At 37.3% G+C, this 280481-nt stretch overlaps 10 protein-coding genes and 1 pseudogene across 11 annotated transcripts; 4 read left to right on the top strand and 7 right to left on the bottom strand.

Annotated features, from left to right (window-relative positions):
* Positions 1-316: 316 nt before the first annotated feature.
* LOC127660059 (copper-transporting ATPase 1-like) lies at positions 317-26496 on the bottom strand. Its single transcript, XM_052150122.1, has 23 exons — positions 26184-26496; positions 23683-23809; positions 20930-21419; positions 18688-19419; positions 17597-17806; positions 16991-17154; positions 16747-16908; positions 15976-16052; positions 15564-15786; positions 12525-12758; positions 12278-12369; positions 11890-12017; positions 11136-11290; positions 9402-9536; positions 8693-8887; positions 8383-8565; positions 7134-7344; positions 6634-6780; positions 4926-5068; positions 4634-4837; positions 4092-4209; positions 3895-3997; positions 317-2251 (listed from the first exon to the last, which is right to left on the bottom strand). The coding sequence occupies exons 2-23, from the start codon at positions 23800-23802 to the stop codon at positions 1978-1980; spliced, it is 4500 nt and encodes a 1499-aa protein (XP_052006082.1). The 5' UTR covers positions 23803-23809; positions 26184-26496; the 3' UTR covers positions 317-1977.
* A 10444-nt stretch (positions 26497-36940) lies between these two features.
* atp10b (ATPase phospholipid transporting 10B) lies at positions 36941-70132 on the bottom strand. The gene is made up of 21 exons (XM_052150124.1): positions 69602-70132; positions 59704-59908; positions 59042-59127; positions 57821-57927; positions 56693-56824; positions 56018-56145; positions 54522-54774; positions 54027-54244; positions 52422-52571; positions 48066-48621; positions 47839-47945; positions 47600-47726; positions 45868-46052; positions 43886-44192; positions 43033-43109; positions 42760-42885; positions 40539-40739; positions 40059-40139; positions 39878-39982; positions 39561-39748; positions 36941-38496 (listed from the first exon to the last, which is right to left on the bottom strand). Exons 1-21 carry the CDS (start codon positions 70009-70011, stop codon positions 38310-38312), a joined length of 3936 nt encoding a protein of 1311 aa, XP_052006084.1. The 5' UTR covers positions 70012-70132; the 3' UTR covers positions 36941-38309.
* Positions 70133-78364: 8232 nt separating this feature from the next.
* On the bottom strand, positions 78365-140393 carry LOC127660064 (gamma-aminobutyric acid receptor subunit beta-2-like). Its single transcript, XM_052150129.1, has 10 exons — positions 140257-140393; positions 140074-140165; positions 139438-139505; positions 111782-112002; positions 98091-98173; positions 90894-91031; positions 86267-86419; positions 82897-83141; positions 82293-82433; positions 78365-80161 (listed from the first exon to the last, which is right to left on the bottom strand). Exons 1-10 carry the CDS (start codon positions 140328-140330, stop codon positions 79817-79819), a joined length of 1560 nt encoding a protein of 519 aa, XP_052006089.1. The 5' UTR covers positions 140331-140393; the 3' UTR covers positions 78365-79816.
* A 3356-nt stretch (positions 140394-143749) lies between these two features.
* gabra6a (gamma-aminobutyric acid type A receptor subunit alpha6a) lies at positions 143750-167112 on the bottom strand. The gene is made up of 10 exons (XM_052150130.1): positions 166980-167112; positions 166731-166837; positions 166013-166080; positions 165427-165647; positions 164729-164811; positions 164110-164253; positions 154180-154332; positions 152584-152831; positions 148161-148396; positions 143750-145588 (listed from the first exon to the last, which is right to left on the bottom strand). Exons 1-10 carry the CDS (start codon positions 167012-167014, stop codon positions 145576-145578), a joined length of 1308 nt encoding a protein of 435 aa, XP_052006090.1. The 5' UTR covers positions 167015-167112; the 3' UTR covers positions 143750-145575.
* A 323-nt stretch (positions 167113-167435) lies between these two features.
* nudcd2 (NudC domain containing 2) lies at positions 167436-171133 on the top strand. The gene is made up of 4 exons (XM_052150142.1): positions 167436-167752; positions 168003-168051; positions 168157-168308; positions 170598-171133. Exons 1-4 carry the CDS (start codon positions 167564-167566, stop codon positions 170679-170681), a joined length of 474 nt encoding a protein of 157 aa, XP_052006102.1. The 5' UTR covers positions 167436-167563; the 3' UTR covers positions 170682-171133.
* Positions 171134-171281: 148 nt separating this feature from the next.
* On the bottom strand, positions 171282-175227 carry ccng1 (cyclin G1). Its single transcript, XM_052150139.1, has 6 exons — positions 175045-175227; positions 172953-173216; positions 172592-172845; positions 172374-172452; positions 172173-172283; positions 171282-171937 (listed from the first exon to the last, which is right to left on the bottom strand). The coding sequence occupies exons 2-6, from the start codon at positions 173214-173216 to the stop codon at positions 171746-171748; spliced, it is 900 nt and encodes a 299-aa protein (XP_052006099.1). The 5' UTR covers positions 175045-175227; the 3' UTR covers positions 171282-171745.
* Positions 175228-181164: 5937 nt separating this feature from the next.
* On the top strand, positions 181165-187062 carry LOC127660077 (polyamine-modulated factor 1-like). Its single transcript, XM_052150141.1, has 5 exons — positions 181165-181388; positions 184637-184742; positions 186128-186228; positions 186639-186834; positions 186916-187062. Exons 1-5 carry the CDS (start codon positions 181192-181194, stop codon positions 186982-186984), a joined length of 669 nt encoding a protein of 222 aa, XP_052006101.1. The 5' UTR covers positions 181165-181191; the 3' UTR covers positions 186985-187062.
* Positions 187063-188253: 1191 nt separating this feature from the next.
* Positions 188254-192582, top strand: LOC127660075 (mediator of RNA polymerase II transcription subunit 19-A-like). Its single transcript, XM_052150140.1, has 6 exons — positions 188254-188462; positions 188592-188714; positions 188952-189085; positions 190806-190902; positions 190987-191081; positions 192350-192582. The coding sequence occupies exons 1-6, from the start codon at positions 188261-188263 to the stop codon at positions 192413-192415; spliced, it is 717 nt and encodes a 238-aa protein (XP_052006100.1). The 5' UTR covers positions 188254-188260; the 3' UTR covers positions 192416-192582.
* Positions 192583-196231: 3649 nt separating this feature from the next.
* On the bottom strand, positions 196232-213991 carry LOC127660063 (large neutral amino acids transporter small subunit 3-like; annotated as a pseudogene).
* A 22932-nt stretch (positions 213992-236923) lies between these two features.
* clcf1 (cardiotrophin-like cytokine factor 1) lies at positions 236924-251710 on the bottom strand. The gene is made up of 3 exons (XM_052150136.1): positions 251386-251710; positions 240504-240664; positions 236924-238280 (listed from the first exon to the last, which is right to left on the bottom strand). The coding sequence occupies exons 1-3, from the start codon at positions 251399-251401 to the stop codon at positions 237285-237287; spliced, it is 1173 nt and encodes a 390-aa protein (XP_052006096.1). The 5' UTR covers positions 251402-251710; the 3' UTR covers positions 236924-237284.
* Positions 251711-259827: 8117 nt separating this feature from the next.
* LOC127660061 (FACT complex subunit SSRP1-like) lies at positions 259828-277826 on the top strand. Of its 2 annotated transcripts, none has more exons than XM_052150125.1 (18): positions 259828-259874; positions 260418-260473; positions 265951-266136; positions 266874-266979; positions 268594-268787; positions 268867-268967; positions 270256-270385; positions 270719-270822; positions 270929-271057; positions 271252-271473; positions 271652-271724; positions 272427-272565; positions 272678-272723; positions 273461-273596; positions 274496-274663; positions 275094-275197; positions 275285-275453; positions 277340-277826. In XM_052150125.1, the coding sequence occupies exons 2-18, from the start codon at positions 260420-260422 to the stop codon at positions 277412-277414; spliced, it is 2136 nt and encodes a 711-aa protein (XP_052006085.1). In that variant the 5' UTR covers positions 259828-259874; positions 260418-260419; the 3' UTR covers positions 277415-277826. The 2 variants fall into 2 exon arrangements, with proteins under 2 accessions (XP_052006085.1, XP_052006086.1); XM_052150126.1 differs by having other exon boundaries at positions 259832-259971.
* Positions 277827-280481: the final 2655 nt, after the last annotated feature.

Consider the following 280481-nt stretch of genomic DNA (forward strand, 5'->3'; position numbering starts at 1 on the left):
AAGCCGGTACTCGCCTCCTCCTTTCCATTGACTTCTTTACACAATGTTATGCCACAAATGCTGTCGATTGACTTCAACCTGTATCAAACTCAGAACACATTTTGTGAGCAGGAGATTGCACCCAAACATAAGTGAATGCCTCATGTTGAACATGTTGAATGGATTAATCCAAAACATTTCATTAATACATATATTACCCAAAGATCAGTGCTTTCAGTAAGAAAGATGCACTCAGTCATTTTTATAAATTAAAAAAAGTTTTAACTTCTAAAGACATTAATTGACATTTTTTTATATATATTTTGGAAATCATGACCAATCACATTTAAATGAAGACTCATATAAGTCTTATCAGTAACCTTATAAAAGCTGTTTTATTCTACATGGAGAGGCCGAATACTGCTTGCATAGTATCAATAACTGCCCTGTTATTTAATACTTTCACTCATTGATTAAAGTAATCATGGCTTACTGTGAAAACTACACTTCTACAATGGCATCTGAAACTGAAAACTATTGATTTTAAATCAAGCCGCTAAGTGTCAGTGTAACGACACAAAGACAAAAGTTACTGAGTGCACCTTTAATTAAAACCGATGTATATAATAAATGATGTGCTAGCTAAAGCATAACTGAAATTGAAGTTAATTCTTGACCAGACTCAGGGAGAAGCCAAGCAGAATGTTGATTTCATGTTTGTGCTCACAAGAAGAATAAATAACCCATTTTATATCAGCTTATAGAAAACTGGCTGGTTATTTAAAGAATATGTTGAAAAACTACAAAAAGATTTGTCTCAGACCACAGTTAGTGAAACCATCAAGTGCATAAATCATAATTTCAGGATATTCAGATCATCAACATTTAACATATTTTGGCAAAACAAGCAATACATATGGGTAAAATTGCCATTCATTTGTGTGAACAATAAATTACTTCCTAATGCACTTATTTTGTTTGAAGACTGCATCGCTTAATTGACCTTCAGTAAGACAGTAACAAAACTTCCTTTTCTTACCACTGTTTTGATATTTTATCCTCAAAATGGAAATGGAAAATAAAAATCCACAACATAATTAAAAAGTTTGAACTGTCGCTAATCCAGCAATCTGTTTCAGTAACCTGATTCAGGCTGTGCAGTGATGTGTTGAATACTTATGTATCTATAGAGTGTTAATACACACAGCTGTATACAAATATATCCTGCTCATAAAATGTTAGTTACAATCTCAGTTCACACAAAGTGCTGGGTTTTGAAGTGAAAACATTAAAATATTGAATAACTAAGTTGACAAGCACACATTTAAATACAGAAGAGCAAAGGCAGCTTAAGAGCAGAAAACAGTTTCAATGAATGAATGTGCTGAAAATCTTATAATGACATGAATGGTTTAAAATGGTTTAGCATCTTCTTTTCTTGGTAACCAAGTTCGGGCCCCATCATTATAAGTGAATGGCGACCATAAGAGTGACAATTTTTTGCTCCCTCTAAAATAGCAGGCAAGTTGCTTTCTTTGGAATGTACTGCATTTCAGTACTAACAGCAATAAAATGTAGTTAATTTGTTCATTGCTAAAAAAACTTCACACTCCTTCATGTCCAACTAAACAGTATGCTAATACAATATAAATAAATGTAATAAATATTCACTTAACGGTAATCATTACCATAAAACACAATAAATCACAAAAATAAAATAGATTTCTCAACCTTTTCCTGGACAATCTGCGGCACAGTTAATTTCCTTATTTAGAATGTCATCTTAAAAATTGGCCAACAAGTATAATGGAATCTGAAAGTAAACTTTCAGTAAATTGAAAGCCTCTAGTGATGCAAATGGCCATTGAAAGGACAACTAAAGCTGCTCAATCTAAGCCAAGCAGCAAGAACATCAAATGATTGAATTTTGGATGTAGCTCTCCTTCTCTAACAGGCACTGAGGTAAAGTAAGTAGCCCCTGCAAGATGCACTCCACCTTCAAACTGTCTCCTCATCACAGTTAGCATCGCCTACCAGCAGAGAGTGCTTGTCTGGCTCACTAAGGACCATGCTGTTGAGAGAGTGTTTGTCTGAGCGTAGTGAGTTGATGGAGGCCCGGCTGTAGTTGACAATGCGGTCCAGCAGGCTGAGTTTGGGTGAGGTGCGGCGCAGCTCTCCCATCCCAATATGAACACTGACATCCGTCAAACTGCCTTGTGTTCTTACCTCGCCCAATAGCCTTTCCAGTTTCTCAGCGCTGGGTTTAGTGTAACTGCGGAAACAGGAAATGAGCCTTATTTTATCCAATCCTCTTAAAATTAGGGCTTTCAAAAGATTAAAATTTTAATCAAATTAATTACATGATGTGCTCATTTATAACCGTATTAATCACATATGTCATTATTTGCCAAGAAAGGTTCCCAAATAAAAATAATTCAATAAAAATGTATACAATAATTACATTTAAATCCATTTTAAATATATAATGAATATGATAATTTAGACAATTAAAATACATAACATTATTGTGGCAAACAACTAAAGCATTTAAGCAATACAAAAAGTGGTTTTAGAAGGCAATGTATTGTTTATTTTCATATCATTGAGCATCATTGAATCAATGACCGTTTAAGGGATTAAGAGAAAGTGGTTTCTCCTGGGGAACATGGCTTATGTGGTTAGGAAAACACATAAGCACCGTTTATACAGGTTTTTGAGGAGTGCACATGTGCATAAACCTATTGGATAACAAACGTCTTAGGATGGAGCCCAACAACAAGTCAACAAAGCGGTAAGAATTCAACATTTCTGTGAGTACAGTGGGGAAAGCACATACACTATAAACTATACCCAATATACACACCAATGTAAAATATCGACCATCCCTCACATTCACACACACACACATATATATATATATGCTGGTAAATTGGAGGGAATCCCGGAGATTTAGGTAAGAGGGAAACCCCACTATTGCAGCACAATTTTGCTGCAGGTCGTGGTAGAAAGTTAAGGAAACAAACACAGAAACAACTCTGGAATATCTGGAAGTAAATTTAAGCAACAGAAAATAAAGTAGTAAAGTCTTCCTCGGATACCATGTTTGTTATTTACACAAGCGTGGTGGGGAAATTCCATTGCTGTGGAGAAAGCTGCTAACTTACCGATCCACATATATACGGGACTAAAGAGCATGCCAATTATATAGTGCATGTAAATGAAATAGCTTTCTGGTGTCTGTATAAACTTAGTCACTGAATCATTGGCCAACAGTCCAAACACAGCAATCCATTTTGCAATTGAACTGAATTTGTCCGAGGCAGGATGTACAGTATGTACAAATGCGGCAGACGTACCCTTTTGGAGCATCTCATTTCGGCTGCGTAAAGTCACACACAGTATTTTAGGATGCTGTGCAGAGATGTGTTGAATACTTAAAATACAACCTACGCAGACTTTCATCTAATAAAATCCTCCCCTGTTCCTAATGATCACAAAAATGTTTAAGTCAAACTGTTTTACATTGAATTTTACATGTTTTACTGTTATGGTGTCATACATTTCATTGTTCATTGATAGAATGCAATGCCTTGTTTTGAGAACCATTAGTGACTATAGCAGATCATAGTCAAAATTCTGATGAGAAAAAACAGAAGTTGACAAAATCATTTAAATGTTAAAATTAACTTAAATGTGCTCATTTAAACAATTTAGAATTTTGCACCATTTTGATGACAGCATCTAACATTTTGTCTCTCGTAGACAAATGATTTAACTATCTGCAAGTCTGGTCCACATTGCAGCTTATTCTGGCTAAGAACCGCACTCTTAGACAGGAACATTGATGTCCGACCAATATGTAATTTGTTAATTTTCTCATGACGTTTAGGTTGCAGAAAGATCGGCAAGGCTTACCATTTTAGCAGGAGAGAGGACAGCACCACAGAGACTGAGGAGGCAGCCATAGCAGCGGAGCCCATCCAGGGCTGAAGCACCAGACCAACAGGCATAAACACACCTGAAAATTACAGCATCTATTAATGCAACTCAACCAATAATACAAAGAATTAACCATTTTATCTGCTAGCTTTGTTTGATATAGTTGTTTTTACCTGCAGCAATAGGAATTCCCACAAGATTGTAGATTAGTGCAAATACAAAGTTGATTCTGATTCTCTTTACTGTCTTCTTAGAAAGGTCGATACTCCCAACCACATCAAGAAGATCATTCTAAGAGAAAGTCATAGTAGAAAAACACATCAAGATCATCAATCAGCAAAAAAGTCACTGCCATCTTAAGCTGAATGCTAGTAGTATTGCTTATAATGCTGATCACACAAAAATCATGTTAACATGTATAATGATTACGTCTTGTGGCTAAACTGTTGAAACTGTGTGTTTCTTAACATTTTCATCACTTCCACTCTAAGCGCCTTAATGTAACCGCAGTTTATTTAATTTTTAATAAACAAGAAACATGGCGAAATAATTTTCTGTGTTAATCAACATTATGCTACAAATGCTACTGATTTAGCTTAACTTGTACTGAAGCCAGAACCCTCCTTTAAACCTTTAGAGCAGTCCTGTATATGCAAGCCTTGACTTTTACGGGTTTTATCCACAACATCTAACTAAGTTACTATAGTGTTCATACCCTGATAAGCACTACATCTGCAGCCTCAATAGCCACGTCTGTGCCTGTGCCTATGGCAATGCCCACATCTGCCATTGCTAGTGCGGGGGAGTCATTCACCCCGTCGCCCACCATGGCCACCCGTTTCCCTGCTTGCTGGAGCTGCTCCACTTTTGCTACCTTGTGAGATGGCAAGACTTCAGCAAACACCTTCCTGATGCCCACCTGGACACAAAAACACAACATAAGCTCAGTTGTTTAAATGTACTGCTGCAGTGGGGATAAATATTAATGAAAGGGATAATAAGGGTACTTGAGCAGCGATAGCTCGGGCTGTTCTGCTGTTGTCCCCAGTCATCAGTATGACTTCCAGCCCCATCGCTGTTAGAGTATGCACAGCCAACCAGGCTTCAGGCTTCACCGTGTCTGCGATGGCCACCATGACACAAAGCTCACCTGAGAAAAACATGGAACAGCAAAAAGAGTCATCTTCAGCATAAACAAATTAACATTTTACACTGCTTGATGCAATTATTACAGTTCTTTTACAAGGCAAACACTGTACTAAACACAGCACACTTTTCTGCAATTCAATAGCCCTTTAAGCTTGGATTGGCCGTAATTATATCATTATTAACTACAGTCATGTCCAACACAAAATAGGTATTTTTTTAAAAGCTTATAAGCCGCGTTTTTCGCTTCTAACTTTACAGAAAATACACAGAACATAAGATAGTACATACTATAACTTAAAGGGGATTCCTGTTAAAACGAGCTGACACACAATGTAATCGGATAAATAGATCATTAGATAATACACAGGAAGCATAATGTGCATACAGCACACAATAAAAAAAACACGTTAGCTTTCCTGGATCAGATGACTTTATCGGAAATGATGTAGTATGTTGTCCAGCATTGTAGAACACTAAACCAATTGTATTAGGATTCAGATTGCTGCAAACAGAGGTGGAAGTCATCCAAATATGGGCATAGAGGATTGTTCACTCTAATTACATATGGCAACCAGTAGATGGCGCCAAGTACATTACACAGACTCAGTGATGGCTCAAACAGCACAGAATGGAACTTGATGAGATCTCGTTACTCATGTCTGCATGCTTTGGAGAGAGAGCATACCTTTAGTCATTGTATGCATGTGTAATTAGTTCTTAAGTAAAATTATTATGTTTTATTTGTTTTGAGAGGCTTTTGGACACTTTGTGACATTTTTGGACACTAGGATAAATGTTTTTGTAATGCAATAACTTTTGATAGCTTTGTTGTTCCAACACAACATTTTACTCCGTTACAGGTGACATGATTTAGATCAAGTTTTTCGAAGATACCTTTTATAGGTATATAATGTCAATTCAGAATTCTTTTTAAATTGTGGCCCAAGTTTTTGTGGTTTTTCAGCAGTTTCTTAGGCTGGAAGTCTCATTAGTATCATAATCTATATTATTTAATAATTTGAAAAGTTTACAAAAAATTACACCAAACAATTGACCCTCTTTGTTTTTGTATTTATTGATTTATTTTTATTAAGTAAAGTTATAAGCATTTAATTTTGGGCATGCCACTGAAACAGGAAATATTTAAAAATACCTTCAGAGCTTAAAGGGTTAAACTCCAACCATTTACCTACATTCTGTAGATAATTTCAGCTTTAGGTCTGCTGCATTTTTGGTTTCTATAAACTTTATGCATTTTAAGAAATGTAAGATTACATTTTGAAAATTGCTAACTGCAAGCAAGGATGTCATGGATGTCATTTACATACCGAATTGTGACTGATCTTAACCAAAAATCTTGTAAATTCCTTTTTTTGCTGCCTTCCAAGCACTGGTAATGCCTTCCGTGAATGGCACATCTATTTGGCCTTGAATATCCTCCAGACACATGGAGTATGAAACTGGGAGTAAATTACTTTAGTCTTAAGGATTAATTATATCCAGTAAGCAAAGTCTGGAGGAAATGAGATGAGCAATGACAAAGAATAAAAAAATATCTGCACTCACCATCCACAGCCACCAGCACAGCAGTGTGTCCCCTCTTCTCGTGCTCCATCATGGCTTCATCCACATCTGCTCGCACCTGCAGCGCATTTCTCCTCATCCACTCTCTATTCCCAATTAGCACTATGTATGAGGCGGACTGTTCCACAGCTGAAACAGCACACTACAGTTTACCAGATGCTTTCAAAACAATGCACTTGGAATGTTTGATAGTGATTTCAGAATGGAATTTCACAGTTGCAAAGCATTTTCATTACAAATGATACATTTTACAAATTCTAATGGATGTTCCTAAGCTGTGACTAAAACAGCAAAAAAGTGGTGAACGTTTAAACTAAGTGATGCATCTTGTGAATGTAGGGAATGTTTTACAAAACATTTCTGAAGCTATTACAGGAGGTGAGGCATTTAATGGGAATAGATCAAAATAATGAGATTTGAATTCACTTCACAAAAGCTGACTTTGCTTTCAAACCCTGGGGATGTGGTCATGTGACACTCACTGAGTGGCTGTGGGTCCATGATGAGTGGGTGATCATTGATGTGGGCTCTGGTATCACTGATCTGGACCAGGACAGCATTGCGCTGGTTCTCCTCACTGTCACTGTCTTCTCTCCGCAGCAAGTTTTCTGTGTTGCTAACCTGACACCTGATGCCACATCCTGGCACAGCTTGAAAATCTGTACAGGTGCCAAGAAAGTCTGTGCCCAACTCCTGAACACAGAGGGAGCATTGTAAATCCAGATGCCAAATACAGACTCTCATGCAAATTAGAGGTGCACAGCGAATACTAATACTGATACTGACACAAGTAATGTCCTTTAAAATAGCTACATTGTCAACTACACAAAATGTACCCTTTATACATTTCCGGGTTTGGAATGTGGAAGTAAACTATTGCAGAGTAAACTTCTACAGTATTATTTTTGCTTACCCATTTGCTCCAACAGCAAAAGAAAAATGTATTTATATTTTTCCACGACTTTTCACAAGAAGAAAAAAATAGAGAGCAGTGTATTACAGCAGTCGCTGTGGTAACTAGTATTTATAAACTAATTCCTGTGTAATACAACAGAAAGCATAATGTTATAAATGTACACTAATTAAACAAGTTTGCTAGATTTATACTAGTAAATAACGCATCATAGTCTGTGAAAAGGTTCCATACCCAAAAAACAAATTGTACTGAAAAATACTACAGAAATGGCTGGTGTATGGACATTGGACACTATATTTTCAATTAATATAATTTATTACAGTTCTTTTTTTTCCCTTTTCTTTTTTGCAGTTAGCATTTTTATATAGACATTTGGGTTTATCTGGGTAACTGAAATATTCTTTCTTATTTAATCATATATTATTTGCTCTGCTTTTATTGCATCCAATGGTGCTAATCACGCATGCAGGCTTTTTGGATATTAAATTCAACATTTCATATTTGGATTTTAAAAGGAACATTCCAATTTAAAAAGAAGTTAAGCTTTATCATCAGCATTTGTGGCATGATGTCGATTACCATCAGAAATAATTTGAGTCTTACCTCAATTTATAAAAACAAACCTGTTGACAGAAATCTTCTCATGGGGCAACCACATTTTTAATTATTAATAAGGGGCAATCGTTTTGATTTATCTTTGCAAGAATAATGCAGTTGTGGGAATAATGAAATAAAATTAGCAAATAATATGATAAATATTTATTGTAAAACCAAAATCACTGTTTGTAAGGAAACAACACATCAGTCAAACTGACCTGTTTGCTGAATTTGGTGATGGCAGAACCCAGTGGATGTTCACTGTTATTCTCAGCTGTGCCAATAATCGCCAGTAGTTTAGAGCGCGGCATTCGATTCCCCTCGGCCAGCATCTTCACTTGGATCACTTTGGGAGCCCCGTATGTGATTGTGCCAGTTTTATCAAACACCACAGTCTGAATCTAAAAGTACACACACATTTAAAAACTGGTTGTCTAATTAATGAAATCTCATTACATGTCCTCAGAGAAAAACTTTAGTAGCTACACACAAAAACATTACAATGACTAAACAGGATTGGTCCCTGACCTTGTGTGCCATCTCTAATGGCTCTCCTCCCTTGATGAGTATTCCATTCTGAGCTCCCACCCCAGTTCCCACCATGACCGCAGTTGGTGTGGCCAGACCCAGTGAGCAGGGGCAGGCGATGCAGAGCACAGTGATGGAGGCCTGGAAGGCAAAGCGGATGACTGCCTCTGCTTCAGAGATGCTCTTATCATAGCCCTGCAAAGATACACATTTAAAGACATTCAAAGAGAGAATATAAGTGGTCAAATTTCTAATTAAAATGACCCAAGCCCTCAGGTATGGAGATATGTCTTTTGAAATCAAATGTACAATGTAATATACAATCTAGACATAATCAAATGTGCGCAAAGCTTATTGAAACTAAGGTGCCAAAAGGGAATTGATGCCGCAATCATGAGCTCGTTAACATATGACTGCCCACCAAATCAATATACAGTAGCCTGGCATTGGCGTTTCACATTCAAAGAGGTTAACCAATCACAACAGAGGTCGTTCACATATAGAAGTCTGCTGAGAAGTAGCAAAACAGCTTGTTTCAGGATCAGAGAAAGGCTAGAAAATGGTCATGAAAAACTACATTGTGACTAACAATAAAATGCTAACCCTAACACTTCAGGACAATTTACCAAAACAAAACAAACTAAACAATTTCAGAAGGGTAACAAATTCATGAAGCAAAATTCATGCAAGGTCAAGCAGATACACTTACAGGGAAGTATTTTTTCACCAGAGGAAAGTTCACAAAACCAATCAGAATCCAGACTATCAGAGTTATAGCGGAGACTCCCACAATGAACGGGACAAAGTAGCTGCTGATCTTATCTGCAAACTGCTGAATTGGTGCCTGAGGTTGGAAAGTAAAAAAAAGGTAAAGCAAAGATCAAACGTGAAGTCTGATGTGCTGGATGAAAATATATACTGGAAAACTGCCCATGCTACAAATATAAGTACTCATTATATATCCCTTGTAATACTTTTTTGATTATTAGACGTGATTTTATAGAGGTAACAATAAGTAAAGTATAGGTAAAGTACAATACACTGAAAAAACTGGAAAACCAGGTTGTCCAATTTACTAAATCATTTTATTTGTGATCTACACAACAAATTTGTGGTTCTCTTCTAAACTTGGTTTTCTTTACTTTCGATTAATGTAAATCTCTAAAATGTGCATTCTACTGGATTACATTACGTAAGGTCATTGTGAACCAATTAAGTATGTTAATTGGTTAAATTGGTAAGTATGTTAATTAAAGTCGCAGGAACTAAACATTGTGAAATTAAGTGTTATTTTATGCATTTTTTAGCCAAATGAGAAAAGGGGGTGACTTAATAGTGTTTAAATGTTGTTATGGTAACACTTATCAATAATGTTCCATTTGTTAACATTAGTTTACAAATAGTAAAAAAAAAAAAATCAAAAGTTGTACATGTTAACATTAGTTTATGCACTATGAACTAACAATGAACAATTGTTAACAAAGGTTAATACACGATTTAAAAAATATATTGTTAATTGTTAGATCATGATGCCTAAAGGCCCAAGTATACTTCGGGTGTGTGCGTTGCACATCTCTCCATGCACAGTATGATTACGCAAATTACGTCATCAGCACAGCTGCTCGGCTTGACCGCACACTGCCTAGATTTTAGACTTGTGCACGAGGTCCTCATCTGTGCGCGTCGTCTGCGTATGCGCTAGGCATTACCTGTACTAAAAGAGTGTCACAAAGCAGTGTGTCGAAAGTGTTCCTATTTGTTCGAGGTCAGAAAAGTGGGCGAGAAGATCCAGAATGCACATACCTGGGCATTAATGCATAAACCAATGTTAATGAGTGCAACCTTATTGTAAAGTGTTATTGTGGTTATTTTGGGAATTAGAACCGATTCTGTTCCGCTGGGTTACCATAGTGGTGAAAAGTGGAGCTTTTGCTTAGATTGAGGAACGGTACACAAACAACAAGCTGTGTTGCTTTACTCAAAGAGCAATATCTTCTTAGCATTTAGCATGCTAATGTATGGTATTCCAAGCAAAAAATGTGCTGATTAGCATAACCTTACAACATAAATCAGAAATGTGACAAAATATTATGTAAAACTAAAGAAATGAAAGCTTGTTAAGGACACAAATAAAATTACTTTGAGGCTACTTAATTAGGTCATTTAAAAATAACTTAATTCCATTATGTTGAAATTACATAAACAAATGATGTTTTCTGATGAAGAATTAGTGAGCGAAACCAAGAGGAAAAAATATGTTGATGTAACTTAATTAATTCATGTGGAACCATTGTACATGATTAAATCATGTAAACTGAAAGCATTTTTTTCAGTTTAGAGGAACTACAACAAAATAAGAAGGCTTTTATCTGTAAAAATCTTATGAATGTGAATCAGTTATTGTTCAATGACATGTCTGTTTAGAAATTTGTCTGTTTAAAACCTTTGAAGTCTGTGCCTCCTCCACCAGTTTGACGATCTGAGAGAGGGTGGTGTCCATGCCCACATGAGTGGCTTTGATGAGTAGAGAGCCATTCTGATTTATAGAGCCTGCGATAGCTATGCTCCCTGGTTTCTTAGTGACAGGCATGGCTTCACCTAAACCACAAGAAAAACAAAATTATACCACCACATTTCAGTGACTGCACATATTGGAAAATAGAAATAGTCCACAGAATTTTTTTTTAAGTAAAAAAAAAAAAAAAAAAGGATCTTCTCCTTCCAACATATGTACAATATTAGAAATCTCATATTTAAAATCTTGTCAGAGGTGCTTGCCAGTCAAAAACTCGTCACCACAATGCTAGGTTGATGTGGGTGGTTGCCAGAGCCTTGTTATGCAGTTACTAAGATGTTCTGGGTGGTTGCATGGCCATTACTAGGTGGTTGCTTACTGGCCCAAGTTAAAAGAGTCTCTATACAGACTTTCTATATTCTGGGCCCTAGATGTGGCTCGGATCCCTTCTTCAAAGTAAGTCTATGGGATTTTTAAATGTATTGTTTCGCCAGATGATAAAATCAAGTCTGATTGCATAGAAAGGTAAACGGACACCTCTCTTCAACAGATGCAAGGTGTGTTACACTCTGAAGATTAATACTTATGGCAATGGGTTTGTTGAAGACCCTAATCCTATATATGAACACTAATAATCCCTGGATTGCATTTTTTCAGAGAGTAGACAAATGTCCTCTCTAACCCGTAATGAGAGACTCGTCTGCCATGGAGTGTCCTTCAATCACTCGACCATCTACTGGAAACTTCCCTCCAGGCACAACCTTCACGATATCCCCCCTCTGTACCAGCTCTACATCCACCTGCTCTTCACTGAGAGAGAGAGCGGGAGAGAGAGAGAGAGAGAGAGAGAGAGAGAGAGAGAGAGAGAGAGAGAGAGAGAGAGAGAGAGACATTTTTATGGGTGGAGGAAGTGTGCTTTCTGTTTAAAGGAAATACAAACTAAACAACAGCTTTGCATTTCCTGAAGAAAATACCAGTGCTTCTAAGGAAGCAAAAGAATACGTTTTTAGATCATCTTTAATAGGTTTTCAAGCACTGTAATCACATGAAACAGTGAAAGAAAGACAAACCTTAACACAGACATATCACCATTCAGTGTAACAACTGTAGCTTCTGTTGCCTGTAAAGACATCAGCTTGGACAGAGCCTCAGAGGTCTTACTCTGGGATTCAAAACAAAACAAAAGTAAAACTGAATAAAATTAAGGGCAGAGGAATCAAGGAAATTCAGAGCAGGTAGATGAATAGCATGTTTAACAGGAAATGCTTGTTCACATTTTCTAGTCTACACAAATATTTTCATGAGCAGGATGAGTACCTTTGCTATTTGCTCTAGCCACCTGCCTAGCGAGATGAACACAAACAGCATGGGTGGAGTATCAAAGAAGGTGATGGGGTTCACCTTTGCCTTCTCTAAAATGGCAACCAGGAGAATCACCACAGAGTATGTGAATGCTATTGTGGTGGCTAGTACAATGAGCACATCCATATTGGCTGTCCGGTGCTTGACAGCTTTGAAGGCTTGACAATAGAAGTACCGCCCACCAATAAACTGCAGGAAAAAGATGTAACACAGGCATGGTCACTAACTACAAAGAGATAAGAGATCTTTCATGAAAAAATGCTGGGTAGCATTTTAATTTACAGTACATGTACTTTCTTGGTATATACTGTATTTGGTAAATATTTTGTACCTCCAGACAAGTGTGGGGTAGTAACAGGCACTTACTTATCATATACAGAACTGTGCAAAAGTTTTAGGCACATGTGAAAAATGTTGCATAGTGAGGATGTCTTAAAAAATAATGACATATATAGTTTTCATTTACCACTTATTGTCATACAAAGACCAATAAACATAAAAGAAAGCTATATCAATATTCAGTGCGACCACCTTTACTTTTAAAACAGCCCAAATTCTCCTAGGTACACCTGCAGTTTGTCTTGGTTGTTGGCAAATAGGATGTTCCAAGCTTCTTGGAGAATTCACCACAGTTCTTCTACCTATTTAGGATGTCTCAATTGCTTCTGTCTCTTTATGTAATCTCAGACTCACACAAAGTTCAGTGGGGGGCTCTGTGGGGAGTCTAACATGTATATCTCCTATTGACACACTAAAGCTGAAGATATAAATAACCATTTTAAGACAAATGTTTTTGTGAAACATCTTAAGTGCCTAAAACTTTTGCATAGTACTATACGTACATGGTGACTTATGATACATTACTGTACTTACCAGTGGTGCATACATGGCAAATACACTGCCTGGCCAAACAAGTGTTGCATACTCTAATATTTCGTTGGACCGCCTTTAGCAATGTCACAACATATGTTTCTATTAGAGTTGCATTTATTTTTGGCAGAGATCTTGTATTGATGATGGGAGAGTCGAACCACTCCTTCTTCTCAAGTACATCTAAAAGACTTTCAATGGGTTTAAGGTCAGGACTCTGTGGTGGACAATTCAGGTGTGAAAATGATTCTTCAAGCTCCCTGAACCACTCAAAATTTTAGCCTGATGAATCTTGGCACTATTGTCCCTTAATATGCCCGTGCCATCAGGGAAGAAAAAATACATCAATGGGATAACCTGGTCATTCAAATCATTCAGGTAGTCACCTTATCTAACTTAATCTTTAACTGAACACTGATTCTCTTAACTGATTGATATGTACCATGACATTGGCTCCTTACATCCTTGTAATTTCTGGCAATTCATGAAGGGATATTTGATGACATACCTAATAATTATGTGTGTGTTGAGAGTTCTCATTTTGGACATATGCAGTAGCTACCAGACCATACCATATTTGCACTTGACTTTACCAGTTGTCATGTGAAGAAGTCCTGGCTTAAAATGACAAATTACGAACCCTATGAAGTACTGTATATTTACTGCTGTGTTTCATTAGGTTCTATGTAAAATCCTCATCCAACTTCCAAAGCATGTACCATGAGGACTTACTAATTTCTATCATTTTTGAAGTTTTCGTAAGTACCGTAATATTTCACATAATTTAGCATGTACTGTACATACACTGTACGTTAATGCCTGCTATTACCCCACAAGTGTCTGTAAGTACTACATACTTACAATGTGTGCAGCATTGAAACGTACTGTAAAGTCTGATATTAATTACCATGTAGGTACACTTTAGATAGTAAGTATTGTTATGCCACATTTGTCTGTAGGTACAACATATTTACCATGTATGTACCACTGGTAAGTACAGTAATGTTTTGTATGTTACCATGTACGTATAGCAAACGTATGTGCCTATTATAACCCCACACCTACCTGTTTCATATTAGTTACCATTTACAAACACTTCAGGTAAGTATCTCTTGTTACTACACATTTGTCTGTAGGTACAACATATTTACCATATAGGTACCAACAAAGTATACTTAACTGTAAAATAAAGTGCCACCAAATGCTGCATTTGCATACTTTAGGTGAACATAAAATGAAAAGAAATAGTTCACCTGAAATGAAAATAATCCCTCATGTCGTTCCAAACCGGTAATGAGTTTTATAAATCCGATCAGTCTGCTTTATGAACAAATCATTCAGACTGATTTTCAATTAATGACTTAAATTTCAGTCAGTTCCTCATAGAAAGCTTGGAATACAAGTCATATTGACCAATTTTATGGTGCTTTTATGTCTTTAATTAAGCTTGAAAGCTCCAGTTCCCATTAATTATAATTGCATTAGGCCCTTAACTACTGCAGGAGCTAATACACGTTTTAGGTATTTACTCCGAATTACCACCTTTTGTCATTTTTGCATGAGGAACTACAGTTCCTCTTTACTGTTTAGAGGGATTTTTAAGCTCCTATTCTGGGGTAGGCATTTTTGGGAGAAGAGGGACTGTGCAAGGTGATGCAACCTGTGATTGGTAAAACATGTAAGATTCACAAAGCATTGAGAAATGCGAAGAGTTGGCAGCCGCCATTTGTAAAGAAAATTGTCGCTGCTAGCCTGCTATTCAGAGGATTGAGGATTTTCCAATTGCCTAGATGACATCACTACAGAGGTTCCTTTTGTGTGTGGGAATACAAGAGGGAAAAGATTCATCTGGTGTACCGTTCCTCTTAAAAGTTCTCATCTAGAAAGTTCCTATTGCGAAAGCACCGGGACTGTTTGCGAGAAAGGAGCTATTGATAGAGCTACAAGTAAATGCTTTTGTGTTCCACAGAACAAAGAAAGTCATACAGGTATTGAGTGACATGAAAGTCATTAAGTATTAAGAGAATTTTCATTTTTTAGGTGAAATATACATTTATATATAGATAGTGAAACATTTTCTTCCCACAGTGCATTAGTAAATCCTGCAAATAATATGTAACAAACCTGCACAGGTATACAGAAGAGGAACGAGATCAAATTCATGATGGAAAGACCAGGAAGAAGCTGTTTCTCCAGGAACATGGAGGAGTGGTACTTTTCTCTGTCCTCGGCTGTGGCATTATGGTGGTGGGACATGTCAATCATGTGATCCACTATTATCATGTAGGTCATCATGCCCATAACAGGCACACAGAAAAACAAACTGATGAGGAATGATCTTTTCCACCTGGGAGAAAAGAGTAAATAATATTTGTACACAGGCAGAAAGAGAGACTTTCATCCCTCGGAAACATCTTTTTTTATAGGAACAAACAAAGCAAACAGAGTGGAATTTTCAGAATTTTCTTTTAGGTAACCATTTTATGAACAGATCACTTTGAGATATTCAATGAACTGATTTTCTCGTGCTACTTACTGTTGGATCTCTTGGGTGTGATCCAGGTGACTTCCAGGATGATCTTTCTTCACCAGAGAGGCCTCAAATCCCATATTCTGTCCAGTAAAAGATGGAATTTTATAAACTCTTTCTAAAGGGATAGTTTACCCAAAATTTCTTTCATCATTTACTCACCCTCATGCCATCCCAGATATGTAGGACCTACAGAGCTGAGATATTCTACTAATAATCTTAATGTGTGTTCAGCTGAAGAAAGAAAGTCCTACACATCTGGGATGGCATGAGGGTGAATAAATGATTAGAGGGTTAATTTTGGGGTGAGCTATTCATTTAAGAACACATGGTGCAGTGATTTCGTTTTTAAAGTTCCTCATATAGAATACACCTATAGTTCGATTCCAAAACCTAGTGAATTGTCTGTCTTGATGTCTGCTGTCTTCTAGGCAGCATCCCAACTAAATAGAACCTTAAAGGACTGATTTGGAATGCTCTACTGGGGCAGCAACACTGTGCATCACGTTTCACAAAAATAACCCTCCTCACGAGAAGCAAACTACTGTAGAGTCGGTAGCATGTTGCCAAACGAAGAGTGTGACACTCTAATATGCATTAATAGCCTACATATTACATACATATTGTGTTAAATGGTTTTATTTTCATTTTAAACGTGATGCTTAAAGGCTTTGAAGCCTTAAAATGCCATCTAGGTGGGCTACTCACTAGGTTTTGGAACAGAGCTACTATGAACAAATGTATTATTAGGAACATGGCATATGCTTGCATATTCACCTCGATCCATCTGATTATATCTCGGGGCCCCGTCACATCCGGCTCATATTTGATGTGGGCTTTATTAGTTGCCAAGGCAACTGAAGCATACACAACACCTTTCTGTTTCATTAAATTTGACTCAATTTTGTGAACACAGGAGGCACATGTCATCCCTCTGATCTATTGACAAAAAGAAACACTATCCACAAACATTTGATGACAAAAATGGGTAACAAATCAATGTGAGCAGCTGCTAACATACCACAAGCTCCAGGATTCCATCCGAGCCATCATAATTCTCCATGACTGTGGCAGTAAAACCTAGTTCTTTTATACACTCCGCTATTCTCTGAGGATCAATGATTGAAGGGCTGTATCGAACCTCAGCTTTACTGGCCATCAGCGCAACCAAAACAGAGTAAATGCCTGAGGAAAAAATACATAAATTAAAATGAATGACACTGACATTTTTTTAACAGACTGCTCAAAAACATCTTATTCAAATTTGTGTGTGCAATGTACTTTGGTGCTTATTAGACTACATAGTTGTTTGCTTAGAAATATGATACTGTCAGACTCCACTGGAATCAACTGCCTTTTCAGCTCATTAGGATTTGAATCAGAGCTGTTGTTTCTACTTTTTCAGTGTCCTACCAATTTTTCACAATATCACCATGCTTTAACACAATGTACTTTTGTTGGGTTCCTGCAGTTCATGACACTAAGTTCATGGGTTTGATTCACACTGATAAAAAAAAAATGTCTACCCAAAATGCACTGGAAGTAGCTCTGGATAAAAGTGACTGCCAAATGCATAAATGTAAATGTACTTATGGTACAAGCTTGTTTTGAAAAGATCTTAGATCACCATGCTCGTTCTTGAGGTTCCTCTCTATGTTGGCCACGCAGGAAGCACAGGTCATGCCACCGATCTGGATAAAACACTTGGAGATTGCGTTTGTTGATGGCTCAGCATCACTCTCCACTTCATTCTCTTTCGCAGGAGACCAGACTGGAGATAATGATGAGCTTTGGACAGATGGGCTCTTTACCTCTGAAGGCACCAATAATTTTGTTTCTGTTTGAGTAATAGGACAAAGTTAACACCGATTGGTTTCAGTGGATGTCACTAATAATCAGATAAAAGTCTAGAGGAAAGTATAGGCCTGATACTTTTTATATTTATTGTCACCTTAAAGTCATGCTGTAATGATAGTGTTTATGAGATAAGCGCACATAAATTCCAACACAATGTCATATTTACCAGTGGGAAAACTCTTTTGAACCCTGACTGTCCAAGAGTGAGAAGTGTCAATTAAAAAATCAGGGCAGAAGCTAACTGGAATTGATCATAAGTCATTGTGAATATTGACTGTACAATTTAGTTAGTATGCATTTTGTATACTGGTAAAGGGCAATAGCATGGTAAATTCAACCTCACTCAAAAACACCATGCATTTAACCAGTTTATGAGGTGACATGCTTGCTTGACCAAACTACTTTTCTCTGTGACAGTGCGAGTATGAAAATAACAATAGATAAATCATCATTTACACATCTAATGCACATCTTTTGCACTTAATTTTGCTGCAGTAGCACTAAAAAGCTTCCTCTCTTTTTGAGGAAGTATAAAGAGAGAAAAAAATATGATAATGCCCAATGTGCAAATTTTTTCAGACCAGTAAAAATATAGACATTCATGACATGGCAGAGTTTAATTATACAGTTTTTCTCAGAAAAACATCCACAGAAAACTAAATGGAATTCATGATTGTTACTGTCATTTTTACAATACTGGGATCATATATGATGTGCTGCATCAGAGGTATTTATGATACATTTAAGAAGTACCATAAATTACATAAAGGAGTGTTTTTATACCAGCCAATAACTGTCAGTAGTGGAGATACAGTATGTAGCAGGGAAGATATTCCATTACGGGATGTGGAATACACTCACCAGGCAGAAAAGCATCAAATCCCATGTCCTCAATGGCTTCCCTCAGCTCCTCAGGTGTGGTCACTAAAGGGTCATACTCAAAGGTTCCCTGATGATTGGCCAGTGACACTTGGGCCAACCTTACTCCTTTCTTCTGGGAGATCATGCTTTCGATGGATTGAACACATGAGCCACAAGTCATGCCTTCGATATTAATCTCCGCCACTGATAACAGCGGCTGGAGAAAGTTTGGCTCTGTAGAAGGCAAGATGGACTGGGCTGGTGGTGGAGGAGAAGATACCTTTTGTGGAGTGACCAACTGGGTTTTAAAATTTCCTGGAGGCAGGACCTCAATTGCTTTCTGTAGCTCCACTGCTGTGACTTGTTTTGGGTTATGCTGAATTGTAGCTTGCCCATTCTTCAAGGACACATCAACTGAATTCACACCTGGCAGCTTAGATATATTGTCCTGAATGTTTACCACGCAAGAGTTGCAGTGCATTCCTGTAACCTGAAACAGTGTTGTGATTGTGGAGAGTGTGGATGCCTCTGAAACATTCTCTTGTGAATAGGATGCAGTCTGTTTTGGAGCGCTGACCAAGCAGTCCACTTTACTGGATAAAAGCTTTAATTGAGGAGGTTTTGACTTAACAATGGCACTGAAACCAACCATCTCAATCTGGTTCACAATCTCGTCCACTGAGATTATGTAAGGCAGATAAAGTACAGTGGCTTCCTGGGAGTCTAGAGAGACTGCAATAGCAGGGGAAAAAAAACAAATATAAATCAGTACTGAGGGCATGTTATTTCAAGTAGTTAGAATGCTTTGGTCATCCCTATTTGTAATGAAATGTGGCTGAGATAATGATGCCAGAATTTTTGTTTTTGGGTAAGCTATTCCTTTAAGCAAGATAGGAGAAAGGAAGGTCATCTTGATTACGTAAAGCGAAACATATAGATTGTGTAAGACCTCTTATCTACAATTACTGGCAACACAATGTCAATGAGTTAAACATATAAACTTCACATTGCAAGATGTAATTTTCCAGAATATGTTAAAGTTCAACTTGACAGCATTGCTTTTTAAAGCTGAAGTATGTAGCTTTTTCTGTGTTAAAATACATTCTCCAGTCCCAGCTTAATATGCAGAGCCAACCATTAGTAAGCCATTCAATATTCTCGAACACTGTAAGCACTGTGTTTCTGTGGTGCTATGAAATTTGCTCTGTTTGTTTTGAGCAACCCACTTAGACCCAACTGATGGCATGAGTTGGGGGCGGGACTGTTTCTTTCATTGACCAATGGCTGAAGGGGGGTGTTTTCAGAAAACTGTATTGAAAACAATGTTTATTTTTGCAATTCCATTTGGAAATTACATACTTCAGCTTTAACTCAAACAAGGGCTGTCAACAGTGCTGACCAACTATATTATAATTTTTCCACTTAAATATTAGTCTACCAAAATTCAAATTGTAAAGACATATTTTAGTTAAAAGAACAAAACCACAAGGCATCAGTGATTACCAGATTTTTAAATCAACGTTGTCTCATCAGTCCACAAGGGCGCAACAAATATACAGTATATAATCCAAAGAGCAAAGTGTTATACTGTTTTGTATATTTTTTATAATTTCAAATAACAAACTAGGTTTTTAACAAAAATGCATTCCATTTTCTAACTGAAGTGCATCAAATTTTAAGATCAAGATTTAGTCAGTTTATATTCTCAAATCTTAGGTAATTAAGTACAATGAGAAAAGAATGCCTCAAAAAACAGTTCTAATGTTAACTTAGTGTTGCACAGTATACTGACACTTAAGCTACTAAATACAGGTGGTACCACAGTGTTTTTACAGTTGTAGCTTAAGTAGTAATATTCCCAGATAGTAGTGGTTTTCGGTTAAACTTGGTTGTGAAAATGCGTTTGCGGCTTAGATTCTACCTCACAGTGGTAACTGCATACTGAGCCCAGTGCTGCAATATGTGCTGTTCAAACTGGATTCTAGACAGAGTGCAACAGAACATGTGGTCTCGAAACATTCATTTCAGAATTGACCTCCTTTCTTGACACAGTGTTTTAAATCGCACTGCTTATGCTGTGAGATGCTGATAACTGTGCAAAAACCTTCGTCAGTACTTGGCACACATCTAAAATTCAAATGCACTTTATCTTGAATTCACCAAATATTTGAATTTTGAATTGTAATTCGACACTTTTAGCTCAAATGAAGGCAAATGTCACAAGATTAAATAAGCATGTTACCTTTGATCTTCTCAACCCCTTTCAATTTCCCAATCTTGCCCTCGATGGTGGTGGTGCAGGACAAACAAACCATTCTTTCGATTCGCATTTTCACCAACTCCACCCCTCTGGAGCTGCGAGAGGTCGGCCCTTCCAGTGGACTGATTGCTGGGCTGCAGGTCACATCAGGAATCAGGCAGCTCATCAACTCCTCAACCTGTTCCACACTAATCAAAGATGGGACAAACGTGACAGACATGTCCTGGTTATCAGAGCTCTCCTGAGTCCCAACCACCCCTTTCTTCTGGGCAAGCCTGCTCAGGGCCAGCTGGATTGAGCCCGTACTAAAGCCTGCTTTATTGAAGACCTTGGTTTCTGTTGGAATTGGTGCTGATGTACCGTTTGTCAGGCTTGACTCAAATCCCATATCATCAATGGCCTCTGCTAAGGATTCTGGATTGTGGCGAGTTTGGTCATATATCACAGTTGCGTTATTCAGATCCAAAGACACCTGAGGTAGAAGAAGGTCATAATGAATGCCCTGATCTGTCTTCTACACAGTAAACTGGGTTAAACTTGGTGGTTGTGCTTGCTAAATCTCTCTGTATAAAGAAAATAGTCCTGGATGCTGATTGGTCAATTCAGGGTTCACACTTTTTGACCAATTAATTTTCATGAAGTTGCAGGCACAACCCATTAACAATGCCTGTTATCTACTATAGTCACAACATAGCATGCCAACAAGTTAGACGGCATAACTCTTGCATTTGAGCTTTTTAGATTGTGGGGAGTTTGGTCAAACACAGATGAATTTCTCCACTCCAGAGACACCTATGGTGTCGATCTGGGTCTTCTAAATTTGTTCACAAGTCGCAATAAAAGTAACTTGGAGAGCAGCGCCATTCCAGCAACTAAAATTGACACATGCTTTTGCTTGCACAATACAACTCTCATGAAATCATTACATAGTGCAACACTTGCATTTTAGCTTCAAAGCAAATAAATGTGTCTTACGCTGCGAACGTGATTCTTCAAGCAGCTTACACTGGTGATTCACTCATATCATCATGTGACCCTTAAACCCTGACTGCAACATGAAGTCTGTTTCTGCACAATAAGCACAATTCTAGACAAAGCTGCCTTTTTGTGTATAGGGAATTGACTGTGCTCTTAGACAGCACCATATTGTTTGTTTCTGTGTTTAACAAAGATATTTTTTGGCATTTGACACTTTTGGTCAATAGCAATACTGTCAGCTCCTGCTTTTCAAAGGTTAAAAATGCATCTTAGACAACAACTTATTAAATTACCAGCTTGTTTGACCCATGTCTGCAGCCCTAACTGTGCTTTAAGGAAAAGGGCAGGATGAATTAACAACAATTAAGTTGTGTCTCGAAGTTCAAATTACGAATGGATTTGTTCAATTACAGGACAGTTGCTGGAGGGGAGGCTCTGGTAAATGTTATTACTGGCTTATATTGCGGTCAGATTGCTTTGTCAGCCATCCAAAATCCCTTTTGTTTAGTATTATACAATGATTCATGGAAAAAGGAGACCTGGAAATGTAATCTGTGGGCCAGCTGGGTTTATATTTGTTTGTTTATGGATAAAAGCTGAAATTTATGCTCATGCTGGCCAAATGCTTGTGGAAAAACCCATAAGCTGGGACAGTAAGTTCTGAATGTGTTACAGTAATAGTAAACATGAACAAAAGGCTAGATCTGTATAAAAAATATGATCGTATCATGTATGATCAGTGAACTTGGATATAATAAATATATCCGGATAAATCTTGTAAATGAAAGATTAATGGCTAATCGATTAGTGTTTTTTTAAAGGCCGATGCCAATACTGGTATCAAGACCAGGGTGACAGATGGCCAATTTAAAGCTGTTATATATAATACTATTTAACAAATGAACACTTATTATTCCCAATATTTACTCTAAATTCACTAAAAGTAAATGTGTATTTGGGGAAGGTCAGTTCTGTTAAAAGAATATTCCGGGTTAGATCCAAGTTAAACTCAATCAACAGCATTTGTGGCATAATGTTGATTATATTTAGACTTGTCCCACCTTTTCTTTAAAAAAGCAAAAATCGAGGTTGCAGTGAGGCACTTACAGTGGAAGTGAATAGGCCAATTTCTGGAGGGTTAAAAGACAGTAATGTGAAGCTTATAATTTTATAAAAGCACTTACATTAATTCTTCTGCTAAAACTTGTGTATTATTTGAGCTGTAATGTTGATTAAATCGTCATTTTAGAGTTTCAGGATTTACAGCATTACATTGTCATGACAAAGAAGTTGTAAAATTGGCTATAACTTCACACAGAAAAGACCAGTAAGGGATTATATCAAACTAAAACATGTTAACATGCATATTGTTTATGCCTTGTGGCTATACTTTTAAAACATTTATGCATTGGCCTCATTCACTTCCATTGTAAGTGCCTCACTGAAACCTATATGTTTGCTTTTTTAAAGAAAAGGAGGGATGGGTTGAAATTTATTTTTGTGGTAATCAACATTATGCCACAAAAGCTGTTGATTGAACTTAACATGCAATGAACCTGAAATATTCCTTTTATGGGTCTACTGGGCACAGTTATCAGCATATAGCAGTAATCTCACAATGGCCAAATCAGCCAATATGTTGGTGTATCACTATTAAAGATAATAATACACATTGTAATCACAATAAATAAATGAATGCACAGCCTTCCAAGTTATTTATGTTCCTTAGTGTTAATAAGGTGTGATTTAACCCTCACCTGTATATGAATGACACCTGGCAGACCACCAATTCGCCCCTCGATGGACTGGACACAGGAGCCACAGGTCATGCCCTCCACCCCCAGAGTAACGCAACATAGGTTAGTGTTCATCGCCATACCAGCTCTGAAAGATCGCAGAAAACAGGAGGGCATGTAAAAACATGACTGAATAACTGAAATGACATAAAAGTGTCTAGCACCGGACACACAAGCTGCTTTCTAAGTGATTCAGAACAGTGAGGTGTTATGCATTGTGCGCATTTAGAATTCATCTTTAATCACTAAAGACAATTAACAGTGAAACTTATGTACAAATAACTGGACACTATTTTCTTGTTGTAGATGTGAAATTCAAAAGAAAACTCTGCAAAACCTTGATACAAGGTGAGAATAAAGCGGTCAGAAAATGCAGTACAACATAAAAGCTAAGGAAAACTGAACAGTTTTGTCTCTCATAAAAAGTAGAAGTGGAATCAAATGGTAATAACATTTTACTGAATTTTTACCATATTCATGTACCAAGGTGTTTTCATGGTATTTTAAGGTATTTCAAAAACTAGCAAGGTTCTAACACGGTGAATGTCCAAAAATGGTACTTCTCGTCATTCTTGCTATTGTTAAGCCTGCCAATTTCACAAACTGTTAACAAGACATGGCTTAAAATTTTCATAACATCCTCTGAATTTTACTGACACATTTTAATTATTCTAGCATATGTCTCTTCTAGAGACAGAATATGTGACCAAGGCAATGTACGCTTGCATTAATCAATACTTACACATTTTCAAATCACAAGCCTGTGATTCTATTTACATAAAAACTTCAATGTTTAATTTACACAAAACTTTGTTGGGGCCTGGGTAGCTCAGCGAGTATTGACGCTGAGTGACTGCAGCCATGTTTCCTAAGCAACCAATTTGGCCCAGTTGCTAGGGAGGGTAGAGTCACATGGGGTAACCTCCTCATGGTCGCGATTAAATGGTTCTCACTCTTAATGGGGCACGTGGTAAATTGTGTGTGGATTGCAGAGAGTAGCATGAGTCTCCACATGCAGAGTATCTGCTGTGTCATGCACAATGAGCCACGTGATAAGATTTGTGGATTGACAGTCTCAGAAGCAGAGGCAACTGAGCCTTGTCCTCCGCCACCCGGATTGAGGTGAGTAACCGCCTCACCACGAGGACCTCATAAGTAGTGGGAATTGGGCATACCAAAATTGTCGAGAAAAGGGGAGAAAGAAATTACATAAAAGTTTAATATATATATATATATATATATATATATATATATATATATATATATATATATACACACACACACACACACACACACACACACACACACACACACTGGCAGCCGAAAGTTTGGAATAATGTACACATTTTGCTCTTATGGAAAGAAATTGGTACTTTTATTCACCAAAGTGGCATTCAACTGACCACAATGTATAGTCAGGACATTAATAATGTGAAAAATTACTATTCAAATTTGAAAAAGAAATTCAGAACTTCAAAGAGTTCTCATCAAAAAATCCTCCACATGCAGCAATAGCTTTGTAGATCCTTGGCATTCTAGCTGTCAGTTTGTCCTGATCCTCAGGTGATATTTCACCCCATAGATGTGGCTGTCTTGTCGGGACAATTCTCACACACCTTACAGTAAGCTGATCCCACAAAAGCTCAATGAGGTTAAGATCCAAAACACTTGTTTCTAATGATCTGCTGTCCAATGTATGTGTTTATTTGCCCACTCTAACCTTTTCTTTTTGATCTTCTTTTTCAAAAGAGGTGTATTCTTTCCAATTCTTCCCATAAGACCTGCAACCCTGAGTCTTCTCTTTACTGTTGTACATGAAACTGGTGTTGAGCGGGTAGAATTCAATGAAGCTGTCAGCTGAGGACATGTGAGGTGTCTATTTCTCAAACTAGAGACTCTAATAGACTCGGATATACATATCCTCTTTTTTAATTGTACATCTGGCCTTCCACATCTCTTTCTGTCCTTGTTAGAGCCAGTTGTCCTTTGTCTTTAAAGACTGTAGTGTACGTATTTGTATGAAATCTTCAGGTTGTTTTGGCAATTTCAATTAATGATGGACCCACAATGGTCATTTAATCTCATTATCTATTCTTAGTCACACCACAAGAAAACAAAAGTGTGACATTATGAAAAATCACAATTATAATTGACTAATAATGCCATTATAACATGTAATACAAATTATTGATCCATAATAAAAAACAAAACAATTACAAAAGTGCTAGAACTTCAACTGAGTACATATTATTAATGACATAATGCTTTGGCGTGTAATACAATGATAATTACATACACTTGTAAATCTTCTCATTCGTACATTAGCCTATTGTTTGTTCAGGAAGAGATTTTCAGAATCATTTTCTGATGTTATAAAACATCCACACGCAACATGTCTCACAAGCCACCAAGCTAACGTGAAAAGCAAATGTAAAAAGCACATGACAGGACTTTGTATTTACCTTTACGCGATGTGATGATCCAGTATCACAGCAGCATATGTTTTAAGTCTCATATGATGTGATTCACACTTGTTAGTGTAGTTTTACTGCCAATTTTCTACACCAGCATCAGTTAGCTGGCAGACTTTCCTCAGTCTATGGCGAGATTTAGGTCCTCAATTTCTAAAAAATAATAATAGTTTTCCCACATTGAATTAAAAATAAAAGTGAGTTATGTCTACACACAGCAAGAGAGTGTATTCTTAGATTACAGATTGTTAAATCCATGCGGAATGTTGCGCTTTCACACGGACACAAGGCTCACATCGTACGCCTTTCGTGAAGTGTTTGAGAACATCAACCGCCGCTTCAAACTGCGCAGATCTGAATGTTGTCGTGGCAGATTCAAGGGTTTCAATAATGCGTAACCTCCACCTTGTGAGGAAAATGGAGCTGTCGCAGTCTGAAAGTATCTCAATGGATTGAATAAAATTAGAGAACTTCATTTCAAAATTACTCACAAATATTACCTTGTAATCAGCTTTTAAACCGTTTTTTGTTGTTGTTGAGAATGTATCCCCCTTGTGTTCCTTGTGTAAAATGGAAGAAGAATTAGTTTTACATTTGTTTTATCAGTGTACTTTCTCTAAATCTTTTTGACAGAAATAACCTTGTTATTATTTTTATGTTTTAACAAATTGGTGCAGATTACAGAGACTATGATTTTTCTTTCAGATATTAATTCTAATGATGCTAAATTTGACTGTTCTTTATTGTTACTTTGTCTTCTAGGTAAATTTCATCTTCACAAAGCCAGAGTAATACAATCGAAACCTAATTTTAGAATTTCTTCTGCTGATGTAAAATCTCTTTTTGCCTCTTTTAATAATATGTCTAAACCTCTGAATGCCAAGGCTTCAAAAACATATAACATCCTTATGGATGTCACATTGAAAATGTAATCCTTTTGATGTGATATTTTATGTATTGATTTTGTCCCTTTGTTAGCAATATGTCCCCACTGTTGTTATTCAATGTAATATATATGTTTAATGCAATAAAAATCCTACCAAACGAGTTTTGAATGCAGCACAATGAACGATTCTGCTTTTTCGCCGGCAAGCGCCCTCTTCAGGACGACTCCTTAAAAATTTAACGACTGTATTCAGAGGTGCAGAATTTTAAGATGCTGGTATAACTCACAATAAATTATTTATTTTTCACATTGAAGAAGAGCATCAGGATTAGAAAATAATGTTTTTAATTGTAGGCTAAGCCTAAAACCTACTTTGTTAAACATGATAATACATTTTACGTCACTTGGATATTATTTTCACGAGGAAAATCTTTTAGAAAAAGATCACATTTGATTTTGACTCATAAATCTTAGGTTTATCGCATCCCATATCGCTGCATATTATCCAAGTTATTTATCGCATATCACATTTGTCCTCCTTACCGTAACTAATCTTGCGAGTTCAATTTTTTTTATTATTATTATTATTCTTTAGGCTAATATTAGAGATTATTTAGCAGAGATGGGCCACTTCTATTAAAATAAATGGGAGAAATTGGAACGCTCAACCAAGGAGCTCTGAACGCCCAACGGTCAACTGATGTAGAAAGGAAGTCCCGCTTAACGGTAAAAAGATCACATGTCAATTAACTCTAGAAAGCGCATGCGCATTAGTTGTACAATCTGGGGAAATTGCGTTTTTTGTTGTTGTTGTTTTTGTTTTGTTTTTTGCGTAATATGAGGTAAATAATCACAATTTATTATTTTACTACTGATTTAAAATATATTATTTGATCGTAATCTTGACCAAGAAGGAGATTTTGGCGTTTCTCCATTCACATTCACATTTACATAACATTTACATTTATTCATTTGGCAGATGCTTTAATCCAAAACGATTTACAAAAGAGGAAAACATAAGCAAATCATCTTAAGGAGACAGTGGTACGAAACGTGCCATATTACAATGTTTCACTAGCATCAGAGTAGTATTCAGAATAGATTAAAGTGACTTTTCTTACTGAATGGTTAAGTGCTCATGGAAAATGTGTGTTTTAAGTCGTTTTTTTAAGAAAGAGAGTGAGTCAGCTTCATGGATGGAGTTGGGAAGGTCATTCCACCAACGTGGTATGATGAACCCTTCATCCAGGCCAAGATGTCTGCCAGGCAGGCAGTGATTTGAGCAGTCACTGTGGTGTCTTTGTGCTGGAAAGACAAGTAGAGTCATATTCAAGTAGATAGGAGCAGATCTGGCATGACTGGAAATAGCCTGACTTGCTAGAAAGACTTTGCTAATATTTAATATGGAGGGGCAGAGAAATACTGAAAGAAATTATTCTTGTTATATGAGGTAATAATGTTATTTTGCATTTTATTAATACCAACATTTTGAATATTATACTTGCTATATGTCACTACCAACTTTCAAACCAAACCTATGCTCTTGTTTGAAATAGATCTGGAGTCATGGTGCAGTCTTATTAGGTAAAGGGTGAGGACTGCTAGTTGTCACAATGGCTGTGTCTCAGTATAAGAAGATACTTGTTATCTCTAGCCGTTGTTTTGTATGTTGACTTCACACACCTTGTTCGAAACTGTCTTAAATTAGAATACATTTTTATGAATTCTGGTGGGATGCTGTGTCTTGGCAAAGCTTTTTTATATTCTAAACTTGCTGGGTATTAAACCCAAAGAGTAACAGCACCATCAACTGGGCAATTATACATTAAGAATATATCTGCTCATATAATTTATAGAAAACCATTGGCTTTTGATTCTCTCATCATTTGCTCACCCTTATGCCATCCCAGATGTGTATGACTTTCTTTCTTCTGCTGAACACAAGCGAAGATTTTTAGAAGAATATCTCAGTGCTGTAGTTCCACACAATGCAAGTGTATGGTGACCAGACCTCCAAAAGCTCCAAAAAGCAGATTAAGTCAGCATTAACAAAATACATAAAGCTCCAATGGTTTAATCAAGTTCTTCTGAAGTGATGATTTCATGATTTCAAGCTCGATACCACTTCCTATTGCGCCATCTAGCGCTATGCGCATGCATCAAGCACTAGGAAGTGTAATTGAGCTTGAAATCATGATCGTCAATAAGACTGCTGCTGTCAAGATGTACAGTGAAAAGGTATTATATTTTGGTCTGTTCTCACCAAAAACAACTGGATCGCTTCAGGAGACATTCATTTAACAACTGGAGTCTTTCAGTTTTGGGTGAAATATTCCTTTATTTTTTTGGAACTTTAATTTATACCTGATGCAATGCACATGTACGTGATATCACTGACGTACTTGGCCCTGTAACACCTCTCTTGACATAAAATTATTTTCTGGGATTGTGTATAATACCACTGTGCCACTGTATGCTCTTTTTCTTGTTTTTAACATCTCTAACTTTTTGTGAGTATTGTGTGGCATATTTATGTACAATGTTATGTGTGCAACGTTTTTTGTATATAATATAATGGCTAAAATGATTGTACTCTACATTTTTGTATGTAGATTGTGATCCACAGGAATTCAATTGTTTCATAAACATAGCAACAAAAAGGGTTGAGGATCCTCTGTTTCCTTGATGTTTAGTTTGTTCCAGTTAAAATACTATACAATGGTGAATGCCCCTTTAATTTAATAGTTCTGCTCTATAACGTGATACAACCTCTTTAGGGTCATAAGTCATTAACTGTAAAACCTGTGAGCCTACTGGTTTATATATTTTTATTTGACATTTTGTTCTAATATCTTGTTGATTAGCTTACAAAACCCCAACAGGCTTAGGGGTAGTTTCTCTTTCACACACTGACCTACTTTCGCACAGTGACAGTCACCTACATTCACCAGTGTGCACATTCACATTCTTTTCATATTTTTCTATTTTTATTTTATGTATATACATCATATGTTAAATATATATTATATAAATAATATATACATACAATGAAATCAAATAATTAAAAAAAACAACATTGCGTAAAAACATAGATTTTCGACTAGCAAAAATTGTCATTGTCTATGTAAAAATTTGTTTTTAGAATGAATACATACATACATGCATACATATACCTACATACATATACATACACACATGCATACATACAGGTTATGAATACACAGCCATACAGTACATGAAAGTCTAAGATCACTAGTCAAAATGCTTTATTTTGTTTTTATTTATATTATAATACAATTCTTTATTGCATATTGTATTATCAGCATAACAGCTTGTGTGAAAAGTTTAATAGAAAAATGTTATGTATTGGTTGGCCTATTTGTTAAGTCTGCCTTTTGCTTTAATGACAGCATGGACTTCAGATAGTTTTTGCTAAATCTGACGATCTGTTATACCAGAATAATTTGAGCCTACTGTATATTCCAGAGAGCATCTTGTGTGCTTCAGTGGAAGCAAAGAAATCTGAGCTTTTATACAAGGAATTTAACAATGTCATGTCACATTGTACATATACTATACATATACTGTATTTACATTTGATTGGTGACCTAGAATATTTGTAATATCTCCTAAATAATGGGTTTGGCAATTTCAGTGAAGGCAAAAATTAAAAAGGACAGTTCACCCTTAACCAAAAAATGCTATCTTCATTTACTCACCCTCATGCCATCTCTGATTTTAAGCTCCAAAAAGCATATAAAGGCAGCATAAAAGCAATCCATTCAGTGTTTACTCCAGTGTTTAAATCCATATCTTTAAAGCGATGTGATAGCGATAAAAATATTTGCCTGTGTTCAGGAGAAGAAAGTAATTCACATCTGGGATGGCATGAGGATGAGTAAATGTGCCATCTCCTTTCTGTTCATGAAATGATAAAGTGCACAATGTGAGGTCCATATAGACATGGTTTACTGAGTTTTGTGTTAAAGTACTTGACTGGCATCCTTAAAACTCAGACCTGAACCTCATTGAACACATTTGGGATAAATTCAAATGCAGACTGCAATGTCGGCGCTTGACCTCACTGATGCTTTTGTATCTGAATGGGAGCAAATACCTACAGCCATGTACAAACTAGTGGAAAGCCTTTTCAGAAAAGTGGAAGGAATTGAAACTCATGGTTTTGAATTCTAATGCTCAACAAGGATATTTGGGTGTAAAGTTTGAGTGTCTACATACATTTGGCCATGTAGTGTATGTATGCAATAACCAAAGGAAGAAATAATAATAATAAATAATAAAACAAATTATGTCATCCATCCATCCAGGTTGATGGCTGCAAAGAATCTACTGAAGCTGCCTGCAACATTCTGTCACAGCTGGTGAACTGCCAACCATTAAAACACTGGTAAATAAAATCTGTTATAGCTTCTCAGACATCTACAGAACTATCTTAACATCTAGATGTCAGGGGCCATAATACAGAAACATCCTTGGGGCCTGGGCCTTGGAGTCGCAAGTTTGAATCCAGGGGGTGCTGAGTGACTCCAGCCAGGTCTCCTAAGCAAACACATTGGCCCAGTTGCTAGGGAGGGTAGAGTCACATGGGGTAACCTCCTCGTGGTTGCTATAATGTGTGGTTCTCGCTCTCGGTGGGGTGCGCGGTGAGTTGTGCACGGATGCCGTGGAGAATAGCGTGGGCCTCCACACGTGCTACGTCTCTGCGGTAACATGCTCAACGAGCGATAAGATGTGCGGTAAGATGCGCAGATTTACGGTCTCAGACATGGAGTCAACTGAGATTCGTCCTCCACCACCCACATTGAGGCGAGTCACTATGCCACCACAAGGACTTAAAGCACATTGGTAATTGGGCATTCCAAATTGGGGAGGAAAAAAAAATACTGAAATATCCTATCTTATCCTTTTAGCAGTGATTTCAAGTTGTCAGATCTTAACTTAAGATTTAAGATAGGATTTTTATGTAATACAGCCCCTGGTTTGTAAATATTATTATGCTTATTGTTTATTGTTACGTGCTTATTGTTAATGTGGAAACAATTACTTTCTGGTTTCCACGGGACCAGAACCCATGTCCACTGCTTGCATTAGCACCACAGGAAAAGGTAAACACATTTAAATTAATGCAGAAATGTAGTGCATGTAATTATTGGTAATAATGTTTGAAAATGAACCAGATGCCAGCAATACATTTAGCATTCCTTGCAGTATGGGCTTGTCATCACAGTGGCGTGACCTTCATGAAATAATGTTTTATTTAAAGGATATGAGAAGCCCGCAGCACTTACTTTGCATGTCTGGTCTTGTCTGTTTTCAGTCACACTTCATGTCCGCTTTGACGGTGGTGTTTGTAAATTCCAAGTCGATGTCCTCTATTAAAATTGATGACACACCGGTTGATGACCCTTCTGTGAAGGTACTGGTGGCCAACAACAGTGACACGCTCAAGCTGTTGAAGATGAGTAATCAAGTCAAGTCAAGTCAATTTAATTTGTATAGCACCTTTCACAACACACATCGTTTCAAAGCAGCTTTACAGAAGATCAGGCATTTACAGAAGATAAAACTGTAATGTCGATGAATCATCATGTGTAATTAGATCAAATATGATTGTTAATCGTGTATAAAACTAAATAATTAAATAATAATTGTATTAATAACCCCAGTGAGCAAGCCGAAAAAGACTGTGGCAAGGAACACAAAACTCCATAAGATGTTGATTAATGGAGAAAAATAACCTTGGGAGAAACCAGACTCACTGTGGGGGCCAGTTGCCCTCTGGCTAAAATCATGAATATAATGTAAATATTACTTATGTATAGTTAAAGTCATGGTATAAAATTATGAAACTAATTAAGTGTTAAGGGTCAGTGTTTAAACATCGATTTTAAGATTAATGTCTAATGTCTTTAAAGTCCATCCTGGATTAACTGCAGAAGTTCACATAGAAAATTGTTCTTGTTAATTGGCTGATGAGGGCTTTTGTTGGTAATTGATAGTCTATTTAATCCATTTCAAGAGCGTAGTCATCAATAGACCGAGGTGATGCAGGCAGAGGTCAGTGAGGTGCATCACAGTTCAACCTGGCTGGTAATTTCGGTGAGGTTCGGTGAGGTCCATCCTAAATCCAAGGTTCAGACAATGGCATATGAAGTATCCCTCTTGGTTGGAGTTGGCATCAGTTCATGAGCTGTCCTCATGTGTCTCCTGCAGGTCAGTACATCCTCAGCTGAGTCATAGAAGATCTAACAGCTTCAGATGTATAGAGAATATGAACTTTAGACTGATCAAATAAATTCACACAAATCTCACATAAACATAAAATAAGTTATGCATATTTTTAAATAATGAAAACAAGCTTTCTTTAGGGCCATTAAGATTTACATTTCTCCATCAAAGTTTATACCAAAATGCATGCTAATGTTTTACTTTACTCTTAACAGTGCAAGTTACACACACCATTCAGCTATCAAACAGACAATTCATGCTTTAAATGTGTTTTACATAAATCATATTATGTGTAACACAAATAATGTACTTAAAAGTAAATAATTTAATTAAAAGATTTAAAGAATGTAAAATGTAATGGCTTGATTTAACATTATTAGATTGCATTTTATTAAGATTAACACTTAACACTGCTCTTAAAGTTGTTTATTCTGTAATTCACATTCTTTATATTGTTATACAATTTTTTTACTGTATAATTTTTTTTAAATCTAAATCAGCAAAAAGGCTGTACAACAAATACTAACTAATAAATTGTTGGTTGCTATTTAATGAATTTATCATAATTTAATAATAATTTAACTTCATACAATTTTATCATTACTATAATAACTAGATATTTAAAAAACAAAAAAATGCATTATGGTAATGAGAATTGGGAAAGAGATTGTGCTAAATTGTCATTAAAATAACATCATATTACAAAATAATCTTTAAGGAATACTCCGGGTTCAATACAAGTTAAAGGATTAGTTCATCCAAAAATGAGAATTCAGTCATTGTTTACTCGCCCCTGTGTTGTTTTAACCCCATATGACTTTCTTTATTTTTCTTAACACAAAGGGAGAAAGTTTGTGAAAATGTTGTGCTCATGTATGTCATACAATGTCAGTTTATAGTGACCACCTCTTCAAGCTTCAAAAGGACACAAAATTATATTCAGAAGTCTAGTAAATCATTCCATGAGACTTGTGATTGTTAAGAAAGCATACAAAAAGGTTTGGTGCTAAACAATCCAAAATCGAATGTATTATTTAGTGAAAATGTTCTCTGACCGTTGATTTCCGGTGTGCATTCATAATAGGGCATGAGAGCAACAGTTCATGTAGCCCCCTTGCTACATTGGGGTGTTCAAGTGAAAACTCATTTAGTTTATCTAAAAATAGGTACTCCACAGCAATAGCGACAACAGAGCTCTGTTCTCTGCACACAAAACAGAGAACAGAGAACAGAACTACTAAACATGTCGGAAGAGTTTGTAGTTGAAGAATTGATGCATTTCTATGCCCAGCCTTGTTTTTTTGAACGGAGTATTCGAAAATCAAATAGAAAGATAAGAGGCTACAGGCAGTCACAGTCACACCGTGTCCTAACCTGACGGCAAACAATTTATGAGTAATAAGAGATTTTGTCCTAACCAGCAGTGACAAGTGATGGTATATTCTATCGATCGCTTGTTTTCTATTTTTTATTTGTCCTTTGAAACTTGAAGAGGTGGTCACTATTAACTGCAATTGTATGGCATCACTGAGCACAACATTTTGCACAATGTCTACCTTTGTGTTAAAAAAAAGCGGTGAGTAAACAATGACTGAATTTTTGGGTGAACTATCCCTTTCAATCGACTGTTGTTGTGGCATAATGTTGATTACCACAAAAAATATTTCAACTTGTCTGTCCTTTTCTTTTTAGAAGAAGCTAAAATCAAGGTTACAGTGAGACACTTACAATGGAAGTGAATGGGGCCTATTTTAGGAGGTTTTGAAGGCAGAAATATGAAGATAATAATTTTATAAAAGCACTTTACATTAATTATTTTGTTAAAACTTGTGTAGGCCTATTATTTAAGCTGTAAAGTTGTTTAAATCATAATTTCTACAGTCATTTTAGGGTTTGTTGACATTACATCGTCATGGCAACGAAGTTGTAAAATTGAGTATAACGTTACACAGAAAAGCTTAATAAGTGATTGAATCACACTAAAATCATGTTAACATGCATGTAGTTTACCAATTGTGGCTTTACTTTTGAAATAGTGAGTGTATGGAGTATTTAGTGTGAGGTGACCTGCAGCGGTTTTATGGGGTTTGTGAAGATGTGTGGTGGACGGCTGTGTCAGCTGTCCATCATGGAGGAAATGCTCATCCCAGAAAAAACCTACAACATTGAGTAGATCCACATTGAGGTTTCAAAATATCATGGCCGGATTTGGTTCCCTTATATGATGCCCACATTGCAGAGATGAAAATCTGCCCGGCATATAGCTAATATTAAAATGCAGACAGCGTGCAGATGTTGTCTGTGCTTCATGATTGCATTTACAGCAGATGTAGATGCTCTTGTCATCAACATATTATGAGATCCATTCTTGTCTACATGAATCTGCATTTGGCAAGCATCGCAGCCATTACATGGCACAGAATTGGGTCATTAAAATATATCATTGGAAGCATAACATCTTGACTGCACATCTGGAAAATCATTTGGCATAGACAAGCTGTCATGTGGTGTAGTAAAACATGATTTGTGAATGGATCTCCGAATGGGATTTAAATGGAAGGTGTTTACAGTTCCACACAAGTGCGCATGCTCTAAAAACACACAAAACCAATTATTGTTGTGAAGTTCATTGGCACATGGTAAGTGCCCAATGGAACTTGTTAAGTTGCTTATATTTTATGGCTTGGGGGGAGGGGGGAGTGGACACCCGGGACTGAGAAGTTTGGCAACCTTGGTGTGTGCACATGTTAAGTTTGTACATTTGTACAGAGATGATTTCACCTCTAAAGAACTAAATTGTGCCAAAAAAAATGACTAAAAGAGCAATTGCAAGTGGGGTGGCCAGGCTTCGGTCCATGGTGGCCACGGCCACCCCTGGGCACCCCTTAGCTCTGCCACTGTTCATTCCTCCACCAACAACTTATTTTCTGATTATTATTTATCACACTTCACAGACAATGTTTCTAATGATACGGATACTGAACATTTGGTTGAAGCTTTTAATAAATCATGTTCTATTACTCGTGACAGTGTTGCTCCGCTTAAGCCAAGGAGAGTAAAGAGTACCTCCCAGCCTTGGCTAAATGATGTCACCCACGCTCTCAGACAAGAGAGTAGAAAAGCGGAGAGAAAGTGGAAAAGGGATAAGCGTCAGGTCTCTTATGGTATTCTAAAGGCATGCTTAATTAATTATCAAACGTCAGTAAAGAAGGCAAAATTAAAGTACTTTCTAAATGAATTGTTGATCATGCAAATGGACCCAAAGCTTTGTTTAAGACAATTGATTCTGTTTTAAACCCTATTACTTATGTCTCTCCCAATTCTTCCACTGAGACCTGTGAATTTTTTTTATATTATATTATTCACAAAATAAAAAATATCAATTCTACTATTGTACCTTCTAAGTTGGCATTTCCACAATTTCAGCCAGTTTCCCCATCCCAGCTAGCTGATGTAATTTCAACGAAGAAATGTTCTGGTTGCAAGTTTGATGTTCTTCCTGCACGTCTTTACAAAGATGTTTTTAAGACAATTAGACCAAGCGTGACAGCTATAATTAATAGCATAAAAAAAAAGGGCACATGCAAAGACATGTTCACTTTTATCCAGAAAATGTTTTATTAAATATTTATTTAATAAATAAACCAACCATAACAACCAGCTGACAACTAAGTTGTATATCACATTAAAACAATTAAAGTTTGAGGGGTCTACAGTATTTTAATATAGCTAATATGCAAATGTATGCATGTATTAAAGAGGGAACCAAATTTGCATATTTCTACATTTTAAATGGGTAAAGTCGCAATACAAAACGACTTGTTTATTTGTACACTTTAATGTTACAATTTCATTTCATACAAGAAAAGAAGCATTTTAGCCTTTTCACCTGTAGTACCGCCCCCTTATAAATGTAATCCAGTGATTCTAAATGGCTTATAAAATCATTTTACATGTGACTGCATTTGAAAACACTGTCATAAAGGTTGAATAAAGGATCTGTTGTTTTTACATTCAGACTGCAATCATCTTGTATCATTTGTTTGCCTAAATGTCTGTTTGTGTTTGAAGCTCAACGGACCACCACTAGATGGCAGTCTCAATCCGTCAGAAACAGTCTGACATCATTATGTAAAACGCACCGTGCTCTGCAAATAGAATCAGTGCACTTTTTTTTTTTACATACTGAGTCTTGGCTGTGATGTGTGTTACACACATGCGAGAAGGATGCGGGAGAGACAAGCTCGCGCCGCTATGATCTGTCTGTCTGAGTGAGGTCATCACTGACCCCGTCATGAGTGAAGAGCGTCAGACAGACGTCAGCAAAGCAATTAAATATTCAAATAAAGGCGCAGAGGAGATGATCTGCCTTTTAAATATTGTGCGCATAAATACAGAAGCAAGCGCGCATTAAACGTCATGATATGGCAATACATTTGTTAGAAATTAATATTATAATAACAAGAAGATCCAGCCTCCTTAGTGTCACAGAGCGCTTGTCTTTCTGTCACCATGCACAACAAGCTCTGAATAAATGAACCAAGAATTATGTAACATCTGCAAACCTCCATTATTATATGAGCTGCTCAAAGTGCAACTGCCTACAAATGTGGCCCACATGACAACAGGAAGTACCTTTCACATAAGGGAAAAAGGCTCAGCTGTAGCCAGAGTACAGATTACTTTCAGGTGTTTTAGAGTTTATATGCTGTGTTTGAGCCTCAGCAGGCAATGTGTGATGTTTATGCAGATGCACAGCACATTCAAAATTGAAATGCACAGCTTCAAGGCTTTCAGATTATTTCTTGGCTGGTTTCTGATGCTTACCCAACACCCCCTCTGCAATGCATCGATGTGTACAAAACATATATATCGGTTTCAGTTTTGCCCATTGGCAAGATTTCTGTATTGAAAAATTCAAGCTTTGTGGCGTTGTCGTTCTCAGTACATCAATGCCACAACACGGTGTAGTGGTGTGTAGTTTATGCACTTGGGCACGGAGACTGGAAGTGTTTCTGGGATCTGAGAGAAGGAGAGCAGCACGTGTCTCGGAGACCACGCCACTCTCTGATCTTTTGCTCCCGATAGGAAGGGGGGAGCCGCTCGAGCTGCAGTGCGCGGCGATGAGGGGAGGGGGCCAACGTTCCCTGCAGGACATGCACGGTGTACCTGGAAAAGACGGGAAATCAGAGGCCAGTGGACATAAAGAGAGCAAATCATTTTTGATTGGCAATGCAGAGGGGATTTTGCTGTGAGAAAAAAATGGAGAATATGGACAGAAGGTGTTTTTTTTATGCATGTTATTAAAGGGATAGTTCATCCTAAAATGAATTCTCTCAACATTTACGCTCCTACATGCCATCCCAGATGTGTATGACTTTCTTTCTTCTACAGACAAAAAAAAGCTTTTTAGAAGAATATCTCAGCTCTGTAGGTCCTTACAATGCAAGTTAATGGATATCACATTTAAAGGCACAGGCAGTATAAAAGTAACCCATGAGTCTCCAGTGGTTAAATCTATATCTTCATAAGCAATATGGTGTGGGTGAGAAACAGTTTCATTTTTCACAAGTCATTTTTTTTTACTATAAATTCTCCTCCCTGCCCAGTAGGACACACAATGCATGAAGAAGGCAAAGTGCCAAAAATAGAAGAAGAAAGTAAAAGTGGAGATTTCAAGCAAAAAAGGACTTAAAAAGGTCTGTTTCTCACTCACACTTACATCGCTTCTGAAGATATGGATTTATCCACTGGAGTCGTATGGATTACTTTTATGCTGCCTTTATGTGCTTTTGGTGCTTAAAATTTTTGGCCACCATTTACTTGCATTATAAAGACCTACTGAGCTGAAATATTCTTCTTAAAATCTTTGTTTGTGTTCAGCAGAAGAAAGAAAGTCATACACATCTTGGATGGTATGAGGGTGAATAAATGATAAGATCATTTTAATTTTTGGGTGAACTTGCTTTAACCATTTCAAATATTAAATAATATTCTATTTTTGCTGTGTTTAACATGGGATTGGTGCAGGGGTCGGCAACCTTTTTCACAAAATGAAAAAAGTTAAGCTCCAAAGTTGATAACACAAATTTTCTTACTTGATTAGTGACCTACACATTGTTTGAAATCGTTACTATATGTAATACATTTTTCAAAATCCAGAATTTTTTCTGTGTGAATGTATGGAACCTATACTACAAGACTAAATACAACACAAACATAACTTCAGTTACCTTGGCAGCAAAGCAACAACAGTTGTTAAAATACAGACGAGATAAAACATCGGATCGGCCATTTGTTTGTGCATGATCCAGTAGGGGTCAGACGGAGGGTTACAGCTGATACAGATGGCACTGTAGGCCAGAGTCACTATGAAGTACACCACCACACTGCCTATCATGATAACCCAATGCACCACCGTCTGTAAGTAAAAAAACGGCCATTGTTAACACTGAAAAAGGCTAATTTTCATTCGAAAACTATAGGTTTTTAAAGGAATTCTATCATGAAACTATGGTTTCTGCAGTGCTTAAGTGGATTAGAATCTCACCCAGCTCTTGATCTCAATGGCCAAATGCAGAATGATGGTGAATAGAGACACTGTGTTCATTGGAGTTCCAAATGAGTATATCCCAATGTCTGAACCATTGTATGTCTTGAAAAGTAAAAGCAGTAATCAGATATTGCACTATTCCAAACAGCATGAATGAAAAGCTAGCAGATGTTCTTACCAAATATGGGATAAAAAAGCAAACTAGGCTCTGATAAAAAGCGTCAAGAATGGCGATCCAAAACGTTGATCTTTTGTATCCCTGAAATCAAACATTTGAATGTATCACAATAAATGCAACTTAAATGGTTTTACATCACTTAGAAAATGTACGATAGTTTTTGCAGAGTAACCATAATTTAACTGCGCTATTTGTAGGAAGGCCATGTGTTTCTATAGTTTCCATGGGTGGCTCCTCATTACCATAGTTAGATTAATGTAACCATGGTTTCTATAAAACACACTATGGTATTTGTTATAAAAATAGCAGCTAAACACATTTTGAAACTATAATATAACTGTCATAGTTGTAATAACATTTAATGGATCCCTTCACTCCCCAAATAGATTATTTAATATTTATCTACATATTACAACATAATTACCACAAATAGAATTGAAACCATGGTAAATTCTCATAAGGGATTGTCAGATTTTTCACCTGAGTGAGCTGTCCTCTTTTATATAGTTCAGGCAGGCTCAGTAAAGTGGAGTCTGACACCTCTTTGTCCATTATGCCAAACATGATGGGAGGAACAGAGGTGAAGATGAGGTTGAATAATATCATGAGCCAGTAGTCGATCATGGCTGTGGCGGAGAAACCACAGAAGAACTGATACCAGAACAGGAGATTCACATAAGCCTGAGTGATTAAAAAAAAAAGGTCTATTACTGGATGATGCACCATGACATATTTCCTTATTTAAGGAGGTTTCAACTTAACAATGGAACAGAGAATAACTGAATGCAAAGTTCTTTGAGAAAATAACAGAATGACAAGAATGCAATGTGTTCTTGACATGGTGACAAGTTGATAACATTTGAGTTGATAACATATTGTAAGCAATACAGCAATACCAGATTTTTCTGATTAACATTTTTTATTGATTCAAACAGATAACAAAGAAAAGAAAAACATATATACATAGAATCAACATTTAACTCCCATTATTACCCCTTTATGTGTTTATCCCCTATGTTGATGACTGCCCCATTGCCTAAAAGTCTGGGGCAAAATGAAATTTGAGTGCCCACTACGTCAGACATAAAACTCTGAACCTTCAACCAAAATTCTTGGATCTTAACACACCACCAAAAAACACAGGTTTTGCAAATCTGCTGGGTCCCCCAACCAGGCCAAATTGGTTGCTTAGGAGACCTGGCTGGAGGCACTCAGCACACCCTGGGATTGAAACTCGCGAACTCCAAGGGTGGAAGCCAGCATCTTTACCACTGAGCTACACAGATATTGATGAAACGCCTAATGTTATTAGAAGAGCTACAGCTCCAAATAAACCCCACCTGATCTATATGTATAAGAGATGTCATAATTTTACTTAATCGTTTAGCCAACATTTTTGACAGTATTTTAACATCTAGCTGGTCAGGGAAATTGGACGGTAACTCTACACTCACTTGGATGTTTGTCCTTTTTAAGAATCAGACTGATCTGGGCTTGTGTCAAGGTTGGTGGAATTTTCCATTCTTTAATGATTCTGTATAAACTTATAGCAAAAGTGGAGCCAATTCTGTAACATAAGATATAAAAAACTCAGCGGCAAAGCCTTCTGGCCCCAAAGCCTTGCCTGTAGGCAAGGTCTTAATAACCTCGCCAAGCTCCTCCAAGGTTATCTCAGAATCAAGAGAATTGTTTGCCCAGCCGTCAGTTTAGGAAGTTCTAATGGTTCCACAAAGTTTCTAATATCCTCATCAGCAGATGAAGACATGGAAAAATAGATATCAAGATAGAATTCTTTAAAAGCATTTTTAATATCACTGGTTGAGGTAAATATTTCACCACCAGCAGATTTCACAGAGGGACTGATAGATAAAGAATCTCTTTGTTTTATATATATATATATATATATATATATATATATATATATATATATATATATATATATATATATATAAACAATATATACTTTGAGTTGGGGACAAGGCAGGAAAACTTCTGGCTCTATATATATATACTCAAAGTATGACTGTCTTGCCCTGAATAGCCAAAACTCCACCTTCCATGACAAAATAGTATTATATCTGTATTTCAATTGGGTCACTTCTCTGAGGCCATCTGACGACATTCAGCTTTTCAGCTCTTAAAGTTAAAAACGTTTTTTTACTTTGGATTTTTTGGTGAATGAGGCAAATTGTATGATCTGGCCTAAACTCAAACAGTCCATGCACACCTACAAGAGCCCCCACGACAACTTTGCTGTCGGATTGCTCAAGTCTGGTGTTCTATGTGCTGTGCTGGTCTGACAAATACTGCAATGATTTCCAGAGCGTTGCTATATGGTTGCTAAGGTGTTTTGAGTGGTTGCTAAGTGGTTACTTGCTGGACCAATTGAAAAGAGCACACCCCCAAGTCTTTGTGGTATTCTGGTCCCTAGAGATGGCTTGGGTCCCTGCTTTAATGGAAGTCTATGGGATGGTTTTTTTGTTGTTTTCTTTTTAATGTTTTTTGGCCGATTCTTATGTACAATTGCTGAGTTATAGCACAACTCTCCTTAACAAGCTGGATGATTTAAGGTTTTATTCATGCCTATAGCACAAACAGTGCAGTGTGTTAAGTTTTCTGTTGATATTCCTAACCCTATGTTTGAGAAAAATTAAAAATGGTCATTAAATATAACAAAATTGGTTGCCAAGTTGATAATTACCACATTCTTATAGAAGAAATAGATGACCATGTTGGCCAATCTTGAATAGCACCATTGTCCATGAACCAACAGCAGTCTTTGCAGGTGTTTAAAGCGTGTGATGGCAAAGTCACTGGCCATGACAGCCTAAACAAAATAAATACAGTGATTAACACACCTGATCCATTCAATAACATCATCCCCCTTTACAAATAAGGGCCTGATAAATGGGTAAAATGTCTCTTCGTGTAAATTTCAAAAGACTGGATAAAGAGAATATCCAAAAGTACAAACCTGCATCCCCTCTTGTCCAGATACTCCAATCCCAACATCTGCAGCTTGAATCATGTTCACATCGTTGGCACCATCACCTAAATGGACAGAAACCATAATAAAAAGAAACAAAAAAGAACCATCCCTTTTTCAGGACACTATATTTTAAAGATAAAATCCAAATAACTTTACAGATCTTTATTGTAAAGGGTTTAAACAATGTTTACATGCTTGTTCAATGAACCATAAACAATTAATGAACATGCACCTGTGGAACGGTCATTAAGACACTAACAGCTTACAGATGGTATGCAATTAAGGTCATAGTTATAAAAACGTAGGACACTAAAGAGACTTTTCTACTGACTCTGAAAAACACCAAAAGAAAGATGCCCAGGGTCCCTGTTAATCTGCATAAACGTGCCTTATGCATGCTGCATGGAGGCACGAGGACTGCAGATGTGGCTAGTGCAATAAACTGCAATATTAGTACTGTGATACGCCTAAGACAGCACTATAGAGAGACAGGAAGGACAACTGTTATCATCCTTGCAGTGGCAGACCATGTGTAACAACACCTGCACAGGATCGGTACATCCAAATATCACACCTGTGGGACAGGTACAGGATGGCAACAACACCACCAGGAGTTCCACCAGGAATGCACAATCCCTCACAGAAATAACACCTGAAATCAGTTTAAACCAGGCTGAGAGACCAGCTTACACCAGCTCTTAGCCTGATTTCCACTGTTTTTTCAGCAGGGATGCTCCTGGTAGCAGTTCAAAAACCAACACAACAGTTTGGAAAATAATTTTACTGAAACTTAAACATTGTCATAAACCCATCCACCTCAAATCAGAGCTTTCATTACCTATGGCGAGGGTCATGACCCTAAGTTTCTTCTGTATCAGTTTAACCACACTGCTCTTTTGCAGAGGGGTGACTCGACAGCAAAGCACTGCACGACAGTGTTTGCAGAGTTCCACAAACTGGTCCACCAGGTCGTCTGACATTGCCATGCTCAAGGTCAGCCCATCTATCACCAGCCCAATGCTGGGCTCCATCAACGGCCCGGTAAATGCTGAGTTATAACCCCTGAACTGGTGGTCCACTCCGGCTGACAGGGTGCTTCGTCGCACCTCTACAAGTGTGTCCTCCAATCTCATTTTAAAAACAGACTGCAATATAAAAGAGATCTTGTTAGTCTTTAAACCAACAAAAAGCAACAAATTAACCTGCCAATCAAATTTTTGTTTTCAATTAGTCATGTTTAAGAAAGTTACATGATGTCTGCTAGAAAGATAAACATCTAGTTTCTTTATATTCACTCAATCTCCAAAAATCATGTAAATCAGCATAAAAATGATCTCCATTGGTTACATATATTTATACATGTCTGCAGAAGCGATATGATATGTGTGGGTGAGAAACAGATTAATATTTAGGTCCCTTTTTGAAATCAAAAATCACAACTTTTTTTTTTTGGCAATTCACATTCTTCCTGCATATTGCCATCTACTGGTCAGGGCTGGTCAAAGATGGAGATTTATAAAAAATTACTTAAATATTAATCTGTTTTTTACACAAACCTATCATATTCAGAAGATATGGAGTCTTATGGATTTGAAGATTCAAAGTTTTGGTCACCATTGACTTGCATTATATGGACCTACAGAGCTGAGATACTCTTTAAAAAATATTTTTGTGTGTGTTCTGCTGAGAAAAGAAAGTCATACACATCTGGGATGGCATGAGGGTGAGTAAATGATGAGATAATTTTTGGATGCACTATCCCTTTAAGATGACAGTAAATGTCTTAACATGAATGGTTTGTGAATATATCTGTGTTGTCTAAATTCAGTTTCAGTTGTTCACTATGTTCTGTAAATGGTTATGATGCAGGTTTTCTTATCAAATGAATTTAGGTTACACACATAAAAGATAAGAAAGGTAAAGACAAACATGTATCTTATGAAAAAATACTGCAAGAACAAAAGTGTTAGATTTTAGATGCATAATTTAAGAAGTGCTATTTCATAAAATCTGCATAAAACATTATGCGGAAGACTTCTGGAAGGGATTTAATATTGGAACTAGAACTGTTTCCTGCCCTCCTCCAAACTGTGAAAATGGGATTACAGTGTGGCAAAATAAGCCATTTAGAATGGTGAATGTAGGCTACTTTTTTTAGCTATACTGGTGGAGACATGAAATAAAAAGCAGCATTTCTGACAAATTGTAGCAAGCGTATTTATATGTTTGAACACAGGACATAGAACTTTAGTCTTGAGGGGATGATAATGTCTAACACTGGAGTCTCTGTTATCCCAGATAAACCAATTAACCCTTTTCCTAGTGTAGGGGTTCCATATATCATAATAAACCCAAAACAACATACTTTAAGCCACATGGGAAAATAGTGGAGTATGCGCAGCATGTTCTTATTGAGACATCTGGCCAGGTTAGAGCTGCAAAGGGTAATTTTTGTGCAAAATGATCTACATTGTTACATTTTTATGAAGAAAATGTGAGTGGTGCTTGTCTATTCAAGATTCACATGTCATTGGTTGAGCTCAAACAGAGCTAAGTTTTGAAAGCGCCACAATGTCACAGTGATTATAACCTTTGGGAAATCAACCAATGAATGGCTTTTACTGTACAGCAGTTGCCTTGCATATTAAACTGGGATAGCAAACAGTATTTTAACATCAAAGAAATTCTGCACACATCAGCTTTATGATCAAATTATTGGAAGTATGGGAGAATTGGGAGTATGCAATGATAAAAGCATTGGTTGAGGAGAGCTGACACTGACAGGCATGTCATCAGATGGAGAGAAAGAGGTTTCGGCACCTTCTTCATTGTGGTGAAGGTGAACACCAGATCTTCATGGTCCAGCAGCTTGCAAGAGTAAGCGATGTTGATAGCTGTCTCAGGTTTGTCTCCGGTCAGCACCCACACCTGCATACCCGCCTGTCTCAGAGCCTGGATGGTTTCTGGAACACTCTCCTGAAGGCGGTCCTCAATGCCAGTTGCCCCTGTGGCCACACATAATTTAAGCTTAAAGTGATAGTTCACCCAAAAATAAAAATTCTCTCATCATTTACTCAACCTCATACCATCCCAGATATTTATGACTTACTTTCTTCTGCTGAACAAAAACGAAGATTTTTAGAAGAATATCTCAGCTCTGTAGGCCCATACAATGCAAGTGAATGGTGACCAGAACTTTGAAGATCCAAAAGCACATAAAGGCAGCATAAAAGTGATTAATATGACTCCAGTAGTTAAATCTATTTCTTCAGAAACTATATGGTAGGTGTGGGTGAGAAACAGATCAATATTTAAGTCATTTTTTACAATAAATTCACCTCCCCCAGTAGGTGGTGATATGCACAAATAAATAGAATCGCCAAAAACAAATGAAGAAGAATGTGAAAGCAAATGTAGAGATTAATAGTAAAAAAGGACTTAAATATTGATATGTTTCTCAACCACACCTATCATATTGCTTCTGAAGACATGGATCTAACCACTCGAGTCGCATGGATTACTTTTATGCTGCCTTAATATGCTTTTTTTTTTACCAAAATTCTGGTCACCATTCACTTACACTGTATCAACCTACAGAGCTGAGATATTTAAAAAAAATCTTTGTTTGTGTTCAGCAGAAGAAAGAAAGTTATACACCTCTGGATTGGCATGAGGGTGAGTAAATGATGAGAGAATTTTCATTATTAGGTGAACTATTCTTTAAGGTTAGGAATTTAGGCAGAAGCTGGGGTTAAAACTAGGTGGTTCCGGTTAGATTGATAGGAATGTTATGTTAGAAATAAATATGTAAATTACTTTGCAGAATTATAGGAGAATTTTAACAAGTTTCAGTAAGACTATGAATTTTAAAGGTGCTGTAAGCGATTTTTTTCATGGAAAGGTATGCAAAAAATAATTATACTCCCTGAAAGATATCGCTGAAAGAACTGCCCTGAGATATCACACTGATCACTGTGACAGTTATAATCACTGTAAAAACTCAAATAAAAAGTGTCCGCGGACATATTCATTCAGTAGCCAGTCAAACAGCGTCTGAGGCACTTTCTGCTTGTCAATCATTTTGGTATGGAGATAGAATTGTTGCATATTAACATACAAATGGAAAGAGATTCACAAATATAAAGTTTGAATGAGAATGAGAACCAAAAATATATTTAAGGAGTTTCACAAAAATGAAATGAATTCACAAATAAAAAGAACGAGATTTACAAATATATATATATATATATATATATATATATATATGTTTTTTTACAAATATTTTTGTTAACTCACAAATACAACTCTGTCAAGACAAGTATACTTTTCTCTCAGTTATAAATGTGTAGTGTCTTGTTAAATGTAAATAGCTGAAAATTGTCCATTTGAAGAGTCTCCTGATCATTAGCTTTATAGCTAACCTGGCTGACTCTATGAGTCTGCTATTTTAATTCTAACCAAGTTTCTTGACTGAAATGTGTCATAAAAACATTTACCCTTTACCCTTAATGTTACAAGACCAAGTGCACCTTAAAGGGAACACAGATTTTACCCAGCAGAGTAAAGTTGTTCTCTATGTAGTTTGCAGTGTCCATAAGAAGCTCTTCTGTCTCATCAATGGCTAACACCGCTTCCTGTCTAATAGCTGACCAGGCCTTGTACTCCTGTTCACTGATAACCTTTAGGGAGTAAGACAGATCTTGTCATAAGCAAGACTGTTAGACAGCTGTGAAATGGAATTTGTAAGACAAAGTAACCAAAAATTAACAAATTAAAATCAGAGGATTTTACCTTTTTGGCAAAACACAGCGTTCGTAATCCATCCCTGGCATACATGTCAAGATCTTTTTGGGTTTTTACAGCAATCTGCTTCTCCACACTATCCACTTGTGTCATATCTGTAGGAAACAAAAGGTTTTGCTCAATTAAATCCCCAGGGAACACACAAACTGGTAAGTTGCTTTGCATAAAAATGACTGCCAAATGCACAACTGCAATGTCAAATCTTTCGTACTCACCTGAAAAAACATTCCCCAGTCTTTCAAATATAGCTGAATCAGCCCCTTTAGTGTACATGATGATTTCATTGGTGTAAGGGTGGCGCACTATTATGGACATCCTCCTTCGTGTTGAATCAAAGGTCAGGACATCCAACACATCAAACTGCATCAACGTTTCATTTGGGAGCTTCACGGTCACATAATGCGGAGTGCGTTCCACCATGGTAAACCCATAAGCTTTAGCTGCATATATCAGAGCAGCCTCATCTGGGCTGTGGGCTTCATAACACATCTCTTCTGACCCAGAAACATTGCGTTTATATTTGCATTGACTTGAAATGTCCTTCTTCCCTGTGATTGAGTTGAACTCATAGTCATCTGTAGAATCAGAGACACTAGAGCTCCGCAGGATGTCAGGGTCATCTTCATCAAAAGTAAAGGGATCGTTGAGGGTCTCCCCCTCACTTTTGCAGAACTTCAGGGAGGTTAAAATCTTCCGCAGTGGACTGTTTTTAAACCAGTCGCCCATGTTACAAAACGATCCTTTGGATGAGGAGTTACGTCTTCCTTTGACCTGGAAATACGTGGACATTTATTTGCTTGATTATGTTTGGAATGGAATACTAAAATACTGTTTATTGCAAATGGCACAATGTATATTGCCTAATATTTTGTCAAAAGTACGTGAAACAGTGTATGTATTATGCTACATTGTTGTCACATGATATCTCCACATTACACATTAATTTTGGAAATACAGTTATTTGGTTTTTTATTCAAAATTTGTATAAAAATGGCTAAAACTACTTCTAGTTCATTCTTCACACTGTAAATGAAAGGCTAAGTTGGGCATATTTCACAGTACCCAGCGCAATGTATTCTGCTGTTCAAATACATGTATGTCAAATATAGTAGATCATATATACATGTGCATACTGTGCACTATACACATGCAATACCATATTGCTTTCCAAACGAGCAGTATGGAACTGTAGTATGCTTTCTGAACATATCCAGATTCTTAATAATGCATGTGCAAAAGGAAATACATGAGCCTTGTTTTATTGTTTTTTATTGGTTAATTGAGTAATAACACAAATGGTCCACCTATTGAAAATATCATGTTGTTCAGAAGGTTTTATTTATTTTTAATCAATGTGAATAAACCATTTCTGCCAGTTGCATTATTACACATGTGATAAAATATTCTCCAGGCTTGTTATGTGTTCTGTTAGTGACCTTTGTTAATTATGAACTAATACACAATTATTGAAAGTAGGTCAATGTTATGGCATATAGGTCTGAAATTCGAATAAACCTTTTCTTCCTTTACTGTGAATCTGAATACATTGTGACTGCTTCTCAAGTTCTGATGGACCCAGGGTGATACAATCATGCTCCATTGGTAATCAACTTAATTAAGGTTGACCCAATGTCTCAGTGCTACAGGTCTGAGGCCAAATATAATTTGTACCCTGGACAAAGTGCTTCACTCGGGTTATCAAGTGCAATATGGGAATTTTTTGCTGACTAGCAGAGGAAGAACTCAGCTACACTAAACTTCCCTCTCAGAATCAACTCATTACTGACATGTGAGGGAGACCGCTCGCCTGACTGATGAAAAATCTAATTGCCTAGACCAAGTGAGCCATTGCCATTTGCTCAAGAATTCAAATGTAGTAATTATAAAACATACTGGGCTGCTAACCACTAGCCAAAGAAGAATAATTCATTCTGGGGTAGTAATAAAATGTCTTGGGGCCATAGGTACTCCATGTGCAAGAAGAAATAATTTTAATGGTGGGCTGTTATTGTTATTATTTTGACATAAGGGCAGTTTTTGTGCTGCAAAAGCAGGTCCCCAACCCTCTTGGCTCTTGCAAGATCAATGCCGTTGTACTCAGTGTTTTAGCATTAACACAAACTAAAATAAAGAATAAGTGCTTTCCATTTGCCATTTTTTTAACATTTTACTTTTACTATTTAGATTATAGCAGTTAACATATGAAATTTGGCTGTATAAAAATATTGTAAAATATGAAAACAAAAAAATAAATTTCACTGAATCTAAAAACACTGAAAAAATAAATTAAAACTAACAGTTTTAATGGCATCCTAAGCACTCGTGGTCCTCTTCCAAGTCCGGACTTTGCAGACCAATGGGGCGCTAGTCAGCAAGTCCATGTGAGTGCATGAGTAGTAAAAGCGTGCATTTGGGACAGACTTCAAGACTTCAATCAGATTACGCACTTTTACACATTGTTTTTCCATTTACATTCTGTTTTACAAATTATTATTTGTAAAGTTATGACATTGACAGATAAGGAACAAACCCTATGCTATGTCCACATCGTTTTCTAAATGCTCTCCGGCATTTACAATGTTTTCCAAAAGTTAATCGTCCACACTGAAATGTCTGAAAATGCTTAAACCCCCTACTGTGCATGTGGAAAACAACAACAAGCGTGGTCCTACATCATTTCTATGAACGGTCTGAAATGCAATTCTTTTCGTGTTCTGATGCCGGACAGCAATTCTAAGGAAACTTCCCGTCACAATGTGACGGGACAAAAGTTTGTACAAAGTAACATTTATCTTTAACAATTTTTCTCAAAGTAAATAGCAGGAACAACAACGCCGCTACAACATGGGCCGCCATCTTGATTGTTTGGTGTTGAATGGCTCACAAGGCAACAAATACATCAAAGGGAGATAAATATCTCCCTTTTCTCATTCCACACAACAACATCAATACAACATTTTAAATGTATTCACTTGGGAGAGCATTTTCAGAAAGCTGCATTTTTGCTGGAAAAATCGGGACGGAAGGCCAACATGTAGTGAAAATAATGCTTTTTCAAACAAAAATTTATTAGTGGAATATTAAGCAACCTTAAAAGCTATATATATGTGCACAAAATATTATCTCTTGTCTTGATATTTTACTGTAGACATTCACAATAATTCAAAAATCCTCTTTAAAACAATGATAACAAATGTAATGAATGTAAAACTTCCTTAAGAAATACTATTCAATAGAAATGTATATAAATAAAACAAAGAATTATTTAAATTATTGAAAAAAATATGAATAAAACAAAGTTTTGAACCAATTAAATATATATTCACTTAGCACTTTATTAGGAACACTATGGTCCTAATAAAGTGCCCGACATGATCTTCTACTCTAGTAGTCCATCTGTCTCAATGTTCAACACGTTGTCCATTCTGAGATGCTATTCTGTTCACTTCAATTGTACAGAGTGGTTATCTGAGTTACTGTAGCCTTTCTGTCTGCTCGAACCAACCTAGCCAATCTCTGTTGACCTCTCTCATCAACAAGGTGTTTTCGTCTGCAGAACTGTCAATGGATGTTTTTTGGTTTTGGCACCATTCTGAGTAAACTCTAGAGACTGTTGTGTGTGAAAATCCCAGGAGATCAGCAGTTACAGAAATACTCAAACCAGCCTGTTTGGCACCAACAATCATGCAATAGTCAAAATCACTGTGATACAATTTTTTCCCCCATTCTGATGGTTGATGTGAACATTAACTGAAGCTCCTGACCCGTATCTGAATGATTTTATGCACTACAAAATGCTGCCAGGCGATTGGCTGATTAGACAAGCGCATGAATATGTAGGTGTACTGGTGTTCCTAATAAAGTGCTCAGTGAGTGTACAGTAACAGACTAAAAAGTAATCCTATATATACATAATTTACCGGAGGGGGGCGGGGCCGGGCTAGAATGTCGCACGCTCGGTCCCCAATCGGCCTGATGGGGCGCGCGAGGGATAAAGGCGGCCAGTGACGACGGTTCGAAAGAGAGAGAATTACGGGCATGTCCGTCGTGTGTGTGTGTTTATGTTTTGGTTTAAGTTTTCATTAAATTATTATTTATATTTACAAGCTGGTTCTCGACTCCTCCTTGCCCATCTTAACCCCCTTACAACACACAAATAAATATAATATGAAGTCAAATTTTTCTCCACCAAAAACATTTGAAAATGCTACCCATGACAGCAAAATGCATAAATACAAAATATTCTGAAAACTAAACTGAAAAAATAAACTCAAACTAAGTCATAGTGACATAGAGACAAGATCGGTTGAAAACGCATTGATTTTGCTATGTTATCGCCCCTCTCCTCTACACTGGAAAGGCATTTTCCTCCACCAAAAAATTTGACTTTGAAAACGCGCTCCATAACCACATACTTTGGAAAACAACGTTAGGAAAAGAGAAAATTTGTTTTCAACCCAAACTATGTGGACATGGCCTAAATTGAAAAGACAAATTGAAAAATTATAATAATAATAATATTTAAAAAAAAAATTACATTCAAAACTATAATAACCACATTGTGCACTCACCCTCTGTCTCTGGGCTGTTACTGTGGAAACCACCACTGTGTTGCAGATGGCCAGGGCCAGAAAAAAGTCCAGGTAGGCCCCTCTCTGGATGCTCTCCATCTGACGGTCCACTTCCATTATAAGCTTCCTGTCTGGAACCACTACTGTTTCCTGTTTGAGGAAATACAAACAATTAGGCACAGTGGTGTATACCACAGCGAACCGCCTATCTGATTAGATCACTCACAACAAGACCATGTGGTTTGTTTCCATAGGTGGAAAATTACGTGATCGTACAACAACAAAAGGTGCCACATCATACAAAAAAACCCACAGGAAGCAAGATAGTCTGTACAGTATCAGTTGTCCATGTTTAATGCATCCCAGCAGGCCCATATGTCAACTGATCGAAACTGTGCAGATCAGAGCCAACAGTGCTGTGTGCATAACTAACACCAAACTGCTTGTCCATCTGCAGGGCAGACCGTGAGTATGCAGGAGAATGCAAGTAAGATGGGTCATGTAATGCATGATGCGGGGACGAGACATCGGCAGTCCACCAATCAATCCCATCACTACAAAATGAAATAAAAATTGGCCCTATTTACTTACTTAATACACATTCCTGGTCTCACTGTGGACAGTTCATTTGTGCATGCTCCTCCATAGACAAATATATTTGTCTTTGTAATCTTTAATTACATTTTAATAACTAGCTCAACCTCTAAAATGACTCACTCTCTCATCTGACAGGTATCACTCATACCTTTTATTTGTCACCCCCTGACTTCATTCATGTATGCACTGCCCACTATGATTGGACTATTTACAATCTAAATAATTCCTGATGGAAAAAAACAAGTCCCACCTTGAATACACTGTTTCACTCACAAATAAATTGACATCACCTTATGGAAGTAGAAAGGGTTACGAATGGCAGTTTGCTGCTGACCTAAAAGTTAAACATCACCTTTAAAATCAGCATTCGTTTATTGCCTTTGTGCTTGTTTTATCTCATCAATTCTCTCATCATTTACTCACCCTCATGTCATCCCACATTTTTTTCTTCTACAGAAGAAATTGGTTTTGGGTGAGAACAGACCAAAATTAACTCCTTTTCACTGTACATCTTGCCATTGCAGTCTCTAGGCACGATCATGATTTCAAGCTTGATTACACATCCTAGTGCTAGATGGTGCTAAGAAGTGTAATCGAGCTTGAAATCATATGCACCAAGGAGACTGCAATGACAAAATTTACAGTGAAAAAGGAGCTACATTTTGGTCTGTTCTCACCCAAAAACGATTAGATAACTTTAGAAGATTAAAACACTGTAGTCATGTGGATTACTTTTATGCTGACTTTATTTGCTTTTTGGAGCTTCAAAGTTTTGGTCACCAATCACTTGCAATGTATGGACCTACAGAGCTGAAATATTCTTCTAAAAGTCTTTGTTTGTGTTCTGCAGAAGAAAGTCATACACATCTGGGATGGCATGAGTGTGAGTAAATGATGAGAGAATTTTCATTTTTGGGTGAACTATCCCTTTAAGCTTATTCCTTACCTTAACCCCTAATCTTCACCCTGAAACACAATGAATCAAAAATTCCTTGTCTGTGAACTCACCAAAGCACTGCTGAAGGCCATGTCACCTTGAGCACCTGCTGTGACATTTGATATGCGACCAGTGACAGCTGTAGCATGAGTGTTGGCGTGATTTTTGTCTCCTGTGTAGCTGTCCTGTAATTCATCCACAGGGAACAGTGGTGGAAGATTTGTCTGCTGGTAGATGGTGACCTCATCCTTCTCCTCGTTTGCCCCACTGAGAACCGCCAAGCGTGCAGCTGAAGAATGCCAAAAATAAAAGCTTTCTTTATTTTTCAGACTGTCATTCTGCCTAACATCTTGTTTGTGTTCCACAGAAGTTTAAAGTTTAATAATGATTGTTAGAAATTTGTTCAAATCCCTAACCCAAAGTATAAACAATATAGTGATTTTTGCCTTAGCAAGCACCACTATTAATGATATTAAAATATTAAACCAAAAAATATGACAATATTTATAATTTATATAAAAATATTCTAGAAAACCAGAACATAGAGATACACTCTTGAAACGCACCGTTCTCATCATGACAGTATTCAGTTCCCATGATGGTGCAGCGACGGAAGACCATCTTGTTTTCTGTGAGAGTCCCCGTCTTATCTGAGAAGACATATTGGATCTGTCCCAGGTCCTCTGTGATGTTCAGAGCACGACACTTGACTCGACTGTCCAGCTCTTCGTCGTAAAGTTCAATATCCTGTGTGATGAAGAAGACCTGCCCCATCTTGACCAGCTCAATGGACACATACAACGACACAGGAATCATTACCTGGAGAGAAAGTTGAGCGTTACAATAGGTTAAACTGAGCAATCTCAATCAATACTCTCATAAACATATAATGGAATTTTGGAATGGATACGTATAATGAAATGTTCAGTGGAATGTTTTCTCTCAAAATGATGTTTCAAACATAAGTTCGGAGGAGCTTTTACATCTAGGTCTGGCAATCATGTCCCAAGGACATTTGAACAGCTCCTTCCTTAACACCGGTGACGATTCTTCCAGCATTCTTTATAACACCTATACCAATTATTTTTCAAATTGTCTTTCTATTTCTTGCTTTAGTCAGATAGTCTGGGACAAGGGTTTTTTTTTTTCAATCCCAATCACGTGCTCGAGCCCCTCCAATATGGACTGCACACCAAATCTGTTTACCTTAATGTGCTCTGTGACTATATGAACCAGTTAAATTGTGAATTATTAAAAAAAATAGATATATATAGGAATTGTGTTTATTCATTTAAACAATTACAACTGAAGTCTATATGGCAAGGCATTGGACCATGGATAATTATCCAAATACTTATTCAATTTATTTTATTAAAAGTACTGTAAAGTCACAAGACTTTAACTTGTCTGTGCAAAGTTATCCCATGTTTCACTCTAACAGCCATGCAAAGCATACAAACTCTCTATCTTTCACACTATATGTGCAAGAATACCAAAAAAGTTAATCTACCTAGAACATAGATTTACAGCTAAAAGGACAATTTAGAGGTAACATATTACAATAAGGATCAATTTGTAAACATTTGTTAATAAGAACAACAAACAATACTTTTACAGCATTTATTAAATATATTTTAATACATTTTTTAAATCAGAATATGTATATATTAACATTAATTAATGCACTATAAACTAATGTGATCAAACAATAAAAAAGTATTTATATACAGTAACATTTACAATAAATGCTGTAAAAAAGAATTATTGTTCATTGTTATTTTATGACACCTATGCATTAACTAAGGTTGATGAATGTATCCTTATTGTAAAGTATTACAGCTTTACATAGTACATAACACACATTTTGAAATAAAAAAACGTTTTTTTTTTTTTAACTCTCTGGAATTCCTTGTTTCATAGACTTCAATTGTACGTGCATTAGTGTACAGTACATGGGACTATTTTTAAATTATTTAGACTATTTTTTAATAATCAGATGCTGTCAATAAAACGTATATTGTAACATGTTCACTATGTGACATATTTCTCACAGAATATGTACCTGCAGTAAGATGATCATGGTGAAAAACATGTAAAATCCTGCTAGTGCTGAAGGAGTGTAATTTCCATTACTGTAAGGGACGATGTAGGGGGGAATGGTGGTAAAAGTTTCCAACCAGATAGCATGACCTGAGAAACACACAGAGAGAGAGCGAGATGGTCATATTTCATTATTTCTGCAGTTTAATTCATAAATGACATTGCTTTTGGCTGAACTGAATTTTAATACAGATATCCAAATAAAGCTTCACTGAGCTTGAACCAGAGAGAGGGAGAGAAAGAGAGATTAAACATAGCCTTCATAAGAGACTAGAGTATGAGTGAGCTATTCTGGGTATCTCTAGTGTCCTTCTTTGGCTTACGCCTTACAGAACGAAAAGGAAACTAGAGAATTGTGTGAGGTCATAACAGCACTTTATTCTTTATCTCTGTAGACTGCTGTAAGATCAGCCTGCACACTAAAAGATCTCAGACGGAGAGAATATAGACAGAAGCTTTGAGTGTGGAATTAAAGTGTCATTTTGGAGCTTGTAGTTTGATGTTACAATGATTTTTCAGACACGGTACAAAAGTTTATTTAGCACTCAAGAATCAGTGGTAATATACTTTCTGCTCAGTGTGTTCTCAGTGTATAGTGTATTTTGAACCTGCGTGAGGAATGTTTCCCATACTGTACCCAGGGCACCGATGAGACACATGAAAAATAGAAGAACCACGCAGAAGAGTACATCTGTGTTCATTTTCCTCTCGATCTTGCTTCGTTTATACCTGGGGCCATTGTTGTTTAACATGGATTTGGTCCCGTGTCCTGCAAATGAATATATTACAATCTGAAAACAGCAACATCTGTAAAATAGCAATGGCCTTTTACAAGCAGTGTCATGTGTATAATTTATCATGATAAAAAACAGTGGGCTCAAGAGAGTCTGAACTGCCATCTTCATGACAAAAGTACACTGCCAGTGAGTGATGAAATGGAACAAACTAAAATGCCTCCATTATAATCAAATAATCTTGCTTGCATTGTAGACAGCTTCATTGATAATAATGGGGATGCGTTCTAGTTTGTTGCGTCTCTGGCAATGGAAATGGGGTGTTAAAGATTTATAACCAGATAAAAATACATTATATGTGTTATATTAAATGCTTTATAATTACAAATGAGAGTGAGGGTGATTTATGAAAATGTACACCAGCACTTGCCAAATGCTGTGATTTATAAAAACAAAAAAGGCTCACGTATGAAATATGTGAAAACTTCAAAAGGATTACAGTGAATAGAAAATATGCATAGTATGTAATAATAATTATAATATTAATAATAATAACCATAATCATATTATAATAATGACATATTTATACATAAAATATTATAATCATGTAATTGCCATGATATGGTAAAATCATAAACAAATCTAATGTGCTTATAAAAGTTAAAACACACCTCTCTTCAACAAGCGGCACAGAATTCATGCCCATAGCAGAAAGAGTGCTGATGCACTGAAGTTTTATACTCGAAGTATAGGAATAAAACTTAATCCCAACAGTAAAAGTGTTAAATAATGAAATAATTATATAAGAAGTGTAATTATTATTATTAAATAAAATTAATTAATTATTATTATTAAATAAATAATTAAATAATGAATAAAAGTATAATTTAATAATAACAAATTACATATGAGATTAAATAATTACATTTGAATTGCACATTTTATTTCTTAACCCTAATCCTCCTTTCCTGAGAAAACCCAGTAATATAAACTGTTATATAAATTTTGACCATAAAATGCACTGTATGTACCTGCATACACCACTATTCCAGCTGCATCGTCAGTATTTCTCACAGTGCACCCACGCAGCAGAAGACTATCAATGCCAAATCCCGTTCTCGTCATATTAGGCCTCTCCCTGTGACATCAAGCACAGCATCTTCCTTAGTCACCTAGACTAATTCCAGTACCTCTGCATGTGCCACGTAAGTAACAGTCTTATCTTGAAATGGAGGAGCTTTATAATACTTGTGGACATCAGAGACATCTCTCAATAGTGTGATAACCTAGTTAACAATGGGGCTAAATCATACATATTTTTTTACCCTTCTGCATGCTATGGATGTGTGGGAAGATTTTGTATATGTTTGGAATAGCCTACCATACCACTCTTATTACTGCTGCAGTCAGTGCTGGGTAGTAACAGATTACATATAATCTGTATTACGTAATCAGATTACAAAAACGAAATATTTGTAATTAGATTAAATTACATTTTGAAATATTTGTAATCAGATTAGAGTTCATTTTTATGGATTACATGATTACATATTCATTTATTAATCCCTATAATTCTTCATTCTAAATCAGCCTACAGCTGTTATACTTTTTGGTAACTCTTGGAGTGTTTTCAGATTGGGGTGGAATTGCATTTACAGACCTGATACTAGCCTCCAGCCATAATTACACTGAACATGGAGAACAGAACCGAATGCATTAGTGTGGTGAAGTTAGTTTTAGTTTTGCTAATTGTTTATGTACTCGGCTTAATAAATGTACATTAATGTGCTTTTGCAACAATTTTTGAGATTTGTTTAATAACATTTATTTACTAATACAATTAGTCAGAGGAGGGCCATTTTACTACAGAAACACAATGTAGCGAGTAAAACACACACAAACAAAATGAGATCAGTTCTCATATTTTGAATCATTAAGTACATTTTCTTTGAATGCATTTACCGGAAAGCAACATTATTTCAAAATGGTACATGTTTACTCAAATGCATGTGACGACAAATAAATAAGATTTAGGTCAAAAGTGCTCCAAAAGCAATCAGATTAGTCTACTTTAAAATGTAATCCAAGAGATTACATTACTGACTATAATTTTAGTCATGTAATTTGTAATATTTACAAGATTACAATTCAAAAGAAATCTACTCAGCACTGGCTGCAGTATAGTATAGTATGGTATAGTAGAGATGTACTGTGGTTGGTCGTGCATGAAATTGAGTGTTTAGGATACTCACACATAACCTTTAAACAGGTTAAGGTTGTTGTTGGGGTTTTCACATACTACAGTACTATCAAAGATCTGAGGCTGAAATGGTTCACCCTGAAACACAAAAACAACATGACAGTGCATAAATAATGTTTTATTAATTTTTTTGTCTGGTTTTACATCCTCACTGTTGAAATTATGGAGTGATTTGTAACAACTTACAAGGGTTGTTCAACAAGAACTGCTATTAAACAGTAAAACTACATGTGATCAGCCATGACATAATAGGAAAAACAAACATCATCAACAGTCTTACCTGTACCGGGGCATTTTAGGTGTCACTTAGGATTGTATGAAAGGTATGCAAAAGTTTAGGAGTTGTTAGATTTCTATTACAAAAACTACTCTGACTTTCCTGCTCTTAATGACACGTTACAGGATATCTGCTCTAGCACAATCATAAATCAACACGTAGAGACATTTTTTTATGAAGTGCAAAACCTGAGTGAGTAAAGACTCTAAAATGGAGAAGAAAAAAACGTATTGTAAATTTAAATACAAAATAATAATACATCAGTACCACTGTTTTTAAAAGTAAAATCTCAAATTAAATATTAAATTGTTATGATTGAAGTTTTTCATCACGGTTATAATGTTTTTGTCTTCAGCACAGAATGGTAGCGTCCTTACCAGAGTGGAAAAGCCTGGCACCACTTTCCTCTGCTTGAGGTTGGTCTCTCCATCCAGATTGGCTGTTTCAATGTGGCACACTCCATTAGGATCGGACGTGTGCAGGAGCAGAATGTCAGCGGGGATGATCTCGTTAGAGAGCACTTGCACAAAATCACCCACCCGGACATCTTTCCATCTCCTCTTCACGAAGCACATCTGTTTTCTGGAAGAAGGCGATAATTAATGCCCCATATAGACCTCATCCGATGCGTTGTGTCTGATCTGTCTAGTACACATAAATGCACAGACACATTTGGACACGTTCATTATTGGCAAAAATACATTTAGACATGTATATGGATGAGAAATGAATGATTAAGTGGTAAGATGAGACGAGATCCAGGACACATTTGTCTCTGACTAAAATTCTCAGAGCAAATGGGGTCCAGAAGTATGAGGTTACCAGTGAAAATGCTTCTGCTTTGCAATTTCTTTCATTTAATCAATTTGTTTTTCATTACAAATAATATTATCAGCATAAAGATTTTAGAGAAAAGTTGCATTACATTTCAGAATTACTTAGTATTTGTGATGTCCCCATTTATCTTTAACGACAGCGTGCACTTAATCTGACATGTACTCTACAAATTTGTGCAAAACACGATGACCCATGTTCTCCACAAATGTTCCAAAGAGCACCTTGTGTCTTATAATGGAAGCAATGAAATGTGAACTGACTTATCATGTTCAAAGTTACAAATTTGCCTTTGTTTATTTAGTTTCCTAAATCATGTAGAATCTTGAATAATGTTTGCATTGTTCAACTTTTGTAAGGGCAATTATTGTGTAAACACTATTAACTCTGTCACTGTCATAAATCAGTAGATAATTTTGCCTGGCATACAGATCTACAGGTTTTAACCATGTACAATCTCAAATGTGAACATTTTGTGTCGTAAGAGGTCTGGAAGGATGTTGCTACATAAAATGTGACTTTGCATATTTAGGTTTTGGTATGTGTTAATGTCAGTTGTTCACAAAGAACAAACAGGAAAAGATGCCTATAGCTGTAGTTAACATGCCAGGTATGCTGTTTCACATGCATGGCAGGGTTGGGTTGGTTCTATGCTGACAGCGTCATCACCACACCTAACACACAAACCTTACGTACAACAGAGGAGTCGATTTTAAACATAACTTTTAGGTGGAGCTCAGATATTCTCTTAAAAATATCTGTCAAGTTGGACAAAAGCATTTTGACAAAATGTTTAATGCTCTTGCAAGCCAGATTTAAAGAAGAAAAAAAAAGAGGCTATTTTTGAATCTCACAAATAAATGTCCAAGTCACACTTCACCCCAAAAACAAAATAAAAAAATTATAAATTATATTTACATCAATAAAGCCCATTTTTAGATCCATTAAATATTTTTGTATTGTGACATTATTTTCATGACAGTTACTCACTTTTCCCCCAAAATTCCCATTACTGTGCATCCGGACGTTTTTCTTATTTATTTATTTATTTTCATTTCCATTATTCTCAAAGGTGATTCTCATTAGAAAAGAATTACTGTAATGCAATGTTTTTCTTTAATCAGCATATGTTAAAGGCAAAACAACAAATACTACCATAATTAATGCTATAAATCCATTTGAATTTAAAATATAATATATATTTTCTCGCATTATAGTAACGAGAAGGAGATTTGCATGCAAAATTACTTAAATATTTACACTGGCAGCCAAAAGTTTGGACAAATTTAGAGATTTTGCTCTTATGGAAAGAAATTTGTATTTTTATTCACTAAAGTGGCATTCAATTTATCACAATGTATAATGAAAACTTCTTAAACTACTTCAAATAGTTCTCATAAAAAAATCCTCCACATGCAGCAATGAGAGCTTTGCCATTCTAGCTGTCAGTTTGTCCAGATACTCGGTATTTCACCCCACACTTCCTGTAGCACTTGTCATAGATGTGACTGTCTTGTCGGTCACTTCTCACACACCTTACAGTCTAGTTGATCCCACAAAAGCTCAATGGGGTTAAGATCCAAAACACTCTTTTCTAATTATCTGTTGTCCAATGTCTGTGTTTCTTTGCCCACTCTAACATTTTCTTTTTGATCTTCTGTTACAAAAGAGGCTTTTTCTTTGCAATACTTCCCATAAGGTCTTCTCTTTACTGTTGTACATGAAACTGGTGTTGAGCAGGTAAATTATACATTATTCAAAACTTTTGGCCTCCAGTGTAATTAGCATGAAAATAATCTCAAAATGAAAGAATTCTTATTGGCAAAAAATCGGCTAAAACTAGTGATGGGCATTTTGAGTAATTTTGTAGTCAAGTACTCTAACGCATAAAAAACTATTAATCGATTACTTGAAATTTAGAACGACTGAAGTTTAGTCTGTTTAGTCAAATTGCAATTTTCAAGTAGTGTTTTTGCTTATCGAATATTTAAAGCTAAACAAGTACTCGATTAATCGATTATTCGTACATTTCGTTACTAAACATATGGACACATGGGACACAACAAATTATTTAGGGGTTCTTTATTTTTATTGTAGTTGCTTTAAAATGTTTAGCAATGTTTATGTTGTTGACTCAACTTCCAACAGAGTTGGAATTTATTAGAAATAAATTATGTCCAACAACACTTCTGACATTGGCAATTAGATAATTCAATTTACATAAAACAATACGCAAAACAATGCACAAACCGTTTAGGTTCCATTCCGTGATGGAGGGAACGAGACGTTGTGTCGAATGAAGCAACACTAGGGGACTTTCTTGAAGGCCTCAATTACCTCTGAATTTGAGAAAAGGCCAATGAGAATTTGGCAGACAGAATTTGCATATCCCTCCCCCGGACATACGGGATGACACACGATCAACCATGCCAGAGCTGTGGGGGGATGACCAAACTAGATTGTGCAGCCTTAAAGCCCAGTCAAGGGCCCCCTGGTAGTCAAGGGCCCCTGAGCACTGGCCACATTGGCCCGGTTGGTAATCCGTCCCTGGTTACAGTATGTATACATATAGCAAATAAATATACCAAATCTATTTAATATAAAAACAACATTTATATTAATGCAATAGCATACATTTATCCAAAGTGACTTGCTGTGCATTATAGTGTGTGGGTTCCCTGGGGAATCAAACCCATTACCTTGGTGTTGTTAGCATTGCCACTCTCTACCACTTGAGCTACAAGAAATTCTCAATAGCAATAAATTGTCATGAGATTAAATGGGGACTTTTGCTAATTCTCCTGCTTCTCAAAGGAGATCTCAACAATGTCTTAAACTGTTGGGTTGGGGATTAATGGAATACATGTAACTGGATTACTTATATTATAAACTAGATATTCGTAAATATATTCAATACAGTTACAATTAAATACCAAATTGTTAGTAATCAGAATACAATTACATTCAAAAAGTGTTTTGATTACTAAATAGATTACTTTGCATTTTATTGTCATTTGTTTCATATAACATTTAGTCTATCAGCGTGATGTAATCTGAGAAGCATTTATGATGCGGTGAAACACTTTCCTATTATGTGTTTAAGTCCCCAGCATACAGTACTTCATTCAAAATCAACTAACGAATGGGCGAGATGTGATTTCCAACAAAATCCGGCCAAAACAAATGTGTTTTTAAGTTTGTTTAGGTGGTTCTTAACAGCTTGTCACTGCAAACATATAGGAAAACTTCGAAACGGCTGCTAAACACCTTTATTTCCATTTGTCCATGACATTGTGTGACCTGGAGCTCCCCCAACTATATCAGGTTACACTTTTCAGTCAGTTACGATCATTTAAAATGAACACACCATCGTGCAGAATTATTTGGGAGCTGATGCAAATGTACCTACATCTGTACAATCCTTCGAGTAGAGACATTTTCCAAGAACATATCATGCAATTGAATCAAATCTACTTAATTACTCTTACAGGTAAGTGCCCATTCACACTGTTGTTTGACATGCTGCTTCACTCATGTGCCGTCTGCAGCCGAAATCCATTCACACATCTGTCCAAAGTGAGATATGCCTCTCTTATATCATTCTTTTATTTTCTTATTTTCTCCCCTTTTCTCCCCAATTTGGAATGCCCAATTCCCAATGTGCTCGTGGTGGTGGCGTAGTGACTCACCTCAGTCCGGGTGGTGGAGGACAAATCTCAGTTGCCTCTGTGTCTGAGACAGTCAATTCGGGCATCTTATCACGTGGCTTGTTGAGCGCGTTACCGCGGAAACATAGCGTATGTTGAAGCTTCATGCTATTCTCTGCGGCATCCACACACAACACATTACACGCCCCACCGAGAACGAGAACCACATTATAGCGACCACGAGGAGATTACCCCATGTGACTCTATCCTCCCTAGCAACTGGGCCAATTTGGTTGCTTAGGAGACCTGGCTGGAGTCACTCAGCACGCCCTGGATTCGAACTCGTGACTCCAGGGGTGGTAGTCAGTATCAAAATTCGCTGAGCTTCCCAGGTCTCCTATTATTATCATTCTTTTCTCCATTAACCATTCAACTAAATTTGCAGTATTTTTTTCCATCATCATAAGTTACAATAACAAAGTCTAATATTATGGCTACGTATAGTGTGTTAGAACATCAGTGCCACGAATGCAGAATGTAAACATAACAAATTACTCATTATCTACTGCACATACAGTATATTACTGTAAATCATCATCAAGAGGTTAAAACATCTACTTTTACTGATCTTGTATGAATTTTACACATAGAATGAGGTATGACATAATTGTGAATGCATTTTAATTAGTTTAAGTTTTACATGTAATCTTGAGTGCCCTCATATTTAAAGGTGGAGCAAGTGATTCTTGAGAAAGACTGTTTCCCCTCCCTTCAGTGCTCCTTCAGAAGCTCCGCTCCCCCCAAATTCATACACACACAATAGTGTTGCGTGGATCGGTCCCATCCACTTTGTTTATTTTCCCATTTACAGAGCTAGGGCTGCGTACAAACACCTGATTTGTTTTTCAGCGCACACACAGAATGGACAGCTAGCGGACCTTGAAGAGTTATTTGCAGAATTTGTATTAGATTCAAAATACTTTCTTTTACACCTTTAAATGTACCTCTAAATGCCTCCCCCATGGCCGATGTCTGAATGTTCACAAACACTATGTCGGTGCTCAGCTCTTTCGAACTTCTTTTTGGTTCTGAGCAAAGAATGAAGAAAAAATGTAGGCTATGACATCACTGCGGAGCTTTGCCTTTGGGAGTTTAACAGACAAAATCAACATTCAATCAGGAAAAGAAGTTGTTGTGTACATTCTGTGGGGTTATTTTCAAGCTAGATTAAGCAGCAGAAATTGTTAACCTTTTGTAGCTTTAGGCTAAGCTAAAATGCTATATCTAGCCCTTTCACATGCACCTGATACCGGGCACGATTATAGTTTTTCTATCAAGAAAATCCATTTAATCCAAGACCCAAAAGAATTTACTTGATCTTGTTTTAGAAGCAACACTTATTCAAATATATAGGATTATTTCAGAGATTGTATTTTTAATATAAGTGAGTCTTACTGAACTGGCAGATTTTTACAGTGGTTATTAACTTGTTTATAGTTAAAACAAGTGAAAAAATATGTCATTGCTAATGTCATCTAAATAATTTAGATTACGTTACTGACTCAATACTTTTCAAATTCTGTAATCTGGAGTGGAATACATTTGAAAAGTAACCCTCCAAACCCTGATCATAAGTAAGAGATTTCAATATTTGAAGTTCATGGCACTTGTAAGGAGTGGCTGTGAAGAAGGTGGATTCAAAGGCTATCGTGAGGCTTTCAAAGTGTCTTCTTTATTTTAATCCACACTAACACAGCAACATTCCTCTCAGCTGAATGGCAGGGGATAGACCAACATTCCTAAGATGCATCATTTCAAGATGCAGGTGAAAGACAAGAAGAAGATTTAAGTGACATTGCATACAAGATGTTTGTCATGTTTGCTCTTTGAGAAGCATGACAAAAAAACATATGTGGGGAAAGGTACTGTGCTAAACATTATGCAAGGCCAGTGTGACTCACCACCGGAAGCTAGATACTGTGCATCCTACTCATGTTTTTGTTACTAATACCATGAATTAAAAGTAGTAGACTTGCGTGCCACTTCAGATTGCTGATTGTGCAACCTGGCAATGGTATCTCAAACGTAATCACATGCACATTTTGATTTTGAAGAAACCCATTTTGATAAAGAAAAAATGTGGCTTTAATATTCAGAGCATAACTTTAATTATCCTTGTATCATGCAGATATTTCAGGAGGGGTGTCCTATTATCATTCTATGTGATCAGACTTATGATTTTCACCTGGTGGACTGTAAACCAGGTGTAAAAATCCCATTAACTGACACTGGCGGAGGGACCCGAACCATGTGAAAATATCCTAAAAACCTGGGGAAGGCTCTTTTGGCTTGGACCAATAAGCAACTCCTTAGCAACCACCCAGAACGCCCTAGCAACAAGCATCATGGAAGCGGCTTTTGCATGGACAAGCACCACTCATATTTTCTTCAGAAAATGTAAAAATCTAGTTTCTTGTATAATCGTGTAAACAGGAGAACGAACTACCTATTATCTAAAATATTCTACAACAGAGAAAATTCTCACTTGGAGTGAATTAAACAGCCAACACGGAATGTTCTGCCCTGAGCTCTTTTAATGAAAGGGATTTCGACTATGTGTGTGTGAACATTATGAAACTCTTTCTTCCTTTGGGGCTGAATAGGAACTAATCAATCATAACAGTTGGAGGAAATCACCATACTTCATTCAAATCGAGTATGGAAGGGAAATATATACGTTGTACGCATTTGCAACAGTGTTCATTGTAAAAGCTTGTGAAGTATTACATTAGGGTAATAATTTTGTTGCTTTCAGACAGCAGAGTTCCTTGAGGAGCCAATGGAAAGAGGGATTGTCTAAATGCTGAGAATCATTTGAAATTCAATTGGCTTTTTCATGGGTATGAAAAGAAAGCATGAAAAACAGTGCTATAAAGAAAACAGCTCTTTTAAAGGACCTAAATAAAAGCAATGCTTGTGGTTGTCATATGTTATTTTCCATAACCACAGCGGACATGATGTCTGTATATTTACTCTCTGGAGATCATGCGCTAAAACAAAATAATTTTAAGTCAACATAAAAAGGCATTTGCTTCTTAATTTACTTCTGAACGAAGCACAACATTCAACGAGAAAAGGTTTTTACAAGCATTTTTATTCTTAGGAAATGCATCCAGTGAGGAATCATGCCCAATAAGAACAGGTACATGTATTAACAAAATAAACAGGGGCAATTTCGATTTCATGCATACTTAAACTAAGTTAAGGCTAAGGTTTGCTACATCTCATAAGTTACCATTCTGAAAATGAATGAATTATGTACCTCTGCTGTCCAAAACTGAGACAGCTGAAGTGTATCTCATAGCTTACTATATATATTGAATAAGCACTTCAATTTTGATCTGTTCCTCACCCAAAGCAAATGTATCACTTCAGAATACTATGGATTACTTTTATGCTGCCTTTACGTCCTTTTTGGAGCTTGAAAGTTTTTGGACCACATTAACTTACTTTGTATGGACAAAAGCACCTCATTCATTCATTCTTCAAAATATCTTTAAAATGTCATTATTTTTGCCATTTCTCTTGGTGATGCAAGTGGCACAGAAATTACTCACTAAGCTTTAAATAATAGTGTAATAGTACAAACACTTGTAGTGGTTGTTTTAGTAACATCCCCTGGGGGTTTGACAGGCATGTCAGGACAGCAGTAGTCGAGCCCTGGTAGTTCTGAACTGACCCGAGCGTGTTCCCGTGCAGGCAGTGCTGCAGAGCCACCTGGGCTCCCCCGTATGGAAGCACTCTGGGAATCACAAAATGGAGCAGTGGCTTAGCTCAAAATAAAATGAAAGAGACCAAGTAACCATGGCAATAAGTGATGGATTTGGAATCTCTTTTGGAAGTAAAAATAGATCTCAGAGTGTACCTGTGACGGTTGAGAAATCTCTCTCTCTCTCTCTCTAACCCCTACTCTCTCTCTCTCTCTCTCTCTCTCTCTCTCTCTCTCTGTCTCTCTTTATTTACCTCTCAAGTGTGGTGAATTACAATTTTTTTTCCATCAGCTATTCAATCATTCTAAAACAGATCTAAACGATGCATATCTGTCTACTCTTCTAATGCGACACAATGATGAGGATCTTGTCAAAATGCACACAATGCGTTGGATGCAAGACATTGTGCAGCTCTTCAAAAGATTGGAGAAAGAAAATCTCCCACACAAATTTTATTTCTAGGTCAAAAATTCCCATGGGGTTTCAGAACACAGATGAAGTGACAAATTCAAGAGAGCCTGCACCACGACATAGATGCTCATAGAGAGATTGAGGAGAGAGAGAGACAGAGAGAGAGAGAGACAGAGAGAGGTAGAGAGACAAGAAAGAATGCAAAGAGGGAGGGAGACATTTAACTTAGTCATTTTATTGACACCAATAACTTTACAAATCCAGGTTTTTAAAAACCTATACAAAATGTTCAGACTAATACACCTAGCAGGTGATGCACCTTTATTTGGACCTGTATTAAAAGTATTTGGACACTTAAAAATGTCATTGCATTAGATCAAACCAAATTGCAGTTATTTTAAAGAGAGCACAAGTACACTTTTCAGGCAAACCTTTCACATAAAGGTGCTTGTTTAATTTAATTTATATTAAACAATATTTGTTGTTCAAAATGAATACAAAAGTATTTGGACACATTCTGGCTGTCAAACTTTGTGAAACATGGTCATATGTGATGAATGTGGTTACACATGCTTGGGACACATGTGTGAACTTGAGGGGAACTGACTTCGTACATCCACAAAAAATTTACTTGAGACCAGTTGGTTTAAAGTAATGGCAAAATGGTAAGGAAAAGTCTTAGTTAGTTCTGAGAAAAGGTCTAGCATCAATTGTTTCCAGATGCTACTTGGTTTGATATTTTGTTATCTAATGCAATGAAATTCATTCATTTTAAACATTACTCAATTGTCCAAATGCTTTTGGGTAGCACTGTATCTCTCCCATAAAAACACTTGCATCCAAAAGACCAACGGTACATGTTTTATTGGATATATGAATTTTAACCTTGTGCAACCCTGTGTACACATACGTGGACATTGCATTTTGGCTTCGCTCTATGAAATGCGTCATTTAAATGAATTTAAACCGATGTACGGATTCATGTGACAAAACAACTTCCCTAGTTTGTCTTTGCGACAAACATCAACAAAACTGCATCTGGTAAGAAACTTAATTAAGTCTCTAGTTTCATCTGATATGCCATTTTTAAAATTTAAGTGATGAATCGTGAAACACCACCCTGCTAAACATAATGTACACTAATGTTGCATGCTACTAAAAAAAGGTTTTCCTTACAAATCCAGTGTTTATGGCGCATTATCACATTGGGAATCAATCAATTTATATGGAGATAGGAGAAAAATAAGTTGCATTTTGAACTGTTCTGAGACCAGTGCAGACACACAGCACACTGGAAGTTAAGTCTTTCACTAAATAGGAAGAAATGGAGCAACGGATCATTCACTCCTAAGTGTTTTGGTCCAAACCAAAACATGACTGAAAAAATGAAAAAATCAGACTTTTTATAGCTTGGTATTATTTACAATTTCACAACTTAGTCCCACTGTTCACATATGTTTGAAAATATTTTTTTGCATGTTTATTAGATGCTTTATACTATTACTAGTGTCAAATCAAAAAGCAAAATTCACACAGCAGTCATGCTCAGGTCTCAAGAGGTTAAACCTAAAGCCACTGATATGACCAATGGCCCTTGAAAGTGAGCTGTTTACCTGCTGAATATGAAGCAGGGCATATTGTTGAGCTGCTGGTCGGTCTGGTACCTCCGGAAGTCCTCCCACCCATCCTTGATTGCGGTTAGTGCCAGGATGACACAAATTGGAATTAGGGCCACTTCCGGCTGGAATGCGTTCACCACTGGGACAAAATTCAAGATGGCAAGGCCCACAAAATAAACGTTGGCCATGCGGTGGAACTGCTCAAATAAGTTAATGGGAATGAAAGTCCAAAGTCTGTATTTGTTGGTTTTGATGACATTGCCCTCATACCGGCGGTTGGGCTGGTCTCGTTTCTTCAGATCTTCAAATGGCAAGTTGGAGACCACAGTCCTAATGGGTCTGTCTCTGTCCTTGTGTCTCTCCCAGCCATGGCGAAGTAGTGTCAGAGGATTTGTCCAGGTCATGGTGTCTCAGCTCTTAATAATAAATCCCCCCTGCATGACAATTAAATTTGGTGCTTTAATATAAATAATGCAGCTTTGGTGTACAGAACACCAAAATGTATAAGAAGCCACCACGCACACCTCTCACATCACCTGTGCAAGTGAGACTAAAAGAGAAGGGTAAAGAGAAAGGAAGAGAGGGCGAGCAAGAGAAGGAGAGAGAATGAAAGTGGGTTGAGACTACACCTGTCAAACTCCCCAGACCACACCTGCTGTCTCAGGTATGCTGTTAGAGCACTGCATGCCACAGGAACCGCATCTAAATCAAAGCTCAGGTTTTCTGCAGACTCACAAATAAAGAATCAAAGCATATGACAACACCCTAGTAAGCCAATTACTTAAACAAAAGCTCTATTCAAGATATATTCAAGTTCAACTAAATGACAATGGCTTTGGGCCATCCATGTAAATTAAAGTGTGGCCTGTTGGGTTTGTTAAAGACACAATGCATATATTGAGGTTTCATTAGACAGTACCATGCTTAGAAGTATGTTTTGAGAAGGCGGTAGGAATGTGCATGTGTCCATGAAATGTAGACAAACTTGTTTTTAGGCTGATGTCAACAATTCCCACAACTCTGAATTACATGTGAAAATGGTCTGCACTTATATAGCGCCTTTTGCTGTGGAATCGTGTGGAACCACCAACCCTGCGATTAGTGAACAACCTGCTCTACCACCTGAGCCACAGCCTCCCCATAACAATGTGTCTTTGTACCTTTATTCAGACACAATTACAAAAGGAAATCATTTGAAGTCCACACATGTCTATTATCTCAGCCCCATACAGTAATACTGTGACAAATGATAAATGGTCTGCACTTATATAGCGCCTTTTTAATCTTAAAAGTATTCAAAGCGCTTTACACTGGGTATCATTCATACAAACATGATGACAGAGATGCCATGCAAGGCACTAGAATGCCATTGGGAGCAACTTGTGGTCCAATGACTTGCCCATGAACACTTCGGCATGTGGGCTGGGATTCAAACCACCAACCCTGCAGTTAGTGGACACCTCTCTCTACCACCTGAGCCACAGCCTCACCTGGGTTATTGCCAAGGCAATGCTGTACGGTTGCTGGGGTGTTCTGGGTGGATGCAATTGCATTGCTACGCGGTTACCTGGATCCGTATACCCGCCATATGAGCGGTCCGGGACGGGGGAAGAGGAAAATTGTCCTCGCAGCCTGTCGCAACCTTCCTGGCGTGGGTGCAATTGTGCCACAGCTGGGCGTGAGGGGTCGGGGTGGTGCCCATTGGCCTTTTCTCAAAGATCAGTGGTGTTTGGGGCTCCCAAGGGCGACCCCTAGTGTCACTACCTCGACACAACATGGAGTGAGTGACAGATAGGGAATATTGATTAAAACACTGGTGTTTGATGGATTACGTTTATGTTGATTTTATCTCCTTTTTAGAGATTATAGTGATCTGGTCACCATTAACTTGCATTGTATGGACCAACAGAGCTAAGATATACTTCTAAAATTCTTTGTTCAGCAGAAGAAAGTCATACACAGCTGGTATGGCATGAGGGTGAGTAAATGATGAGAGAATTTAAAATTCTGGGTGAATTATCCCTTTAACATACAAGGACCTTAAGCCATTTAAGCCAGAAAAGACTAATATATCTAATATACTGTACGGTGATTAAAAATAACAAGCTCATGTATCTGTCTCAGGGCTTTTGCCCCAGTATATAGCAACACAAACACACACACACACACACACACACACACACACACACACACACACACACACACGTTGGTGCGGCTATCCTTATGAGGACTGTCCATAGACATAATGATTTTTATACTGTATGAACTATTGATTTTATCCCCTATACCCCTAAACCTAACACTCACAAAAAAAAACGTTCTGCATTTCTACAATTAAAAAAAAAACATTGTTTTTAAGCCATTTTAATTACAGGGACTCAAGGGGTGTCCTCATAAACCAGATTAATAACATAATATTCTTGTAATGACAAGTTGTAACCTAAAAATGTCCTCATAAACCACAGGATTTACATTAGATTCAGTACTTAATTTGAAAAACAAGTCAGCTCAGTGGTAAAAGGCAGTTTCTTTCAATTGAGATCTATTGCAAAAGTAAAACAGTTCTTGTCCCCAAAAGATTTAGAGACTGTAATCCATGCCTTCATTACATCACGACTGGACTACTGTAATTCCCTGTACTGTGGTCTGCCTCAATCTACAATCACTCGTCTGCAAGTTGTTCAAAATGCTGCAGCGACACTTCTGACTGGTACAAAAAAGAGAGATCACATCTCTCCTGTCTTAGAAATTTTACACTGGCTCCCAGTTAAGTTCAGAATTGATTTTAAAATTGCAGTTTTGGTGTACAAAGCGCTATCCGGTGCTGCACCAACATACATATGTGATTTACTGACTATGTACACTCCCCAAAGAAATCTTAGATCGTGTAATCAGCTTCTTTTAACTGTTCCACGCTTTCGCTGCAAAACCAAGGGTGGTCGGGCCTTCTCTGCCGCTGCTCCTAAGCTCTGGAACAGTCTGTCCTTTGCTGTGAGGTCTGCTCCGACACTAACAAGTTTTAAATCGGCTCTTAAAACATATTTATTCTCTAGTGCTTTTAAATAAACTGCTTGATTGATTGTATATGAATCTTTTGAATGAATTATATCAGGTGCTATATGTATAAACCTGTCTTTTGCCTTGTCTATTTCAATGCTTTTAAATTGCATATTGTAATATTGTACAGCACTTTGGCGCAGCTCTGTTGTTTTTAAATGTGCTATAGAAATAAAATTTGACTTGACTTGACTTGAAAAAAACAACTCACAAACACACACGCACAGCCCATTCTGCAGCTGTCACTAGCTGACAGGGCCCTGCAGCACACCTTGTGTTGTGTAAGTTTGATGAAAGCAGAGGTTTTAGTAGTGGAGTGAAAGGCTGCCTCGTCCCAGGATGGCTGGCCCTCTTGTTTCGTTTGGTACAGTGGTGCAGCTGTTATAGTAGAGCATCACCCTCCTCCATCCATCCCTCTCTCTGTTTCATTCCCCTCCTCTCCATCCCTCCTCTTCCTGACAAATAGTACAAAGATCTGTGAAACCGTAATTCCTCCAGTGGCACAGAAGCATTGAACAGAGGAAAGCATCTGGTTATTCTGCTGCTCTCTTTTTTGTTAAAAACTCTCACATCTCACCACTGGGGTAACACTTTAGAATACTGTATCTTACTTAATGCATAACTAATAAGGAATTACTGCAGAACTAATAGGTCATTCTTCATTAACACTTAAGTCACTACTATTAACTACTAAGGAAGATGTGTTAACTAATCAGTATGTAATAGCATTTTATAGTTGTGTTAAGTAACAATTAGCTAATCAATAACTATTGAATTCAGTCATGCCTCCTGATGAACTACTTTTAATTATCTACTAATTCAGCTTCTGGAGAAATAACTATTGAGTAACTACTAATGAACAGTCGATTAATTACAATTACAATAATATCATAACAATTAGCCATTACAATATTCAGGTTGTGGCCCTTTCTTCTTCCTTACTTCTAATGTTATTATTACTATGGAAATGCAGTATTCTAAAGTGAAAATACAGGGAACCCCATTAATGAATGATTATCTGGTAATTCTGTATTAAATAATCATGGGTTCCCTGTATTTTCACTTTAGAATACTGTTCCAGGTTGTAAGTAATTCCCTCATAATTATGTACACACTATACTGTATATAAATCATAAACCTACCAGAGGTAAGTTGGCTAGTCACTTATAGTGGGGATGGGGTTCCATTCCGTTGTTGATTTCTGGTTACAGACCACACTCACAAAGCAATTGACCATACAGGTCAAAACTACTAAATTCACTGTAATGACTCATTTTGGGGGTGTAGTAATTCCACGAAATGCGTATTGCATTTCCATAGTAATAATAAGGGCCACAACCTGAATATTGTAATGGCTAATTGTTATGATATTATTGTAATTGTAATTAATCAACAGTTCATTAGTAGTTACTCAATAGTTATTTCTCCAGAAGCTGAATTAGTAGATAATTAAAAGTAGTTCATCAGGAGGCATGACTGAATTCAATAGTTATTGATTAGCTAATTGTTACTTAACACAACTGTAAAATGCTATTACATACTGATTAGTTAACACATCTTCCTTAGTAGTTAATAGTAGTGACTTAAGTGTTAATGAAGAATGACCTATTAGTTCTGAAGTAATTCCTTATTAGTTATGCATTAAGTAAGATACAGTATTCTAAAGTGTTACCCAATTGATGAGGGTAGAATAGGTCAGATGATTGTCTTCTCGATTTTTCAATTCTCAATTTAATTAAAAGTATAAATAAAAGTTTATTTTTATTTAATTTAGTTAAAAATGACCCATTTCAATTTGACAGAAATGTATGAAATTATGTGTAAATCTCAAAAATATTTGTGAGTGTATCTTGACAAATCTGAGCAGTTTTTGTTGAGATTTTTTTCTCAGGAGAAAAATGAAGTCAAGCAAAAGTCTCCATTTAATCTTTATTTAAAGGGATAGTTCATCCAAAAATGAAAATTATCTCATAATTTACTCACCCTCAAGCCATCCTAGATGTGTATGACTTTCTTTCTTCTGCAGAACACAAATTAAGTGTTTTAGAAGAATATCTCAGCTCTGATATTCATGTAAGTGAATGGTGACCAGACCATTCAAGCTCCAAAAAGCATATACTGTAAAGGCAACATAAAAGTAATCCATATCACTCCAGTGGTCAAGATAGGTGTGTGTGAGAAACTAACATTTAAGTATTTTTTACTCTAAATCTCCACTTTCACTTTCTGAAGAACATCTGAGATGGCATGAAGGTGAGTAAATGACAAGAGAATTTTCATTTTTGGGTGAACTGTTCCTTTAATCACATTGAAGAACAAATTGAGATATTAAGGGGTGTGGGGGGGTACAACAGGGCATCACACTGTTATTTTACACAAATACTTTAGCCTAATTTTCATGCATTTTAATTCCTTAACAAATGTACATTAAATTGTGTAATTCTTATAATATATATAATCAAAGTAATTAATATTCAGGGTTTGTTTTGTTTAAGATTACTCAATTCAATTTGATAGAATTTTGTAATGAAATTGAAATGCATGAATCTTAAAATAATATTTTTGAGTGTTGAAAAGTGGTCACAGGAGTCTGGGATCTTCACCTCAATATAGGGAGTACATGTATCACTATGCTGCAGTTACACCAGTGTGCTGAAGTCTCAGTTATTTTAATACAGTCTGTAATGGTGCCAGCCCTAGACTTGACAGTCTTGCCACTCGCTGGCCAGTATCCAGACTTTTACAATTTAATTAAAGCAGCTCCCGTCACACTAACTGCCAACTCCAGAGGTGAGCATGCAACTTTCACTTCCTGTCAGAGAAATCTCCATGGCAACTGACCTTGACAGTGAACATAGCTGTGTGGCTTTGTGCAGGTGGAGTTCTTTAACATAGTAAGCTTCAGGACCAGTAATAAATGGAGGAATTTAGTTCTTTGGAGTTAACAAATAAACTAGAAAAGACTTTGTCACCTCAGAACACTTCTCTTTAGAAGTCAGGCCCTCAAGGAAGAACTCTACATCTTAACATCTAAACTCCAAATTTGTGCATCATTGTATTTAGCTCTGCCTCAGAAAAGAAATTACAAATCTTCACCTCCGCTGCAACTCTCAAATGTCAGTTGCACTTGCATGTTACTCAATTCAACTTTGATATTCTTCAAAACATCTCATTTTGTGTTCCACAGAAGAAATAAAGTCATATGAGTGAGGAATGACATGACAGTGGGTAAATGATAACAGAATGTTCATTTTGGGGTGAACTGTTACTTTCTTAGCAAAGAATCTATGAAAATTCCACTCTGTGAAACATTGAAACCATAATCAATCCACGGTGATGACATTTCATAAACAGGGATTACCCGTGATGAAGTGCATGTGAATCGGACCATACATTCTTATGTGTGAGTCACTAAAAGTGCTGTGGAAGTGAAAAACGGATCTCTGTTTCTGCCCAGCTTTCATTTTGCAGCTCCTTTAGCCTACAGGGCCATTCTTTTACACTGAGTCCAAAGTACACTGAAACGTTCATGACTTTCTGCCTTAATGTCCCCTGTGGCAAGCTCCAGCATCCATTAGAACTGCCTTTTCCCTCCTTTCTGTCTATCAAAGCAGTGGAAGTGTTGCCTTGTCATCCATTATGCATTCCATGGCACCCAGTCAGATACAAGGCAACCACAAAATCCAAGTCTCTCACTCACCTGGCGAGAACAACACCATCTTAACCTCCTCCTCCTCTCCTCTGACTGTAGCTCACATTTATTTATGGTAATGTAATCATAACATGTCAATGCACATTGAAAAGCTATTGAAAATCTTCTAAAGGTATTAAAGTGCTCATCATTTTCCAGGGAACCATAAAGATATATTAGTCTTATGCAGTGTTGGCAGAATCCAAATTTAAAGCAAGAGATAATGAACTGTGTACAATGTAATCATGTACCCGTCCCAACTGGCCTACAATGGGATTAAATGCAGAACATGAGCAAGTACAAATTCAATATTGTTCTGAGCTAAATGTAATGAGTAGCTATGTTCGGGATAACATACTAAGACAATACTATTTTTGCAGAATATAGCGTTTATACTGTGCAGTGTCACTATGTGAATTTTCTGAATGCAAAGAATACCCAGATGACCTCAACAGAGCACACTGCATGGAATAATGTATCCAGCAATTCAATGTGCTTAAATTGGATTTGCACTTCCAACGATTTTTAACATGTATTTTTTTAAAGGAATATTCCTTTTCTTTAACGAAAGCAAAAATCGACGTTACAATGAGGCACTTACAATGGAAGTGAATGGGGCCTGTTTTTCGAGGGTTTTAAAGGCAAAAATGTGAAGCTTATTATTTGATCAAAGCACTTAAATTACATTCTTCTGTTAAAGGAATAATAACAATTTGTTGCATTATTTGAGCAGTAAAGTTGTTTAAATTGTCATTTGTATAGTAATTTTAGGGTTTTGATGACATTACATCATCAATTAAGCATGTAATGATACACACATTTCATGATATGATACAATACAAAGCCTCACGATACGATAATAAATAAATAAAAACAGCGTTCACAAATGTATCGCTCAAACTCATTCAAGGATTCATCTTCAATGTCTTTTAAATCTTAAATGACTGATATGTCTATAAATGTCTGGTTTTACGATATATGTACATAATCCAATATTATTTAGCGGACTGTGCAAATACCAATCGTCACATGGAATTTTTTTGGCCTCTTCCCCAGGTTTCACTTTGCATGTAAACATTACCAGCGTAATTACTGGCATATAACATGTGCGCAAGTGTTGTTCTAATATCTGCTTACATTTCAACGTCAAAACCTGAAAATAATGTGTCATGTAATCACGTGTTTCTTACGTAATCATATTTTTGAATAAGCTTGTTTTTGTTACTTATTAGCGTCCTGCTCAGTGTCATGCTCCATGTCATCAGGGAGAGGCTGGATGTTAAATACAACTTTGCTGCAGCAGTTTCTGCCTCGCAAATCCACTAATTTGCGCAGTGAATAAAACAACATGTTTGATGTACAGTTGTGCCAGGACATGAAGCCGTTGTTTGGCAAATTCGACAAGCTGTAACGTTACAATCTACTTGCTGTTCGCCATTGATCTTCTCGCCTATGTACTGTAGATATGTTGCTCTGTTTTTCCAGTGAGTGCTCAGCGCTTCCTCATCTTTCATTTTAATTACACTATAATGTGTTTATGTATCGTACAATACATTTGGTATTGAATCGTGAGCGTCATATCGTACGATACAATACACCCCTAATCTCCATGGCAACAAAGTTGTAAAATTGGGTATAAATTACACCGAAAAGGTTAGTAAGCAATTTTATCGCACTAAAATCCTGTATATATTATTTTTGTCTTGTGGCTATACTTTTGAAACAGTGAGTATTTTAACGTTGGATTGGCCCCATTCACTTCCATTGTAAGTGCCTCATTGTAACCTCCATTTTTTCTTTTTTAAAGAAAAGTAGGGACAAGTCATCATAAATGTTTGTAGTAATCAATATTATGTCACAAATGCTGTCGATTGAGCTTAACTTGTATAGAATTCAGAATATTTCTTTAAACTATAACAAGTCAAGCCTTTCTGACTTAGGCCGACAGTTTAAAAACAAAACTATAAGGAAAATTATGTAAGATCATCTTATAAGCAATACAAGCTTCGTTAAGCTTTAATAATTTAATTTAGATACATTTTCATTATTGTTGACAGTCATTACACAATATATATATTTACAAGTCATTATGAAATATCATTAGAATTTACAGGATTTTATACAAAATTGCCTGACGGATGCCTTGATTGTATGTTCCAGATCCCATCACATTTTGTTAGTGAACTTAAGTGATACAATAAATTTCAGAGTAGTAAATGAATCGTTTCTTGCTTAAATTCAACTAGTGCACTTTGAGGCCTTTTAAAAACATTCTGATCATCTGCCCAAATTTTCAGAAGAAATATTTTTTTTCAACCAAAGTCTTCAACATTAAGAAATCTAATACACCAAAAAATACGTTTAAATAATGAACCATATCATTAACATCTGATATTATAAGTATTGAATCAAAAATGTTTCTATTTTTCTTTTTTTACCGTAATGTAATATCAGCTACTAGTTTTCAACTTATATCTATCGATAGTGTTAATGTATTACAGATATATTGCATCTTCCATTGTTGCGGTCCAAAACACCTATATGTGGAAAACACTTGAGAGATGTTAAACCGCCATTTTTCCCAATAGCTGTGCTCACCACACAAAGTTTGTACAGTGTAGAGATTTACACGACCCAAGTACGTTTGACATAGCCAGAGAGGACAGTTTGTCCATCCACCAGGGTAATGGTCCATGTCCATCCGTCCTTGCCATTTGCCATGTCATAAGTCCTTTGTCAATTAATATTACCATTAAATTCCCTGCATCAGATAAAACCTCTGTGTTAACAGGGCTGAGTTTCTTTTGGCCCAACATTAAAAAAAAAAAAAACAATATTAAAAAGGACCTGCTGTGAAAATACCTGTGAAAATACCCTGTATGGCTTCCTGACAGTGCCTTTGCATTGCATTCTGCAAACACATTTCAAGAAACAGAAGAACTATTAAACTGTCAAATTAAAATACATTGTGCTCCAGCTCTCTGCAAGAGATAAATAAAACAAACCAAAGCATGCTTTTAAAAGATACCTGATATACAACTATAATAAAATAGACTGTCAAGACTCTTTTGACTCCTTTTAAAATCATTTGTAAAGCTTTCCCGGATGCAGGTGACTACGAAGCAAACATATAATAAGCAAAAATAAATAAATAGAACATTTCCTTAAAATATATGCAAATACAAGCATAAATATTTGATCCACAGATTAATCTACATATGTCAAATATAAGTGATATATTGAATTGCTGGAACAAGCCTTTTTTTCTCCAGTTCCTCTGATGTTGAAGTTTTCCTCAGAAAAAAGTCTATCCTGATATTTTTTCCCTTTGACACAGTCTTGCCTTAGTCTTTCCTCTAAATATTTTAAATAAATCAGCAGAAAAAGGGTGTGCTGTTTTATTTTATTTTTTAATTTTCTTTGTTGTTTATTTTCGAGTCCATCCCTCTCTTTTCATTGGTTTAATGGACATAGTAAAGCCAGTAAATTACGTTGAAAAAGGAAAACACGGTGGGGAAGATCATTCTCGACCACTTGTCGATGGAGTTGACATCAGACAGGTCAGGGATGTTCACCTTAAGCTGGGAAGCCCGTCTTCTGAGCCTGCTTTTCTTCTGGGTGGCGTGGCGCTCCAGGGCGCTGTGGCCGTAGTTTTGCCGAGCCATCGCCGCCCGGCGGTACTGAAGGGTGGAGCTGTCATAGGCTAGCATGGTGCTACGCGGGTCACCCAAACCCCTGGACAGCTCGGACGCTCCCATTTCATTCTTCATCTCCACTGTGGTCAGTCGGATATCATCGGGGGTCATCTGTAGAAAGAAAGCACATTGCTCGATCAGGTCTAATTATGTCTCATAATCGTGTGGCAACACAATATTAAAATTTAAGTCATGCTAATGAGCCTTGATAATTTCAAATTCCAATTTAACCAACATTATATTTGCAAAACCAGCATTTATCTGAGATCTGTGAAGGTAGGTATGAAGTTTGAAGACATTTTAAAGATCACATGGAACTGCTTAACATGCTCAGTTTTTTTTCTTGTTGACACGTTTTCAATTGAAACTGTACCCTTTTTTAATCAGCCAATAGGTATTTGTTTACATCACAGTCATGAAAGTGATTTGCTGCTTTAAAAGAATTAGGGGAGTGGATGTTTTTCTGCTAGAGAGCATCTGACTGGACAAATTGAGTGATTGCAAGATGAGTCGCCAATATTTTTAGTCTGTTTTCCTGGGAGAGAAAGACTGTACATTTTAAATGTGCATATTTGCAAAAAGTTGTACACTAGCATATACATGACTTCAAAGCTAACAGACATGGACTACAAACCTATGATTTCAATTAATCTTTTAAGCCTCTTAACGATACAATTGGAAATCACCTTTACTAAAGGAAATTATTTTTAAATCACAGAACACAGACAAATACTGTTTTTCCATATATGGCTACAATGATGGATACCATTAACTAGATGTTGAAAAATAGTGGACTATTCCTTTAAAACTATGCACAACTATAGTTGAACAAAATACAAAAGAGTATATGAATCATTAGTGAAAGTTACATTGCACTCATGGTAAGCTGTGGAGCAAAGCTTTTTCAGGCGAATCCATTGTTAATTCCGAATTTCAACCATATCATGCATATAAATAATCAGCCAAATAAATGCAAATTAAATATGCAAAAACATGAAGGCAAAAGTCTAGATCATCTGTAAGGAATCAGGTTGCATTCATGGAGGTAAGGAAAGGCGGGGGCGGGAAGGAAAGCTTTCGCTTTCCATGATATTAACCCTACTAAAAATACCCTACTAAATATTTAAAATGATTTTACTTGTGTTCATTTTAAAGTTAAATTGTAAGCAATTAGCCACTTACTAAACACCAGAAGTGGCCTTTTGATTAGCTTGTTTTTTCAAATTGTGAAAACATGCTATCGCTAATGCTATTTGCTAATATCTAATGCTAGCAATTCAACATATGTCGCCATTGGCTTGGGCTTGGCCCGATATAACAGTCAGCCTGATTATACAGGCTATATTTGTCCATTTTGCCATTATTGGCATCAACCCTGCAGCTCAGCAGATTAACAAAAGTTTTCTGTAGGTTATTCAGTAATATTCAGACGTAGAGTTTTCACTTCATTGCAGTTATCAATGAAGTGAATTTCATTATCTTTATATCATATCATATCATATATAGTGGCCACCAAAATAATTTGGACACTGAAGTAACACTAAAAATGTTTTAATGTAATTATATTATTTAACAAATTATCAAAGCAAGTGGCATCATTTAAAAATTGTATTCTGTAAAATATATCATTTTTAAGTCTTTTTTTGATTATTATTATTATAAATAAATTTCACAAATAATAAAAAGAGTTCTTTTGCTATCTGTCTTTGAAATAAATGTCACTTGCTTAGATTTTTTGTTATCTAACGCAATGACATTTATAAATTTTTAAGTGTAACACAGGTGTCCAAATATCTGCTTTTTAGACATAATTATTGACCTCCATCATTATAAATCCAAATAGGTTGAAAACTACACTTAGATATACAACATATTTCAGAAGCAGTCCTTTCAACCATAATGATTTTATAAAATAAATTTTATGTTACAATGACCCCCAAATTATAAATAAGTTAGTAAGTACTATAAATTCAAGTTAGCATTGGTTTAACACTCTATGCTCAGTGGTCAAACAAGAAATGGTCATCTGGGAAAAAGGCTCAGGTGCTAATGGTAACTCAAAAAAGGGTAGGGCAACTTAATGGTGGAAAATGATGATGCTACATCATTATTCTAAAAGGAAGAACAGAAACTCATCCAAACAAATAATAATACAAAATAAATAGCTTGGGTGTATTTATTTCTGATTGGTTATTGACACAGAGCCATTAAATTTTTTGACTTCTGGTCAAATATTCAGTACCTTAAGTCTTTGATCGCCTAGTCCTAATGCTGCATCCTCCGTAAAGATCGGATCCCACATCGAGTCATAACCATCAATTTCCCTCTGTTTCATTCTGGCATAGAGAGTATCGTCTCTCTGAACTACACTTCCCACCAACCACTGAAAGCATACAAAATCAGCACTGTTACAGATGGCTGCAGCACTATTATAGAGAGAGAGAAAATTCTTTCAATAAGATTAGAAGGAAAGCCCCAGAGGCCCTGCCAACCATGAGCTCAGACACAGCCCGCCCGGAAAGAGCGAGCAAGTCTGTTTACAGCAAACAAAAGTCTGCACCAATCTTCTGGTAATTTCATCACAAAAAATAAAACATGTTTCTGAGGGTAAAAGCCTATTAGATTGTGGATGGTGAAACAAGATTCTGCCCGTGGGAAAAACAAAACAAAACATAAGCTACATATCTAGTGGTTTAACAATCCACAAAGACCGCTGACCCTGAAAGGACACTGATAGAAGTCACAACATATTAACTCAAAGAACTGACCACCTACTGACCAGAGGCCTTTGCTCAACAAACCCTAATAATGCACGGCATGTGAGTGTGCTCTCAGCTCGGCAGTACCTTGTTGGGGTCTGGTCTGAGTTTCTCATTGTTCGCCGTGGCTGCTTTTTCCGCCGCCTTCTTCTGACGCTGAGGGCCTCTGCCGAAGAAGATATAATTGACGAAGGCGTACTCCAGCAGGGCAAGGAAAACAAAGACAAAGCAGCCCATCAGGTACATGTCTATGGCTTTCACATAGGGGATCTTGGGAAGGGTCTCTCTCAAGTGGGTGTTTATGGTGGTCATAGTCAGCACAGTGGTAATACCTGCAAAGCGTTCAAGGAGAATTAAGCACATTATTGTGAAGCTCAAGTCAATTGCTAAGTTTTATAATAAAAACCCTGAGAAACATAATTATGCAGTCCAAAGAACAGCCTGTTTGTCTGTTTCAACTAAGCAATTACAGAGGCTGTTCATGTGACAGCCATAAACAGCCTTTCAAAAATTGAAACTATTATGAAAACTAAAAACAATAAGCTTATAAAAACAATCATACATTTTAACACAATATGCTAAGGAGAATCTCATGAAAAACATGTCCAGGTCATACTGTATTATATCTGAATTATTTCTTATTTATTTATTTTCTTTCTGAAATCCAAATGGGTTGCCCTCTACCTTTAGCTTTATACATTTTACAGAAGTGGTCCTTGTAACCATAACAATTTAATAAAATGTAATTTTATTAATGCTGTCTGCCAATATTTTTTTTAACTGCGATTAACCGCATAATCTTTCATAGATAATTGCGATTAATCGCAAATTTCGATAGTGGTGAAATTTGACTATACATCTTCTTTTCCTGACAAAATGCATTTATTTCCATCTTTAGAAAGAAAAAAAAAACTATATGTAACAATATAATGCTAAATTGACATTTTCAAAACAAAGCCTTCGACAGTAAAAAGGTAGAAATGCACTACAATAGCACCAGTTCAAGTACCATAAAATGTTTCCCATGTCTAAAAGTGGGAGTTAGACTAATTTAAAGAACTAGTCCTCACATAAGTTTAAAATTCATTGCAATGGACATTAAATCTCTTGTTATAGATTAATACACTGAACGGCGTTAAAGTATTTATTTACCTAATTTGGCATAACCATTTCATTATGTTCTTTCCATGATGTCGATGCATTTTGAGGAGTATAAAATCTATGTTTTTATGAGAGTGAGATACACGGTTGCATAAATATAAGTCCTGTTTATATTTGCATATGTATTCATATACAAGTATCTTTCAAACGGACTCAGAACCCAACTTTCCTTCTTATAATGCCTGGATAATATAACACAAGGCACAGTGATATAAACACATGTGGGATAATGTACATTAAGAATAACAGTTTAGTATAAAATAGGATGCATACCGTATAAGAAAAATAATATAAAATAAAATACAGTCTCTCTGCCTTTTATTTATTACAATTATTGCAATACTTTGTTATATTATCATTGCAATTAAAATAGCAGTGTGGTTCTGCAATTTGTGTGTCTAAAACATTCTTAGTCCAAACAAATTGCAGAAACTCACTGCTATTTTTAATGCCATGAGAATATAACAGGTACAGTGAAATGCATATAAAATAATGCACATTAAGACAAAACACCATAAGCAGACTTTCAAAAACAGAACAGGTTTGTGTTTGCAGTACTAAGGGTTCATGAACGGGAACTGTTTATTTGTAAGGATATAATTTTTGGGTGTATATCAGCTGCACGTCCAATGCTGATGTTTGCCAGTTGATTATTGATTGAGCAGCTGCAGTGACTGACAAACATTTCTTATCTCATTGGTCAGTCAGTTTTCATAGCAGTCCGAAAGCAAAAAACAATCGGAACATTCTCATTCATGATTTGCGTCAGGGTGTCAGCATCAAGAACCACTTCGAACTCCACATGAAAAGCGCTTGTAGACAAATAATTATTCAGCATTTTTACATAATGTCTTTAAATGTGTGCCTTTTTGGTTTTTTGCTATATTCAGTATTTTCTGTTTTATGGTATCTTTCTGTACTCAGTTTATTAATTTTTTGTTATCTAATGCAAATCGTAAATCAAAAAAGTGTAGGACAACTTAATGGTGGAAAATGATGATGCTAACAATAGAAACTCATCCAAAAATAAAACATGTGTTTCAGTGACACATGCCTCTCACAGCAGACAGATGAATTCTGACAAGCTCACCCAAACACAAATGGCCTGGCCTCCCTATCATCAGTGATCTATTCTAACCCCCCCCCCCCCCTCAGTATGAGTGTCAGAAGAAGCCATTTTGTCATAATGTCAGGAACATGGCCCCACTATCCGTAAAGAGCGTCTGGAGGAAAGTTTGTCAGTTTAATCAGCAGTAATACATTAGCACCAATCAGCAGCGGCTACACAGTACTCCTAATAGAGTTCTGAGCTGAAAGGATGGGGATGCTGACAGAACTGAAAGGCGGATTTCATGTGTGCATTTGCAATAAAAGCTTCCTGTTTCTAAAACAGAATGAAATTTGAGCATCCTGTCATTCTTCTGGAACATATTCAGCAGGTACTGATTGGAGGTATATGATCACCATGATTTTCCCAAGTAAGACATGTTTCTGAATATTTTGTTGTTCCTAGAACAAAGCATATTCCTAACCCTTATCCCTGTAAACCTAGCCAATGACTACCATTAAGATTAGAGGCAAAAGATTGTTTAATAAGAATAGTGTACAACTTTAATGCAGCATTCCATTCGGAAAGACTTTATAGTCAGAATTTCCAGCTTCCTACATGGAAAAGTACAATGACACTTGAAGTCAGACTTGGAAACTGTGAAAATCAAGAACTCTGCATCAACGAGTCAAAGTGATCACATTACATGAAAACTTTACCTGTTTAGCGAGACAGGTGTGTTTAACATGGTTAATGCTCATCTTTGTTAACAATCGCACACATGCAAAACAGATGTTAGCTATTCATAATCCTCAATTTGGTTAGCAGGTAACTTCTTTGTTGACAATCGAACACCTGCAATGAAATTGAAATTGTTTCTTTATATGTCATCTTCTGAGTGCCAAGAAATGTAACACCATTATAGTCATAAATTGGAGATATCAGGTAGAAATATTCCACATACAATTTTGCTTTACTCTATGCCAACTCTTTTCCCTATCCCTACATCTGATGGGTTAATAGGAATTGTTCCAAAACCAACAAGTTATGGTCACTGTTGTATTACTCAACTGAAATGAGAGGCAAACACAGATCAGTACCAGAAATCAGAAGAACCATAACAGCTCATCTATAAGCAGATACTGGGTGGTCACCATAAGCCCAGCAAACATAGCCATCTCTATAAACTAAATTCAGATAGAGGGTATGCAAATTTTGACTGTTGACACAGTTGACCAGATTTCCCACCTAAAGCCACTCGGGCAGCAGAAGCATCATAGTTGATCCAGAAAGAAACCCAGGATAAGATAGTGATCAGGATGGATGGCATGTAAGTCTGCAGGATGAAGTAACCAATGTTCCTCTTCAGTTTGAAACTGAGGGACAGACGTGGGTAGGAACCTAATTAAAAAAAACAGAAGGACACAGTTTTGTTCATTTTGTTCTATAATAGAAACACATATATTTCCTGTCTGAACAGGTTGCAATAATAAGTGTGCAGTGTGGGTAAAGTCAGCCTACTAGACCGCATTACTTTTTCTGTTCTTGAAAGGCAGACCAGTGATGATAATAAGACTGGAGAAAAACACAAATTATGGGCACTTACTCACGTAGTTACTCGTCACACATCACTTCAAGGTTCGGCTCGGCAAAAGGACATTGTAACAATGTGTGTAATAACATTGGCACCACAGCATATCAGCTTGTGAATATTTCATGGATAAATTGCAGGGATCCAACCAAGGCTGGGTGGTATGACTGTATATAAACTGTAAAAAGTGGTAACGTGCAATTGTTACCTCAATGATCTGTTTTTACTTGCTATAAACCTTAAACATTTGTTTAATTGTTTTTTACTTGAATTAAACCAGTTACTTTAGATTCTACCACATGCACTTTTTAGGTTTAAGATTAAGATTAAGATTAAGATATACTTTATTGTCCCCGAAGGGAAATTTGTTTTGGACACTGTCCATTCCGTAGCTTTACAGAGACAACACAAAGACAGTTCACAACATTTCCTCAACACATACTTCTCCCGAACGTTCTCCCATATACATTTAGTAGGTACGTATGTATAGTAGTAAACACATTAACCCTTCCATTGGCACAAGGCCCATAAAATGCGCAATTGGCATACTACACACTCTATAGTCCCCATAAAATACACAACTGATATATTCCACATGGCCTATATGATACACAATTGTCATACTGCACACTATTAGCACCCCTAATATACACAACTTATGTGTTGCACACTCTATCTAGCCTACAAAATACACAATTTACATATTACTCACACTACATATTAGCGTTAATAAGCTTAATGGACAAAGGTACTGAAATAATTTTTATAACGGTTTAACCTACATTTAGGAACTCTAAATCTTCTGCCAGAGTGTAAAAGCTGAAATTCTAGATGGAGGATATGAGTCGAGTCAGAAACTATTTTTTGTGCCTGTCTGATAACCGACTGCTCATAGATTTTCTGGGAGGGCAGATAGTTTTTAACCCCCATAATCTTCATAGCTGTCTTTACTTGACGAGCGATCTGTGATTTTGATTGTACTGTCAGGTTACCATACCAGCTTATAATACCGTACTTTAAAATAGTCTCTAATATTGCGTGATAGAATAACAACATATATTTTTGTTCTACTCCATATAATCTGAGTCTTCGTAAAAAATGCATCCTCTGCTGGAGTCTGGAGCAGACAGTATTTACATGGTCCTTCCAGGTCAGTGCATTATCAATATGTACACCCAGGTACTTATAAGAGCTAACCTGAGTAATGGGTACACTATTAATTACTACAGGCCTGGTGTCACCTATAGTTTTTGGGTCAAACACCATCTCCTCAGTCTTAGTTACGTTTAGCATAAGATAATTATCACAGAACAAATTCCTCAATTTCTGTATGATACGCAGCTGGACTTTTATCTTTATGCATGAGGCCAAGGATTGCTGTATCATCGGAAAATGTTATAATATAATTATCAATATGGTGTCTGAGGCAATCGTTAGTATATAATGTAAAAAGGGCTGGTGAACTGACGCAGCCCTGCGGGACACCAGTGCTGATTGGCCTGGGTTCCGCAAGAGCATCATTCACTTTAACCTGTTGAGTACGGTTTGTTAAAAATGAAAAATACCAGTTAAGAATAAAATGGTTAACATTCATATGTTTCAGTTTCTGAATAAGCATGTGAGGCTGTATAGTGTTAAAAGCCGAACTAAAATCAACAAATAAAATACGTGCATAGGCTTTGGGGTCTTCAAGATGTTTACTGACCAGATGTGAATTGCTACTAATAGCATCATCTGTGCCACGCCCCTGCCTGTAAGCAAACTGAAACGGATCTAAAAACGCACCAACATCTTTTTTAAGAAATGACACCATTACCTTCTCAAAACATTTCATAACAATAGAAGTTAGCGCCACAGGCCTAAAATCATTATTCACCTTTGGGCATGGTTTTTTAGCTACCGGTGTAATTAATGATTTCTTCCACAGAGTGGGTATAACATGCGAGTCTACTGATTTTTGGAAGATTGGAAACCATGCAGGTGTCAGCTCATCTGCACATGTCTTTAACAAAAATGCTGATATTCCATCCGGTCCCATTGCCGCCTTAGTACATAAGTTTTTAAAATGCAATCTTACAACCTTGGGTTCTACCACCAACCTTACATCCTGCTCTGTGACTAAAATTGTCTCTAAAATATTCTTCCCTTCAAAAGAGAAGTCCCGAGTTTCAAATCTCAGATAAAAGTCATTCAGTCCTTTAGCTCTTTGCAGGTCATTTGAAGTGCTGATACGTTTTTGAGCCGGTGTCATATTCGTGATTGCCATCATCGTGTCCCATAGGTTTTTTGATTTCTTTTCTCTAAAATTTTGTTCGATTAGTTCTTTATGTCTCTTCCTGGCTTCCCTGAGCAATTGATTAAGCTCGGCTTGCACTATTTTCAGTTGTGCTCTATCGTGGTTCTTAAATGCCAATTTCTTGCGGTTGATACAGTCTTTAACCTCCTTAGTTATATATGGTTTGTTGTTAGGATACATAATTATTTCTTTTTGAGGTATAACATTGTCCACACAAAATTACCTAACATAAAATTTTTTACAGTAGGACTTTTAGCTATATAGGCCTTTTTCTATAAAGTTTGCACCTTGGTACATATATTTGCGTGGCTATTACAGTGCGTTCATGTCAAGTTGGATTTACTGAAATTAAAAGATTACAACTTGGAGATCCTACTCTGAACTTTTCATGGAAAACAAAAAAAAAACACAAAACCTATGTGAGGCTCGTTTATGTTTAAATCACAACATATTCGTGAATTCACCTCTATAGGCACTATTTTCATGACCACGCTAGGCGCAGTGCAATGCGCAACAACCGTGCACAACACCTTTTCCAATTTTCATGAGAGCTAATTTTAAATCCAATTTTTGTGCTAGCGCAAAGCGCAAGTGGGCATGGGTGAGAGTGTTTGTGCTATTTTCCTGAGAAAAAAGGTTATTGTGCTAAGACGTCTGAGAAAGTCTATTCTCAGTGCAAAGTCTGAACTAATTTTCTGCATATGGAGTTTAGCAATTCCACCAGCAGATGATATAAAGGAGCTTTGTCCCTTTTAATACTAGCCATGAGTTTTATGTCAGTAGATCCATATGATTGTTAATTAATAATAATACTAATAATAATAATAATACGTTTATTTTGTATAGCACAATTTAAAAACTCAAGGATGCTGTACAGAAATTAAACATAAAATATTAAATAGAGACACACATAACTAATCTACATGACAAAACAATGAAAATTGGAGGGAAACAAAGCATATTTCAAACAGGTGAGACACAGGTGAGCAGGACGAGAGCCAATAGTCCCAGAGAGGCCGATAGAGAACATACAGAATACAACACATACTGTACATCGTGGTTCAGAGCAACACAAGGCGACAATACACTCACAGAGCAGGGGATGCATTGCATACAGCCCATTTACAATACAAAATTCTCATGAATGGCCTGTTTTCATTTACGTTGATTGGCATGTATAGTAGGACGCAGATGGTGCAATTACCGGAGAAGAATTAAATTGCACTTGACTCTTTGCGATCAAAACTTCGTGGCCATGCACACTGACTTTGCACATATGATATAATGTATAGCGCTGGGCTTAAGGCATAGTGCTCTTAAAGTAGGACCCTTGATGTTCTAACAAAACATTTAAGAACAAAGAAAACACCCCAGGTAAGAATGGGTATAATAAAATGTTATTTCAAACAAAAATTATGTGTAAACTACCATTAACTGTTAAGGCCGCTGCCATTTTGGTTTGTTAAAGATAACGCCGTGACAAGTTGAAACTTTAATAGAATTCCAAGTTGACAACTTTAATTAATTTCAGCAATTATTTATGAGTTCTAAGAAGATGTGAACATTTCAGAACCTTAAAATTACTGTAATTCCGACATGAAGGCACCATTAGTAGACAGGACTTATTATGTAATTTACACATGAGAATGACGAACCATTGAGTAATGCGAAATTTTTTGTGAATAATCTTATCATTTGGTTTGGTTTGTATCCATCAAGTTCCAAATGAAAAGAGAACCATTCATTTGTTCAATATTTAATTCATTGGATTTTCCAAAATTATTCATTTCTACGTACATGGTTATTAAATTACCAGCAAAAATGACTATTTTGTAATATGTACCGATACCGCAATACAGAATTACTCATACTGTACCGTGTTACAAGATTTTTGTCATACCGTCCAACCCTAGATCAAACAGGACATTTGAATAGATCTTCCTAAAGGTCCCAATTGTAACACATATGCAAAGGAGGACAAACTCAACCTGTAGAAAAGACCACATTCTTGGAGATGAGTTTGTAGTCCACGATGGAGAATTGGGGCAGTTCTATCCTCTCCACTCCCGAAACTGCACCTTCTCCCCCTCGCCAGTAGAACTCGATATCATCTGTGGTGTAGCCATCTGTGGAGGATCCAGAACACGTGTTTTAGGGCAAACTGACAGAATAGCTTCATACATTTCAGTACATCTAAAAAAAAGAGGAACAACAGCAGCAGCAAATGCGCTCTGGATAATGCCTGACTGAATTCTACATTACTTTCTGCAACCATGCTTTATGAATATTGACAACGACATTCAGATTTCAAAACAAGTAATCATTATATAATGTAGGGGGGTGCTTGGTTATGAAACAGACACAAATACACATCCATGAAGGAATCTGTGAAGTGTGTTTGCTTATTTTCCATCCTCGCTAAGGTTCCTTCTCCATCTGTACCAGTTTGTCTGCATGCAACTTATAATGAGAACCAGTGACCTATTTAGTGTATTGAATAATTTAAGATGAGCTTCTGATTCCTTCTTATTCAAGGGAGTTAGCTCTGCATGACTTAGTAACCAGGTACAGACCTAAAAATGCCTGCAAAGCTGTAGCCCTTATTAAGCATTGATGCTGAAGTGTGTAATTTTTTCTGTTAAAGTACTTTTATCATACACCCTGCTTAATATGCAGAAACATCTAGTACGTAAATAAATAAGCCATTCAAATTTGTATTTCCCCATGTAAACAATGTGACTGTGGAGCTATCAAAACTTTGCTACTAGAGCATCCCAACCAGCACAACACAGTGACAACCGATCATCCAATGGTGTGAATTTGGGGCAAGACTATCTTGTCCGACCAATGGAAAATAGGCCATTTGAAAACAATCATTATTATTGTAATTCAATTTAGTTATGCTAGTGGCACAGAAACTAGACTATTTCTTTAAAGACCCCATGAAATCACATGATGAGTGCAGTTTTCTTTCCAGTGTTAGATTTCCTATTGATGTAGGGGCTCGTCCCTTTAAAAAAAAAAAAGGAAACAAAAAGAAACAAACAATGGCCTTTCGTTTTAGTTTTTACACCCATGAATGTCATTTGTTACTTGCTACTGCTAGTGTGAAGTAGCTGGTATATCAGGGGAGGGACATTCTCATTGTAGAGACCATTTGATTGGACAAATTTAGTAAGTGCAAGATGAGTCATCAATATTTTTGGTCAGTTTTCATGAAAGCAAAATACTGTCAATTTTAAATGTTTATCTCCTAAAAGTGAATTTTGTCAACTGTTCAGAACTTAAAAACTAACAGACAAGGACTAAAAGCCACAAAACTCAAAATTTGATTTCAAATACTCTGCTTAGTGACAAAGATAACAATATGCAGCTTATTAATTTGATTTAATGGCAGAGAGAAACGTGATGTAAATATGACACCTGCAGAAGAGGCTTAGCCATGTGATGAGCATTTGTAGACCATAAATGCATATGGTTGTGTCATGTTCACCCCACTGTCTGAAAAGGCTTTTAAGATTAGATGTAATGGAGAGATAGAGAGAGAGAGAGAGAGAGAGAGAGAGAGAGAGAGAGAGAGAGAGAGAGAGAGAGAGAAATACATCCACAAACTCTCAAACCTCATGCCACAGTTTTCCAGTTCAGCAGAAACATATCGGATGATGGTGTGGATGATGGGAAGAGGACAATCATGCATCAGTTGCAGCTAAATTCATTTTTGAGATGCACACCCTCAGAAACCAATCACTGCCTTAATGTACTTCAGTCACAGTACTTTTATTTTCTCATGTTCATAATTTCCTGTTAAATGCTTATTTCATATTATATTGTATAGTGTATATTGTTATTATAGTTTTTATTTGATTTGATTAATTACACAGCACCTTATTTTAATTATATTTTTATTGTTATTTGTTACTACTTTATTATTATTATTTGTCTTGTCATTATCTGTTTTTTGTATTAATGCTTTGGCAATATTGTATGTAAACACAATCATGTCAATAAAGTACTTTAAATTAAATGTAATTGAGAGAGAGAGAGAGAGAGAGAGAGAGAGAGAGAGAGAGAGAGAGAGAGAGAGAGCTCAGGACTCAAGAGAAAATTGCTGTTGGACTGGGTAGGACTGGTTTTTCACTTTCCATTAAATGTATTATCTCTGTGCCACTGCGTCTGATTTTGTCAATTGACTTTCTGATTACTGTCAACAGATCACATCACTTTACTCTTCTCAGAGGGGTTACCACTACAGTGCCCTACTTATCCCCTCAGGGCCGTGAAAGAAACAAGAGAAAAAAGTGAGCAGGATTCGACATCAGAGATGACTGACTGAAGATTCTGCTCTGCTATGCTTTAAAATCTGTTTCTAAATCATGTCCATTAAAAATGTATCAAGAATGAAGTTTATCAGGGAAAAGTAGGCTTAAGCTTGTGTCTCATTAGCCGGCATGAAATAGCACACACTGACACAAAGTATTTCTGTTCCAGGACGTTACATTCCCAGCCCTCTGCTTTCTGACGAGTGAAGATACACACATTAAATACGTGGAAAAAATGCACAATTGTGAATATAGTAGGTGCATATGGAAGGGTAGAGAGACAGATGCACTTTCCACAAATAGGGTACAAAACTGCAAGTTTTCTTTTATTATTAAAGAAATGTATTATTAAAGGTCATTTAAAAGAGGTGCTAAAAAATGTATCTGAATAAATATTAGGAACTGTTTGCAATTACCTTTGCAATTTTTCTAACCATGTCACCAATCTTTGACACATGTCTGAATACAATTTAAAACCATGATTTGTGTGATATGTGTTATTATCTAAATGAACAAATAAGATTATAATAATAAAAAATAAGTTTAACTTTTATTTAATTAAAATATATAAAAATAAATTGTGAATATAAACAATATATATATATATATATATATATATATATATATACAGTGAGGAAAATAAGTATTTGAACACCCTGCTATTTTGCAAGTTCTCCCACTTTGAAATCATGGAGGGGTCTGAAATTGTCATCGTAGGTGCATGTCCACTGTGAGAGACATAATCTAAAAAAAAAATCCAGAAATCACAATGTATGATTTTTTAACTATTTATTTGTATGATACAGCTGCAAATAAGTATTTGAACACCTGAGAAAATCAATGTTAATATTTGGTACAGTAGCCTTTGTTTGCATTTACAGAGGTCAAACGTTTCCTGTAGTTTTTCACCAGGTTTGCACACACTGCAGGAGGGATTTTGGCCCACTCCTCCACACAGATCTTCTCTAGATTAGTCAGGTTTCTGGGCTGTCACTGAGAAACACGGAGTTTGAGCTCCCTCCAAAGATTCTCTATTGGGATTAGGTCTGGAGACTGGCTAGGCCACGCCAGAACCTTGATATGCTTCTTACAGAGCCACTCCTTGGTTATCCTGGCTGTGTGCTTCGGTCATTGTCATGTTGGAAGACCCAGCCTCGACCCATCTTCAGTGCTCTAACTGAGGGAAGGAGGTTGTTCCCCAAAATCTCGTAATACATGGCCCCGGTCATCCTCTCCTTAATACAGTGCAGTCAGCCCTGTCCCATGTGCAGAAAAACACCCCCAAAGCATGATGCTACCACCCCCATGCTTCACAGTAGGGATGGTGTTCTTGGGATGGTACTCATCATTCTTCTTCCTCCAAACACGGTTAGTGGAATTATGACCAAAAAGTTCTATTTTGGTCTCATCTGACCACATGACTTTCTCCCATGACTCCTCTGGATCATCCAAATGGTCATTGGCAAACTTAAGACGGGCCTTGACATGTGCTGGTTTAAGCAGGGGAACCTTCCGTGCCATGCATGATTTCAAACCATGGCGTCTTAGTGTATTACCAACAGTAACCTTGGAAGCGGTGGTCCCAGATCTTTTCAGGTCATTGACCAGCTCCTCCCGTGTAGTTCTGGGCTGATTTCTCACCTTTCTTAGGATCATTGAGACCCCACGAGGTGAGATCTTGCATGGAGCCCCAGTCCGAGGGAGATTGACAGTCATGTTTAGCTTCTTCCATTTTCTAATGATTGCTCCAACAGTGGACCTTTTTTCACCAAGCTGCTTGGCAATTTCCCTGTAGCCCTTTCCAGCCTTGTGGAGGTGTACAATTTTGTCTCTAGTGTCTTTGGACAGCTCTTTGGTCTTGGCCATGTTAGTAGTTGGATTCTTACTGATTGTATGGGGTGGACAGGTGTCTTTATGCAGCTAACGACCTCAAACAGGTGCATCTAATTTAGGATAATAAATGGAGTGGAGGTGGACATTTTAAAGGCAGACTAACAGGTCTTTGAGGGTCAGAATTCTAGCTGATAGACAGGTGTTCAAATACTTATTTGCAGCTGTATCATACAAATAAATAGTTAAAAAATCATATGTTGTGATTTCTGGATTTTTTTTAGATTATGTCTCTCACAGTGGACATGCACCTACGATGACAATTTCAGACCCCTCCATGATTTCAAAGTGGGAGAACTTGCAAAATAGCAGGGTGTTCAAATACTTATTTTCCTCACTATATATATATATATATATATATATATATATATATATATATATATATATATATATATATCGCACACACCCAGTATATATTAGTGCTGTCAGTCAATAAAAAAATGTATTCGCAAATAATCGAATACTGTTTCATAATTAATCGCGATTAATCACATATTTTGAAAGTGCTGAGATTTTACTCTATATATACTTCTTTTCCTGTCAAAATGCACTTGTTTTTTTTCTTAGAAAAGATTGTAACAATATCATGTTTTATTAAAATCTTTCCAAGCAAAGCCTTCCACAGTATAAAGACAGAACTGCATTAAATTAGCACAAATTCAAGTAACGTTAAACGCTACCCGAAGTCTAAATAGGAGGTTGACCTATTGAAAGAACTAGTCCCCACATAGGTTGTATATTGCAATGGGCAAAAAATCTCTGAAACTCTCATCCTCCACATTATTAATCAGCTAGCAGACTGCGGCTATCCGCATTTTTACAGCAATCGTGAAGACGCATTTATGACTCATGTCATGGCGTCAATGCCAGCATCATGCGCCGCTTTGAACTCATGAAAAGCGCTTGAAGACAACGTCTCGTTCTACATTTTCGTGATAGTTAAGACTTGATGTGCTTTTGTGGTATTTACATTTTGCATTTTGACAATATATTTATTTATTTTTATTTTTAATGGTAAATAGAAAGTGCCAAATAATGTTAGTTCTTGGATTTCACAGTTTTATACAATGTTCTTTTTTTTATAATGAACATCAGTCGGCAACAGGGTTGGCACAAATTGTGGGACACAGCTTAATATTATTCAGGTTATTTTTTTACTTTAATTAATTGAATATCAATTCAATAGATAATGTTAAATTATGACTTTGTTGTATGATTTTAATTGTTTGATACAGTGGAGAAGGTCAAGCCGTCTGAGGTGGGACAGGCCAAAATCACCATTTTAAGACATTCAATGTATTTAAAAGTATCCACTTTTCATGCTAGCTTTACTGTTTGTTGTGTTAGTTCATCTAACATGCTCTATCTTATAGTTCCTACAACAGAAAACATGAGATTTGTGTCTCTAATGCTTAAAAAAATTGAACAAATCAAAGTGAACCTATTCATGGAATGAGCCAGCAAAAGAGAGATCAGTGAGAAATGAGAAAGAAGAAGAGAATGAATGAGTGAATGAAAGAAAGAAGGAAAACAGACAGAAATGAAGAGATTGAACAATAGGGTGAGAAAAAGGAGCACTGCATGTGTATGTATTAAGAGTGAAAGGAAGCCAGTCCTGACCCTCACTGTTTTTGTGCTGCTTAACGCTTCTGGCAACTTAATGATCAAACGGAGACAGTCTGTGCCTGAGCATCACATCACAGCGCTGTAATCCATGACTCCAGGGACGCAGATAAAACACTGAGAAGACCTCTCATTCTTCTCCTATGGCTTTCATTTTTTATTACAAGAGAAATTGCGTTACACACAATTACAGGCAATAATGGCAAAATAGAAAGCCCATTCATCTTGATAAAGAGGGAGATGATTAGCTTTTGTTATGGCTGTAAATAAATAATTTACCACTGCTGTCGGTAAAAGGCTGAAAAACCAGATCCTCAGTGGTTAACGCTCTGACATCAGACTAGTGTGAGAGATACATTGTTTGTTGTAAAGAGGCGTTCACACAAAAGCGACCAGAAGTGATTCATTTTCAATGAGAGTTGGCTATAGCCAGCGACTTGAGAGACAGTGACTTTTGGCAATGCAACAAAGTTGAGCAAAGCTAAATTTTAGGCAAATTAGCAGCAATGTGATGTGCCGACTACCAATGGAAGTGCAGACAGTAATCCGCTGCCTGATACTGTTGGAAGCCACAGTTGAGAGGCAATGCCCACTAGAAACAGCACAGAGGCTTTGTGACTTCCAGCTATTTAAACGCTCTATGTATGAACGCCCTTTGAGGATGTAGCATGATATGGTGATTAATTAATCAAATTAAATGTCTATTTGAATATTTACTGATAAAAGCCCCCAAAGAGTCTTCAGAAGTCTACATATTGTTTGATTTATTACCATATCATTAAACATAAGCCTAACATTGACCTATAGTCAGCAATCCATTTTGCACTCTTAAAAGCCATTCACACAGGAAGCATTCTTGTATTCCATCTGCAGTATTTCTATTTTTCGGTCTATATACATATCCAGCCGACTGTTATCTTTGGCCTTTGTGCCATGTTCTGCACCATGCGTGCCACATTTTTTACAATGATATATCAAGTTACAAGTTTTAAAGTTGTACCTTGAAAACCGTGTCTTGTGATATTTGTGTTTAGTCCATTCTATTGCGCTTCGTCCAGCTGTCTTTGAATGCAAGAACGTGTCTTGTGTGAATGGCTCCTTGCGTATTCTAAATGCCCTTATAAAGTGTGGTTTGTGTAGATACATTGCCTGCCGTATTGCCTAATGGTAGGAAAAATGTCTTACATGTCAAGTTAATTCTTTTTTTTTTGTAGTATGTTTTTCATAATTAATTGCACTAAATTTACAAAGTCAATTTGATAGCTTCAGAAAAAAAAGATGCATACTGTAGATCTGGTACTGTGAAAGGATGTGGGCTGGGTCAAGAGGGACATTAGGTGGTGTGAGACTTACAGCTCTCGATCTCCAACGTGCAGTTCTGCTCGTCCAGCGGGTATCGCCTCAGGTCCATCATACAGGCAGCCGTGGTGGTGATCCTGAATGCAAAGCAGAGACAAGGGACTGTGGGGATTACTGAGGCTTCTCAAGGACAACAGGGTCGAGGCAGAGCTAGAACACCCCTCCTCCTTCTCCGAATGCTGCCTCCATCTCCCCGATCTATATAATCATACCAGTCTCAGATCTTCAGCTCAATCTGCCCACACATGGAACAAGATGGGGAAAAGAACAATCTATGGGACTTCTCTATTATACATTGATGTAGAACTGAGATGTAGACAGATAGACAGATAGACAGACAGACAGACAGACAGACAGACAGACAGACAGACAGATATACAGATAGATATAAGTCAAATAGATGGCAGATAGATAGATACACTGTCAATTATTATCTAACTCTAAAGTACCTTTGTCTTATTTTCCTGTAGAAATATCCTTAAAACAAGCCAATTTTACTTCAGATAATTTTTTTTTACAATAAGGTTTATGCTTATCCTCCTGAGACCAAAACATGACTGCTGTGTACAATTTCCATTCCCCTTTTTTATTTGTAACTAGTAGCCTCTAAAAAACATGCAAAAAAAAAGTTTTTGTTTAGAGCAAATAGTTTTCCTAAAAAATTGTTGGGACTAAGTTGTGAAATTTTAAATAATAACAAGCTATAGAAATTCAGATACATTTTTTTAAATGAAATTATTAATTATGTTTCCAGGAGTGTTAGTAATTCATGCTTTTGAGACATTACAGACATTACATCAGAAATTAGCATAATTAATTCTGATTCAAAGAAATTGCCAGAATCATTCAATCATGCCAACCATGTAAAAATACAATTATACATTATAAATTCTGAATCTATGTAACTGATTATCGTTGTCCCATGTCTGACAAACATGCTGAGTGGTCCAAACATTAATTATGCTTTGTATATAGCGAAATCAATATTTGTATATTTGTATATAGACGCAGGGACCCACTAGGTTAAAACATTTGTCAATGGGGTAAGAGAAGTAAACTTGTTTTGTCTTTGAATTAGGTTTACTTTGCTTAATATCCTATTAGGTTGGTATTAAGGTATTAAGTAAATGTAACTTGATGTTTATATATTTTTGCTGGAAAAAAGACAAAAATACTTTAGGGTTAGAATATTATTTTGGCAGTGTAATCTTTTATTTTATAATAGAAATACAAAGTACTTTTTTTCCTTTTTTTTTTGTTGTTGATGCGGTGTAAAGATTATCATGTTCCTTCAAATTTATTGTTTGTTATCAAATGGTGTGATGTTTTCACTTTTCAAAATAATATTCTCAATAAATATTTTTTCCTTGTTTTCCATTAAAAATATCTAAACATTCTTAAAAGATAAATTTACTTGAGAAGCAAATGGAAATAATACAAAATAAGAAAATGTTTACTGCAGTGTTGGAGCAGTGTTCTGATGATAGAATAACATCACCTTGAGTAGATAACTGTAGAACTCACTAACAGAAGGAAAACAATCTCTCTTTTGAGACTGACCCAAGTTCATCACTAGTGCCATTTTCATAGAAAAATGTGTTTTGGAATCAAAAATATAATAATTGTCCCTGAAGTTAATGTGGGTAGTTAAAATTTAGGACTGCTTATCTGTAAGAATTTAGCTCACAACTCCTTTCACTCAAACTATTAAATACAAGATATTTACAGCGTTCTCTCAGCTGAGTTCTTCGCTAAATAGGCAGTTAGTGGGCCCACAAAATTAGAGTAAAGGTGAGTCAGACTAAACAGTGTGAGCACAATCTTTGTTTCTTTTCACCCCTTTAGAGTCATAAATCAGCATGCTAAAAAAATGTATACTCCAGAGATTCTAAGTGCACCATTCCATAATCACAATTCCACAGGAAGCGCTGGAAGTCCTGGGAGCTCTGGGAAATTAGGCCAAGATGGCAGAGGTAAAAATAACAGGCTATTTATAGGTCGCTACATCATCAGCAAAAGTCTCTGTACATTTCAGTGTCTAAGAGATGGATAGATTAGGGAGCGATTGGCCTCCCCAGTCAGTGATGTATGGTGTCTCTGAAAACGTGTTGTTGCTAGAAAGCTGTCATGGAAATAACTTCCTCTTATCCTGTCTCTCTCAATTTCTTTTAAAGAAGAAATTGAATTCTGGCATCATTTACTCACCCTCGTGTTGTTCCAAATATGTATGATTTTGAGGAGATGTTAGGCAGAATGTTCCCTCTGCTCTTTTCTGTACAATGAATGTAAATGTGGTGACCAGGGGCTGTCAATTTACAAAAGCACCATAAAAGTAGCCTATACAGTGCATGTGCTGTATTCCAAGGCTTCTGAAACCATTTGATAGCTTTTATGACCACAATTTAAGATAATCTTTTCCTCTTAAATCTCATTCATGTTTGTGCATATTCAAACATATTGCATCAAGGCATGTCACACATTTGATGTCAATAATGTCAAATGTCACTGTCATTCTTGCGTCATATAACTGATTGTGATATGCCAAATTTGAATACGCAAATATTAAAATTGCACAAATGAGATTTGAGAGCTACGGCAGATAATTATTTCAGTGAATAACAACTTCCTCACACAAGACTTGGAATACAGCTCAACACAAGTCGTATAGACGAGTGATGGGCATTTTTATATATATATTGTTATATTAACAAACCTAACCAAGTACGGTTTCAAAATATGGTAACTTCAACAAACTATGCTGAAATGAACAATATGAATGAATAAAAGTGAAAAACAAGAAACATTTGCTCTCACCCAGAGCTTAGAAACATAGAAACTAATGCTGATTGCATTAGGGTAATGCACACATAAAAACTTTGAGTCTACATCAAGGCCATCACATTTTTATAATTTCATATGTTAATATAAACAAAACAAATGGTGAAAGTTGGCTTTTTATAAAATGCTCTCTGCCTGTGTTTTAGATTTAACTCACATACACATACTGGTCTGATAAGCTTCAGTTTCTCGTACCACTTCACAGTTTCTTTCCACCAGAAGAATCACATCTTCTTTCATCCAACACCTTGATGACACACATCCACAGCACCCACCAGCACTTTTATGTTGCTTTTTTTACACAATCCCACAGTGACTGGGATAGCCCACTAGTGTTGGTTCTGAAGAGTGACGGCTCGGTCCGGTTCTGTGTGGATTACAGTAAAGTCAGTGCTGTGTCTAAATTTGATGCATACCCGATGCCTCGGATTGATGAAGTCCTCGATTGGTTGGGGGTGGCTCGCATTTATTCGACACTGGGAGATCCCCATAAATCCCATGTCCTGTGAAAATTTGCATTTTCCACACCGTTTTTTTACACCAATTTGTTACCCTTCCTTTGGATTTGTTCTGGGCCTAGGCTACGTTTCAGCATCTCATGGACCGAATCCTCAGACCACACACTGTATATGCCGCTGCCTATCCGGATGACATCATTATTTACAGTAATGATTTGCAGCAGCATCTGAGGGATGTCCTTAAGTCGTTGAAATGGGCAGGACTCATGGCAAACCCTAATAAGTGTGCAATTGGATGTTTGGAAGCACGGTGTCTGGGCTTCAACTTGGGTCATGGACAGGTGCGGCCCCAAATTGATAGAACCGCAGCGATTGCAGCATGCCCGAGACCTAAGACCAAAAAGGAGGTGAGACAGTTCCTTGGGCTGGCTATTATCATAGGTTTGTATCTAATTATTTGACCGTCACCAGCTTGATGACTGATCTTATAAAAAAGGGTGGCTCCAAGGCCTGAGTCGGGCAATGGGGGTATGTGGTGATGGGGGTGTGGCCGAGCGACTTCTGTGGAGAGCGAGGCAGAGAGCGTGAGAACGATCATCTCTAACAGCAGTTTTGTGTATGCAGCAAGAGCAGAGAGTGATTTCAAAGGGCAATCCGCCAGAGGGGAAGAGAGTGGTGTGCAGTGGTGTGTACGTGTGTGGTCATTGAGTAGCAGACGCAAAGCTTTTTGATGTTTGTGTGAGCAATACAAACCATAGCTTGAATTGTTACCTGTCTTCCGCTTCCTCCTTGAGAGAGTTAAATGAACTTATCACATCCTGCCTAATATCTTATTTTGTGTTCTACAGGAGAAACAAAATCATATGGGGTTGGAACAACATGGGGGTGATTAAATGTTGGCAGAATTTAAGTTTGCTCTGATCCACCTCAGCCCCTAGTATCAAAGTATATGTGTAAATGAAATACAGCATCAGAGCAGCCTAAAACTTTGTTGTTGTCATGATAGAGAATATATTTCAAAATTACTTTCATATTTAAGAGAATCTCTACATTAATACATTTATATTTTAAACATTTATCTCATAACATTATTTATGGAATTGGAATTACTGTGTAGATGCATTTTTGACACCTTTGAGCAACATTTAAAAGCATGTGTAAATACACCTACAGTAAATACCATTTCAGATGCAGCTTCTGTGCAACCATTGCAGTGTAAAGATGGCTTAACATGACTAAGGGGCCATTCAGACTGAACATATTAAAAATACCTAGATGCTGCGCAATAGGTGTCTTAAGGTGTTAAACGTTGACATTCTTTTTAATGGTCAAACATGTTCATCTAGGGCATGTTGACATTGAATAACAATGGAAAAACCAGGCAGATGGAAGCAAAAACACATTCAATGTGAACAGCCCATTTCTTAGTTTTTCTCATCCCTGCCCTATCTCCCATTCTCCTCTGTCACTTTCCAACTTCTATTTTGGCATTCCTTTATAGCATTCCTGTCTCTCACTGTGACCTGCTGCTAGCCGCCTGGTTTGTAACCGCTCGAAGAGGGCTTGGCTCAATATATTAAGAGCAGAATGAAGCTAGGCCTGATCCTCGCCGGTTTAGTGCTGCTGAACGCCTCTGGCAGCTTGAATCAGCTTGAAAAGGGGTTGAGGAGTAAAAGTCAAAGCAGTTTACTCTCCAGCACTGTTAGACTGCTACACCCCTGCACTGACCTCACCAACACAGTGGCCTTCTTCTCCACACACTGCTCTTTATTCCAATATAATACACTAAACACATCTGTGCCTGGCTGCAATGCTGTGGTTTCCCCATCCGTTGGACAAGTTCGTGTAAGGGCTGGGTTAGGTGCAGACCCCAAGGCACAATGTGTACCTTTATTTCAAATGACCTTGTTTACCGTGACTCGTGTTGTGCACACCACGCAGGGGTTCTGACTAAATTACAATATGAGGGGAGGAAAGAGGACGCATGGATGCACATTGTCACAGTAAAAAGTCTTTATCTCAGTGCTTGATCCCAGTTGAGGATTTCGTACATTTAATTTTAAGTTATTTTTAAATGGAGGTACTACATGTGAAAACAAATTACTTACTGTTCACCAAAATTAAACTTTATCATATTAGAATACACATAAAACAAGATATTTTTAAATTGGTTGTGACTAGAGCTGTCAATTTAATATGTTAATTCAGTGCGATTAACTATATAAAAAATAACACGTAAAAAATAACGCAATTAATCATGTTCCTGGACCGTAAATAAGGAATATTCATGAGCAATTAGAGCTTGAATTACCACCTGTTTTCTCCAGGGGGCATTAAGCGAAACTTCAGCTGTATAGGCAATGCACTGCTTATATAGAGAACAAACCACACTTACCCAGCAGACAGCACAACACGAGGACAAGTGCTTATGTTTAAAATATAGCTTGATGGAGCACAAATCAAAACGTAGGGCTATCAAGATGTGTTTTTCTAAACATTAAACTACGTTTAACATGTCACAGTGACCTAAAAATGGTATTTTTATGACGCAACACCACCAAAAAGGCTCCAAAAGCACATCTGCATTGGCGCATCCTTAGGAAAGCCCTTATAATAAATCTGGGACTGATTGACAAATTCAATTACAAAATGGATTGCTGTGAACTGTAGGCCACTGATTGGCTTATGTTCAGTAATATGCAAATAAACAACACAATGGGTTCTAAAGCCACTTTTTATATTGTCTAATCACTGTTTAAGTCCTCTGCCAAAATAATGTAATGCATTTTAATTATCTGAATGTAATATTTTTAAATGTATATATATATATATATATATATATATAGATAGATAGATAGATAGATAGATAGATAGATAGATAGATAGATAGATAGATAGATAGATAGATAGATAGATAGATAATTTGTAATTATTTAAATATAAGTATTAATAATTATTTCATCATTATATATAATGTATATAATATTCTTTTACATACAAAAACACTACCTTTTGACTACAGCTGTACATTTTCCTTTTTTAGGTGAACTACTCTTTTAACTGGTGGCTCATTTTTGAGCACAGACCTGACAAGGACATCCTCAAAATAAAACAGTCTCTTTTAAAAGTAGACTCTTAGGAGATGCTGTACAAAATTCAGAATTAAAGACAAAGAAATTATTTTGATTAATTGATTAATTGTTAATGATTACCTAATAATATTTGCACTAAAAATATATGACACTAATCTGTCCTAGTCACCACCTAAAAACTCAATGGAAGCCTCAAGTCACAGGTCTTGCCATGTTCTAGTTATAATCTGATGGTGATAATGCTCTACTTTGTGTTTTATTGATCATTTTCTTAGACAATGTCAAGAGAATTTTCTAAAAAAAGCTCTTTAAACCTTTATGTTATTCCAGCAACAACTTAATGACAACTAGATGGACAGCACCAGAATAGCAACAAGGATATCAGTTATTGAGAGGGACACTCTGGCCATATCTGATTATTGGAGGGGACTCCAATACAGCCCTGCATGGAGTGGACTTTTTATCTGACCGGATACTCGTCTGAAGAGGGGAGGATGCCACTCGACAGTTCATTCAATATCAAACTTCTCTCGGAGGGCCCTTCCACAAGACTGTTAGCGAAGGGGACATTCATACAGTAATGCCATGTTTCCTTCAGATTACCCCCTTCAAGGGCTCTGCAGTTCGGAGTAAGTATTAGGCATAGGGAGGTAGCGCAAGCTCTTAAAGGCACCTGCGCTTAATTTTCTTTAATTTACAAAGAAATCTCATAATAACACATTATTACTTTTATTATGAGATTATGACTAGATTTTAATTTAGTTTTATTTTACTATTTTAATTTTATTATTAAAATTTCACCCATTTTTTTGAACGACCAAAAGACCATCTTATGCCACTGCTGCCACAACTTCCTCCTAGGAAAAGTGCAATGGAATGCATCATGAAGTCACAATTATAACTTGTAAGCTCATGCAGAAATTCTCAACTTGAAAAACTGAATTCTTCGCAGAGATTCAGGGGCATGATTTCACACATGCATGTCGACACTCAAGGAGATATACAAAGTAAGTGATAAACTTTATTTATCACTTTATTAAATAATACAGATAAATGAGTTTGTTTCCACATTACATGATATTAAAGCTTGTTTAACAAACACCTGCAGAAACAGGTGTATAAAACATGGTAAATTATAATCTCTTTTGATAATTGTACAACTGAAGCACAAACGCTAGCGCTGCAGCATTGTTTATCAGTTGGGTTGCTAGGAGACATCTCTAATGAGAGTCAAGCCCCTGCTAAGCTAACAGGAACGTTGGAGTTCCGAATATTGGGGAATGGAATGCATTTATGGTTTGAGATATCAAGTAGGAATATCCCACATTCAACTTGAATGTGGGATATTAATGTACCCTGACGAAACAAAATGTATTGCAAGCAACATTTAAATCGGACCAGGTATTATAGACCTCCTTGGTAGATTCATATGAAAAATAAAGTTTTTGTCTGTTCGGGTGATTTTTATTTCCCAAAATAGTCACGCTGCAGTTAAAATTAGGCTTGCTTGAGCATTAATTGTCATTTCAAGTTTTGGCTTTCATGTGTGGACGTGTTTTAAAAATGTAAATTGGTATTACTAGTGAGCTGCGACATAATGCATGATGCCCAAGGCATAGGGTGTCTTATTCATTGTGAAACTGTATTTTATTAATGGCATGAATCAAACTAAAGGCCTAGACTTTAAATGCATGGCCCGCTACTGGAACCACATGATAAGATGCGTGGATTGACTGTCTCAGAAGTAGAGGCAACTGAGACTTGTCCTCTGCCACCTGGATTGAGGCGAGTAACCGCACCACCACGAGGACCTGCTAAATAGTGGGGATTGGGCATTCCAAATTGGGAGAAAGAAAATTTCTTCTTAACCTCGATGATGACCCTCCAATGCCTATATGGACATGCAGCATTTGAATATCCATACTTCCCTACCGTATAGTATGTTAAAAACAGTATGTCAGTGGAATAAAGTATGTCCGAATCCTCAGTGTTTATAAAACAGTACGCAAGAAATACCTGCATGACCTATTATTTCTGCCGAGATTCTGAAGTGAGCACTGGCTGGACACTTTTCATCCGTCACGTTCAAAATGCTGGATTTAAAAGAACGGAGGTGAGCCGTGAGTCAGATGGCTCTTTTCAACTGTAAGTGATGTATATATACCAAGAAAGATTTTCCTTGTACTTAAATTGGGCTTGTTTAACAGAACCAGAGTATATTATATAACAACAACAACAACTTACATTTATATAGCGCTTTTCTCAAACTCAAAGCGCTTTACATAGTATAGGGGGGAATCTCCTCAACCACCACCAGTGTGCAGCATCCACCTGGATGATGCGACGGCAGCCATAGTGCGCCAGAACACCCACCACACACCAGCTATTGGTGGAGAGGAGATGGTAGAGTGATGTAGCCAATTCAGGGATGGAGATTATTAGGAGGCCATGATAGATAGGGGCCAATGGGGGAATTTGATATATATATTGGGGGAACAATATATACGTCATATATTCGGGTTTCGGGTCAATAACCAACAGTAATTTTATGTTTGAGCATTGGCTGAAAGCGATTATTATTGTCATTACTAGTGGTAGTTACTCAGTTAATTGCATGACACAGGTTGTCAAGTGTTGTCAGCATAGCAGCGACCATGAGGGGGCGACCCGCTCAATGTAAATTTATATCTAAAAAGTTCTCTTCATGTCTTTATGTGTAAAACTTTTTAATTAGCAAAAACTGAGTGCACCTTTAAAAGAGTAAGAAAAATATGGTATTGAATTTTGCATCCAATTCAGCAATTTTCCTTCCACTTATGCCTGTCTTTTCCAGTTTTCCAGCTGCACTGGTATTCATCCATACTGTAATTACACAGAAAGATGGCACAAAAACATGTGATAACACTAAATAAATTAATAGTTACCTAAAAACAGAAGCTTGTTCACACCAGCTCTGTCCTGTCCTTAGACATCAACAAAGTCCCTGACAAAAACCCGCCAGCCAAGGCACTTGAATAGAATATAGTCAACCATTCTATACATTAAAATGTATTTTATTGTTTGACCTATCTATTGTAAATGAGATGTAAATGGAACACCTCTTCTTCTCTCAGTCACCATGTGTAGTCATTTAGATTCACTTAAGTCTATTATCTCCTAAATTAGGTTCAGGTTTAAATGAATCCTGCATTTAAACCTGAAAGGCCCAAACTGATTTTGTTTACACTTAAATTAATGAGAGTCTATTTGACATTAGTCTCAGCCTCAGATAGCACAAACATACACTGTCCAACATCCACATTCACTGATCGTCTGCTGTACTGTATATTGCACCCAAAATGTTATTTTGGGAGTGAGGGCACACAGGTTTTTAATCAGTCTGCCAAGAAACTAGGCTAAGTTGTGTTTACAAGGTACCGGATTGATGCAATGCACATTTTTGAAGAAAATCACTGAATTTGTCCTGTTAATGTCATCAAATGTTTGAAAGATTTTCAGATTTTAGTTTGAGGCACTTGGTATTTAGTTATTAGCATTAAGTCAAATGAAAATAGAAAAAAATAATATTCTGAATATCCTGTTTCCGGTTTCATGGTATACCATGGTTTGAAAATTGACGGTTATCATGTCATGTACATTTGCTTTTCTATTGTATTGAAAAAAAATGCAACCGAATAGAGAATCTGCATGTACACATCTCCTTTCCTCTTCGACTGCCCGTCAGACTCGTCAACTTGCGCCATACACACACACATGCAGCGGAGAAAATGTCAGAGAGAAGCGAGGCTGATATTACCAATCTCCATCCCCTGCCGGGATCAGCAAAGTGGGATTACTTTGGATATCCCAAAAATGAATGGGGGTTTGTCCTTGAGGACAGATATCCAGTTTGCAAAAATTGTGGAGGCAAAGTGGCTGCCAAAGGAGGAAACACATCAAACATGTTCACCCATCTTCAAGACCACCACTTAAATCCCTGACGATTCCCGGCTACATATGTGGTGTTTTGTATGTTTGGTAACTTCTTACAAACACACACACTGACCCTGATCTGACCCCATAAAAAACCCACACACACACACACACACACACACACATTTTCCTGGCTGACATAAGTGAGTGTGTGTGTGAGTTAAGTTACAGGAGCAGTCTGGCAGCACTGTCACGCATCTACTGTATATGTAAATTATTAATAATCATAGGACTTTATTTTAAAAGCTCACACAACTGATGTTATTTTCATTTAGAAGTACATTTTAGTAGAATTTTAGAATTATATTAGTAATTATAGCATTTTTAGATTTTAGTACAAAATCTGAACATGCTTCCTATTCTTCATCATAACATGGCCTGAAACTAAATCGAGAAATACCTGCTGCTATGATAATCTGATCTCAGGAAAATAGTAACAAAAAGGTCCTGCACTTTTTTCTCTCCCATTTATGTTGTTCAAAAGGAAGTACAAGTTGATTTATTTATTTCTAAAGAGAGATTACTTTTTAAAGGTCCTGCTCCTTTTTTTTTTCCTCCTAATTTCATTTGTTCAAATGGGAAATGTACAGCTTTTTTTTAATTTTATTTATTTTAAAAAGGGAGACTTTTTTACACATACTCAGGGCTGGACTGGGAAGAGAAATGTCCTTTTCTGCATATCGTTTATTTTTTATTTACGCCGTTTAGTGGTCTGTTCTGTTCTAATTTTAGCTTATTGCGGCCCATTCGGCCTGTTGCGGCCGACCCACTGGACCGCTCAGTTCTCCTGATGTGTCGGCCCACCGGGAAAATGCCTGGTATGACAGATTACCAGTACAGTCCTGCACATACATTAAAAAAAAATTAACGTTTCAATTATAATAAAGCATTTGTTCAACCAAAAAAAAAAAACGTCTGTTTTCATTCCTTTAAGGGTCTGATAATTATAATAATAATCATTTTGTAATACCTTAAAACCTTTATGTTTCTGTGACGTTATCACACCGTGAAAATCTCATACCATTTCACATCCTCTATTTTTTCTGTATTTTTGGTAAAAATATTCATGAAGTGCCGTTAATTTAAAAAAAAACTGTGATTGGTCACTTTACATTTCAGTCAGATATTCTCTTTTCTTGGCAAAAATAAGATGAACAGACTTTCTGGTGTAGTCAAAAATAAATAATTACAACATTAGACAATTAAAACCAGGACATCACAGATTGCAAAACTGTAACCTAACTCAACAGCTATATTATGACTACAGCTGTCAAAATGAATGCGTTAACGCATGTGATTAATTATAAAAGTTTAACGTGTTGGGGGGCCTGGGAAGCTCAGCAAGCAAAGAAGCTGACTACCACCACTGAAGTCATTCAGTCATGAAGTCACTGAGTGACTCCAGCCAGGTCTCCTAAGGAACCAAATTGAGCCGGTTGCTAGGGAGGGTAGAGTCACATGGGGTAACCTCCTCGTGGTCGCGATTAGGGGTTCTAGCTCTCAATGGGGCACGTGGTATCAAGGAGAGTAGCATGAGCCTCCACATGTGGAGTATCTGTTGTGTCATGCACAACGAGCCACGGGATAAGATGCGTGGATTGACGGTCTCAGAAGCAGAGGCAACTAAGGCTTGTCCTCCCTGATTGAAGTGAGTAACCGCGCCACCATGAGGATCTACTAAGTAGTGTGAATTGGACATTCCAAATTGGGAGAAGAGGGGATAAAAAATGAGCTAAATAAAATAAGTTTAACGTGTTATTTGTTTCTTAATTAACACATTTACCGTTACTAAAGAATAAACCAGCATATACACTGGTTAGAAGGGCGGAACATTTGCGATTTGTCTGCACAAAATCTTTACACTGATGCACACACCACTAACACACACACACAATGGAAAAAGAACCCTTAATGTTATTTGTTGTTCAAAACAAGATGGGACATAAGAAAGGAATCAAGTACTTTGCTACCTCTGTAAGGCGCAATTTAATTACCACAGAAGCACGTCAAGTCTTAACTACCACGAAAATGCAGATCAAGACGTTGCTTGCAAGCGCTTTTCATGTGGAGTTTAAAGCGCCGCTTGACCTTTGGTTACATAGTTCTTTCAATTTGTCAACCTCCCACTTAGACTTTGCAAAATTACTTTAATTGGTGCTATTTTAGTGCATTTCTATCTTTATACTGTGGAATGCTTTGTTTGGAAATTGTTATTAAAACATTATTGTTACATATTGATTTGTCTTCTTTCCTATGAAGGAATAATATAAGTGCATTTTGACAGGAAAATAAGATCAAAATGTGCGACTAATCAACATTAACTATGAAAAAGTATGTGATTAATCGCAAATAAAAAATATAATCGACTGACAGCACTAAGTAGGACATAAAAGTTGTAAAAACCTGTGAAGATCCTGGGTGGTGTTCGTGTTATTGGTTGAAGTCTTTTAGGAGTAAAATAATCAGATCAACCTGCCTGTGCTCAATAGTCAGTTGTAGAAGAATGCTGTTATTTTCTTTTTCTCTTGATAATTGAAAAACTTGCCATGGTGGGCTTATTGGAGCAAGGCACCAGAGAAACATGGACAACACACAAACACTCACAATCCCAGAAATCTCACTACCCCACTTTAAAACAGTCCCTATATCAGAGCTCTAAGATTCTCAATAGATACATGCTCACACACTTACACAAGCAAACACACTTGCCCACAACCTATGCAGTCTTGCATATGAAAGTTTCCACTGACGAACAAGGTTCACAGGTAGTCCCTACAATAGTGTTCTGCAAGTCAGGTCACTGCACTCCCTCACACTCCCTTCAACAATTCCTTGTATGTGTTTAGTGTGTGCATGCATTTTCCCTATCCTGTTATGTAAAAATGTATGATAGCTTATGTAATTTGTTACGTACATAATGAAGAGTAATAAATTATATTTATTGGTTTTCATGACTTAATAGCACTGAATTATCTGCTGCAATGCAGATTTGTAAATTTTTAAGCACTCTTCTGATTAGTACATTGCTGTCAGGCTAAGAAATAGAATGCATGATATGCAGCTTTGGAATTAGCAACAACAATTTCATCCTTTCTAAACATAGACACAGATGTTGAGTCATTTACACCGGAATAATGCATCAACAGCGAGGGAAAATAAAAACAGGGATCCGAACACATCATTAACGTGTTATGTGGGTGGTTTGCAAATAGCTTGCACAAGTGAATGGACAGAATTATGAGACTAGTTAAATAGCCACTGCTCCGACTGTGATTACAGGTCAGCATTTGGTCGATAATGACAATGACAACCTCAAAGGACGTACCTTAATCCATACAGCACAGTGCCATCAGGGTGCAGCCGTATCATGCGGTTCTTGACTGTGACTCCGTGAACGAAGGATTTCTTATCGTTGAGGAAGTAGGTGTCAGGCACCCACAGCTGGTCCGCAACGCGGTTATCCAAGGTCAAATTAAGGGGGATCTCAGTGTAAGACAAACGTTTGTCTCGCCAGGCTTGCTGGAAATACATGGTCAGGGTGTAATCCTAGAAATGAAAAGAATAGTAGGATCATTATAAAAAGATGAGATAATGAAGACTTCTGATAAAAACTACATTCTACAAACAGAATAAAATACATAAGTAGCAGGGGTCAACTGATATGGATAATTAAAGAGCAGGGTGATAAACAGTGGCATTCAAAAGTCTGAGACCACATTAAAAATTTGGAATTTAAAACCGAATTTAAACTTGGAAATAAACAGAAAGTTTCAGGATTTTGAAAGATTGTAAACAAAGAAAAGTTATGACATAAAATAAATAAGAGTCTGCAATATTTCTAGTATAAAACCTTTCACTAAATTGTTATGCTTATAATTTAATTTGTTATGGAACAAATTAGGACAGAAACAGAACACAAATTTTAAATGAGAAAAAAGCTAAATTGAAGCATTTTGAAGGGGTTCAAAAGTCCATGTGGCAGGGCGGAGGGTGGGGCCGGGTCGTGATCCTACACACCCGGTTTGGTATTAGGCTAATCAAGCCTCCCGAGAGGGACAAAGGTCGACTGCAGAGGATTGTGTGGTAGAGAGAGATAGTTTACGGACATGTCCGTCATGTGTGTGTTTGTCTTTTGTTTAAGTTTTACATTAAACTATTATTTATAATGACAAGCCGGTTCTTGCCTCCTCCTTTCCATTGAATACTTTACAGTCCACTTGTGAAAATGCTTCTATTTTGCATTTTTCTCGGATGGACAGACAGATATATTCTGCTGGCCCAATCAGGACACTAGTTCACATCTTAAAAGGAAAGTTTCCCCAAAATTGTAATTCTCTCATCATTTACTCGCCCTCATACCCTATTAGATGTGTTTGACTTTCTTTCTTCTGCTGAACACAAATGAAGATTTTTAGAAGAAAATTTCAGCTCTGTAGGTCCAAACAATGCAAGAGAATGGTTACTAGACCTTTGAAGGTCCAAAAAGCATATAAAGGCAGCATAAAAGTAATCCATATAAATCCAGTGGTTAAATCCATATCTTTGGAAGCCATATGTCATAGGTGTGGGTGAGAATGAAACAGATACAAATGTAAGTCATTTTTTACTATTAATCTTCCCTTTCACTTCCACATTCTTCTTTTTTTTGTTTTTGGCAATTCTCTGTGCATATTGCCACCTATTGGGCAGGGAGAAGAATTTACAGTAAAAAATAATTATCTGTTTTCACCCACACTTACATAGTGTCTGAAGACATGGATTTAAACACTGGATAACTTTTATGCTGCCTTTGTGTGTTATTTGGTTAAGTTCTGGCCACCATTCACTTGCATTGAATGGACCAACAGAGCTGAAATATTTTTCTAAAAAAGCTTTGATTTAGTTCTGCAGAAGAAAGAAAGTCACATCTGTGATGGCATGATGGTGAGTAAATGATGAGAGAATTTTCATTTTTGGATGAAGTATCCCTTTAACTTGCCCTGCCAATATTTTAACTTGCCCCACAAAACATTATTAAATAATAATAATAATTTCATTTTTAGCAACATGTTATTTTATGTGTTTTACAAAAACACGTTTATATCTTTATTTAATGTTACATTTTCTTCATATAAAAATTATTTACAAATCATACTATTATGCTACTATGATAACTCCTTGAAAACTATGAATTCATACATACAATTTAGCTGAAAAACCATGTGATTTAAGACATAACAACAAATTTGCATGATCTCTTAATGTAAGAACTTGTATCATTGGCCCAGCTGGGCAAGTGAGAGCTCCATGAACTGGCCCGAAACACTCTCACACTGGCCCCGGGCAAACGGGTCATCCCCATTGTGAGCCATTTAGAAGCTAATACAATATAATCATAGCAACTGAGATGTACACATATACGCTGGCTATTTTCAACCAGCCAATTTTTTACCCATATTTACTCAAAATATACTAAATACCCAATATTTACTCGAAATTCATTAAAAAAAACTAACATTGAAAACAGATTTTAAATAAATAAAATTCAAATACATTTGAAAACAAAAACTGTGCATTATCCATTAGCTAGGCTGTTGGTAGATTTTGGAATTGACACTAGGCAGAATGACCATTTCTGTTAAATGGCCAATCAGTATCACTGTCTAAAGCACATGATTATATCCTTGGTTTAGTTCAGTGGTGATCTGAACGTGGTTATCAGCATGTCCAGAGAATGAGGGGACAGTGGGTTGGCTAGCCTAAGTGGTGGCTCCACTTCAGCCCCATATTAATCTCTCTGTGCTTCTCCAGCGTTGACCTGCGAGGGAACTCTGAAAACCGGTAATTGTCTTCTGCCAAAAATATCCCAGCAAGCTTGACAAAGTTACTCTTATGCATAAGAGCACAGAACTCCCCTATGATTCAAAAGCCACATGAAGAACCAGCTGCGTCTCACACAGTCCTGCATGTGCATGCTCAAACAGCCGCTTCAGCATGACCAACCACACTCTCAACACTAAACAAACCTGCACACACACACATTCCCCATTTTTCAAGCACATATCCCAACACAACAATAAATGCACCATTGCACTACTAGTCATTTTACAACCACATTATTATTACTAGGTTTTTACAGTTTCTAAAGAAAATTTGAGTGGTGCTTGCCTGTGAAAACTGTGCTGTGTGTGGTTTTCAGTGTGTTGCTATGTGGTTATAAGTGCATTTCGATGCAGTTGCTAGGGTGTTCTTGGTGGTTGCTAGGGCATTGTTAGGTGGTTGCTAAGGTATTCTGGTTGGTTTAACTGTAATTTACACTGGTCAAACAACTGTATACGTGTATATGGATGGAAAGACAATAAACCACACTAAACTAATACTAGCCTAATTAATTTAAAATCCTCTGCAGAACTTTCCACATTGAAGAGAAGATAAATTATTCATAACAAAGATCTGACTACATAAACCCCTGATGAATATGTAGAAGTTCCATTGGCATTAGGCAAAATCTCAGATTTCCCTTCCATTGCTAGTCATTGTTGCAGTGCGTTGGGTAGGTTAAGGACACTGCTGAGCGTCTAAGGTTCCCCTTAGGATGAGTAGCTGATGCCTTGGGCAAAAGAGTCACTTTAGCCTCCTTAGACTATTCTCACAATGACTCACAATGTCTGCTTATTGAGACACTAAGGGTAAAAAATTCTGTACAGTATTTATGGACTTCAGTGATTGACATGAATGATCCCTTAAATCAGGCAGCTTGTTAAGGAGAGGTGTGCTATTACTTTTCTAAGCAATTTTGCTTGGTGGATGATAAAAAACCTTAAAGGGGGGACCTGAGCCCTATCAACCAGAATATCTTGGAGGTCACGGGCTCTTTTGACTTAGAGTTTATGATTTAAAGCTGAATTTGATGCAGTCTAGGAGCTTTCAGAGAATTTGCGTGTGCTTTAACATTCTGTACTGTGATGCAGGGTCAAATTTGAAGGATTTAATTAAGAAAGAATGAAGATGCATGCTATGCATTACAAATGTTTAGATGATACTATGCATAATGTTACTCCTCCATTCTCAGCTTTTACAGCCCAGTGTTCCTCATGGAGCAATGCATTAAAATTAAACAGAAGTGTATATATCACATGATAAAGACTTACAGTATTCTTTAGTGTTGCTATAAACAACTACACTGTAAATGTCAAATTGTGTTGTTGTTGTTGTTGTTGTTGTTAGCCTACTTTAACATTATGAGACCTGAGTGTGACTGCTTTGTGCATTTTCCATTTCCCTATTTGTTTTGTAACTAGAGCATCTAATAAACATGCAAAAACCTTCTAGAGCAAATAGTTTTCCTCTTAAAATTGATGGCAACATATGTGGACAGTTGAGAAATTTTTATTAATATCAAGCTATAAAAAATAGATTTTATAATCAAATTGTTTATTATGTTTTGAAAGGAAGTTCGGCTTGAATGCATTTAGCTGCATAGAGAGCTATAGGATGCTCCCTTGCTCCCTATTTAATGAATGACTTAACCTCCAGTGTGCCGTCTGTCCGCACTGGTCTCAGAACAGTTCGAAAGTCCCCTTATTTTCATCCTAACTCCATATAAAGCCACTGAAAGTAAAACATTTCAGCTTTTGGATCAACCCATTGATTCTCAATCTGATAAAACACTGTAACTATAGGATTTCTAAGGGAAAATGTGCTAAAGTGTACATTATGTTTAACATCGTGGCGTTTCGCTATAAATCACTAAAATTAAAAAAATGGAATATCGGATGAAATTAGATACTCAGGTTTTAATATAAAAACTTAATATGGTTTCTTACCAGATGTAGGTTTGTTCACGTTTCTCCCAAAGACAAATTATGTTGTGTTTGGTGCCATGTTGTTTGGTCACACGACTCGAAAGTTTAACCCTTTACTGAAAACACAAGGTCTCCTGAACTGAGATCAATTGGTTTCAATGAATAAAAATTATGCATTGCGTACAGCAAAGCCAAAATACAACGTCCACCCATGTGTACGCAGGGGTCGAACATGGTTAAGGAACCATGTCTACCAGATCTGACCTTAAAAATGACTTTTATTGGTGTAACCCAATGTAGTCAGGTTGATTTAATCATATTAACTAACATTAGGGTTCCCACACCTTTTGGTCAATGAATTCTCATCATCAAAACTAAATAAATAATAATAATAATAATAATTTTACAAAGCTTGCACTCACAAGCCATTTCTAGCATATATAGAAATCATTTTAGAGCTCACAAATTTCCATGACTTCTTTGACTTTTTAAGAATGTATTTATTTGCATGACTTTACAGGCCAAGAAATTAATATTTAAAAATTCCCTGACATTTGCAGGTTTTGCATTGGGAGTGGGACTGTGGGAACTATTTTTACCCACACTATGCCCCACTATGCTAATTAATCATTAAAGGTGCAATATGTAAAATTTCTCATGTAATATTCAAATTTTTTTGCCAATATGTGAACGGCTTGTAACACAACTTAAAAAATGTTCCCTTCCCAGACTTCCTAGGTTGCCAATTAAAGCCTGTAGACTGATTTTTATGTGAAGGCAGCGGGTCGCTTTTGCCGGGAAAATCCAAAGGATGTGACGTTTATGTGTGCTCCCAAGAGATTTGTCTCAGTGCCTCTCTTCTGCTATTCAACAGCAACAACAAACTGAAAAATTAGGTACTGTAATGTTATCTTAGAAATGGAATCCAGCAAATGGCCGGCTCCCAGCACAACACAAACTCAGAGTAAGCCAAAAAAACTAAAAACCTTTATCTTCTGAATCCTGTCTGGCTAAGTGGGAACGTGATCGCGGTTGAGCAAAAACTAGAGTGAACATCGGCAGGGCATTTGATTCCTGGAGGGACCTTTGTTTGGTTTTGGGGATCAAAACTGCCCCTGAATTGCCGTTCTTCTTATTGGACAGGTAAGCTTACATAACTGCAAATCATGTGAAATATAGTGCCATAAAGATTGATCTGTGTAATTTTATCTAACTTGATCTTGCCTGCTAACGCTGACGAATTATAAGCTACCTTGCTATGTAACTTTCAAATAATTTCAACGATCTTCTCTTTATACTAAAATTCTAATTAATGTCACTGTTAATTTGTAATTATTCAGCCAGGTAAACTACAATAATACATTAAATGAAAGATAGAAAATGTTCAAGATAGTGCAGAAAGCTCCATTAATTAGTGTAACGTAACTTGGTTATACAGAAAATATTTACATTCTATTATTATAAAACAATAGTGCATCGATATATCAAAATGACAGTTGTGATGGAATCACATCAATACTGAACTGTGTCAACATATTTATAATGTACAGTCTATTTTATAAACAGCTACTGTCATCATCCACCAAATTTAGCTAACAGCTATTGATAAAGCTGGCTAGCTAGATATGCTAGATGCATATACATAATATACATCGTATAAATGCAGTCAATGTATCATGCAAAGAAAAGTGATTACTTCAAACTACAGTCTCGCATAATCAGACCTACAGTATATCCACACTTTGTTTTAGCCCTGTTCCAGCACTGGAGAGTCAAATATAATATACAGTCTCAAAGATTGTAGTAAAACAATCATAACTGTGTAATTTTAATTACGCTACCTCATCTGTCATCATGATGTCGGTGAATCACATTTTGCCTCTTTGTACATTACGTCACTGTTTTGGTCGATGCCCGCGTCCCTATGGAGTGTGTGCAGGAGCAACATGTAGCTGGCTGCAGTTCTTTTAACGGCCACAGGTGTCCTTAATAACATGGGTTTCTGAATCTTACATGCTGCACCTTTAAGAAGAAGCCTTGAGTAAAAATGATTTACAAATGTAAAAATGACATTTTGTGAAAAGAGGTTAAATATACATTTTTCCAAGCAGAGCGCTAATGCCAGGGTACAGAATGTGGAACACCTGGGCTTGGAACTTTCCTCCTGTCTTCAGTGCCAAATGTGAGCATAATTACTATGGTCACAGATGGTAGCAGATGCCTCTCTGGGCTCTGTTTACTCTTCTTTGACATCAATAGATCTCAAACCGAGACGCAAACAAGCATCTTTCTGTGAGCTTAATCACCATTTTCCCTCTCAGTGCTTCACTACTGTTAGAATTATGCATTATGACTGAGGTGAAGGTCCATTTGTAAAGTGATACATAAGTGTAAAGTGATACAGGATTTTTGGGACATTGAGAGCTAGAATCTTGTTTAACGGAATAGAATGAAAATTCTATCATTATTTATAATAATTTATTATTTCTCCTTTTGTGTTCCATGGAAGAAAATAGTCTTGAAGGTGAGGAACAATATGAGGGTGAATAAATAAATACAAAATGTAAAATTTTAGGTGATCTATTCCTTTAATTAAAACATTAGATGCAGAGATGTTCTACTGGAGCGAAAGCCTCTGTTAGGTTGTGCTGTTTAATCATCGTTAACAGAGCTAAAATTGTCTGTGCAAATTAATTTAATCAAGAACATTTCTAACTGTTCAGCATAAATGCACTGATTAAGAGCGCATTGGTTATGAATTCTTTATGTGATGAGAAATACTTTTTCACACAAGAATGAGCACCCTTTGTATTCAATACACAAGTCATTAAAACAGGATCTGTCTTCACTCAACTGACCGACTAGCTGCCATTGACAACATAAATAATCATTTAAAAAAAACCATTATCTAGCAGACTTCATGTAAGATAAAGTGAAGTATGCCAGCTCTTAAGATGGACATTCAGATCGATAGATCATACTGAGATTACGACAGAATGACATGACATCATTTGTCGGGTTTCTGCAGAGGATGCCGGGAGTTCTCCATTAAGCCTGTCACAGTCTAAATCAACACAAAATCATCATATTCATAAGACATCCATCTCTTCTACACAAAACCAATTTAAAATCTGACCCTCAAAACCAAAATAAAAATATCATTATTTACCTATTCAAACACATGACTGCAGCCTATGAAATAAATGAGGGTGTAAGGAGATTATCAGTGTTGGGGAAACAACTTTGAACTGTAGTATGCCAAGTTACTCATAAAATAGTTAAACTACAGTCAAGTTAACCTTTTAAAAAGCAAAAAGTACCTCAATACATTGAGGCTGCTTAAGGGAACAAAATAGTTAAAAATAATAATTTAATTGTGCATTGAAGGTATTTATCTGGCACAAAAACAATGAGAATGGCAGTTAGGCTGACAGCACAGAACTTGAACAGATGAATTATTAAATACAACTAATAAAAATAAAAATAAAACTGTAATGAACACAAGCATTTAACTAAATATTTTTGCCACAGAAAGGCAGGGACTGATTCAGACTAATCTCATGAAAATTATGTGACAGGCAACATTTTTGGCAAATAAAATGACATGTTTCATTACACGTATCGCAGCAGTTTAAGGTGAAATGTCCACTGTGTGACGCTAAACAGATCTTCCAAACAGATGAGGCTTTTTAAGGTTAACACTCTATCAAGTTTTAAATAAACAAAACCTACATCTCAACCCAAAACCTTAAACCTAATCTTAAGAAATAGTGTTATAAAAAGCAAATGTGAGGTGAAAAACAATTGCTGAAGCAACCATGTAATTTTGTGGTGCTTCTATGACACTTTCACCTCATGAGTCTTCTGCATTTCCCCTAATATTATCACGCTCAAATTAGCTTATAAAAAGTAGTTGGTTGTTGTAAAGGGATCAATGGAAAGGAGGAGGCGAGAACCGGCTTGACGATACAAATAATAGTTTAATTTTAAACTCAAACAAAAGACAAACACGCATGACAGACATGTCCGTAAACAATCTCTCTCTCCCGCACGATCCTCTGCAGTGGACCTTTTTCCCTCTCGGAGGCTTGATTAGCCTAATACGGGACCGGGTGTGTAGGATCACGACCCGGCCCCGCCCTCCGCCATGCCACAGTTATGTAATGTGTGGCGGGGTGTGCAAGACACAGACACAGTGTGTGGGGTCAAGCCTCGGAGAGGATCAAAATAACATGTCCATAAAGGGGAATAAATTGTCCAAGGGGAATAGTGTTCTAAGCAAAGGGGGAATCTGGGATCATCATGGTGAGATGGGGCACCATGAAGGGCGGAGTACTGTCTTTGGAATGGCCCAGGCGTGAGCTGGGTACATCGGCTGCACACGCTCCCCTCCAGGGTCCACGGCGCGAGTGGGTAAGGCAGCCTGGCCTCTAGCCCGTCGGCCCCAATATGTGTAGTTCTCCCCCTGCGACACATCTAATTGGCCCAGGGATCCAAGGAACGGGTCCGGAGGCGCATCAACTCATCCGAACACTCCCAGCTCTGGTCCTGGGCATGCAAGGATGCCAGTGTGTGCACAAATGGAGATTTGAAGCCAGCTCCCTGAGAAGAGGTGCGCTCTGCATTTTAAAGACTGCGGTGATGAAGCATTATTCACAACAGGTGTGCTTCATTCACATTTTTATGAGTTAATTGCAATTAATCAAAATGATTAAGGTGCTAAATTTGGACTCTCTATATACTTCTATATATACATATATATATTAGGGCTGTCAATAGATTAAACATTTTAATCAAATGAATTACATGGTGTCCCGATTATAACAATAATGAAAAATATAATGATGAAATAATTATATGTGACGCTTCTGTTCTACCCGCTCCGTACGGGACTCAAACCAACATCTCCGGCTATAGGCTACAGCCTCTAACATCTGTCGCTAGTACACACTGCACAGCTATCTACCAGCTGGATCCCGTTACATATACATAGCTATCTTTAAATATTAAAAAAATTACATAAATATATAAAAGATATTTAGATAATTAAATGCATTACATTCTTGTGGCAGAAGAGTTAATCATTGATAAGACAATACGGCTTTACAATACAATGTATTGTTTACTACCATATTATTGAACATAAGCCAATCATTGGCATAAAGTTCACAGCAATCCATTTCTCAAGTGAATTTATTATGAGGGCTTGTTTATGGACCCATCAATGTACACCTGCATCAGACATGTGTAATGAATGTGGCAGCGAAGGCAGACGAGGAGGTGCGGATCCAAACGCAGTTATCTTTATTGAATAAGTAAACAAACAAAACACAAAGGAAAAACCCTCAATGGGGAAACAAACATAAAACTAGAAAACTCAGGTAGGGGAAACATACCAGGCTAACAACATGCAACGATAGACAAGGACTGAACCAAAAACCAGGGTATAAATACATGAACATAGGAAAAAGGGGCCAATGAACAAACAGAACTCAAACAAGATAACAAGGTGATAAACAGAAGCAAAGCGGCAAATTAACGAGGGCAGGTGCAAACAATGAACGTGAACACGAAAGCTAACAAAGAGACTATGGAGTTACACAAGGGACAAAAGTGAAAACTAAGGAATGCAAAAGTGACAAAAATGGCAAACAAAAGGGCAACAGTGAAACAAGACAAGGTAAACATAACAACATGCTTGTGTAGTGTCTCGGGTGCGTTGCGTCATAAACATAAAATTTTTAGGTCACTGTGTCAAGTTAAATATAGTTTAATACTTAGAACACATCTTTAGATCTCTTAGTTCAAATTTGCGCCCCATCAAGTGTTTTGAACGCAAGAACGTAACGTGTTTTCTTCACTGTATAAACTGCGCGTTGCCACACAGCTGAAATTTCAATTACTGCCCTCTGGAGTAAACAGGTGGTACTACAAGCTTGCATTTCTCAGGAATCTTCCTTATTACGGTCCGGGGGCATTGCGATTAATTGCGTATATCTTTTTAGTGCGTTATTTTTAATAAAATTAATCACACTGAATTAACACGTTAAATCGACAGCCCTAATATATATATATATGTATAGAACGATACAATTTTTAATCTTCTGATTCCAATACTATAATATATATAATAATAATCTAATAATAATTTTACGATTTATTGGTAATATATTTCAGTTGTAATGTCTTAAGGCTTTTATTTTGAAAGTCCAGCGCAGAGTGCTCCAAGAAGTCTGTGTTTGAGTGTTTGTTTGTAGGCTAATTTACAGTAGTGTAATACGTTTATCCAGTGCCGTTCTCAATGCATTTTATAGGCGGATCGAACTATTGATCATCTACATCTGAGCTGGAGTTTGTGTGAAGTGACCACATATTGTGCTGAGCAGCGCATCATGAGACTCTGCGTATTTATGTGTGTGTATCGGCAGAGTTGAGCTCGTTCAGTAAAGCGTCGTGCCAGAGACTACTTAGCTGTTAATGCTGACTGTATATTTATTATTAAAACGCAGCCTTTTGCAATTCACAAAGCCTTTGGATGACTGTAAGTGCCTAAATAAAATGCACGACTTCTATGGACTACTTTAATGGTGATTTGAAGGTTATTTGTCATTCTTTGAGCTTGACAGTAACGTCAATGACCAACATGCGTATAGGATCTGGATCGGGCTCTTGTTGGACCGATAACCGATTCGGGTAAAAACATCAGTATCAGACCCGATACCAATCCAGGTATCAGATCAGTGCCATCCCTACATTAAACGTTTCCCAAAGTCTAAGTAGGAGTTTGACTAATTGAAAAAACTAGTCCCCATAGATTGCGTATTCATTGCAATGGGCATTAAATCTCTTAAACACTCAACCTCCACAATTTTGCTACAGCAAACGTGAAGCGACATTTACATGATTTGCCGCTTTGAACTCCACATGAAACGTGTTGCAAAGAAAGTCTCGTTTTGCTTTCAGCACTGACACTGTCCATGTAGTGATGCTTCATCCAAATTGTCCGGTAAGACAGAAGCGCAACGCAACGCTGGGAAAATGCTGATAATTCACTCCAGAGAGTCTTATCACAAGTCCCATCTGGGATTGTTTTTTAGAAACAAATTACATAAGAGGTCTTTTCTTCATCACTTGATAATTTACACAGAATCACTGTTTTGTGTGTGTGTTTGTGGTGTGTGCATCATTGTAATAATGTCCCCTGACACATGCAAAGGTTCTGCTCTATTTCAACCACTGTTTAGAACTCACATGGAGCTGAATAAATGTCAGAATCTAATATCAAAATTGGTAAATCCATCAAAACAAACTGATTTGCTAAAATGAATTAGACTTCCAATCCTAATTGACAAAGTAGGATTTTTACGTTTACATATAATGAAAGTGAATGGTGACTGAAGCTGTCAGTCCCTATTATCCTGCCTAACATCTTTTGTGTTCCACAGAAGAAAGTTAAATATGTTTGGAATGACATGAAGGTAAATGATGACAGAATTTCCCCTTTTGGTGAACTATCCTTTGAAGTTAGAAGCATCACTTCTTTTAGTTAGTTACTCCAAAACACTAGAGTTTGTGACGGAAAATCTTGAAAACATGGCACTCAGCGTCACCAGTGCCATAGCTTTTCTGTCTCTCCCCATTAAAGAAATGGCAACACAACCACAGCAGACATGGAAGCCTTCATTCATTTTTCATGACAGGGAAATCATTTGAAAGACTGGTTAAGTACATGCCTCTAAATATTGGAGGCTGTGGGGGGAGATGGCCTTAAGATCCAGCGGTCATACCCGGGGGGTGCTGATGGCATGACTGCTCCGATTAGCCTTTATTCCCAACAGGCCATTTTTTTTTACAGCTACTTAAACACATTTGCTAGAACAGCCTTACAACCCTATCACAAAATGATATATTAACAGATTACACAAGTGAAATGTGTCACATTAACTTCGCTTAATCTAAGCCTATAACTGCAAGTGTCATGATGAGGGTGTTGATGACATGTTTGGAGATAAACGTCTGATGTGGAAGACATGATTAACTGGCAAAGTTTACTGTAATGTCAGACAGACTCCAAACGCCAGGTGTTTCAAATTAATCTACAACCAAGCGCCTTGAAAAATTAGTTTAATGTTGATATTTGATTGAACTTCGGTCTGAAAACATTGGATTTCTGGAGAGATATTTTCTGTAGACGTAATAAACCCCATCAGGGTTATACAAGAGCTGGGGCCATATGTATAAAGCTGCTTAAAGAGTAAACATTTTAGTGTGTAAAAATTCTAAGAATTATGTAATTTTGCCTTGAATGAACAAGTGTGATTCATGAAGATTCATAAGTGTTAAAACTTGGTCTCAGCTCCTGAATTATTTAAGAGTGCTGGAGAGGTTTCCTAACCTAGTTAAGTGTAGCAAGATTTATGTAGAGATGACGCATTTTCCAACAAAGAAAGAATGTGTTGGACTAATATGAATGTGGATTTACGGCAAATGAAATTCATAGTTCAGCGAACAAGTGAAATCCATCGACACATTTTTTTAATTGCATCAAATTTTTACATTGTATAAATACATTGAAACTCATTATTGTGGGGGTTCCTGTAGCTCGAGTGGTAGAGAATGGCACCAGCGACATCAAGATCATGGGTTTGATACACAGGGAACATACAAACTGACAAAATGTATATCTTGATTGCACTGTATTAAGTTGCTTTGGATAAAAGCTTCTGCCAAATGCATAACCGTAAATGGATGGAGCATTTGTAAAAATCAATGGGCTACAAGCCTAGGGCTGAAACAACTACTGATAAAATCTAAATATCACTAAAATTATAATAATTTAAATGATGAACATAATCAACAATTATTTTAATTATGATTAGTTGGATATCTTTGCTCTGCCTCAGAAATCCTCCGTCAGAGATGTTTAACTCCAGCACATAACTTACATTTTACCAATTCATTCTTATTTTATATTATAAATATTATAAACTCAAAGTCATGCAAGCTTCCATTTACATTTTGCAAAACAACTTGTCCTAACAGCAAGCAAATAATTATCAACAAATAGTCTTACTTCATGGAGTGAGTGTGCACACATGCGTGTCAACCAAATGGAGTGCAACAACAGAGAAAGGGGCCAAAATCATTCTGACTAAAATACTGATTATGTTAAAATATTGCTTATATGTTGAATGTCAAATTTACCTCTAAATTGAAGCTTAACGCAAGTAACAATTTAAGAACATTAACTGTGAAGGATTATAAAGAAGAGTTTGTTTTATTATTTAATGTAGTGATTTTAATTGTCTACTGCATAAAAACTGTGGACAAATGCTTGTTATTTTGTTTTGCTAATGTAAAAAGCAATATGCAATATAATGTTTTTTTTTTGCACACAATGCATAGTGTTCTGTTTTTTGTACCTTCAATTTGTACACTGTTTAGAGAAGAACACTGGGCAAAATGTGGAATCATGTTTTAAAATACACATAAATAAAAATTGGCTTTCTCATTTGTTTAAATAATAAATTAATCGACAGATTAACTTACTATCAAAATGTCGTTTTAGTATGTGTTGCTGTGTTGTAGTCGAGATCAGCTCGTCCAAGTCCATCTCCAGTCCGACACCAGAGTATGAGGAAATTTGAGTTAAGACAGAGACCAGAAGAGGGTCGAGTATGAGTCAAGACCAAGACCCGAGTCCAAGTCAAGACCGAGACCAGTAAAGGCAAAGACAACTGTTTGTTATTAATATATTAAATGTATAAATTAAAGAACTATTAACTCTAGCCACATATATCAAATACACTTCATTTATTATTTTCTTAAGTTTATGCTGGTTAAACAATATTACCAGTTGAGAATTAAAATTAAATAAATGACACATTGTAGGTTAAGTGAACAAATTGGCATTACTATTACCACATGACAGTTTTAACAAAATGTCAATGAAAAACTTCAATTAAAGATTCAAAGTGCTTATGTGGCTTATCATGGAGATACAAACTACCAGCTTCTGTAAACTACAGCATTATATTCCATTCAAGTCAAGTTAACGTTTCTGCTTTACAAAATACAGTATTACTGTACTATAACTAAAATGGGACTAAAAACCAAACAACTGTGTATTCAATATGACAATTTTTATATAAACATTTACATTTGATTTGTTAACAATTTCCTCATTTGCATTACTACATTACATTCATTGTAAGTCAAGTCAATTCTGAACTGAACACAGAAATGCTTCCATTCTGATGACATTGAAAGAAGAATTTTTACATTTTCTTCAGTATGCGTAGCATTCATGAAACTAATGGCTAAAGCAATTCTAAAAGACTAGAGGCCGTTCAGACCAACCAAGTGCAACAAACCCAGATAACACATATATGTCTCCAAGATGTCTGTTTTAGATCTTTTCATCTGGAAAACATCTGATAAACATCTTAAAAAAATAGATTTACAATAATTTTAAATCATAAACGTGTCAAAGACATTTGTGAAATGTCTGATTGACATCCGAGACATACTTATTGACATACGTGCTATAGACGTATTGTATACATAAGAAACAATGTAAAATAGACGTCTTCCAGATTTAAACACACATCAAATAGACATCTGGGTGTTGTACGTGTGCTATCAGGGAAAAGACTATAACACAGATCTAGAGACACGTTTTTAACTTGACAAAATAACGAAAAACAAAATTGGGGTGCTCCTGCACGAGATGCCAAAAACACAGCGATACGTAATGCAACGGTCAAAGACATCCGTTTAGTCTGTTTACATAGAAAAACAACTGGAAAAACAGCATGGGTTGGCGCCATAACACGTTTGGTGTGAACAGCCCCCTATTAACAAGACACAGCACCAAATGGAAGTTTCTCAAAGTTACCTCTCAAAAAAGCAGTCTTTTGTGGACTGTGGGTAAATATCCACTTTATCCAACGATTGATTGTTTTCCATTTTCTAAAATATCCCGATGCAGTTTTAATGAGTGAGAAGCTGCTGCAAATTATTCAGTGAGATAGCAGATCGAACTAATCGGACTGAATAGCCAACCGATTCAGACCTTGAAAAAAACTGACAAAATGTAATGATTTATTTGTGAATCGGGCATCACTAGTTCTGTTTCTATGCAGCGGAAGATCAAGATCTTTGATATTATAGAGACTCGACTGGACTCAGGGTTAAGTCCGAGTCCACACTTGTTTGAGTACGAGTCGAGAACGAGTCAAATTGCTTAAGAGTCCATGAAAATATGGTCCAGGACTCGGACTCGGACTCGAGACCGGACACTGATGTGTTGTATTAAATCATGAATGAATGGTGACAAGACGCACTGACATATTAACCTTGCAGGCTTACTATTGGCTAATTCAGTGGTTGAGGGCAGCCATTTTTGATAAACATCACTAGCCGCATTTCCACTATCGAGCTAAATGAGGGCGTGCTAGTGCGTGCCAGGGCCAGTTGCGTTCCCACTGTCACTTCAGGGGCTTCATCGTGCGTCCACAGGGCTTTATCATTGGCCTATGATCCGCCAATTACCCTTGAGACAAACAATGCATAAGAATTTTTTGACACTTATGTAAAAGCTTAGTAAAAGACTATTCTTAAAATAATTTCTGAGAAGTTTTATACATATGGCCCCAGATCACAATGTCAATGTTTATTTTGCAATAATGACTGTCTGACTGTACATTATTCTGCTTATTACACTGCTACCTACCAAATACATATAGAACTGGGCATGAAATATTGCACGAAACAATTTGAGTACATTTTTAATTATTTTATTATGTGTAAAGAAAGAGATTATAGAGTGATAAAAGACATGAAACCAGCACAGGTATGTAGTAAATGGTTGCATGCAACAATGGTCAATTAAATAGTGTAGCGGTTATTATGCAAAAAATGTCACACAAGGCACACACGTCTTGTTTTCTGATGAATATGCACGAAATTCAACACATAACATGACACTGTCTTTGCAGACTCAAATTGTGAATTTTGTGCCATTCAGGGAATTGAAAGTTCTGCTGCTGAAATCAGTCTGTTAACCGAAATTCGAACCACTGCCCCAGATGCTATAAGTGTTGTTGAGATGAAATGTCAACAGGGTGGCACCAAAATATTAACTCTAAGCCCTAATCCAACCCCTAAACCTAAATGTCAGTAGAGGAAAATGTCATTTAAAGCAAAAATGTGAACAAGATTACTTCCTGGTTTCCATGGGACCAGAAACTGTGTCTTAGAGATAGCTTGCGTTATGCACTCTATGTGAACACCTTTGTATTGATGCAAAAATATCTGATGGGGGATGGCACTAGTCAGTAATTTGGCAGAATAGGGTTGATTTCAGGGTACATGAACATTCAGAAAAAGCGTGTCAATTCCCACGTGAACATTTTGGTCTTTGCAATGTAAACAAGGCTATAAATCGTTAATTAAATGCATTAAAGATAAAATCAGTCACAATTCAGTATGCAAATAGTACAACAACATCATCATTGAATTAACATTTTGAGTGCTGACATTCTATCAGTATGAGTCAGTGGGAGATTTGCAAACTCTACTCTAAATTTTCCTAAAAAGAATAAAGAATACAAAAATAGCACATCTAAGGCTGAAATTATCCACACAAAAACGTTTGAATGGATTATGTACGTGAATTAATTGCAAAAAACTGTAAAGAGAAAAACAGACAGAAAAAGAAAGCCTGACAAGCACTCTAATAAGCTTCTCTGTAGAGTGACATGTGAAGCAGAGCTTGTCAGTGTATGAAATTATAATACAAGTTGCTGCTGTCTTGGAGAACATCATGTGACTGACTACATAGTTGCTACTCTATTTATGGCTGTAGCTAAATCATACATTTACCTATGTCGAGCAACGTTAACAATTCAAAAGAATTCAAAAAAAGAATCAGCAACCTTGCCTTAAAACATAATCTGTGGAAACAGAGAAGAGCCCACTAACTCTGCATTTTTGAGAAAGGTGTTGTCATAGCAACTAAAAGTAAAAATAACACAAAATAACACACTATTTTCAGCTTCGAAGGAAATAAAACAGCGCTAAACAGGCACAAACAGACTATTCAAAAATGATCAACAATTACGCACACTAGTACTAATTAAGTCATCCAATCTAATTTAGTCTAAATTTGTCTTTTCATCCATTCATTATTTTGGTAGGCTATCATTGCACGGCCATGACTTTTTTTCATGTGAGCAATTAATGCTTGTCAGGATAATGATACATATAAGAGCAATGTTTCTGCCCCGGTTAGTATTTAGCCCATGAACAAGCACAAGTCTGTTTAAGTCTTTGCCTTTAAAGTGACTATTATGTTTTCAAAGGATACTCTTCAATATATCATCTGTCCCAGCAACAAACAAAGGGTATACCTTCCAAACAGTGGGTATTTCCTCCATAATTTATCCATGTGAACTGGAGGCAGGGGACTGTCTAGTCTACGGCTACATAAACACAGCAGCATAGTTTTGCGTTCTCTCACAATTATTTTTGGGTACCCTCACAATAGCTTTATCCATACATTACAAAAATGAACCATGGTTTTACTATAGTAACTATGTTAATGATATTTTTAGTAAAACCATAATAATAATACAGGAAAACTATATTAATAAAAATAATCATTCTGCCAAAAAAAAACATTACAACAGTTTAACTACAGTAATTCCATTGTTATTTTGTGGTTGCTTTTAAAACCATGGTTTGGGGCAGAGGTTGGGAACCTTTTTTCTCTGAGGAACCAATTTAAAATTTTTGGTTGATGCTTTTTTCAAAAGAGCCATAACACAAACTAATAATTTACTATTTTCAAGTTTTGAAATAAAATAAAATGTTAATTATTCCCATAGACTACTCAAAAACATAAATAGAAAACAAATATGTAACAATTAATAGGTAAGATTTTGTCATACGGAATTGAGTACACAGGTTTGTGCGGATCTCCATAAAATTACTTGATCCTTTTACAATTGTTAAAGAAAAAGTTCACTTCCCTTTTGGGCTGGGTGATATGTAAAAAAAATATCTGAAAGATAATCGCCTTAAAAAATATTGTGATATCTGATTATATCGTCAACCCCCCTGCCAAGGGTTAGTGAATATTTTTGCTTTATTGATTTTGCTTTAAAAATGTAATTAATTTATTGAAACACGAAAAACTTAACAAAATACATTTCTAAATTCAAACTGCACTTTAAACGAATTGAAAAAGCAATTAAAATAATGATGTGATAAAAAAATCTTATATATAACCACCTCCCCAAATCCAAACATTTACCGTCTCCAACAGCCCCATTTGCCATCACGCAAGTATCAGTCAGTTACAACAGGCGTCAAATGACTTATAGCCTACAAGTTAAGATATAAAGATATTTATAAATGTAAAGATAGTAATAATCATAATAAATAAGCCTAATAAATTCCAATGTGTTCCTAAAAAATGCTGCCAAATGTATGTTCTTATCGAATGTGTTTGTATTGCGTTTTGGTAATGCAGTTAATGCTGCCTAAGAAAATAAAATAGAACTCAATTTTAGGTTCAAGGTGTCTTATATTCATTTATGATTTAATCACTACCATCTTCGTTTCTTTAATACAAATACAAATCAGACACGAGCAATGACGGCTTTTCTTTTGTCTATTTTTATATAATAAATATATAATAAAGATCTTCAACCATGTGTCATTTTGACTAACAGCATTTCTTGTCATGTGTCACTCCGAGATGTCTTACAGGTCATCCGCCTGTTGCGAGTAAATTAGAAAAATTACTCACGCATGAAATACCTGGATTTGAACGAGGAGCTTGCGAACTGGATTGAGCCTCGTCGCATTTGGAGGGTGGCGGGTTCTATTTCATACCCTGGGCGCACATAAAAACAAATTAACATTCTTAAAATCGCTCATAGAAGATGCTCTTAACAGCTAAGATTAATAGTTATTGGCAAAACGAGGCCCAGAACTCTATGAATGTGCGTGTCTTGGAGAAGCGCTTTAATTGCACTCCTGAACAGCACAGCTCACTTCGCACACAAATCAAATCAGACACGCATCTGCGGCTTTTCTTTTGTCTGTTCTTCAAAATATAATCACACATTTTTGTGTCTAATTTCTTGTTATATATAACACCGAGAAGTCTTACAGGTCGCCCTCCACAGTGGCTGGTACATCAGCAAAATTACCCCCCACTGTGCATGATAAATCCTCATTTGGCGGGTATAAATTACAAACCTTGTTTACCAGGAGTAGGGTGTATGACAAATCAAAACCAAATCAAAACAGTGTCATTGACTTCAAGCTTGGCAATCACACCCACGCTTTTCATAAATTTTCAGGAAAATGATATATAGAAAGTTTTAAATGATCATGTGTTGGTGAATGCCACTTGAGCCACTTGATTTTGAACAAAGAGCCACTTGTGACTTGTGAGCCATAGGTTCCCGACCCCTGGTTTTAGGGCTTTCATTAGGGCAGAGAAACTAAACTCAAATTTGTCACTGAAATATTACCAAAATTCGAATTATATTAGATTTTTTTATTATTTCAGGTAGGGGGAAAAACCTTCTAGACATCTGATTTTTAAACTGAAGTTGTCTTCTGTGTCCCCAAGAGAGTGCAACGAATCAATATAGACCTATCAGCAGCCCCATGTCATAGCTATTGTTTATTGCAAAGAACATATCTTGATGTCAAAGACTGCAAGATCATGTAGATTTACACTCTACAATATCAGGAAGATAAGACCTTTCCTCTCTGTACATGCCACACAACTGCTCGTTCAGTCACTTGTCATAACTAGACTGGACTACTGTAATGCTCTCATTGCAGGTCTCCCTGCATGTGCAATTAGACCTCTGCAAATGATCCAGAATGCAGCAGCATGTCTGGTCTATAATGAACCTAAGAGAGCACAAGTTACACCACTCTTTGTCTCTCTCCACTGGCTGCCGGTTCATGCACGTACTAAATTCAAGGCCCTGATGCTGGCATACAAAACAGTCACTGGGTCTGCTCCAGCATACCTAAAAACATTTATGCAGAGCTACACACCCACTAGAAGCCTGCGGAACGTCATTGTCGCACCAAAACACTTTCCCGGACTTTCAGTTTCATCATACCATGTTGGTGGAATGACCTTCCCAACTCAATCCATGAAGCTGACTCACTCTCTATCTTCAAAAAACAGCTAAAAACACAAAAATCTGTTGCACTTCAATCTGTTTTGTATACTATTCTGATGATAGTGAAACTTTGTAATATGGCACGTTTCGTCCCACTGTCTCCTTAAGATGATTCGCTTATGTTTTCCTCTTTTGTAAGTCGCTTTGGATAAAAGCATCTGCCAAATGAATAAATGTAAATGTAAATTTTGTAAACAAAAGTGTGTAAAATTATAGTCAAAAGATTTAGCCAGTTCATATTCTCAAATATTAAGCAAAAAAAAAAAAAAGCTTCAATAGATGGTTCTATGTTATTTCGTTTTCCACAGTAGCCTATTCAATTGCCGTAGTACTACCACGGAGTCAAGCTTTATAATACCGGCGGTATCACAGTTTTTCATTAAATACAGTTGTATGTATACATATGCAGCGAGACGCTCATAAGAACAAGGCAAGGCATAGTCAAGACACAACTGCCAAAGACCTCCACCTAAGGGCCCGTTCACTCCGAACACGTCCATCTTTCTGTGAAAGCATGTGCTAGGCTAGACGGACGTATTTGACTGTTGCACCATGTCTAGCTGTTTTTTCAGCATCTCATGTAGAAGCAATGCATTTCTTAGATGCTGTATATTTAAAGAAGACCCGCGTTCTGTTTTAATCTTTGCACTAGGTTGATGGTGTAATTGGATATTGTGATTTATTTATTTTTTATATAAAAATATTGTGAACATATTTCTTGCATATCGCCCAGTCCAAGGAGGGAACAAAACAAATTCATTCACACACATTCAAAGTCTTAACTCTTCCGAAGCAGCTAAACTGGGTCCTGGGATAAAAGGTAATAAAACACCAACATTAAACCTGCAACAATCCACAATAAGTGATGTATTTGCCCAGACAATGAAATACCCGACCAGTAGCCTATGATGGAGAGAAGGCACGGATGAAGTAGGTTCTTTGCCAAAGAGGTGTTGCCCTTCACAACTGTTGAAAAGCCATCTTTCAAAAATTGGACAACACACATATTAATTAATTAATTTTTTGTTAAAATAAATACGAAATAAAGTTTGAAGTTTGAAATCAAGCTGTCTTGCGTTATTGTATAGGCTATTGCTTAACCCATAGTACCTCTTAGCATCCAACCAGTCCATTATTCGGTTTGACTGTGAACACTGCACCAGCGTGAAAATTATGATATCGTGGCAAGTCTACTTTCCACTGCATCTGTTTAAGCCCAAGAATGTGATCGGTCATCACATCAGTCATCGTCAGTGCTTAGCTCACATCCAAAATATGAATGCTCATTTTAGCATTTATGGAAGTATATTAATGACAAATGTCTTTGAAAAAAAAAAAAAAACACTAAATTGCACTAACTGAAAAATAAAAGCATTGCTTTAGCTGTGCTTGCATTTTTTGGGGATGCAATTTCATATGGTTGAATATTTAAGCTGTGAATATTTTACCTTGAAAACATTTTGCACAAAATTTCATCATAAAAAAAATGCATTAAAAAATATTCACCTTCCAAAATTCAGTTCCAAAATTGTTTTTTTTATGGTATTCCTGAAATGCCAGGATGTACAAGGTTGAATTTATAACCAAATTTTAGCCACTGAACTTTTAGAGGTGAATTTGCATAGAGAAATATAATTTTACCTGTTAAATAATAAAGATTTATTTAAAATTTTTGGGAGGAAATTAATTTTGGAAGGTGAATATTTATTATAGATTTTTTTATGATGAAATATTGTGCAAAATATTTTCAGTCAAAATATTCACAGCATAAATATACCACCATGTGAAATTGCATCCCCAAATAATGCAAGCACTGTTAACGCAACGCATATATTTTTTATTTAGAGCAATTCAGCATGCTTTTTGTTTCAAAGACATTTGTCATTAATATTCTTCCATAGGCATTCAAATGTAAAAAAAAAAAAAAAATTAATACAATTCAATTAATTTAAATTTGAATTTGAAAAATGTGCCCTTATAAAAATTAACCATGGCTTCACAAAAACTGCAGGAACAGTGACTGTAGTAACCATGTTTTAAAAGCATGTTGTAATAAGACTTTTTTTGATACTTTCTTCACTGTCACTCTGGTTTTTGCAAAAAACATTGTGAAATAAAAAAGGGATTCAGTTCGGTTATTAATTCAAACAAACATTATTCAATCCACTCCTTTAAGATGTTGTATGAACAGCACAATTCGACCGTGACACCTGTTAGTAATAGTACTGTATTAGCACATGTCTATCGCAAAAGAGGAAGGCAAGACATGAAAAACAGATCAATTATAATACCAGATTATTCCATTTGAATTATGTGTCCTCAAACTCAAATGGGTCTTTAGAAATGGCCTCAGCCAAAAAGCATGGCCTGTGTATTTCTCTTCTTATGGCCAATCTCCAAAAATAACTTTTTTTTTTTTTTTGTCAAGCAATGAGGATGCAACTTTTGTAGACTGGCCTAAATATTTGCAATGCCAAACAACATAGATGACCTTTGGTCAGGGCTACCTTGGCCACATTTAAACCACAGTGACTCTTGTTTACATCAGTGTGAAATGGCTGGCAGGAGAGATAAAGAGAGAGAGAGAGAGAGAGAGAGAGAGAGAGAGAGAAGGGGGGGGGGGTCATTTTAAAATTAAATACTAGAGAAGGCAGTTCTTCCTAACAAAGACATCTGGAGAATCTATACAGCTTGTAATTGAGATCATCCATCTGTCTAAGAGTAAGGCATCACTAGGCCTGTCACGATAATTACGTTATCGACTTATCGTTATCGCTATATGTATGTGACCTCTATCATTTTTGCTGACCTCGATATTGCCCATTGTGTTTACATGCGTGTTTGTTTACTTAAGAATGATGTCACCAACATTTTAGCCATTTGCTTCTCTCCTCTCGTCTGCTCTCTGTGTCGGAGGCAGGGCTCAGGCAGCTCCTCCACACACACAGAGCGGGCAGCGACAGGTGGAGATTATGTGTACCTCAAGGCTAATAGGTGTTTTAATAGGTGTTTTCCTGAAGACTGCATAAATCCAGCCAGAATGTTTGGAAGAATAAGTCCAAATGGACTTGGTTTCAAAGCTGCATTCCACAGCTCCGGTGTGGGAACATTTTGGCTTTAAGCCGAATGAGAATGGAGAGCCCGCGTTAACGAGCCGGTATGTCGACTTTGTTTAAAAACAGTGACAACAAAAAGTGGCAATACAACTGTGGAGCGGAGGGGTGTGGGGCCGGGTCGGAATATCGCGCACCCGGTCCCCAATCGGCCTGATGAGGCACGCGAGGGATAAAGGCAGCCTTTGACGATGGTTCGAGAGAGAGAGAATTACAGACATGTCCGTCATGTGTGTTTATGTTTGTCCTTTTGGTTTAAGTTTACATTAAAATATTATTTATGTTGACAAGCCGGTTCTCGCCTCCTCCTTGCGGACGGCGGTCTCCCTCGACCCCTCCGCGTCTCTGGGGACGGCAGGGCACTCCTCTGCCCCTGGCAGCGGCTCCCTCGCTCCAGGCAGTCAGGGTATCCCGTCCCCACTTGCCCCGCGGACGACGGCCGTTCCCCGCATCCAGGCGGTCGGGCTACTCCGTCACCCGGCAGATGGCAGCGGCGCTCCCCAGGGTGGATGGCAGTGTCGAGGACTCTGCGACGGGCATTCCACCTCCTTCCCGGCTTTCGGCACCAATGTAAAACAGTTAAAGGATGGGCAAGGAGGAGGCGAGAACCGGCTTGTCAACATAAATAATAATTTAATAAGAAACTTAAAACACAACATAAACAAACACACATGCGGACATGCCCGTAATTCTCTCTCTCTCGAACAATCGTCACCGGCCGCCTTTATCCCTCGCGTGCCTCATCAGGCCGATTGGGGACCGGGCGCGCGATATTCAGACCCGGCCCCGCCCCCCTCCGCTCCACAACAACTAACTTAAAAGCTTATCTAAAACATAACCATCCCATCCAGTTTTCCGAGCTGGGAACAAAAACCGCAGTTGGTGATGGAGAGGGTCCTTCCCGACATTTTTTTGACATTCCAATTCTAATGTCTGCATATTCTTAAGAATTAAAAGTTCATTGCTCTTTGAAAGGATGTCCTTGCAGTATTATGTTATCATATTATCATTATATCAGTGGCATAAAATGGTGTTAAAATGACAATAATATCGTTTATCACAATTATTTCTGGGACAATATATCGTCCAACAAAAGTAGTTATCATGACAGGCCTAGGCATCACACTGGACTAATGAGAAAGTAAAAGGATACGAGGCACGAAAAAAGCAAGCATTAGAGTGAATGAGCTGTGGTGCATCGGGTGTTGGCTTTGAATGGAAATGTCAGATACTAATGATCACAAATCTAAAGGATCAACCTTGTCAACCCTTCGGATAGCCTATGATGCTGTCAGCTGCCAGCTCAGTGAAAATCCAATTTTGCTGGATCTGCAGAAAACAAAGATTTTCATCTTTTCGTTCTAACGATTAGGGATTCCAGGGCTCAGCTGTGAAAAGCAACACAATTGACGGAGCTATAAAGGTAATTTGTAAGCACATCACTACACTGTGTGAATCATATTTGTCCAGAGGCAAACCTTAAAAAACCTTGCAGGGTTCCCACACCTTTTGACCAGTAAATATGCACGACTTTTCCAGTCACTCATGATCACATTTACATTTAACATGTATGCATTTAGCAGATTTCTACATTATCAAAATTATTTCATCGTTTATTTGACAACTTGTGTAAGTTGTGTAAAAATACATCATTTACAGTGCTATAAATATGTGTTTGCAAATACAACTCTGAAAATTTTAAGAAACCACTGCAAAATTATCAGTTTCTCTTGATTTACTATCTATAGGTATGTGTTCAAGTAAAATGAACAATTTTATTTTATTCTATAAAGTGCTGACAACATTTCTACCAAATTCCCAAAAAATGTTTTGTCATTTAGAGCATTTATTTTCAGAAAATGACAACTGGTCAAAAAGATGCTGTGTTTTCAGATCTCAATTTATGCAAAGACAATAATTCATATACATTTTTACACACAATAATAATAATAATGTTTTAACTTAGGAAGAGTTCAGAAACCAATATTTGGTTTAATTACCACTTGCATGCTTCTTGAAATGTTCTCCACCAGTCTTTCACATTGCCGTTGGGTGACATTATGCCACTCACAAAAATTCAAGCAGCTTGGCTTTGTTTGATGCCTTGTGGCCATCCGTCTCCCTCTTCTAGAGATTTGCAATAGGGTTCAGGTCTGGAGATTGGGCTGGCCATGACAGGGTCTTGATCCGGTGCTCCTCCTTCCACACATTGTTTGGCCTGGCTGTTTTGTGTGGAGCATTGTCCTGCTGGAAAAAACAATCCTCAGAATAGGGGAACATTGTCAGAGCAGAAGAAAGCAAGTTTTCTTCCAGGATAGCCTTTCCTTCACTAAGATAAATCTGCCCGATTCCAACCTTGCTGAAGCACCCCCAGATCATCACCGATCCTCCACCTGGCTGTCTAATGGTTAGACGGAGACCTGGAGAGGTCTCAGCCACAGTGTTTCCACAGTGTTTCGCATCCATTGTGAAATTTGGTGGAAGATCGGTGAAGATCTGGGGGTGCTTCAGTAAGGCTGGAATTGGGCAGATAAGTCTTTGTGAAGGACGCATGAATCAAGCCACGTACAAGGTTATCCTGGAAGAAAATTTCTTTTGCTCTGACAATGTTCACCAACTGTGAAGATTGTTTTATCCAGCAGGACAATGCTCCACACAAAACAGCCAGGTCAATCATGGTGTGAATGGAGGACAACCGGATCATGACCCTGTCATGGGCAGCCCAATCTCCAGACCTGAACCCCATTGAAAACCTCTGGAATATTATCAAGAGGAAGATGGATGGCCACAAGCCATCAAACAAAGCTAAGCTGCTTCAATTTTTCAGCCAGAAGTGGCATAAAGTCACCCAAAGGCAATGTGAAAGACTGGTAGAGAGCATGCCAAGATGTATGAAAGCTGTAATTGAAAGTCATTTTCTGAAAATAAATGCTCTAAATGACCATATTTTTAATTGGAATTTGGTAGAAATGTTGTCAGTACTTTAGAAATAGTAAATCCATAGAAACTGAGAATTTTGCAGTGGTCTCTTAATTTTTCCCAGAGCTGTATGTTTTTGTTTTTCCAAATCGGTGCACAAATAAAATGTATGCCTCTTGGCACAGACCATTTCACCTTCATCAAGTTAAAAGGGGCGACTGGGAAATTAACTGAAAAACAAACTCTATCAGCCCCACTGAAATGATAAAGCTGCAATGAGTATGAGCCATAAATCTTTAATTTCACAGCCATGCATATTTCCCTGCCATTACAGATGCACTGCCCACTGCCAGCAAAAGAGGGTGCTATTGCCCGAGATAACTTTTCTCTTGCCATCATCAACCGTATATTGCGTTAAATCGCAAAATAATGCTTGAGAAAAAATAATAGAAAGATGCAATTACAAGAATGTTAAAAAGACCGTCTTTACCCTCACTATATCCTCCACATTTAAAAAGAAATGCACGATTGTAGGAGCGTACATGACATGTGTCATCTTTCTCCTTGAAAGGGCAACGATCACCTTGAACTAGATCTGAGAGAAAACACATAGAGGGTAAAGGTGTTTGCATGAATGTGTGTGTAGCTCTGTGCAGTATCAAAACCGCTGACCTCAAATACACACGTGAGACATGCGGAGCGCGTGCGGGTGCGCTAGTGCGCGTGTGTTTTGAATTCAAATGTAGCAGCTAAATGCAGAGCAGATACCGCAGAATGCCAATAAACTTCTGCAGTTTCACGTTTAAGGCATAACGTGTTACCAACATCAGCTGTTGCGTCTCAAGTTTGTGTGCATCTATATTGCACGAGATTGCTTTTTAAAAATAGTGTTTCGTATAGATCAGAACACATAACACCAATGGAAAACTGTTACATGCAACATACCATATTTACTTCGGAGACCATGTCTATGCTGGCTATGTCTATATTCATTCCCACCGCCACCGGAGCTCCTGGTGGAGAAAACGAAATATGATTTAAAAGGATTGCGTGCACATTCACTTTTACCTTCAGGCTTAGACTGTGCCCAATTACACTACACCTCATTACTATTATATATGCTCTATATAAATATATAAAAAACCAACACCACACATTCACGTGGCATTGCGCATGAAATTGTTGATTTGTTACAACCACTGGAGATGAACACACAAATGCAACTGCACGACTGACAAATGAACAGTAAGACGTGTCCTTGTATCAATAACAGCTTGATTCGCATGTCTGCGTATGCATCAAATGTGTGCATGGTTGTAAAGCATGACGTTTCAATTACTGTCAAGATGCAACAAAAGTTGCACTGCAGATTTAATTGATCCCCAAGTTAAGATTCCCTCTCTCGGAAATGCTCGATTGGATAAAATGTCAAATAAACATGCGTTGATTTCTCTCATGCATTGACAAGCACGCCTGATTAGAGACTCTGGTGAATGAACAAGGTTTGCATGAGTAATTGGTCATGTTAATGCGCGCGACAGTACAAATATAAGAATTATGTGAATTTTACCCATACATTACCTCCAAAATCTGGCCTTAGCCGAATGTCGTATCCTTTCATGAGTCTGTCCACGGTGTCTTTGACCACTGGCATATTGCTCGGGTCTCTGCTACTGCAAAGCATATCATGATATACTGTTAAAATCTTCTTGCATTCAAAAAACACATTTTCTTGGGGGAAACAATCATAAAACGCTACCATACCTTTGCGCGCACGCCACAGTCACGATTAACGGACATAATAAGAGGATGTTCGGGGGTTTTCCGATACTCTCCATTGCAACAGTTCTGATGAGGTTTTGGATCTGATGATGAAGCCAGTGCACGTCCAACTTACTGGAGCCAGTGCAGTGAAGGCAATGAGCTGCGCATGCGCAAACGTAAGCTCGAGCTCAAAGAGCAGCTCTTGATGATGCTGGATGAGCTGTTTCCACTGCGGGGGGGAAATTAAAGGGACGACTGAATAAACCAAGTCGAGAAAAGGAGGCATCAGGTGATCTTTATGCAACATTTATACTTCTGGATGAGTCTGCATCCAACTGGACAGGTTAGTGAAGGGTCATGAACGTGACATGAATGGGTTTAATAATGAAACTAAACTTAAAATTTCTTAAAATATCAAACATGCATAAACTACATTCAAATTTTAATTCCAAAGTTATTAACCCTTGTGCATCCTTGTGGACATTTTTGGCTTTTTCAGTTTTGTTTTTTTGATAACTTTGTCTGTGTTGATGCTAACTGCATAACATTTTCCACAGGTGTGAATTTTTATTGGAATTTTAATATTTCACCCTATTTTCTTTAAAAAAATATTTTTTGCACTAGTTACACAAAATAATCCCTCTTAGCGTCGTTTTGGACAAAAATGGCACATTGAAACCCATTAAAACTGCGATTTTTAATCCCAGTGCCATTTAACTATAAAATTATGCAATCTTGTTTAACATGCTTTCATTATGTTGGCAAGGCTTCAAAATTTACATTTTAAATATTTTTTACCAGATCGTGCCATTTTTTCAGGTTTGGCATATCATCGCTTTTGTTGTTGTTTTCTGCTGTTTTTGGCTTATGCATATTATAGAGCCAAGATACATTATGAATATATAATTGTGTGAGTGTGTTGGTATGGATTTCAGAGTGTGGTTTGTATGTGTCTGAGGCTCTAATAATAAAAATAAAAAAAATTCTGTTTAGCATTTATTAAATTGAAAATAATTATAATTATTATATTTTTTATAAAAAACAACAGTGGCATTATGTAAACAAACCGGCGTTTAAAGTGTTAAAATTCTGAAAATAAATGAATGTTTGGTAATTATGATTAGAACTGATTCTGGTTAAAATATAAGTCAGTGAAAGTAGAAAAAATATTATTCTATAATATTTTTATGACACTTTTGACATGGCCATTTTTGTCCATTATGGACCTGAGTGGTAGCATTTTTTAAATCTGATACTGCATAAAAAATATGAAAGCATCAAAATGAATGTTGTTGTTAATCATTGACATATCCGAGGCTCTAATAATCAAAGAAAAAAAATTCTGCTTAGCATCTATTAAATTGAAAATAATTACTATTTTTCATTTTTTCCTAAAAAACAACAGTGGCATTATGTAAACAAACCAGCGTTTAAAGGGTTAAAATTCTAAAAATGAATGAATGTTTGGTCATTATGATTAGAGCTGATGCTGGTTAAAAAAAATTATGTCAGTGAAAGTGGAAAAAAATATAAATCTATAATATTTTTATGACAGTTTTTGGACATGGCCATTTTTGTCCATAATGAACCTATGTGTAACTTTTTTTAATTGATGCACAAGGGTTAACATTTTGATTAAGGGTTTAAAATGTAAAGAGCTATATTTATTCCTTAATATATTATTGTTAGAGAAAGATGGAAACATAATCAACATATTTAATTTAAAGACCCTATGAAATCACTTGAAATGCCGCTATCTTCACATTTCCTGAAACAGGAAGTTGAAGGGCTCGTCCATTTTTTAAACAGCCTTGAACCATGATTTGCTATTTGCTAGTCAGAGAGATTTTCATTTTCATTCTAGAGAGCATTTTATTGGACAAAACTTTAGATATGCCCCTCAGTGCTAGATAAGTAATATTTTTTCTTCCCAGAAGAGAATGACTCTTTGTGTTTACCTGCTAAAATATAGTTTTGTAAACTTTTAGGAGTACATGCATATAGATGGTCTTAAAAGCTAAAAGGCATTGAATAAAAGCTACAAAACTCTTATTTAGTTTTTATATGATTTAAAAATGACTTTCGGATTGTGTTTGGTGGATTGCATGAGACTTTGACATTATAAATTATGAAAAAAAATCCTAATTGGGCAACTTTGATGCATACATGTATTAATCAAGTTTAGAATGCAAATACAATTACAAATTGAAAGAAATTATCAAAATTTAAAGCATCAGTGTTGGGTGTAATTGGATTACAATGCAATTAGTTACTGTAATCGAATTACTTTTAGGCAGGAAAAAGTACACATTCACATTTATTCATTTGGCAGATGCTTTTATCCAAAGCAACTTACAAAAGAGGAAAATAGAACATAAGTGATTCATCTTAAGGAGACAGTAGTATGAAAAGTGCTGCATCACAAAGTTTCAATTGCATAAGAAAAATACTATCAAGACAGATTAGAGTGCAACAAGAAATATATATATACATATATATGTGTGTGTGTGTGTGTGTGTGTGTGTGTGTGTGTGTGTGTGTGTGTGTGTGTGTGTGTGTGTGTGTGTGTGTGTGTGTGTGTGTGTGTGTGTGTGTGTGTGTGTAAAAAAATGTTATGACTATGGTCAAGTGCTTATGGAAAAGAATGGTCGTTAGTCGCTTCGAAGACTGAGAGGGAGTCTGCTTCACGGATGGAGTTTGGATGATCGTTCCAACAATGAGGGACAGTGAAGCAAAATGTCCAGGAAAGTGATTTGGTACCTCTTTGTGCTGGTACGACAAGGCACCACTCATTTGCAGACTGGAGGCTTCAGGTGGGAAAGTTGCTCTGCAGGAATAATTTTAGGTAAGCTGAAACAGACCTAGCGACTGTTCAGTATGCCAGCATCAGAGACTTGAACTTGATACATGCAGCAACTGACAGCCAGTGTAGAGAGACAAGGAGTGGTGTAAAATGTGCTCTCTTGGGTTTGTTGAAGACGAGACATGCTGCTGCATGCTGTATCATTTACAGAGGTCTAATTGATAATAGAGCATGACAGTAATCCAGTCTAGATATGACAAGCGACCAGTGTTGGGTGTAATGCATTACTACTAATTAATTACTGTTATTAAAATACTTTTTCAATGAAAAAAGTGAAGTAAGGGATTACTCTTAATTTTTTAGTAATTTAATTAGTTACTTCTAATGTAATTGTGTTAAATACTGTACAGACTATAGAAAATATTCTACATAAAACAGCAGTGAATTTCAAATGGAAATTTAACATCAAATGTTAAAATTCATGTTTTCTTATTTAATGCAGCGCCTTTCAGCCAGTTCATGAATAATGTATTTGATTTTATATGATTTATTATTAAGAATTAAAAGAACAATTTCATGTATATCCTTGATAAAGGTTTTATATAGTAATAGTAATGCAATTACTTTTCAGACAGAGTAATTACAAAAATTACACACTCCATAAATTACACAAGTCCATAAATTGTACATTAGCACTTCCAGCATTTTTATTGTTCAGTGCCACATTGTCTACGCCAAATGGGTTTTAAATGTCAATTGAATTTCTTGTATTCACATGGTAACATTAGCAGCAGCATTGAAAGTCATTATACATTCCTGTGCATGTTCTCCCAGTGGAGCTGAGAGCTGAGAAGTATGTACATAGATACATAGAGAAACATCAGAGAACATCAAATAAAACGCAAGCCGAGAATACATATTAAACATCCACCCCCACTCTCAGATTCACATTATCCCTTTATTTCAGTGCCACCACGTCAAGAAAAAAGCACTATATGTATCTAAAAATGTATGCGTGTGGATGGCCTAGAAATTTTATTAATAAAAGTTCAGTTCTATGGATCCACTTTTCTTCCTTATATTAAATGTGAAATCTTTGAAGCTGTCAGTATAAACTCACACCCTTTGATCTGGTGCAGTGTGTGTCATGTCTCTGTAGAGGGCATGCCACTGAAAGCATTGGTTCAATGTTGCATCACCATTTTGAGCTGCAGATTATGTCATCAACTTCTTAGTTTGGCACACACACACACACACTGAGGAGCAGAACTAGAGCAGAACCAGAGCAGGGTTTGCAATGTACCAAGGTTAGTAGTAGAGAATAACAGTGGCCCACAGCTGTGAATATAAAAGCAAATGGAGTGGAAAGTATATGTAGGTGATATAATTAAGAAGGAATAGGATCAAATGCTTGTCAAATAGTGTCAGACAAGCTTATGCTCTATCAGGGATGAAGTTGCTTGATGACGAAAGTGAAAGACAGAAAGAGAGAAGTGTTGCCATGTCCACTTATAAGCAACTTTGGTTTGTTTTTTCATGAAATGACTTATAAATATGGGCAGCCACAGCAGAGACATTATAAGGTGATAAGATCGACCACTCGTAATAAAATGAATGGGATGAATCGCAACACTCAATATGGCAACTGTAGGGCTGGAAGTCAGGCCTTAAAGTAAAAAATACAGCAAATTGCCTGGTTGCTGTAGGAAAGGAAGTCCTGCCCTGCAGATAAAAGAGCCTATCACTGTTTGTTTTTGTAATTGTTGCCAGATTTTATTTCCAATTTGAAATACGGTTTTGGAACGTTACCTTAGCAACCATTTTGGAGATCCTATACCTATTTAAGTAGATATGAGCTGTACTTTTATGATGGGAAATAGCTTCCCTGGGGCATTGCACTATATCTGAAGAGTGGACTGACTTGGCTTAAAAGGACTTTGGTTGCAAGTTGCATTTTTATTTCCAGATTAAAGTTTCAGTGCTTGTTCCCATAACACAATAAAGTGTGACCAACCAGTAATCGCAGCTGTCATATATACCCACCTACTGTTCGAGCTGAACTCTACATTATGTCATTATTAATTAATTTGTTGCTCCTTTCATCTCATGTTTCTGCCTTTCCTAGCCCCTCCACTACTGAAATTATGCATAAATCCTGGTTTTATCTTTCCCAGGTGTGTATGTGTGTGTACACAGAGAGAGATGTTTACATTGATTTAGAATGTCAGTCTTTTAATTATTTATGTAAAAGGATATAAGTATTTAAAATACATTATTTTGCAGCAAGTTACCATTCATCCTTGCGTAATTTATATGCTGATCACTGAATTTTAGCAATTCTCCTTACTCAATAATTCATAAATAACTTTGCTTTTTTTTCTAGACCAGGTTGTTTCTCTTGTGAAATCTGGTAACACTGAGAGAGTGAGAGGTGCAAAGGAGATGAGCACACAGAGTCTTCTGTAGCGAGTACACAAGCTTGCTGCTGAATATGTCTTGTGTTTCTCAAGGGAAACTCACTCGATTTCTCTGTAGAGATTAAACATACAAAAATACAAACAAAATATCAGCTGAGATGAAAATGCACAATACAAGTGTTCACAGTCTCGCATGTGCTTTTATCACCTTTATACTGGTGTTAATAATTAATGTTTGATGAAAATATTTTTTTTCAGTGATAAATCAGGGCAGTAATGCTCTTAGATGTTGGCTCTCTTGATGCCATCTTCTGCAGAACACAAAAAGTGCTTTTTTGATGGATATCCTGGCTGTTCTTTTTCATATAATGAAATTGAATAAGAACTGGGGCTGTCACATTCTAGAGTTACAAAAAAAGCATTATATATCATAAAAGTGGTCCATATGACTCATGTGCTAAGTCTCCAGAAGCCATATGATTGCTCTGTCTGAGGGTTAGGGTTAGGAACAACATAAGCGGGGTGGCAGAATTCGGGGAACCTTCCTCCCATCGTGATCTTGCGAGCTCTGTGCAGGGGCGATCGATCGGGTACCCTGTTCTGCCGCACCAGAGAACGTTGCCGCCCTAGGCCCCTGCCTATATCTCCTATGCCAGGATACGATACTGCTCAAAAGACTGCCTTTTGCGCCCCTCAGGTAAATGCATTATGGAACTTTAGGTTTTACGTTTTGTAAGTGACTCTATTTTGAGACAATGTGTTGATTTTCTTTATTCAGTAAATCTAATGCCTTCGGCATTGAGGGAAATTTAGGATTAAATGTGACATTTGCATTATGATTCCTCTGAACAAATTAGATGAATCAAGCATTCAGAGGAGAGAAAAAAATAGCACATGGTGTGTTTATTAAAGAGTTGGCCCTAAGTGATAAATCTTGGATGGGGCTATAACCTCACAACCGCAATAACAAAGTCACCCAGAAGGAACATCAACTCTCGTGTTTTTCGCCTGCTCAAGCCCCGCGGCTGTTTTCGCTTCAGAAATAATTAATGTTTAACAGCCTCAATAAAAGTTCCAGTAAATGCCTGTGTGCCATCATAGGTTCTTGAAAATTTAAGCATATATACAATATTCTGTGTACCTGTCATGAGACGGTAAGATAAACAGCATAAAATAATTTAGCCACAGTTTAAATCTCCAATTCAGGAAAAATAGATGCCAAACAAATGTAAATCGAGGTCTTATTATAGGGCCCTTGCCACTTGCAACTATAGACTTTGTAGTTAGGCCTGTCTGTGATTAAAGGGATAGTTCACCCAAAAATGAACATTGTCTCATCATTTATTCACCCTCATGCCATCCCAGATGTGTTTGACTTTCTTTCTTCAGTTGAACACAAACAAAGATTTTAAGAAGAATATCCATACAATGCAAGTGAATGGTGACCAAAACTTTGAAGCTTCAAAAAGCATATAAAGGCAGCATAAAATGTATCCATAATACTCCAGTAGATAAATCCATGTCTTCTGAAGCGATATGATAAGTGTGGGTGAGAAACAGATCAATATTTAAGTCCTTTTTTACTATAAATATCCATTTTCACTTTCACTTCCACTTCCACGTTTCTCTTCTTTTGTTTTTGTCGATTCCTATTCTTTGTGCATATCACCAACTACTGGGCAGGGAGGAGAAATTATATTTAACCACTGGATTCTTCCACATTACTTTTATGCTTCATTTATATGCTTTTTGGACATTCAAAGTTCTGGCCACCATTCACTCGCATTGTATGGACCAACAGAGTTGAGATATTATTCTAAAAAATCTTCGTTTGTGTTTAGCAGAAAATTGAGTGTCATACTCATTTGGAATGACCTGAGGGTGAGTAAATGATGAGAGAATTTTCATTTTTGGGTGAACTAATCCTTTAAGGAGAATCCCTTACTCTTTGTAGTGCTTTGATAAAATGGATAGTGGTGGCAGAATTTGATTAAATAATTTTTTTTAGAAATTAATGAATGAAATGGATAGCTCTGACTCTAATCACTGATTGGATGAGCTGCATTTGAAGCTGTTGTACAATGCCTATAAATGCACACGTGACATTCTATATTTATGCAAGTTGCTCAGCAACTGCAAACAGCCTACAGTTTCACTAATGAACTATATAACTTGGCAAAAGAATAGTTTATTCTGTTAATAATTTAAAATAAATGTATCTTTTTATTGAACATTGGTGTCTATTATCATAGTGCAGTTGCCACGTTTAATAAAATCAATAAGACAATTGAGTCTGTCCGTTACAGTGATTTTACCATGATAAAAAGAGGCTTCAAAGCACTTGGCTGCATGAAAAATTAACACCCTTTCGAGTTGTAAAATCACTATAATGCACAGCCTCTCATGGCTTATTGCTTTTAACAAATGTATTATTCATGAAAACATTTATTAATTATACCCAGCGGAAAATAGTTTTGTTCAGTTTGGTTGTTATTAAAGCTCTCAAGTTCACAATTATCTTTCATGTACCAAATTTGTCTTTATTTCATCTTCATTTTATCTTAATCCTGGCTAGGAGATATAATCGAGATATTAAAGAGATCTAATTTGTGATTTTTCTTCCCCATTATAACATGTCTCCAATGGAACTGAAAGAACGTTAATGAGGACTGAATATCACTGACCTGGGCTTTTCCATGGTGTCTTTGCTGAGGTACATATACCAGTAGACAAGGTTAAAGATTCCGAAGGCCAGGGGAAAAAGTATGCGGGCGTACTTGTCTATTTCACTTGTACCTGCCAGCGCCATGTTGGGTGGGATGGCGGAGCCCTGAAGAAAGATGGGAACACGAGTACTAGTTGCCTCACACACAGAGTTCGTCTTTCTCCTACGGGTAAAGCCACTGGTATCAGACTGAGGCTATATGGAAACAAGAAGAGAGGTCAAGAAACAGTGGATGGCATGGATCAAGGTTACCAGGTGTAAGATGTAACAAAGATGGAAGCAGCCTTAACACATATTCTGAATAAAAATATATTTGCATGACGTACAGTGTTTAAAGTTATTTAGGAATTTAAGTGTGATGGACACCTATCACAAACTGGTAAAAATTACGTTAACTTAAAATTAAATAAAATAGTTACTCAGAATTCATTCAGCCATATCTGAAAACAAACAATGGTCATTATTCAATGATAAGGAGTGGTGGTGGCGTAGTGGCTAAAGCACAGGGCTGTTAATCAGAAGGTCGCTGGTTCAAACCCCACCGTCACCACCATTGTGTCCTTGAGCAAGGCACTTAACTCCAGGTTGCTCTGGGGGGATTGTCCCTGTAATAAGTGCTCTGTAAGTTGCTTTGGATAAAAGTGTCTGCCAAATGCATAAATGTAAATGTAAATAAGGCTGTAAATGGATGTAAATCTTTTAACTGACACAGAGGCAGTAAAAGGAATATTTCGGGTGCAATACAAGTCAAGCTCAATCAACAGAATTTTTAGCATAATGTTTATTTCCACAATAATTTATTTTGACTTGTTCTTAAAAAAAAAAAAAAAAAGCAAAAATGAGGCATTTACAATGGAAGTGGGGGCCAATTATTAAATGTTAAAATTTGAAAGTGTTTCAAAAGTATAGCCACAAGACGTAATCGATACGCATGTTAACATGATTTTAGTGTAAAGTTATTGCCAATTTTACAACTTTGTTGCCATGACAATGTAATGCTATTACCTTGTAAACAACAACTTAAACCACTTTACAGCTCAAATAATACATGTAATGTAAGTGCTATTATAGAATTATCAGCTTCACATTTCTGCCTTCAAACCTTCCAAAAACTGGCCCCATTCACTTTCATTGTAAGTGCCTCACTGTATCCTCACATTTTTTAAAGAAATGGAGAAACAAGTAAAAATTTATTTTTGGGCAATCAACATTAGGCCCCAAATGCAGTCGATTGAGCTTAAAATGTACTGAACCCAGATTATTCCTTTAAATTAAAGTAATGAAAATTCTGTAAAAGGAGATATTTTGAAAAATATCCAATCTGCTCTTCTCCATACAATTGAAGTGGATAGTGACAGTATGACTGAAGATTTTCAGCATAAAAGGAGTTTCAATCTGTTCCTCACACAAAGCTATTTGAAGACTTGGTTTATTCTACAGGATTGTTTGGACAACTAGTGCTGTGCGAACATCATTTTTGAAGCTTGACAGTCGCTTTCACCATCTATAATTTCATATATATATTTACAAAATTAGTAGATGTAATTTTTTAATGAACTATCCCTTTTACACTTCTCTTATTTGTCCCGCCATGGTTATGCCGCTAATCTCAAAAATGGCAAAAATATTGTCTCATTAATTGGCCAAGCTGATATATTGTTCTATCATTAATATGTACAGTATTCTTTTTTAAATGACAGTCTTAAACTAAACCTCCCATACTGGCTCTTCATTTGGTCATACATTTCTTTTCCCATTCCCAGTCTCTAACCCAGAGAGAACTAGAGCAATGGGATCCACAGTACAGGTGAGAGATTATAAGAGTCATGGCTCGCAGTTTTATTATGGAGTGCTAATTTGAAAACACCCACCATGAGCTCACTACATGAGAGCGGTCCCGGGAGAAGCTACATGCCTAGAATTAACATATCTCACTCATCACAACCGGCAAGAACTACAATTCACAGTTGGCTCCATCCTGTGAGAGCTGTATGGTGCAGGTAAATGACTTCTCACACAGGACAATGACAATGAAAGCCTTTACAGACAAAAGATGAGCTTTGAGCTTTGCTCAAAAACCGTGAGCTTTGATTGTTGATGAGGGCTAAATATGTACATTTATAGAAGTCTTAAACCATCTTTGTGGGAGGCACATGTCTACAACAGCAGAGATACTAATTTAGAATCATAATAATAGTGATACGGTTCACTGGCTTGTGAAGAGCAGTGCTCATATTGTGCGAATCACGTAAACATGAGCCAAACAGAAAAAACAATATGTTCTCAATCAGTATTTTTGTGTTGTTGTCCAGTAAAATATCTAAACAAGGTAAATTTACATGAGATGGAAAACTGTGCATGATAATAAGACTTGTTTTCAGAGCATAACCCAATTTAAGCATAAAAAGTACCAAAAAAGTATATAACTTTTTGTGTGTGTGTACCCCCCCCACACACAACTTTTTGTGTGTGTGTACCCCCCCACACACACAAAAATTAAAAAATAATTGCCAATGAAGTTTAATAAATGTAAGTAATTTCTGTACTACTATCGCCACCTAACTGAATTGCAAAAATATTCTTTGTTTTCAAAACAGCTTACAGAATACCAGAGGCGCAAAAACCATACAGTGTATGCAAGGTATATAGGGCCGTCAGCGGCTCACTAAAGGTGGTGCAATCGGCCTTCTCGACCCCTCCAGCATCACCCCCCAATGCTTATAATGTATGACACCCACCCCCCTCGCTTGACAGACACATGGGGCACAAAATTTAGTTTTGCATACCCACTCGAAAATGTGCAGTTGTGCCTGCTGAATAAACCCAAAACCTTTCTAGCAAGTCAGTTCACTGTCAGCCATCTTTGGAACTCTCTCGGGAGGCTATTTTCAGTCATACCAGTGCATCTCCTATCTACTTGAATGGGAAAAGACCAAAATCTCCGGTTGGCCAAGATTACGATCAAAGGACATATTTCAAATCAGCAGTAAGACCTGACAGCACTGTTATCATAAACTGTGCAATTTTCTCGGCTTATATAGCTAATGCACATGCGTATTTTTGAGTTGATTGACAGGCGATGTCTGTATGTAATAGGTGATTGGCTCTTTCACCTGTAAGGCGGGACTTCCTTTCTACATCTGTCGACCATTGGAGTGCGTGGTTGAGTTGACTAACAGGCAATGTCTGTATGTAAAAGGTGATTGGCTTTTTCACCTGTAAGGCGGGACTTCCTTTCTACATCTGTTGACCGTTGGCGTGCGTGGTTGAGTTGACTAACAGGCAATGTCTGTATGTAAAAGGTGATTGGCTTTTTCACCTGTAAGGCGGGACTTCCTTTCTACATCTGTTGACCGTTGGCGTGCGTTGTTGAGTTAAATAACAGGGCGATGTCTGTATGTAAAAGGTGATTGGCTTTTTCACCTGTAAGGCGGGACTTCCTTTCTACATCTGTTGACCGTTGGAGTGTGTTGTTGAGTTGAATAACAGGCAATGTCTGTATGTAAAAGGTGATTGGCTTTTTCACCTGTAAGGCGGGACTTCCTTTCTACGTCTGTTGACCATTGGCGTGCGTAGTTGAGTTGACTAACAGGAAATGTCTGTATGTAAAAGGTGATTGGCTTTTTCACCTGTAAAGCGGGACTTCCTTTCTACATCTGTTGACCGTTGGCGTGCGTTGTTGAGTTGAATAACAGGGCGATGTCTGTATGTAAAAGGTGATTGGCTTTTTCACCTGTAAGGCGGGACTTCCTTTCTACATCTGTTGACCGTTGGAGTGTGTTGTTGAGTTGAATAACAGGCGATGTCTGTATGTAAAAGGTGATTGGCTTTTTCACCTGTAAGGCGGGACTTCCTTTCTACATCTGTTGACCGTTGGAGTGTGTTGTTGAGTTGAATAACAGGCGATGTCTGTATGTAAAAGGTGATTGGCTTTTTCACCTGTAAGGCGGGACTTCCTTTCTACAGCCGTTCACCCTTCATTTTAATAGAAGTGGCTCATCTCTGCTAAACAATCTTTGATACGCCCTTTAACTGCCATTGGTCAAACAAAGAGATAATAGTGGATTGCTCAAAACAAACAGGATTTTTATATAGTGCAAACACTGTTTACAGTTTTTGAGAAAATGAACATACATACTTATAGTTGTCTCTGCATATTAAGCTGGGACAGAAGAAAGTATTTTAACACAGAAAAAGTAACATGCTTCAGATTTAAGTAAATGCATCTTGTTTTAAGTATGTTTACACTTTTTTCTGGACAACAAGACAAAAATACTGATTAAGAAAATTATTTTTGCAGTGCATAGCTGCACTTTTTGACCAAAGTAATCTGTTAATTACACTCTGAGGGCTCCTAAGTAGGACTCTGAGGAGATAGTTACCGTCTCTGGCTCATCATCACTGCCCTGGGCTGTGGACTCTAGAATGGAGGTCCTGGAAAGCCTGCGTTTCTCCCTGTTGGCCTCCAGCGTGGCAAAGTAGTTCACCGCGGCAAACTCAACAAGAGCCGAGGCTACAAACGCAAAGCAGACAGCGATGAACCAGTCCATGGCGGTGGCGTAGGAGACTTTGGGCAGTGAAGAGCGAGCACTGATGCTTAGAGTTGTCATGGTGAGCACAGTGGTGATACCTAAAGGTCATTATAGACAGAGTGTGCTCAGACAGGAAGATTATTTTTGCTGGGTTCTAGACTGTAAAAAGTTATAACATGCAGTTGTTACCATTAAGAGCTATTTCTAACCGATCTAATCCTAAAAATGACTTTAGTTGCTGTGATTCAGTTGTGTTTAAAAAAAACCAAAATGTTAATTTAGAAGTTACCAGATGAAGCAGAATTTAGGGTACATGTTGCTGAGTGTAAATATTACAAATAAAGCCACAAATATTTAGAACTCATGAAAAACAAAACCTCAATCAATTAGTAATTATGACCACTAGTTGAAGAATTTGAAATCATCCATTGCTTGGATTTTAAATACTAGCCTAATGCAAATCGCATACTATAAAGTATCTACTACATACTGCATGTTTAACTATACACATTATGTAGTATGTTACATTGTTGTCACATGACCTCACAATGCATGTTTAATTAAGTTTTAATGAACCAATGTTTTAAAAAAAGAACTTTAGCCTTAAAGGGGACATAATCAAATTGTCCATGATCTTTTGACATATAAGAGGTCATTAAACTATAAAGACATACTGTAATTTGTCTTTATAATGCAAAAAGAGCATTTGTTGAAATCAAGCTGCCAAAACGACTCATTCTCTACTTGTGATTTCACACCGTGCTAGACAATTGCATCTGACCGCCTACACAACAACACATCATTGCCTACTTTACAGTATAACTTTAGTTTCCTACCCAGTTGCAATGAGCAGTGAGATGGCAAGAGAGCAGATCAGTGAAAAGCAGCAATCCAATCATAACTGTGGGCGTTTACTGTCAAGTCTTAAAAGAGAAATGTCACCAAAACCGAACGTTTGTTTGGACAGTTCATGTAAATGAACCAGTTCAAATCAATGGTTCAATTATATGTAGTGTTGGGAAATTATATGTAGTTGTCGAGTTTTTTAGTCATTCTATTTTGAAAATATTTAGTAAATACTAAATAACAATTATTACATGTTATAGAAAATATGGTGTTTTCTAGGTTTATTAGTTGTACTTGGTAAGTTTATATGTTCAATATAATGTGTTACAATAATTGTTTAATTTCACACTGTTTTTGTGCCTTAAAATACTGATCTGAATCAAAGATTATTTATGTGGCACAAAAGCAATAAAGAAAGATAACTATATAACTATTATAAATATAACTAATTTTAAGATATTATGAATATATAACTATATTTGTAGTTCATATATATTTATATTGAATAAACAATTTTTATAAGATTATTTGCTATTATATCATCTTTGCTGAACTGATTAAAATAATCAAAGTAAAAAGACTCTAAGAACACACTCATACCTGCTACTGTACGAGCTGGAACAGACTCCTTGTTAATCCAGAATGCAACCTGTGACAGTACAACCACCATAATAAGAGGGATGTACGTTTGGATAAGATGGTAGCCAAGCTTCCTCTGAAGATAGAAATGGACAACCTGGACAGAATACAGACCTGGACAGTGCCAAGTGAAGTGAGAAGGATACTAAAAAGGGTATATCATGCAAATTAGTATTTACAAAAACTGCATTCAAATGACGCTATGATCAGGGGCATATGGGTGAACATGTTTCAAAAAATATAAAATGGAATTTTGTCTCTTAGATAAAAATTTGTTGTCTGTAATTACAGGAAAAATGGAAATTCAGAAGAGAAAGAGGAAGGAAAAGCTCTGTATCCCCCTTTAATACATTAACTGGGCCACCGTCCTTTCTATTAGATTTGTGCATTATCCACTTCCTACAGATCTGATGGGTCCTCAGCAGGTGGTCACTGCTTTTTGCCTGCCTATTAATTTCCTTTTACTGAGCCCCTGGTCATCCATGGTAAACGATCAGAGCCTGGAACAGGCTTCATGCATGGCAGACAGCATGAACTAGGCCTGATCAGTTAAGCATCTTAGATTGCCTCTCAGAGGGGAAGCTGGCCGTGGATCAGCCTGACTTGTAATTCTTAACACACACAATTAAGTCACTGTCACAGTTAAGTCATTCTATCAAGACATTTAATGTAAGCAACAATACATATACAGTTCGGCTCATTCGTTTACCTACCCCTTGCAAAATATGTAAGATGTTTACATTTATTAAAACATAACATTTGCATATTCTTTGCTTTTTGTTAAGCTGTTTGACAGATATTTACATTTATTCCACAGGGCAAATTATTCTGTTCAAAAGTTTACATAACCTTGGTTGTTCACCCCAAAATTAAAGTATATCATTATCTACTCACCCTCATGTTGTTTTAAAACTCAAGTCTTCTGTAATAGCTTTGTGTGAAGAACACAAAGTTGTATTAGTTGTTATACATTAAATATCTTGACCTCTGCCACAGTTTTTAAGGGTGCTGTCATATTGTTTGAGTCAGAATACTTCATTAACATGAGTTCAAGCTGCATCTGTTTACCACTGTAAGGCTGTGTGTCCACCAAAGCGTTTTTCCTAAGGCCAGTGTATTTTTTTTAATTTTTCGCAATGGGAGAGCCACGTATTTAGGTCCGCCTCACTGTGTTAATTGGATTATTAAAGTTTGTCTCTTTGGATTTACCACAAAAACTCGCCATGCACAAAAAAACTTGTGTTTGTCTCCCACGGATGTAATAAATGTGCAATGATATGATGAATGTTAGCGTTTGTCTGCGTGAGCCTGCGGATGTGTTGCAAGAGATGTTAAAAATGAGAGCTGCTCTGGGGATTTATTTGCAGACAAGCAGGTGTGAGAAATGCATTATACAACAAACAGTGTTCAAATCATCTAAAAACACTAAACTTTGACATCTTTTGAACCCAGATGTGCACCAAAAGTAGGGATGGGCAGATTGATACTGAAGTTGCATCAAAAATATCGATCCTCACAAAAATGTCAATCCTAACTTTAATGTGAAATAAAAAGGATTAGGCTATATAAGAAAATACTTGTGCAGGATGGGAACTATTTCTTCTTCGGCTCATTTTAACATGCATGCTGAAAGACACGAGCAGACATTCGCTTGCACAGTCACAAGGCTTGTTCAAACAAAAGGGATCAGTGCCTTGTAGAGGTAATGATAGATAATCAGAGAAACAGCTTCTGGAGTAAACTCACTCTAAAATAACAACATATCTAAAGGTAACATTTCTTATAATGAGTTTGTGTGTAATTGTTGTTAATAAATAATGAAATAAAATTGTTAACCATGGATTTACTAAAGTGATATTGTAGAAACCATGTTGTTTTTTTTGTTTTTTTTTTTTGCTTTTTTGGCTGAAACAATGGTTTTACTACAGTATAATTGTAGTAGTAACCATGGTTAATTGTGTGGTAACTATGGTTTAACTAAATCCCATGGTTAAACTATAGTTACGGCAGTGAAAACATGGTTAATTTTTGTAAGGGTAAATAAAACAGAAGTCTAATAATTTTCTGTTTAGGCTCACAAATGTAAACAATAGTAATAATAATTACATGAATAATGACTAAAAATAATATTTTAAATTACCCATTTTCTCCCAAGAAATAAAAAAAAACATTTAATAGAAGTATCGGTATATGTATTTGTTACGCAATGAAGGCAGCGAGGGCAGACGAGGAGAGCGGATCCAAATTCAGGCTTACTTTATTGATAAGCAAAATAAACAAACACAAAGGAAAAAACCCTCAATGGGGAAACAAACATAAAACTAGAACAGCACGGGCAGGGGAAACACACCAGGCTAACAACATTTCAACGATTGACAAAGACAGAACAAAAACCAGGGTATAAATACACAAGGACAGGATGATTACAAATGATAAACAGGTGTGAACAATGACACAAAATGGCAGTGATGACGGCAGGTGGATTGTGGGAAATGTAGTTCTAAACAATAGACTGGTGAGACACAGAACACAGGGCAGACAACAGGGGAACGTGACATAGCCCCCCCTCAAAGGAGCGGCTTCCAGACGCTCCTCAGAAAAAAGGCAAAAAAAAATCATCCAAGGAGAGAGGGGGGAGCTTGTGGTGGGCAGACAGACCAAGGGGGCAACAAAGGGCAGACAGGCAGTCCAGGGGGGCAACGAGGGGCAGATAGGCAGTCCGGAGGGCAACGAGGGGCAGACAGGGAGTCCAAGGGGGCACCATGGGCAGGTAGGAAGTCCAAGGGGCACGAAGGGCAGGCAGGAAGTCCAAGGGGGCACAATGGGCAGGCAGGAAGTCCAAGGGGGCACGAAGGGTAGGCAGGAAGTCCAAGGGGGCACGAAGGGCAAGGTGGTCTGGGAGCTGGCCACCGGGCAAGGATAGGTTCAGGAGGCCTGGGAGCTGGCCACAGGGCAAGGATGGGTTCAGGAGGTCTGGGAGCTGGTCACAGGACTAGGATAGGTTTGGGGGACCTGGGAGGAGGCCACTGGACAGGGACTGGGTCAGGAGGCCTGGGAGGAGGCCACAGGATGGGGACCGGGTCAGGAGGCCTGGGAGGAGGCCACAGGACAGGGACTGGGTCAGGAGGCCTGGGAGGAGGCCACAGGACGGGAACAGGGTCAGGAGGCCTGGGAGGAGGCCACAGGACGGGGACCAGGTCAGGAGGCCTGGGAGGAAGCCACAGGACAGGGACGAGGTCAGGGGCCCTGGGAGGAGGCCACAGGACAGGGGCCGGGTCAGGAGGCCTGGGAGGAGGCCACAGGACAGGGGCCGGGTCAGGAGGCCTGGGAGGAGGCCACAGGACAGGGGCCGGGTCAGGAGGCCTGGGAGGTATCGACCGGGCAGGGACAGTTTTAGGTGGCCCGGGGGCTGGCCATAAGGCAAGGGCCGGTTCATGGGGCCTGGGAGGAGGAGTGGCCACTGGGGAGGCCGGCGGAGCCGCGGGAGGCGGAGCCGATGTAGGCGATGCCGTAGGAGGCTTTAGGAGCAGAGACCTGGAAGGCTCTGGAGTCTCTGGGGGCAGAGCCGTAGGAGGCTCTGGAGGCGGAGCCGTAAGAGGCTCAGGAGGCCCTGGGGGCGGAGCCGTAGGAGGCTCTGGAGGCAGAGCCGTAGGAGACTCGGGAGGCGGAGCCAAGGAGGTCCTCTGAGGCGGAGCTGAGGGAGGCTCAGGAGGCGGAGCCGAGGTAGGCTACGTCGTAGGAGGCTTTAGGAGCGGAGACCTGGAAGGCTCTGGAGTCTCTGGGGGCAGAGCCGTAGGAGGCTCTGGAGGCGGAGCCGTAAGAGGCTCAGGAGGCCCTGGGGGCGGAGCCGTAGGAGGCTCTGGAGGCGGAGCCGTAGGAGGCTCGGGAGGCGGAGCCAAGGAGGTCCTCTGAGGCGGAGCTGAGGGAGTCTCAGGAGGCGGAGCCGAGGTAGGCGACGCCGTAGGAGGCTTTAGGAGCGGAGACCTGGAAGGCTCTGGATTCTCTGGAGGCAGAGCCGTAGGAGGCTCTGGAGGCGGAGCCGTAAGAGGCTCTGGAGGCGGAGCCGTAAGAGGCTCAGGAGGCCATGGGGGCGGAGCCGTAGGAGGCTCTGGAGGCAGAGCCGTAGGAGGCTCGGGAGGCGGAGCCGAGGAAGGTGGCGCTGTAGGAGGCCTGGAAGGCTCCGGAGGAGGAGTCGTAGGAGGCTCGAGAGGCGGAGCCGAAGGAGGCTCGGGAGGCTCTGGGAGGAGAGCCGTGGGAGGCTCGGGAGGTGGAGCCGTAGAAGGCTCGGGAGACTTGAGAGGCGGGGCCCTGGAAGGCTCGAGAGGCTTGAGAGGCGGAGCCCTGGAAGGCTCGAGAGGCTTGAGGCGGAGCCGTAGAAGGCTCGGGAGGCTGGAGGGGCGGAGCCCTGGAAGGCTCGAGAGGCTGGAGGGGCGGAGCCCTGGAAGGCTCGAGAGGCTGGAGGGGCGGAGCCGTAGAAGGCTCGGGAGGCTGGAGGGGCGGAGCCGTAGAAGGCTCGGGAGGCTGGAGGGGCGGAGCCCTGGAAGGCTCGAGAGGTGAAGCTCTGGGAAGCTTGGAAGGCAGAGCTCTGGAAAGCTCGGAAGGCGGAGCTCTGGAAAGCTCGGAAGGCGGAGCTCTGGAAAGCTCGGAAGGCGGAGCTCTGGAAAGCTCGGAAGGCTCGGAAGGCGGAGCTCTAGGAAGCTCGGATACTGGCACTGGCTCTTGGACGGTCACGGCTACTGGCACTGGCTCTTGGACGGTCATGGCTACTGGCACTGGCTCTGGAACGGTTGAAGCTACAGGCGCTGGCTCAGGGACGGTCGAGGCTACAGGCACTGGCCCACTGACCTCTGGGACGACAGACACTGGTTCACTGACATCTGAGGTGACAGGCACTGGCTCACTGATTTCTGAGACGACAGGCACTGGCTCTCTGACATCTGAGGTGACAGGCACTGGCTCACTGACTTCTGGGACGACAGGCACTGGCTCACTGACCTCTGGGACGACAGGCACTGGCTCACTGACCTCTGGGACGACAGGCATTGGCTCACTGACCTCTGGGACGACAGGCATTGGCTTACTGACCTCTGGGACGACAGGCACTGGCTCACTGACCTCTGGGACGACAGGCATTGGCTCACTGACCTCTGGGACGACAGGCATTGGCTTACTGACCTCTGGGACGACAGGCTCGCTCACCGTGACATGCGTGGGCTCTGGCTCGCTCACAGTGAGATGCGTGGGCTCTGGTTCGCTCACCGTGACAGGCGTGAGCCGGGAGGCGAAAGCCTGTCTTCTCCTCCTCCTCCGGGCAGACGAAGTGGGTCGTACTGGCTCGCTGGCCGTGGCAGGCATGAAGGGACGAACCACGGGCGAATGGAGTACCAACACTGTGGGAGGAGTGGCAGGGCTCTCCTCGATGACATCCACAGTGTATGGTGAAGCGCAGACCAGCAAGGTCTCCTCAACGAAGTCCTGGAGCTTCCAACCGTACGTCGTCGGTGGCAACCAGGTCGGAGTCAGGGAAGTCAGTGGCACCCGCAATCAAGAGGAAATCGTGGGTGTAGTCCTCCACCGAACGGTTTCCCTGCTTGAGGCTTAGCAGCTTGCAGCTTGCACGTAAAGCCGCTGGATCCATGTGGCGGTCAATCGTTCTGTTACGCAATGAAGGCAGCGAGGGCAGAGGAGGAGAGCGGATCCAAATTCAGGCTTACTTTATTGATAAGCAAAATAAACAAACACAAAGGAAAAAACCCTCAAAGGGGAAACAAACATAAAACTAGAACAGCACGGGCAGGGGAAACACACCAGGCTAACAACATTTCAACGATTGACAAAGACAGAACAAAAACCAGGGTATAAATACACAAGGACAGGATGATTACAAATGATAAACAGGTGTGAACAATGACACAAAATGGCAGTGATGACGGCAGGTGGATTGTGGGAAATGTAGTTCTAAACAATAGACTGGTGAGACACAGAACACAGGGCAGACAACAGGGGAACGTGACAGTATTGGTATCAATGATATTGGTATCGGATCGAAAAGGAAATTAGTGGTAACCCCCCCTCCCTAACCAAAAGTGCTAGTGAAAAAGCACCTTAAATCACATTTGTATCCAATTCAAAAATATGGCACGTCAAGATGTCATGTATTTTGGTTTATGCTCCTTGGAAGTAAAAATTACAACTCCCAAAAACGTTGGGACAATAAACAATAAAAACATAAAGGAGTGATTTGTAAATTATATTCACCCTTTGCTATATTGAAAGCTCTACAACTACACATTATATGTTTTACCCTGTGAATTTCATTGTTTTTTATGTCTATGTACAGTAATTTCAAATCGATGATTGCAACACGCGCCAAAATAATTGGGACAGTCGAGTGTTTTCTACTGTGAAACATCACGATATCTTCTAATAACACTTATTAAGCATTTGGGCACTGAAGACATAAGTTTGTTAAGTTTAGAAAGTGGAATTTTCTCTCATTCATCCTGTTATGTAGGTCTTTAGCTGCACAATCTATTCACTGCCGGAAGGTGTGCTTAATAATGCGCCACACATTATCAATTGGAGACAGGTCAGGACCCACACTCTCTGCTTACACAGCCATGCACTTGAAATTCAGGCAGTATATGGTTTGAAGTTGTCCTGCTGGAAAATGCAGGGGCATCCTTAGAAAAGGTGCTGGATGACAGTATATGCTGCTCCAAAATTTGTACATGTCTGTCTGCACTCATGGTGTTATCACAGATGTGCGAGTTACCCATGCCATGAGCACTGACGCCCCCCTGACCTATACAGACACTGGCTTTTGGACCTGATGCTAATAACAGCTTGGATCGTCCTTTTCCTCTTTGGCCCAGATAGCATAACGGCTTTGTTTTTCAAAAACATTTTGAAAAGTGGACTCTTCAGACTTAAAAACACAGTACCACTGTTCTACTTTCCATCTAAGATGAGACCGAGCCCAGAGAAGTCAGCCAGCACTTCTGGACAGTGTTGATGTAGGGCTTCTGCTTTGCATAGCAGCGGCAAATGGTGTTGACTAACAAAGGTTTACTTAAATTATCCCAAGCCCATGTTCATGATATCCATTACAGATGAATGACGTTTTTTATGACAGTGATGTCTGAGGGATCAGAGATCATAGATGCCATTCAGAAGTGGTTTTCATCTTGGCCTTTACGCACTGAGATTTGACCAGATTCCTTGAATCTTTTAACTCTATTGTGCAATGTATAGGGTGAAATGCCCCAAATCCTTCCAATCTGTCTTTGGGGAACATAGTTCTCAAAGTGCTGGATTATTTGCTGAAGCATCTGTTGGCAAATTGACAAGTTAAATGATCCTTGCTCTTGAAGGACTAGGCTGTTTTTGGAGGCTCCTTATACAGTATACAGTACTATGAAACAATTGCCTTTGAGTTGGGGTACTCGAGTTTGGACTTGAGCCTTTCAGACTTGGGATTTTTTTCCAAGTTCGGCCAAGTGCATGGCATTTGTGATGCAATGAAAAAAATAAAAATAAATAAAATAATATGGTATAGGGTGACCATACGTCCTCTTTTCCCCACACATGTCCTCTTTTTCAGACCTGTATAAAGTATCCGGCCGGGATTTCAAAATTGCCTCTGAATATCCAGGATTTGGCTTTGTCTTCATATTGATCTGCTCTCTACAATTAGTACTATCATACATTCTGAGTATTTGATACTGCGCATCAGTTTTCACACATTTATGTGTGATTATTCCGGCTGAGAGCAGCAGCGCTCACTCTTTCAATGTATTTTTTTAGCTCTCTCACCCACGGACTCATGCTGTATGTGTGTGCAGGAAAGAGTTCGCCATTCACCAGACGTGCTCTACCACTCTCATCCAGAAATATCAATAACGTAAGTACACTTTAAGAAGTACGTTCCCCAACTCAACAGACAAAATCAAATTGACTACATATCAGGGACATTTAAACTAATGTGATGGATTAAATAGACCATGATGGAAATTGTACAACTCAGTCCATCACATATTTGTAGCGCAACGTCTGTGTGTTACAATTGCAAAAAAGTCAAAATACAATGAAGAAAACAAGTGAGGAGAGAAGTCTCTGTTCACCTATTATCCATATTAAATATAATGTGAAAAGAATGAAACATCAGCCCAAGGTGTTTGATCTTGACTTTAGGGAAGTACACTCAAAAAAATATTTTAGCCTATTTTCATGATTTATCCATTTCAATTGAATAAAAAAAAATCCATCTAATTGAATTGCCTAATCTTTAACTAAATAAAATGTATAAATCTTACAAAATGCAAGTTTTATTAAGAACATTTTCTTCAAGATTATTCAATTCAATTAGATGGAAATTTGTTTTTCAATTGAAATTGATAAATCTTAAAAATAGGCTGAAATATTTTTTTGAGTGTAGGCTACACCTGGACACAGCAGGAGGACAGAAAAGTGTGAAGTTTAGTACTGTAGTATATAAATATATTTTTAATTGTATCTGATCTTTTCTGTTGTTGTATTTAACTTTATGGGCATTTTTACATGTTTTAATATTACTATTTATTAAATGTATAAAATCTATTAAACACATTAAATGTATTTAATAATTCATCCATCATTTTAGATAAAACTAACCTAAATTGAATGGACAAATTGATAATGAAGTAGAAATAAAAACTAAATTCAAACTCCTGCTCACTTTCTTTGGTGTATGTTTGAGTGGAGGGGAAAAGCAACAAATAATTGAAATGCAATAAGAACACAACAGAAACAGAAATGAAACAGAATGCAATAAGAATTGTGTTGAAGGACAGTTTTGTCTTCATACACCTAAAGCATATTTGTTCAAAAAACAAAGAAATTTGTTCAGCAGGACACTGATCATTTGTTTTTTGCATTTATATTGACAAATATTTTTTCTTAGTTGTGAAGGTTAAAATAAGCTTAAAATATTGATGATGAGTTTACAGTTACAATTTTAATTCAGATTCATAAACAGATTCATTCGGACTCGACTCAGACTTGGCCTGTTACGGACTCTGCCTTGAGTCTGACTCGACTCGGACTCGATTCTTTAAAGGCTCGGACTTGACTCTGACTCGACTCGAACCCAACACTAAATTGCCTCACCTGTTTAAGATCTCCTGTTTCACATTGCATTGTTATTTCAACTCGTTATACTGTTATTAGTCTTAAATTGCCCCATTGTCTCAACTTTTTTGGAGCGTGTTGCAATCACCTGATTGGATATTACTGAACATTTTTTTAAAAAAAAACTATAAAATTCACAAACATCATGTTATGTGTAGTTGTGGTGCTTTCAATAGCAAATTTTTGTTTTTATTAGCATTTTTCATACTGTCCCTTTTCATACTTTTTTGGAATTGGGGTTGTAATATACTGTAGATTTGGAACAGCATGACTGTGAGTAAATGATCATTTATTTTGGGGCAAACAATCCCTCTAATATTATGTGTTGGTTTCTAGAGCTTCAATGACTGCTTGCAGCCTTTTGTGATGATTGTTTACCTGGATTGTCCTGGACAAACATGCCCAATGTTTGTGATAAAAAGCCTCACAGTGGCCCAATTATGTTGAGATCCATCTTTGCCTTTAAATTTGGGGACAACTGAGGACTCGTACACAACTATCACTAAAGGCTGAAGCAATCATAGATGCTGATTGATCATTTATGCAAATTAATGTATTATTTTGTCTTTTGAAATATACTTGATTATCTGTTATGCAGCTTCTTCAGGGAAGGAAAATAATAGAAAACAAAACAGTTCTGCAAAGGGGTATGTAAACACATAAGTTTAGATGTGCCCCCTTTTCTTATGAGCACAACTGTATAGTCATCTGAAAAAAACAAACCTGTGCTGAATTTATATGTTTCACTGGACACGGTACGGCGAACAAGATCATACTGCAGTAAGCTTGAAGACTCAGGAGGAACATCTACTGATGCCTCAAGACCCTTCCTCCATGTGTAGATTATTTCTCGGTTAGTGTAAGCATCTGAAGGCATAGGAAAAGAATAGAAAACTGAATTATGGATGGATGGATGGATGGATAAATAGATGGATGGATGGATGGATGGATGGATGGATGGATGGATGGATGAATAGATGGATGTATGGATGGATGGATGAATAGATGGATGTATGTATGGATGGATGGATGAAGATGATGTATGGATGGATGGATGGATGGATGAATAGATCCATAATGAAGATGGATGTAGGGATGGATGGATGGATGAATAGATGGATGTATGGATGGATGGATGGATGGATGAACAGATGGATGTATGTATGGATGGATGGATGAATAGATGGATGTATGGATGGATGGATGAATAGATGGATGGATGGATGAATAGATGGATGGATGGATGGATGTATGGATGGATGGATGGATGAATAGATGGATGGATGGATGGATGGATGGATGAATAGATGGATGGATGGATGGATGGATGGATGGATCTTACAGCTTCCAAACAGTAGAGGACACGCGTGCCCATCCATGGGAAAGTCCATCAGCAGCATTGGACATGCTGCACTTATGGTCAGCCTGATATATAAAAGATAGACATTTATTAGAGATTATGCCATTTTTTTATAGTATCAGTTTTAAATGCACTGTAAAAAAAAACATAACACTTTTTTAACATTAACAAAACTAAAAAGTTTTAAAACATCTACCCATTCTTTTTTATTACTATTTTCCATTTTAGAATAATACTAAAGACATTCAAACTAAATACAAATGGAAGAATAGGAATTATAGTGGCCATAAAATGTTCACAAATCACATACAATTTTCACAAATCAAATCTTCTTCAAATTAGTCCCCCTCAGCCTAGATAACAGCTTTGCACACTCTTGTTGGCTGCTTTTCCTTCACTACCTGGTCAAACTTATGCGATCAATTAAATAAAAAACCATTGTTCTGTTAAGAAATTCATAGTAGGGTACAATTTATGCATATATCTTTAGATCAAAACAAGAAGCTAATTTATGAAAATTAATTGTGTCCTAACTTTTGACTGGTAGTGTTCATCAAAGGCAAACCTGCAAGTGTGAAAATCAGGGAATTGCCTCCTGTTGGACATCGTCCACATATCTAAATATCTTAATAAGGCATTCATCATGAAAATGTACCTATCAAGGGTTATTCAAAACTTACTTCATGGTGTAGAAGACCGTTCCGTTTTGCATGATGCGGAACAGCTTGTTTGGAGTCGTCGTGTTGTGAGCGAGAGACTTCTTTGCATTGCGAAAGAATGTGTCAGGCGTCCAGATCTTGTCGACCATGCGGTTGTTCAAAGGCAGGATTTCTATGGGCCCCTCAAATGCTAACCTCTCATCAACCCACATTTGGCGGAAAAACATATCCACAGTGTACTCCTGTGAGACAGAGAGGTGTCATTCTATAAATCATTTGTTTTTAACAACCTTAATCTGTGCTTCCAACCGATATGAATGCATAATTTGCATTCTCTTTCTTTTTGGAAATTTTAATGAATGACTTCACGTAATATGATAGCATGAACAGACATTTGCACTGTGAGACAGAAATAAAACGCTATCTTATAATCTGCTTAGAAAGTGCTTTACCTACAGGCAGAAACCTATAATTAGGTTGTGCTGCATAATGAAGTTTGTACTTGAAAAAAAAACCACAACAAAATGAAATAAAAAAGTACATACGTTTGTAACAAACAAATCTGCAAGCAAATGAGAAAGAGGTGCTGGGTGCTGCATTTTCTTACCATTTTAACATCAGACACTGGTCCAAAACTTGTGACAAATATGTCTGTTTTGACTTCAGTAACAGAGACTGGAAAAATAATAAAGAGATTATGTATGTTATACATACTGTACATATGAGTGTACACATATTATACATGCTATTTCTTACTCAAGGTGGTATTGATGTTTCAGTGACGACTTGATTTACATTTGACATTGCTATTTGACGAAGAAGCAACGTGGGAATAAACTATAGAAAGTGTAACACATGAACAGCATGATATGACTATTGTCATTTTGGTGTACTATGGAAATGATGTCAGTTGTGCACATATTTAGACTCCTAAAGTGCCTGAGAAAAACTTAAAGTATGTGTAGATTATGTGTAGCTCAATATATATTTAACAAGCTGTTGCGTCTCATGAAATTTCAGTGTAAAAGTAATTAATCCTGTTCTATCTCTAGACAAAATATATCAGAAAATGTTATATTCTGTTATTTTCTAATTGTCTTGAAAATCTGACAATATCTGGGCCTTTTGTAATCCATTTGTGGTAGATATATATACATACAATGTTGCTAAAGGCCTGATTATGTGATAATGATTGGCAAAACACCCATGCATTTAAGGGTTAAAGACGCATTACAGAAATTCGACCCTGTTAAATTGTTTACATCCGATGTCAAATTCAGACAATCTTGTTATTATATCATATTTATACTGAGGTCTGTGCTTACCTCCAGATCCTGGCCGTAGTCGGTTGTCATAGCCCTCAAGAAGTCGATCAAGAATTCGTGTTATGTTTTCTGAATTTATCTTTTGGATTCCTTCTACATTTGCAACACTAAACAGAGAAAAAATCAGCTTGATAAGTCCTCTCTGTAAATTTACATTTGGGGTCCAATTAAATTAAGCATTGAAGTATAAATACATTTAGTAGGCTAAATATATAGTGTGTATATGTAATATATAGTCCATCAACTCACCTTATTAAACATAAAAAAGCCAAAAGTAGAGCCATTTTTGTGGCCAAATTGTTCTGCTGTCAATAGTTAAGAAGTCATAATGCACTACTAATAGATATGAGAATTTTATAGATAAACGAATACACTCTGTCTTGGTGGTTTGACAGACAGTGTTTGTGGAGGGCTGAATGTGAGGTGGAATGCTTTGAGAATAATCAAATTAAGGGATTAGGAAAATCCACTTGCTTATTTAGCAACAGGTTAAAGAGTAGTTGGACATCAAATTTCAAGCTACACACTCGTTTTAACTTCAATAAATACTACAGGTGACTTTTTAAGTATCAATAAAATCGCCTGACTTTCCCTAACTCGTATTTTTATGAAGTAAACAGACTTCTCACATTTATTGTTCCAGTGTAGCTGCTCTCCGATACACTAGGTGACGCTGTTTATGTGTCACACTAGAGCATTCCGCTGCAGAAGAAGCCTTCAGAATGTGTGAGAAACCTCTCCAGACTCAACTCTGGAGCTACTCAAATGACATTTATTATTGAAACTAATTGTCATTTACGATATCGGGCAGCCGCTTTCATACGAGAATCAGTATGTCCGTGCATTTTGAGGAGAGGAGCGGTGTGATCCCGTGTAAAACATCTTGGGGCTCTTGGTATCAGACTATGGAAGAGGTTTTCATCGAAGTAGATGTTCCTCCTGGGACTTCAGCCAAAGAGGTCAAGTGTAACATCGGGAGTAAACAGATAGAGCTTCATGTAAGAGGCAAACAAATTTTCAAGGTATGGACGAGCATCATCAAAACAGTAAATTATACCATTACTGAGATACAAATGTAAGATTGGCTCCATGATTTTTATTACGGAGAGATGTTTGTGTTGTGCTTTCAAGCCATTGCTGTTAAATATTAGTGCCATGTGGCATTAGTCTTGTCTTATGTATATGATGATGCCTGAAAAACAGTCAGCAACTAACATATTTTATATTCAGCTCCTTAAGTTTTACATCAATGAGTTTTCTGTTGTCTCACAGGGGAAGCTGTTTGGATCCACAGTTGGTGATGAAGCTACATGGACATTGGGTAAGACTCAAAGCCATTTACAAATGTATTTTACAATCCCTTGCCTTATAACTTTAAAATAAATCACTTCTTCTGTGGAAAACCTTTTTCTGCTTTGTCATTCAGAAGACAAAATAATGATCCGGATAGTTCTGATAAAATCTAATCGAGAGGCTGGGAACTGCTGGCAGTCTCTGTTAGAAGGAGAGTATGCAGCTGATCCATGGGTGCAGGACCAGATGCAGAGAAAACTTACACTAGAGAGGTTTCAGAGAGAGGTATGTTCAACATCTTAACCAATTTGGTCATGTGACAATATATTTAGAAAGTGTGTTCATGTACAGTTGCCAGTGAACTTGATAAAACTTATAATGCATATTGTACATGTTGGTGATTTGCCAAGGTATAAAACTATGTAAATTATTTAGCCAAAGTTTATCCATGATTTGTTAAATAAACAGGTTTTCCTGGTGGGGTAAAGTGTGCCAGATGCTCTGGGGTAAGCTGGGACTTTAAAACAAAAATCAAAACATAATATGTTGAAAATTATTGACATATTATATGACAACATTTGACTTTGTAATGGAATAGTGCATTATTAATTTTTTTTTTTTTTTACATTTGATAAGACAAAACCTGAAATAAATTTAGACTAGGGTTGTCAGTTAATAATAATTGACTGACAACTGTTCAATAATGTTGTACAGAATAAAAAAAACAATTTGATTTTGAAAGTGCTGAAATTTGACCATATATACACAGATCAACCACAACATTAAAACTACATGCCTAATATTGTGTAGGTCCCCCTTGTTCCACCAAAACCATCAATAGCATTCTGAGATAATATTTTTCTCACCACAATTGCACAATTGAGTGGTTATCTGAGTTACCATAGATGTTGCAAGTTAGAACCAGTCTTGCCTTTCTCTGTTGATCCTCTCATCAACAAGGCATTTCCCTTCACAGAACTGCCACTCACTGGATATTTTTTGTGTTTGGCACCATTCTGAGTAAATTCTAGAGACTGTTGTGCGTGAAAATCCCAGGAGATCAGCAGTTACAGAAATACTCAAACCAGCCCATCTGGCACCAACAATCATGCCACGCTTCAAATCACTGAGATCAAATTTTTTCCCCATTCTGATGGTTGATGTGTACATTAACTGAACCTCCTGACCCGTATCTGCATGAATTTATGCACTGCTGCCACACGATTGGCTGATTAGATAATCGCATGGATGATTGTTGGTGCCAGATGGGATGGTTTGAGTATTTCTGTAACTGCCGATCTCCTGGAATTTTCATGCACAACAGTCCATAGAATATACTCAGAATGGTGCCAAAAACAAAAAACATCCAGTGAGCAGCAGTTCTGTGGATGAAACGCCTTGTTGATTAGAGGTCAACAGAGAATGGCCTGACTGGTATGAACTGACAATATCTACGGTAACTTAGATAACCGGTCTGTGCAATTGTGGTGAGAAGTCTAATCTCAGAATGCTATTCTGAGATGTGGATTGGTGCTGTTTTGGTGTAAGGGGGGAACTACACAATATTAGGTAGGTGGTTTTAATGTTGTGGCAGACTGGCAGTGTATTTCAATTGTAACTCAGTTACACCAGAATTCCTGCAACTTATCGTGAGAAGCTTGTGGAAGGCTACCCAAAATGTTTGATCTAAGTTTAAATTTGACCCCAAATACTAACAACGTGTATATAAACGTCTGATCCACTGTGAATGTGATGAAATCAATAAAAGCTGAAATAATTATATTATTATTATTCTGACATTTCACATTCTTAAAATATAATGATCCTAGCTGACCTAACGTTTTTAAACTTTTCCAAACAAAGCCCACCACAGTATAAAGATTTAAATGAACTAAAATAGCACCAATTCAAGAAACATTAAACTTTACCCCAAGTCTAAGTGAGTTTAATTTAAATATCTAGCCCTGTTGTTTTCGTTTTTATTGCTATAGGTATACATCTCTTAATATCTCATCCTCTACAATATTAATAGTGGCTATTTACTTTGCTACAGCAATCGTGAAGCTGCATTTACATGAATTGCTGCTTTGAACTCCACATGAAAAGCATGTCTTGCTTTTAGCACTGATACTGTCAATGTCAAATTAATACTTCATCCGAATTGTCTGGAAGGCGATGCCGGAACAATGCTGAATGTGAATGCAGCTTAACACAAATCTAATCAGTCCCTTCTCAATCACTGTTGTGTGTGTATTTGTACATCAGTGTAATGACGCTGGACACTGCACAATGGTTCTGTCACATTTCAACCAGTGATTAGAATTCAAAAAGCTAGATAAAATGTCAATTTTTTAATGTGAAAATTGGCATGTGCTTTTAAAAAAATCGCAATTTAGACAAATGTATGTGTTAAATATATGTCATGTGTTAAATCTCCTTGCCTAAAAGGACAATTTAAAAGTGCCACATTTTACCCCAGTTGGAAAGTCTTTTGATACCTTGTAAATTGTCTCCCAAATCAAACACAATTAGGCATTATATTAACTGTGTCTCTCTTTTTCCCGTTTCAAATAGAACCCTGGATTTGACTTTAGCGGGGCCGAGATCTCTGGGAACTTTCATGGTGGTGGACCAGATTTCTCAAGTTTGCAAAAATAGAATGGACTGCAACTGAATTTATTCCAGTTTCAGTTTGAAATTTAAAAAGTAAATAATGACGTCTGGCTGTTGATATAAAGCCATAATCTATCACAAGCAGCCTTTTGAGAAAAGCCTTTATGGACATTTTAAGCTTTAGAAATGCAAAGTTATTGCAATTACCACCACACCTGTTTGGATTGTTGGGTCAGCTGTCCTTTAAATTTCTATTAAATCACCCTTATCTCAAGCACCACAAACAAGCATTTAACATTTCAATAATGTTTTATTGAAAGGTTCCACCACATGAATTTGCAGGATGCAGCTTTCAACTTTCCAGATAGGAGTCTTTATATCCACTTGAAAATTTAACTCAAATCTATTTCAACCACTCATTTTCTGTTAGAATTTAAAACCAGGAATAAACAAATGGTCACATACAGGAGAAACCAAATGTCAAATAAACTTCAACCTGGTTAATTGAAACTAACTTGTTTTTCATTAAATGCAGATTATTAAGAGTTAAAACCAGGATGACTATTTCCATAGTCATCCTCTTTTCATCACATGTTAGAAAGCATAACACCATAATAAGAAAAGAAAGAAAAACATTTCATCACCTTGGGTAGGAGTGTGCATTACTACAGTTTACAACCTAGGGTGGGAGTTTAAGGGTTTTGGGCCTGATCTCTTGGTTCCGTTGTCATCTTGATTCACAAAACCCTTCTCCCTCCTCTTCCACACAGTGGACTGAGGACCTAGGCGGTTCTATACTTCATTGCTTTAAACAACCAGCGCTTCTTGCACCAATTCAAAATGAACATACTGTACAACTTGCTGAAACCCACCCTTGACTAGAAACCTCCAAATTGGAGTCAGTACGGATCTAAAATACTTCCATGGCAGGTATAACAGAACATAAAGATTGGGGCTTAGAGATATAAAAACTCTCTGAAAAATTAGTTTTGGGTGCCCACAACAAGGATTAAAGGTACCAATACATTCACATAATCAATGATTTGTGATCAATGAAATTCAGCAACAAAGCAGCATATCCAAGTTATGGGCACCCAACACCAACCATCTTAACAGGCATATTCGGGAATTGTGGGTAGATGGGTAATCTTGTAGTAGCTGTGCTTCAGCTGCCGTGCAGTTCTACCCGAAATGATCCATCGCAGTCTTTGGCCATTTGGCTTCATGCACTTGGTGGTGGCATATTCAACTAGGCACTTAGCAACAACTTCTCTCACACAAACCAAGTCTCCATCTTTTACCTAGAACAAAAACATTTAAAAGAAAAAAAATAATAAATAAATAATTCATTCAACAATTGGCAGTTTCAAATAATTCGTTTCAAGCCAAAACTAGTTATTTGAAGTATAAACCCCTTTCTACAAACTGGTTGTGCCATGCTGCATATCTCCTCCCCATTTAGAACCAAGTAAACACCAATAGTTCGTAGTCAGGAGAGTAAAGCTGCTTGAAAAAGAAAGATGAAATGAAACTCACACTCAAAATCTCCTGCAGACCATCTAGTGCTTCTTTCAGAGCAGGAACAGCTTCACATTCATGCTCTTCCTGGATCTCCAGAGCTAGCAGTGACAGAGCAAGTAGCGAAGGCTGTAGAGACACATTTATAGTCAAACACTAGAACTTTATAAACTATTACCAAACATATTTTTAAAACTGGAGATGGTCCATACAGCTTACCTTAATTTTAGTGAAAGCAAAGGAGCAATGACAAGCCTTCAACTGAGCCTCAAGCCTCTCAATGTTCAGAATCCTCTTACTGCAGAAGAACATTTGATACTTTAAATCACAGTACTCTACATGAACACATTTAAACAATCGAAGTTATTGTTTGCAGAAAGGTGTAATCCAACTGTGGATTAGATATAAAAAGTGAAACACAAAGTCCAGCAAATCACCTTTCTGTATCCAACTGTTCTTGAATGTGAGAGTGAAAAAATCGGAGGAAGTGAAGTGCTGTTGGAGCCTTAACCTTCCAGTAAAGTTTCTCCAGAATTATCTTCTCCATCCTCATCATGTCATGGACAGTGAAGCGGTTCTGGCTGATCCTGATGAGGTCACTGGCCAAAGGCACATTTCTCTCCTCTTCTGAAGTTTTCACAGCAATGTAGAAGCAACAAAGGCCAACACAAGACAGGTGCTTGGGCTGGATCTGAGAAAAGAATTTGGAGACCATTATAGATTTACATGAGGGAAGAAATACAATTGGTCTTCAGGAGGAAAAGTACTGAAAAGTCAACATGGAAAATATGTTCTCACCTTCATCGCAGCCAGGAATCGATCTAGAAGATTCACAGCAAGGGAAAATGTCTCTGCACAGAAACCAAAGAATCGTGTCAAGGAGAGAAGATCTCTCACTTCAAAATCTCTCAACTTGATGGTCATCCTTAGGCCATTATCCTGAGCAGACTCGATGAGTCGGAGTCCACTGAGTTTGGGCTGATATCGGGTCTCTTGTTCCAGAAGAGCTTTGAGCTGGACTGCAAAGGGCAAAGCCACTGCTCCAGTAACCTGGTCAATCATCTAAAATAATAACAGAAAAGAAACGTATGAAAGTGCGATTAACCAAAAAAAAAAAAGTGAAGTCAAAGTGCTGATATAGACTCGTTTTAGATCTACATACTGGACAATTTCAAACACACCAATTCAACTATATGTATATGACGCATCATGGTTGAATCCTGAATGATTTTATTAGATGTTGTGGCATAGACATACAATTCAATGCAAAATATAAACAAATGTTGGACATTGTGTTTATTACATCAAAAGTTTTACTATTATGCAAGTATTAAGTAATCATGTTACAGCCTCGAGAGTATAAACATTATTAATAGTTGGTCAATTTTTGAGTATTAAGAACAATTTTGTAAATTCAAGCATCATATTTCAGTTAAAGAATACTGTACTGGGGCCTGGGTAGCTCAGCAATTAAAGACACGGACTACCACCCCGGTGTGCAGAGTGACTCCAGCTAGGTCTCCCAAGCAACCAAATTGACCCGGTTGTACGGGTGGGTAGAGTTACATGGGGTAACCTCCTTGTGGTCGCTATGTGGTTCTCGCTCTTTGTGGGGCACGTGGCAAGTTGTGCGTGGATTCCGGAGAATAGCGTGAAGCCTCCACATGCACTACGTATCCGCAATAACGCACTCAACAAGCCACGTGATAAGATTGTCTCAGATGCTGAGGCAACCGAGATTCATCCTCCGCCACCCGTCAAACTTAAGCACATGGTGTAACGCTTTAGGTGGTAAGATTTTTAAACATTTGTTTTTGGATAACAATAAAATTAATGATGTGTAGTAATCGTATTGATTTGTTTTTGTGAAGAAGAAAATATTCATAAGTAGAGTGAATTAAACCCCATTTCTTTCCTCATTTCAACAGCTCTTATCTACTTTTGAGCCTATTAAATAAAAATAAATAAGAAAGCCAGGTCAGTGTTTAATGAATACACCATGTTTATAATAGTATTTCTTTTACATTTTATTGAAAGTCTATGTGAACGTATGAATTGTCTTGTAATGCATTTTTGGAATGTTTAATAAAATAAACGTAATCAAATATCGCTTGCAAAATGTTTCCATTGCAAATGCAATAGTTACTACAATTTTATCTACGATAAAACGGTTTTACCTTGGTATTAGCTACGAATGACATTAACAATTGGGGAACATACTAGAGCCATTTCAATGATCCCATATTATTTGGTTAGCGATTTCAGTAGCAATCATAACTGTGGAAAGTATGATATGCTTTGACAAAAACTCTGGCTATCCTGGTAAAGACAAGCAAGTCCGCCTTGTACGACCATGTGACATGTCCAGGCATGCCCCGGCTTACGAGACAGTGAAAAGCAAATATATTTCATGTTTTCTGAAGGACTTTCTGAACAAATTAAGATACTAAAATATTCTCTTTATTTGCTTAACGCCACATGTGATAGTCGAACAGACTGTCGAGCGTCACTGTGCGTGAGAGCAGCTGGTCGTCACTGTGCGTGAGAGCCGTTGGTCATGTCTGGGCATGTCCCCTGACCAGTGTGCTCACAAATGTTATACCGCTGTTTAAGCTATTTAACAATTTGATATCGCGTCAGTCGACTCCAACTTAACTTTTAACTCGATTTACACTAACAATAGTTTCTACGGCATTTGTAATTTAGTTTTAGCACATGAACATAGCGAGCGTTCAGTGTTCTCGATATATGGTGGTGGGTATAACATGCAGGCCTGACCACTTCAATAGAAAATACATTTATATTAAAAACCACAGTTTTACGTAATAAGTACACTTCGTTAATTGACAACATTAGAAACACAATTAATAATTACTTAAGTACTGCTTACCTTACTGTGTATTTGTTGATTGAATTTGCTGTTAGTGTTAATATATAAACCTTTACGTTTTAAAAATAAAATACAATATAAAATTAAAAAAGAAATAAAGTTTTAAGTATGTAAGTTTAAAGCAAGTATATTTACTGCCCCTTGCACACCCCAACCCTTGGCGTCAGGCAATGACTAGCACTCTGCTGCCAAGTTATATACTCGGAGAAACTCCATATCCAAACATAGGATCACCTTATTGGGCAGTGCTGACACAGAGATCCGTTTTTCTAAATTCCCATTGGTTGAGTTTTGTCTGTGACGTTTATAACCACACCCATCAGCACAGAAGAGGCGGGGTTAACTCGTATGACCGTGCTGCTGTGCGATTCAGCAAGGGAGCAAAATGAATGATACAGCGATATAATGAAACAGGCCTGAAAATAACACAAATAAATGTTTAATGACCACCATAAAGTGTGAAATATCTTAAAATTACATATAAATCCTTTAATAAATCCTCAACTATTTGTCTTCTGGGAATATCAACTGTTTGGCCATTTAAAAAAGGTAAAATTGTCAGTTGTTAGGCCTATTGCCGATAAAAACTGTATCAGTAAAACTTTTTCATTAAATAAAAAAACAGCAAAACATCCTTAAGGGGAGTTAATGATACTGAGAATTAAACTAGATTAAGATTTAACTAGAAAAGATAAAGAAAGCAATACAGAGTGAATGCAAGAACAAATGCATTCACAAATATTCACAAACCTTGGTCGACCTTCACCAAAGGTGTATTTTGTAGGGAATTTTGATCCTCAGTTCCTAAAGTATATCTATAATGCACAGTCTACACAACATAGTTACACTCAGGACTTTCAGGACAAAAATGTCCCCATTGAAATCCATTAAAACTGCAATATTTGATCCCAGTGCCATTAAAGCATACAATCATGAATTCTATGATATTATGCTTTCATTCCGGAGAACTGGCTTCAAAATTATTATCTTTTATATTTTCCACCAGATGGCGCCATTTTTCTCACGTTTAGCCTATGGCGCAAATACATGCTTTTTTCCCTATTTTCTGTTTGCTGTATCTAGAGCACTGCAGGCCAACTGAATAATTGATGCAGCTAAAATTGTGGTGTGTTGGTATGGATGTCAGAGTGTTATGTGTGTGTGTGTGTGTGTGTGTGTGTGTGTGTGTGTGTGTGTGTGTGTGTGAGAGAGAGAGAGAGAGAGAGAGAGAGAGAGAGAGAAACAACAGTGTCATTATGTTAGCAAACTGGCATTAAAGGGTTAAAATCATGAAACTGAATGAATATTTGGTAGTTATGATCAGGACAGATGTTGGTTAAAAAAAATTAGCTCATTGAAAGTGGAAAATAATATTAATATTTAATATTATTATGGCAGTTTTTTGTTGTGGATATTTTTGTCCTCTAAGGACCTCTTAGTAACTTTTTTTATTGACCCACAAGTATTAATATATCATTTTAAAATCAAGCAAACCCATCAATACTGGAATAACTATCTTCAATGTCACTGAAAATCTTTTCTGTTCATAGAACGTTCTAGAAGGTTCCAGGGTGTTTCAAGAAAACAGCAGAAGAAAATACAAATATTTAAATATATAAAATACTGATAAGACATTTAGAATATTAGCATGCATTACAAAATAGAAGTCAAAGAACACCTGTTATTATCATGTTATTATATTATAAGATCAACTTTCTGGCTTCGTGGAATGCTTCATATTTCAGTTTAGCTAACCAGCAGATGGCGCCAAACACAACAGGCCTAAAGACATGGAACTGCTGGTCTCATTTCAAACACCAAAAGCAAAGGATGGAATCTATATTTTCGCACAATCATATTGAGATCCAAAAGCGAATTTATCCATTTCTTATAAACACGGATAATCTTACTGCCTCTTTTCCTAACCATCCTCCCAGTTATTTCTGGAATTAGACAACATGACCTTCTGACTGCTCAAGAGTTGAGTCACCATTTTAACAGACAGCCCTCAAATTATTCCTAGAAAATCCAAAAGAGAGATCCCCCAGAGTCAAGCTGAGCTTCAGCTAAGATAAGGGTTTTATTTACAATCTATGAGTTATGGAAGTAGGTGTAGCTTACCCCAGTTAAAGGTGATTTGCTTTCACCCATTCATCTTGGCTGGATGTTCAGATGCATAAATACATTATGCTGCATACAAGTGACAGAACAAATAACAAGAAGCACTCTTGCTAGGTCTGGGAAGTTGAACAGTCATAATTACAGATACAGGCTAAATGGGGGACCGCTTAAGGATGCAGGACTGATTTGCAAATGCTTAATTGTTTCATTCCGATTGAATAATGAGGTATTTAGCCCTTATGCGCTCCTCGGGTCATTTATGTCTTGTTTCGTTTTTGTTCATTTAATAAAAATTGTGTCCTTTATTTGAATGGTATGATAATTAGTGACTATTGGACATTTGTTTTCACCCAATGGCTATCTGAACACACACAAAATGTTAACTTGATTCGATAAGTCTTAGTGGTCATTAAAAAAAAGTTAAACTTGTGCTCTTCCGGTCAAAATTGACCCACCATGGGAAGTTAATGGGAAAGTCTAAAATACAGAGCAATTGTTTTATTGGTCAGAAACAATCTATAAATCTGTCACACAAAAAAAGTGCAAAAACACAGAAATGAAGGGGTGAGACTATAAAACATCCAGAGTGCAAATGATACACACCCAATCACACACGCACACACACACACACACACACACTCACAAATGAACTGGCAATATTATACACAAAGAATTTGTTTTTTAATTTGTCAAATAAGTAAAAAAATAAATACAAAAAATCAGCCACACATACACACACACACACACACACACACACACACACACACTTCTGTATTTTACAACCAGCCATTTACTGAATATACTTGCTAGTTTATGTTATTTTTGGCACCAATCTACCACGAATGCACACACACAGACACACACAAACACACGCACACACATGCACAAATGTATATGTGACATCATAAACCCTGATCTAACAGAATCCTATTTACTTCAATTATCGATGTTACTCAACTGATAAACTGTAGATTTGTTGTAATTTCATAGCTCTCTCTCTCTCTCTCTCTCTCTCTCAGTAACTCTGGAGCAATATATATTGAATATCTTTCCCTTCAGTAAGGTGGTTAATGTGATCTTGTATGTGATCATAATGTGTTCTCACGCTGTGTGTGGGTAAACGTATGTTATTCTGCAGATGTTCTTGTTTGTATATTCTTATTTTACTACACCTTCTCAAACCAGTGTTCGTGATTGTATGTAAACCACCAATCTAAATGGGTCCAGAGTACATCAAATACTTCAGTGACACAACCATAGATGTGAGTATAATTCAGAAAATAATATCTTATAAAAGGCAAAAAGGGAATAGACATTGCCTGGACTTTCACAGAGGTGAAAAAACGTATACTGTACAAATGTAAATGTTTAAAGGAATGCTCCGGGTTCAATGCATGTTAAGCTCATTTGTAAAGTTAAGGCAGTTATATGCAGTTCTTCCATAGACATTTATTTACATTTATGCATTTGGCAGATGCTTTTATCCAAAGCGACTTACAGTGCACTTATTACAGGGACAATCCCCCTGGAGCAACCTGGAGTTAAGTGCCTTGCTCAAGGACACAATGGTGGTGGCTGTGGGGCTTGAACCAGTGACCTTCTGATTAACACATATGTGCTTTAGGCCACTACACCACCACCACTCCATAGACTCAAACCTATCTGTCTTACGTCTGAAGAATTTACCAATCGATTAATCTATCATCTATCTATCCATCCATCCATCCATCTACCATCCATCTATTATCTAATAAACATTTGTATGAGAGTTTTATTACTGCAAAAAGTATCTAAAGCCTCAATGTCCATCACATGTAAACCTGTATGATTTATCTTCTTTTGTGGAACACAAATGCTTAGGGTTGCTTTGAATATATGAGCAATGAAAAAAAGGAAAGAGCTTTTGCATGCTTCAAGACTTTTTATGTGTTAAACTAATAAACAAACCGATCAAATCAATGCTCAGGAAAACACTGCACTTAAACTCAACATCCTTCAGAAAAAATTTATTTAAAGTTGATTTTTGGATTCTTTGGTTCGTAGTAATATCAATGACATATTTTTGTCACAATCAAAGCTCTCTAGACTTTATTCATACATAAGGGAGTAGTCTTAGAACCTCGTTTAACATGTTATTGGTATGTGATGAAATGACATGTTTCATGTTGAAGGAAATATCTCTGTGTGCTCTGCCATTGAGTCACTTTCTTTGTGCACTGTACAGAATATCTGAGCAGCTGAAACAGATGCACCTGGAAGAGAAGCATAAGATAAAGAATAAAAGATTAACTGAAACACAACAAAGTCAGTCTCTTCAAATCTTCTTTAGCACAGCCTATACGCAAATTCCTCCTCCACATGTGTCATGTGTAAGTCTCTGTAAGTCTTTGGGAGGCTTTTATTTGCACTTGTTGGCTGCTTGAGTTTGCTTCTGATGAGCATGGAGAGAAGCCTGGAATAAGCACGCTCCATTACAGCACCTTGGCAGATGGTTTCTTGGCACAGCTGAGGACACAGAGACAGATTGAGGCTGACACAGCAGACCTGCACTTGGTGAATGGCTGGCACTGCCTGCTGTGTGCATCTACTATATGACACTTTACTCAGGGGGCCTGTCACTTTTATGTGCTCTTTTGGATTGCAGGATGGTAATAAAAAAAAAGAAGAAGAAGAGGAAAATGTTTGGATGTCTTAGTAGATGCCATATTTTAAATGTTAACCTCAGGTAAATCAGAAGTAAATTGAGGCATTCATGAAAGGTTGTTTCCTCCATTTGGACAGTTTTCTGCCCATTGCTGATTCAAACTCATTACAATTCAGCTCAATTCTACAAACATCAAAGGGTCTGATCTGGTTGCCCAAGGTGATATTTTCTGTGATATATCTGTAAAACTCAACCTGAGTTTGAGTCTTAGTGTCAAATGTAAATGTTTATTTATAGACTTCAAATATCAGTAGCAAGAATTACAGATATAACAGGTTATTTCCATACCTTATATTTACCTTACCTTAGATTTAATTTTTGGATTGGGAACTGATCATAGAGCTGCTTATTTGACTCTGGTCAGTTTTGTGCTAGACCCTATTAGACCCTTTGAACTGACATTGTATTCATCTGAACATTTAGTGAGAAACAAAAAAAAAGCTGCCTCATTTTCCTACTGCTTGCATTAAAGCAACCTGAAAACTCACATCAAGTGATCTCATATCAAGGTCATGATGTGAGCTTCACATTTACCTGTACCGTGCTCACTGTCAGGCGATATCAGATTATGTCAAGCATTTTAAGTTCAACCGTGACTTGAAGTCTGAATGTAATTTTTCCAAGCCTTCAAGCCAAAAGGGCAACAGATGAATCTCAATAAAAAGCCATGTGCTCAAAACAGCAGGACTTTTGTATAGTCTCCTGTTCAAGCTGTGATTGTAAGTAAGCTTGCATTGCCACCCAAACAAGGCAACATAGGGGGCTTAAAGTTCACTGTACCATTTTGGAATAAATAAATAAACAAATAAATACATAAATTATTTAAACCTTTGACACTCTTCATTTTAGGATTACACTTGTTGTCTTCAGGTCAAATTTGACCCAAAAACAAAAAATTAAAGAAATTTAACAACATTAATTTAAATTAAGTAAAACAATTCTAAAGTTGTGCATTTTGGGGTGATTTATGGGATTTAGACCTAGAAGTATACTAGTAAATTACTAAATTGAATGTCGTTCTTTGGGGCAGATTGCTGCCACCTGCTGGAATAATAATAACACAAATTGATATCTATTAAGACATTATTAAAGAAAAATGTATGTCAAACCTGAACACTTTCTCATTATCTATAAGGTAAACTGTCTCAATCTCAGCCCTTGATTTGTTCGAGTGTGTGTGTGTGTGTGTGTGTGTGTGTGTGTGTGTGTGTGTGTGTGTGTGTGTGTGCACTTCGAGAAAACGATTTGAGCTGCTGGCTTTCCGTAGTGTGTCACGCTCATCTTGGCGGGTTTTTTTGTGTAAATATCAACAGTTTAGAAACATGGAGGAGTCTGAGAAGGACAGTGAATCTGTTTCCGTTAAAAGTGATGTGTGTAAAGTTGTTGACAGTGATGCAGTTTCAGCCCGAAAATCAACTAACCGGAATTATTCGGTTAAATCTTCTCAGTGGAAACCGAGACTCAAACTGTTTAAAAAGGTGACGGAGAAGAGTCTGCAATGGCTGGTAGAGAACGCAAGGTACTCTAGGAAAAATCTGATTTTTCCTCAAATCTGATTTATTTGTAAATTTTTTGGAGTGACTGTTCAAACTGCAAGTTATGTGTCCATATCAGATTGTTTTCTGTTCAGACTACAGTCAGTTTTTCTGTCACGTCCGCAGTTGTCATGGTAACGCAGCAATCTTGCGTATAATCACCATGCATGAGATTTTATCAATGTATGTTTTACCATTGATCATGCTTTTCATGAGAGTAGTATCCAAATATGAACATTCTTCACAGACAACTGCTTAAATATGGGAGAGGTGGCAAAAGCAATGTTTGTTGCTGTTAGTGTTGTTGCTGCCCGTTTTAGCGGGAACGTCCTGTATTTCGGTCGAAATTAAGACATTCCATACAGGGCGCCTTTTATCCTGGGGTCCTGTATTTTAGCAAAGAGCGAAACATGTGCCCCGTATTAAAGCATAAAAAGTTTGGACGGTGAGAAAATGACCCGCGTCCTGTCATGAAACTCTCAAAATGCTCAAGCGTCCTTTATTCCTTTGACATTCAATACTTTATTGTGTTGTGGTTTTTGCAACCGGTATGGGTTACTGCGCATCTCTTTGGGTAAGTTAAGCCAATGTCTGTATTATTATAAGAGGTTTACAGTGCATGTGGGTGTGTTTCACTCAGCTGTGATACTGTGAGAGTTTTGTGGGGCTGAAATGTGTAATAAAACAGTCTGAACTTTTGAAGTAATTTCTATTGTAAATTATGTTTGTAACGATCCTGCTGCGTGGCCATCATTACTGTAATAAATTTGAAGTGCCCTGTGAAGGCATTCATTATGCTGTTCGGAGCACACTATGTTTCTCATTGCAAAACTTGAGGTATCAGTATCAGATCGGAATTAGCTTTATTGCCAAGTGTGCTCAACGTACACAAGGAATGTTTTTTGGTGATAGGAGAAACAAGTGTACACAAGAACATTATTGTGAGACAGATTATAAAACAAGGTAAGAGTTTAAATAGACATAAAAAAATATATGGCATAAAACATAGAATGGCGCAAGTGGTAATATATGTGCAATGTAAGGGGTATATACAGTTATTGAATTAAATAGAGTGAATTTGCTTACACCGATTAGCCACAACATTATAACCACCTGCCTAATATTGTGTAGGTCCCCCTCATGCCACCAAAATGACACCAACCCGCATCTCAGACTAGCATTCTGAGATGATATTCCTCTCACCACAATTGTACAGAGTGGTTATCTGAGTTACCGTAGACTTTGTCAGTTCAAACCAGTCTGGCCATTATCTGTTGACCTCTCTCATCAACAACGCATTTCTGTAACGATTATAAAATGATTCTAGATGCATCTTGTCCTCCAATTCTTTCATTAATAATGAGCTGTTACCGTTACATATTAATCTTTGGCAATGGATGTCCAGGAATCGCAGGTGATGGCCCCTTTGGCTGGTGTTATGCATCAACTTCACTCTAGATTTTGTGTCACTGTACATAACAGGTAAAGCGGTGTCTGTGAAAAACTATGAGAAGGGATTCTGTATCTCGGCTCCAGGGTATGGAGGAGGAAGCGAAAGCAGGTGTTTTCCACAATCAAGTAAGGGCGGAGATCCTTTGCAATAAATGTGATAATGGACTGTGTGATCTTCTTTGCCCTTTTGGAGTTCTGAGGTAAATTTGATACCATTGCTTTTTGTATTGTTGGCTGATTAACTTTAGCTCTTGGTGAAAAAGGAAGATGTGACTCCTCATATTTGTTGTGCTGCCGAAGTATTTATTCTTGGTTCGACATGTCTTGCACACAGCATATTTTATATCAAGCTAATTTTTCTACTTCTTGTAGTAAAAACAAAAACGTGCCAAAATATCTGCTTTCAAGAAGTTAGGTGCATTTTTTAAGTACCGGCTGTTGCTCTCCCTCTGCCATGTCTTGTATCTACGAACATCAGATGCAAGTGCTTTGCTTACGGAGGACATGGGCAACTTTTTTATTAATATTTAATAAGACTACTTATTTTATTTATAAACAGTATGGCATATACTGTATATGCTTTTTTTTATGCATTGATGCAGAATCGTTTACATCAGCATCGCGATGCATCATAAAAACAATTATATTCCACAGCTCTACACAACAGTCTCTAGAATTTCTCCGAATGGTACAAAAGTTCTAGTTCTGTGGACGGAAACGCCTCGTTGATGAGAGAGGTCAACAGAGACTACGGTAACTCCGTTTGAAGCAGCATGGAAATTCACATTGCTCCAGTGATCTATTGAAGATCTGTGTGAAGATGGGGGCCAGTTGGTCAGTGAAGACTTTCAGACAGGCAGGTGAAAAACTGTCTGTACCTGAAGATTTCCTAGTCTTCTGTTACTTGAATACCCAGCACACATCCTCCTCACCGATCATAAGTTCAAGTTGAGTGGGTGGGGGGGGGTCGCAGGAGGTGTTGACGTTTGTGTGAAGTGAAGATCATTGCAGTGGAAGGGTGTTAGACTGGTCTTTCCAAACCTGCAGTAAAATACATTCAGGTCATCAGCCAGTTGTTGATTCCCCACTTCTGTAAGCATCCACTTTGGCATGACGAAGCTGTCTGAGTTTTGCTGTAAACCATGGTTTATCGTTATTGAATGATAAAATGTCCTAGTAAGGATGCACATATCCTCACAGAAACTGATATATGATGTCACAGTATCTGTGAGCTCGTCCAGGTCTGTGGCTGCAGCTTCAAAAACACTTCAATCAGTGCATTCAAAGCAGTGTTGTAGTTCCAACTCTGCTTCATTCGTCCACAGTTTACAGTTTTTACAGTCTGTGACAGGGCGGATTATCAGGTATGCTCTGCCGAATATTCAGCAGTTCATCCCTGGTTAAACTGATCGGGAAAGGGTGACAAAAAACATGGCAAAAAAATAACAGTCATGCACAGCAAATATTGAGAAAAAACCCCCACAAGAAATCTGATCTGACCTTTCAGACTGAGATGCATTAAGAGAATCGGATTCCAAACCACCTACGAATGTTGTTTGGATAAGGCTTGTAAAAATTTAATGTGTTTTTGTCCTGTTCAGACTACAAAAATCTAAATGAATTTGAGTGACAGTGTCCCAAAAATTGTTACTTTTTTTTTTTTTTCCTGCCTGTTTTAATGTAGCATTAAAAGTTCAAAAAAGTTTTCAATTTATAGTACATTTAAAGGTACTGTTTTTGTTTTGCATATATAATTACTTAGTTTCACATTTTGTGTCAGTTTCAACAGGTTTTCCCACTATTTCCAGCCACTGTCAGCACAAAACCCCCAGCTGACAGAAGCCATGCACAAACAGTTCGTCAGTCAACTACAGATATTAGTGCAGGTAACATATGGGTGAATCTAATGAACCATGTTTAACCCTAAAATCACATTGCTGTATTAAGGTGAAAGATGTTTTGGATATTTTCTGTACAGTTTAATGAGATTTACCCATATAGTCTTTTTATTATAATATATGCACTAAAAGTGTGTGAGAGAGCGCGCACGTGTACTAGGATTCATCTATATGAACATTTTTGGCTGATAATACCATTATTATTCCACCTACATTATTTTTATCATCAGATTACTATTTTACTTTGGAATTATGCTTTAAAAATGTACAAAAAGGAACAAAAGCTTTTTCACTGATCTTACCATAAATTATATCCATTGAATCTGTTGAACACATGACAGGCCAACATTTTTAAGTGAACCTTACTGAAAGATAAATAGAAGATAAAAAAATAACTAAACATGATAGCATGATGATTGATATGAAAAAGATAATACTATATTTCTAAAATGTTTTTGCTCATCTTTTTTGCTGTTCTAAACAATATAACTCAACTTTTATGTACTGTAAATGATACAACTTTAGAAATTCATAGTCTATGACAACATCCCCGGATGAAGTATGTCCGAAATCTATTCATAATACTTGCATGCATACCTAAAAGAATGTGCTGTTTCGCCAGCAGATAAGTGCATCCTTCATCAAATACAGTACATACTGTGACGGTCCGCGGTTTCAGATGCAGCTGCAGCCTTTTAAGGTCTAATAATCGCGCAAGGCCATATTGCGATTTCAATCTTCATTCAATCAATCAGGCAGCATTAATGGATATCATACCAATATCTCATTAGTCAAAGTCTGCTGATTTCAAAGTATTTTGAATGATTTCCTTTATCATGTATCTTGTAGGTAAGTGGTGTTTTCACAACTGTCATGTGTGTTTATGGTGGTTTTTCCACATTAACAGAAGAGTGAGAGAATAAATATTATACTTTACATGTTCTAAGGATTGCCAACCCTTCTACATATTATGGCTATTATAATTTCTGTATTGTGCATTTAAATGCACAGAGTTTTTACAAAGTGTTTTAATAATTAATTTCAAATGAACCATTATTTATTTATTTTTTTTTCATTTCTGCGTTTTCATTCTTATAAGCAATATGCAGTTGTTTTTAATTTGGTCAATAATTGGCCGATAAATATAAATATTGTGCATCTCTAATTTATATTATAGGGCACAATTTTAGTCACATCATCTAACAACAGATGCACAAACAGCATGTGGTTAATTTAATGGAATGCTCCATTAAAAATTCAACAGTTTATATTATCAGAACAGAAAGCTGCTTTTGTTTCATTAGTAGTGTATTTGAGCATAGGTTTTATCAGTGAATGTGATGCATATGTGCAATGATGATATGTGTGTTTAGAAAGAAATTGCCAGTGTGATTGAGGAGGGAGACCTGCAGGTGAAGCTGGAAGAGTTGGATAAACTGGAGGAGCTTGTTAAAGATGCATCAGAACCTGCATGGTGAGGACACAGACTGAAGCTATGTATGGCTCCATAATGTATTAGAAAGGATGTTTTGCTTTAAAATGAGGTCAAATATGTAGGTGCTATTATGCAGTAATATGCTGACTGCCCCAGTTCACCCCCAGTACTACACTATGATATACATTGTGTTTATTAGCCTTACTAGTCTTATGGATTCGGATGAGTGCACAGTATCTGTGTTATATTTTGTTTGTTTTTTGTATCATATATTATGTCTAAGTTTTCAGACTGTGTTAGTTACTTAGACTTTGTAAGTGATCTTTTGTGTTTCTAGAATTGTGTTACAAACAACATTAATTATGGCAATAAAGTAATTGAAGGACTACTACTATACCCCCAATACAAACTATATGAAAACTTTTTGCTTTGTCTGTTTTTTGTTTTAGGCGTCCAACTGGAATTCCAGAGCAGGATGTGTGTAGTGATTTAGTGACGAATTATAAGAAACAGGAGGAATACATGTGTCTACAGCTGAAGAAACTCCAGAAGGAAAACACACTGCTTGCTCAGAAAGTACAAGCCGGTAGAGAGACCATCACCCAAACAGAGCAGCACATTTCCACAGCAGTAGAAGAATGGAGGGTAAAAGATCATTTGATTGATAACATTTCTTCATCACATGATAGCACAAACTCAACAATGTCTCTTTCTCTCCATCTGCAGGCTTCTATTGAGGATCTTGAAACATTTGTTTCGACTCTTTCCTCTTCTGAAAACTTTGAGTCTCTGTGACATCTGTGGACTAAGAAACATTTCAATTTGTGCCATTGCATGGCTTATTTTTTTGTGATACTATCACACTAGTATGTGTACTACTTTTCATTAAACATTCCTAGGCCTTTTTTTCTCACCCCTTTTCTCCCCAATTTGGAATGCCCAGTTCCCACTACTTAGTCCTCATGGTGGCACAGTTACTCTCCACATTCCGGGCTGGAGGACATGTCTCAGTTGCCTCCGCTTCTGAGACCGTCAATCCGCGAATCTTATCACATGGCTCATTGTGCAAGACACCGCGGAGACTCCTAGCACGTGGAGGCTCATGCTACTGTCCACGCACAACTCACCACGTGCCCCACTGAGAGCGTGGCCCCCTAATAGTGACAGCGAGGAGGTTACCCCATGTGACTCTACCCTCCCAAGAAACCGGGCCAATTTGGTTGCTCAGGAGACCTGGCTGGAGTCACTCAGCATGCCCTGGATTCAAACTCGCAACTCAAGGGGTTGTAGTCCGCGTCAATACTCCCTGAGCTACCCAGGTCCCCTTCCTTGCATGTTCTTAACAGTGTTTTGTCAGTGTATATTTACAGTGCATCCGGAAAGTATTCACAGCTCACAATACTTATGTACATGTGATTTATTTATTTAAAGATTTCAAACAAACTTCTTTCACGTTGTCATTATGGGGTATTGTTTGTAGAATTTTGATTGAAATAATAAATTTAATACTTTTTGGAATAAGGCTGTAACATAACAAAATGTGGAAAAAGTGAAGCACTGTGAAAACTTTGCGGATGCACTGTGTCACTAAACGGAGTATAAATCAATAAATATAAAAGTTTCTACGTCTTCGTTGTATGAGAGAAAATAATTTTTGATGGATGAGATTGTTACATACATTTACCATGGTAACCATAGTTTCCACCCAAATCCCATAAACTAAAATGGGATCTCCTTTAAACAGTATAAGAACATATGACTCTTTCTTCAAAATAATATAGTTTAATTTCACTTTATTTGATGAGTAATGTTATTTAGGTGGAAATTGTGGTTAACGTTTTCATTGCAAAGGTTGCAAGTTAATTAATAAAGGTTTTGCATGGTGTCTTTGAGTTTGGGTGAACTGATGTGCAGGGAACCTTTTCTCGCGTCATCGTAATAATTTTAATGCACGTATGAACGAATCATTACGGTATCGGTACTACCATTGGCGTATTTGTCGGACGCTTGAACGCAATATAAAATAGAGTGTTAACGGTCTTTTATAGAAATAGATTAGGTTGCAACGGTTATGACGGAAATATTTTCAACTCTATTCGGGCAAAATGACACGGGACCGGCAGGTATGGGGTTTGCGACCGGGAAGCCTCCGCCGCCCATGAGCCAAGCGCCTGTGTCGGCTCCGATTCCAGGACAGCTCGGGGATGGCGGGCATACACTGCGAAAACCTGGAGCCATGAACGAACCCTTTTATTTATTACGAGAACTCCCTGGTAAGTAAGCCTTTATTTTAAGGAGACACGTACAATGGGTACAGTTCAGCTCTTAAGTGATGTTTTAATAATTTATGTAGCATGGCAAAGTGCATTTGTATGATATTTTCTGTGTTTGTTTTGATCCAGTTGGAAACGACCTGACTGGAAACACGAACCTCATCACGCATTATAATCTGGAACACGCGTATAATAAATTCTGTGGCAAGAAAGTGAAGGAGAAGCTGAGCAACTTTTTACCAGAGTTACCAGGTAAAACCAAGTGTGTGTGTGTGTGAGAGAAAGAGAGAGATTGAGATATTACATTGAATTACATTAAAGTCCTTGTCACACATTGTGAGTTAGAATAGAATCCAGGTATTTAAATTAGTTGTTTATGGTTATTCGGTGCCTAGTTATGGAGATTGTGAGCTTGACATCCTTTGAGGACCTAAAGTTTTCCAGTAATTTCAAAGGTTTTGAACTGATGTAATGTGCTCCTTCTTTCAGGTATGATAGACTGTCCAGGTGTTCAGGATGGCAGTTCTCTGCGCTCTCTCATAGAAAAACCTCCAATATGTGGAAACTCCTTCAGCCCATTGACAGGCGCTCTACTCACTGGATTTAGACTGCACACTGGCCCGGTAAACAAATCCGCAGTTTGACTGATCCCTTGACACAATGGCTGTTTCTCAAACCCTAGTGAGCTATCTAGAGACAGGGGTTTGGGCTAATTATGCACGTGATGCCAAAAAAGCTGTCTAGGTAGGCAGATGGCTAACTTTGTTTTGAGACCAAAACAGTGAATTTTCTAAAACGGATTTAGATCAGTGGTTCTTAACTGTTTTTTGTTAGGATTTGCTTCAAGTGGCAACACAATGCAAAAATTGTGCTAGGAAAAAAAAACATGAAAATGCAAAAAGGTCTGCACTCTAAAAATACTTTTATTAAGTTCAGTCAGGAGATAAAAATAGTACAAAAGTTTCGGCTGTCTGCCTTCGTCAGTGTAACAATTCACTCAGTTTTTTCTATATAACTATTGAGAACAAGTGAATTGTCACACTTGCCACCTAATTAGCTGGGAGAGCGTGGTGAGTGATTTGATTGGAAAAATCAATAACATTTATTAATACTTTCATTTATTTTGCTATCTTAACTATTGTGGATGCACGGGCAGGGCCATAGCTAGTGCGGAGAAAGGTGGTAACAATTCTAGGGGCCCATAGGTGCAGGGGGTCCCCACAACTAATTCTAAAATGTTTATTTTTTTATTGGAAAGGGGCAATTGCCAATATACAGTCAGGGGGCCCAGAATACCTTGTTATGGCCCTGCACACGGATTATATATTATTAGCCGATAATCAGTCAAATCAAAATATCTTATCGCAGCAACAGTAGAATTACTGCTGATAATTAGCTACGGTTTATTTGTTTGCACCTGTAAACCTCTGACTGCCTGCGTCGTCTTTGGGCAGTCTCAAACTGGCTCATATTGCTTTGTGGGGATTATTTCAACATCTCTACACCTTGTTACGTTGTTTATAGAGCTGGTTTTAATCTGGATCCTTTACTATAATTAGGGATGCACTGATGTATCAGCGGCCTATATGTATCGCTGCCAATATTTATCAACCAAATTAAAACCATCGGCAAGTCGGTTTAAAACATGCAAATGCTGATATGAAAAACCAATGGTTCATTTATAATTAATTTTCAACACGCTTTGTAAAAGCTCTGTGAATTCAAATGCGCTATCCACGAAAAATGACACCTACAGAATATAGAAGGTTTGGCACTCCTAAGAACATGCAATGTGTAATTTATTCTTTCTTGTTCTCACATTATCAATAAACAGATGTGACAGTTGTGAAAGTGGCACAACCAGGATTACCATAAATACTCGTATAAATGGGCACATACAATTTATTAAGTTTATTGTCATTTATTTCTCATTCAGATCAGCTATATGTTACATCCACCAAACCTTAAATAGCAGCAGTTAAGAGTTGGTCAGATTGTCAAATCTAAATGACAAGCTTTGAAATGACTCCTGTTTTTAAAATAAGTAGATTTTAATAAATTAGCTAGGGGTTCTAGATTAAAAGATCAAAACATTTTTTTTTTAAATGATCAGTTAGCATATGTGAATCAGCCCAGAAGTTCCATATTGGTGCATTCCTACTTACTATGCATGAATATAAGTTTAGTTGCATTTTATTATTTGTATTCAGCATTGTTTTTTCACTGCTATCCACAATCCTATTGGAACAAAATAATGATGCATTTCTGCGTAGCGACCCACCAGTTGAGAGCCACTGCTTCAGAGCATTTCCTTCAGTTGTATAGTGTTTGTGTGTGTTCTAGCTTCCAGAGCAGTACAGACTGATGCACATACAGCCACCAAAGAAAAAGAGCAAACACAAACACAGGCATCTTCGTCCTCAGGATCCATTACCACCAGGTAATGTACCAAACCTGATATATTTATTTGCTGACAGTCTCTGCACATACACAATCTGACTGTAACCCGTGTTTGTCTGTGCAGAGACCCCTTCAGACTCTGACCCCAAGAAGAAGAAGAAAAAGAGGGATGATGACCCTGATCGGAAGAAGAAAAAGAAGGACAAGAAGAAAAAAAAGGTGAGGTCCAGCATCACTTTAGTTTTGCAGTCAATACAATAATGGGACAGAATCACAGCATTTACAAACATTTTAAAAGCACTGTCCAAAAAAAATACACACTAAAATTGCACATTCTCATTCCTGATATCTCACACTTTGGCTATGAGTGTAAAGATTGGTTCTTAGAGGACAGACTGATCAAAATGAGTTTATTCTGTCTGCTGGTTTTGGCCACTGTAAATGTATACAGTATCACACTGTTGTTGTTATCATATGTCAGTTAAGGTGCGTACACACTGCCAGCGACATCGTGCGCGACAGCGACTCAATACCATTCATTTTCAATGCGAGCACAGCGACTTCCGGCGACACGAGCTGTCGCGACCGTTGGCGCTAGATGTGGGCGTGTCCAGCGATGCGACAAAGTTGAGAAAAGTTCAACTTTGTAGCCACTAACGGAAGCGACAGCCAATAGGAGAGAAGACGGGAGAGCTCACGTGATCCTTTCTCTCTCTCTCAGCTCCTGCAGTAACGGAAAGATGGATGAAAGGCTAATTCTTGCTGTTAGAAATTTTCCAGTGCTCTATATGAAACATATTATATTCCCACGTACAAGGACATTTTTAAGAAAAATACTGCGTGGAAAGGTGTATCTGAGATCACGGGGATTTTATGGACCCAGACAGACCGGCATTTGCATTTTCGCCGCAGATAAACAGCCACTATGGCAAACAGCACGCCTTGTTTCTCATTCATCTTTGATATAAAGCATTTTATGTACTGATTCCATTTATAATTAGTCTTTTCCCTCCAAAATGTTTGTTTTTAGTGGCAAGAAAAGAGATTCGCTGTCAACAGCAATGGAGTGGCATCCGTGAATGTCATTTATAAACGTTACTAGGCAACCAGTAGTGGGAACACCCACTAGCGACTTCACCGCCAGCCACTGGCGACCTGCAGCGATAAAGTCGCTGGCAGTGTGTACGCACCTTCACTTGTTACAATATTACACAAAGTTTCTGTGGCGTGCACACCCGTGTCATCCAAAATCCAAAATGCCACACATGCATAACATTCATTCTGACTATACACTGTAAAATAATTTGTCTGAAGTAATTTACATATGCCTAGATTTGCCTGATCATTTTAATATGAATTGTAGCTTGGATCTTTCTAGATCTTCTTTTTAGATGTATGTTCTATGAGTGCTTTACAAACTGTTTCTTTGTACTAAGTTTCTTTTTAAGTTTCTTCTTTTTTTTCTTCATGCTCCTTTTTTTCTTTAGAATCGACATAGTCCTGATCATCCTGGTCTGACTGGCTCCCAATCCAACAGCAACAGCCTGAGATAGAACGATTTGTGTGTGTGCGTGCATGTGAAAAAGAATGTGAATCAGTGTAAGTGACCCTGATATGGACCAGTGTGTATGAGAATAATGTTTACAAAGACTGCTTGTTGATGATTTCTTATATTTCTCTCTGTAATAAATAAACTTTTGTTATTCATTTTGTCACACACCATGAGTAGCACCATTGCATTTTTAAACTGAGACTTTATGACAGATCTATATTAAATGAATTTTCCTGGTTCAACACAAGTTATACTCAGTTGACAACATTTGTGTCAGAATTTTGATTACCACAAACATTAATTTTGACTCGTACCTTCTTTTCTTTAAAAACAAATAGAGCAAAAACGAGGTTACAGTGAGACGTTTGCAATGTAAGTGAATGAGGTCTGTTAAAACTTGTGTCTTATTTGAGCTGTAAAGTTGTTTAAATCGTAGTTTTATGGTTTACGGCATAACATCGTCATCACTCATGGCATAGACGTAAAATTTGATATTTTTAGGCAGAAAAGGCAAGTTAGCAATTTATCACCCTTAAATCATGTTAACACACATTATTTACATCTTATGGACATACTTCCATATGGAGAGTATTTTTATGTTTATGGATTGGCCTTATTCACTTACACTTGCCTTATTGTAATCCAGATTTTTGCCTTTTTTTAAAGAAAAGGTTTAATTTAAAAAATATTTTGTGGTAATCAATATTATGCCATAAAATGCTGTCGATAGAGCTTAACTTGTATTGAACCTGGAATATTACTTGAACAAAAAAATGTCTGTTAATACAAAATTGTGTGTCTGATCTGTGGGGTATTTTGAGCTGACACTTCACAGACACATGTGGACACCATAGATTTAAATTACATCTTGAGAAAAGGGGCATAATAGGTGCCCTTTAATTGTAGGGTGTCCACAGTCATAAACAATCTGGGAATACTAGGGGATTTTAATATTGTGATTTACTTACCTTTAAAATAATATTATATATATATATATATATATATATATATATATATATATATATATATATATATATATATATATATATATATATATATATATATATATATATATACTGTGTATATATAGAATATCTTTTCTAATTGTACTTGGCTCTAAAATGTTTCATTGGCTAGAAATTGCTCTTTGTAAAATCTGTAATTTTAACAAATGATTATCCAGTAATCACATACAGAAGGAAACACTTTTATTTATAATACAGCACATTTCAGGCATATTACTTAAATAAATAGCATACCCAGTATGGCTGTATTATATTTTAGTATGCAAGATCTGAATGAGAAATGTTGGGAATGTAGTCAAGATGTCAGCCAGAAGATGACAGTGTTTAGCAAAGAGATTTGAAGTATAGCTAAATCATAAAATATACTGCTCTAAAAGTGAGTTCCCTTTCAATTCAGTCATGAATACTGCGTCATAGCTGACACTATAGGTTATCCCCACATGTGTCTTTATAAAGATGGCGTTTTACAAATGTTTCCACAAGCACATGAAAAAACTCTGTCTGGCGGGCAGAAGTGCTGTTTTACATACAGCGGCACTCGTTGAGGCTGATTGTGTTCACTGTGAATGCATGAATCTCAAAAGGCGCTTGTTCTCAGCTTGTTTTTTGTTCTGAAAGCCGAAGCCATCCCCTCTATCCGAGTAACCGCGCGAGAGAGGCATGTGAGGGGAATAGAGCATGGAAATGGAGGATTTATCGACGGCTCGTGGCTTACGTTTCTTCTCTCCTCTAAAACAAGTTTCTTTGCCCGTTCAACACAAATGCTGCGATTACCTGGTCAGAGCCCACACTAACATTGCGCTCGTCGAGTTTGTACTGTTGTTGACGCAGTGCCACAATGCAGAGATTTTAGGTACCTCAACATCACCTAATAGCCCTCTCACTTTCCCCGCTGTCATGAGCCGGAAATTAGGTTCTGCTTTGTGCTCGAGTGTGACTTTGTGCTACGATTCGCGAGGCTGCCACCTCATTTTCAATGGTGTTATCCACCGTAACGGTGCGGGACATGCCAATTCTCCACTCAGAGATATTATATCTCCTCACAAAAGACATGATAGAGATGGCAACAGCGGACGATGCCCACAGTGGATTCCACAGCCGCTAAATATGTATGTTAACTCCCAGCCGTCAGATTTCATTCCTGGCCATGAATCTCAACAATCTTTGTCACAGGTTGCTTTAAAAGGTTGGCTGTCTCTAAGCAAAGGTTTTCACTTGGATATTGGATTCCATTTCGCTTGCACACGAATCGAAAGGCATACGGTGCCCTATTGGAGTAAAAGCTCACTCCACTAGAGGCATGGCTTCTTCATGGGCATTACCTAATGGTGTTTCCCTGGAAGACATCTGCCTAGCTACAGGTTGGGCTTGCACTTTCGCTGGATTTTATACGTAGGTTTCACTATGCAGTTGATAAAAGCCGCAACATTTACTACTTAATCGACACACCCCAGTGGAGTAGCAACAAAAAAACGTTGTGCTCATAAACATGCTGCACATAACTAGTATGGCAGCATTCCAGAGTGGTTAATTGCCAGCTTACCGGGAATACTTACTACGTCGGTTATGAAACTATTTTTGACATGTTAAAATTGCAGTGTGTGTGTGTGTGTGTGTGTGTGTGTGTGTGTGTGTGTGTGTGAGAACTGTGGCATGGCAGCCCATTTCCACCACAGAAACAAAGTGCTTTGGTAAATCAATAGTATGAGATACAAAGCCGTATGTTTGATATAAAAAGTCATAAAAATATTTGTTGCCAAGTCAGAATTATGATAAAGGTAAACACTATGAGATACAAAGCAGTGGTGTAGTAGTGTCTGATTAGGTGGGTGTATATATATATTTGCTTGTTATAATTTTGACTTTTTATTTTAACATAATGACTTCTTGTCTCAAAACTATGACATTGTATCTCATCATTTTGATTTACCAAAGCACGATTGATTTATATATATATATATATACAGGGTTGGGAGGGTTACTTTTGAAATGTATTCCACTACAGATTACAGAATACATGCTGAAAAATGTAATTTGTAACATATTCTGTTATATTACTCAAGGTCAGTAACGTATTCTTAATACTTTGGATTACTTCTTCAGCACTTTTTTTCACTTGTTTTGGCTATAAAAACTCAGTACAGTGAGACAAAATTCACGTTAAAAATATATTCCCTGAAAGCTGAATATCTTATGCAGTGTTGTTTCTAAAACAAGATCAATCAAATTGATCTTGTTTTAAGGACTTTCTGGTATTTTTACAGGAAAAAAATTATTATCAAGAATATGATAATGCCCTAATATTAAAGGTCTTACTAGAAAAAAAAAGAATTTATGATCCAAAGTGAATTTTCTTGATAAAACAACATGATCGTGTCTGATAACATGTGCATGTAAAGTGTGCCAACATTTTGACGCTCCAAAAAGCACGTTATGGTACCATAAAAGTAATCCATATGACTTCAGTGGTTAAATCCATATCTTAAGAATTGATATGATAGGTGTGGGTGAGAAACCGACCAATATTAAAGTCAATTTGAAAAGAATGTGAAAGTTAAAGTGGAGATTGTCTGAGCAGGGAAGATAATTTATAGTAAAAATGTATTAAAATTATGATCTGTTTTCTCATTTATCAAATTGCTTCTGAAGACATCAATTTAACCCCTGGAGTCATATGGATTACTTTTAAGCTAACCTATGTGATTTTTGGAGCTTCAAAATGGACCATTCGCTTGCATTGTATGAACCAAAAGATCATACACATCTGAGATGGCATGATGGTGAGTAAATGATGAGAGAATTTTCATTTTTGGGTGAACTATTCCTTTAATGCAGTCATTCTGACAGTTTTTTATTAATAGAGAAACTAACAGATGGCAACATGCTCCATGAAGACTATAACATAAACCTAGATAACTGTTCGATAAACATCTACGTTAACAGTTGCACAGGCTCCAAATCTGTTTTACTGCTACTCTGGACCGGCCCCAAAAACAAGTCAATCATTTAGAATATGAACACATCTTTTATTTTTTTCCTTCAGAATTTCAAGAATGACATTCTTGCACTCACACATACAGTGCTCTATTCCTGTCACACATTTGCCTCCAAAGGTCCTGTATGGCTTAATTGTGTCCATCTCAAAGATCACATGGCTTTGGTTTCCCACATGTTCTATGACGGTGAGACTTTACATTCTGACATTTTCTTCATAACATAAGGCACAAGTTTCACAAAAAAAAAAAAGCATAAAAAGTAGGACAAAAACACTTTTGTCATCACTTCTTCAAATGCACCCTAAACCTTTAAAAAACCCTTCCTATCACACAAGCATTCAGTTATTGCTTTAAAGTAAATATCATTAATACACATCACCTTATTTACAGAGTACAACTAGTTTCAGGCTTGTACTCATTAGATTATGATACTGACACAGCAACAGCATTTTTTGTACAAATACAAAAATACATTTCCATTTCAGTGCCTGAATGAGACTGACATGTACAGAAATACACGAGAGAAAAAAAAACTTTTCTTTATATGCACAAAAATATGTTTCTGTTGCTTCATAAAAAGTCTTTTGAAATCTGCCTGAAATGTTTTATGTTTCGGTTAACACTTTAAAATATGTATCTGAGGCTTTGCTTGAAGAAAAGAATAAAGTGATACACTTTAAAAACCTCTGTGTCTTTGGTGTAAGCTGAAATGATTGTGTTGATTGTTCTTCAAGTTTTCAAATCGTAGGCCAAAAAGGTAAAAACCGGCAATATGCTGCAGAATACTCAACAGAGTTTCTCTTTGGTAAAGAACAGACAGATCCACGGATCTATTTGAAAGTTCAATGGTTGGCTGAGGTAGTTCATGTTCATGAATTACAGCCAAAGCCCAATGGGTGTGCAGCTCAAAAAATATTTTATATGAAAGCATTGCATACTTTGAACTCAAGTTCTAAACAAAATATTCATACTCTGAGTTTAACGTTGATTGCCATCAAGGCAATACTGACACGATACCAGTTGATTCCAACCATCAAACCAATGTCTCGTAACAAACATTAAGGTTATGTGCTCAGTGAGAGGATGATGGCAGGTTTGTCAGAATAGCATGTCTATCGTTGAGTTTGTTTTTTCTGTTCCTGTTGAAATGTGAAAACTCCTGTGACAGTCCTGTAATACTCCGTTATTAAATTACGCTTCCTGAGGGACATGACCGTTGCTACGTTGGCCAAAGATTGGTTTAAAGCTAGATTCTCAACAAAAGTGTGGCCATTAGCTTTTCCTCCTGCCCTCTTCTGCAGAAGTTGTCTTCGATGGTAGATCAGGTATCCCGGCAACAGGAAACCAAACAATGAGAGGATCAGTAGTCCCCAATTGATCTGATTGGTTTGAGGAGAAGTTAGTATCTACATTACATGATAGTTATAATTATTTAAGATATCTATAACTTAAACTCTGTTCCAAAATCTAGAGAGCTGCCTCAATGTTTATTGCCTACATAAGCAGCTGCCATCCTAAACTGAAATGGAACCTTGTAAGATAGGCCTAATAATTTGGTACACATGTACGCGGTACACAAAATGGTGCTATTCACTTGAAGCAAACGAGAGACACAACCTGTAACTAATTCCAATCATGTTTTATGTTAACATGTTGCAAAAAATGAATGAAGCCTACATTTATAATTAACACAGCGTCATTTTATAAAGAATTGCATTTATACTACTTGCGGTGTCGTTATAAAATTAGTCTGTAGAGGAAAATAAATCATAAAAGAAAAGCATTTTTACTAGGTGTGGCGTTTTTTTAAGTGAGTTCTAAGAGGAAAAGAACTGCATTTTTACTATGTACGGCATCTTTTTAAAACAAATTAATAGAGGAAAATAAAGAACTGCATTTTTATTAGGTGCTGCATTATTTTAAAATGAGTTCTTGGAGGAAAAGAAATAGAGGACTGCATTTTTACTAAATTAAAATTAATTAGTAGATGAAAATAAAGGACTGCATTTTTACTTGGTGCGGCATTGTTTAAAAGTTGTTTGTAGGGGGAAATAAATAAATAAATAAAAACTGCATTTTTATTATTTGTGCCACTGTTTCAAAACATAGAGATCTGCATTTTTAATAGGTGCTGCGTTATTTTAAATTTGTTTGAAGATGAAAATAAATAAAGAACTGCATTTTTACTATATGTGGCATTGTTTAAAATATGAATTCGTAGAGGAAAATAAATAACAAAAGAACTGTATTTTTACTATGTGTAGCATCGTTTTTAAATTAATTAGTAGAGGAAAATAAATAAATAAAGAATAGTATTTTCACTCTGTGTTGCGTCGTTTTAAAAATAGTTTGTGTAGGAAAATAAATAATAGAAAGTGCATTTCATTGTATTTTTTATGCTGAATTAAAAAGACAGTTTGCTCAGTAAGTATAAATTAGCATTAAAAGCTTAAAAATACATATTGCCCACAAATATTGTAAACTAAAAATGTGTTCATGAAGGAAACTTAAGTATTTGCATTTTGTTATATTTTATGCAAATTGAAGCCCGTTCTCTTCTTTAAGAAGTATAAACAAGTCGTTATCTTCTTTTTTCGGCTGCTCCCATTAGGGGTCGCCACAGCGGGAAAACAGAGGACCATCCGTGATCCGCATATTTGACTTGGCACAGGATTTACACCAGATGCCCTTACTGATGTATAAACAATTATAATTTATAATGTGTACAAATATATATCACCCACAAATACTGGGTAAAATAGCAATTCATAGTATATAGATATTTATAGTCGAATTTATCTAAATTATATGCTGTATCAGATGTTTGTTTTTTTACCACTGAGCTTGACGCATCAATAATGCATACTAGGATAGGAGAATTTGGCAAAACAAAGTACCTGCGATGCCTTATAATTCTGTCTAGCAAGGCAGCTCACTAGGTTTTGGAACAGATCTATAGCTTCATGTGTGAACTGGATACTGTAATTCTGGAAACCCCTTTAAAATATAATGAGAAAAATCTATGTGGATCTTACCCAGTAAGCATCCCCGTTTAGTTCTCCCACCATAACCATGAAGAGGGGCTGTTGCAGAAGAGCCACCACCGCACTTATCATGGACTGCAGGCCGGTAAGAGTGCCAAAGTGTTTGGATGGGTACCTGTGAGAAAGAGATAGAGACAAAGAAAACAAAAAGGTAATTTTGTTTGCCTATAGCTTAAATCATTGCTGGTTTGTTTTGTGTGTGTAATGAACTATTCTGGCACAATTTACATGACAAAGGGGGTTTTTGCTTTGTGATTTCCCTGTGTGGGTGGGGGATGCTCATACATGTCACTTGGTTTTAATTTGCCACATACTCTGTACTATGGCGGGTTAGTTGTCTTGCAAACAAGGTAAACCTGATCCAGAGGCATATACTGTATGTAGTTTTTGTAGTAATAGACAAGTATGTACTTGCTAAAGATTTTAACAATCACTTGTAGTGGATGCAAATAAAAGAAGTACTACTTGAAGATGGGTGTGTGAGTGTGTGCAAGTATGTACTTACACGGCAGCATACATGCCTCCACAACATGAGTGAATGAAACCTCGTACCAGAGTATGCAAAATAAACGTCAAAATCTAGAAAATGAAAGAGTTATAAAAACACTTTTAATAAGTCAACTGCAAGTAAGCCAGTACTAACCTATGCATCATATGTAAGGGATAATGTACAGTCAATGGGACATTATTGCAAAATAAACCCTGACAAGAAGTGAACTGACAATTGACCTGGCACTATTGTCAATTATACAAGTTTACTGGTCAGTAAAAAATATATATGACCACAGAATTCAGAGATTGACCAATCAGAATCAAGAAAGCCACACAAGAGATTTTAAACATACTCGTCTCCCAAAAAGATTTTAAAGCTCAAAATATGTGCAACTTCCAAAAATTGCAACTTATTCAGCTATTTTTAATGATGAGTATTTTTACACTTTAATGTGTTTTTTACCTGTAGAGGAAGGTTGTCTATGAGGGAGAGGATTCCAAACAAAATGAGCAGCACGTTTGTGAAGATGAAGGCCCATATGGCGTTGGTCAGTTTCTGGATTTTTTTGTCACGCTTTGGTACGGCAATTGCTCTGGCAGGGAGAAAAGAAGTGAAGGATTTTGGAAGGTCATGTGAAGAGCATTCAAGGGATAGTTGTTTGAGTCTTTGCTACTTTTCACATCTTAACAACTATCGAGTATATCTACAGCCATGGCCAAATGTATTGGCAGTGACATAAATTTTGTATTTTGCAAAGTTTGCTACTTCAGTATTTGTAGATATTGTAATAGTGATATTTTTCACATGTGTCTATGGTATACTGGAAAACAATGATAAGTATTTCATGAGATTTAAAGGCTTTTATTGGCAAAAACATTCAATATATGCAAAGAGTCAATAATTACAGTGTTGACCCTTGTTCTTCATAACCTCTGCAATTCTGCATGCTGGATATCAAATTCTGGGCAAAATCCTGACTAATGGCTTTCCATTCTTGCCTTATTAGTGTTCAGATTTGATCACAATTTGTGGGCTTCTGTTTGTCCACTCGCCTTTTGAGGATTGACTACAGGTTCTCTATGGGATTAAGATCCAGGGAGTTGCCTGGCCACGGATCCAAAATTTCAATGTAATGATCTCCAAGCCTCTTCATTATTACTCTTGCCTTGTGACAAGGTGCTCCATCATGCTGGAAAATGCACGGATCATCACCAAATTGCTCCTGGATCATTGGGAGAAGTTGCTCTTGCAGGACATTTTGATACCATTCTTTATTCATGGCAGTGTTTTTGGGCAGAATTGTGAGAGGGCCCACTCCCACAGGATGCTTCACTGTTGGCATGACACAGGACTCATGGTAGCGTTCACCTTTTCTTCTCCAGACTATCGATTTTCCAGATGTCCCAAACAGTCAGAGGGGGGCTTCATCAGAGAACTTTGCACCAGTTTTCTGCTGTCCAATCCTTGTACTTCCTGCAGAATTTCAGTCTGTCCTTGATGTTTTTCTTGGAAAGAAGTGGCTTCTTTGCTGCCCTTCTTGACACCAGGCCATTGTCCAAAAGCTCTGCACTGGTGGTGACACGATTCCATAGCTGACTCCTCAGAAGGAGATGGTCATGGTGCTTGCTGAAAATTCTGGGACGTCCTGAAGCCTTCTTTACTGCAGTTGAACCTCTCACTGTAGAACCCTCACGGGAAGGAGGACAGGAAACGAAGGTTCCAGGGAAAAGGTAAGGTTTTTAATGTCTGTCTCACAAATAATTATAACAAAATCAACACACAATAACATAAGCGCAGTGGGTTGGCTTGTTCTGGTCGACTCCCCCTGCTCTGCGGCCGCTGGCTTTTTCACCGCTCTCCTCACTCTACTGCAATTAGAGACAGGTGTTAGTCATAATTTGGCCCAGGTGTGAGCGCCCTTACCGCTTCTCTCTCCCGGACGGGCGCTTGACCACGCCCCCGCTGCCACACTCACCTTGAAGTTCTTGATAATCCGGTAAATGGTTCTTTCAGGTGCAATATTCTTTGCACCAATTTCCTTGCATGTGAGGCCATTGTGATGCAAATCGATTATGGCTGCACGTCTTTCTTTAGAGGTAACCATTGCGAACAAGAACACAATGATTGGAAGCACATCTTCCCTCCTTTTATAGCAATCAGTCTGCTCTTATAATCCAAACAGAACGATAGAGTGATTTCACCTGACCAGTACTCGTTCACACTTTCACAGGTACTGCTGATATAATTAGTGAAATTATGTTAGCTGGTAATTTTGTGCCAGGGCCAAGAAACTGTGAAATTTGGGTTTTTGTGATAAAGTAAACTTTTTTGGCCTATGAAGCTTTTTGCAATTATTTAAAATGCATCTGATCACTCCGCATAATAATCTAGAAACAATGTGAATCAACAACTGAAGCAGAAAAATTGGCGAAACACAAAATGTATGTCACTGCCAATAGTTTTGGTCACGGCTGTATATATCCTACTGATTTGTATAAAATGATCAAGTCAATTTCTTACTCTTTCTCTCCCTCTTTCACTGTGTTCTGATCCACTTCACACTCCTTCATCTTCCAGTCCATGATGTATCCAATCAGAGGGCAGGTGAACAGACACAAGAGCTGCAGCGTGCCAAAGATGGACGAGTAGAAACTCACTGGAAGTTACATGGAATCCATTAATATGTTTAACACAGTTATATACATCTGAAACACATGTAATTCAATTCTTAAATACATTCATTAATAAACATTAAAAACCCATATATGTGAATTCATGTTTCTCACCTTTCTCCTCTGCTTCTAGCACCAGTTTTTCAGAGGCTAATCAAGACAAAGAGACTTTATAAGTTTAACTCAAATCAAAACAGAAGGCCAGTGAAATTAGATACAGTGAGCATTTGCAATCACTTACGATGTTTCACTCCATGGGTGACCATGAACTCGAGCATCTTGTTCATGGCTCCCATAAAGAAGATGATTCTCAACTGAGTCATTCCCATGGTGATCAAACTCCACAGGAAGATGGGAGAGAACACGGAGCGACTGAAAGGGACGGAGGCTGAGGGAGAGAATTCAAAGGGTTTGTATATGTCATATTTCAGACAATTGGTCTTATTTATCAGTAATATAAAACTTAAGAATCTGAAAGTCTTCTCATCATTCACAGTTCACACTATTGAAGCACACTTTTTATTTACATTTTATCTTAAATCTATCACTTTGTCTCAAAAGTCTTACAATGTGTTTCCTGAGCAACAGCAGGCAGTTTCTCTGTTGAGTTTTTCAGTTCCCCTGTCGTGTCTTCAACTGGATTCAATCTTTGGTTTTCACTTGGGTGCATCTTTTTCCTAAAAGAAGGTTGGAAAAGCAAAGAATAAGGAATTGTTATTCAAGGATTTAAGAATATTTCCTTGCAATTTACAGTTGAAAAGTTTCAGAGGTTGAAGAAAGTTTCATGGAAAAAAAGCGTCATAAGAGTAAATGACGATAGAAGTTAACATTTTTGACTAACTACCCCTTTAAATGTGAGGTTGAAATATTTTCCAGTAACATTATGTGAATGTTTCAACATCTTCAAGTAATCTGGGAGGATTATTGAAGTTAACAGGACTCTAATAAAATACAAAAAGGTTGTCTAACATTTTGATTTCTTCTGGAAAGTCAAACCCCTCTGCTGGCCAGTTCAGGAAACTGTTGAGGAAGACCAGACACGCAAGGCCCGCCCACGTCCACATGATAACCGTAAACGACACCCCAGCATCATATATCAGCTGGAGAAAGACAGAGACACAAAAAGGACATGTAATATTAATTAGTTATACAAATTTTATATAACACGCCTGAATGGTAGAAAGCCAACAGATTTTGACATCTGGTTGATGGTATTAGGTTATTTTTTCACATGTGAATGAGGCAGGGCAAAGAATCATAAAGCTTGACTATTTCATATTCCATAAAATAAAACACAGATTATTTTGGTATTATTCAGAAGTAAACCTAAGAAAGATGTCTTGCACTGTACAGTACTGTACAGAATGCATCATGCATCAATGTTTCAGAACAACACCCTAAATACAATTTCTTTAAATACTGTCCATCTGTCATCTCACATGCATCGCCATAATAATGTCTGTTCCAACAGAGGTCAGCATGTACTTTCCAACAACAACAACAACATGACTATATATTCCACAGAAATTGCATAAATCTCATGAAGTCTGATAAGAATCAGAATCAGCTTTATGTGACCATTAAATGATGGAAACATAATATACTAAATTTCTAGAACTATAAAAGTCTTAAAGTCATGTAAAAATGTATTGTTAATCACTGTAGAAATTACAAAAGGCAACATGATGACTTAAAGTTCATCAAGAGTGCCACATCCAGGAGCAATAATTAGTACACATGTAGAGACAGTGCACAGTGTCACTTCTGGGAACGTTTAATTATTGTTTTTCAGCACAATTTTTTTTACAATGGTTGACCGTTAAAAAAATAAAAAGTATTCTCTTGTTAAACATAATATAATATTTTACTGTTAATTATTTTTCCATCTAATTTTTTTTTCTAGAATATTTTACTGTAAACTTACATGTATTGTCTTGTTATATATATATATATATATATATATATATATATATATATATATATATATATATATATATATATATTTATTATTTTTTTTTATGTATATGTTAGGAAACTACCTACCCAGTAACCAATTAACATTATTTTACTGTAGCATTTTTACATTCTTTTACCATTCAAATTTTGGACATTTACATTTTAATGGTAATTTAAAGCAGTATGGTAGTATTTGTTGTGATGTCTTTAATTAAAGCTGATTTTAGCAGAGAATGGAAAAAAAAACCCAGAATGATGACAATTGTGGGGAGATGTGCTTAATAGTAAATAGGCTTCATTTAAAAAATGTTTTAGGTAAAATATGATTTTTATTCTCTTTTGATTTTGAGGTGAAATATGACCTAGACATGCTCTTCATGAGATTCACCCAAATAATGTAATTAACAAAAGTAATAAAAGACAACACAAATTATCAAAGGCAACATGAAACGGAATTCGCAACATATTTAACTACTGTAATAATGACATAGAAAAAAATATAATGTGGGAAATCATGTAGGGGTGTGACTTGATTTATCCATTAGGATCTCATTGGATCATTAAAAGCAGGCTATGAATATGCAAAATATACTTGTTTCCCATTTGTGGTGATCTCATCAATTCAGATCCCATGACAAGGATTTACCTCCATTTAAACCATTCTGTTATAATTCTTTTTGTTTCTGTGGCAGACATTGGCGTGGAGTTAATAAATATTAGAAAGCCAGGCTTAGGGGGCCTGGAAATCTAGCGAGTGTTGACGCTGGCTACCACCCCTGGAGTCGTGAGTTCGTGTCCAGGGAGTGCTGAGTGACTCCAGCCAGGTCTCCTAAACAACCAAATTGGCCCAGTTGCTAGGAAGGGTAGAGTCACATTGGGTAACCTCCTCTTTAGAATTAGTGGTTCTCACTCTCAATGGGGTGCGTGGTAAGTTGTGCGTGGATCGCGGATAGTAGCATGAGCCTCCACATGCTGTGAGCCTCCGTGCTGTCATGCACAGCAAGCCATGTCATAAGATGCACGGATTTGGCCACCCAAATTGAAGTGAGTAACTAAGTAGTGGGAATTGAGCATTACAAATTGGGAGAAAAGGGGGAAAGCCAGAATTAACTGCTTTTTTATATCATGAAGATAAAGGTGCTGAGCACTAAACAGGTGTCACAAGCAATTCAGTTCACTCTCAATCTGATGCAATCTTACATAAGACTTTCTGATTCCGAGCATGTGCTACAAGTCAAACTGGTTTAGTCCTTATTTACATTAATAATACCTTTACTCCAGGAAAGGTGACAGCTGATGATGCATACGAGCCGATCATCAGTGACATCACAGTGGAACTTAAATTTCCAAACATGTTCGGCAGCTGTATAAGGAGAAATTAACAGTAAATTATCATAAACAATATTTGTAAATTCTACAAAAACTACACAAATAAACTACATAATAAACAAATATTTACACATACATTTTATTTTTTACATTTCACCAGGCAATACTATGTTTGGTCACAGATTGCCACTTGTGGTTAGGGTTTTGCTCAAATCTCTAACCACAAATATAAGCAATACTAATAATGATGCTTGTCTTAGCAAATGGCACTAATAAAGTGCAATTAATTGTACAGGATTAAAAACAAAAATCACAAACTTGTGCGAAAATTACACATTCACATCCCCCTGCCTTTCACACACAAACACAGAATGGAAATACAACCTAAAGCAATGTGTAACAGAAGAGTGCACATGCTAAATGCTTAAAACTGAGCTTGTTTGATATCGACTTAGTCAGGCGAAACACACACAATACACGTCATGGAGGATGTTGATTTGTTGATCATGCAGTTTATTTGGCATCATAACCAAAAGAGAACACACCGTTATAGTTTCCATGCTGGTGCTAAAATACAATCAACAAAGAGGGAGAAAGACTGTTTTATGCTTTGTTTTTCACTGAAGGGTACAAGATGTCATTGAATGCAGAGTGGTGTTCGTAACGTGTAGATCAGTGAGCATGAACAACTGAGCGGCTCTAGCTGAGAAATGTGTATTTGCAAGTGGGAAAGTATGTGTGTGTTTGTGTCTGCATGTGGTCAGCTGATAAATATAGTAATTATTTTCCACGGCAGGTGAAGGTCGCAGTCAAGTGCATGTGTTTTCATGCTTCTCCCTCTAACGAACGCAACTGGGCAGGGGGGATTTGGTGTAAGTGTTGTGGGTACAATGTTTGTGCTCTTGTCTGTTTCAGCTAGAGGTTGTCTCAAGGAAAGGTTGTCAGAGAAGGCGTGTGGGCAACTCAGTGTTCTAATTGGTGGATGCTGAAAAGGCCAGAATTTGTCTGCAGGTCATGTGCATCAACCATCTGACTGGCCCAAACGCATATAAATACACAAACACACTCACACTTACACACCTGTCACAACAAAATAAACTTCAAAGAGCAGCACGTGACAGCTGCACAACAAAACAAGCGAGTCATTGCAGGTGTTTGTGACCCCATGTACTCTCTTTCTCCACTATATCTTTTTTACTCTTTTTGTCTTACCATTAGAGATGTGAAGGTCAGACAGATGCCCCCAAAACCATTGAGTGAAAGTGCGAGGAAAATGAGTGCAGAGAGGACTGGAACATTAGACAAAAAACATTATTCCATGATTAAAACAGCTGTTTGAACTATTCAAAACCATGTCAAACCCTGAAAATGACCTTGATATTGCATTTCATATTTGATGCCTTTTGTATACATTGGTGTACAATCACTGTACAGTTTTCAACAAAACAGAGTTTGTTGTTAGAATAAATGTTACATTTGCTACTCAATGCTAAGTTTGAGACTCATTATGCGGCTGTGAATCTCAACGCTTCTGTAAATGATTGAACTCCACTTGGTAATTTTGTCAAAACGGTTAAATAAAATGTCCTGGTCATATTTAACCCCAAATCAATACAAATATTTACATTCTAAAGACAATTAAGCATATATTTAGGACCATTAAGACGTTTGCATTGTGACATTATTTTCAGGACACTTAAGCACATTTTATCATCCAGTTCTCAGTGTATTAAAGTAAAAAGATGCTGTTGTTAAACTTATTTATTTTTTCATTAAAAACCGTGAAAATGAGAGTATTACTAGGATGTATTACTAAAGACTATTACTAGGATTTAAAAAATACTTTACAATTTAAAATATAATTTATCATGTTGTGATAATAAGAACATGACTATAACCATCTTTTTTTGCACTGCAGTAACGAGAATTTAGGGGTAAAATGTGCGTAACTGTTATGAAAATATTTTCACAATAAAAAACAAAAATTAATGGCCTTAAAAACAGGCTTTATTTTCTATATGTGAAATAAAATGTCTTGTATTTTTCTTTTGATATCAGAGTAAAATAGGACTTTTGAGAATCACCATATTAGTGGGTGATTGATTTGGGTTTTCCATTAGCTGATGCCACTACCTAAGAGTAGGCTGGCCAAAATTCGATAACAATAACTAATGATAGCAAATGAGACAAATGCATTGTACATAATATAAACCTGAAATTCACAAAATATTTTAACATAATATTTCAATATTTTAACACAGAAAACGTGTATCATTCTATCGATTGGTATCGGAACTGACACTTGGCAGAAAGACCACCAAGTATTCACGGTTATTGATCGATGCTAAAAATCTCTAAATGGTCCACTACTTTATATCAGTGCTGCAACAACCAATCAATTAAAAACCATGCTGACATTGACAAAGTAAAGCTATTTTGGTAACACTTTACAATAAGTTTCCATTTTTTAACATTAGTTACTGCATTAGGTATCATGAACAAACAATACAGTATATATTTTATTTATTGATCTTAGTTAATGTTAGTTACCATAGTAAAAATATAATGTTGCAAATATAATTTAGTTTTTTTAAAACCAATTAGTCAAAGAAATCAAAATAGTTGACAATTGCAGCCCTACTCTCTGTTATAACATTTGTTTATAACTATGTTATAATTTGCACTCTTTTACTACAGTATGTGTATTATTTGTTCTCATACACACCTTCAGGTTGATATGCTGACACAGACATCATCATACAAGAGAGCGCAAAACACGCACTGAGAAAGAAACAAAAACACATGATTGAAGATTAAAGAAAACCCAGACCAAGAGAGAGATGCAAATGTCATGAAATAAAGTGGTGCAGACACTTACAACGACAGTGATAACTGATTATTAACTTTGAATTGAATGTGAATGCACATATTAGTCAGTGATTTGAAATACACTCAATGACTGAAATCTTTTAGATGGTTCCTTATTATCTGATTAGCATCCAGTTACTACACTTTGGGTACTATTAGTGTGTGTATGTGTTCACCTTCCAATAAGGCGCAGGGGCCTGGGACCGAAGCGGTCCATGAGAATGCCCAACGGCAGTGTGGCGGCACTGAGCAGGAAGGAGCCAATGGTGAAGCCCAGGTTAAGCATCTCTTCCTGTTCCACACAGCTCAGCCACTCTTCTGAGGCAGTAGTGTTCACCTGCTCAGTATTATTTTCTACAGAAAGAGAGAGAGAGAAAGAGAGAGAGGGGAGGAGGTGAATGAAAGCAGTAGAGAGAGGCTTTATTAAGTTTTAAAGTCTTCAAGCAGTTCAAGTTTCCCAGGATCTCTTGATCAGTGCTCTTTTGTTCTAGTTAGTGTGCATGTCTGGGTTTTAGTCAGGGTCTCTATAAAAATGTGTTTAGTTCAACTGCTTAAAGCTATAGATCAAAGATTAAATTAATTAATTTACTCACACTCTGGTTGTTCCAAACCCATAGGACTTTATTTACTGAGGGTGTGAATGTTCGCCTCAGTCACAGTAATATTATGCAATGAAAATGATTGGTGACAGTTCTGCCTAACATCATCTTTTGTGTTCCATGGAAGAAAGTAAGTCATATGGGTTTTGACATTTTTGGGGGGGTGAACTGTCCCTTTAACTGCTCTGCTGCTGTTTGCTATTGTGTCTATACATTTATGTCTTTTTCCATGGGAAATAGATTCAACAGGAACATGTTTCCATGGCGAATTACCTGTGCACAGGTGAGAATAGAAGCCTTGTCTTTTGAGCATGATGAGCAGAGAGCCCCACCCCAACAGTACAGCCGAACATGAAAGATTTTCCAATACTGCTGTGGCGGCCATCCACCATCGCCTCCTGAATGCCTGCGAAAGAGAGGGCGCCATCCCCCTATCAAACAGAAAAATGTAAATGAATGCAAATCAAGAGTACCTCAATAAACCAACACTGGCCATTTAAAAAAAATATGTGATCTCTATCCATTTGTACTACATTTTTAAATTTTCTGAAGAAGAAAAGTTTAACATTTAGGGTTTGGGGTTTGTTAAAATCCATAACCCCACATAATGTATGAGCAATAATAAAATTAATGCTTGCAAGCACCGCTAATAATCTATTCATATATATGCTTGTCCTGATGCTACAGATCAGGGGTTTTCAAACTGGGGTCCTGGGACCCCCAGGGGATGCTTGGGGGTTTCGAGGAAAATAAAAATAATATGAAAAAAGTTTTGCAGAATTTGACATTATTACTCTTTCGTTCTGCTTTCTAAAGACTGGTTGGAAATCATGAAATTACAGTGGGAAACGGAAAGTATTCAGACCCCCTTACATTTTTCACTCTTTGTTATATTGCAGCCATTTGCTAAAATCATTTAAGTTCATTTTTATTCCTCATTATTGTACACACAGCACCCCATATTGACAGAAAAACACAGAATTTTTGACATTTTTGCACATTTATTAAAAAAGAAAAACTGAAATATCACATGGTCCTAAGTATTCAGACCCTTTGCTGTGACACTCATATATTTAACTCAGGTGCTGTCCATTTCTTCTGATCATCCTTGAGATGGTTCTACACCTTCAATTGAGTCCAGCTGTGTTTGATTATACTGATTGGACTTGATTAGGAAAGCCACACACCTGTCTATATAAGACCTTACAGCTCACAGTGCATGTCAGAGCAAATGAGAATCATGAGGTCAAAGGAACTGCCTGAAGAGCTCAGAGACAGAGTTGTGGCAAGGCACAGATCTGGCCAAGGTTACAAAAACATTTCTGCTGCCCTTAAGGTTCATAAGAGCACAGTGGCCTCCATAATCCTTAAATGGAAGACGTTTGGGACGACCAGAACCCTTCCTAGAGCTGGCCGTCCGGCCAAACTGAGCTATCGGGGGAGAAGAGCCTTGGTGAGAGAGGTAAAGAAGAACCCAAAGATCACTGTGGCTGAGCTCCAGAGATGTAGTCGGGAGATGGGAGAAAGTTGTAGTAAGTCAACCATCACTGCAGCCATCCACCAGTTGGGGCTTTATGGCAGAGTGGCCCGACGGAAGCCTCTCCTCAGTGCAAGACACATGAAAGCCCAAGATGGTGATAAATAAGATTCTCTGGTGTGATGAGACCAAGATAGAACCTTTTGGCCTTAATTCTAAGCGGTATGTGTGGAGAAAACCAGGCACTGCTCATCACCTGTCCAATACAGTCTCAACAGTGAAGCATGGTGGTGGCAGCATCATGCTGTGGGGGTGTTTTTCAGCTGCATTGACAGGACGACTGGTTGCAATCGAGGGAAAGATGAATGCGGCCAAGTACAGGGATATCCTGGACGAAAACCTTCTCCAGAGTGCTCTGGACCTCAGACTGGGCGAAGGTTCACCTTCCAACAAGACAATGACCCTAAGCACACCGCTAAAATAACGAAGGAGTGGCTTCACAACAACTCCGTGACTGTTCTTGAATGGCCCAGCCAGAGCCCTGACTTAAACCCAATTGAGCATCTCTGGAGAGACCTGAAAATGGCTGTCCACCAACGTTTACCATCCAACCTCACAGAACTGGAGAGGATCTGCAAGGAGGAATGGCAGAGGATACCCAAATCCAGATGTGAAAAACTTGTTGCATCTTTCCCAAAAAGACTCATGGCTGTATTAGATCAAAAGGGTGCTTCTACTAAATACTGAACAAACGGTCTGAATACTTAGGACCATGTGATATTTCAGTTTTTCTTTTTTAATAAATGTGCAAAAATGTCAACAATTCTGTGTTTTTCTGTCAATATGGGGTGCTGTGTGTACAATAATGAGGAAAAAAAATGAACTTAAATGATTTTAGCAAATGGCTGCAATATAACAAAAAGTGAAAAATTTAAGGGGGTCTGAATACTTTCCGTACCCACTGTAATTATAATTATTTTATTCTATTGACAGCCCTAGTTTTACTGTAAAAATGTTTAATCTGCATATAGGTTTGTCATAAAAATATTTCTTGAACCTTTAGCAGTCACATTTAGCTTGCTCACTAGGGGATTTAAAGCCATATTCTTAGTAAAGCTGGTTTGGGATAATATTTATTGTGAAAGCGCTATACAAATGCATTTGAATTTAATTAGAAACAATAGTGAAAAAATATGGTAAGGATTTTTATTTAAAATATATATATATATATTTTAAATGAGGGTCCCTCGCAAGAGGATCATCATGTTTTGGGGTCCCAGGCATAAAAATGTTTGAAAACCCCTGCTCCAGATAATACAACTCTGACTGGTCCTTCAACTGGTCAAGTTGGTCCAAGTTGAAGTTTGTAGAGCGTGCTTGTAAACTGGGTCAACTTATCCTCTGACATGGCTGAAAGGAGCCGGCAGTCATTATAACTTAGTTAACCAAAGCGCACACCAAGACATCCACTCAAGAGATATGAGTGTGGGTGGGAGACAAGAGAATAGAGGCATTATAAAGGCCGAAGACATAAAGTAGAGAGAAACAAATGGGATCTCAGTAGGACACAGATTCATAGTGTGTAGTGTTTAAAACGATTAGGCACAGTCCGCTAGACGTCTTTGTCCTCAACAGCCGGCTTATGGCAGGATTTCTTTTTGTAACTCATACATCCTATCAGTGCACATGCGTACAATGATCTTCATTCATTTTCTCATGCCTGCCATTGACTAAATGAAACAAAGCATGTTTCACTTCCTTTCTGTTGCATACATTTTATATACTAATGGTAGGAATTAGGAAGCAATGGTTAAATCATCAGTCTCGTTAACGATCATGATTTCAAGTTCAATAACACTTCCTAGTGCCATCTAGCACTCTGCACATGTGTCACGTGCTAGGAAGTGTAATCAGGCTTGAAATCATGATCGTGCCTAGAAACTGCAATGGCAAGATGTAAAGTGAATAAAAAAAGAGTTATATTTTGGAATATTCTCACCCAAAACCAACTAGATCACTTCAGAAGACATGGATTAAACCGCTGGCATCGTATAGGTTACTTTTATGCTGTCTTTATGTGCTTTTTGGAGCTTCAAAGTTTTGGTCAACATTCACTGCTGCAATGCAACATTCAATGAACCTGCTGAATGTAGATATGAACCTACAGAGCTGAGACATTCTTTTATAAATCTTTGTTTTTGTTCTGCATACGAAATAATGTTACACATCTGAAATGGCATGAGGCAGAGTGAATGATGAGAGAACGTTAATTTATAGGTGAACTGTTCCTTTAAACATCCACGCTTTCCGGGGATGAATCGAATTTTTCTTTAAATCGATCGATCATAAGGGCGCGTGGTGCATTCAGTCAGTGACACTGACTCAAAGGAGGGGATTGTGACAAGCCACTTCCTGAATGTTACACCATCTATCCCGCCTAAAACGACAACGGGTTGGTTTTCCCTGCGTGGAGAAACGCCTTTTAAAGAGCTGATTTTCTCGACGGGTCTATGGACTAAAACAATTAACTTTACATTCTTCCGGTTAGGTCTCGCGCCATCCGTGCCGTATTCTAGACTGCCACAACTTTAAATACACATTGCGCTCACTATTGTTGTTATAAACACAACATAGGTGCGTTTATCCTTGTTTATTATTATTATTTATTCATGTTTCAGAAGTAAAGAAGTGAAATGTGGTGCTCAAAATAAAATAAAAAGTGCTCAACTCACTATATGTGATGAACTCAGACATACAATGCCACGTGTCTCTCACTGTATTTGCATTAGGTAACCAAAGTCTCTATTTACACTGGTAGTGATGACCCCGCCAACTGTATATTTGCTATACTCGTATTACTCTTCCAATAAAAAGTAAGAAGAATATGTGAAAACGACTTACTTCATTAATTTGTGTCGCCTATAATGTCCAAGTGTAACGCTTAGATATTTCCTGGTCTTCTCCGGATTCGGCGCTAAAACAAAACACAGATACTATTATTGCTCATTTAACCGCCAAAAGTCAGCTTGATAATGGAGTTTATCTGACTCGAGCTTCTGTGAGTTCTGATCAACATGGGTCTTATTACAACCCTCTCTCATTCAGCATTGATGTTAAAGCAACTCCCTCTCGCCAGCCACTCTCTCTCTCTCTCTCTCTCTCTCTCTCTCGCTCTCCCTCTCTCTCTCTCACTAAACATCGTTTAATATGTTTTTAAGCGATATAAATTATGGGGACACTAGACATGTCCTCTACTCCTCATAAACCACATTAATAATATAATACCCTTGTACCAGTTTGTAACCTAAAAACTGTCCTCGTATGTCACCAACCCCCCACACACACCTCATCCCATTGACATAGAACCATTCTTTTGTTCTATAATTGGCCACTATAAATTCGCTATAGCCCTACCCAAACCCCATGGTAAAGCATATATTGTTTATTTTATTTAATTTAAACGCTACGAACCTTAACCCTCAGAATGAAACTTTCAGAGGCTCTACTAAATGTTTACATGCTGTTAAAGGAATATTCAGGGTTCAATACAAGTTAAGCTCAATCGACTGCATTTGTGGCATAATATTGATTACCAAAAAAATAAATAAAAAAAAATAAAAAAAAGAATAAAAAATGTCGACTCATTCCTCCTTTCCTTTGAAAAAAAGCAAAAATCAAGAGTACCTGAAGCACGTATGGAAGTGAATGTGGTCAATTTTTGGAGCCTTTAAAATCATAAATGTTATAATTTTTTATTTAATAATTAATTAAAAAAATTATACATTTAATATCATCAAAGTTTATAACTTTATAAAAGCATTTACATTCATTATTTTATTAAAACTCATGTATTATTTGTGCTGTAAATTTGTTTAAATTGTCATATATACAGTCGTTTTTGGGTTTTAATGTTTGTTGGCAACAAAGTTGTAAAATTGGCTATAACTTTACACAGAAAAGGTTAGTAAGTGATTGAATCACACTAAAATCATGTTAACATTCATATTGTTTACCACTTTACTTGTGGCTTTACTTTTGAAACAGTGAGTATTTTAACATTTACGGATTGGCCCCTTTTCACTTCCATTGTAAGTGCCTTACTGTAATCTAGATTTGGCTTTTTTTTTTTTTTTTTAAGAAAAAATGCATTTTTGTGGTAATCAACATTATACCACAAATGCTGCCAATTCATCTTAACTTGTATTGAATTCCGAAAACTTAATTGAGTTAAAAACTATTTCTAAAAAATATATTATTTTTTATTAGCTTTTAATATTTTGGCCCAGTTTTTTTTTTTTTTTTTTTTTTAAATAAATTAAAATGAAGAAAAAAAAGTAGATAAATGTGGGAAAATGTTTTTATGTGTTTTGATTATAGTGTTCAGTCATTTTAAACCTCCTATTTCATATAAATAAAAAAAAAAAAAGACGTGAAATTAACTTGACCTGCAACAAATCAGTGGTACATTTGAGTTTGTGTTAGGATGTATTGTATGGCAGGTTATGTCAATCTGGTAACAATAGCCCTGGTAACTCTAAGCAACTTTTTGCAACCATAAATCATCTCCTCAAACCTCAGATTCCCTCGCACTCAGAGAACATGCAGGAGCGTTGCAATACCTTCATTTCCTTCTTCAAAACAAAAGTTGAAAAGATCCGTTCCCTTCTCTCCAGCCCCCCGCTGTATCTGCTACCTCGCACCCGCCCCCTCTTCTCCTTAGCACCTCTGCTTCCCCAGTTATATCCACTGACCCTCAATCTGGGACTACACAGCTCCTTTGCTGTTTTACGGATATTACTCAGCATGACATCGAATTCCTTCTAAGGAAGATGAAGCCCTCCACCTGTGACCTGGACCCATTTCCCTCAGCCCTGATAAAAAGTCATTCCTCTGCAATAAGTCCCATGATCACCAAAATCATTAATCAGTCTCTCCGATCTGGCCAAGTCCCTAAGTCCCTGAAAACTGCGGTCATCAAGCCAATACTCAAAAAGCCCTGCCTTGACCCCGAAGTACCGGCCAACTACCGCCCCATCTCCAACCTCCCTTTCCTGTCAAAGGTGCTGGAAAAGGTAGTTTCTGCTCAACTCCACAATCATCTCATAACAAACAGTCTTTATGAGAAGTTCCAGTCTGGTTTTCGCTCTGGCCACAGTACGGAAACTGCCTTGGTCAGGGTCACCAATGACCTGCTGATGACGGCTGATGCTGGCTCTCCATCACTTCTCATCCTTCTCGATCTCACCGCTGCATTTGACACCGTGGACCATCATATTCTTTTACATCGCCTCCACTCCTACATTGGACTCTCTGATATTGCTCTGGCATGGTTTACATCATATCTCACGGACAGAACTGAGTATGTAGCCCTGGGTGCTGCTAAATCGGACACACACTCTGTTACTTGTGGTGTCCCTCAAGGATCAGTCCTTGGCCCCACCCTCTTCACGCTGTACATGCTCCCCCTTGGTCATGTCATCAGCCGGCATGGAATATCTTTCCATTGCTACGCTGATGACACCCAAATTTACATCAAAACAAACCCAAACCCCTCTGCAGCCCTTTCCACACTTTCCACCTGCCTGGAGGAGATAAAGACGTGGATGGCTGCTAATTTTCTACAACTCAACAGCTCAAAAACGGAAGCCATTCTTGTTGGCACCCCGCACCAGACCCGGTCATCCACCATCACCAGCATCACCTTCTCTGGTCATGACATCCACCTCTCATCCTCAGTCACAAACCTTGGTGTTAGAATGGACCCTCACTTGACATTTGAGGCCCACATTAAATATCTTTGTAAAACCTCCTTCTTTCATCTCAGGAACATTGCAAAACTCCGCCCAATGCTCACTTTCCCCGATGCCGAAAAACTTGTCCATGCCTTTGTTTCCTCCAGGCTGGACTATTGCAATGCACTCCTCATCGGGATCCCATGCAAGAACATCAAGCAGCTGCAGTACATTCAGAAATGTGCGGCTAGGATCCTGATGGGCGTGCGGAAGTACCATCACATCACTCCTATCCTTAATTCGCTCCATTGGCTTCCTGTCCAGTACAGGATTGAGTTCAAAGTTTCCCTTCTGTCTCACCAGTGCCTCCATGGCAAAGCCCCCCTATATCTAAAACAACTCATCACACCCCTTTCCTCATCACGCCGTATCCGCTCTGGACAGGCCAACCTCCTCCAACCTTTGAGGACAAGGCTTCGTACTATGGGTGATCATGCCTTCTGTTCAGTTTCTCCCAGTCTGTGGAATGTTCTCCCTGTCCATCTAAGGGCCCCACAGTCTGTGGACTCTTTTAAAAATGGCCTTAAAACCCATTTTTTTAGTAAAGCCTTTTATTGCTAATAGTGTTATCTTAATGGTTCTGTTTTTATTCTGTATTGCATTGTAGCACTTTGAGGTCACTGAATTGATGTAAAGTGCGTTATAAATTAAATGTATTATTATTATTATTATTATTATTATTATTTATCCAATTAAAAGACTACAATAATATATGGAATTGCCTATATGTTATTGTTATTCTTCTGAATTCAACATTTGATTATTTATTCTAAATATAATTAATATGAACACTTACATACAAACTTGTAGGACATTGCCAAATAATCAATGTCTAATCATCTACATACCCACATAGATTTCAGTTCAGCACAAGAAAAAGTTGATTGATAATATGAAATTGTGTAAATTCTGTGTAGATTTTCCCTTATGTATTGTAAAATAGTTCGACAAGCTGTATATTTACTCCATCTGATGGAGAGATATGGTATCGAAAGTGAAATTTCAACAATGTTAACATTTTGTATCCAAAACCTTTTTTTAAGCAAACCAAATTACTGAGATGAGAATGTCATCTAAAATAAAAAGGACTTAAAGTAAAATACTGATCTGTTTCTTACCCAAACTGATTGCATCGCTTCAGAAGACATATATCTAACCACTGGAGTCCTATGGATTACTTTTATGTTTCCTTTATGTGATTTGTGGAGCTTGAAATGTCTGGTCACCATTCACTGGCATTGTATGGACCTACAGCGCTTAAATGGTGGTGGTGGTGTAGTGGTCTAAGCACATAATCTGGTAATCAGAAGGATGCTAGTTCGAGCCCCACAGCCACCACCATTGTGTCCTTGAGCAAGGCACTTAACTCCAGGTTGTTCTGGGGGATTGTCAAGGCACTTAACTCCAGGTTGCTCCAGGGGGATTGTCCCTGTAATAAGTGCTCTGTAAGTCGCTTTGGATAAAAGCGTCTGCCAAATGCATAAATGTAAATGTAAATGTAAATATTCTTCTAAAAATCTATGTTTGTGTTCAGCAGAAGAAAGAAAGTCATACACATCTGGGATGGCATGAGGGTGAGAAAATGATGAGAATGTTTATTTTTAGGTGGACTATCACTTTAATGTGAATAAAGATCTGGACAGTAATACAAAAATAATACAAATCCAGAAAATCCAGTTTTTAGCTAATCCAAAATTAGTTGCAACTATCTAGTAATATACTGTATTATTCCAAGCATACAAGGTAGATAAGTCAATGTTACAGGCTTGATTTACCAGAAAATAATTCAGGATTGCATCGAAGAAGCAAGCAAAACATAATAAAACAACTACTGATGTAAACACAGTTTACATCAGTAAACTTAATGGATAGCAAGGAATAATAGTGCCAGTAACCATGGCGACAGACTGTCAATATTGAGCTAGCTAGCAGTGACCTCTAGTGGTGGATTGTAGAGTAGCTATTGTCAAGGTCTTTTCTTTTACGTGTTGGAGTGTAGTGTTATGATTAAGTAAAAGGTCTAAATGTATTATTTAATTTCTTTTTAAATGGAACAACTAAATAATTTGTTTTAGAGACACGGAACAACATTTCACCTCCTGTACTTTATATATTTTTCTGAAGTTGTCTCTTATAAATTGTGTAACAATAAATAAAGAAATAGACAAATGGCAAAATGGCAAAAATGCACACACACACACACGGGCACACACACGCGCGCACACACACACACACACACACACACACACACACACACACACACACACACAAAATAACATATCTCGTGTCTTTAAGGATCCTATAAATTTTTGGTACTTAATATATTTATAAATAATTTTTATAAATAATCATAAATTCTATTTTGATAATTATTTCATATATATATATATATATATATATATATATATATATATATATATATATATATATATATATATATATATATATATATATATATATATATATATATAAGTTTAATATCATATAATATCTATTTCTTTGTTTATTTCTTTGTTCAATACTATATCACGTTGATTTTCTGTGCAACAATGGTGAAATATCTGTATCGCATATTCGTGTACACATACATAATATTATACATGCTATTTCTTACTCTAGTTGGCGCTGATGTTTCAGTGATTGATTTGATTTGCATTTGACATTTGATGAAGAAACAACATTGAAGTAAACTATAGCAAGTGTAACACATGAACAGTATGATATGACAGTTGTCATATGTGTGCACTACTGAAATTATGTAAGTTGTGCATCTATATAGACTCAATGAGTGCATGAGAAAATACTAATGTATAGCTGATGTATATCTTATGTGTTGATAATGTGTTATGTGTAGTTCATTATGTGTATGACATCCAGTTGCGTCACATGACATTTCAGTGTGAAAAAGAACCTGATCTAGATTTGCCCTGATTTGTTGCATTTTCTCTTTGATATATGAAAAATAAAAACATCAACATGTATCAAAATAAATGTAATTTTATTATTTTCTAATTGTCTTGAAAATATTTAGAAAATTGTACACTATCTGGGCATTTTGTAGGTCCATTTGTTATAGATAAACATGCCGGGTCGGTAAATAACCGAATAAGAGCGTTTGATAAAACTCCCATGCGGATTAAGCTTAATTTGTGAAATCATGCATTATCTCGAATGGTTTGCATCTTAAGTTTATGTGTTGTCTTTTTATAATGAATCAACATTACATTTGATAATTAAACAATTATTACTAAGTCACAGAGGAAAATTGGTCAGAGCTGTGTCGGTAATGATGTAGTGGTGTTCATTTTGTGTGTTATCTCTTTTTTACATATCAATTCATTTGGATAGATGTTCTGTAATACTCTCTATTGGTATCAGTTATGCATGAAAGTGTCCTGAATGTGTACTTTATTTAATAAACGTAACATCTGTGGCAGAACCTGATGCCTGAGACTAATCAGCTGTTTCCTGTTCACACACGTGCCTGTAATCCAAACAGATGTTTGAAACTTGCCTCTTATAAAGCCTAAATCCACATTGATGTATCCAACTGCAACTCTGCCTCAGATACCAATGATCAAAAGCAATATTCACTTTGAAAGCTGGAAAAGTTGACTTCAGCTCTACTGAAATTAATTGAGCATTGTATTAAAATGATGCAATCCATGGGATCAGTCATTTTTCTCAGTTTAGGGTAGGCCAAGAAATTAGATTTTCAGATTTGTTGGAAAATCTTCATGATGTAGAGGGCAATGGATTTATCCAAATGGCTCTGGGAAACACAGACTAACGATATTGATAAATATACTCAAATGTAGATTTAAGATCTATACATAAGTAATGCCCTCTGTAACAGTGGGACTTGATTACCACCCCTGTGCACAATTAAAGCTTCAAAGTAAAATACACAATTCAACTCCATTAATCAATGAATCAGTTTAAAGTTCAGTGCTGATGTAATCCAATAATCCAAACATATGAGGGAAGTTCAAAGGGAGAAGTCAAAGATACAGATTAGGAAAGTGAACTCAAAATTATAAACAGAATCCACTGAGGAAATGAACTCTTGCACAAAAACAGTAACATAAACTGTCTTAAAAGAAAAAAGTAAGGTAAATATAATAAATTGGTATTATTTTTTTTTGCTTGATTGAGTTAAATTGGGCAGTAATTTGCAGCATTCACATCTGGTGTTGCACAGGGGAAAAACAGTGCAACTGACCCCTCAAAATGAGACAAAAATTCAACTTGGTGAGATATTGCAAACACACTTTGGCAAGATACACCCATGGTTTGTAATGCTAATTGATGGTTTATTTACTTGTGATGCCACTGAATTACTGACAATGAATGATATACCAGGATATGTGCCTAGAATTAATAATTACATCTGCCAAACATTGTGCAAAATCACAGAATTGCTTTCAAGTATTACTCAGCAAGCCGTAGCTTACATCATAATGTCATATTAAACTTGAATCCTGAATGCATTTTCCTTCATATGTTGTTGCATAGATGTGCTAATGTAGTTGCTAGACAACATTAACATTTTAAGTTTGCAAATAAATACATTTCTATTGGGAAGGCACGCAGGCTTGAGTGAGGTTTAAGATGCCATTTATTTGATGAATGTAAAACAGAAAAGTAATGTCTCTCTTTGGCGTAGGCCCCGCCCGGCGATCCGAGGTAGTTGTACTCGGAACCATCATATCCTGCCGGAGATAGGGGGCAGGGGCGAGGAGCCTACCCCCATGCGGGACGGGGCTCAACTGGTGGTGATGGGGTGGTGGAGGTTGCCGGTTAGCACACTGAAACAGCAATGTGATAGATTGTGGACAGACTTATAAAGCATTGGCTTACATGCGATTGGCTAGGAGTTACCCAGCTAATGATGTGATGATGTACAGCTGCTAGTCTTACCGCTAGAACTACGCTGCGCTTACATCTCTTTAACTTTCAATATAAAAGTCTCTCCAAATTTTTTCTGATCCACTTGTTTGCACAAACAAGCTTCTTTAGAAAATTTACAAATCAGCTGGACAGCACTACAAATGCAGCATCTATTTTTATTTGAAAATAATACCAATATCCCTTGTTTATTGTAAATACAATTATACAATACATGAATGAATAGTTAATAATAGAATAAATTAATAAATAGTTAGTAGTCACCATGTGTGCAGTGTTGTGTGTAATCTGATTACAAAGTAATTCGTTACTGTAATTTAATTACATTAGAAGTCAAAAGTACTAGTGTACTAATATTATTTATGTAGAATACATTAATTATGTTTATGTGTATGTCTGTTTGTGTATCTTTAACAGCTGAAGAGGCGACAACGAACAAGCAGGATATATAGACATTACTAGAGCATAAAATAACAAACTTTGATGTGAAAAATGTTTTAGAAAGTAACTGAAAAGTAAAGTAATTAGTAATGTGATTACTTTCCCCATTAAGGGATCCGTAAAGTAATCTGATTACAATTTGGGAGAAGTAATAAGATGTTTGTAGTGGATTACTATTTTTGGAGTGACATACCCAACACTGATTACTCAAATAAATAAAGTCTGGATCTGAAGAGTTTAAAACAGTTTAATAGCAGATGACATTACAAACAGGCTGGAAAATGAGAAGAAGCTGACATGTAATTTCCTTGCATTAATGATGCTTAGTAAATATCACATGTTGTCTCTGACACTGAACAAGGCAGCATACATCAATGTCAACACAAAAATCCTTGGCACAAACACAGCTCAGGAAATATATCACAAGCAAACTTCCTTCATCAGATTAAATAGATTTTCAAATTTTGAAGGAATGAATGAAACTCCACCCCTTAAGCAAATAATGTTTTGACTTACAAATATGTGCTGACAATGTCCCGTCTCCTCAAAATTCTCAAGTGCTTTGATGAGATTTAAAATCCTTGCAAATTAGACCTTATTATCATTCCTCAATTTCTCTGTTCCTAATGATGACCAGACTGCAATCAGTATGAACATATAAACAGACATCTCTCTCTCTCCTGCTCGCTCTCCTTCACTCTCATGTGGTTTTAATTTTCGTCCCCAGGCAACGGTTGAAGTTTGGCTGAGCTTGAGTTTCATTGTAAAACTTCAATAAATGACAGACTCCACTTCCAAGGCTGAAACACAGGACTTGAGCTTATTATTATTTCTTCAGAGAGTCTGTGAGGGGGCAACTGGGGCTCCTTGCTGCTCTCATTGGCTCTTGGGGGCCCGGGTGGCTACCTTGTTTGGAGTCAAACAGCTGCATTTTATAACCACATGGTGGCACCAGAACACTTAATCTTTTATTAATATTGCATTCTTATTATTTGGTGTTCATTTCATTTATTGGTAACACTTTACAATAAAGTTCCATTTGTTAAAATTAGATAACATGAACTAACAATAAACAATAATTACATACAGCATTTACAAATCTTGGTTAATGTTAGATTCTACATATACTAATACATTTTTTAAAGCAAAAGTTGTATTAGTGAACATTAGTTAATGTACTGAACCAACATGAAATAACAATGAACAATGGTATTTTTATTTACTAACATAAAAAAATATTAATAAATGCTGTAAAAAGTCAAATCAAGTCAAATCATTTGATATATAACAACAGAGGGGAAGAGGTGATGCTTAAGTGAGTCTGATAGACAGTTTGTGACCTCCAGCAACATGGATGATGGATGATGGGTAAGAGTAGAGAATAAAGTGAGGGGCTAAAGCGTAGGATAGGGTTCAATTGAAAAACAAAATAAAGGTATCTTAAATGTCTCAAATGGTGTTATTAAAATCCGCTCCTTCATCCATCCTTCATCCATACAGTTAGCTCTCCTAAACTGTTCACATATCCTCCACTGCTCTGTTAAATTGGGCCATAGGAAACCAATTTCCCCCTAGACTCTGTAAACGTCAAACTGAACAAACCCCTTGACTTCTATGGACTTGTAAATAGTGTTGTATTTACAGCGCCGCTCTGTTTTCTGTTGATTATTATGTGATTGCTCTTGACAGGAAGTACTGTTCAAATCCAGCTTCAGCATTGGTGCCATAAAAAGCTTATTTAGAACAGATCAGCAATGAGCTTTGACAACTTAACAGTCCCTTTAGTCAAACAACTTTATTTTGCTAATCTTCATTTAGAGACGGAATTAATCAGCGGGATTTGGTAATTCATGACACTATATTGATGTGCTGTGACGTCACAAAAATCTTTGGGAGTAGAAAGCGTAATATTACAAAACAAAAACTGTTATTTTAACCATATATGCACTTTCCAAGAATAGGATACAAAACAGGGCTTGGAACACTTAAAAGACAACAAAGTCAGTGGGCCTGGGTAGCTCAGCGAGTAAAGACGCTGAGTACCACCCCTGGAGCCGTGAGTTAGAATCCAGGGCATGCTGAGTGACTCCAGTCAGGTCTCCTAAGCAACCAAATTGGACCGGTTGCTAGGGATAGTAGAGTCTCATGGGTAACCTCATCGTGGTTGCTATAATGTGGTTCTCGCTCTCGGTGGGGCGTGTGGTGAGTTGTGCATGAATGCTGCTGAGAATAGCGTGAAGCCTTCACACGCGTTACGTCTCCGCTCAATAAGCCACATGACAAGATGCGCAGATTGATGCGGAGGCCAATGAGATTCGTCCTCCGCTAACTGGATTACAAGGACTTAGAGTGTATTGGGAATTGGGCATTCCAAATTGGGGAGAAAAGGGGGGGGCAAAGAGGTAAAAAAAAAATACTATATGTACACAACTAAGTTGTTTTTGGAAATTAAAATCATTACATTTTTTTAATCTTTCTTCAATGAATAAAATATAAATTTTGCAGAATCATGACTTCTGATTTAAATTGTTGGATTCAATAGGAAAAGACAAGTAAGGTGGGACAGGCAAAAATATCTATTTTTATAGTATGTTATGATAATAATTTATCTAATTATATCTAAAATTTCTCTCTTTAAAGAAAATGGGATTTGCGCCTTTAGTGCTTTAATAAATTAATGAGACACCAATTTGTACCCTATTTCTTGAAAGAGATAAAAAAGCATATAGGTTAGAAAACTTTCTAAACAATCTTTTGAATAACCCTTAGTTTTGTCTAGTTTAAATAACAAGGAAATATTCTAATAATAAATATTCTAAGTTTGTAGTGTAATGCATAAATACACTGCTTCAGTAGCTTAACTCGTGCCTCTAAAGATCGCCAAAGGTCGTGGTCCCGTGTCAGAGTTCGTGCAACTGATTTCTTATCCTCAGAGTCATGTCTGTAATTTCACCCCAGTTGCTTCCCCAAACCCTACGTGTATGTGTCTGTGTGTGTTTCTGTGCAGTTCCCTAAGCTTCAAAAAAAGGTGTGTGACTCTAAACAGTATTGCTCATGCATTTAAAGGAGGCACCACTGACTGATGTTTCCACCTTGACAGTTTTCAATGAATGGAACGTAAACATTCTCCTTCCACTTCACTGAATTCAATGGCCGAATACAATGGAAGTGTTGGGCAAGATCTTTCTCTATAAATTCTAAATAAATCACATTGAGAAGTCACCACAGAAAACTGCCTTTCATCTATTCAGAAGCATCTAGGCTACTAATAACCTTTAGAAATGAAGATGTGACAGAGGTTTCCATTAATAAGAAGAAAGCCTGGATTAGAGAAATCAGACTGGAAATACACAGCAAAAACAAATGTTGTTTTCACTCTATACCCCTTAAAGGAACAATTTAAAGTTTACCCAAACATTAAAATATTTCATTATTTATTCACTCTCATGGTAAATGGTCTGCACTTAAACAGCACTTCTTTTTAAACCTTAGAGGTTACCAAAGCACTTTACACGGTGTCCCAATCACCCATTCACACACACATTCACACACCAATGGCGGCAGAGCTGCCATGCAAGGCACTAGCCTGCCATTGGGAGCAACTTGGGGTTCAATGTCTTGCCCAAGGAAACTTCGGCATGTGGAGTCGTGTTGGCCAGGAATCAAACCGCCAACCCTGCGATTAGCTCAGGTGGTAACTCTACCACCTGAGCCACAGCCACCCCATACTATACTTACATTCTCTTTTACTCAAAAACAAATAGTGACCAGGGAAAAGTAGTCTTTTATGCCATATGATAACTTTGTTAGACACAGGCCGAAATGTAAGTCTTTATTAACTTATTCCTGCCCTCTGCTGTAACAATAAAATATAATTTGCGATTCCGCATATTTAAAACACATTTCATCAAGACTGGTTACAAAATCTGCAAGACGTCAAACCTGGCTAATTTGATTGTGTGCAAGTACAAATGAGATCTGAGAGTTACAAGCGGAGGGAGGATTTTCAGTGAACAGTGACTTTCAGAAAGATAAAAGTCAGACAGGTTTAGAACAACATGAAGGTGAGTAATTGATAACAGAATTTTCATTTTTAGCTCGAAGTACTTGCTTTCTTCTTATTAAATGAACTCAAGCAAAGATCAGTGGTGGCACTTTGCCAATCTAATTTAATTGCAGTTAAAGTGAAGTCTCGAGGGCATGCGCACTGCTCTCCAACTTCTCTGCTGAGTCGAGCTGGGTGCGTGATCACTTGCTCACTCTCTCACAGCGTGAGAAAGCCATTCTTCACCTGTCAGCTTGTGTTTGGGTCATGGAGAAACAACAGAGCAAATGAAAACGAGAGAGAGAAGAGAAGCAGAACGGTATGGAAGAACTTCACGGGCTCATCCAGATTTTAAGGAACCGTAACAGTTAATTCGTTTATGTTGAAGATTCTTAGACTTTTAAAAGCCTCCTTAAATAGGCCTAGCCATGTGTGTGTGAAGAGAGAGATCAGATTGGATGTGTGTGTGTGTGCTTTTGTGTGTATGCCATGTTTGTAAGACAGTGTGGGAGGTTTTTTAACTGTAATCTCTAATCTTCTATTTCTGACACTAAAAGCTTTTTATTTACCCCTCACACACACAAAAACGCTTTCTGCATGTTGATCAAGCTGAACCGTGTGTGTCCTTCTCATTTCAGTTGAGTTCAGCTATCCTAGGCTCAGCCCATTGCGATCACCTGACTCTCACTCAAACAAACATGTGCTACTCCTATCTTGCTTTTGAGAAACTGCCAACATGAACTTCAGACCTCCCATTAGGTTCTATTGTACAAATTCCATCATCCCTTTTTTGTTCACTTAACACTTAAGCTCTTTTTCAAAACCTAGCGAGTAGCATTTTGAGGCATCATAAGCATGCTCCCAACATGAAGCTGTTCCAAAAGGCAGGCATCAACAATGCACCCTTCTAAGATTCCTGCTTTCAGCAAATATCTAAGGAAGCATTGAATGTATCCTTTATAGAGAAAACAATCACACAATGAATTACAACAAGCTTAGTGAAAACAATCCTCCAAGATGGCGAACGAAGTGAGAGAAATGGTGATTATAAAAGTTTTTTATATTTTATTCAAAACTGAATGTATTGAAAGTATTGATAAGTATTAGATTTAATTAAAAGTGGACTATTTTACCAAAAATGTGTATGAGTTATGTAGTGTTGGGGAAGCTACTTTGAAATTGAAGCTACCCGAGCTACAAGCTAAATTAGTAAAACTACAGTCAAGCTACACAACATACACAACATAGTAAACAAATAGATATTCATAAAGTAGGTCTTCATGTCATATTTATAATAATGAATCAGTAATATGAATATGCATGATTTGTTTTTCAACGTGGCAGCCAATATGAATAATGAAGTATAACCACTGTCTTACCTAAAGCAGCAAAGTCCAACACTTGAACCTGCATCATATATATGTCATCATGTGCTGTGCCCTTCGACAATGTCTGAGTCAACTTAAGATGTTTTTCAGAAGTCAGGATAAAAGTCAGTGGGGAATGCCAGACTAACATGTTCAAAGAATGTGTCTGATAATAAAAGAATATTTTTCACTTAAGACATCTCAGTGCTTGCTTGTTTTGAGTTGATCCAGGATACATAAAGACACCACAGCTTGTTGATACAACTTGAATGGAATCGTTTTTAATGCTATCATAATGTCATAAAAATGGTTTGTTTCATGAATCAAACTACTTGTTCATTATAAAAAATAGTTACAGGGAGCTCAAACATGGTGCAGTTTGGCTGCATAAGTTAGTAAATTGAGCATTTCATCCTGTGTATCATGACGTGGCCAGTGGAAGACTAGTCTTATAATCCCTCTGCCTAAACACGTTTACTGATATGTAATGCAGTGTGTATTAACACATGAATCAATCATGTTTCACTTCAGGGTTGACACTTCATTTACCCTAAAACATGAAATGAGCATGCATGTTAGTTGATTGGCAGGTGATGTCTGTATCTAAAAGGTGATTGGCTCTTTTAACTGCAAGATGGGACTTCCTTTCTAAATCTATTGACTGTTGGGTGCTAGAGCTTCTTGATTGGGCGTTCCAATTTCTCCCATTCATTTAAATAGAAGTGACTCGTCTCTGGCCTCACAATCTATGGAACTACAATTCCCATCATGCACTAGGTATCCTCCCCAAAGTGTGCACACTTTTACTCCTGATTTCTCGCAATACAAGGACAGTGGAGGAGTACAAAAGCAGAGAGTTACTTTATTTAAAAAGTAACTCTGATATTAAGGTCTAAAATAAAAAAATATTGCCCTACTTTACTAGTTACTCGAAAAAGTAATCTGATTACATAACATGTGTTACTTCTATCATGTTACCCCCAACACTGATACCTATCCCTAGTAGGGTCATGTCTAGAAGATAATCTCCCGGTTACCTAAAGATTCACGAGAGCCCCATGTGATGTTCCCATGCTGTTTATTGTGTTTATTTGGAGTCCTACATCTACCCCTACCCCTAAATCTACCCTAATCCTAACCTTTGTAACAGCGATTGAGGCCACGTCCACACTAATACACTTTTATTTGAAAACGTATCTTTTTCGTTTTTGCCTTCCATCCAGAGTGAGACAGAATTTTTGACAGCGAACATTTAAGTTTTCAAAAACGCTCTCCGAACTGCATAAAATTGAAGGCGCCAACTTCGTTTTGCAGTTTGAACAGAGAAAACAGAGATATCGGAAAACGATGAAGTAATGCGATGCAATCATGTGATCCATTCAATCCAAAACAGTCAAGATGGCGGTACATGTTGTAGCAGCGTTGTGTGCCTGTATTCCTTCAAAGGCGATGGGAAGTTTACTCTGAATCGCTGTCCAACAGCGAAACATGAAGAAAATTGTGTTTCAGTCCATACATGGAATGGCGGATTTATGAGTTTTCATACTCTTTAGTTTGGATGAGCAACTTTTGGAAAACGCTTGAAAATGGCAGTGTATATTGAGAGCGTTTTGAATACCCCATATTCTCCATTATTCTTTTTGTTTTTATCCCCTTTTCTCCCAATTTGGAATGCCCACTACCTAGTAGGTCCGCGTGGTGGCGTGGTTACTCACAACCTGCCGGGTGGCAGAGGACAAGTTTCAGTTGCCTTCACGTCAATCCGCACATCTTATCACATGGCTCGTTGTGCATGACACCGCGGAGACTCCACATGTGGAGGTTCATGCTACTTTCTGCGATCCACGCACAACTTACCTGTCACCCATTGAGAGCGAGAACCATTTATCGCGACCACAAGGAGGTTATCCCATGTGACTCTACCATCCCTAGCAACCTTCTAGACACAGCCCCCCTAGTAGCAAGACCAACTTGATTGCATCATTCACAGTGTATCATGGGAGGGGGAGGGGCTTGGGCGGACAACCATCATGGGAGTGGACGGAGCTGCAAAGCTTGTTTGCAGCTGCGACCGCGATTCTCTGATTGGTGGATATTTCTCTTAAGGATTCATGGGTAGTTTAGTTCTTAACCAGGAATTCGATTAAAAACCGTTGTTTAAAAATGAAGCACTGATGGCTTCAACAGGAGCACATACCATCAGTTTACAACCTTGAAACTCATGGTAGGCATGTCTTTAAAGGTTTATAAGTTATCGTTAAAATTCAATCCCCCAATGGAAAAAAAAACAATGGGATTTTTACTTCTGTAACCAGACTGTTGGTCTAACTGTAGTATCATCATTGACCAAAGGGAAAGCCCATGTTGGTCAATTACTACACTTTATACACACAAAGTAGTTGACTCATTCACACACTCACATACACACCTACCAAACTCTCTGTAGGCAATCCAAAACAATCTTTTTTTAAATCATGTTGGATAACACTAAAACATGCCACAGTAGGCCTACATGAAAGTCTTTTTTTCCTCGAGGGTTAAGTCAACACTCACAAACATAAATGAACGGTGACTGTGGTTGCCGACCCTTATCTGGGTGGATCAATTGATTAGGTAATAAATCAGTCAGCCGGTGCTCACACACTCGAGGTTTCCCCCGCACGGATCGTTTGGGAGAGTCAGCCCAGCCCTGCAGCCAGAGAGTCGGCGTGTATTCCATCGCACGGCACGGCGGGGGCGCGGCAGGTGGGTGCTGTGAGGTAATAGGAAGGGTTGGGCGAGAGGTGAGAGGGAAAGACAAAGCGAAAATAGAAGAATCAAGGAGGGAAAGAGAGAGAGAGAGAGAGAGAGAGAGAGAGAGAGAGAGAGAGAGAGAGAGAGAGAGAGAGAGAGAGAGAGAGGAATGCAGAACCTCCAGGCAACATCCTCTGGAGAGAGAGAAAAGGAATTTTTATGTGCTCCAGGTGATCAGGGCTCGAGGTGGAGAAAGAGGGGGGTGATGGACGAAGACGGGAAAGGAAAAAGAGGAAAAGACAGTGACAAAGAGCAGCAGGAGAAGGTGAAAACGGGAGTTGGAACGAAGGGAGCGATAAAGACTCGCTAAATAGGCTGGTGCTCATGAACTGACGACAGACGCGTGATTTAATGCGTGATTGGCAGGAGAGGAGTTGCGCTCTGCAGCACATATGGCAAAAAGACCCGGCGAGGCGCAATGGCACGAGATGAGAGGTTTCGGAAAGGGTTTTTTAAAACTAAAACAAATAAAACTACTTTACTGTCGGAGTGATACATAAACAGATTCTCTCAGAAGTACCAACACACACACACGCGCGCGCGCACACACACACACACACTCACACACTTTCTTAGCTATGTTATTGAGGATAATCAATAGACCAGTGTTTCCCCGGGCACCCCAACCACTGAACAATACATAGACAAATATGCTATTGAAAACACTCCTTTTTATTTTATTAAATTAAAGGAATATTCCGGGTTCAATACAAGTTACAATACAAGTTTGTAGCATAATGTTGATTACCACAAAAAATTATTTCAGGGTTACAATGAGGCGGTTACAATGGAAGTGAAAGGGGGCCAACCCGTAAACATTAAAATACTCACTGTTTCAAAAGTAAAGCCACAAGTGGTAAACAATTTGCATGTTAACATGATTTTAGTGTGATTCAATCGCTTACTAACCTTTTCTGTGTAAAGTTATAGCCAATTTTACAACTTCATTGTCATGACGATGTAATGTCAACAAAACAGAAAACCCTAAAACGACTGTAAAAAATTATGATTTAAACAACTTTACAGTTCAAATAACACATGCGTAAGTGCTTTTATAAAATTATAAGCTTCACATTTCTGCCTTTAAACCCTCTAAAAAATTGGCCCCATTCACTTCCATTGTAAGTGCCTCACTGTAACCTCGATTTTGGCTTTTTTTCTTTTTTTTTTAAAGAAAAGGAGGAAGAGGTTGAAATGTTTTGTTTTTTTCTGGTAATCAACATTATGCCACAAATTCTGTAGATTGAGCTTAACTTGTAATGTAAAATATTCCTTTAAAATAATGTCCCCTTCAAGTGTTTCTCAAGTAAACATTGTTTCAAGCTTTTGAAGTAATTATTCAAGAGCAATAGTTTTTCAGTAACAGCAATTAAACACAAAAACATTTTAATTTAAAAACATTAAAAAAGTAATCCAATGCAAAATAAAACTACTTCAGTTATTGTCATAATCTTTTCTGTGTGATTATTAGATATACATTAATACTGATTCAATGCAGTTCAAGTTTGTCTTAGAAGCAGATATTTATTGGGTTAATAGCTACTAAAGTTATCCAGTCAAGGACAGTGAGTGCTTTTTTTTCTTCTTGTGAATATTGTTGTTTGATTAATATTAACGATAGGCCTGACAGCACATCTATAAAGCTGCATTAACACATTGCACAGATCGGATACTTTGAGATATACGATTTTTGTACTGTCTTCTTACACTCATATAATACATTAACAGCTGTTTACATTAGAAGAATATTTCAGTTCTGTAGGTCCATGCAATGCAAATCAACAGGGTCCAAAACTTTGAAGCTCCAAAATGCACATAAAGGCAGTATAAAAGTGATTCATACAACTCCATTGGTTAAATCCATGTCTTCAGAAGCCATATGATATGTGTGAGTGAGAAACTGATCCATAGTTAAGTCCTTTTTTTAATTGATAAATGTACACTTTTTCCTAAGCGCTCTTTTCTATTTAGATAATAGAATTATGCAATTCGTATTATTTGTGCATATCGCCACCTACTGGGCAGAGGAGAATTTATAGTAAAAAAAAAAGGACTCAACTTTTGATCTGTTTCTCACTCACACCTATCACTTCTGAAGACATGGATTTAACAACAGAAGTGGTATGGATTACCTTTATGCTGCATTTACATGCTTTTTAGAGCTTGGACCCTGTTGTCTTGCAGTGTATGGACCTACAGAGCTGTAATATTCTTCTAAAATCTTTGTATGTGTTTTGCAGGAGAAAGAAAGTCACACACAACTGGGTTGGCATGAGGGTGAGTTTGGGAACCACTGCATTAGACTAACCCTATCACAAAAAGCAAGCTTGCATTTTTAAGTAAAAACAATCAACAATATTTAATTCCTGAATAATAATAAGGGAGTTTTTTTCTGGGGAAAAATGTAGCCAAGTACTTACACACACATGCACACACACACATACTCTCAATGATTCAAGGAAGCCACATGTGATGATACACTCACAAGCGCACAATGCGGTCTTTGTTGCCGATGTGTGGTCATCCATTTAGGGGACCGAGGCTGACTGGACTCTACATTACGCACTGAGTCTTCGGCCATGTGTGTGTAAGTGCGTGTGACTGTGTTTAAGTCCATTCCCTCTCTCCAAACTAATCTTTTCCCGTAATTTGTGATAATTGCGTATAAAGAACGTGTCACACCCCTTTGTGTGAATGTGAATGTGAGTGTGTGTGTTTGTGAGTGTCTGTGGGTGTGGTTGCACCGTGGTAACTCCAGTACAGGTGTGTTGCTTAAAGGGAAAGACTGATTCTCATGGATCGTTTAATTTTACCCCAAACATAGCCTGAAGAAAAGAAACATTAAGCACCAGAACTTTCATTCACCTACAATATCATCTGTTTGTGCCATGATGTTTGTTTGTCTGTGTTGTGTTTTGTTAAATATGACGTTTTTGTTTGTGGCTTGTATACTGTTACCCAAAGTTGTATGCATGTTTGTGTGTGTGTGTGTGTGTGTGTGTGTGTGTATAGGTGAGCGCCAGGGAAGAGGAGAGGCGTGAGAGAGAGATAGAGGGGAAGAGAGGATGTGGGATTAGATGAAAGGACAGAGTGGTCATAAATTTAACTCAGACAGACAAATAAAACTTGTGCTATCTTTCCAGTCCCTCTGGTTTTTCCTCAAGGGGTGAGAGTAACACACACACACATACACAGTGTTGCTAGTAAAGGCCTTTTGTACTCAAGAATTACATGACATCATTCAGTCATATCTCAGAGAAATAAATAACATAAAATAAATATAACAGACATAAAACTACATATACATACACATACAGAAATAGCTGTACATAATGTACACAAACACTAATACATATTTATACGCCTCCCCTTGACATTATTTCTTGACATAAATTCATGTGTAGGAGATCATATGGTAATAGCATGGTACCTTGATATTCATAAACCACTGTATTTACTTGGTACTTCAAATAATGCCACCATTTTACTGTAGTAAAAGTTCAAAAAAACACAGTTACACCATGGTAAATTCATATAGTACCATGGTATTTATATACTATGGTACTATGTCCAAAACATATGATGATGCCATGGTATTTGATAAATAACATGGTACTATAACATGGTACTGAATGATTACCATATTCACCTACCATGTTTACATGACCAAAAACAATGGTATTACCATTGTACCATGTTATACCATAATACTTTGATATTTACCATACCTATACCATGGTATTTAGATGGTACTGTTAGGTACTTTAAGGAATACCATGCTACCATGGCACCTTGTCCAAATAAAAATTAGTAATACTATAGGACTTATATATACCATAGTACTGAATGATTTCCATAGGTACAGTTACTATTTAGATGGTACAACAAGAAACTTCAAAGAAACATGGTAATTCCATGACATTGTTTTTTTTTTTTTTGTTTTTTTTTTTGTAAACGTTTCCCTTTCTGTTTGTCCACACACACCATCTGAACATCCAAATGCGTAGGTGTGTGTGGAAAATGAGCAGTGAATGGCAATGAGGCAATACTGAGTCAGTTTCTGAGGCAGCAAAAACTCTCCATTGTGTCTTTGGTGACGCCACACTTCCTCAACTTTTCCCCATTCACCCTTTCACTACTGCATGACTCCAAACATGATTCACTTTCATTCTGCTGAATCATGTGTGTGAATCTCGCTCTCAATGAGCACTTTTTTCTCCTTTGTCTGTGACATAATTCCCATCTCTTGGCCATCTTTTTTGTTTGGCGATTTAGTGCAAAGCGTGTGACCATTGAAAGTCCTTAGGTCTCCATACATAGAGCGTGAAGAAATCTTTCATACACACTTTCACTCTGCTTCAAAACCTAGTGAGCTGCCTTCATAATAGGCAGCTTTTTAAGGCATCATAGACACACTCTTGACATCATAGACTCACTCTTGACATTTTCATACAATGAAAGTGAATGGTGATTGAGGCTTTCATTCTGCATCCCTTTTGTCTTTTGAGTTAATAATGTCCTTTAAATGTAGTCCATATTTCATCATGTCATATTCATTCATTTACTCACTTTTACCCCAACTAAAATGGCATTAGTTTTAGCTGATGAAAATAACATATTTTTGTTGATGACAATGTGCAAAATGTCAAAAGCATGTGTCAAACTATAACAGACCAAACTTATATTCAATATAGTTTAAGCTCAATCGACAGTGTTTGTGGTGTAATTTTGATTAACACAAAAAATTTATTTAGACTTCTTTAAAAAAGCACAAATCTGGATTACAATGAGGCACTTACAATGGAAGAGAATGGGAGTCAATCTGTAAACGTTATAATACTCACTGTTTCAAAAGTATAGCCACAAGATGTAAACTATATGCGTGTTAACATGATTTTAGTGTGATAAAATTGCTTACTAACCTTTTCTGTGAAGTTATATGCAATTTTACAACTTCGTTGCTATGATGACTTAACAATGGAAACCCTGTCATTCCAGTAAACGACTATTTAAACAACTTTACACCTTAAATAATAACTGAGTTTTAAAGGAGCACTATGTAAGATGTTTTGGTTAAAATTAACAAATTGGCATTATTGATTGTGTACATAAACAATTAGTGTTCAAAACAATGCCCTTACCGTACCCCTATTCAAACATATAAAAATGATTTGAATTTTGAGCTGTTGGGTAGGATTTGTTGCGAAATCACTGGTTTATGATGTACATCCTTGCGTCATTACTTCATGTCCTTAAACACAAGAAAGGAGGAACGACTGTCTCATGTTCCGACTGGAGAAACAAACTACACTTTTCAGTTAGGGCAGCATTGCTGCAATCTGGATGGATGTTTATCTGTTATCCATTTGACGAAAGTTATTTACCTGTTATTATGCTTGGATATGTTTTCTGGTAGTCATGCTTGCATAAATTGAACATTACTCATGTGTTAATCGATCCTGATGCATCAACGTTGTTCGGTGAATTTACTGTGACATGTTTACTAATATTTCTAACTTTAGAAATGTACTTCTTGTAATTGTTATTTTTCATATTAGCATATTATTTTCATGTTTAATAAAGCATATTTTATCCCCAACATTACTGAATCCTCCTTTTATGTTTTTAGTTTACTGTGTTATTGTGTGTATTGCATAGACATAATATTGTAGTATTACGGCTCACTTGCATTATCAACTGAGGCTGTACAATATAATATAAAAATAATAAAGTCTTCCATTGAACTCATATCAGCCATATCCCAAATATCACCTCTTAAATTGACGTGTAGTACAATACAAACATAATAGAAGATAAAACACTTGAATAATCATATTCAAATATACAGGTAATACTGGATTACCCTATTCTTTATGTACAAGTGCTTTGAGTGTAGTGTCAGAAAAGCACTATATGTGTAAAATTCATTCATTCAATATCTGTAAATATGAGTGGTTTTTTTTTTTTATCTTCATCAAAGCAAGTAATATTTCAGTTTTGAATGTTTAACTGCGTAACATAATATCAACATGAAAATAGCATGTTTTGACTCTGGCTCTAAATATTTCCCAGTCATAATCACACACAGGAAATGTCCAGGTAAGCTGAAATCCTGAGAGCAGTGCCGAAACACGATTCACGTAATGTGTTCTTCAGCAAATTGCTTGCAGTTTTAACCTTCAACCACAGATGTCGCTAGAGAGCACAAAGTTAGTGCAGCTTTAACAGAAGAATGAATGTAAATGCTTTTATATAATTATAATCTTCACATTTTTGCCTTTAAACCCTCCAAAAATTGGCCCCATTGGCTTCCATTGTAAGTACCTCACTGTAAGCTAGATTTTTGCTTATTTTATAGAAAATGAGGGACGAGGCGAAATTATTTTTTTGTTGTTATCAACATTATGCCACAAATGTTGTCGATTGAGCTTACCTTGTATTGAATCCAGAGTATTCCTGTACAAACATTTATTTAAATGTATCAAACATAATAAAGATTTATAAACATGAACAACATGAAAACTGTCCTGAAAACCTGAGCTTTTGAAATAATAAATATAAATATACTTTTTAGAAGTTTCTGTGTTGTGAATTCTTCACAATTTAGAGACTTTTACATTAATTATGCAAAATAAGTAATGCAAGATATTGAATTATGTGTAGCATGTATTAATGGAAACAGCATATTTGGAAATCCCTGATTGTAACAAGCTCAGTGAAAATGTGTAAATGTTAATAATAAATATGCTCAGAATCTCATTCAGTCCTGAAATTTTCCAATTAGAAACTTTTTGAAAGATGTATAAACTATAAAAAATAGATCAATCTAATTCAAATAAAATACATTTTCACCTAGTATGTCTGTGTTCTGGGCATTTTGTGCTTATTAGAGCATTACAATGTTAGCTTAGCAACATGCTAATGTCAAACTATCTTTTATGATCCCGAAATGTGTCTCAGACGGCAAAATTGTGGCATTTAAATCAAACAGTGTGCACCTGGCTTTAGAAGGCAGTAGACAGCGAGGCAGCTCACTTGGTTTTGGAACAAAGCCTTGTTTTTTTCTCAAACGCGTAATCGTTTCTTCAGTCTGGTGAAATCTTTTGCTGACCTCCACAGCCAGCTCTGCAGTTCTCGCAGCACCCAGAATCCCTCCACCTTCCGTGAAAAATCATTAGGGACAGGATTTGATGAGAGCACAGGGGCCGGCAACAAAGAGTGAACCTCGGCGGCCGGCCCTCCATACTGATAGAGGAGGGAGAGCGGAGAGAGACCGGGATGAGAGGATGGTTCCGAACGCATAGAGCGATGAGGATGGAGAGATGGCGAGGAAAAGAGTACAGGCTGCTTCTGGCTTATTTCTCCATCTCCGAATTTGAGAGTTGTGTAGTTCATATTGTTGTTATTGATGTTTTTGTTGTAGTTCAGTTTTGTTGACGTCTCATCTTCAACACTTAACAATCTTCTCCTCTTTCCCCATCTCTCCATTCCTTCCTCCTTCTCGCCCTCCTCTCTGGCTACCCAGCTCTCTCGTTCTCTTCTCCTTCCTCTCCTACCCCTTTCCCTGACCCGCTTTATATTCCCCTGACTCGTTCCCTCTTTAACGCCCGATGTGGTCTGACCACCTTGCTTTCGAGGAATGTGACTCCGTAGAGGGGCGGGGCTGTTCTCGCCCACTCCCTGATACTGTGACGACAGGGGTGGGGCGTATCCTTGAGCAGGGGTGGCATATCCTGGTGAGAGTGGTAAGTTGCCATGGGGAGGCAAGGTGTAGCCTAGGGAATTCATCAGCCCTGATATTGAGCCAAGTAACCCGCTGAGGCCGGAGCAGAAGTGGAGGAGGGAGCTCTGGAGGTATGGGCACAAGGTGGAGCGTGCCAGCTCCCTCACGGCACAGAGAAGAACACTGTATGCACGCTGGTTCTGTGCCAAGCGGGCACCGTTCTCCAGCCCACGCCACAAGTCCACCCGTGTGGCCGCACTGGGCACGGATAAAGAGGAGCTGTTGGGACGCGGAGGGGAGAAGCCGGGATCACTGAACGGAGGTCCAAGATATGACAGCTGAGGACAAGAGATGAGAACATGTGACATTAGGAAGCAATTTCAATGATTTATGATACCTTCAGATTTTAGACATCATCTTATTTTGATAAGACCACGATCCTTAAAGACCTCATGAAATCAAAATGATTGTTTTGTGGTTTTTATTCCAGGCTTTGAGGCCATTTAGTGTACTCCTAAAAGTGCACAAAATAAACTTTTAACAGATATACTGTAAATGTAAGCCATGTATTCGTCTCTTCTGAAAAAATAAACCTAAATTATTAATGACTTATCTTGTTTGCAGGGACATATAAAAATGTAGGTCAATTAAAAGGCTCACTAGAATAAGAATATTCCCACTCCCAATTATAAATACCACCTGCATCAGACTACACTTAAAAAAAACAGCTCTTTGGCTGAACTTGATTCAGTTGTGAACAGTGGTTCCAAGTGTTTGAAATGAATCCTCTTAACTTCAAATTACTAATTTGTTGTAAACTCAACAAACACAATTTGTGTGGAAAGAATGTAGTTAAATTGGGTAAACCCAACATAATTAGACATGTCAGTGTAACTCAAATGAATCTCTTTTATTTCTTCATCTACTAACTAGTGAAAGTGAATGTTAGCATGCTAAATACATGCTGGTTGGAAGCACTAGAGTGTGTCATGGTTAGCACAGCAATTGCTCAACTAAGCGAGCTATCAGTTTCATGTGCGACATCTACTTGTCCTCGTTGTTATCTCAAGCTCCACTCTTCACAATAATGGTAACCCCCACTATAACAGAAACTCTTCTTAATCTTAACATAACAAAATATTAAACATTACCAAGTATACCCCTTTAAATTCATCTTGCACAAACATACATGAAATAACACTTTATATATTTTAAACATTTACTTTCCATAACCTGAGTCCCATGCAAAGCATGCCAGGAAATGGAAATCATCTTCATGAATGCTACATTAAAACTACAAAAAGTATTCATGTAGTCCCAAATCAAATGAATCAAGTAAACTTCCATATGACAAATTTAAATGGATAGAATGCAGTGGAATTAAGTTAAAAGGTTCTAGAATTGTGTTGTTTTAGTACATTCTAATTAAGTAAATTGAACAAGCAGCTCTGTAAAAAATGCTTTCCAAGTGGTAACATATAAATGAACTTTTATTAAAATATCAAGTCGAAAATCTTATTTAATCTGACTAAATCAGCCTGACAAATTACTTACATAAAAAAGTAATTTTAAAGGGTTAAAGGAATATTCCATGCTCAATACCATTAAGCTCAATCGACAGAATTTGTGGCAAATGGTGATAACCACAAAAATTCATTTTGACTCGTTCCTCTTTAAACAAAAAAATCTGGGTTACAGTGAATCACTTACAACGAAAGTGAATGGGGCCAATCCTTAAATATTAAAATACTCACTATTTCAAAAGTATAGGCACAATACGTAAATATGCGTGTTAACATGATTTAAGTGTGATAAAATCGCTTATTAACCCTTTCTGTGTAAAGTTATAGCCTATTTTACAAGTACGTTGCCATGACGATGTAGTGTTAGCAAACCCTAAAACCCTAAAATGACTAAAAATTATGATTTAAATAACTTTTCAGCTCAAATAATACATGAATTTTATCAGAAGAATGAATGTAAGTGCTTTTATAAAGTTCAAAAATTCACATTTCTGTCTTTAATCCCCCCAAAATTGACCCCATTCACCTCCATTGTAAGTGCCTCACTGTAACCTCAATTTTTGCTTTTTTATAAAGAAAAGAAGAGACGAGTCTAAATTATTTTTTGTGGTAATCAACATTAAGATTGAGCTTAACTTGTAGGTATAGTAAAAATACATTTCCCTTTAAAGATAAAACAGATTCTGGAAGTTACAGTTGCAAGTTTTTTTTTTCAGTGTAGCAAATCATGGATAATTGATGTGTCTTCATCTGATTTTTTATATATAATGAAGACTTTTGGCTATTTAAAATAAAAGGACATTCAACAGCTTTACCGGTCTTTCAACAGCTTTACCTTAAAAAACTAGGTAAGGTAGAAGATACTAGCAAGGTCTAAATAAAAGATTGGAAGATGTCACTATATAGTTGGTTTAGGAAGAAAAGTGATACAGACAAGACAAAGAGACTGTGGGGGAAGAACATCCACAGGAAAACATTTATAAACACACATGCAAATACACACCCACTTAAGCGCACACACAAACAGATACGACTTACATAAGTGTTTCTGATTTCTTTCAGCTGGTGGTCCAGGTATTTGGTCAGCTCATATGTTCTCTCTATAGAGCTCCTCTCATTGGACAAACTGAGCTTGTGGTCCAGCACCTGGCCACACCCAACTGAAGCAGCCAATAATAGTATCAGGAGAACTTGATGGACTGAAAGGAAAAACAATATTGAGTGTGTATACATGCACACCAATACGCTGGTAACTTCTCAAAATAGCTTCTTTAAAATAATCGCAAGAAAACCATGTTTAGATGAGATTTTAAATAATCATGTCATTCTTTGCTTTTGACGTCGAAACATAAACAGTCACGCACTTGAGCATAATGGATAAGTCGATAAAGGAAAGCTGTTTAAGGTGTGTAAATGACCTTACACGGCGGCTTGTAGAGCACAACAGTGGCTATCCACTTTTTAACTGTCTAGGTTCTGGAAGTATTTTTCCCATAAGGATTTCATAAAATACTTCTAAGCCATGAACCAAACCAATCAGCCCCGAGTGGAATCACAAGATTACAAACTTTGACTTGTGGATTGTATCATTCACAGTGTGTCATGCCAGTGGGCGGTCACTGCAGAGCTGTTTTCGCGTGCTTTGTTTGGTGCGATTCTTTAATTGGTGGATCATTCTCTGCTGGATCACTGGTTGTGTAGTTCTTCACCAGGAAATACCCTATTAAACACAATTAAATGAACACCTGACTGATGGCTTCCTCAGAAGCTCATAATACCATCAATTAACAACCTCGGACCTCACAGTAAGTCTGCCTTTAAAGGTTTATGCAGTTTATGACAGTGAATGGGATTGTTACTTCTGGAACCCAACTGTTGCGCTCTATTAAGCATAATTGGTGTAAGATTGTGCATGGAAACGCACTCAATAAGAATCAGGAATACAGCTCAATGTAGCTTGCTCTTTGCAAATATTTTGTACATGCACAATTGACAAAGTAATGCACATTGTTTTATAACTCACTTGTTTGGTGTGGCTGGCTTTTTTGCCTTTCAATTCTGTGACATGCTTTAATAATTTTGTTATTTTTTCAACTAACACAAATAAAGAAATATTGCTTCAGGGATAACACCAAGCAGAGAGAGTCTTGGCAATCTGTCTGTAATGGGGCCCAGAATAAAGGATTGATTTGGAAGAGCTCATAGAGATTATGGTGAACCATTTCTGTGCATTTTTTTTATATATATGGAAGCTTTAGTTGTAATTCTTTTGAGGTAATTAAAGATTATGCTGTCAGTTATCTGTTAAAGCTTTAATTCCAGAGATGACAGTTTCGTGAGGTTATATTTGGTCATGTTTTTGCTACTAGAGACTAGTACAAAGTTCATTTATAAGATAAATTATTATTATAATTATATAAGTATTCATGCACATATTGAAAGGAATATGATAGAGGTTAAATAATGTGTATATATATATATATGTATATATATATATATATATATATATATATATATACAGTTTGTTTTTAAATGTTTTTAAAGTGATAGTTCACCCAGCAAATAAAAATTCTCTCATCGTTTACTCACCCTCATGCCATCCCAGTGGTGTATGACTTTCTTTCTTTTTTCTGCTGAACACAAATGAAGATTTTTAGAAGAATATTTCAGCTCTGTAGGTCCATACAATGCAAGTGAATGGTACCACAATTTTTAAGCTACAAAAGCTCATAAAGGCAGCCTAAAAGTAATCCATACAACTCCAGTGGTTAAATCCATGTCTTCAAAAGCGATATGATAGGTGTGGGTGAGAAACAGATCAATGTTTAATTATTTTTTTACAATAAATCTCCACTTTCACATTCTTCTTGTTTTGTTTTTGACGATTCATGTTCTTCATGCCTATCGCCACCTACTGGGCAAGGAAGATAATGTATAGTAAAAAGGACTTAAATATAGATTTGTTTCTCACCCACAGCTATCATATCGCTTCTGAAGACATGGATTTAACCACTGGAGTTATATGGATTACTTTTATGCTGTCTTTATGTGCATTTGGAGCTCAGGGCTCAGCAATACGGACTGCTTGATGGCCCAGGGTCAGTGTGAAAGAGATTCGGGCCAGTTTCTAGAATTTTCACTTGCCCAATCGTGCCACTGGTGCATTTCTAACGTTAGTGCAAGCAGACATCAAGCGAGAGAGCACCAAAATTACATGGAGCTAACAAAGCTTTCTAACAGAGGATGCGGAGAAGAGCTAACGCAGTTATATTTAGCTTGCAAAGATGTGTGAGCGCATAATATACTTGATGCTCCATGGCACAGTGCGGACACAGAGCATGCTCTCCTAGAACTGTTACTCCTAGAACAGCATGGAAAAAGAACCACTTCATGAATATCGGAGCACGCTTGCAGGTCTTGCACAACATTTTAATATTTTAATTATCCCTGCACATTCCATGTTCACAGTGTGTGAAATTCCCAATTTTCTTTTTTCATTTTAACATGTTGGTGAAAATGTGTAATCCACACATTGGAACACAATAAATCCAAAGTGTCTTTCTATTGGACTGTAAATCCACCTCTCTCTGTGCACCTTAGACACCGTTTAGCGTGCATGCACACTTGTAAATGGACAGAGTATATAAAAAAGCGCATTTCTCTCATTATTTCACCTTTAGAAATGAAGCACTGAACAAAACGTATTAAACTTGTTTTTTTTAATCCTGGTTATGCACATGGCTGGAAATCGGAGCTGCTCAGTATCCAAAATGCAAGTAAATATTTAATTAGGCAATGTTTCAAAATGTTAACATTAATTTGAAATGCTATAGGTGTTTGACCTGAAAAGAGGCAAAATCACTATGGCTATTATTATTTTCAGCACTGTTCATTTAAAACAGTCTAGCTTACTTCATATCATCCTCATAACAAACCTGTTACATATCTCATTTCCAGATTGTACAATTATTATCTGTCTGTGCTTTGAGTATCAGTCAGTGTTGGTCTTGTTTGGGTTGTCTAATTTCATGTTTATATCTGCATTCTTAATTCATAGATTAGGCCTAATATCTACTGTATATTACATGTCACAATCAATAAGTAGCATGTTTAGTAAACAGTCTCCTCTCTCATGGATTCATATATTTATTACATGGAACCTTTTTGCACGTCCGCGTTTGCGAAAGCGGAAGTCGTCATAGTTGGCTAAACTTGACTGGTGGTGAATGGGGGACCACAACAAATTACATTTTTGCTTACCCGTTTGCTTCAATAGCAAAACTAAATAAATTATTATGCTTTCACAGCTTTGCAAAACAAGACAAAAATATACAACGCTGAATAACAGCAGTGAGTAAAGAGAAACAGGCCAAATTTTCTGTCACTCTCTCAGCAGCTGTGTCAGAAGCCTCATTAACTACTTATTCTAGGGTAACAAAATACAAAGTATAATTTTATACATTTATAAGGGGTTACATAAGGCATAAATCTTATCTTTTTCAAATTATAAATGTGATTCCATTTTGGGGAAAATTGTCTTAAAGCATAACATATCTAAAAAATATTTAGCTTCGGTCACATTTTTTAAAGCCATGATGGTAAAACAGATATTTTTCATTTTTGTTTTGGGGCCAGTGAAAATGTTGGCAGAGCCAGTAAAAATCTGAACCGCTGGCCTCACCGGGCAAGAAGAAAAAATCTTTATCGTTGAGCAATGGAGATTCACAATTTTGGAACCCATTTACTTGCATTGTGGAACTAAAGAGCATTTGTGTTCAGCAAAAGAGAGAAAGTCATACACATCTGGGAAAGCATGAGGGTGAGTAAATGATGAGAGAATTTAAATTTTTTCCTTTAACAAATCGTTAATGCTAAAGTAGCACTTACTGCATTACCTTTAATGCATTTTAAGAATAAAATAAGCTCACATTAGCCCCAAAAGGTTTTTGGACACTACGTCACTTAAAAATATATGAGCATCATTAGATCTGATAGCAAAAATGTAAAACTAAGTGGCATCTGCAAACAAATGATGCTGAACAAACTTCACTGTTCTCAGACGTTTTTGCCATTACTTTTACTCCAAGTTCATTTTTAGTGGATGCATGAAGTCATTTCTCCTCAGGCTTACACAGGTGTCCTAGCCGAGAAACCACAGGTGTTTTTTATCACATTAACTATGGACATTTTACAATAATGTTTTACAACCAGAAAGTGTCTAAATACTTTTTGTCTTCATTTTGAACATTATATTGATTGTTTTTTCATTTCAAAACAGTGCCAACTTTCTTTAATACCACTTGGTTTAATATTTTGTTATCTAATGCAATTACATTCACACATTTTAAATATGACTTTAGTGTCCATATTTGAGTGTGTTTGCATGCTTATTAGTTTGTGTGGTGTGTGTTTGTGCTTGTAGTTTTCCTTTTGGAATATGTGTACATGCCTGTACATAGCCAGAGTATTTGTTAAAATTTGTACTGCATGCGCGCGCGTGTGTGTGTGTGTGTGTGTGTGTGAGTGTGTGTGTGTGTGTGTGTGTGTGTGTGTGTAGGGCCCAATCTAAGGACCCTTTTAGACCCATGTCTTCAGAATTCACACTGGGATGATGACGGCTAATGAGAATGAACCTGCGAACTTCTGAGAGGGTCTCATAGTACTCTCATTACAGTGTGGGGTGTGAGTGTGTGTCTGTTTGTCTGTGTGTTTGTGTGTGCGCGTGTGTGTGTGTGTGTGTGTGTGTGTGTGTGTGTGTGTGTGTGTGTGTGTGTGTGAGTGAGCCTTAGGGTGTCCTCCGGCACAAACACATCTCACCCAATGCCTCTCTTCTCTCTCTTTCTTGTGTCAAGCATTCAGAGGAACATGGCAGAGATGTGTAATTACTTGTTGGAGGCATTGTGTTTTCAACAGGTGTGAAATATGTGCACCTCCTCCCCTTTCTTTTTCCTTTTTATCTTTGTTCGTCACCTCTTCTTAAACCCTCCATCATGCTCCTGTCCTTCTACCTTTTCTCTGTCCTTTCTTCCCTCACATCTTTTCATTCGCATCATACAGTTTCTCACTGGCACACATTGTCTCTCTCTTTCCACTTAAATTCTCCCTGTCAAGTTTTCCAAGTTGCTTTTAAACTTCTCACACACACCTCTTTTCGCTCCCCTTCTTTTAAAGTGGTTTATCTCCTCTTTGCCACTGGCCAAAATAACAACAGCTTATTAACCTCGATTACCCCTGCCAGTTTTTCATTTCATCTCTGTTCATCTATTTATTTTCTCTTGTTCTTTCTCCTGTAATTCACTCATTCTCCTTTAAGAGGGAGGAAATCTCATAAAATACTTTCAGAAGAACATCTAAATAGCTACCTGAAACATGCACACACACACTCCTTTAGCAACCTTTTCCCCAACCCAAGGCTGGAATAATCGTTATAGTCTTTCTGTTAGCTTAGCAGCAGGGAGTGAAAAAGTTCAGCAGTGCATCTCCAAGGGATCCAAAATCATAATCTAAACAAATCGTCAGATAGATTAAAAATGTCAGATTTGGAATCAATAATGTGTCGCTATGTCTCGTCTCTTATATCCACTGACATTTCTTTGTCTTTCAATACTATTGTTTTATGCTCCGAAAACAGCTGGTTGACAATATGCAGAGGAATTGTATTGCTCAGAGGTTGCTCGTTATTAGTGCCGTTATTAAGTACATGGTGCAGTATAAGCTCAGATGATTTAGTCAGTTTGTCTGTGGGATCTTGGTAAATTTGAGCACAGTATAAGACATTGTTGCGATCGCTTATGAAACTCTAGAAGACATGTCAGTATAGGGTCTTTTCTTGTGCATGAGACTTAAAGGAATATTCTGGGATCAATACAAGTTAAGCTCAGTCGACAGCATTTGTTGCATAATGTTGAACACCTCAAAAAATAATTTTGACTCATCTGTCCTTTTCTTTATTTTTTTTAAAACAAACATCAACGTTACAGTAAGGCACTTACAATGGAAGTGAATGGGGACGATTTTTGGAGGGTTTATAGGCAGAAATGTGAAGCTTATAATTTTATAAGCTTCACATTAACTCTGCTGATAAAACGCATGTTATATTTGAGCTGTAAAGTTTTTTAAATCGTCATCTTTACAGTCATTTTAGGGTGTTAGAATTTGTTGACATTACATCATCATGTCAACGAAGTTGTAAAATTGCATATAACTTTACACAGATAAGGGTAGTAAGTGATTTTATCACACTAAAATCATGTTAACCTGGATCTTATTTATGTTTTGTGGCTATACTTTTAAAACAGTGAGTATTTTAATGTTTATGGATTGGCCTCATTCACTTCCATTGTAAGTGCCTCACTGTAACCAAGATATTTGCTTTTTAACAAAAGGAGGAACGACTTGGAATTAATGTTTGTGGCAATCAACATTACACCACAAATGCTGTCGATTGAGCTTAACTTGTATTCTTTTAGCAAGTATAATCATGTATAATTTAACTTAAGCAAAGTTTGTGTCTTGTGGCTATACTTTTGAAACAGTGTGTATTTTCACATTTTTGGACTTAATTTAAGTGCCTTAATGTAACCACATTTTTTTAATTAAATAGGGTGAGTCTAAATCATTATTTGTGGAATTCAACATCATGCCACAAATGCTGTCGACTGATCTTAACCTGACATATTCCCTTAAAGACATCTTTTTCTTTCAAGTCACCACATACAATATATTGCAAAGGTAAGAATCAGTATTTCAATCATTCATACTTAAGGTTAGGTAACTGAACAAACCCCTAATTCTAAGCACATAACTTTGCTGTGTACAGACTTTGTTTGTGCTACGGACATGAATGATACCTCATTTAGGAGAAGTGTTATTACTTTTTTACTTTTGATCATCGGATGAACAATTTTCACTTGCTGGACATTACAACAGGCAACAAAGATCGAGTGAATCGAGTGAAAGTTTTGGTCAGTGCATCGATTAGAGAATTGTTGTTTTTGTAGTTGTATCAGTAGATCACTTGGAGAACACAAATCTCTCCAATGGTTTAGATGAAAGCACAACAGCCTCTAAAAAACAGAGATCTGGCATATTTACAAAGATTTGTGTGTACATGCGTATATGTGTGTGTAACTCTTCATTTGACTTTACAGCTGGCAGCAATGATATGATGTCAAATCGGTATATCAGTCAGTTATATGTGCTGTCTTTCTCTGCATCTAACACACACACACACACACATATGCACACGTAGCCTCTTGCCTTTCATTCTCTGTCTGATTTGTTGCCATTGTGTTAACACTAAACAGACGAGTCTCGGAGGCTCCAGTCAACAATACCAAGAATTTGACGTTATGGTGCAATATCATAAAACATGTTCCCTCATATCACATCATAGGAAGTTCTATTGCCCATATGATGGGCTGGTCAGTTCCACACACAAAGAGGCTTGTGTTTTATATGCATGAGTGTGTGTGTGTGTTTGTGTGTTTCAGAAAAGGGGTGTCAGGTCATGTTGTGGGTCTGTGTACAGTTAAAGTAGAGATTTATGTGCAGTCTGCACTCAATCAAACGTGCATTCCTTCACCGACTAGATGCATGAACACAAACACACGTTACGTGAAGGGACACTCGATGGATGTTAGAATGTAAATGGATCAACTAACGTGTTCACATCCTTGTTACACTAATGTGTAACATATATAATTACACATTAGCAACATTAAAGGAATAGTTTACCCAGAAATTTTAATTCTGTCATCAATGACTCACATTGATTTGGTCCGAAAGACAGGCTCAGTCACCATTCACTTTCACTGTCTGAGACTAAAATTCAGCCTTACATCTCCTTTTCCGTTCCACTGAATAAAGAAAGTCACAGGGGTTTTGAACATCTTCAGGGTGAGTAAATGATGACAGAATTTTCCTTTTGGGGGGAACTAGCCCTCTAAAGGGCACTCACAAGGATGTTGGAATATAAATTCATCTATGTTCACACGCATATGAACATGTTCATGGATGATATATGTTGAGATTCCAGATACATCACACCAGCTCACCATCACATACACATTAATTCAGTGTTTCACTCACTCATCCAAACACTTGCCCTCTGTGATCTCTATAAGTGGGGCATATACTTCCCAACCTCCCTGAGGATATTTAGTTTGAAATTTAAATTGATGGAAGTTGGACTGAAACATTGTTGGCTTTGCCAAGGTTCTTCAGAACAAAGGAGGACTGGACAATAAAACCTGCATTACAACCAAACCTCTCTTTTCCCTGAACTTTCCTCCCCTGTTCTCCATTTCTGCTCATTTTTTCTCATGCTTTTCGTTACTTCTATCTAATTCCTCTCAAAGCACTATATCTCTGTTTCTTTCCAACGTTCCTCTACCTCTGTAATTACCTTTCTTTTTTCTCTCCTGTTTTTTTTTAATTATCTCCTCCCTTCCCCCGTTGCCATTTCTTCATCTTTTTGACTCAAGTTTCTCATTTAACGTCTCCCCTCTCTTGAAAATAAATACAAGAAAAAGAAGAGCACTATCTGCTCGCCCACTCTGGACGATTAAACGTGGAACTGCATGATAGAAAGAAAGAAAGAAAGAAAGTGTAAGAGAGACGGGGCTTGGTGGAGCGAGGGGCCATGTTAATTTGGGAAAAATGTAAACAGCATGTGTAACTGTTCAAACCGTGACCAGCTCATTTTATATCATTCCCCTGTGCTCTCTCCCTCTTTCTTTTCTTTTTAGAGGAAATCTGGGCTGCGTTAACCCTCGTTCCATCCCTCCATCTCTTTCTCCATCACTCCATCTCTCTAGCTTTCCTTCAGTCTTGCACTTCCTTAACCATCCTTTGTACCTCTATTACATGCTCTCTCTCTCTCTCTCTCTCTCTCTCTCTCTCTCTCTCTCTCTCTGCTTTTCAAGTTCTTTCCCACTCTCTTTCGACTTCTTCCCATACGTGGATTAAAATGCAAATACACGGGGTGCTGTGACATGCTAATGGGTTGGGTTTGGTTTTGTATTCTTTTGAGACCATCTGCATGAGTTTCAGTGTATTTGGCAGTTTGGACTGTGTATGATTGGTATGATAGATGCTTGTATGTGGTAGCATAACTGTGGGACAAACTAATGGAGAATATGGAAAATGTGTTTTGTGAGCGTGACAGACTGTTCTGCTGCTTTGTTCAGGCGTAAATCGCATAATTTCGTCACACACTCTTCCTCCTTTTCACAGACAGGGGTCCCAAAAGACAGGTGGTATGTATGTGTGTGGGTTCGCTTGTGTACTTAGACCCTGACTAACATGAATCATGTACTTTCTCATATCAGTGTCAGTTAACAAGACAGGGGTGAACTTGCCCTGCGAAACGCCTTGACCTAATGCACTTGAGAGCAAGAATAGAAGCAGAACCACTATTAGTGTGTATGTGTATGTGTGTGTGTGTGTGCGTGCGTGTGCGTGCGTGGGTACAGGTTTGGGTGGTTTATGAGGACATTTTTTTGGTTACAAACTGGTAATTACAAGGGTATTATGCTATAAATGTGGTTTATGAGGACATTTATAGTCTCCCCATAATTCAAATCACTTAAAAAAAAAAAACATACTAAATGATGTTATACTGAAAATTTTTAAATCCATAGTTTTCTGTGAGGGTTAAGTTTAGGGGTTGGGTTAGGGTTAGTGGATATAATTTATAGTTTGTACAGTATAAAAATCATAATGTCTATGGAGAGTCCTCACAAGGATAGCCGCACCAACATGTGTGTGTGTGTGTGTGTGTGTGTGTGTGTGTGTGTGTGTGTGTGTGTGTGTGTGTGTGTGTGTAGAAAGAGAGAGAGAGAAAGAGAAAGAGAGAGAGAGAGAGAGAGATATGTGTGTTTCCTGCTTTGATGTTGTATAAAATACCTTGTCATAGTGTAAAAAGTACTTTACTAGTGTCAGAATTTCTAGTCAACCTAGCTTTTTTGTTTAATTAAAAATATAGAACAAATTTACTTATTTGTTATTAGAACAATCAACTTTATATATATATTGCTCCAATTATATACTCCATTTTCATCGGCTATTCTTCAAGAAACTATCATGAAAGTTTAGTCATAATTAGTTAATTAGCACTAAACTCATTTTACAACACTCATTTAAAAAAGTGTAATACATGTTTAATAAAGAATGTTATTACACAACCTCATTGATTAGTTTCGCGCGGCGCCGCGCCAAAGTTATATTTAGAATAGGCTGGTGTGACATATGCAAAAAAAAAGAATAATTGAACCCATTTTGTAACAATTAAATTTTTGTGTTTGACATGAAAAGTTATATTCGATCTAAACATTTAGCAACATTAACGAAATTCACGAAATTGTAGCTTTTTCGTCCATTAAGGCCTTTTAAAACAACGAGTATATATGTGTGTGTGTGTGTGTGTGTGTGTGTGTGTGTGTGTGTGTGTGTGTGTGTGTGTGTGTGTGTGTGTGTGTGTGTTTTAATTTTTTTTTTTTTAGTGAATACTTTTAAACATTTGGAAAAAGTTTTTAGTCAATAAATAGAGAAACGAATAATTTAATCAATGCATTTTTGATCATTAATGTGTCCTGATTTTACCATAGAAGATAATTGGATGGTATCTAAAATACATAAAATGTATAAATGTATGTATAACTACATTTTCAACATGCACCACCAAAGTTATTATAAATAATAATAGTATTATAATTTTTCTTTAGGGTAAATTGTAAATATTTAATAAATAAATAAATACTTTCATTTTTTAAATGTATATTTAATACAGATTAATTATTCAAGCAATAATTATAATAATTTCTTATAATAGCCTAATATTTCAGTCCATCAAAATTCACTCCGCTTAAAAAACAATAATAATACAAATAATAATAAAAGCAAGTCGCTGGTCACTTACCTTTCCAACGATTCATTTTAATTGGACCAAATTTGCCGTTTCCGTTCCGATCAGTCAATCCTTTACGAGGTTATTAAACAATTTGGCATCAAATAAAAGGAACCCCGTTAGTTTCCTGAGCTGTTCGTTGCTTAGTCCACTCTCGAAGCTTTTTTCCAAACTTGTATTAGTTTATGTCTACATGCAGCATACAAACTGGGGAAACATCCACGGGGGGGAAATATTTGTCCTGTGTAATTAACTCAACTGTGTGTCTGCAGTGATTGACAGCTGCTGAGGTTGACGCGGGCGCGCGCTCCGGTATCCAGGTGACTTTGACGCTCTGCGCAGCTGTCGATGAAACTTACTGACTGACTGAAGATGTTTGGTGATTTTATACACATGCCTGAGAGAAAGTTCTGTCCCCCTTTCCTCATTCCACACAATGTCTTTCTCCCTTTCTCTCCTCCTCCACTCATTCTCTCCTCAGTGATTCACTGCTGATTCATCTATTCAAAAGTGAAGGAATTGACCCTGCCACGAGACTGTAAAACCACAAAGCTGGAAGGAATTACACATTTGACAGATATTTCATAATTGGTGTATTTATTTACTCACCAACGGCCTTTTCCTTTAGGATTCAGTGACTCAGTTATAATTTAGCATTGGGTAATTCATGGATAATTATTGTAAGTGGCAATGTTTAGATTGATGAACATTATGACCTAGTCTCGTGTTTGTGTTATGTCTCATTCCTCTGGTATTACCTTTATTGACAGAGAGATTATTGAGATTTCGGAAGTTCGCCCTCACACGCCACTCAAAGCGTGTATATTTAACACATGCGTGGGTTATTTCGAAAGTGTGTAAGTTGCGGTGACGAGAGGATAGTTTTAAAGTATGATAGAGACCGTTGTGAAACAGCAGGAGCGGATTAACACTTTGTCTGTTGCATAACCCTAAACAACCCGTCTGTCTGCTCTGAGCCTGTGCTGTGATGTTTGACTGATTAGATTTGTCTGTCACTCACATTTGATGATCCGTGACTCTGGCGCCCCCTGCTGTTTCACAACGGTTTCTACCAGCTCGATTTTTGTCATTGGTTCTGTTGTAGATGACGATGCGCGTTGTTGTATAGATAACTTGTTACATTTATATATATATATATATATATATATATATATATATATATATATATATATATATATATATATATATATATATATATATAAATAATTATTTTTTATTTTTTATTTGATTGAGCCAGTGACTAGTAATTTATATGTTACTACATAAAGCACGTTATAGGTTAATATATATATATATATATATTTTATTTTTTCAAATTTTTTGTTTTTTGCTTTTGAAGGGCAGTATTGTTGTTTAGCTATATTGTTGTTTTTATATATATATATATATATATATATATATATATATATATATATATATATATATATATATATATATACTTATTCATGTGATTATCTAATCAGCCAATCGTGTGGCAGCAGCATAATTTATAAAATCATGCAGATGTGGGACAGGAGCTTCAGTTAATGTTCATGTCAACCATCAGAATGGGGAAAAAATTAGATCTTAGTGATTTAGACTGTGGCATGATTGTTGGTGCCAGATGGGCTGGTTTGAGTATTTTTGTAACTGCTGATCTCCTGGGATTTGGGAAAAAAACAACCAGAAAGCGGCAGAGTCTGCAGACATAAACACTTTGCTGATAAAGAGAGGTCAGATGGCCAGACTGGTTTGCCAAGGACCGAGAACTGAGGCTGCAGTGGGCCTAACATTTATGTGCCTCAGCTGAATTCCAAATTTATCAGACCAGGTGAAGTGTTTCCAGTCGTCTACTGTCCAGTGTAGTGATATGGGCATGGCAGAGTAATATCTGTCGAGAGCAAGTCCAGGAGAGGAAGAGCGGTAAGAATTGACACCTATGGGAAATCACTATAAATCTAACTGCTGTTTTGTGTTGCAGTAAGAGCTGGAGGGGGTTAAAAGTGCAGTCCAGACCGCCACAGGGGAGAGAAAGACACACACACAGCAGAGTGTTCATGTGTTAATGTTGTGCTGAAAAGCAAACAGTGGTGAAAATACTGAAAAGTGTGTTAAAAATAAAGACTCACAAGGATTGTTTTTCCGGCTGCCGCTTCCTCCTTCACAAGAGAACTGGAGACTTATCACAATGGGGTCAAAACCTGGGAATCTGAAGGAAGTTACGCCATCATGTCCTGACCCTTTGCTGAGCTGATCAAGACCCAAACACCAAACATCAAGTTCTGCTTGAGCTGCACCAGGAACAGGAGCAGCAATTCCAGGTCATCATTCAAGCTCAAACAGGGGACTGGCAGGAGCTATGGAGCTTGAAACCCCACAGGGCTTCCACTTGCTTGACCTTGGCCGCCGCCCCTGCCATGACCCAATTCACCCTCGCCAAGATGGGGCCAGAAGATGACCCAGAGGAGTTCGTGGAGCTGTTTGAGTGTGTGGCATGAGCAGTGGGATGGCCCAATGGGCAGTCCGCCTGTTGCTGTTGGGAGAAGTGCAACTTGCAGTCCAACAACTACCCGTCGCCAACTTCCTGGTGTATCAGGCCTTGAAACGTGCTATCTTGCAATGGGTCAGCCACAGTTCAGAGCAGCACCACCTGCGCTTCAACTCGCTGACATTTGCCGAGCTCTCAGACATAGGAGGATACAATCCAATAGTTTTTACTGATTAACACTTTTAATGATTCAGACACATGAAACAGAAAAGGAAACGTTCACCAAAAGCAACATCAAGCACTCCTAAGCAACCAAATTGGCCCGGTTGCAAGGATGGGTAGAGTCTCGTGGGGTAACCTCCTCGTGGTCGCTATAATGTGGTTGGTTCTCAGTGGGGCACATTGCGAGTTGTACGTGGATGCCGCGGAGAATAGCGTGAAGTCTCCACGCATGTTATGTCTCCACGGTAATGCGCTCAACAAGCCACGTGATAAGATGCGAGGGTTGACGGCCTCAGATGCAGAAGCAACTGAGATTCGTCCTCTGCCACCCGGATTGAGGCGAGTCACTACACCACCACGAGGACATAGAGCACATTAGGAATTGGGCATTCCAAATTGGGGAGAAAAGGGGAGAAAATATAAAAAAAGAAAAGGAATGAATAATTCTGTAGAGGCAAGGTGTTATGTATTACCTTGTCTTGTTTCACCGTTGCCCTTTGTTTATCATTTTTGTCACTTTTGTAACTCCTTAGTTTTCACTTTTGTCCCTTGTTTAGTTCCATAGTCTCCTTGTTAGCTTTCGTGTTCACCGTTCATTGTTTGCACCTGCCCCCGTTAATTTGCCATTTGCTTCTGTTTATCATCTTGTTATCTTGTTTGAGTTCTGTTTGTTCATTGGCGCCTTTTTCCTATGTTCATGTATTTATACCCTGGTTTTTGGTTCAGTCCTTGTCTATCGTTGTTTGTTGTTAGCCTGGTATGTGTTCCCTGCCTGAGTTCTCTGTTTTGTTTCATCGTGTTTAGTTTTCAGTTTTATGTTTTGTTTCCCTATTGAGGGTTGTTCCTTTGTGTTTACTTGATAGTTTATTTAATAAAGTCAAACTGCATTTGGATCCGCATCTCCTCGTCTGCCTCGCTGCTCAATCGTTACACAAGGCATAGATCTAGAATTGTCGGTGACGAACAATAAAATATAATCTGCGTAAAGCAGAAGCTTATGCGCCATACCTCCCTCCACCACTCCTGGAAAATCATCCTCCTTTCTTATCACTGCTGCTGATGGTTCCAGGGCAAGACAGAACAATAATGGGGGAAGAAGGCAACCCTACCGGGTGCCCCTCTCCAGAGTAAAAGTATCTGATATTGATAAATTTGTTTGTATCGTCGCTATAAAATAACTTAATCCAGCCAATAAATGTATTCCCGTACCCATAATTTTCCAAAAGCTTAAAAAATTATCCCATTCTACCATATCAAATGCCTTTTTGGCGTCAAGTGAGATGGTAGCGACCAGAGTCTGATCATTCGCCACTGACCACATGATCTGGATGAAACGCTAATGTTATCAGAATGGCTACGGCCCAGAATGAACCCCACCTGATCTATATGTTTAAGAGATGTTATAACATTACTTAATCGGTTAGCCAACATTTTTGACAATATTTTAACGTCTAGCTGGATCAGGGAAATTGGATGGTAACTCTTACACTAGTTTGGTACTTTGTCCTTTTTAAGAATCAGATTGATCCGTGTTGGCGGAAGCTTTACGTTCTTTAATGATTCCATATAAACTTCTAGCAAAGTGCAGCCAGTTCTGTAGCATAAGATATTAAAAATTTAGCGTCAAAGCCGTCTGGCCCCGGAGATTTGCCTGTGGGCAAGGCCTTGATTACTTAATTAGCTCCTCCAAGGTAATCTCAGAATCAAAAGAATTGTTCAATGTCAATATCAATGGCTGAGGCAAATGTTTCCCCACCAGAAGATTTCACTGAGGGAATGTAGAAAAAGACTCTCTCTGTTTTATATATCTAGCCAAAAGCTTCCCTGCTGTGACCCCCGACTTAAAGTATGACTGTCTTGCCCTGAATAGCTAAAACTCCACCTTCTGCAACAAAATAGTATTATATCTGTATTTCAATCAGGTCAATTCTCTGAGGCTATTAGACGACATTCAGCACTTCAGCTAAAAAAAAAATGGCATCCCATATCTTTACAAAATGTTCCGCTTCCTGCAGGGAAATGTGCATTTCTTGAAGAAACAGTATATCATATTTCTTACGCTTAAGAAGAGAAATAACCTTCCTTTTTTTATGGGGTGCCCCAACCCAGTCACATTCCAGGTGGAGACATTTGACATTTTCACATGTAAGAAAAAAAAGATTGTGTATCAAAAACAGGATTATAAAGAAACCTCACAACATTAGTGCAACAGTCAAATCCTGAACATTCCCCAGAACCAAACAAACAGAAAAAAAATGTGTGCATTAACCCTGCGCACAACAACGTCAACTGGCATCACTCCCTCCGAACTCAAACAGTCCATGTATGCCTATGAGAGCCCCTGTGACAACTTTGCCATCAGATTGCTCAAGTCCGGTGATTCTATAAAAATTTTGTGAGACGGAATTGCTGTGGGCATGTGAATGTTTTACGGCCATCCTTAGCATCTATTCTCAATTTTGTCAGGAATATCAGTGCAAAAGTGACCTTCCTTTGATGTAAAAGTTTCTTGCATTCCTTGAATCAATCACGTTTCTCTCTTGTTGAGTTCACAAAGTCTTGGAACAAAAAATGCTGTGATTCTTCCAAGAAAGCCTTCCTTTACTCCTTGTGTCATGCAACACAAGATCTTTATTGGATGATCTCAGAAATTGGCCAGAATTGATCGGTGCCTGTGTCCCTCAGCGGATCGCCGAGCTGGAACCCTGTGAGCTCGCTCGATTTCTGGCATATGGCCTGTTATTTCGAGTATACTCGGAAAGAGCCCGTCCAGGAATTCCTCCATATTAGGTCCCTTTGCTCACTCTGGGACTCCCACGATACAGACATTATTCCACCAGCTAAGGTTTTCCATGTCCTCCAACTTTTCCCAGACATGCTCCAAATCCACCTTGATTGCAAGCGGATTATCAGATAATTCCTTCTTCGATGACTCCTGATAATCGATCTGTTTCTCAACATCCCCTTCTCTTGTGACCACATCAGTAAATTTTACCTCCATGGCAGTGATCGATTGACGTATTACAGCAAGATCCTCCAAGTCAGCAATGACCTTTGTCAGCATTGTCAACATGTTCAGCATCTCTCGTCGAATTTCACAGAACTCTCCAAACAAATCGACTCCCTGGTCTGTGGCCTACTGCTCAAGGTTGTTAGCCTGAGCATGTAAGTGTCTTTTAATGTCTCCAGAGCCCAAGGATTTTGAATTCTTTGACATAGTGTCCTCCTAGAACAATTATGGAACAGAGTGTATCGAATCTCACCGGCTTATGTCATTAAAAGGTATTAAAACCAGCAAAGTGCGCCGAGCTCCCATTCACACGTCCGATCCTTGCATGGTGTCACGTGACTCCCTTAGTCCGATACAACACAATTGTTTTTTTTGTTTTAGTTTTTACATTTTCTCCCCTTTTTCTCCCCAATTTGGAATGCCCAATCCCCAATGCACTATAATTCCTCATGGTGGTGTAGTGACTCGACTCAATCCGGGTGGCAGAGGACGAATCTCAGTTGCATCTGAGACCGTCAACCTGCGCATCTCATCACGTGGCTTGTTGAGCGCATTATTGCAGAGACATAGCACGTGTGGAGGCTCGCGCTATTATCCGCGGCATCCACGCACAACTCACCATGCACCCCACTGAGTGCGAACCACATTATAGCGACCATGAGGAGGTTACCCCATGTGAATCTACCCTCCATAGCAACCTTTGGTTGCTTAATTGACCTGGCTGGAGTCACTCAACACGCCCTGGATTCGAACTTGTGACTCCAGGGGCGGTAGTCAGCGTCTTTACTCGCTGAGCTACCCAGGCCCCCACAACACAATATTTTATTCCATGGAGCCATCTGGAATAACATTTATTTATTCATTATAACCTGATGGTGGGTCAAAAGACACTGAACCATCTAATGGCCCGTTTCTATAGGCCGGGCATTCATGGGAATGTTTGCAGGTGGTGTGCGGCATGCCGTGAATGTCAGCTGGTGAATCCGCCAGTCACCCCAAGAAAGCCATTGCGCCCTCTTACGTGGACCTCGTCAGGCCATTAGGGCGGACGGCATATGGGTATCGCTTTGTGTTGGTTCTGGTGGACTACAAAACGTGATATCCAGAAGCAGTGCCTCTGTGCAACATTTCAGCGTGAAGTGTTGCGGAGGCACTCTTCAAAATGATCTCCCAAATGGGAATTCCCAAAGAAATTCTCACTGATCACTGAATTTCTCACAAGCCATTTTTGTCCACTGGATGTTTTTATTTTTTTGCACCATTCTCTTTACACTCTAGAGACTGTTGTGCATGAAAATCCCAGGAAATCAAAAGTTACAGAAATACTCAAACCAGCCTGTCTGACAACCAACAATCATGCCATGGTGTAAATCACTAAGATTAAATTTTTTTTCCCCATTTTGATGGTTAATGTGAACATTAATTGAAGCTCTTGACCCATATCTGCAAAGTTTTATACTACATTGTATATATTACACTGCAGCCACAAGATTGGCTGATTATATAAATGCATGATTAAGTAGATGTACAGGTGAGTGTATATATTGTATAATGTATATGTAAAAACAAAAATCAGGTATCTCATGTTAGGTAAAATAAATATGCATTGAATATCAATGGGCTTATTACAGTAATTATCAGAGTTTTACTGTGGCTGGGTTAAGGGTGTGTGTGTGTGTGTGTGTGTGTGTGTGTGTGTGTGTGTGTGTGAGCGTGTATTTATCACTTTGTGGGGACCAAATGTCCCCATAAGGATAGTAAAACCCGAAATTTTTGACCTAGTGGGGACATTTTGTCGGTCCCCATGAGGAAAACAGCTTATAAATCATACTAAATTATGTTTTTTGAAAATGTAAAAATGCAGAAAGTTTTCTGTGAGGGTTAGGTTTAGGGGTAGGGTTAGGTTTAGGGGATAGAATATAAAGTTTGTACAGTATAAAAACCATTATGTCTATGGAAAGTCCCCATAAAACATGGAAACACAACATGTGTGTGTGTGTGTGTGTGTGTGTGTGTGTGTGTGTGAGCGTGTATTTATCACTTTGTGGGGACCAAATGTCCCCATAAGGATAGTAAAACCCGAAATTTTTGGCCTTGTGGGGACATTTTGTCGGTCCCCATGAGGAAAACAGCTTATAAATCATACTAAATTATGTTTTTTGAAAATGTAAAAATGCAGAAAGTTTTCTGTGAGGGTTAGGTTTAGGGGTAGGGTTAGGTTTAGGGGATAGAATATAAAGTTTGTACAGTATAAAAACCATTATGTCTATGGAAAGTCCCCATAAAACATGGAAACACAACATGTGTGTGTGTGTGTGTGTGTGTGTGTGTGTGTTAATGTGACTACTGCAATCAATGTTTGTGAAATATATTTTTTTAGAATTTAAAATAGCCTCTGGCTTATTCGTTCCTTCATTTAACCTGTCAGCTTCTGACTTTTTTTTTATAATTTGTATTTTATTTTATTTAAATGAATATTATAGATTGACTCAATAGCCAAGGATATCAAAAACATATAACAAAAAAAATTATAATAAAAAGAAAAAAATGAAGATGAAACTTTTCTGCTTTTAATTCTACAATCATGAACAACGCAATTCTGCCAAAAAAAAATCATATTTAAAATCAATTGTTAAAGAAAAGTTCTCGTCAATCTCTATGGAGCCAAAAAAAAAAAAGTGCGAGCGCGGTGTCATGGAAACGCGTGACCTTTCAGAACTTCTTCCGGGTGATTGTGCGTTCAGAACCCGGAGGTTTGACGCGGGAAACGAGAGAATAGAGGTAATAGATCACTTTATTATCTGTTGGTTTGTTTAATTAAATATCTGCAACATCGGGGACACCGACTGTACATTTATAAGGCCTGTCTTCACCCAAAGTAAGTGTTAAAATTGACTGAAGAGATTAAATCAAGCCGGTTTAAGCAGGCTAATGTGGTCCACATGTACTGAGCGAGATACCACAGTGGCTGTGGCTTAAAGCCTAGTGTGTTGCCTACCAAGACAGGATTTTCGAACATTTAACGTATTATTTACAAAAAGGCTGCCTTGAATTCGGACGTTAGAAAGCGTCTATGATGCCCAAAAGTGCTGTCTATGTAGGCAGCATACTAGGTTTTGAGACAACGCTACTGCAGCACTTTACTAACACGCAGACACAAAGAGAAATTAATTGAATAGGCTACGTCGTCTTTCTGTAGCGATAATACAGATCAGAAGTACATTTAAATACAAGAAAAACTCTTGAATAATTTAAACTAATCTGTTAAAAAGCGATTCTGTATTTCTGCAGCTTTGCGTTGATTTGAGTGTTCTTATTTTCCAGAGATGGGAGACACTCTGGAGTTTAATGAGATTCATCAAGAGTCGAAAGGATCTTGGGTGAGTGACACAAAACACACATTACATAATGACCACTGGATGTCGCAGTCTTGTATTGTTTTAAAGGAATACTCTGACTACCGTTCAAAATACGCTTTATTGATAGCATTTGTGACATACTGTTAAAATGATATTTCACCCAAAAATGAAAATTCCTTAATCATTTACTCACCCTTATGCTATCACAGATTTGTATGACTTTCTTCTGCTGAACACAAATGAAGATTTTTAGATGATTACCTCATCTCTGTGGGTCCTTACAATGCAAATTGAATGGTGACCAAAATTTGGAATCTCCAAAAAGCACAAATGCAGCATAAAAGTAATCCAAATGACTCCATTGTTTTAATCCATGTCTTTGGAAGCGATCTAATCGATTTTGGGTAAGAACAGACCAAAATATTATAAATGATACCTTTTACACTGTGCATCTTGTCATTGTAGTATCTAGGCAGGATCATTATTTCAAGCTTGATTACAATTCCTAGTGCTTGACGCATACGCAGAGCGCAAGATGGTGCTAGGAATGTAATCGAGCTTGAAATCATAATAGCCAAGGAGACTGCTGATGTCAAGATTTATAGTGAAAAAGGAGTTATATTTCATTCTGTTCTAACTCTGATCTGGTTGGATCACTTCATAAGACATTGATTAACCCACTGGAGTCATATGGATTACTTTTATGCTACCTTTGTGCTTTTTGGAACTTTAGTCACAATTCACTGGTATTGTATGGAGCTACAGAGTTGAGATATTCTTCTAAAAGCACACCTTTTGCGTCTTTACTGTTGTAAGCAGAGTACTTGAACATCCTGCTGAAATGCCTTCCTTCATAGACTTCAATTTAGGGTTGCAGCAGTATATTGTTTTCAAGGTATACCCCGGTATGAAAATTGATGGTTATCATACCATGTACATTTGCTTATCTATGGTATTGAGAAAAAAATACAACCGGACCTCACCTGCGCGTGCGTATCTCCTTCCTCTTCGACTGCCTGTCAGACTCGTCAACTTGTGCCACACACATGCAGCTGAGAAAATGTCAGAGAGAGGCGAGGGGATCTGACGTGAGTGAGTGAGTGAGTGTGTGTGTGTGTTAAAGCAGTGTTTCTCAACTGGTGGGTCGCACCCAAAAGTGGATCACAGTTCTAGTCTGACGGTGTCGCAGACAGCAGTGGGGGGATGATTGTTTTCTCATATTAAAGATATTACGGCAGCCGTCCAAGTGATAGCCTATTTAGGACTGCCGAGGAGAATTAATGATAATCTCGCTATCAGCTAAAGGCTTCTCATCTGCACTTTTGCACGAGTGTAACGGAACCAGCTTACTATCATGATCTGCTCTTCTCTCTGGCACGTGCAACGACCAGGCTTGAGGAGCTCAGACCTCAAAACTGATGTGACTAATTTAAATTCTAGTGAGACTTTTCTAGTTTAAAGCGTTACAGATTTTTTACATGAGTAAAAGTAACTGTTATATTTTGACAAAATATTATAGTTTCATATGAAATAATCTTAATCTAGAATCTATTAGACCTCATTTTATATCAACATTGGCAGTTGTAGTTAAAGTATCAAGATGTGTTTCTGCTAGTACTTATTTTTTTATAAATACTATAATTTGTTATTATTATTACTATTATTCAAGACTAGACCATGGTAACGAGGTGCCTTTCCTGCTGTGTAATATGTATGTTCTGTTTACATATGTTACAAATGGGATAATAATGGGCTCATAAGTAAATATGCTCTTCAATTTTTAAAAGGAGGAGAGAAAACTTCCTGTAGATTTGACATCAACAACAAAAATAATGTCACTTGATGCATGTCTTTTACTTGAAAACCATGAACAAAACTATGCAACATAAAAGGAAATGCGACCCAGGATACATTAAATACAGGTTATGTTTACTATGGTGGGTCGGCACTTGATTTCCAATGTAAAATCTGTCCTGAATCAAAACCAGTTGAGAACCACTGAGTTAAAGGTAAAGACAGGAGCAGTCTGGCTGCGCTGTCGTGCACCTACAGTATATGTTAATTATCAATTACTTTAAAAGCTCACACAGCTGATGTTATTTTTCATTTAGTAGTTAATTTAACATGCTATGCTAACATGTATACTAACATGATTTAGTTATATAACATGTTATAGTTACATGCTATTTTTTTAATCACGTTTATAATTCAGTTTATGATTATAATTCTGTTAGCTTTCTTATTCTATATATATTTTCTTTTTACACATAATTCCGTAAAAAAATGGTTTCAAATTTCAATTATAATAAAGTGTTTGTTCAACCCCAAAAAAAAAAAAACATTTCTGTTTTTACTCCTTTTAAATATCATTGTAACTGCTAATAATAATTGTGTAATACTGTGAAACCATGATATTGACGGTTATCATACTGTGAAAATCTTACCGTTGCAACCCTTCATCAATTGTAAGGTAACTGACCACATGTTAAAAATGCTGTTGATGGAGCTTAAAGCAATAATTCACCTAAAAGTTTTGTCAATTTACTCATGTTGTCCCAACCCTATGTGACTTTCTTTTCTAAATTAATTTAGTGTTTCTATTGCATTTTGCAGCACCACTGTGCTGCTGTTGGGATTTCACATGGTTAATTTAATATTCTTGATGCAACATAATGCTTGCCAGCCCCAGTCAACTGCGAAAGAAACCCCACCACACACGTATGTATACTGTACACACTCATTTACTCAGTGACGTGTCCGCATAGCAACATGTGCCAAACTCGCTTCATTTCAAGATGGCAGGGGATCACAACATTTCACTGAACAATCAGTTAGCACATTCCTCATGAATATTAATGAGCCTTCCCCTCTCATCTGTATGTATTGGAGTGCATTTTGCTCGCTTCAAAAGTGGAATTAAACCACGCTAAATGGGTCAATTATTAACACAGACTAATCGTGGATAAAGCAGCACGAGGGCAGAGCAGGTGCGGTGATTCGCGGACTGGTCTCAACCGAAGAGACTATTTTAAATGCGCATGTGTACCAGTGAGATTTGCAGCGGAGATTATGAAACTCATTTGAATGTGGTACAGAATTGCCTGTTGCTAAACTCTTACGACTCCGTGATGAAACTAGTTTCAAACAAACAGCCCCCACATTCTAAATGGCACTGACAAAGAAAACAGGAGAAAACATAAATTAGAAAGCTTTTCAATTATCAAATCACAATGCTTACAAAACTAGTGAAGAGCCATGCATGGTTTTACATGGATACCATGAACTATTACAAATATCATTGTTAACATTATGGATACTATGGAAGAACAATGGTGCATTTTCATAATTATGGACCAAGCTATCAGTTTTCTATCGGTGTAAAATCCTTACTCTTGTAATGCTTACTGAAGGAAGGAAAATGTAAGTTGTTTTGTTTGCCTTCAGAAATTCCAAGACATGACTAGTTTAATTAGTAGTAGCCTGATGAGAGGAATATGTAAAGAAGACCCAACTTGGTCAGACTGTCAAAATATTTAAATTTAGCCATATAAAAATTAGGTTTTAATTTTTTCCAACGATGTTACTGTTGTTAATATCATAATTTTCATCTGCATCCCAACCTCAAAATCAATGCTGTACTGTCAAATGTTAATTTCAATGCACATAACATGTAATATTATTTGCATGGGTGCTACCAAAGCAGGTGCTGGTGCTTCATTTTCAAAGGCCCTTTGAGGGCTCAAATAAACCCTGATGTGGCTCAGGCTGAAATTGAATTTGACACCTCTGTTTTAATGTATTCTTTGACCAACATGCGGTAATACGGGTCCAGCGTTGCAGGGCTTGTGGACGCACGTGAGAAATATCCTTGGGGAAACACTGGAAGGCAGAAGGTTAACTTCAGTCACCTTTCACTTTCCATGCACAATGAAAGTGAATGGTGACTGAGAATAACATCTTCATTTGTGTTCATCTGAAGAAAATCATACAGCTTTGAAACAACATGAGGGGTTGTGATATATACAAAATATATAAAATAAATTGTATTGAACATGAAGCATTCCTTTAATTTCACATGCTTAATGCATATTCTACTTATTCAGAAGCTTGTTGGAATTTGTTTTTTTTTTATTAGTTGTGTAATATACTGTATACTGGTGGCCAAAAGTTTGAATAATGTACAGATTTTTCTCTTATGGAAAGAAATTGGTATTTTTATTCACCAAAGTGGCATTCAACTGATCACAATGTGTATAGTCAGGACATTAATAATGTGGAAAATTATTATTAGACAAGATTTCAGAATTAAACTACAAAGAATTCTCATTAAAAAAAAAATCCTCTACGTGCAGCAATGGCAGCTTTGCAGATCCTTGTTATTCTAGCTGTCAGTTTGTCCAGATACTCAGGTGACATTTCACCCCACACTTCCTGTAGCACTTGCCATAGATGTGGCCGTCTTTTCACCGGGCACTTCTCACACACTTTTCCAATTATGTGTTGTAAAATGTCTGTTTCTTTCCTACTCTAACCTTTTTCGTTTTGTTTTTCTGTTTCAAAAGTGGCATTTTCTTTGCAATTCTTCCCATAAGGCCTGCACCCCTGAGTCTTCTCTTACTGTTGTATGTGAAACTGGTGTTGAGCCGGTAGAATTCAATGAAGCTGTCAGCTGAGGACATGTGAGGCATCTATTTCTCAAACTAGAGACTTATCCTCTTTTTTTAGTTGTACATCTCTTCCACATCTCTTTCTGTCCTTGTTAGAGCCAGTTGTCCTTTGTCTTTGAAGACTGTAGTGTACGTATTTGTATGAAATCTTCAGTTTTTGGGCAAATTCAAGCATTGCATATCCTTCATTCCTCAAAACAATGATTGACTGAATTTCTAGAGAAAACTGTTTCTTTTTTGCCATTTTTGTTTTTACCTAATATTGACCTTAAGACATGTCAGTCTATTGCATACTGTGGCAACACAAAAACAAAGACAATGTTAAGCTTCATTTAATGAACCAAATAGCTTTCAACTGTGTTTTATATAATGGTAAGTGATTTTTCTAGTACTAAATTAGCAATTTAGCATGATTACTCAAGGATAAGTTGTTTGGAGTGATGGCTGCAGGAAATGGGGCCTGTCTAGATTTGATTAAAAATACTTTTTTTTTTTTTTTTTTCTTCAAATAGTGATGTCTCTGTTTTTTTTTTTACATCAGTAATATCTTGACTATACTATCTTGACTATTATGCCACTTTGGTGATTACCAATTTCCTTCCGAAACAGCAAAATCTGTACATTATTCCAAACTTTTGGCTGTGTATGTGTATATATATGTGTGTGTGTGTGTGTGTGTGTGTGTGTGTGTGTGTGTGTGTGTGTGTGTGTATATATATATATATATATATAATATATATACATACATACATACATACATACAGAAAATTCCAGCACAGTATGGAAATACCATAAATTATCTCCACATGTTTCTGTTTTATTTTTACTCAGAATGATGGCCGGCTGAGGTTCAGCAAGCAGTCTGTGGTCTATAAAAGCAGTAAGACAGGGAAAGTGGACAGTATCCCAGCCCCTGAAATCTCTGTGGCCCAGTGGCGTCGAGTCTGCCTGGGTCATGGAATCAAACTGGCCACCAGCACTGGGCACGTCTACAAATACGATGGCTTTAAAGACACAGTGAGTGTGTTGATTATATTGTTCTACTGACCAATGGGAACTTGCATATCCATGAACTTTACAAAAACACCTACTTTCTGCTTGAAAGTATCCAACACAGGGACATGGTTATTTAGTGATTAGGAACTGGCAACTGTCAATGCAATGTGTGTAATTGAAAATGTTACAGGAATGCCTTTCTCCAGGGTTTAATCAATGGCCTCCATTAATGGATGTGCTCAGTGCATTTGTTTGTATGAAGTCATTCAATGGATTGTTTATTATTAGGCATTGTACCACAAATCTGGAAGAGTATGTAACAGTTGATGTGAGTTTGTGTTTGTCCTATGTATATTTAATACGTTGTTTAATGGCTAACTTTAAACTGGTGTCATCGATGTTTCATCTTTACATTACGAAGGAAATACTTTTGGTGTGTTTGGGTGGGGGGGATGGTATGTGTAATCTTAAAGTGATTGTGAGGGATTTGGTAACTCAATGCCAAACTCATTAGTAGTGCACAGATGGACACACACACCTGGTAGAGTGACATGTGGAAGCCATCGTGGAGCGCTGGATAAATAAACAGACTGATTGAGCGCGCTTCGTATCAGCCTCTGGCCGGATTACACACACCTCCACCGTCCCAGAGGGTCGTGCTGTGCTGCCAACTGGCTTTATTAATGAACTCCGTGCTGGATGAGAGAGAGTCAGGGGAAGTGAAGAATTAATTCTGTTTACCTTTTCTTCCCCTGCAGGATTTTGAGAAGATTTCTGCCTTTTTTAAAGCAAACTACAAGGTTGAGTTGACTGAGAAGGACATGTGTGTGAAAGGCTGGAATTGGGGCACAGCCAAATTCACAGGTAAATACATGAGCTTATTACACTAGTCTCTGGAATACTCTATTCTGATAGGTCTATCTAGCGCCATCTAGCAGCCTCATATTTTGGAGTAACAACCGCATATCCGGAGATTAAGTCATATCAGACAGGTCATCCGGGTATTGCGAGTCATCTTTCCTATGCAAATAAAATAATTCCTATATATAAGCTGTATAATGAGTAGTCAGATGGTCATTTTCACAAAATAAACACAACCAGAACTCTGAAAGCAAATGGGAGCTGCAAAGCAGATGTACAGTGATTTCTTCTCACGTAATATAATTTCAACCAAATTTAATATTTCATGTCCATTTATTTAATTTGGTAAGTAGTCTTGTAATAAGTTGGATAATGAGCAGTGAAATGGTAATTTTCGCAAGGTAAACGCCAACAAATCTCCTACGTAAACTGAAGGTGGAATTAATCTGTTCAGAGATTTTTTTAAATTTTTGCACAAACATAATTTCAATGCAGATCAATATTTCATGTTCATTTATTTATTTGGTTAATAGGTGTCTAATACAAATAACAGTCTGCATGGTGTATGTCACGTGACATCTTACCTGTCCACTTTTTCACTCTGGTTAGAAGAGCAGCGAGTTATATCACCAACGAAGTCACATAAACGGCAAATGGGTAACGAGTAAATCAGTACACAAAATGAATATGCAGATTCACAATGATCCAGTGATGATCCACACAACCGGGAGCTAACAGGCAAAGCTTTCATCGATCGGTAAAGCTACAAACACATGAATTCAACCGGCTTTTAAAGGGTAGGAATCGCCATCCATTGGTGGAGAGTGGAGATGATGTCATCAGGGCAATGAACATTGGCAGCTCAGAACCAATAACAGCAACCTTATCAGAGAGTGTGAAAGAGAGGGGAATAGGGATAGGGTCGTAACGGTGTAATAAACACCGTTACGTCCAGGTTAATGAACAGTCAGCCAGTTTTGGCCATGTTACAAAAAACCATGTCCTGATCACTCTGTCGAGGGTTTATTGTGCAATAACAACTGGATGACTGTAAATCGTCCCTTTGTTTCTGCAAACATTGCCACTCCAGACCTTCACAAATTGAGTTTTGCATTGGCAAGCACCACACACATTTTCTTTTCTTTTAGAAAATAAAGGTCCAATCTAAAATGTTACATCAGGCATTATAATGTACAAATGTAAAAATTGTAATTGTAATGTAAAAATTACAGATAACTGTATAACACTTCTATAACTTGTCATGGAGTTAGAATATAGGCAGAAAATTATTTATTATGTGTCATTATTAAAATGACTATTGGCTAGATTTATTTTTTTTAAAAACGGATATGGGGGCCTGGGTAGCTCAGCAAGTAAAGACGTGAACTACCACACCTGGATTCACAAGTTCGAATCCAGTCTGTGCTGAGTGACCAATTGGCCCAGTTGCTAGGGTGGGTAAAGTCACGTTGGTTTAACCTCATGGTCACTATAATGTGGTTCTCGCTCTCAGTGGGGCACGTGGTGAAAAAATATAAAGCGGACATTGCCCAATACGACATGGTCAGCAATATGTTGTGCATTCCTAAATGTCAGTCTGTTTATGTGTGCGCTCAGGGCCGTTGCTGTCATTTGATGTGAGTGAAAGTCCTGTTTTTGAGATCCCACTGGCCAGCGTTTCCCAGTGTGCAACGGGAAAGAATGAGGTGACGCTGGAGTTTCATCAGAACGATGATGCAGAGGTGTCACTCATGGAGGTCCGCTTCTATGTCCCACCCAACACTGGAGATGATGGCTCAGACCCTGTGGAGGTATGTTTGTGTTATGTGATTGTGTGCGCATGTGCATGAACCTATGTTGATACTGAAAATCTCTCTCATTCTCTCATAGGCATTTGCTCAGAATATTTTGTCAAAGGCAGATGTTATCCAAGCCACAGGAGATGCTGTGTGTATCTTTAAAGAGCTTCAGTGCCTTACGCCAAGAGGAAGGTACACTTATAAAATGCAAACAGACAAATTCAGCTTTTCTTCTTTGTATACCAGAATACAGGGACAAATATATGGACACAAGTAGACTTATTGGCCCCATTTACACCTTGCATTAACGTGCATTTCATTTTTGGATAGGATCTGATATTCTTTATCTGGATTGCATTTACACCTTGCAGTCAAATGCTTCTCCACTGTGATCAGATAGAGATCCAATCAAAGTTACCTGCTCAAAATGTAAAACACTAATTATATATTTCATTAGAGCCTGTGATAACTGAAAATTCTCTGTCTTTTAGTGAATTTTAAAAACACTAATGGATAATTCAAATGCTTTCTATCACTTTAACAGTCAGGGTTTTTTGGCATCCGACAAAGCAAAATTTTGGGTCATCGAAGCATATTTAATAATATACATCTCGCATTCAGTGCTTTGTATATACTTCTCATCTGAAATGCGTGCATGAAGGCTAGTTTCCTGTATGACACACATTTTGAAATAGAAGTGGGGATTTGAGGAGAGAGAAGTGATATTCCAATTGTATTCTACTCTAATATACTTCATAGGATATTTAATTGGTTAATATTTAATAGTTAATTGTTTGTGTAACAATCTTGCAAGATGTTGTCTGTTGTGTTCTTCACATTGCGATTTGCAGAATTAACAGAAAAGGGCATGAACGCACAACACAGCACTTTAAGAATGGATGACTAGTGCGTATTTGTTTTCAGATTACGAAAACGCATGACTGTGGTCCGAATCCATTCCTAACCACCTCCAAATGTGGTTTCAGTGATCCGCTTAAGATGCGTTCACAATGCGTCTTCGGTGTATTTACACCTGAATATTTTATGTGGCCAAATGCTATCCGGTAGTGATCCAGTCACTGAAAGCGCATGTTAATGCAAGATGTAAAAAGGGTCATTGTGCCATATAGATAGAAATCTACCATGTAGGAATGGGTATTGATACAGATTTCATGATTTGATTCTGATTCATATAGCTATATTTCAGTTGTAATTTGCTTAAATATGAAATAAATTCTCTCTCAGCTAATGCTGCTTATTATACAGGGAAAATTTTAGCTAGGTAAATTGTGAAAATATTCATTTTTAAAAGTATATTTAATTTGTTTTTTTATCATTTTGGTCATATTTTAGATTTTTAAAAAATGTACATATTCATGTATTCTATCAATAAAATTATATTATATTTTGTTACATGACTAACGTTTGACCTCAGCTTTAGTATTGTTATGTTTTGCTCAAGTTAATGTTTGTCTTTCAGGTATGATATTCGTATCTACCCCACCTTCCTGCATCTGCACGGTAAAACATTTGACTATAAGATCCCCTACACCACTGTACTGCGCCTCTTCCTGCTGCCACACAAGGACCAGAGGCAGATGTTTTTTGTGGTGAGTTGTGTGTTTATAAAAAGTACATACCGATGATAATCTGTATTTGTTTAAATTACAATTTCACAATTGGTAATTCACAATTATCAGAATCAACATAATAAATTGATCACATCATGGGCGACCTTTAAAACAAGGAGGGCATATTAAAAGACTCCATATGACATCACTTAAAATTATATCCACATTGACTATTAGCAGTGTTGCTTCCCCCTGCTGGTTAAATGCAAACTCACAGGTTGTATTCTCTGGGTTACTCAGTGCTCAGACTGACATTACAAATGCTTTGTAATGCCAGTAATGTAAATTACAGCCTCTCTTTTTTCACCCCAGATCAGTTTAGATCCACCCATTAAACAGGGTCAGACACGTTATCATTTCCTCATCCTCCTGTTCTCCAAAGATGAAGAGCTCAGTCTCACTCTCAACATGAGCGAGTGAGTATACTTGAATGCCTAGCAGTCTTATGCTCTCATTCATTAGAGTTTTTCTGTAGCTGGGAAATGTTAACTGTCTGTTCTGTCTCTCTCTCATTGTCTGTAGGGATGAGGTGGAAAGGCGTTTTGAAGGGAAACTCAGTAAAAACATGTCTGGTCCACTCTATGAGATTGTCAGCAGGGTCATGAAAGCTTTGGTCAACAGGAAGATCACCGTACCTGGAAACTTCCAGGGGTAACATGCACAAATAGACTCCTTTTTATAAGGCTTTTTGTTTCAAAATCTCCTGTTTTTTTACTACTCCTTACTCCACATCTTTAATTTTGTCTCGAGATGAGTCTTAATCTGTTTATTTTGACTTATTAAAATGACTTTCTCTTTGAATCCAAATGAAGTAATATTCTTTATCCCTCTCTGCTTATGTGTAGTCACTCAGGATCACAGTGTATCACATGTGCGTATAAGGCGAGCTCAGGGCTGCTGTATCCTTTAGAGAGAGGCTTTATCTACGTGCACAAGCCTCCAGTTCACCTGCGCTTTGAAGAGATCTCCTGTGTCAACTTCGCTCGAGGAACCACAACCACCCGCTCCTTTGACTTCGAAATAGAGACCAAGCAGAATAATCAGTACACCTTCAGCAACATTGAGAGGTAAACTACTTTAAACACAATCTCATAAAATCTAAAATGTGCAGGGGTTGGATGTACCTCAGAACCAGTATGGGAAAACAATGCTACTAGTTAACCATGCCTGCTTAGGACGTGATGCAAAGTCAAGGGACATCTGCTGTATTATCTGTTCTATGTTTTTTCTCCTCTTTTTTTTTAGGGAGGAATATGGAAAACTCTTTGACTTTGTCAATGCCAAGAAACTGAACATTAAGAACAGAGGATTTAAAGAGGTAGTTGCTGTTGTTTTCACCTTTTTTTCTCCCCAATTTGGAGTGCCCAATTCCAATGCGTTCCAAGTCCTCGTGGTGGCGTAGTGACTCGCCTCAGTGACTCGGTGGTGGACGAATCTAAGTTGCCTCTGCGTCTGAAATGGTCAATCTGCACATTTTAGCACGTGGCTTTTGAGTGCGTTACCACGGAGACTTAGCACAGGTGGAGGCTCACGCTATTCTCCGGCATCCATGCACAACTCACCATCCATCTGAAATTGAATATGCACAAAATATATTTTGTATTGTTTTTCTTCCCTTGAGCTTTTTCCCATCACTTCACTTGTTCAGATTTATTTGAAAGTTCTAAACCACAAAACAGTTAGTGATCACGTATTGTTCCAAATGTCTAATGATTCGTGGAGTATGTCAGATTCTTTCTCTAGGCACACACACACGCACACTGATGAATGAGTGCAATTTGAAACTAGTTTTAACCACATAAACAATCCATTTTGTTGATTGATTTGCACACATGGGAATAAGCAGGAAGTGCTTTTGCCCCTCTAATTCTATGTTCCAGACTGTGAGTGTCTAAAGTAAAGTGCCCCTGATGGTGACACGTTTTGACTACATTAACTTCCTGTGGACAGCAACAGCATATACAGTCATGTGTTAAGTTGACATTTTTCCTTTATTAAACTGTGTGTTTGTGTGTTGTAGGGCATGAAGGGCATGAAAGGTGCAGACGGTTACAGTGACTCTGATGAAGACCAGCATGATGCTTACCTGGAGAGAATGAAACAGGAGGGCAAGATCAGAGAGGAGGGAGATGGCAGCGACGAATCAGAGGGCGATAGTGGTAACTGACACGTTTAACTACAACACAGTGTAAACTGTCTAAACATCTCAAAGAATACTCCAGAGCTTTTAGAGTTTCGTTCAGTGCCATATTTATTTCTGTCTTTCTGTAGACGAGTCCTTCAACCCTGGAGAAGAGGAGGATGAAGTTGCAGAAGAGTAAGTCTTATTTGATTTTAAGTACATTTACATTGATTCATTTTGCAGACGCTTTTATCCAAATCGACTTACAAATGAGGAAAAAGCAACAGCGATTCTCATATTATTGCCTCCTTATGATGAAGTGCTGTAACAAAAAGTTTCTCATTAATCAGAGAAGTACAAGTAGAGCGGAAGGTGAGAGACAGTGGATTGAATGGATTGAGAATTTTAAGAAGACAGTTAGTGCATTAGTAGGATTGGGTCATATGCTACCTAAAGAGAGAAACATTTTTAGATGTTTCTTGAAAGTAGTTAGAGAGTCAACTGCTTGGGTGGAGTTGGGAAGGTCGTACCACCAGCGAGGAACGGTGAAGGTGATAGTCCGGGAATGTGATGTAATGACTGTGAGATGGCACTACTTAGCGCTGCTCAAAATTAGATAGAAATGAATGTTGAAATGAATCAATATGACAACTTTTCAAATTAATTGGTTGAACGGTTCACAAATCGATCTGAATGATTCATTGGTGAATCTTTGTGAAATAAAATTGTATTTCTTGTCAATAAATAGGTTGAAAAGTTAACAAATCAATCTGAATGATTCATTAGTGAATCATTGTAAATCAGTCTGATTTCTTGTTATCCAGTGATCATACATGAATGGTAAAGTCAGGAAAATGAATTTGTCTAAATGTTCGGGAACCTTGTCTTTCACTCTGTGTGTGTGTGTGTGGTAATATAATGTCTCTGTGCAGGTATGACAGCAATGCCTCAGTGAGCGATAGTGAGGCAGAAGATGGAGACAGTGATGATGAAGGCAAGAAGAAGAAACCTGAAAAGAAGCCCAAGAAAGTGGTCAAGGAGAAGAAAGAGAGGAAACCACGAAAAGAGGTCTTGGACTCATCCAGCTTATATCTGAAATATAATTAAAATCTCTTGCATTGAGAAATAAACTCAACAAGGTGTATACGAGGGGTGATGAAAGCGTATTGTAATTTAGATGCTTACTATTATTATTTACTCAGCGGAAAGGACAGAATATTTGATCTCTCCCATTGTAATGAATGAAGTTGTTAACTGTGCGAGAAGCTGACTTGCACGGCTTTATTCATTATAATGGTCACTTTTAGAACCCTTAAAGAAATACTCTATCAAATAACAGGTAGTTGGTAAAAATGTATTCACTTACCAGAGATAAAATGTGTGCAACATCCTGCAGTTGTTCATATGATTCCAGTCATCTCACTTCACTGCTGCAGTCCAGGCAGCCATTTGTGGTTTCTTTTTCGGAAATAAAAACACTTTCATTTTTATTAGATCCAGGGAGCTTCCAGCAACCAACCAACATGGTCCAAATTGTAATGTTGCTGTCAATTTTGCCATCATGAATGAAGCACTTCTCGCCATTGTTTTGAATGTGTATGACAAGTAACCGGATGTGTTCTGAGAACAAAGACGTGTAGATAAATGTAGTCTATATGACTCTTAAATGGTTTTGATGCATCACATTGTTTGCAATGTGTGAATAATATTTAAGGGCTATAGTTCTAAGGGCTGAAGCAGGATGAAATATCCTAAGCATTTAAGTAGTTTTAAAGGTGCTTAGTTTCCATAAGGTTTTGAATTTAGTTACATACCTTCATCTGCGGATACTAAAACAGCTTTTCCCTTCAAATCAATCATGGTCTGATGCTACCACCATGCTGATGTGTTTGTTTGCAGTGGTTAAAAAAGCACACAAACTCTGGTACAGTTTATTAAAGCTCTCTTCCTCTCTTTGCGGCAAGCAGAAAAAGGTCAAGGACGTAGGTGCTCCTAAGAGGCCGATGAGTGCCTACATGCTGTGGCTCAATGGCAACAGAGAGCGCATCAAGAAGGAGTATCCTGGCATATCAGTTACTGAGATCTCCAAGAAGGCTGGAGAGATGTGGAAACAACTGGGCAGAGACCAGAAAGAGGTCAGCTACATTATGCACGCAAGCCTCATCACATGTATGCCAATAACCTGAAAGTCTTAATTAAAGCCAAATCATAAAGGGCTTCCTTAAGACCAATTAGTAATTTAGGCAACCCCCCCAACCCTTTTGAAAAAAAATTGTTTTGCAGTACCCCACACTATAATTAATATAAATTCACTTGTTTTTTTGTTCTGTGGCAAATTCAATATTTTATGCATGAAGCCTTGTTTTTCCCAAAAATAACCTCCTTTCTTGCAATTGTAGAGAGTGACTTTACATTTATTATTCACATGCTACCACTTAATTATTTGTTCGTGGTTTGTGCTATTGTGCCACAGACTAATGGTTTAGGCATAAATTTGCAATGCTATGATGTTTTACAGAATAAAATTACTTGTTTATTTGACAATGTCTCTTGTCTGTCTCGCAGGAGTGGGACAAAAAGGCAGAAGAGGCCAAGAAACAATATGAGAAAGCCATGAAAGAGTATAAAGAGAGTGGAGGAGGAGGAGGAGGAGCATCGGCTGTTCCTAAGTGAGATACTACATCAACACACTCAACAATTCCCTCTCGAACACACTTGATTGAATCTTAATTTTTATATTGTTTTGTTTTATCCAGAGAGAAGAAAAAGAAAGGAGGGAAGGCAGAAACTAAGAAGAAGAGCGCAGGAGAAAAAGAGAAAAAGAAGGAAATTGGAAACGACAGTTTTAAGAGTAAAGAGTTCATCTCCAGCGAGGAGAGCTCATCTGAATCTGACCACGGCAAAGGCAAAGGCAGCAAACGCAAGGTGTGTGACACACGATTGCTTTTTGTTTTATAGAGCTGTTTTGGTCATTGTTCTAAAACCCTGAAGAGAATGAGTATTTTCAAGCCACGGATCTCTCGGGAACTTATGATGGGTTTTTAGAATAGTAGTTTTCAATTTGAGTAAATCTAATCAAGTCTGATTAACATTTCTTGAAGAGACTTTAACAGTTTGTTCTACAGCATCAGTTACAGTCATGTCTCAGGTTAGAAGTCATTGTGTGCTTTAAAAACGTTAAAAGTAGCTACATGAGTACTAAAACGGTTGTCTGATGAATTACAAGTCATGTAAACTAACATCTTTTTTTATTCTTATATTCCTTTTCATTCTTGAATATATGGTTCAATAGTTGAACCATGAACACTTCTGCCTACTGTCTGTGCTTATGTGCTTGATGATTAATGGTGGGGATTCATAGTGTTCACCCAAAAAAGAAAATTCTCATTTAATCACCTTCATTCCATCCCAGATGTATATGATTTTCTTCTGCTGAACACAAATTAAGATTTTTAGAAGAATATTTCAACTCTGTTGGTCCATTGAATGGCCAGAACTCAGATGGTCCAAAAATAATATAAAGACCGCATTAAAGGATAGATTTAACCACTGGAGTCATTTGGATTTCTTTAATCCTGCCTGTAAAGGGGTGTTAATGGAAAGGAGGAGGCGAGAACCGGCTTGATAATATAAATAATATTTTAATAAGGAACTTAAACGAAAAGACAAACGCACAAAGGTGTCTGACAGCTGCCGGAGAATCTCTCTCTCTTTCCCACTACAGTCTCCAGGCGGCCTTTATCCATCTCTGAGGCTTGATTAGCCTGATTAGGGGTGGGGTGTGTAGCATCACGACCTGGCCCCGCCCTCCACCCTGTCACATTCCTCCCTCGTTCTCTCAGACCGAGCCCCAGCTTGACGTACACCCAATTACCCAGGGGAGGGGCGTGCTTTCCGCTACGTCTGCTGGCAGGTCATCCCCGTCTACCTGGATGATGGAGGGGACAAGGGGAGGGGAACAAAAATAAATGTGACACCGTAATGCCAATCATGCCAAATTAACAAAAACATTTAAAAAAGAGAGGGAAAGGCCAACACGGAGCAGCAGTGGGAGAGGGAGAGAAAAAAAAACACTTACTTGCTGGTTCTCCGATAAGCCGTAGCTTGGTCCTCGGCCACTCCTCCAACGGACGACAGCTGCGCATCCCCGGATGCAAGAACTCGCTTGACAATATAAATTATATTTTAACAAGGAAACTAAACAAAAAGACAAACACAAAAAGGTGTCAGACAGCTGCCCGAAAAACTCTCTCTCCGTCCCACTGCAGTCTCCAGTTGGCCTTTATCCCCCTCTGAGGTTTGATTAGCCCGATTAGGGACCGGGTGTGTTGCATCACGACCCGGCCCTGCCCTCCGCCCTGTCACACTTCCTTTTTATGTGAATTTGGACCTTCAAAATGTTGGTACCCATTCACTTGCATTGTATGGACCTACAGAGCTGAGATATTCTTCTAAAAATCTTTGTTTGTGTTCGGCAGATGAAAGAAAGACATACACATCTGGGATGGCATGAGTGTAAATTATGAGAATTTTTATTTTTGTGTGAACTATACCTTTAACATGTAATTCATTTTCACAGCCCCTGAAATACTTGTGTATCAAACACAATAGAAATTCCCAAGGGAAAGCATTAGGCAAATTATATTCCGGAATGCCCTACAGATTGATGTCATGTCTGACCAGCTCTTTGAGTTTTTTTAGATTTACATAATGGAATAGTTTAGTCAGACATATGGGTTTGGAATGACATATGTAAATGAATAATGACTGAATATAACATTTTGGTGAATTATCGCCATTATCTCTCTCAGGCTTCTGATGAAGATGAGGAAGAGGAAGCTGCCTCCACACCACCCAGCTCAGAGGAGGAGTCGGGGTCCGACTGATATCAGCACAAAGACATTTCCACAACATCTCAGGTTACACAAACAAATGTATGATCTTGGACCAAGACCTCCCGCTTCATTTCAGAGTACATCCCAAGCACATTTATTTCACCTATTTCAGATTTTTTTTGGTTTCTTCTTTCGGACTTTGAAATAAACGGATACAATTATTTTCCCCCCTCTTGAGAGCAACTTCTGCAATAGTTTTTTCCAGGTTTCATAGAAACAGACATAATTCAGGGAAGTGTGGATCAATTTGCTCAATGTGAGTTTTCCCCTCTTTTTAGTTTTTGATCTGTTTCTTTTCAATATAAAGAACTGTACTTCATTAAATGTCTTCGTTGTTTTGACATCAATGTTGTACTTTAAGCTATCAAATTGTTGATCATTGTTTTGCAATAAAAATTCAATGAGTGACTGTGTGGGTTTGTGTGTGTTAATTTCAACTATTGGTAACAATATACATTAAGGTGCTATTTATTATGCATTGGGTATCATGAACAAATTATGAACTATTTTTTTGTATTATTATTGTTCATGGTGCATTAACTAATGTTAATATATACATCTTTTGATTTTAAAAATGTATTCCTATATGTTGACATTAACATTATGAACAAGAACTAACAACGAACAATACATTTACAGCATTTATTCATCTTGGTTAAATTAATGGTTGACCCAAAGTTGAAAATACTCATTATAAACACACTTTTTATCGTCTCTGCTCTGTAGGTCCATACAATGCAAGTGAATGGTGACCAGAACTCTGAATGCACAAAAAGCATATAAAGGCAGTATTAAAGTTATCTAGTGGTTAAATCCACATCTTCTAAAGCAATATAATAGGTGTGGGGTGAGAAATGAATATTAAAGTTTTTTTTATTTTTACCATAAATCTCTGCCTTTGACCAGTCCCAACCAGTAGGTGGCGATAATGGTGAAAAATGTGAATCCCCGAAAAACAAAAGTAGAATGTAGAAGTGAATGTGGACACTGATACTAAAAAAGGACTTAAATATTGATTTATTTTTTTTTTCATTATGTGTTCTTTTTATGCTGCCTTTGTTCTTTTTGGACCTTCAGAGTTCTGGCCACCATTCACTTGCATTGTATGGACATACAGAACTGAAATATTCTTCTAAAAATCATTGTTTGTGTTCTGCAGAATAAACAAAGTCATGCACATCTGTTATGGTTTGAGGGTGAGTAAATGATGAGATAATCATTTTTGGGTGGACTATTTTTTAACAAATGGAACCTTATTGTAAAGTGTTACTGAAATATCAGCTCAGTTAAAGAAAAGTCAATAGACAGTCCCCAGCATGATAGAAATAAGTGGGTGTGTGTGAGATCAGTAATTAGACCATCAGTAATGGACAGACACTTTGCATACTGTGAAGTATACTGGTAGATAATAGGGTGGGGAAGTGATAAATTACTAACTATCCTGGAAAGCATTTAAGGAATATTCTAGGTTAAATACAAGTTAAACTCCTCTGAAAATGTCTGTGGCAGGTTGTCTTTTACCATAGATAAAATGGGGCAACCATTGTGTGCTTGCCCCATAAACGTTCTTTACCTTACAAAATAAGAGTCTATATGCATATATATATTAACTCTTATTTTGTAAAAACCCTAACCATTTTTATCCCATTTGCTTTGGAAAACAGCCTTGAGTGCATACAAAACATTTGATTCATGCTGTTTCAGAGAAATATTCATTGATGCTATATATCCTTAGTTATAATTGTAAGGATATTGTCACTAAGTGTTTTCTTAACTTAATGTGTTTCTTGCAACCGGGTGTGGGTCAAATTCCCTCAAGGAAGTAGATTTTTTGCCATATCTGTTTAAATAATCCAGGGTCATTAAAGCTTTCTACCATCATTATGTTCATAATGAGCCCACTTAAATGACCCCTGAGGCATTGTCCAAAGCATCTTTTCTACTGGCAACCAACATGAAAGTGTCTACCTAAAAATTCTACTAAACAATCACACTCAAATATTTTACCCCCAAAAATAAAACTTATGTATTTTAATTACATGTACATTTTCCATTCAAATAAATCACATAAATCCAACAAGAGTTCACATAACAACTTTGCTTTCCAATTACATTAATGGATCATTAAAAATAAAGTATGTTACAGAATTAAGTTTCACAATCACAATAGTTAACTAGAAATAAAAAAGCACTATTAAAGATTATTTTTCCAGTAAGCCAATCAGTCTGCACTTGTATTATTCAAACACTATATTATCAATTGGGTGCATTTTCCAAAAAAATCAACATTAATGTAATGTTTTTTACTCACCAAAAATAGTTTTAAAATAAAATAGGTCATCAAATACATTTCATCTTTGTGCATTCTCAAAAAAAAAAAAAACAGAATTTCAAATGCAGCATAAATCACACAACTGTGTGTCTCATAATTCCCCAACCAATCAGCTTATCTTGCCCAATTCCAGCAAAATGGAAATGGAAAGCCTGGTAAATACACTCCATCAGAGATATGAAAGATCACTTTTTTAATTTTTTACAATTACTTTTTATTTTACACCCTTTCTTCTCATTTCCTGCTACTTACTAGGTCCTTGTGGTGGTGCAGTTACTCACCTCAATCTGGGTGGTGGAGGACAAGCCTCAGTTGCCTCCGCTTCTGAGACCATCAATCCATGCATCTTATAATGTGGCTTGCTGTGCATGACACCGTGGAGACTCACAGCATGTGGAGGCTCATACTACTCCCTGTGATCCATGCACAACTTACCACACGCTCCATTGAGAGCGAGAACCACTTTATCACGACAAAGAGGAGGTTACCCCTAGCAACCGGACCAATTTAGTTGCTTAGGAGACCTGGCTGGAGTCACTCAGCACACCCTGGATTCAAACTCGTGACACCAGGGGTGGTAGTCAGCAACAATACTCGCTGAGCTACCCAGGTCCTTACGAGTTTAGAGCATATAGCAGATAATAAAAGTATCTGGTCTAAAGCACAAAGTTGTGGTTTTTAATTTGATAGAGGTATAAGTGAGAAGAATGGAGTTTTATTTTTCTA

This window comes from Xyrauchen texanus, chromosome 19, assembly GCF_025860055.1.
Source record: "Xyrauchen texanus isolate HMW12.3.18 chromosome 19, RBS_HiC_50CHRs, whole genome shotgun sequence".
Lineage (NCBI taxonomy): Eukaryota > Metazoa > Chordata > Actinopteri > Cypriniformes > Catostomidae > Xyrauchen > Xyrauchen texanus.

What these genes read in the sequence shown, in the direction of transcription:
- LOC127660075 (XM_052150140.1), top strand. Translation starts at nt 188,261, where the DNA reads ATGACGGAAATATTTTCAACTCTATTCGGGCAAAATGACACGGGACCG. An exon ending in TCAGGATCCATTACCACCAG is followed by an intron (nt 190,903 to 190,986) that starts GTAATGTACCAA and finishes TTGTCTGTGCAG; the next exon opens with AGACCCCTTCAGACTCTGAC. An exon ending in AGGACAAGAAGAAAAAAAAG is followed by an intron (nt 191,082 to 192,349) that starts GTGAGGTCCAGC and finishes TTTTTTCTTTAG; the next exon opens with AATCGACATAGTCCTGATCA.
- clcf1 (XM_052150136.1), bottom strand. An exon ending in AAGAAATCAGAAACACTTAT is followed by an intron (nt 238,281 to 240,503) that starts GTAAGTCGTATC and finishes TCTTGTCCTCAG; the next exon opens with CTGTCATATCTTGGACCTCC.
- atp10b (XM_052150124.1), bottom strand. Translation starts at nt 70,011, where the DNA reads ATGACCTGGACAAATCCTCTGACACTACTTCGCCATGGCTGGGAGAGA. An exon ending in TGGAATAGTGGTGTATGCAG is followed by an intron (nt 56,825 to 57,820) that starts GTACATACAGTG and finishes ATTCATTTGCAG; the next exon opens with GACACGGGACCAAATCCATG. An exon ending in GTGTCTCATCGGTGCCCTGG is followed by an intron (nt 56,146 to 56,692) that starts GTACAGTATGGG and finishes TGTGTTTCTCAG; the next exon opens with GTCATGCTATCTGGTTGGAA.
- LOC127660064 (XM_052150129.1), bottom strand. Translation starts at nt 140,330, where the DNA reads ATGGAGAGTATCGGAAAACCCCCGAACATCCTCTTATTATGTCCGTTA. An exon ending in ACTGTGGCGTGCGCGCAAAG is followed by an intron (nt 140,166 to 140,256) that starts GTATGGTAGCGT and finishes TATGCTTTGCAG; the next exon opens with TAGCAGAGACCCGAGCAATA. An exon ending in GAATGTGGTCTTTTCTACAG is followed by an intron (nt 86,420 to 90,893) that starts GTTGAGTTTGTC and finishes TTTTTTAATTAG; the next exon opens with GTTCCTACCCACGTCTGTCC.
- LOC127660059 (XM_052150122.1), bottom strand. Translation starts at nt 23,802, where the DNA reads ATGGCGATGAACACTAACCTATGTTGCGTTACTCTGGGGGTGGAGGGC. An exon ending in AGACGAGTCTCTCATTACGG is followed by an intron (nt 11,291 to 11,889) that starts GTTAGAGAGGAC and finishes CTTGTGGTTTAG; the next exon opens with GTGAAGCCATGCCTGTCACT. An exon ending in CCCGAGCTATCGCTGCTCAA is followed by an intron (nt 4,838 to 4,925) that starts GTACCCTTATTA and finishes TTTTGTGTCCAG; the next exon opens with GTGGGCATCAGGAAGGTGTT.
- ccng1 (XM_052150139.1), bottom strand. Translation starts at nt 173,216, where the DNA reads ATGATTGACCAGGTTACTGGAGCAGTGGCTTTGCCCTTTGCAGTCCAG. An exon ending in GAACAGTTGGATACAGAAAG is followed by an intron (nt 172,453 to 172,591) that starts GTGATTTGCTGG and finishes GTTCTTCTGCAG; the next exon opens with TAAGAGGATTCTGAACATTG. An exon ending in TTGCTTTCACTAAAATTAAG is followed by an intron (nt 172,284 to 172,373) that starts GTAAGCTGTATG and finishes GTGTCTCTACAG; the next exon opens with CCTTCGCTACTTGCTCTGTC.
- LOC127660061 (XM_052150125.1), top strand. Translation starts at nt 260,420, where the DNA reads ATGGGAGACACTCTGGAGTTTAATGAGATTCATCAAGAGTCGAAAGGA. An exon ending in ACGATGGCTTTAAAGACACA is followed by an intron (nt 266,137 to 266,873) that starts GTGAGTGTGTTG and finishes CTTCCCCTGCAG; the next exon opens with GATTTTGAGAAGATTTCTGC. An exon ending in TGCCTTACGCCAAGAGGAAG is followed by an intron (nt 268,968 to 270,255) that starts GTACACTTATAA and finishes TTTGTCTTTCAG; the next exon opens with GTATGATATTCGTATCTACC.
- LOC127660077 (XM_052150141.1), top strand. Translation starts at nt 181,192, where the DNA reads ATGGAGGAGTCTGAGAAGGACAGTGAATCTGTTTCCGTTAAAAGTGAT. An exon ending in TGGCTGGTAGAGAACGCAAG is followed by an intron (nt 181,389 to 184,636) that starts GTACTCTAGGAA and finishes ATTTTGTGTCAG; the next exon opens with TTTCAACAGGTTTTCCCACT. An exon ending in CAGCAGTAGAAGAATGGAGG is followed by an intron (nt 186,835 to 186,915) that starts GTAAAAGATCAT and finishes CTCCATCTGCAG; the next exon opens with GCTTCTATTGAGGATCTTGA.
- gabra6a (XM_052150130.1), bottom strand. Translation starts at nt 167,014, where the DNA reads ATGGCTCTACTTTTGGCTTTTTTATGTTTAATAAG. An exon ending in GCTTTTTTATGTTTAATAAG is followed by an intron (nt 166,838 to 166,979) that starts GTGAGTTGATGG and finishes TTCTCTGTTTAG; the next exon opens with TGTTGCAAATGTAGAAGGAA. An exon ending in GTGATGATGAGCCAGAGACG is followed by an intron (nt 148,397 to 152,583) that starts GTAACTATCTCC and finishes GTTTCCATATAG; the next exon opens with CCTCAGTCTGATACCAGTGG.
- nudcd2 (XM_052150142.1), top strand. Translation starts at nt 167,564, where the DNA reads ATGTCCGTGCATTTTGAGGAGAGGAGCGGTGTGATCCCGTGTAAAACA. An exon ending in TGAAGCTACATGGACATTGG is followed by an intron (nt 168,052 to 168,156) that starts GTAAGACTCAAA and finishes TTTGTCATTCAG; the next exon opens with AAGACAAAATAATGATCCGG. An exon ending in TAGAGAGGTTTCAGAGAGAG is followed by an intron (nt 168,309 to 170,597) that starts GTATGTTCAACA and finishes CGTTTCAAATAG; the next exon opens with AACCCTGGATTTGACTTTAG.